Source organism: Bos indicus, chromosome 1 (genome assembly GCF_029378745.1).
Source record: "Bos indicus isolate NIAB-ARS_2022 breed Sahiwal x Tharparkar chromosome 1, NIAB-ARS_B.indTharparkar_mat_pri_1.0, whole genome shotgun sequence".
Classification (NCBI taxonomy): Eukaryota; Metazoa; Chordata; class Mammalia; order Artiodactyla; family Bovidae; genus Bos; species Bos indicus.
Window position 1 is genome coordinate 31,920,177 of NC_091760.1, and position 288,358 is coordinate 32,208,534.

The 288,358-nt window shown below is 36.3% G+C and overlaps 2 non-coding genes across 2 annotated transcripts; both read left to right on the forward strand.

The window, feature by feature from the left end:
• The first annotated feature begins 75,737 nt into the window (after nucleotides 1-75,737).
• Nucleotides 75,738-75,875, forward strand: LOC139185377 (U4 spliceosomal RNA). The gene has a single exon (XR_011569001.1). It is a non-coding gene; the product is annotated as a U4 spliceosomal RNA (small nuclear RNA).
• Nucleotides 75,876-256,834: 180,959 nt separating this feature from the next.
• LOC139185289 (U6 spliceosomal RNA) lies at nucleotides 256,835-256,937 on the forward strand. Its single transcript, XR_011568906.1, has one exon. It is a non-coding gene; the product is annotated as a U6 spliceosomal RNA (small nuclear RNA).
• Nucleotides 256,938-288,358: the final 31,421 nt, after the last annotated feature.

Below are 288,358 nucleotides of genomic sequence, written 5' to 3' on the forward strand. Positions count from 1 at the left end.
CTTTAGGTATTATGGATAATTCATATTATCCCTTAGTGTAACAAAGGAAGACTTTACATTTTATTAATGCCTTGAGGATAACTTTAATTGCTATGTGCATATTTCAGAAAACATTAGATTTTAGGTCTAGAAATTTAAAATGAGTTTTTCTTTGTTAGATACTATTTAGTAATCTTAAACATATCTTCTTAGTTTTTTTAATCTCTACACCAATAATATCATCTGTTTTTAGCTATGTCAAGATAGTCCAGAATTTCCAATTAAGAAAATAAATGTGAAAAATTTTGGAAAGTGCTATGTAACATTTAAAAAACTAATATTGAGATACTCATTAATAATTTCATCAGTCTGGATAAAATTTTATTTTCCTATTTTTTAAAATGAGCTTCAGTGATCTCCTGTTCAACTGCTTTATTAATGATTCTTTAAACTAATAGAGCATACAAATTTTTTCAGGTCATTTAATTTTTCTCTTTTCTTTTTCAGTAGAGCATGAAAAACAGTTGCCAGATTACTACTAAGGACTGAATGGCTATCACTGATTATAAAATCAAAATAAAGAGTTGATATTTGGCTATCCATTAATATTATCCCAATAAATAAGAAAAGCCTGTAAGACATGGATCAATTATTACTGGTGATCACAAGGTAACTGTGGTAGACATAGGAAAATATATCCAGACTTGCATTTATAATCCGATTTGAACAGTCATCAAAATGTAAAAGTGGTAAATAATTGAGCTTAGTAAGACCTATAGTAGTTCTACAAATAGGTATGAAAGTGAAAGTGAAATTGAAGTTGCTCAGTCATGTTGGACTCTTTGCGACCTCATGGACTGTAGCCTACCAGGCTCCTCTATCCATGGAATTTTCTAGGCAAGATATGCTGCTGCTGCTAAGTCGCTTCAGTAGTGTCCGACTCTGTGCGACCCCATAGATGGCAGCCCACCAGGCTCCCCCGTCCCCTGGGATTCTCCAGGCAAGAACACTGGAGTGGGTTGCCATTTCCTTCTCCAGTCCATGAAAGTGAAAAGTGAAAGTGAAGTCGCTCAGTCGTGTCCGACTCTTAGCGACCCCATGGACTGCAGCCTACCAGGCTCCTCCGTCCATAGGATTTTCCAGGCAAGAGTACTGGAGTGGGGTGCCATTGCCTTCTCCAAGGCAAGATATAGTGCATTGATATTTCTCCCTCTGATCTAATTACTATTATGAAGAGGAACTGGAAACATAATGGAACAAAAGAATTTTTAAAATTTTCAGGGAGTCTTTGAGTGTACTTGGTCATTTACAGACAAATTTGTATTAAATTATTTTAATCTAAGAGAGAAACAAACAAAAAAATAGAAGTAGCTAAACTGGAGAAGAAGGAATAAAATAGGAGCTTGGGATTAACCTACAGACACTACTATATATAAAACAGATAACCAACAAGGACCTAGTATATAGTACAGGGAACTCTACTAAATATTCTTTAATAACCTATATGGAAAAATAATCTGAAAAAGAATGAATATATGTATATGTATTACTGAATCACTTCTATTGACCTGAAATTTACACAATACTGTGAATCAACAATATTCCAATAATTTTTTTTAAAGAACTAAGTTGATATGTTTCTAATTAAAGATCAGTAAAAAAAAAATTAAGTAATGTTTACTTTTATGGAGAACAATTTCCCCTAGGCTATTTACTGAAGTGAAGGAAGAAATCTAACATTTTTTTCTCTTTTATTTCACTGTGGTAATTGGAACCAAAAATTTAAAGTTGTTGTAGGTTGCTATTAAAATTTGAAATAATTCACATGTATTGCTTTGCTTATTAAGAATGTTAAGAGGCAAATGCTTTTGTATTATGTAATAGTTTTATATTACTGGAACTATAATAATTACCTCTCTCTCTTTATATATATTCTTTAGAGAACACTTTCTCAGAGACATTCATATTTGCACAAACTACTATAGTAACACTGAAATTAAGAATACAAGCAACAGAGATATTTTCCTGACATTTTCCTCCTCCATATATATTCATTTAATTCAGTTAAGATTTGTCAAATGCAAAAGTCCTAACTTAATCAAATTTGATTTTATTATTGAAACCAAATTTTAATCAATGATGCTTTATCAAGACTGAAACTTACACATTTTGATCAAGAAGAGTAGAATGTATTTGAGAACATTTTTACTGGGGATCCGTGAAAGTAATGTATCTCAAGGAGAAAACCTAAGAAAATATTCTAACTTTGTTTAACACACAGACATACACACATACTCCTACCCCAAAAGTGAGATTTCCCCTTTTTGTTACGATTCATAAGGATGTTATCTTTAAGGATATTTTAAAATAAATAAAAATTGAATATGGAGCTCAACACTTTTAAGTCTGTCATCAGATTCAGTAATCAGCCCACTCATTTTTTAATTAGCTGAGGTTACAGAGTTTCATTTATTATTTGAATTATTAAGTTTAATTAAAGTAAGAAATTCAGACTTAAATGTGCTCAAAGGGGTTGAAAAATTAATTGCAATTTAGAATGTAGCATTAAACAATATGTCTTCTAACAGCCTGAAACTTAAAAATATTTGGACTAAAATTTGAAAAGTTATCAATATGAAGCTCAAGAAGTATTTCAACTTTACAAATATTAAGTAAACAGTATTTTGTTTATGCAAGGTTAATATATTATTTAATAATTGTATAATTTATTTTATTTTCTTTCTAAATGAATGGCATGGTAATAATAACTAAAAACTTAAGCAATTAAGTATTATAACACTGTAAAACACTTTTCAAAAAGAAATAATAATTATTTGCTTTTATCTAGAAGTGCACTTACAGATCAAAGAGCCCAATATAGGAATTTGTTCTACATTTAAATTCACAACAAAATCACAAACATATGTGCTTAGGATGCTTATAGAATGCTTATTATATGAGTCATTATGCTAGAAATTTGACAAGTACTGCCTCCTTTTTATGTTTCAATAACTTTGTGGACTGCAAGGAGATCCAACCTGTCCATCCTAAAGGAGGTCAGTCCTGGATGTTCATTGGAAGGACTGATGCTGAAGCTGAAACTCCAATACTTTGGCCACCTGATGCAAAGAGCTGACTCAATAACTGATGCTGGAGGGATTGGAGGCAGTAGGACAAGGGGACGACAGAGGATGAGATGGCTGGATGGCATCACCGACTCGATGGACATGAGTTGATGGACAGGAAGGCCTGGCGTGCTGCGATTCACGGGGTTGCAAAGAGTTGGACATGACTGAGTGACTGAACTGAACTAAACTGAAGTTGATAAAGTATATATTATTGTTTCTTTTTTTAATGGTATAATTATATGATAAAACATTATTTGGATAATATTTTTACATTGTAAAGCCTTTTACCTTTCTTATTTAACATTAGCAACAGCCTTAGAGAGGTCACACAGTACGTTAGGCCACATTGCACTAGTTTTGGAGATCTGCAGTCTAGTTTATTGAGAAAATGGAAGTGACTTCCTTGTGTATCAAATTATCTAGAGTTCAAAGTCTAGGTTTATAATTCTCATTGTCTTGTTTTTATTAACAGCTAACCTCAGATATGCAGATGATACCACCCTTATGGCAGAAAGTGAGGAGGAGCTAAAAAGCCTCTTGATGAAAGTCAAAGTGGAGAGTGAAAAAGTTGGCTTAAAGCTCAACATTCAGAAAACAAAGATCATGACATCCGGTCTCATCACTTCATGGGAACTAGATGGGGAAACAGTGGAAACAGTGTCAGACTTTATTTTTGGGGGCTCCAAAATCACTATAGATGGTGACTGCAGCCATGAAATTAAAAGACGCTTACTCCTTGAAAGGAAAGTTATGACCAACCTAGATAGCATATTGAAAAGCAGAGACATTACTTTGCCAGCAAAGGTCTGTCTAGTCAAGGCTATGGTTTTTCCAGTGGTCATGTATGGATGTGAGAGTTGGACTGTGAAGAAGGCTGAGCACCGAAGAATTGATACTTTTGAACTGTGGTGTTGAAGAAGACTCTTGAGAGTCCCTTGGACTGCAATGAGATCCAACCAGTCCAATCTGAAGGAGATCAGCCCTGGGATTTCTTTGGAGGGAATGATGCTGAAGCTGAAACTCCAGTACTTTGGCCACCTCATGCGAAGAGTTGACTCATTGGAAAAGACTCTGATGCTGTGAGGGATTGGGGGCAGGAGGAGAAGGGGACGACAGAGGATGAGATGGCTGGATGGCATCATTGACTCTATGGATGTGGGTCTGGGTGAACTCCAGGAGTTGGTGATGGACAGGGAGGCCTGGCGTGCTGCGATTCATGGGGTCGCAAAGAGTCGGACATGACTGAGCGACTGAACTGAACTGAACTGAGGCCACATTTAGAGTAGTATTTACTAGTTATTGTTAGTAATGATTATAGTAAAAAAAAGTGTCTGCTAAAGGGAAATAAGTTTATTACTTCTTACCATTTATTTATTATTAACATACTTCATTGTGTTCTCACATTCAAACTAATATCTACTTCAGTCTTTCTTTGAGTGACAGATGGATTTTTTTTTTACAAATATTTTGCTAAGCCCTTATATTTATTTTGGGGTAACAGATTGCCTCTTATATACATATTTTTCACTTACTAATTTCTCAAGAATTGGAAGGTATTGTACAATCAACATATTTATTTATAATTGGTTTACTGTCTTAACATTATCTTCTTCACACTTCATGTTAATAGAGCTAGTAAAAACTGTTAGCAAGTCAATGATATTTCTTATAAACTGTAACTTCTTAAAATATGAAATAATTCTTATGAATAGTGTTTTGCCTTTTGTTTGTTATTTTTCTATTGGCTGGATTCATGCCTATACAAATTATTCAGCAATCTGTCAGTTTATGGCTATCTGCTTCTTGTCTTCTGTAATAAAAGTATTACATTAATCACATAGTATAAGCTGAGGCAAATGTGGCAACTTTTCCCCAATGACCATGAAAACAAAATACATATTTTACATATATATAGAGAGATTAAAACTCTCCTTTATAATGCACCCATGTGATTATACTCAGAATACCCTTTGCATTGGTAAATGTCTCTAGAATTTGCCTTGACTCTCAAGCATAACTCTGAGAAAAAATTATTTTGGGTTGTTGGCATATTGTCATTTTAGTGGAATTTAGAGGAAGCAATTAGGTTGCAATATAACAGGAGGGTGTAAACCTGAGTTTGCTAAGCGTTTTATGAACCATTGAAAGTTATTGTCAATGTTTCTCATCAAGAATCTATGTTATCATTTATAGGTGAACTCTAGAAAGTAAAACAAATGTCCTGTATATAACAAAACAGACGCAGACTCACAGATACAGAGAATAAGCTAGTGGTTACTAGTGGGGAGAAAGGAGGGGAGAAAGGTGAAACGAGGGTGTGGAATTAAGAAACACAAACTACTGGGAGTTAAGACTCCCTGTTTCTGGTGCAGGGGGGACAGAGTCCTTCACTAGTCAGGGAAGTTCCACATGCTGCATGGTGGGGCCCAAAAATAGAGAGAGAGAGCTACAAACTGATAAGTATGAAATAAATAAGCACAAGGAAATATTGCACAGCACAGGGAAATATGGGCTTTCCTTGTGGCTCAGCTGGTAAAGAATCTGCCTGCAATGCAGGAGACCTGGGTTCGATTCCTGGGTTCGGAAGATCCCTTGGAGAAAGGAAAAGCTACCCACTCCAGTATTCTTGCCAGGAGAATTCCATGGACTGTATAGTCCATGGGGTTGCAAAGAGTTGGACACAACTGAGCGACTTTCACTTCACTTTGTGATAACTTTAAATGGAGTATAATCTATAAAAATAGTCACTATGCTGTACTCCTGAAGCTACTAAAATATTGTAAATCAACTTGTTGTGCTCAGTTGTTCAGTTGTGTCTGACTCTTGACTCTGCAACCCCATGGACTGTAGCCTGCCTGGCTTCTCTGTCCATGGAATTTTCCAGGCAAGAATACTGGAATGGGTTGCCATTTCCTGCTCCAGAGGATCTTCTGGACCCAGGAATTGAACTTGATCTCTTACGCCTGTTGCATTGGCAGGTGATTTCTTTAAATTAAAAAAAAAAAAAAGAATGAAAGCAGAGCTGCTAAAATTGGGAATAAGTTGACAAAACTCCTTTACATCTCAATGGCACTGTTGGGATCGTACTGTCACAGATTATGGTATATGTGGGTTCAGTTCAGTTCAGTCACTCAGTCGTGTCCGACTGTTTGCAACCCTATGGACTGCTGCACGCCAGGCCTCCCTGTCCATCACCAACTTCCAGATTTATTCAAACCCATGTCCATTGAGTCAGTGATGCCATGCAACCATCTCTGATGTCCCCTTCTCCTCCCACCTTCAATCTTTCCCAGCACCAGGGCATTTTCCAACAAATCAGTTTTTCACATCAGGTGGCCAAAGTACTGGAGTTTCAGCTTCAGCATCAGTCCTTCCAAAGAATATTCAGGGCTGATTTCCTTTACAATGGATTGGTTGGATCTCCTTGCAGTCCAAGGGACTCTCAAGAGTCTTTTCCAACACCACAGTTCAAAAGTATCAATTCTTTGGCACTCAGCTTTCTTCACAGTCCAACTCTCACATCTATACATGACCACTGAAAAAACCATAGCCTTGACTAGACAGACCTTTGTTGGCAAGCTACTGTCTCTTCTTTGTAATACGCTGTCTAGGTTGGTCATAACTTTTCTTCCAAGGAGCAAGCAATTTTTTAATTTCATGGCTGCAGTCACCATCAGCAGTGATTTTGGAGCCCCTGAAAATAAATCTGTCACTGTTTCCACTCTTTCCCTATCTATTTGCCATGAAGTGATGGGACCAGATGTCATGATCTTAGTTTTCTGAATGTTGAGCTTCATGTGGGTACTTGTATTCAAATGATGCTATTACCATATAAGCAGAAATGTTAATCTATTTCTTTCAAATCTAAAATTTAACAAAAATGTTAATCTAGTGAAAGGAAAGCCATAATAGTCTAAGATAAAGTTGCCTACAGAACTATTACTACACCAACAATTATTTACAAGTTGTTGGTAAAATAAAGAAATAATTCATTCTTTTGAAAATTCTCTTTGTTTCCCTTATGAAAATGGACAGAAATTAACTGAAAAATTTATCCTTTTTCTTTTGCCCATAGGTGAGTTTTCAATACTTATAAGAATTAAGTGAAAGCATAAGTAGATGTAATTACTTTATAATCCTATTCGTCTAATGTTTAAAGGAAATATGAAATATATGAAATATTAAAAAATACATAAAAGCAAATGTGAAAAATGACATGAGTAGAGCCATTCAGAATAGAGCTATAGCAGCCACTGCAGAGGAACTGCACCTCTGAACTGGACCAAATGAACTTTTACCTAGTGACCACCTCACCTGACCAGTCAATGAAGTATAAATCTAGCTTTATCTCATCTTTTAGCAATGAACACTTCACTAGATGGATCACCTTATCTTGCACCAATTTATTTTTCTTAGAAAACAACTTATTGATACTTCATCTTCCTCTGTTTTTCCCACCCTCAGCCCCTCTATTATAATGGAGAGGCTTGAGTTTGGGTTTCCAATTGAATCTGTGTATCCTGAAATGCAATTATTTGATCCTAAGTAAAGGCGTGTCTTTTGAACTGCACTCTTGTTTTTTGACAAAAAATCATATGCCAATTAAACAGAATAATGTGAAATATATAACTTTCCTATTGTAAAAATTGTGTTTGACTGCCAAAATTACTGTATCTGATGAAACACTGTTCATGAGTTAAACATAAAGGGTGATATTTAATATTAGCAGGCATTTTGCTATTGCATATTTGGAGTTATAATAAAGACTCAAGTCCCTAGATTTGTTGTTAGTAAATTTAAAAAGCTTGATCTTCTAATTTATGCTAATAATTTGAAATGAGATGTGGGAATTGAAATAAATGGGGATTTTGGAGCTAATATGTGCCCCTATACTAAACTGAATCCCTCTACTGTATGCAACATCATGATCCTTGCAGCAAGAAAGAACAGATGAGAGTCCTTATTTTTCCTCCAAACAATAATATTTCAATGTCTCTTCTACTAATAAGAACATAAAGCATAATTAAACATGTTTGGATAGTTGTTTTCATTCATTTAAACTAAACATGTTTCCTTACAAATGTCACTTCCTCCAGGTAAATTTCTAAAATCCCTAAATTACAGATCATGAAAGATTAAGGGACTCTCACATAACATCAATTTTCACCATAAACGCAATTTTTACTTTTGCATTAATATGTAAAGGAAAAGAAATATAGAGACAATGTTTTTAAATGAAAACATTCAAGAAGATATTACACACTAATTCACAATATTGGTGAAATATACCCCCATCCACAATTTATAGAAGACACGGCAGAGCAAGCATTTCAATGTGAAATTACAAAAATTAGTTTTTCAGGACAAAAGTATGTTAATCCCCAACTTAGAAATGACTTCTCTTGTGGCTCAGCTGGTAAAGAATCTGCTTGCAAAGCGGGAGACCTGGGTTTGATCCCTCGGTGGGGAAGACTCCTTGGAGAAGGGAAAGGCTGCCCACTCCAGTATTCTGGCCTGGAGAATTCCATGGACTTTGTAACCATGGGGTTACAAAGAGTTGGACATGACTGAGCAACTATCACTTTAGAAATGAAAATTACCACTTTAAGTTTTTTTTCCCCATTAAAAATATATTATAACTTAAAAAAAATTTAAGACCAATAGTGAGCAACTATAGTGTCTTTCACAGCTGTGCAATCAAATAGTGATTAATGATAAAATGCTACAACTCTTGTACACACCAGTTAGGGAGATGTTTAGAAACAGTATTTGAGTTGAGCAAGTGATATAATGTGGTGTAAGGAGAAAGAGATTTAAAGTCTCAACTGCATTTATCAGAGATTCCAGCAAACAATTCTGTTTTTATATACTCTACCTGAGTTTCATGCCCTCCTAAACTTACAGTTTTAGAAGCACTTTAGGACCTTCTGTTATTTAGGGTCTCTCTTTCCTCACTAGTTATTTCCAGTATTTACATAATTTTGTGGATTTTGACTTTATAAGAAGAGTGTTTACTATGTATAGAACAGTCTTTTGGACTCTGTGGGAGAGGGAGAGGGTGGGATGATTTGGGAGGATGGCATTGAAACATGTATAATATCATATATGAAATGAGTCACCAGTCCAGCTTCGATGCAGGATACTGGATACTTGGGGTTGGTACACTGGGATGACCCAGAGGGATGGTACAGGGAGGGAGGAGGGAGAAAGGTTCAGGATGGGGAACACATGTATACCTGTGGCGGATGCATGTTGATATATGGCAAAACCAATACAATATTGTAAAGTTAAAAAAATAAAATTAAATTAAATTTAAAAAAAAGAAAATTAACTTAGTAGATCCCATTAATTTTACAGAAGGAGATACTAAATTCTCAAGAATGTAGGAAAAAAGTGGTTTTGATAAAAATAAACCTGGCCTGTGCATTCAGAAAGAAACATTAATGCTATTTTCAGTAGGGATAGATAAAGAATATTTGTATTTCAGAGTAAATAAGACTGTATTTTCTTTCAGTATTTTGGGAGGAAACAAATGGGAAACTGCAAAACTAAACAAGAGATGAAGAAATCCGAAGAGATAAGGAGAAGAGATTTGTGAACAAGTGTTCTAGAATTGTTTGGCAGAACATCCCAGGTCCAGATATATCTTATTTATCTTATAAAAATAGCTGCTGTTTAATTTTTTTTTTTCTCTAAGCCAATGGAGGAAGGAATATCTTACCAAAATCTGTAATTTTCTTCTCCATTTCAATGTCCCACTGTTTAAATACATGGAATTGAAGTTCTTGTGCTTTGGTTTTTTCATTTGCACAGTAAAAATGCATGAATTAATATTTACAAATTATTTGAACTATCAAATAACCATTTGATTGTTTTGAAATCAAGAGAATGAATTATATTATTTGATTCAAATAATGAGTTGATTGACTCATTGAATTTCAAATCAGTCAGTTGTATTATATGTTTTGCCGTGTCCACTTATGACATTTGTCCAGTTTTAGTTTATTCAAGGCAATCAGATTACACTTATTTCTATAGGTCGATATATCTCAATTTATGACAAATTTTATTGCCTTTATTGACAACAGAATTTATTACTTTCATTATAGTAAAAGAGCAATATTTCCTTTAAAGTATTTTACCTGTGTTATTTTTCTCAGAAAAATTTCACCCATCCTAAATTATGCATGCCGCTGCTGCTGCTATGCTAACTTGTGTCAGACTCTTTACAACCCCCTGGACTGTAGCCAAGCAGGCTCCTCCGTCCATGGCATTTTCTAGGAAATACTAGAACTAGAGTGGGTTGATATTTCCTACTCCAGGGGATCTTCCCAGCCCAGAGATCAAACCTACATCTCTTGTGTCTTCTGCATTGGCAGGAGGATTCTTTACCACTACACCACCTGGGAAACCCAAATTATGCCTATTCTCATTTAATTTGATATTTTAAGGATACTTTGATAATTATATACTCAATCCATTTGGAATATATTTTGACATTACGTTAAGGAAATTAATCAAGTCCATTTTACATTTTCAAAAGTCATTTTTCTTAAATAATTTATTAATCCATCCTTTTGTTTATTGATTTGAGGCACCACTTCCTTATAATTTCCACTAGTAATAATATTATATACCATATTAATTTTCTTTATTAATTAGAAAAGAATCTTTGTGCCATTAGATTTTCCCCTTACTGGACGTGTAAGGTTATTCTTTCAATATGCTTTTGAATTTAAATAATAAAAACATTACTGATAGAATATTCATAAAATAAAGTATTACTTGGACTTCTCTATTAAAGCTCAACATTCAGAAAACTAAGATCATGGCATCTGGTCCCATCGCTTCATGGCAAATAGATGGGGAGACAGTGGAAACAGTGTCAGACTTTATTTTTGGGGGCTCCAAAATCACTGCAGATGGTGACTGCAGCCATGAAATTAAAAGATGCTTACTCCTTGGAAGGAAAGTTATGACCAACCTAGATAGCATATTCAAAAGCAGAGACATTACTTTGCCAACAAAGGTCCGTCTAGTCAAGGCTATGGTTTTTCCAGTGGTCATGTATGGATGTGAGAGTTGGACTGTGAAGAAAGCTGAGTGCCAAAGAATTGATACTTTTGAACTGTGGTGTTGGAGAAGACTCTTGAGAGTCCCTTGGACTGCAAGGAGATCCAACCAGTCCATTCTAAAGGAGATCAGCCCTGGGTGTTCTTTAGAAGGAATGATGCTAAAGCTGAAACTCCAATACTTTGGCCACCTCATGTGAAGAGTTGACTCATTGGAAAAGACCCTGATGCTGGGAGGGGTTGGGGGCAGGAGGAGAAGGGGAAGACAAAGGATGAGATGACTTGATGGCATCACCGACTCAATGGACATGAGTTTGGGTAAACTCCAGGAGTTGGTGATGGACAGGGAGGCCTGGCATGCTGCGATTCATGGGGTCACAAAGAGTTGGACACAACCGAGCAACTGAACTGAACTGATATATATTTAATTGAATGTTTTCTTCTTTTAAAATGGTCAAGACTTCATGTAAAATTAGAATATACTCTTTGAGTGAAATGTTAAAAGAAAATCTCCACACCAACAAATTGAGTGCCTATATATGTTATTTTTTCACCAATTTTTCCATAGGTTTAATTCTACTTTGCAGGATGTTTCATAACATATCTTTATATACACTACCCATTTCACCCACCTTGCAAATGCATGTAAAATCTGAAATAATTAAGTCAGAGGAACTTTGTTACCCAGACTTTTCTTTTGGTGTGTCTCCATTGGCTGTCCAGGTGCTTTTTCTGCACCGATAATAAGGGTGATCACTGAGACAAAATGACTGCTCTTCACTGAGCTCCTTTCTTTTACATGAGTCAACTTTATTTTCCAAATTGTATCCCTCCAAATTAAGGGTTTTGTAACAATTTTGCCAGGATATAGTATCCCTGCCTTCTCTGGATGGCATTTCTGTCTGAGATGCTTTTTTTCAACCACATTTCATCTGCATTTTTTTTCCCCCCCTTGAGAAAAATTTTCAAAACTGATATCATGACTTTGGCTTCCTCCCATCATTTCAGTGCATGTGATGTTGTCCCCTAATATATGTTTATCTTTATCCATTTGGCCAAATATTTGAGGGAGATGCTGGAATTTTAAATTTATGATGCAATGTATTTGGAAGATGTTTTAGTCATGTATAAAAATGATGTTGAATGCACATGTTATTCATGCATAGAGTAAGTTATAAATGGTCATTAATGAATAAAATTAAAGTTCAAGAGGCTGTCTTCTTTTTCATATCTTATATATTTAATACATTTTTCCTTATTTAAATATAGGTGTTCACTTGATACATGTTTTTATTTTAGTTGTAGGTGGCACAAGGGTAAAGAATCTGCCTGCCAATGCAGGAGACACAAGAGATATGGGGTTTGATCCCTGGGTTGGGAAGATCCTCTGGAATAGGAAATGGCAACCTACTTCAGTATTCTGGCTGGAATATTCCATAGACAGAGAGAGGAACCTGGCAGGTCCATGGGGTCACAGAGTCAGACACGACTGAGCACTGAGACATTGAGATATGCAGTTTGAGCAAGCTCCAGGAGTTGGTGATGGATAGAGAACCTGGCATGCTGCAGCCTGTGAGGTCACAAAGAGTCACACACAATTGAGCAACTGAACTGAAAACATTACAAGTTAAAAGGATTTGGAATATAAATTGGGATTGAATAATCATTTTATTTACAAATCACTTTTTACTGAAATATAAAAGAATACATACTGATTGGATTTCATGGATCAAAATTATTTTCTGAATATGCTGTCTATGAATTTTTAATTATGAAATACTAGAAATTTATTTTATAGAAGGTATTTATATTATTCTAGTGTGTATATCCAGTTTTGTTCATGATTTAAAATGTTATTTCCATTCAATGGTGTTTACAGAAAACAACTATCAAGTGCACTTATTCTAGTAATTAAATAATTACTGTTTAACACTGACCTGTCTTCTTTTCATTAAACACCTACTCATTTTCTTAGTGTAAATAGCATCATGGAAATTAAAAATGCAAGCTTCCTAAAGCTGGAGGGATAAATTAAGACTAAATAAGACAGCATCACTAATATGTCTTGCTAAATTCTCAGCGAATGATTTTTTTCCTAAGTCATAAAATTTAGAATAAGACATGTTTTCAAATTCCACCCTTCTTTTAATTAATATATTATTTTTTCCTTACATGTTAGTGAAGAAGTGACTAAATAATAAGTCAAATTTCATTTGAGGAGTAAATGAAATCTATACTGAGTAAATAGAAATATATATGAGTCCTTTATTTTCTACAACTGAACACATCCCATGGACTAAAAAAGAGTTTAACTACCAATTCCTCATTTTTAATTTGATGAGTCTTTGGCCTGGCGTGCTGCAGTTCATGGGGTTGCAAAGAGTCATGCACGACTGAGCGACTGAACTGAACTGAACTAACACATCTTTAACACATTTGTTTGTCTAATACTAGTACTCTTCTAGGGGGCACCAAAATAATTTGTACCAGAGAGTTTCTCCTGTTCTTTTTTAACTGATATATGCTTTGAGCATACTTTGATTAAAAGGAAAGGTTTATATAATGGCAATGCAAGCTTTTGTAATACCTAAGAGCCTATTATAACCAAACTATTTCTGCATGTTACATAGCCATCTAATTTACAATTTTTGTGTTATGCATAATGAAAGCTAATGCATAGAGGCTTAGAGCTCATGCTTAGTTCTGAATATGACATTACAATATTCTATTAACAGTTTACTTTTTATTTTACGTATAAATGTATGTATGTACAGACACACAAAACATACATATTAATATATGCTTACAGTCATTCCAGAGACAGTATTTCATCTCTGAATTTTTTTTTTCTTTAAATCTGTATTCTAGTTGCTGTTAGTGACCTTGCAAGATCTGTACTTTACAAAGCCTCTGACCTTTTAGTCCAATCACACTGGGCAGGCTTCCACATTCATTAGGACAGCAAGAAGATGGATTTGATCATGCTTCTAAAGTGACCATTATATTTATCAGCCAATTTCCATCTTTCCCAGCATTTCCAGCTTGCTTAGGAATATTATTAGAATGAATAATGCAGGAAATCTTTTGTACTCAAACACTAGCAATGTTAAACAGTTGCAATATCCCCTTCAATATAAAAAGAACTGTGATCAAACATAAATTGTAAATAAGTATTTACACTACAAATAACTACACTATGAGCAATCCATATTTAATATGTGCATGCACACTAGAAAAACATTTGTGGTTTTATATAAACAAAAAGGATTTGTCTAAGTTAAAAAACATGTCTTATTTAGGACTAACATGGAATAGAATATAGACAACAACAACAATAAAAAATTGAGGTTAATATATTTGTTTCTGAATACATGTTAATTGGCATACACAGAGACTATATTTTTTATTGAAATATATATTCCCATATATAGATTATAAAGCACTTCATAATGTTTGTGAAGTATAGTATATTTTCCAAAATATTGTCTTACTACTTATTATTACTGAGTGAAAATTCTGTGGGCCTATCCGGGTGATACTGGGGAAAGAACAAATATTTGTGAGTATTATAAGAATATTTTGTGGATCACATGGACCAATGTGCCTGTCACATTTTAAATAATAAGCAACACATTTAAAAATTACAGCTGATAATTATTTTTATTTCAAAAACATGTATAATTCATTAGAATAAATGTAACAATGATTTGACCAGAGAAAATGTTTCTGCACTCTGTAAATAAAACTATTCAAAGTTAATGTTTATATGCATATATGTGACTTTTCTATGCAAGAGAATATAGTCAAAAGGAGAATAAGAACAATTTTTTCTCTTTTAAATCTATAATAGTGGAAACAATATTTCCTTTTAAATTAATAAAGCTCGACTGCCTCAAAGTCTGTGTCCTGACTTCATAAATATTTTTACTAACATTTCTCTTTTTTAACTCATCAATTGAGAACTATTTATAAAATGTTGTATCAGAAAGCTCACTTTCCCCCAATTTTTCAACAAATGGCAATAATTGCAATATGAACTTTTTTTATTGTTTTGAATTTTAAAATATTATTGGAGTATACAGTTGATTTATAATGTGTTAGTTTCAAGTGTACAGCAAAATGAATCAATTATACATAAATGCACTCTTTTTCTTATATATTTTTCCCATATAGGTCATTACAGAGTATGAGTAGAGTTCCCTGTGCTATATAGTAGGTCCTTCAGTTCAGTTCAGTTGCTCAGTCGTGTCCGACTCTTTGCAACCCCATGAATCGCAGCATGCCAGGCTTCCCTGTCCATCACCATCTCCTGGAGTTCACTCAAACTCATGTCCATCGAGTCGGTGATGCCATCCAGCCATCTCATCCTCTGTCATCCCCTTTTCCTCCCGCCCCCAATCCCTCCCAGCATCAGAGTCTTTTCCAATGAGTCAACTCTTCGCATCAGGTGGCCAAAGTACTGGAGTTTCAGCTTTAGCATCATTCCTTCCAAAGAACACCCAGGGCTGATTTCCTTCATGATGGACTGGTTGGATCTCCTTGCTGTCCAAGGGAAGCTCAAGAGTCTTCTCCAACACCACAGTTCAAAAGCATCAATTATTTGGCACTCAGCTTTCTTTATAGTCCAGCTCTCACATCCATACATGACCACTGGACATCACCAACATGCAATCTTCTGACAAGTAAATTCTTCTTTATCAGTTTTACATATTTTGATTATCAATATATATAAATCAAATATTTTTTGCTTTTAAACATCTTAAATTTATTTTTAATTTATTATTGATTTCATCATTTGATGATGATCTTACAAAAATCTTCTATAACATATTTTAAAAACAATTTACCCACACTAAATTGCAAGGGGTAATGTTGGAGTTGAATAAATTCACAATAAAAGAAACAAAACATGAGAGAAATATAGTTCTTTTCTTTGTCCAGCTGTTATCTGAACCCATAAACTCTTTGACCTTAAACTTTATATCTTTGAACCAAAAGCTAGACAGTATATGAATGCTAGGGCAAACCAAGACTGTTAAGTTTAATTAATCATTTTATTTGCATGTGAGCTTAAAGTCAATACTGAGAGAGATTCGTTAAGTCACACTTAATTGAAGAAATGACTAGGAGCAAAAATTTGACATCAGTATTCTTTACAATATTGACTAACTACATAATCACATTTTCAATGCAAAAGTCCCTAGAGACTCTTGCTCAGTATAGATAACTTGATTACAGAAAGACAAAGTGATTCAACATCAAACAGAAATAAATCTTGGTTGGAAAAAATAATAATTCAGACCATAATTAAAGAAAAAAGTTTGACTCTATCATCAGGAGACTGTATCTTAGGTACAAATGATGCCAGACAATGTCTGCAAGAGCTGAGGTTCAGTAAAAGAAACAGAAATAAGTCTTAGTGTTTTAGGCAGAAAATTGCTTACTACAGATCACAAGCTTCTTCTATCATTAACAGACTGTAAGGAATTAGTCTGTGGACTAATGTGTGACTATTAATTTCAAGATAAATCTAATGTAGCTGAATTCCAAAGGTCAAAAAGCATCTGTCATTATTTTTACAACCACTTATCTCACCCTCAGCTGCCTAATAGCTAGGAAGCAGATCCATGAATACGGAGACTGGCAGCCACAACTTGACCTAAAATCTTTCATTCCAGCTTTTACAGCCATGGGAAGATGGCCTCTACATCGCTTTCACTTTTCATAGTTCATATGCATGCTTCTCATTTTCAAAACATAATTTTTACTCATAGCTACATAGGGGTATAACAAATGTGTGTATGTGTGTTTTTTAAATATGCTTTTCCTGTTATAAGAGAAGGAATATAAAAGGTAGTGTGAAGAGATTGTAAATATCCATAAATCATATTCATCTCTGTCTCAACATGGAGCATAAATACTGAAATTATAAAATATAGGGAATGCTTAAAACTTTAAAAAGACTAGATAAATAGGATTAACATTTTATTCTTCCTGTGTTTTTTACTTATCTAATGTAACAAACTCTAGACAAAAATGTCTTTCTCATTCACATAAATGGGAAATTGTGAAGATACATAGAAAAAATTTACAATAACATATCTACTAAACTTCATTATTATACTTTATATTAGTAGAATGTTAATTTATCTCAAGCATTTACATGAGGCATAATTAAGAATGACTACAGAAAAGGTTATATACATGATTTAAAATAAAAAATGAATATATAAGTGTTTTCAATTCTATGATGACATGTAAGTAAAAAGATAATACAAATGTATTAGCAAAGTTAAAAAATAAGAATAAAAATGGGGGACAAAAGAGTAAATCAAATCTAATGTAGGCATTCTAATGACTGAGGAAGACAATTATTAGGCAGAGATACAGTCTCACATATTTTTAATATTTATTTTTATTTATTTATTTGGTTGTGCCAAGAGTTAGTTGTGGTATGCCAGATTTTTGATTTTCACTGTGGCATGCAGGATCTTTTAAAAAAATGTTTAGTTGTACCATGCAGGATCTTTGGTTGGAGCATATGAACTCTTCGTTGCAGCGTGTGGCATCTAGTTACCTGACCAGGGATTGAACCAAGGACCCCTGCATTGGGAGTGTAGCGTCTTGGCCACTGGACCACCAGGGAAGTCCCAATCTTACATTCTGAGTGATTCCTCCCCGCATATTCTCTTGGATAAATGTTACTTCATCAGTGAAATACTACTTTTTGGCTCAAAAAAAAAGAAATGCCTGGCTTATTTTTGTTCTATTGTTGCATCTTATTTTGTTATTGTTGAGTCACTAAGCCATATTTGACTCTTTGCAACTCTAGAGACTGTAGTCCACCAAGCTCCTCTGTCCACAGGGTTCTCCCAGCGAATACTGGAGTGGGTTGCCATTTCCTTCTTCACTATATCTTATACTATATGACTAAACATGTTTCCATGTTTGTCACAGCAATGCATTGCCTAAATTTACCTATATCAGTTTCAGTTTAGAAATATATTTTTGCAATACTTTAAAAAATATTTAATAGGTACATAATGAAAAGTTTTTCTTACATACGTGTTGAAATAATTTCTAGTCCCAGGATGGAGTCTCTGCTGGCTATGGGACATGTCAGCAAATGTAGATAATGTTTCTGTCCCTACAAATGCTCTGCACTTTGACTTTCTTCACTTAAATGCTCTACTTGACCAGAAATGCAGTATATCCATTGAGCTAATCCCCAAGCCACAAGCCATCTCTGAACTCTGTATTTATTTCCTTCTCCTTTTTCACTGCCAATAAGATTGACAATGTGGCCCCAACCAATCAAATATTCCATATTTTTCTCTTCCCTGGTATTTATTTTTTATCCTAATAACTCCTTCCTGCTTTCTGCCCCATTTTGCAGTTCTCCTAAAGGACACTGTCACCTTTGTAAAGTATTAGTTTGCTTGTATAACCTAAATTGTTTTCTTTAATAATTATTTTAGCAACAATAATTTCAAAAAATAAAGTAACCTTATAATTTAAATAACTTCTGTGAAGTTGTTGTTTAACTTACCTCTCATTTTCAATAAAAAATCTGTGTCTAAAGTTATTCTGATGTTAATCATATGACATCAGCAGTAATATAATTATTAGTCCTATATAAAATATATTTTGTCCAACAGATTTTTTGACAAAAACATTTTAGTTAAGTATTTTAGTATTTAATATTCTTAAATGAACCCCAAACTTGAAAGTTTATTATAGTTATAGTATATATTATTGACAGAGAAGGCAATGGCAACCCACTCCAGTACTCTTGCCTGGAAAATCCCATGAACAGAGGAGCCTAGTAGGCTTCAGTCTATGGGGTCGGCAAGAGTCGGACAGGACTGAGCAACTTCACTTTCACTTTTCACTTTCATGCATTGGAGAAGGAAATGGCAACCCACTCTAGTGTTCTTGCCTGGAGAATCCCAGGGAAGGCAGAGACTGGTGGGCTGCCGTCTATGGGGTCGCACAGAATTGGACACGACTGAAGAAAGCTGAGCGCCTAAGAATTGACGCTTTTGAACTGTGGTGTTGGAGAATACTCTTGAGAGTCCCTTGGACTGCAAGGAGATCCAACCAGTCCATTCTAAAGGAGATCAGCCCTGGGTGTTCTTTGGCAGGAATGATGCTAAAGTTGAAACTCCAGTACTTTGGCTGCCTCATGGGAAGAGTTGACTCGTTGGAAAGACTCTGATGCTGGGAGGGATTGGGGGCAGGTGGAGAAGGGGATGACAGAGGATGAGATAGCTGGATGGCATCACCTACTCGATGGACGTGAGTCTGAGTGATGTCCGGGAGTTGGTGATGGATAGGGAGGCCTGGCGTGCTGTGATTCACGGGGTCGCAAAGAGTCGGACACGACTGAGGGACTGAACTGAACTGAACTGACCTGAAGCACCTTAGCAGCAGCAGCAACATTGGAGACATCTATGAGCCTGGGTCAGGATCTGAGTTTGTTTATTGCTTTGACTCTTGCTAATAGGTTGTTGTGCTCATGCCACAGATGCTGTCAATTCCACACTCTTGTTTTTCCCCAGAATTGTAACAATTTTGCTGTTACCTGGCACTTAGAGGTGATTCTTTAAATACTAGATTCAAACTTATGCTTGGGTCTCAGGAGAGATCTATTCTCAGTGGTCCTGTCTCTTTTCTACTGCGGCTAACATCTAATTAGCATCTTTGATAGTTACTGTAAGAGAAAGTAGTCCCCGCTTTTCTTGCAGTGGTAAAAAGACTTTGAATGCTATTAACATAGGATCTCTGATCCAGTATTCTTTCCTATCTCACTTCTATGAGTAGAAGTTTGTTTTCCAGGAAACTTCTCCAGGTCTTCATTCTGGCTCTGGCAGTGAGAGCATGTCTATCGCTTCTCCAGTGGCATAACCTTTTGGTTCATAATGGTTAAGGCTTTCTGTGGGGCTCTGTGTATTTACTGTAACAAAAGTTGATTCCCTCCTTTAGGATGACACTACCTTGTGAACCCTCCTCAGTCCACACCCTGTTCTCCAGTCCTTCTGTGAGCATCGCTGTCATCTATGGGGTCGCACAGAGTCGGACACGACTGAAGCGACTTTGCAGCAGCAGCAGCATATGTCATTGAAATACTAGTTAACTATATGCATTTTTTAGGAAAAAATATTTTTAAACTTATAATAGTAAATTCTAGACTTATACAACCTTAGATCAGATCAGTTGCTCAGTTGTGTCCGACTCTTTGCGACCCCATGAATCACAGCACGCCAGGCCTCCCTGTCCATCACCAACTCCCGGACACCACTCAGACTCACGTCCATCGAGTCAGTGATGCCATCCAGCCATCTCATCCTCTGTCGTCCCCTTCTCCTCCTGCTCCCAATCCCTCCCAGCATCAGAGTCTTTTCCAATGAGTCAACTCTTTGCATGAGGTGGCCAAAGTTCTGGAGTTTCAGCTTTAACATCATTCCTTCCAAAGAAATCCCAGGGCTGATCTCCTTCAGAATGGACTGGTTGGATCTCCTTGCAGTCCAAGGGACTCTCAAGAGTCTTCTCCAACACCACAATTCAAAAGCATCAATTCTTCGGCACTCAGCCTTCTTCACAGTCCAACTCTCACATCCATACATGACCATAGGAAAAACCATAGCCTTGACTAGATGAACCTTTGTTGGCAAAGTAATGTCTCTGCTTTTGAATATGCTATCTAGGTTGGTCATAACTTTCCTTCCAAGGAGTAAGCTTAGTAGTTATTCATTTTAGATAAGTATACAGGATGCAGGATAAAACCCAAATAAATGTTCCAACAGATATTTACTAATGATCTATTATATACCAAATAATGTTATGTCAGTTCCTAACAAATAGAAACTATAAATTTTCTCATAAGTATCCTAAAATCTATGAAAATAAAATCTAAATAAATAAAAAGTTATATAAAGTGTGAACAAATTTAACTTTCATAGAAATATTACAAACAGACACTTTAAAAAAAGATTTTACCTGATAGTAGTTAATGGGCTTTAATGAAGTAGCAATACACTGAGACATCAAAAATTGGGCATTTGTGTTTAACAAAAAATGCAAACAAATGAAGCCAACTGACATCATTTCTTGGGATCAAATGTTCGTTATTATACATCATTCTGATTTTGATTTATGAAATGACACAAAGAAATTCTGTTTAATATTTTGTACTATTATTGCTGGAATTTTTTTTTTTTTTTCTGATTCATTCCTATTGTGCAGTGTACAAATGTTCAAGGTTCCCAGAGATTCAACGTAGTATGGGAAACATGTACTTAAGAGTTTTACCTGACACTTAACTAGAGGAAGTCTGTTGTGGGATTTTCCATCTCCACTCTAACCCAAGCCTAAAACTTCTTCCCACGGACAAGGGAGCACAAAACATCAAGTGGGTAGAACCTAAGCCCATTTGAATGTAATTCCTGAATCGTGCTCCTCCTGTTTGCCTATCCAAGCAAGATTTCCTCAATTTTTTCAATAAAATGGAAACAATGAGAACCCAAATTTAAACTAAATCAATACTTTCTTCTACACTTATGGTGACATCTCCTCAGTACATCATTTGCAATTTTCCAGGGGACAAAACAGTGCTTTCTTTTAAGTAAATCAAATACAACTTCTACTCTAGAGGTTGAGTGTAGCAATATGAAGAATTTCATCTGAAAATTACTTAATGAATAAAGCCCCTCCTACACTTGAAGATAATTTAACATATATTTAATCAATAACATGCTCCTCAACATCAAGTAGTAAATTTGTCATATATTTGATTAAACTGAATTTGAAATGTTCAGGATTCTGTTAGGTCTAATTTTAGAAAGGTGTTTTTAATCTGTAAACTTTTTCCTCAATAAATCAGCAGAAGATTTTATGCAATTTATATTTTACATGTTGGAGGATTGCATCCTCTTTTGCTATTATTATTTTAAATCATTTTTTAAAGTGACTATTACCATGGAGACAGTGATTTTTGGCAATATCAGCCAAAACATTTTTAAAGTTAGAAATGTGTTCTATACTATCTGTAAAGCCATTAAATATTAACAGTTTTACAAATAACTTCCTACTCCTTGGATTTTCCTTTGACAATGAAATACGGGATGTGATTTCATTGAAATACGGTAGTTCCAATATTCTCTTACCTGATAAACATGGCATGCTATAAATTTCTGTAGAGTTGGAAAATTTCTGCACTTTATCTCGTTATGTTTTTTTTTTTTCTTGTAGCTACTCTACTGAGATAAAACCTTCAATTTTCATAAGCACATCATATATTTTCTATCAGTCAAAATCAATTTAAAACTGTAAATCTTTTGTTTCATTTTTTGTGTTTAATGAAAATTCAGAAACAGCTTACAGTTAGACAGGCTTGAGTAAAATACTTTTAAGCATTTAATTATTAAATGTAGTGCTTAAAAATGTTTAACTCAAGTTTATCTAATACATTTCACACACATATAAGAACTTAAAGTTATTTTAGACTAACATCTTATAAAATGAATTATGCTGAGTATACAGGTAAATTAAACAAAAGTTAATCATCTATGTCTTAGAGTAATCACATAATTACACTGGGTGTGATTTTCCTATAAAATGCTTTGGATTTTAAAATTACAAATATTATTGAAAATAAATGTTTTTAAAATTCTTCCTCATAGTAATGTCAGGTGAGTGTATGTTTCTCGGTTCTTGTCTCATCACAACAATGATTTGGGGCGATGGACATTAAAGCCCTCAGTGTGTCACAGCTCTTGGGTCTTGAACAAATTGTGTCATAGCTCTTAGACAAATCAGTGTTACAGCTCTATTTTATATAGAAGATAGCAGAAGAATCCATCCTTGAAGAAGAGAAGACAGTGGAGGAGCGCACCAGTGCACTTGCGGGTGGTGGTGGTGGGGGCGGGTAGGGGCAGAGAGTGTACAAACACGGGGGAGAGAGAGAGAGAGAGAGAGACAGCCCTTTGGCTTCTCTTTTTATATGTTTTTTTCTTCCCACTGGGCCTGCCCTGTGCAAATTGGGCTTAGTCAGGAGTGCTGTTCTACCTGAAGTCCTCACTCCGGTCCTTGGACCTTCCTTTGACCTTCCTCTGTTCTGTTTTTGTGGGCTTTTCCCTTCCTTGTCTTTTAGCCACCACAATTTTGGACTCCTTTTCCCTATTCTAACTACCTAACAGTAATATAACATTCATGCTCTCTCTGTAAGAATTAAAATGCATTTATTTTCCAGAATCTCATGATTCATATTTTTAAGAATATCTTCTTCTTTAAAATGTTTGTTTGTTTGATTTCTTTTTTTCTTTTCAAGAATATATTCTTAACTAGGGCAAGGGAGGAAAAGTGGTGGTGATGTGCTAGCCCCAATGTTTCCTCCATTTTATTACAGCCTTCAAAGGAGATTTTTAAAAAGCTTCTTTTCAATTTCTGAGCTTGAGTATATAGTATAGAAACCTCAAACACTGGAGTAAAAGAACAATAAAGACTACAACATATACATACACAAAAAGATAGTCAAATGAGACCTAGAAGGACACATCAAATGGTAAACTGCTAGTGATTAGGAAATACTATTTGTTTGTTTGTTGTGTTTTTTGGTTTCTTATTCAGTTCAGTTCAGTCACTCAGTCATGTCTGACTCTTTGTGACCTCATGAGTAGCAACACAGCAGGCCTCCCTGTCCATCACCAACTCCTGGAGTTCACTCAAACTCACGTCCGTCGAGTCGGTGATGCCATCCAGCCATCTCATCTTCTGTCATCCCCTTCTTCTCTTGCCCCCAATCCCTCCCAGCATTAGGGTCTTTTCCAATGAGTCAACTCTTTGCATGAGGTGACCAAAATATTGGAGTTTCAGCCTCAGCATCAGTCCTTCCAATGAACACCCAGGACTGGTCTCCTTTAGGATGGGCTGGTTGGATCTCCTTGCAGTCCAAGGGACTTGCAAGAGTCTTCTCCAACACCACAGTTCAAAAGCATCCATTCTTCGGCCCTCAGCTTTCTTCACAGTCCAACTCTCACATCCACACATGACCACTAGAAAAACCATAGCCTTAACTAGATGGACCTTTGTTGGCAAAGTAATGTCTCTGTTTTTTAATATACTATCTAGGTTGGTCATAACTTTCCTTCCAAGGAGTAAGCATCTTTTAATTTCATGTCTGCAATCAACATCTGCAGTGATTTTGGGGCCCCAAAAAATAAAGTCTGATGCTGTTTCCACTGTTTCTCGATCTATTTCCCATGAAGTGATGGGACCCGATGCCATCATCTTAGTTTTCTGAATGTTGAACTTTAAGCCAACTTTTCACTCTCCTCTTTCACTTTCATCAAGAGGCTTTTTAGTTCCTCTTCACTTTCTGCCATAAGCGTGGTGTCATCTGCATATCTGAGGTTATTGATATTTCTTCCAGAAATCTTGATTCCAGCTTGTGCTTCTTCCAGGCATGGGGTAGCTCATCTCAGCCACCGCCCCTGAACTCGGATGTGAGGTAGCTCCTCTCGGGTGCTGCCCATGACCTCTGGCACTACATGAGCAGTGGCTGCATGGGCATAGGAGGGCTGAGAGGAGCTACTCCATGTTCAAGGTCAGGAGGGGTGACCTTGTTCAAGGTAAGGAGCAGCAGCTGCGCTTTGCTGGAGCAGCCATGAAGAGATATCCCATGTTCAAGGTAAGAGAAACCCAAGTGAGATCGTGGATGTTGTGAGAGGGCATCAGAGGGCAGACACACTGAAACTATAATCACAGAAAACTAGCCAATCTGACCACATGGACCACAGCCTTATCTAACTCAATGAAACTAAGCCATGCCGAGTGGGGCCACTCAAGACAGATGGGTCATGATGGAGAGGTCTGACAGAATGTGGTCCACTGGAGAAGGGAATGGCAAACCACTTCAGTATTCTTGCCTTGAGAATCCCATGAACAGTATGAAAAGGCTTCTTATTATGCACATGTTAACTTTTAAGAAATAAATGCTATTTTAAAAACCTTAAAGAAAAGGATATTCAAGAACTATACTACAACTATGAAACATATAATGCAAATTATAATACATCCAGACAATGGAATATTATTCAGCACTAAAAAAGAAATGAGCTTAAGTTATGAAAAGCCACTCAAACACATATTACTAAGTAAAATAAGCCAATCTAAAAAGACTACATACTGTGTGACTTCAACTATACCTCATTTGGTAAAAAGCAAAATTATGGACACACTAAACTTATGGTTGCCAGAGATGGGAAAGGAAAGGATGAATTAATGGAGAACAAGGAATTTTAAGGCAATGAAAATACTCTGTATTATACAATAACAAGGGATATATACCATAGGAAATTTGTCCAAACCCACTGAATGTACAACACTAAGACCAGAACCTAATTTAATCTATAATCTTTGGATGACAATGGTGGATCAGTATAGGTTCATTAATTGTAACAAAAATCACTCTGGTGGGGAACATTAACAATTAAGGATGATTATGCATATTTGGGAACAAGGTAGGTATATGGAATATTTCTGTAACTACCAAACAAAAAGTTACTCTTAAAACAAAATAAAAATATTTTCTGAACTAATTCAGGTTCAGACATCACTTCTGGGGAAGTTGAAGGCTCATCACTCTTCCAGCTGTGATTCTGAGAGTCATGCTTCTGCATGAGTACGATAGGGAGTAGTTCATTGGCTGCAAAGTGAGAAAGTGTCTTAGGTAGGAAACATCTTAAAATGAAGATTTGTATGCAGGAAATTACTAGGGGGAGTGCTCTCTGTTATGGAGCGGGGCAGGGGGTGGGGGGGAGTGTAGGGGATTGATGGAATAGGAATTAGGCAGAGATAATGATTAACTTGCTATAGTAGAAACTGAGGGTTCATAAAACTCTCTTGAGGTTTTACACCAATTGGAGCAAGAGAGTCAGAATGTGTCTCTGAATTCCGATATCACCACACTTTGAATACTGGCTGCCTGAGGTGAGAAGTATAAGGGTGGGTGAGGCAGCTGTTTTCCTCCATGTGCAATGTCACATTCTTTTGGTCTCTGATGTTTCTGTATATTTGATGAGGCTTCACATGTGGCTCAGTGGTAAAGAACCCACCTGCCAATGTAGGAAACACAGGATTCATGGGTTTGATCCCTGGGTAGGGAAGATCCCCTGGAGGAGGAAATAGCAATCTACTCCAGTATTCTTGCTGTGAAATCTCACAGACAGAGGAGCCTGGTGGGCTACATACAGTCTGTGGAGTAACAAAGAGTCAGGCCTGACTGAGTGACTGAATGTGACTGATACATTGGAGAGTGACACACTAATTCTTCTTTGTTCCTGACTATCTTTGTAGGTGTTTCTGCAAGCGAACCCTTGGAAGATTGAAATAGTATGTTCCTCTGAAGTAAAAGAATGCTTACTGTCCAGTAGAAGAAAGATAATGCCTCTATCTAGAACCAAGGCCAGGCATGTTACAGCATATTAGAAAAGATAAACTTCACTTTGTTAAGGACCCCTCTTATATTATGCTGCTCACCACATACACATATCATCATTCTCTCTTTATGCTATGTTTTGGGAAATGGTGCTGATGTGCTGATTACTACAATTACACTGAGTAATGAAGTATCCTCTGTATCTGAATCAAGAGTCTTATGTCTTCTACTAGTATGCATGATACTTTGATAGGCTAACCTAGTAGCTTGCAAGTAGAGTAAAATCTCAGATCCATCATAGTTCTTGATAGTCATTAGCAACAAGCACACTTTCACTAGCTGGAAGGAGTACCTTGATCCTGAAAGGAGGGCCTAGGGAGTGCATCTTAACACCCATCCAAGAAGCATATGGGAATCTGCAAAGAAATGTTTAGGGAAGAATAAATATTTGGGATTCAGTCTGATGTTACAAAAAAAGCACAAATAGAGAGAGATAGAGTAAGAGAGAGAGAGAGAGAGCACAATAATGTACAAAAACATTGGTACAGGGGAGGCAGTCCTAAGAAGGTGGAGGAATAGGATGGGGAGACCACTTTCTCCCCCGCAAATTCATCAAAGGATCTTTTGAACGCTGAGCAAACTCCACAAAACAACTTCTGAATGCTCTCAGAAGACACCAGGCACACAGAAAGGCAACCCATTCTCTTCGAAAGGAGGTAGGATAAAATATAAAAGACAAAAAGAGAGACAAAAGAGTTAGGGACAGAGACCCATCCTGGGGAGGGAGTCAATAAGAAGTTTCCAAACAGCAGGAAACCCTCTCACTGGAGGGTCTGTGGGCAGTCTTGGAGTCTCAGAAGACAACATAACCAGGAGGAAAACAAACAAACAAAAAACCCCGCAGAATATGCACCTAACTGCAACTCTCAGCGAAGTAGCCCACACACTCGCATCTGCCACTTGCGAGCAGGGACTGGACAGGGAGGTGTGGGTTGCATGCTTATGGTAAGGAATGGGCCTAAATGCCCTGAAGACAATCTGAGGGAGCTAACGTGAGATAGCAACCGAAACTGTGGGATAGCCAGAGAGAGGAAAAAGAGAGAGAGAGAGAGAGAGAGAGAGAACTTTCCCACGAAATCCTCTAACCTAAGGCACAGCCTGGCCTGCTCACAGAACAAAGGATTGAGCAATTACCAAAGGAGAGCTAGCTGGCTGCGGACAGGCCCCTCCCCCTGCTGGAGGCTGAGAGGCAGGCAGGGGACAGCCAGAACCGGAAGCAAGGGGCAATTTCGGCCCCAGAGATGGGATCCTCCACCAAACTGTGAGCAGGCACCCAGTTGCTAACCAACTCTTCCTGGGATCCTGGACAATTAACATCTGCCAGGAGGGTCGCAGCCTGAGATCAGCTCCCCGGAGGAGACACACAGCACACCTGAGATGGTGCTCTCATGGCGCACCCGGAAAACCGAACAACTGAGACCAGGGAGGAGATTAAGAAACACAGTCTACCTGGGACGGTGCCCTTGCCAAGCACCTGGTCACCCGAGGTTCTCAGACCTGGGAAAGGCACAAAATGTATGCCCAAACAAGTCTGTACCTTTGAGGAGTACCTGAAAAACTGAAGCTGAGCAGCTTAGACCTGGGAAGTACATGAAACACAGAGCCCACTTTGGACAGTACCCCTACAGAGCAAATTGGAACCTGATCAGTATAGACCAGGAAAGCACACTCCACTGTGAGCTGGGGCAACCCAGTGTGGTCCATACACTGTGAGTACTCCCCACACATGCCAGTGATATTTCTTTGAAGTGTTCCTCCTTCCCCACAACACAAGTGAACCTAAATAAGTGAACACCTTCACCCTCTTGTGTCAGGGTGGAAATTAGACACTGAAGAGACTTGTAACAGAGGAAACCAAAATAAACCAAAAAGAGGGACAGGGCAACAGGCTAAAACCCTGAAGTTAACACTGACTAAGCATTGGAAGGGGCCTATAGACCTTGAGAAGAAGTATAAACAGGAACAAGGAACTATCTGGAACTGAACTGACCCTATACTGCCCTCAACAGCTCCAGAGAAATTCTTAGACATATTTTTGCTATTATCATTTTTTAATTTTTTTAATGTTTAAGTTCTTTATTACTCCTTTAATTTTCATTTTTGCAAAAGTTGGAACTCAGAAACACCTGGAATAACAGGCAAATTTGACCTTGGAATACAGAATGAAGTAAGGCAAAGGCTAATACAGTTTTGCCAAGACAATGCACTGGTCATAGCAAATACCCTCTTCCAACAACACAAGACAAGACTCCACACATGGATATCACCAGATGGTCAACACTGTAATCAGACTGATTATATTCTTTGCAGCCAAAGATGAAGAAGCTCTATGCAGTCAGCAAAAAAAGACTGGGAGCTGACTGTGGCTCTGATCATGAACTCCTTATTGCCAAATTAAGACTTAAATTGAAGGAAGTAGGGAAAACCACTAGACCATTCAGGTATGACCTCAATCAAATCCCTTATGATTATACAGTGGAAGTGAGAAATAGATTTAAGGGACTAGATCTGATAGACAGAGTGCCTGATGAACTATGAATATAGGTTCATGATATTGTACAGGAGACAGGGATCAAGACCATCCCCACGGAAAAGAAATACAAAAAAGCAAAATGGCTATCTGAGGAGGCCTTACAAATAGCTGTAAAAGAAGAGAGGCAAAAGGCAAAGTAGAAAAGGAAAGATATAAGCATCTGAGTGCAGAGTTCCAAAGAAAAGCAAGGAGAGATAAGAAAGCCTCCCTCAGTGATCAATGCAAAGAAACAGAGGAAAACAACAGAATGGGAAAGACTAGAAATCTCTTCAAGAAAATTAGAGATACCAAGGGAACATTTCATACAAAGATGGGCTCAATAAAGGACAGAAATGGTATGGACCTAACAGAAGCCAAAGATATTAAGAAGAGGTGACAAGAATACACAAAAGAGCTGTACAAAAAAGATCTTCACGACCAAGATAATCACAATGGTGTGATCACTCACCTAGAGCCAGACATCCTGGAATGTGAAGTCAAGTGGGTCTTAGAAAGCATCACTACGAACAAAGCTAGTGGAGGTGATGGAATTCCAGTTGAGCTATTTCAAATAATGAAAGATGATGCTGTGAAACTGGGACACTCAATATGCCAGCAAATTGGATAACTTAGCAGTGGCCACAGGACTGGAAAAGGTCAGTTTTCATTCCAATCCCAAAGAAGGCAATGCCAAGGAATGCTCAAACTACCTCACAATTGCCCTCATCTCACAGGCTAGTAAAGTAATGCTCAAAATTCTCCAAGCCAGGCTTCAGCAATACATGAACTGTGAACTTCCAGATGTTCAAGCTTGTTTTAGACAAGGCAGACGAACCAGAGATCAAATTGCCAACATCTGCTGGATCATCAAAAAGCAAGAGAGTTCCAGAAAAGCATCTATTTCTGCTTTATTGACTATGCCAAAGCCTTTGACTGTGTGGATCACAATAAACTGTGGAAAATTCTGAAAGAGATGGGAATACCAGACCACCTGACCTACCTCTTGAGAAACCTATTTGTAGGTCAGGAAGGAAAAGTTAGCACTGGACATGGAACAGACTGTTCCCAAATAGGAAAAGCAGTACATCGAGGCTCTATATTGTCACTCTGCTTATTTAACTTATAGGCAGAGTACATCATGAGAAATGCTGGGCTGGAAGAAACACAAGCTGGAATCAAGATTGCTGGGAGAAATATCAATAACTTCAGATATGCAGATGACACCACCCTTATGGCAGAAAGTGAAAGAGGAACTAAAAGGCCTCTTGATGAAAGTGAAAGAGGAGAGTGAAAAAGTTGGCTTAAAGCTCAACATTCATAAAACTAAGATCATGGCATCTGGTTCCATCACTTCATGGCAGATAAATGGGGAAACAGTGGAAAGGGTGTCAGACTTATTTTTTTGGGGGGTGGGGGGAGGGAGTGGGGTCTCCAAAATCACTGCAGATGGTGACTGCAGCCATGAAATTAAAAGACGCTTACTCCTTGGAAGGAAAGTTATGACCAACCTAGATAGCATATTGAAAAGCAGAGACATTCCTTTGCCAACAAAGGTCCGTCTAGTCAAGGCTATTGTTTTTCCAGTTGTCATGTGTGAATGTGAGAGTTGGACTGTGAAGAAAGCTGAGTGCTGAAGAATTAATGCTTTTGAACTGTGGTGTTGGAGAAGACTCTTGCAAGTCCCTTGGACTGCAAGGAGATCCAACCAGACCATTCTAAAGCAGATCAGTTTTGGGTGTTCATTGGAAGGACTGATGGTGGAGCTGAAATTCCAATACTTTGGCCACCTCATGTGAAGAGTTGAGTCTTTGGAAAAGACCCTGATGCTGGGAGGGATTGGGGGCAGGAGGAGAAGAGGACGACAGAGGATGACATGGCTGGATGGCATCACCAACTCGATGGACATAAGTTTGGTTGAACTCTGGGAGTTGGTGATGGACAGGGAGGCCTGGCGTGCTGCGATTAATGGGGTTACAAAGAATCAGACACGACTGAGCGACTGAACTGAACTGATTACCTTGCAAAAAAACCCCAAAAAACCTATTTTTAAAGCAAATTTATATACATATATATGTATTGTAATTTTTGTGACTGATTTTGTGTGTGTGTGTTTTTAACATTGTAGTTTTGAGAGTTTAACCTCTGCTCTAGATTTTTTATCTTTGCTTTTTGGGATTTATTGTACATTTTTTACCTTTAAGAATCTAATTTTCAGTACCCATTTTTGCTTAGGGGTGTGACTGCTGGCTTGACTCACCTTTTGATTCTCCCTTTCTCCCCCAGGTCACTTCTATCTGCTACCTCCCCTTTCTCTTCTCTAGTTAATTCTGTGAATCTCTCTGGGTGTTCTGGGCTCTGGAGAACCCTTATGGAATGATTACTCACAGATTGGTCTCTTCCCTTTTGACTCCCCCTTTTGACTTCTCTTCCTGGTCACCTCTATCTCCTTCCTCCCTCTTCCCTTCTCTGTGTAACTTTGTGAACCTCTCTCAGTGTTCTGGACAGTGTAAAGTACACAGGGAATGATTACTGGCTAGACTGCACTCCTCCCTTTTGACTTCCCCTCTTCTCCTTGTGGTCACCCCTATCTCCCTCCTTCCTCTTCTCATCTCCATGTAACTGTCAACCTCTCTGGATGTCCCTCACTGTGGAGAATCTTTTCACCATTAATCTGGATGTTTTATCCTTGGTACTGAATGAATGGAGAACTCTTGAGGGTACTGTAAGAATCAGACTGAAAGCCAGAGGCAGGAGGCTTAAACCCAAAACTTGAGAACACCAAAAAACTCCTTACTCCAGGGAACATTAATCAACAAGAGCTCATCCAAAAGCCTCCTTACCTACACTGAAACCAAGCTCCACCCAAGAGCCAACAAGTTCCAGAGCAAGACATACCATCCTAATTCTCAAGAAATGCAGGAACACAGCCCTGAGCATTAAAAGACAGGCTTCCCAAAGTCACACCAAACACATAGACACCCCAAAACTCACTACTGGACACTTCATTGCACTCCAGAAAGAAGTTCAGCTCCACCCACTAGAACACAGATACAAGCTTCCCCAACCAGGAAACCTTGACAAGCCACTAGTCCAACTCCACCCACAGGGAGCAACCTCCACAATAAGAGGAACCACAAACTGACAGAATACAGAAAGGCCACCCCAAACACAGCAATATAAAGAAAATGAAATGACAGAGAAATATTCAGAAGGTAAAGGAACATGATAAATGCCCAGCAAATCAAACAAAAGAGGAGATAGGGAATCTACCTGAAAAAGAATTCAGAATAATAATAATAAAGATGATCCAAAATATTGAAAACAAAATGGAGTTACAGATAAATAGACTAGAAACAAGGATTGAGAAGATGCACGAAATGTTTAACAAGGACCTAGAATAAATAAGAAAGAGTCAATCAATAATGAATAATGCAATAACTGAGATCGAAAGCACCCTGAAGGGAACCAACAGTAGAATAAATGAGGCAGAAGATAGGATAAGTGCAGTGGAAGATAGAATGGTGGAAATAAATGAAGCAGAGAGTAAAAAAAAAAAAAAAAAATGAAAAGAAATGAGGACAACCTCAGAGACCTGTGGGACAATGTTAAACACCCCAACATATGAATCATAGGAGTCCCAGAGGAAGACGAAAAGAAAGACCATGAGAAAATACTTGAGGAGATACTAGTTGAAAACTTCCCTAAAATGGGGAAGGAAATAGCCACCATAGTCCAAGAAACCCAGAGAGTCCCAAACAGGATAAGCCCAAGGCAAAACACCCCAAGACACATATTAATCAAATTAATGAAGATCAAACATAAAGAGCAAATATTAAAAGCAGCAAGGGAAAAAAAGAAAAAATAACACACAAGGGGAGTCCCATAAGGATAACAGCTGATCTTTCAATAGAAACTCTTCAGGCCAGAAGGGAATGGCAGGACATAAAGTGATGAAAGAGAAAAACCTGCAACCCAGATTACTATACCCAGCAAGGATCTCATTCAAATATGAAGGAGAAATCAAAAGCTTTAGAGACAAGCAAAAGCTGGGAGAATTCAGCACCAAGAAACCAGCTCTTCAACAAATGCTAAACGATCTTCTCTAAACAGGAAACACAGAAAAGGTGTATAAACTCAAACCCAAAACAACAAAGTAAATGGCAATGGGATCACACTTATCAATAATTACCTTAAATGTAAATGGGTTGAATACCCCCACCAAAAGTCAGAGACTGGCTGAAGGGATACAAAAACAAGACCCCTATATATGCCGTCTACAAGAGACCCACCTCAAAACAAAGGACACGTACGGACTGAAAGTGAAGGACTGGAAAAAGATATTTCATGCAAATGGAGACCAAAAGAAAGCAGGAGTAGCAATACTCTTATCAGATAAAATAGACTTTGAAATAAAGGCCGTGAAAAGAGACAAAGAAGGACACTACATAATCATCAAAGGATCAATCCAAGAAGAAGATATAACAATTATAAATATATATGAAACCAACATAGGAGCACAATATGTAAGACAAATGCTAACAAGTATGAAAGGGTAAATTAACAGTAACACAATAATAGTGGGAGACTTTAATACCTCACTCACATCTATGGTTAGATCAAACAGAAAATTAGCAAGGAAACACAAACTTTAAATGACACAATGGACCAGTTAGACCTATTTGATAAGCTATAGAACATTTCACCACAAAACAATGAATTTCACCTTTGTCTTAAGTGCACAGGAAACATTTTCTGGGATAGATCACATCTTATGCCATAAATCTAGCCTTGGTAAATTCAAAAAAACCTGAAATCATTCCAAGCATCTTTTCTGATCACAATGTGGTAAGGTTAGATGCCAACTACAAGAAAAAAACTATTAAAAACACAAATATATGGAGGCTAAACAGGACACTTCTGAATAACCAATAAATCACAGAAGAAATCAAAAAAAGAAATCAAAATATGCATAGAAACAAATGAAATTGAATATGCAACAACCCCAAACCTATGGGATTCAGTAAAAGTAGTGCTAAGGGCAAGGTTTATATCAATACAAGCTTACCTCAAGAAACAAGAGAAAAATCAAATAAATAACCTAACTTTATACCTAAAGCAACTAGAAAAAGAAGAAATAGAGAACCCCAGGGTTAGTGGAAGGAAATAAATCATAAAAATTAGGGCAGGAAATAAATGAAAGATAAACAAAGGAGACAGTAGCAAAAATCAACAAAGCTAAAAGCTGGTTCTTTGAGAAGATTAATAAAGCCAGACTCACTAGCCAGACTCATCAAGAAAAAAAGGGAGAAGAATCAAGTCAACAAAATTAGAAATAAAAATGGAGAAATCACAACAGACAATACAGAAATATAAAGGATCATAAGAGACTACTATCAGCAACTATATGACAGTAAAATGGACAACTTGGAAGAACTGGACGAATTCTTGGAAAAATATAACCTTCCAAAACTGAAACAGGAAGAAATAAAAAATCTTAACAGACCCATCACAAGCATGGAAATCGAACTGTAATGAAAAAATCTTCCAACAAACAAAAGCACAGGAACAGATGGCTTCACAGGTGAATTCTACCAAAAATTTAGAGAAGAGCTAACACCTATCCTACTCAAACTCTTCCAGAAAATTGCAGAGGAATGTAAACTGCCATACTCATTCTATGAGGCCACCGTCACCCTAATACCAAAACCAAAGGTGCCACAAAAAAAGAAATCATCAGGCCAATATCACTGATGAATATATGCAAAAATCCTCAACAATATTCTAGCAAAGAATCCAACAACATATTAAAAAGATCATCCATCACGACCAAGTGGGCTTTATCCCAGGGATGCAAAGATTCTTCTATATTTGCAAATCAATCAATTTGATACATCATATTAACAAATTGAAAGATAAAAACCATATGATTATCACAATCGATGCAGAGAAAGCCTTTCACAAAATTCAACATCCATTTATGATAAAAATCCTCCAGAAGGCAGGCATAGCATGAACATACCTCAAAAATAAAAACCATATATGTTAAACCCACAGCAAACATTATTGTCAATGGTGAAAAATTGAAAGCATTTCCCCTAAAGTCAGAAACAAGACAAGGGTGCCCACTCTCACCACTACTACTCAACATAGTTCTGAAAGTTTTAGCCATAGAAGAGAAGAAAAGGACATAAAAGGAATCCCAATTGGAAAAGAAGAAGTAAAACCCTCACTGCTTGCAGATAACATGAGTCTCTACATAGAAAACCCTAAAGACACCACCAGAAAATTACTAGAGCAGGATATAAAATTAACACACAGAAATCCCTTGTATTCCTATACACTAACAATGAGAAAACAGAAAGAGAAATTAAGGAAACAATTCCATTCACCATTGCAACGAAATGAATAAAAAACTTACGAATAAATATACCTAAATAAACAAAAGATCTATATGTAGAAAACTATAAAACACTGGTGAAAGATATCAAAGATAACACAAAAGATGAATAAATATAACATGTTCATGGATCGGAAGAATCAATATAGTGAAAATGAGTATACTACCCAAAGCAATCTATAGGTTCAATGCAATCCCTACCAAGCTACCAATGGTATTTTTCACAGAACTAGAACAAATAATTTCACAATTTGTATGGAAATACAAAAAAAAAAAACTCAAATAGCCAAAGCAATCCTGAGAAAGAAGAGTGGAACTTGAGGAATCAACCTGACTGACTTCAGGCTCTACTAAAAAGCTACAGTCATCAAGACAGTATGGTACTGGCAGAAAGACAGAAATATGGATCAATGGAACAAAATAAAAAACCCAGAGATAAATCCACACACCTATGGACATCTTATCTTTGACAAAGGAGGCAAGAATATACAATGGAGAAAAGACAATCTGTTTAATAAGTGGTGCTGGGAAAACTGGTCAACCACTTGTAAAAGAATGAAACTGTAACACTTTCTAACACCATACACAAAATAAACTCATAATGGATTAAAGATCTAAATGTAAGACCAAAAAATATAAAACTCCTAGAGGAAAACATAGGCAAAACACTCTCTGACATAAATCACAGCAGGATCCACTATGACCCACCTCCCAGAGTAATGGAAATAAAATAAAAGATTAAAAAAAAAAAAAAAGGACCTAATTAAACTTAAAAGTTTTGCACAACAAAGCTAGGTGAAAAGACAGCCTTCAAAATGTAGAAAATAATAGCAAACGAAGCAACTGACAAAGAATTAATCTCCAAAATATACAAGCAGCTCATGCAACTCAATACCGGAAAAATAAATGACCTAATCAAAAAATGGGCCAAAGACCTAAACAGACATTTCTCCAAAGAAGACATACAGATGGCTAACAAACACATGAAAAGATGCTCAACATCACTCATTATCAGAGAAATGCAAATCAAAACCACAATGAGGTGCCATCTCACTCTGGTCAGAATGGCTGCTATCAAAAAGTCTACAAACAATAAATGCTGGAGAAGGTGCAGAGAAAAGGGAACCCTCTTACATTGTTGGTGGGAATGCAAACTATTACAGCCACTATGGAGAATAGTGTGGAGGTTGCATAAAAAACTGGAAATAGAACTGCCATACGAACCAGCAATCTCACTGCTGGGCATACACACCGAGGAAACCAGAACTGAAAGAGACACGTGTACGCCAATGTTCATTGCAGCATTGTTTACAATAGCCAGGACATGGAAGCAACCTAGATGTCCATCAGCAGATAAATGGATAAGAAAGCTGTGGTACGTATACAGAATGGAATATTACTCAGCTGTTAAAAAAATGCATTTGAATCAGTTCTAATGAGGTGGATGTAACGGCAGCCTATTATACAGAGTGAAGTAAGTCAGAAAGCAAAACACCAATACTGTATATTAACACATATATGGCATTTAAAAAGATGATAATGATGACCCTATATGCTGCTGCTAAGTTACTTCAGTAGTGTCCAACTCCATGTGACCCCATAGACAGCAGCCCACCAGGCTCTGCCGTCCCTGAGATTTTCCAGGCAAGAGTACTGGAGTGGGTTGCCATTGCCTTCTCCAATGACCCTATATGCTAGACAGAAAAAGAGACACAGATATAAAGAACAGACTTTTGGACTCTGTTGGAGAAGGTGAGAGTTTGATGATTTGAGGGACTAGCATTGAAACATGTATATTACCATACGTGAAATAAATCACCAATCCAGGTTTGATGCATGAGACAGAGAGTTCAGGGCCAGTGCACTGGGATGACCCTCTGGGATGGGATGGGGAGGGAGGTGGGAGGGAGGTTCAGGACAGTGGATACATGTACACCCATGGCTGATTCATGTCAATGTATGGCAAAAATGACTACAATATTGTAAAGTAATTATCTTTCAATTAAAATAATAATAATAATAATATAATAAAAAACTTTGGTACATAGCATTGAAAGCCAAATGTTATGTTCCAATTGGAAGCTACACAGCATTGGGCCTAGTTGATTCCAACGCCTTTTTTTCATATCCTGTTTCTCTCAAAGCCTGTGTCATTTTTTAAATTTGTGCCCTGACCCCTTCCTTCCTATCTCAGAAATATGCTACTTATTAATTGATAAAAGACAGTATTATTTTGAAAAGAATATGAAAACTACTGAATTAACAATTTTTTTTTTCAGATTTAAAAACTCATTCCTTTTGCTTTTTTATTCAAATGTCAATTAAGAGCTTTCTAGTTCTCAGTATTCTTCTTGATATAAGACATAGATAGGAAAATATGGCATGAAGTACACTTGGAAACAATGGCTTTAAATGAAAAAGCAATCAATTATTTTTTAATGTGAAAATTGTACTAAGAAGACCTATAAGAACATAGTAGAAGCTGAGATTAGTTGTGCTTATGCAGCTTGATATCCAGACAGATACAATGACTAGTATATAATGAAAGTTTTCAAAATTATAACATTTTAAATCATTTTAAAAGTCATGTAAATATAAATTTATTTATTTTAGTTGGAGGTTAATTACTCTACAATATTGTATTTGCTTTGACATACATCAACATGAATCCGCCACAGGTATACACGTGTTCCCCATCCTGAACCCCCCTCCCTCCCTGTAGGAATGAGAAAAAAATAAATAAATAAACTTTAAAACAAAACAAAACAAACAAAAAAAAAAACACAGTCATGTAAATAAAAAAAGGATATCAGAAAAGAGGTTAGCTATACAATAATATGTTACCAATTTTATGAAACTATTTTTAATCCCTGTTCTTCTATTTGCAATAAATTATTTGGGTTTGTTGGGTTTTTTTCCATTGAAAAACCTTTAAAGAGGTTGATATATTACAGTTTATTCTTTTAAGGAGAAAGACCATGTGCATTAATATATACCAATAAATAAAAATACATAGTATTTTAATTGACTTTGGGTTTAAGCTAAATCATGGGGAAAGAACATATAGATCTCTGAGAAAAAGGAATGTGACCCAATGGAAAACCATTCATTACTTCATAGTGAAAATCAGTTTATAATTACTAAATCAGATTTGTGAGGGAAGCATTTTTATAAATCCTCTTAATACTTAGTTTGTTGTGTCAACTTGACTGAGCTATTGGATGCTCAGATACTGTGTTAAACATTATTCTGGGTGTGTCTATGAGGTTGTTTCTAGATGAGATTCACATCTGAACAGGCAGACTGAGTAAATCAGATTGAGCTCCTTAGCATGGATGAGTCTCATTCAACCAACTGAGGGCCTGAATAGAACAAATGGATGGGTAAGAGGGGACTCTTCCTGCCTCAGTGCTTGAGCTAAGGTACTGACCTCCTACCGTCAGCCTAGAACTTATATCATCACCTCTACTCATGCTCTAGCCTTTGGATTGGATGGGAGCTGAAAGCTGAAGTTGAAGTGTCCGTCATTCAGTTGTGTCCAACTCTTTGAGACCCCACGGACTGTAGTCCAGCAGCTCTTCTGTCCAGGGAATTCTCCAGGCACAAAGACTGGAGTGAGTCGGTAACCATTCCCTTCTCCAGGAGATCTTCCTAACTCATGGATGAAATCCGGGTCTCCTCAATAGCATGCAGATGCTTTACCATCTGAGCCACCAAGGAAACCCAGACTCAGATGGGTGCTACACCACAACTAGAGAGTCCACACACCGCAGTGAAATATCCTGCATGCAACAAATAATAAGAAAGTAGAGGAGTTGAATTAAAGTTTAGTTTTTTTTGACAATTTCCATGTTGTTAAATCTTCCACCAAGGTTGTTTCATGTAGCAATTCAACATCATAGAACGCAAATTTTTTAGCAAGTGTAAACCAGGTCCTTCTAGTACACTATGAGTGAAATACACATGAAAAAATTTCATACACAGCTGCAAAAAGAGTGAACAGTTCAAAGGATGATAGTTGCTGCTTTTAATAGACAGATGTAGAATTGATTATGAGATTTCTAACTTGGGATGATTTTCTTCAAATAACCTTCAGCTTACCTGAGTGACTTCTTCAATGAATTTCATTTTTCAACTTGAAATACACTTTTCAATATTATTAACTTATTAACCTATGAAAACAGTTTCTTACAGCACTGCCTATTAAAAACATTTTCTACTTTTGTTATTTCCCTCTTAACCAAGTCCTTGGGTTTCAGCTAAATATTTTATGGATAAGTACAACATTTCTTCCTCAAAAAGAAAGATAGGTAAAATGTATAGTTCTACCTCCATGCCTATGTCTTCCTCTTTTATGAAAAGGAGGCTTTAAGTAAGAAAGTAAAAGACAGAAATATTTTGCTTAATCTCATGAAGTTGATTCCAGGCTCTGAAAACTTTATTTTAAAAAATTATTTGCACACATATGTCATAAAATTTTATACCAATTATTCAATAGTTGAATGTATTTATTTAATTTGTAGCCAACATACAACATTACTATGATAGCATTAATATAGTCATAAGAAAAAAGTATGATTAATACTTGTGTTTAAATACAGCACATGACATCACCATTTTAACTTAGCTTTCAACATCACTCCAGGTTTCTTTGTTATCATTCTCATGTAAAGAGAGGACTGACCTATTTTCAAGGCTCCACTACAGATTGCATATGCAAATGTCATCTTTGCTGTATTATGTTCAGGATCTGCAAATGCTAATACATAGATTCTCTCACACAGAGCTGAAGAGGTTGCACTATGCATTGTACTCTAATATAATTATTTTTCATCTCTATCAGGGCACGTGCAAAGCCTAGATGAAATTGAGAAAACCCAGACACCACCAAAGAAATCAATTATAGACAACGCTTCTCTCACAGGAAAACTTTTACATATTTGTTGGCAGATGTCCAGTTCCTATGAGAAATACATCTCTTCACCTTGGATAAAGGATAGCACTCTAAAACTGGTACACTTGAAAAATACTGGTCTTTGATATGATGGTTTCCTTTTTAAAATACATAGAGAACTTGGTTTTAATTACAATTCTCATATTTTCTAGTGAGACTAAAGAAATTAGTAAGCGATCAGAGATGAAGACTCTGAAAAGCAGAGTCAATAATAAATAATGCAGGATTACAAAGCAACCATAATTTTAAATTTCAAAGCTATGTGCCTCAGAGATGAGTGATGTTTCAAGTCAATTTAGTCTTGAGATTTTTTGTTATAGTTGTTTTGTGTCTTACTCTAGAACATTCTGCACAGGCAATATCAGTAACTCCACAAATCTCTTTTCACTTACATTGAAAGTCTGAATTTAAGCCATGTTCTCTGAGGTAAAGGGTCAGGGGTTTTATCCACTAAGCCACCAAACCCCTCATTTCAAGTACTTTTGAGTCCTGGTATTTTTTTGTGACAGAAGACACTCATGAGGAATTATGCGCTGTGCCTGCGGGTGAAAGAAGCAAAAGAAAGCCTTATTAAGAGTACACGTGCTGCAGCCTGACAGATTTTGACCTTCACAATGACACAAAGGCAAAGATGAATGCAAAAAAGCTCCACTGCTGTTAAACATTATAACAATACAATCTGTAGGACCTCAAAAAAGAAACAAAGAAAGAAAAACAGAAAAGAGGGAAACTGTTTATCAGCTCAGGGAGGATCAAAGCAAATATAGTTTTGGTCTGAAAGAAAGAGAAACCAAAAGATTAAAAGAAAAAAAAAAAAAAGAAATGCTTTTAAATTGAAGGTCAAGGAAGATACTAAGAATATGGATATAAAGTGATTGGTAATCCTGCATGATGTTGTCTGATACTGTCTCCCATATATAGTTATACTGTTATTTAAAATGCTTTCTTTATTTTGAAAGCCAGAATAATTATCATTCCCTAAATAAAAACCCATGGACAGGATATTTTTCAGTTTAGTTTTAAAAAGTATATTCTGATGGGAAATAGAACAAGATTTAGCCAATAAAAAGAAATAGCAAGTACAAGAATATTATTAATTTAATTATATTTTGAGCCTAAATTAAGTATTTGTGTGTGGGGGGTGGGGGGATATTATTTTTAAAAAGCTAGAAAAAACCCACCTGGTTCCTTAAGCTCCATATCGAGCAAACAACATTTGTGTAGTAAGATTACAACCAGAAAAACTCTTTAGTTTAGTTTTAAGTAAAAGATATTGTCACCTCTCTTTTAACTTTTATTAAGGAATTACACTAGAACTAGATCTTCATTAGCACCTCACTGCTTTGCCCTAAGCATCTGCGTCTCCTATATAGTCTAATCTAAAGTGGCTTAATTCTCTTTTCAAATGTCAGGGATGAAACAGCCCCTGGAAGCCCACTGCAACCACTGCTGCTTAAGCTGTCCGAGGTCTCATCAGTTCAGTTAAGTTCAGTCGCTCAGTCGTGTCTTACTCTTTGCGACTCCATGAATCGCAGCATACCGGGCCTCCCTCTCAATTACCAACTCCCAGAGTTCACTCAAACTCATGTCCATCGAGTTGGAGATGCCATCCAGCCATCTCATTTTCTGTCGCCCCCTTCTCCTCCTGCCCCCAATCCCTCCCAGCATCAGGGTCTTATCCAAAGAGTCAACTCTTCACATGAGGTGGCCAATGTATTGGAATTTCAGCTTTAGCATCAGTCCTTCCAATGAAAATCCAGGACTGATTTCCTTTAGGATGGACTGGTTGGATCTCTAGTCCAAGGGACTCTCAAGAGTCTTCTCCAACACCACAGTTCAAAAGCATCAATTCTTCAGTGCACAGCTTTCTTCACAGTCCAACTCTCACATACATACATGACCACTGGAAAAACCATAGCCTTGACTAGATGGACCTTTGTTGGCAAAGTAATGTCTCTGCCTTTGAATATGTTATCTAGGTTGGTCATAACTTTCCTTCCAAGGAGTAAGCGTCTTTTAATTTCATGGCTGCAGTCACCATCTGCAGTGATTTTGGAGCCTCAAAAAATAGTCTGACACGGTTTCCACTGTTTCCCCATCTATTTCCCATGAAGTGATGGGACCAGATGCCATGATCTTCGTTTTCTGAATGTTGAGCTTTAAGCCAACTTTTTCACTCTCCACTTTCACTTTCATAAAGAGGCTTTTTAGTTCCTCTTCACTTTCTGCCATAAGGGTGGTGTCATCTGCATATCTGAAGTTATTGATATTTCTCCAAGCAATCTTGATTCCAGCTTGTTCTTCTTCCAGCCCAGCGTTTCTCATGATTTACTGTCCATATCAGTTAAATAAGCAGGGTGACATTATACAGCCTTGAGGTACTCCTTTTCCTATTTGGAACCAGTCTGTTGTTCCATGTCCAGTTCTAACTTTTGCTTCCTGACCTGCATACAGATTTCTCAAGAGGCAGGTCAGGTGGTCTGGTATTCCCATCTCTTGAAGAATTTTCCACAGTTTATTGTGATCCACACAGTCAAAGGCTTTGGCATAGTCAATAAAGCAGAAACAGATGCTTTTCTGGAACTCTCTTGCTTTTTCTATGACCCAGAGGATGTTGGCAATTTGATCTCTGGTTCCTCTGCCTTTTCTAAAACCAGCTTGAACATCTGGAAGTTCATGGTTCACGTATTGCTGAAGCCTGGCTTGGGAAATTTTGAGTATTACTTTACTAGCATGTGAGATGAGTGCAATTGTGCGGTAGTTTGAGCATTCCTTGGCATTGCCTTTCTTTGGGATTGGAATGAAAACTGATCTTTTCCAGTCCTGTGGCCACCACTGACTTTGCCAACTTTGCTGGCGTATTGAGTGCAGCACTTTCACAGTATCATCCTTCAGGACTTGAAATAGCTCAACTGGAATTCCATCACCTCCACTAGATTGTTCATAGTGATGCTTTCTAAGGCCCATTTGACTTCACATTCCAGGATGTCTGGTTCTAGGTGAGTGATCACATCATCGTGATTATCTTGGTCATGAAGATCTTTTTTGTACAGTTCTTCTGTGTATTCTTGCCACTTATTCTTAATATCTTCTGCTTCTGTTAGGTCCATAACATTTCTGTCCTTTATCGAGCCCATCTTTGCATGAAATATTTGCTTGGTATCTCTAATTTTCTTCAAGCGATCTCTAGTCTTCCCCATTCTGTTGTTTTCCTCTATTTCTTTTAATTGATTGCTGAGGAATGCTTTCTTATCTCTCCTTGCTATTCTTTGGAACTCTGCATTCAGATGTTTATATCTTTCCTCTTCTCCTTTGCTTTTCGCTTCTCTTCTTTTCACAGCTATTTGTAAGGCCTCCCCAGACAGCCATTTTGCTTTTTTGCTTTTCTTTTCCATGGGGATGGTCTTGATCCCTGTCTCCTGTACAATGTCATGAACCCCCGTCCATAGTTTATCATGCATTCTATCAGACCTAGTCCCTTAAATCTATTTCTCACTTCCACTGTATAATAATAAGGGATTTGATTTAGGTCACACCTGAATGGTCTAGTGGTTTTCCCTACTTTCTTCAATTTAAGTCTGAATTTGGCAATAAGGAGTTCATGATCTTAGCCACAGTCAGGTCCCAGTCTTATTTTTGCTGACTGTATAGAACTTCTCCCTCTTTCTCTGCAAAGAATGTAATCTCTGGTGTTGTCCATGTGTAGATACTTCTCTTATGTTGTTGGAAGAGGGTTTTTGTTATGACCAGTGTGCTCTCTTGGCAAAACTCTATTAGTCTTTGCCCTGCTTCATTCCATATTCCAAGGCCAAATTTGCCTGTTACTCCAGGTGTTTCTTGACTTCCTACTTTTGCATTCCATTCCCCTATAATGGAAAGGACATCTTTTTTGGGTGTTAGTTCTAAAAGGTCTTGTAGGTCTTCATAGAACCATTCAACTTCAGCTTCTTCAGCATTACTGGTTGGGGCATAGACTTGGATTACTGTGATATTGAATGGTTTGCCTTGGAAATGAACAGAGATCATTCTGTCATTTTTGAGATTGCATCCAAGTACTGCATTTCGGACTCTTTTGTTGACCATGATGGCTACTCCATTTCTTATAAGGGATTCCTGCCCACTGTAGTAAATATAATGATCATCTGAGTTAAATTCACCCATTCCACTCCATTTTAGTTTGCTGATTCCTTAAATGTTGGTGTTGACTCTTGACATCTCCTGTTTGACCACTTCCAATTTGACTTGATTCATGGACCTAACATTCCAGGTTCCTATGTAATATTGCTCTTTACAGCATTGGACCTTGCTTCTATCACCAGTCACATCCACAACTGGGTATTGTTTTTGCTTTGGCTCCATCTGTTCATTCTTTCTGGAGTTTTTTCTCCACTGATCTCCAGTAGCATATTGGTCACCTACCCACCTGGGGAGTTCATCTTTCAGAATCCTATCATTTTGCCTTTTCAATACTGTTCATGGGGTTCTCAAGGCAAGAATACTGAAGTGGTTTGCCATTCCCTTCTCCAGTGGACCACATTCTGTCAGACCCCTCCTCCATGACCCACCCATCTTGGGTGGCCCCACACGGCATGGCTTACTTTCATTAAGTTAGAAAAGGCTGTGGTCCATGTGATCAGATTGGCTAGTTTTCTGTGATTATGGCTTCAGTGTGTCTACCCTCTGATGCTCTCTTGTGGTACCTACCACCTTACTTGGGTTTCTCTTACCTTGGATGTGGGGTATCTCTTCACTGCTCCAGCAAAGCTCAGCTGCTGTTCCTTATTGAATGAGGGGTATCTTCTCGCGGCTGCCCCTCCTGACCTTGAACATGGAGTAGCTCCTCTTGGCCCTCCTGTGCCCGCACAGCTGCCACTCCTTGAACGTGGGGTAGCTCCTCTCAGCCATGCTTCTCAGCATCCAAATACAACTGCTTATTGTAACATCGCAAAGATCTATTTTCATCTCTAAATAGAGAAAAATGAATAAATCAACCCACCAATGTAAGTGCAATTATTCCAGAAAATTCCATCATTTAATAAGATTGACTTAATTCAGATTAATATTTTAAAAATATCCATGTGTTTTTATTTCAAAATTTCAAAAGAAAATAATGCTTCTTAATTTTTATTTTTTAAATTACAACTACAATAATACTTCAATTTAGAAGAAACTTAACCAGTACTCTATTGTAATTTGTTAATGACATTTCTTAATTATTGAAATAATACTCATTATAAGAAAGAATTAACTTTGTATAAAGCTTCTAGGTCAGAATTCACAGTTATAGTTCTTGCTTTAATACATACCAATTATCCTGTCATAAATACAACAGCTGTATATCTGTAGATTTAAAAGGTGCATATTAATGCCAATAGAGACTTCCCAAAACTTTTGCATAAATTTTCCCAAAGATTTTTTTTCTATTCACAGACATAAGATGACATAAGAAATGGACAGATACTTCTTCACACTTACTGCATAACGGCTCACAGTGAACGTGAAAGTTGCTCCGTCACGTCTGACTCTTTGTGACCCCCTGGACTATACAGTCCATGGAATTCTCCAGGCCAGAATACTGGAGTGGGTAGCCTTTTCTTTCCCCAGGCAATCTTCCCAACCCAGGGTTCGAACCAGGTCTCCTGCATTGCAGGCGGATTCTTTACCAGCAGAACCACAAAGGAAGCCCAAGAATACTGGAGTGGGTAGCCTATCCCTTCTCCAGCAGATCTTCCTGACCCAGCAATCGAACCACGGTCTCCTGCACTGCAGGAGGCTTCTTTACCAACTGAGCTATCAGGGAAGCCTAATGGTTCATAGGTAGTTTATAAAACAAGATATAGAAGTCGTTGCTGACTAGAGCAATCTATATCAAGTATCAACTGATAGGCACTATATGTAGATGTAGTCTCTTGTTCTTTGATTATTACTCTTTCACATTTCTTCACCAAAGTAAATGTATTATGTTCTAGGAGCTAACCAATAGGATGATGGATCCACATATCTCTTCACACCATTTGCATCTTTCAGTTCAGTTCAGTCACTCAGTCGTGTCCAACTTTTTGAGACCCCATGAATTGCAGCATGCCAGGCCTCCCTATCCATCACCAACTCCCAGAGTTCACTCAGACTCACGTCCATTGAATCAGTGATGCCATCCAGCCATCTCGTCTTCTGGCGTCCCCTTCTCCTCTTGCCCCCAATTCCTCCCAGCATCAGGGTCTTTTCCAATGAGTCAACTCTTCGCATGAGGTGGCCAAAGTACTGGAGTTTCAGCTTTAGCATCATTCCTTCCAAAGAACACCCAGGACTGATCTCCTTTAGAGTGGACTGATTGGATCTCCTTTGCAGTCCAAGGGACTCTCAAGAGTCTTCTCCAGCACCACAGTTCAAAAGCATCAATTCTTCAGGGCTCAGCTTTCTTCACAGTCCAACTCTCACATCCATACATGACCACTGGAAAAACCATAGCCTTGACTAGATGGACCTTTGTATCTTTAGATGCACAATATTTGCCACACACTTTATCATATTTGTCCTAAATAAATACTAGATAAAATAAAGCTCTGCCTCAAATAACTAAAACAAATCTTTTGGGAAATTGTTCTCAAAGTTTAGCCTGAAATCAAAACTACCAGAGAAGGCTTCTGGGACTGACTTCTGAGTTCCTTCTCCAGAGTTTGTTACCTGGGATAGGGCTCAAGAATTTGAATTTCTCAAAAATTCCCAGTGATGCTCTACTATTAACTGGACCTTACTTTGAGAGACACTGTCCTAGGAAATCTATTTATAACAAATTCTCAGGTGATTTGCCGATTAACTAAGATTAGGAAGCATTACTCTATGACTGAGCTCTAGCTAACCTTTTGATATCCAGCTTTTAAAAATCTGCTATCATCTCAGCCTATCCTGCCCTAGTCACACATTACTTCCTGACACATTCTCATTTGTATCTAAAGATGATATTTCAGTGAAGCATATTTCAGCACAATCAAGAAATTGGAATTTGAAGGAGTTAATTGCTTCTTTCTTCACAAAACATAAAACACTTTTACAGTTTTTATGAGACTATATTCCATCTTTGGTTTAACATACTATTTCTCTACCTTGAATATAGTTACAAATGTAAATGACTGAAGAATAGAAAGACAAACTAAATGAGATGGATGGGTTGAATGGAAACTTTGGTGAACCGCCTGGTCCATGTCATGTTTACTGGAAAAACACAGTCCTCTCTAATTAACTATGACTATAAAAAAATATGGGCCCAATACTTGCAAGTGATGAGTTTTATTTTATTTGTTTGTTTAAGAATCAAATCTAAATGTGTGTGCTTGTATAAATGAAAACATTTAATGTTTTTTCAGTGAATAAAAATAAAATAACTACACATCTTATCTAATAATCTCTGTTTTTCAAAAACTTTAGCTTTAAATTGCAAACAATACAGAGTTCTCGTATTCACTTCATCACATTTATGTTTAACATCTTATATTTTTATGATATACTTGATACAACCCTGGAGCCAAAGTTGGCATATTACTATTAACTAAATTCCACACTTAATTCAGACTTCACAAGTTTGCCCCAAATGTTCTTATTCTGTTCCAGGAGCCCATCCAGGACAGATTATATTTAATTATTATGTCTCCTTAGGCTTTTTTGGCTGTGACATTTCTCAGAATTTTCTTTTTTTTTTTTTTTTAATAACTTAACATATTTAAGAAGTACTGGTAAGGTATTCAGTACAATGTAATTTAATTGGAGTTTATATGATGTTTCCCATTGGCATTTAAACTAGGGTTATATGACTGGGAGGAAGACCACAGAGGTAAAGTACCATGTTCCACATATCCTGGAAGTACAAGCCACCAACAGGGCTCATTGTTGATAATGTTAAAAGTTACTCACTGGAAGCAATGTTTCCCATTTTCCGCACTGGAAAGTGACTCCTGCCCCCCTTTTTAATATTCTGCAGTTTCAAAGCAAGTCACAAAATAGAACCAACACTCAAGAGAGGGAAGACTAGCTCCACCTTCTTGAGGATGGCATGTCTTCATGAATCTGGGATTCATTTGTAAGGGATTTGTGTATTCTCCCTCATAACAATAAATTTTTAATTAAAATAATTTTAATAGAAAATAATGAGAAAGTATTTTAAACATAATATGATACTTTAAAAGAAAGTATATTATTTTCTGTTTTATTCTAATGGGAGCAAAATATTATCTTCTAAATTCTATTACCCTGTAACACCTTTTATAAATGCAGGTTTTAAAACTGGGTGTGTATTAATGAATATCACAGTCAGGAATGGTCTAGATTTTGCAGAGGAATAAGTACAAGCATGAATGAGTTAGTAAAGCAAATCTTCTCTGGGATAAAGAAGGATAATGTAAGGACTTTGAAGAGCATGTAATATACAAGCACCAAAGATAAACAATGTACTTTGCATTGATTATCTCAGGCCTCTAATACATTGAAGACTCCAACACTTAACCATATTTTTAGACTTCCTTTGCTATTGTCAACAAAGAGACAAAGAACAATAACAAAGAGAAAAATACAATTTTAGGCCAGGAAAGAACCTCAGTCATCATTAATTTAATAACCTCATTTCATATAAGAAAATGTTTAATCTGAAAATGTTGAAAGACTTGCATTGTATACAGCTATTCAAGGAATAAAGAACATTATCCTCCATTTTTTCTGACTCCCAAGTCAGTGCTTTATTATTACACTCTATTTTACTGTGAAAAATCACAGAAGAAAATTAACCTGTACCTGTAAGAATGCCAAATTCCAGTTTCTTTGTTTGTTCCTGCACTGTTTTGTGTTTTGTCCATGTAGCAAAGGTTGTGTGTTGTTTCCATGAATCCCTTCTCCAGGGTTTTGGATTATAGATGATCAAGAGTAAAACTCACGTGAGATTTAGAAGGTTAAAAATAAATAAATAAATAAAAGCTTCCCAAGAGCTGGCAGTTTCCACAGGTTTTACTTAGACATTCTTACTTCTCCTACCCCAGTTTTTCTTCAGTAGCCAGATATGCCTAAATTCTTGCATTTTCCTGTAGCTCTCTCTGAGTTGTTCACCAGTATAGACTTTTGTTTTGAGTCACCAACTTCCCCATTCCAGACTTTTTTTTTCCCCCTCATACTATCTCCCAACTCCTGTTCATTTATGAGATCTAATTCATTAAAAAAATAAAATATCTGATTCTCCTACTGCTTAATAAATTTCTTTTATTTTCCAATTTTATTGAGATATAAGTGCCATACAGGGATTGACATACAGGGATCCCAACCCAGGGAATGGACCTGAGTTTCCTGGACTGCAAGTGGATTCTTTACCATCTGAGCCACCAGAGTTTCCCAGATAGCTCAGTTGGTAAAGAATCTTACTGCAATGCAGGAGACCCCTGGGTTGGAAAGATCTGCTGTAAAAGGATAGGCTACCCACAGCAGTATTCTTGGGCTTCCCTTGTGGTTCAGCTGTTAAAGAATTTGCCTGCAATGTGGGAGACTTGGTTCAATCCCTGGGTTGGGAAGATCCCCTGGAGAAGAGATAGGCTACCCACTCCAGTAATCTGGCCTGGAGAATTCCATGGACTCTATAGTCCATAGGGTGGCAAAGAGTCAGACGTGACTGAGCAACTTTCTCTTTCACTTTTGACATACAACCCTGAATAAGTTAAAGGTATATGGCTTAATGACTTGCCATTATATTGCAAAATGAGTACCAGAGTAGGTTTAGCAAACATCTATCACCTGATGCTGGGAGGGATTGGGGGCAGGAAGAGATGGGGACAATAGAGGATGAGATGGCTGGATGTCATCACCAACTCGATGGACATGAGTTTGGGTAAACTCCAGGAGTTGGTGATGGACAGGGAGGACTGGCGTGCTGCGATTTCTGGGGTCACAAAGAGTCGGACATGACTGAGCGACTGAACTGAACTGAACTAATCATCTATATATCATCTACATAGCTATACTTTTTTCCTTGTGACAAAAAGTTATTAAAATCCACCCTTATCACCTTTAAATATACCATAGCACTGTTAATTATAGCCATCATGCCATACATTACATTACATTGCTATTGTTCATTTGCTGAGTCATGTCTAATTCTTTGCAATCCCATGGACTGCAGCATGCCAGGCTTCCCTGTCCTTCACCGTCTTCCAGAGTTTGCTCAAACTCTTGTCCACTGAATTGGTGATGCCATCCAACCATCTCATCCCCTGTCACCCTCTTCTCCTCCTCTCCTCAACCTTTCCCAGCATCAAGATCTTTTCCAATGAGTCAGCTCTTTGCATCAGGTGGCCAAAGTATTGGAGCTTCAGCTTCAGCATCAGTCCTTCCAATGAATATTCAGGACTGATTTCCTTTAGGATGAACCTGTTAGATCTCCTTGCTGTCCAAGGGACTCTCAAAAGTCTTCTCCAACACCACAGTTCAAAAACATCAATTCTTTGGCGCTCAGCCTTGTTTATGGTCCAACTCTCGTACACATATATGACTACTGAAAAAATCATGCCTTTGACTATACAGACCTTTGTTTGCAAAGTGAGATTGCTGTCTAGGTTTACCATTGCTTTTCTTCCAAAGAGCAAGTGTCATTTAATTGCATGGATGAAGTCACCATCCACCGCGATTTTGGAGCCCAAAAATATAAAATCTGTCACTGTTCCCACTTTTCCCCCATCTATTTGCTGTGAAATGATGGGACTGGATGCCATGATCTTAGTTTTTGGATGTTGAGTTTTAAGCCAGGTTTTTCACTCTGCTCCTTCACCCACATCAAGAGTGTCTTTAGTTCCTCTTCACTTCTGCCATTACAGTGTTATCATCTGTATATCTGAGGTTGTTATTTCTCCCAGAAATCTTGATTCCAGCTTGTGATTCACCCAGTCTAGCATTTTGCATGATGTACTCTGCATATAAGTTAAATAAGCAGGGTGACAATATATAATCTTAATGTACTTCTTTCCCAATTTTGAACCAGTCATCTATTCCATGTCAGGTTCTGTTTGAAATTTGTACCTTTGACTACTTTTGTTCAATAACTATTTGTTTGGCTAACATCTGACAGATATAGTTGTCTTGTTTTTCATTTGTTTGTTATGCTTCACCCCTTTGGATTTTTAAATGAAGGTCAAGGGCAACCCTTCCTGAAAATGAGAAAAAGCTTTACTACAAATATGATGATTAAAAAGCAAAGATTAATAGAAATCACTGTCATTTATTCCATGTATTAATTAGCCTTCCACAATAAAATACTATATACCATGTGGCTTAAACACCAGATATTTGTTTCCTCACAGTCCTCGAGACTGGAAGTCTGAGATCAAGGTGCCCACATAATTTGTTTCTGGTGAGGCCCTCTTCCTGGTTGCAGATGACTGTCTTATTGTCATGTCCTCATGTGCTCTGCTCTAGGTGCAGACACCCTGAGAAAAACAGCGAACATTCAGGTACTCTTCCTATAAGAATATTACTCTTATCATATCAGTTCAGTTCAGTTCAGTCACTCAGTCGTGTCCGACTCTTTGCGACCCCATGAATCGCAGCACGCCAGGCCTCCTTGTCCATCACCAACTTCCGGAGTTCACTCAGACTCACTTCCATCAAGTCAGTGATGCCATCCAGCCATCTCATCCTCTGTCGGCCCCTTCTCCTCCTGCCCCCAATCCCTCCCAGCATCAGAGTCTTTTCCAATGAGTCAACTCTTCGCATGAGGTGGCCAAAGTACTGGAGTTTCAGCTTCACTATCATTCCCTCCAAAGAAATCCCAGGGCTGATCTCCTTCAGAATGGACTGGGTGGATCTCCTTGCAGTCCAAGGGACTCTCAAGAGTCTTCTCCAACACCACAGTTCAAAAGCATCAGTTCTTCGGTGCTCAGCCTTCTTCACAGTCCAACTCTCACATCCATACATGACCACAGGAAAAACCATAGCCTTGACTAGATGAACCTTTGTTGGCAAAGTAATGCCTCTGCTTTTGAACACGCTATCTAGGTTGGTCATAACTTTCCTTCCAAGGAGTAAGCGTCTTTTAATTTCATGGCTGCAATCACCATCTGCAGTGATTTTGGAGCCTCAAAAAATAGTCTGACACGGTTTCCACTGTTTCCCCATCTATTTCCCATGAAGTGATGGGACCAGATGCCACGATCTTCGTTTTCTGAATGTTGAGCTTTAAGCCAACTTATTCACTCTCCTCTTTCACTTTCATCAAGAGGCTTTTGAGTTCCTCTTCACTTTCTGCCATAAGGGTGGTGTCAGCTGCATATCTGAGGTTATTGAGATTTCTCCCGGCAATCTTGATTCCAGCTTGTTCTTCTTCCAGTCCAGCATTTCTCATGATGTACTCTGCATATACGTTAAATAAGCAGGGTGACAATATACAGCCTTGACATACTCCTTTTCCTATTTGGAACCAGTCTGTTGTTCCATGTTCAGTTCTAACTGTTGCTTCTTGACTTGCATACAAATTTCTCAAGAGGCAGGTCAGGTGGTCTGGTATACCCATCTCGTTCAGAATTTTCCACAGTTTATTGTGATCCACACAGTCAAAGGCTTTGGCATAGTCAATAAAGCAGAAATAGATGTTTTTCTGGAACTCTCTTGCTTTTTCCATGATCCAGTGGATGTCATATCAAGTCCCAATTTTAATTATTTCCTTAGACTCCCCATCTCCAGATAAATTACACTGGAGATTAGGGCTTCAACATGTAGATTCTGTGGATAGACATTCAGTCCATGGTGTTACTCAAGTAAATAAGCACAAATAATAAATCAATGTATGAATATGTAAGTAAAAAGTAAAAACACAAAGAGAAGATCATTAAATTGAGTGTCTCAAGCCATATATTCCTAAATGTCAACCTTAAATGTATGTCATCCTGACACTTTAAGGATTAATTGGGCATTTTAATCAAAATGCAGATCTCAGGTCCACTGAATCAAAATCTCCAGGGAGCAGACATAGAAGTGTGTATTATGACAAACTCCCTGAATGATTAAGAAAACCAATTTACAATCAATAAACAACCGGTTTTAAAACACAAAAATCCAATTCATTGGTAGCCATTTTAGTCATATTATAGGAAAGATTTTAAGACCAAACTTGACTCTAATTTGAAAGTACTGTATACTATCAGAAGGCCCTAGTATGGACATAGAAACTTACAGTGATGGCAGATGTGTCATTTGTGTCTTCCCTGTTAAAAGTTAAAATGTATAATATTAGACATTTAAGATGTAGAATATTCATATCTGTAATATGCTCCTATAACTTAATGATTGTCCTTTAAGTTTTTTAAAGTTTACTTCAAAGTAAATTTTACAGTTTGAAATCTATTGTGAACATTTATAGCAAAAGCTAAACCAAATATTCTATAAATGTCAAATGTATCTAAAGTTTTATTATACATAAGCAGAAAAAGATCAAGAATATAATAAAGGTTAAATAATGGGTGACATCTTTTGAATAATACAAGAAACCATGAAAATTAAATTCCTTCCATATTTAGGGATTCTTTTTGGGAGAAGGCAATGGGCACCCCACTCCAGTACTATTGCCCAGAAAATCCCATGGATGGAGGAGCCTGGTAGGCTGCAGTCCATGGGGTCGCTAAGAGTCAGACACGACTGAGTGACTTCACTTTCACTTTCCACTTTCATGCATTGGAGAAGGAAATGGCAACCCACTCCAGTGTTCTTGCCTGGAGAATCCCATGGACAGAGAAGCCTGGTAGGCTGCAGTCCATGGGGCCTCACAGAGTCGGACACAACTGAAGCGACTTAGCAGCAGCATCAGCAGGGATTCTTTTTAATGGAAAAAAAGAAATGTAACTTTAGGGAAGGAATTAACTTGCAGAATTAATAAATTTTGGCAAAATGCAGCTACACCTATCTTTAAATGAGTTTAAAAGCATAAATAATTGGGGCAATATTATTAGTCTTATTAAAAAAAAGATTCTACAGAGTCAATTAAATTCTTAAAAGTGCATAAAAAGTTATTACAAAAGGAAAATTGAACTATTGTTTCTGTCTTAAGTTATTATGTAACTAGGTGATCAGTTAAAGGAGAGATCTGAATACTCATTGTGAGCATACATTTAAGCTAGCTGTTTTTAGGGATCATACAAAGGAAAAGACAACATGGCTCCTAACTTAAAAATGGAGGAGTGAAAGTTTGGATAAACCAGTGGAAATAAACTAGATACAGACAGCATGAGTGAGGGCTGAGATAAAGTGACTTAAAGAAATAGGTTAAAGTGAACAATATTAGAAGCAATTTAAAAAAGGCAGAACTTTATTAAAGCAAACAACTCTTCAGCCAAAGTAATCATTTTATTTTTTCCAGAAGATTATAATCCTCCTTTATACTACTCATGTTAATATTTGAGAGCAGACAATGCAAATAAATGTGATGAAGATACTACAGTATTATCAGAATGGGGACCAGGTGTGGAAGTTAATATTCTGTCGTTAAGACAGCAGCCAGGTCCAATGGTTTAGAATTTTTAAATTCATCATTTTGTTCATTATTTACACATGTCCATTGGCAGCTTGCCAATCATAATGTATGCACAAAGACAAAAGCCATATAATTAGCTGTGGATGACCTGTTTTGGCTGGTAACCTTCCTTCAATACATCAGAAATGTTATTTTGAGGCAAATATTTTGATAAGTTTTTTGTTAGGATAGCTATAACTATCACTAATAAACTTATGTCCATATGAAAATATGTTCTTGTATTCTTTCCAAAATTATTTGTTTGTTGTTATATGACATTGGCTGACTTGGAGGATGTAAATTACTCTCTCTGTAATGTTTGCTAATATAGTACTACAGGAAAAGATATTTGCTATCTGCCTCAAGATGGAGAATAATGGTGCTGACTTTTCAGTAACTTAACAGTTGACTATATTTTCCCATTTTATTTTATGTGTGGTTTGAATTGCATATGCACTATATTTCACAGTTGATTTTAGCACAGGATCCAGATGTTCCTGACACATCTGTTTTCGTATCTTTATATAAATGAACTTCAAAATGGTGCTAGCAACTCTGGGGACTGCATTAGCCACAATAAAAAGTACATATTTTTGTCTTGTCTGCATGGGAACCATCTATGTATAAAGTAGATGTGGAGTAGCTAGGCATTTTTTATGTGTCCTTACAATGCAGTTATTTACATACTACTGATTTGCCTATGCCTGGCCATCTGGTTACGGATGAAATGCTGCAGTTACTTTTTTTTGCCTTTGTTTAAAAGGACTTTCTAAATGTTATCAATACCAAATGTTCTATGTCATTTATGCTAATAATCTACAAAAACATTATATATTTTTCCAGATTGTTGCATGTTACCTTTCTAAATTTACATATCCTTTTCTTTTTAGCTGACTTTGTAAAACGGTGAAATTAAAAATGTTTTGAGCATTTTCATAGATGTTATATGATGCACATTATTTCTTAATAACTATATGACAAAGTAGATCTACACCACCTGTTCTTTCACCAGTAAAGATGCAGCCTGGTAGTTAAAAGCTCAGGCAGAGCAGTCAGTTTTTATGGCAAGAATGGCTGTGGAATTTGTGACTGTGTGAACTGGGAAAGATACACACATCTCTAAATCTTAATTTCTTTATCTGTAAAGTGAGAGTAGTTGCAGTATTAATTTAGACGGTTGTTGGGTGAATTGAAATAGGTAACCTATTTTAAGAACTTAGCACTGCACTGAGCATATAACATTTTTTTAAAAAGGATAGTCATTTGGTTTAATATGGCTATAATGATCTATAGTGGTAACTGATAAGTGTTAGTTGCTCAGTGGTGTCTGACTCTTTGCAACTCCATGAACTGTAGCCTACCAGGTTCCTCTGTCCATGAAATTTTCAACGCAAGAATACTGGGTTGGGTTGCCATTCCCTTCTCTAGGGATATTCCTGACCCAGGGATTGAACCAGGGTCTTCCGCATTGCAGGCAAAGTCTTTACCATCTGAGCTACAGGGAAGCCCCTGTTAATATGATTAAAGATAGTGATTAAAATATTTAATATAAATTTAAAGAAATTGACTTTAACACTGCTTACTGTAACTATTTTTCTATTTTAGTAATGAAGATAAACTCTTAAATAATATATATTCTTATTTTAATGCACTTACACAATATTACAGGAAGTTGGTGCATGTTCCAAGTTTTTTTAAGGTTTTTAAAAAATCCAAGGAAAAGTCTAAATTACTCATATTCATACACAGTTTTTTCTAAGTAAAAAAGAAAAACAGCTTTACTGAGGTATAAGTTTTAGACAAAAACTGTTTATTTAATGTATCCACGTTGATAAAACCATTACTTCAAAGTAGGAGACACACGCATCATCTCCAAAAGTTTCCTTGTGTCTTTGTGAGCCTTTGTGTGTATGCATGTGTGTGTGTACAAGAGATAGAGAGCACAAGACTTAACATGAGATCTGCCCTTTTTAGTAAATTGTCAAATGCACAATACAGTATTGTTGACTAGAGTTACTATGTTGTACAGCAGAGTTCTAGAACTAATTCATCTTGTAGAAGTACTGAATAATATATTCAATAACATTTTTATTTCTAAAGCAAAATCCCAGTGTATAGCCAGTATCATTGAAAAGAAATCTGAAAATAGCAGATCATCACCAATACAACGTGTTTCCCTGTTGTTTACATAGAAAAAAAAATTGTATACCGTATTTACATTCACAAAAATATAGTAAAAATTTTTTAACAAAATAACATGTGAGAAAATTTTCAAATTTTATTTCATACATAGTTTAGTAGTAATCAGATATTTTGAAAAGTTTGCCAACTATTAACAAAAGGATATATGTCCCTAGGCTAAGAGTCAATATGTGTATGTTACTAAGCAGAGTAATTTTAAAATTATAAAAATGAGATTTTCACAATCTTAAAATGATTCTTTATTACTAACATATAGATATTTTAATAGCTTTTGATCATGTTTTAGAAAATGTTTAATATTTGATGTTAATACATGGCACTATATTATACTTTTTCCATTTGCAGAACATTTGATTTTCAAGAAAAAATACTGAGTTTAAGTGGAAGAACAATTTTTAAAATTACTAAACTGATAAATGGCACCCCACTCCAGTACTTTTGCCTGGAAAATCCCATGGATGGAGGAGCCTGGTAGGCTGCAGTCCATGGGGTCGCTAAGAGTCGGACACGACTGAGCGACTTCGCTTTCACTTTTCACTTTCATGCGCTGGAGAAGGAAATGGCAACCCACTCCAGTGTTCTTGCCTGGAGAACCCCAGGGACGGGGGAGCCTGGTGGCTGCCGTCTATGGGGTCACACAGAGTCGGACACGACTGAAGTGACTTAGCATAGCATAGCATAGCAAACTGATAAAATGTTACATGTTAAAATGAAATTCTAAAACATGCTTTCTACAACTATCATAGCAAAATACTTGATAGATAAAGCCTCTGGGATAAAGAGGAAATTCAACCTATTCCTACATTTAATAAAAGACAGGAAAGAGTTCTGGACTAGATATAATTGATTTTAGAAACAAAATATCTCATTCAAAGTTTATGAACATTTAAGAACTGTATTCTATATTCCCAAATCATTGATACTGAAAAGATGGCAGCTTAATACAAATGAAAAAATAGTTGATTTTTTTGACTTGTATATATTTGCCACATTTTTCTGTATTTTAAAAGAAGTGAATGATTTCAAATACAATAGAAAGCTTGCATTTAGCTTAATATCATTTTATGCCTATTGTTAACATCAACCTCATCATGATAAGGAAGCCCACATTTCCAGATATTATCATAATCAAGAATAAGATTGAAGGACATTTGATATATATGTTCGCCTATGGAAAATAATGTTGCTAAAACTCCAAATTTATTTTTTAACCACAGTATACTTAATGCTCTGATACAAATTTCCATGGGCATGTGTGCTTAGCATAAAACATTAAGTAATGCTGCCAAGTTGCTTATCAGGGTGCTTTCATTCAGTCACTAAGTTGAGTCTGACTCTGTGTTTACACCAACGATGAAGAGTTTGGATTTTTCCACATCCTTCCCAATATTAACATTTTAATGCTTGGCTAATCTGCTGTATATAAAATGTCATTTTCTTGATTCAACCTGAATTTTTTTGAAAATTGATAAGGTTGAGCAGCTTTCCACTCTATGCATATATTGTATTCTCAGAATTTCATTTCTGTTGTTTGAGTAGTAGTTGCATGCTAGCATTGTCTACTTCAATACACAACTTAAATTCTCTGTTGCTGAATTTCCTTCTATATTTAGAACAGAATCTGACACTCGCACTTAAAATTTTATTCATGATTATGTTCCTGCTCATTTTGAGGAGTTTTTTCTTATCAGAGAATGACATAAAAATTTATATATAAATCAATAAAGCACTTTTAGTTCTAGAAACTGAAACTGTTTCTGTCATTTTTGTGAGTTTTATATAATATCAGTGTATATATAAACATATACTATCAGTTTATATCTTGATATAAGTTAAAGTTTCATTTCACAGGCTCCCTTACATATTTGAAATTAAAAAAAAAACTTTGAAATTAAAATGAAAGACAGGATAATACATCTCCATCTTTTCTTTGGCTCTGTAATTCAGTATTTCCTTTATTAAACAAGAATAAATTCCTGTTTCACAAAAGCTTTCCTGGTTTTTAGCCACTTAGTCATGTCTGACTCTTTTGCAACGCCATGGACTGTAGCCCACCAGCCTTCTCTGTCCAAGGGATTTCCTAGGCAAGAATACTGGAGAGGGTTGCCATTTCCTTCTCCAGGGCATCTTCTCCACCCAGGAATTGAACTCATGTCTCCTGAGTTTTGGCAAGCAAATTCTTTACCACTGATCTACTAGGGAAGCCCTCTACAAAGCTTGGTGAATACTATTTTTAATCTATTACAAAATCTGGCTAGTATAGGGACAAAAGTTATGATTATATAAGTGTGTATAATACTACGTAAGTAGAGTTTAATATGCTAATTTACCATCAGAAATTCTCCTTTTCATTTCACTTGTATAACTGTGTGACAAATTTCAAAGTGTGCTAGATTAAAGGCAAAAATATTTACATCCTTGTTTTTACCCTTCACTAACAAAGAGGGTTAATCAATGTTACTCTCCATTTTCTCATCTGCAAAATGAACTACCACATCATATATGATTTGTCTCTTTTTGTTCTATATGCTCTATTTATCCCTAAAACAAACTAGAGATTCTGGGGGAAAACAGAAAAGCAAAGAAAAAAAAAAAAAATCAGTAGAAGGACATGGTGAAACCAAAGTTTTTTTTTAAGGAAGTTCAATATAGAGAAGTATGAAATGATGAGATAAAGAAGAGTTTGAGATTTGGAAACAGTTCTTTTAATTAGCAATAAGACTCCAAGTGAAACAGTGGTTTTAGAAACGAGAATAAAATATTGCAGAATGAAGTTCTGACTAAAGTCACACTGCAGTAGTAGTTGTGGATAAAATTCCTATATAACCTCCTGCATTTCAGAAGGATAATGCAAATTATTGCTAGTTACCAAGATTGGTCTGTTTCAGTGAGAATCACAACCTAATTTAAATAAGTCCAATGAACCCTCCAACAGAAGAAAGAAATCCTATTTCATCAAAGTGGATTCAGCCTGTGGCATGCTGTGTTTGGTTGTGGCCCAAGTCACAGCCCGCTGGGAGTGGCAGCCCCTGCCATCAGTGTCTGTCAGAGAGCAGACATTTCTCTCTTTGTATTATCAATGAGCTCCAGGCTCTGGTGCCGGTCAGACAGCAGTGAAATGCTGACAGTGAGCTGCTGCACAGAGAGACCAGTGAGAGGCTCTCGCTCTGTATTTAAAGGGCCCAAGAACTGCAGGAAGACAGTGTTCCTGACTCTTCTAAGTGGCATGTATGAAAAGATATCTGATTTAGCAGCTCTGACAGCCCATAGGAAACTTGATCCAGACAGAAACAGAATGTGAAATAAGAGGCGCTCTCATCCTTGAGTTTAAGAAAGAGGAGAAGAGACTAACATTTTTGAGTGTCTCTGAAAACCTAGAGTTAAACACATACCTTTATTTAATTTCCAAAAACATCATGCCTACTTATGGAGTTTAAATAATGTACCTTCAGTTATCTAGCAAATAAGTAGTTGTGGAGGAAAAAATCTGATAAGCTGAAGTGAAGCAACCATTAAAACACAGTGATGAGGCGATATATGTATACAGATAGCTGATTCACTTCATTGTATTGCAGAAACTAACACAACATTGGAAAGCAATTATACTCCAAAAAAAGAAAAAAAAAATTCCACCTATAAAAACAAACAAAAAGCCCCACAATGAAGAAAAATGTGTCCCTTTGGATCCTGTGACTTGGTTCCAAAATTTGTTCCAACCACTTCCCAGCCATGAGAACTCAGACAAGTTTTATAGATATTTTTGTGCTTTTGTTTCTTCATCTGCAAAACATAGCTGGTGTTCACATGACAGAGCTTAAATACTTAAATAAACTATCTCTATTAATTGCTAAGGAAAATATTTAATGTTTCTTAATTCTCCAGTAAATGTTTAAAATTATTTTCCACTGGTCATCAAAATCTATGCTCATTCTAAAATGACATTCAACTTTCTGTATTTGAGTGTAATAGTCTATTGAAATATGCTTTTCAGTGTTTCTATACTCTGTCTATAATATAAGCACATCACTCATTCATATAATTTATCTAGATTCATGGTGGTTATCTTACATTATTTGTATATTTGTTTAAGTCAACTTATTATTTGAAAGATACTATTTGATTCGTTATAAGTAATACCTTATTGGAAGCAAAAAGTTTATTCTGTATCTCAGGAATTGTGATTAAAAAGCAATGAAAATATGAAAAACTTTTAAAAGAAATTTTAAAAAGATGAGTACATTAAGAGAAACAGATAAAACATCTTGTATGTGCCCAGTCATGTCCAACTCTTTGTGACCCCTGCCCTTCAGGCCCCTCTGTCCATGAGATTGTCCAGGTAAGAATACTGGAGTGGGTTTCTATTTCCTCCTCCATGGTATCTCCTGACCAAGGAATCAAATCTACATCTTCTGACTCTCCTGAATTGATTGACAGGCAGATTCTTTACCTCTGTCTCACCATCAACTGAATGACTAACAGTATATTGAAATTACCACAATGAAAACTACTTATTTCCTCATCCCTATTGCAAACTGATTCTGAGGTCTGTTTTGTATGTCCTGTAAAATGAGGTGGATTAAAAATCTATTAATTTATTTGCTCTTTTTGAATCAAATCTTTGTGAATTACATAGTATTAGACAAATATATCCTAAAATGTATTTATGCATACATAGAAGCATTTATTCAACAAATATTTAATATCTACCATAGAATTTTACTTTTTTCTTTAACTTTATAAACAATGAGCAAAAAACAGGAGTTATTCTTCCCATAAGGAGTTTATAGTCTTCACAGAAAAAGATGAATCCATGCAGAATACACTTAAAAATTTTGAGGGTACTGATGGGAGGAATTTTCACATGTTGAGGTATGGACTTATACATAGTTTGAACCTTATGGTAAATAGAATAGCCGGTCTTATGGCCAATATATATGCATTGTATACTGTTGTAACCATTAAAGAAACAAATGCATTTAATAATCAAACTGGAGTAACCGTGGTTCAAGCATTAAAAATGGAACCAAGTGGTCATTGTGTATATGGTTTCAGACCATAATTGCATCACTGTATACTTGAATTTTCTGAATAGTATGAGACTCAAGGACAGTATCCGCCATTCTCAATATGGGCTAGCAGCTGAGAGCTGCAATTTTATAGTCTTAAAGTCTTATAATTATGCAACCATTTTGGATCCTTGTCATTTTTTTTTTTCCTAATCAATTCTTGCTTATCAAGCACCTTATTCTTGCCAGCTCCAATCCTAATTCTTGACAAACAATCTATGTAACTTTGTGGGTTTTATCTACATAAACCTCCTCCATTTTGTAGTTTGGAAGAATACCATTCAGGTGCTTCTTGAAACTGTGTCTCTCGGGCTACAGTCTTCAGTTAACTCAAATAAAACTTATTTTTATTCCTAATAGATTATTTATTATATGTGTTGACAATACTTACTATAAATGATCACAATAAGAAAATAAAGCAGAACAAGAGCAGTTGCCATCGTCTTGATTTTGAACTTCCACGTGTCCAGAATTTTGAATAATGAGAGAATAAATTTTTATTGTTTTAAGCTACTCATTTTGCTGTTATTTCTTCCAGAAGCTCTAGGAAATTAATATCAATTTATTTTAGGTTTGTCATCCTTCTACTTCTTGTGTGTAAAAGTTTTCTTCCCTTTTCCCTTGATTAAATGTGTACTTTGGGGCTTCCCTAATGACTCAGTGGTGAAGAATCTGCCTGCCAGTGCAGAGGATACAGGTTTGATCCCTGGCCTGGAAAGATCCCACGTGCCATAGGGCAGCTAAGCCTCTGTACCACAACTATTGAATCTGTGCTTTAGAGCCGGGGAGCCTTAACTCCTGAGCCCACGCACTGCAACTACTGAAGCCTGCATGCCCTACAGCCCAAGCTCTGAAACAAGAGAAGCCATAGCAATGAGAAGCCTGCACACAACTACAGAGTAGCCTCCGTGCTCCACAACTAGAGAAAAGCCCACACAACAGCAAAGACCCAGCTGCTGCTGCTGCTGCTAAGTCGCTTCAGTCGTGTCTGACTCTGTGCGACCCCATAGACAGCAGCCCACCAGGCTCCCCCGTCCCTGGGATTCTCCAAGTAAGAACACTGGAGTGGGTTGCCATTTCCTTCTCCAATGCATGAAAGTGAAAAGTGAAAGTGAAGTCGCTCAGTCGTATCTGACTCTAGCGACCCCATGGACTGCAGCCTACCAGGCTCCTCTATCCATGGGATTTTCCAGGCAAGAGTACTGGAGTGGATTGCCATTGCCTTCTCCAAAAAACCCAGCACAGCCAAATAAATAAACAAATAATAATTTTTTAAAAATTAAAAAAAGTGTATACTTTTTAGTATTTCATTTTGTATCTTAGATTGGCTTACTAGATGTATATGTCTATATTTTACAAAATGCACGGTTTGTTTCATGTTATATTACTCAGCTTTGGTTTATTAGGATCTGCTTTCATTTCAAATTAACTTCCATTTCTTCCTTCCAGTTCTTTGCATTTTTAATATATTCTAATTCTATATATTTCATAAACCTCATTGTACATTGTTATTATTACTTGTGCTTTTTAATTCTAGGTATTTCATTTGGTTCTTTTCTACAGTTTCTATTTTTGTCTTAATATACCCTATTTGAGGTATTATACTCTTAATTTTCATTGTTTACTTAAACACAGTTTAATTTCTTGAATTTATTTGCAATATCTGAGTCAGAGGTTTCCTTTAATAAATGTAACATATGGATCCACTCAGAGTTCTTACTCAATACATTTCTCCTGAGTACATGCCATACTTTTTATTTGTTTGCCTATCTTATGTTGACAATTGGATACTTCATATCTTATTTTGTTACAACTCCAAATTTTGCTACCCCTCCCCCTTGAGGGTAGTTGTTGCTGCTTTTTAAATTTTTGTTTTATTAATTTATATATGTATTTTAAAAATTCTATTTCAATAACTTGCTTGGACTAAACCTATGAAATTTTTTTCCCTGAAATGTATGGCTGGTGATATCACTTCTGTTTTTTTTGTCATCCTGACTTTCTTGGTGCGTCTGCTTTTTCTACACAGTTCAATGGTTAATGTAGAATTGGAAAGAATGTACTTAAACAACTTGAATTTCTCTTCAATTTCTGACAATAAATTTGTGTGTGAGTTAGAAAACACTGAGGCCATCTTCAACACTTGCTAAGCATTTTCTTTTCCTAGAACCATCCCTGATCTCCCTTGCACATGTATAGCTTCCCACTTAGATGGTAACATCTGAAAGGGTATATAACCTTTTATGTTTCTCTAATTTCAAAGATTGCCCACTAATTTTCTGGCTAGCTTTTTCACTGTCCCAACAGAGATGCTAATCCCAGAGTAACAGTCATAAGATTTTCCCAATGTTGCCTACAAAGTTTGCTACATTTACAGATGACACAGTCAGTCCTGAGTATGCACCTTTTGCCTCAAATCAAGTCTACCTTTAAGCAGTGAAACTTTTATTTTTCCCTTTCCCAGCCCAAATATAGTAATATTACAAAATCAAGCTTGACAGGGCAGAGGTTGGGTAAGGCTACAGACTCCCACTGTTCTTCAGTTCAGCTCAGTCGCTCAGTCGTGTCAGACTTTAGAACTCATGGACTACAGCGTGCCAGGCTTCCCTGTCCATCACCAACTCACGGAGCTTATTCAAACGCATCAGTGATGCGTTTGTCAGTGACGCCATCCAACGATCCCATCCTCTGTTGTCCCCTTATCCTCCCACGTTCAATCCTTCCCAGCATCAGGGTCTTTTCCAAGGAGCCAGTTCTTTGCATCAGGTGGCCATTAAGTATTGGAGTTTCAACTTCAACATCAGTCCTTCCAATGAACACTCTGGACTGATCTCCTTTAGGGTAGACTGGTTTGATCTCCTTGCAGTCCAAGGGACTCTCAAGACTCTTCTGCAACACCACAGTTCAAAAGCATCTATTCTTTAGTGCTCACCTTTCTTTATAGTCCAACTCTCAAATCCACACATGACTACTGGAAAAACCATAGCTTTGAGCCCACTGTTCTTACCCATCATTTAATAGTTTTTCTTGAATGAACACTTATTACAGTTTTACCTTATTTGATTTCCAGAGATGAGAAGTTATGGAATTTGAAGGGGTATATTTTCCAGTTTTTACATTTATTCTTGTGTTTAGAAGAGATAATTTGACATAGTCCACTCCACTATAGTTGGAAGTCAAAAGTCTATTTGAGGATTCCCTGGTGGCTCAGTGGTAAAGAATCTGCCTGCCAATGCAGGCAGGATCAGGAGACGCAGGTTCAATCCCTGATCTGGGAAGATCTCACATGCCATGAAATTACTAAACCCATGTGCCTCAACTACCGAGCCTATGCCCTAGAGCCTGGGAGCCACAGTTACTGAAGCCTACATGCCTAGGGCCTATACTCTGTGCCAAGAGAAGCCACCACAATGAGAAGCTCGTGTACCACAACTAAAGAGTAGACCTAGCTCTCTCCCCAACTAGAAAAAAGCCCTTGTAGCAACTAAGACCAAGCACAGCCAAAAATAAACAAGTATTTAAAAAAACGTCTATTTGATGTGTGTGATGTTACTTTATATAATTTAAAAATTTAAAAAAATTGCTTAATGTGGGTGCTATTTAGGAATTTATTAATTTTAAATTATATTATATCAGAGAAGTTGTTGAATTTATTTTTTAATTATATTTATTCCAGGTTTTTCTGGATTGTGTAAATTAAAAATCATTTGATCATAATAATGACAAATTTATACATTTTTTCCAGTCTTATGGGTTTTTTAATTTTATTTTTCCCTTGCCTTTTGTATCCTTCAAGATCTCATGTAAATTCTGTATTGAAATAATGATAACAAGTATATTTATCTCATTCCTATTCTTAGGAGGAAAGAATTGAATAGATATTATTAGATTTAAAATGTATGTCAGTTTGCATATACATCATCTTGGTCTTTAGATTTTATGTTACAAATTTTATAACACATTATATTATATATAACATATATTACATATGCATATATTGTATAATATATAACATACATAGTGTTATATTATGAACTTTATAAAACACTTTTGAAGCATCTATTAAGAGTTTTTCATTTATTCTATTGATGTACAAATTCACTTGATTGATTTTACTGAAAACAATATTGCATTTCTCAGGTAAGCCCAACTTGGTTATGAAGTATTGAACATATTATAATGGTCTGGATTTGAATCTTTATTACTATTTTTAAGTTTTCATATGTTATGTTTACAAGTGAAATGGTCCAGCAATTATCCTTCATTGCTGTGCTCTTATTAGGGTTTGCTGTCAAGGTTATATTGGTCTCAAAAAATAGCTAATAAATGTTAATATATGGAAGAATTATTACAAATTAAGTATACTCTTTTTCTTAAGTGAAGGGATAAATTCAACCAACAGAACCAGTTGCTTTGGCAATTGCTTTGTGGGAAACTTTTCAACTCAAGTTTGCTTTTATCGTATTGGGTATAGGATTATATGTGTGCAGGCAGGCTAAGTCACTTCAGTCATGTCTGACTCTGTGACCCACAAGGCTCCTCTGTCCTTGGGATTCTCTAGGAAAGAATATTGGAATGGGTTGCCATGGCTTCCTCCAGGGGATCTTCCTGATCCATTAATCGAACCCATGTCTCAGTCTCCTGCATTGACAGGCGTGTTCTTTACCACTAGTACCTCTTGGGAAGCCCATAGGATTATACTGGATTTCAATTTATTATTGTGTCACTTTTGGTAAATTGTGTTTTTACATGATTTTTTTTTTTAATTTAAGATTACTTGGTAAACTTGTTCACACCATCTCCATTATCTGTTTAGAATTTAACACACAGTATATACTTCAAAAATGTTGATTTTACTCAAAAAGGTATAGATACATATTAATATGAAGTTTTCTTTAAAAAAAAGCACAAAAACTTGATTTGTTACAGATATAACCGTTTTCAAAAAAACCTGTTTATCTAAAAAAAAAAGAAAAGGATAAAAGCCAAAAATATATGTTAAAAGGTGGTTGCTACTCTGAGATTGACTCATATTTGTAGCTACTACTTTAAAATTTTATTCTATAAAATTATAAATGTGTTATTTTTTAAGATAACTGAGGCATTATTGTTACTGGCATATTAAATCAGGCTTATATGGGAAATCTTTCTGAAGCATATACTATACTATTACTTATATTTATAATACAGTCTAGCTTTAATAAAATAGCATTTTATTATACAGTTTTATCTAGTTTCAACTTCCCATCTTGGTACTGTATTGGTACTCTGTAAAGACATTTTAATTAATTGAAAATATTTTTTTCTATTATTTGGAATCAACATTTATTTATAAATAGTTCAAAAAAGAATTTAAAATGTAATGTGCAATTACATCACTGTGTGGTTATTACAATGTTTCTAAATCATAGTATGGTTATAGGGATTTGTAAAGCAATTAGAGATTATTGGTTGGTTTTTCATATGTATTATCTTTTTTCTCACCTGACATGAATTTTCTGAAATTAGGTCTAACTAATATTCAAATTGTCTCATAGCAGGAAACTGAGTCTCAGATTCTTACAGAACAAGATATGTTCTTAAAACCTTTGAGATTCTCCAAACTCATTACTGAAAGTAATGTATACTTCATAATTAATAGAGGCCAAAAGAGCGGATGGAGATGGTGATATGCCCTGTAGAATATGTTCTCTCACTTCCTATGTGGTTTCCTTCTGTACATCAGCTTTGAAACACAAGCAATTAAAAATTTTGCCTCACCTTAGCAAAATCACAAACCACTATGAAAAGTCAGAAACTTTCTAGGTTACCCACTGATAACTGAAACTATAATTGAGCAAACTTGGAATGACAATCTTACATTCCAAATTCTATCTTCTTCTCAGTGTAATAAGCAAAGAAAAATCCAGTTTTATTAGTCAATTATTTGGCATCTCAAAATATTAATGCTTAAGCAGACTATCCAATATAAAAATTGATATTAAGAATTTAATATTTCATATAAAAATTACAAGCATGTCAATATATTCACTGTTTTCTTCTATTATAATTTACACTAAGATTTAGTTTTACCAGGGTATTCAAATGAATTCACCCCTTCCATCTTTTTGTTCTATCATTTGGACCCTTGACAGATTGGACGGTGCTGCCTGCATTAGGAAGGACCATCTGCTTCACTCAGTTCACCAATCTGAATGTTAATCTCTTCTGGAAATGCTCTCACAGACACACACAGAAATATTGTTTTACCAACTATTTGGGTATTCCTTAGCCCAGTCAATCAACACATGAAACTAAACATCACATACTGCAAAAGTCAGTTGTACAGAGTATAGTCATCCTAGGGTATGACTGGGGAGAAATGATCCATTCTAGGATGGCTCACACACATGCCTGGCAAGCTGGGCTGGTTACTGGTAGGAAGCCTCCGTTCCTTACTGTGTGGATGTCTCCAGAGGCCTTTTAACGTGGTGGCCAGCTTCCTCCAGAGCAAGTGAAAGCCAGAATGTACTTTATGACCATTGGAGGTCGCACACACTCTTTCCTATTAAATTCTTTTCGACATTATTCCGGATGAGCCTCTTTCAGGGTGGGAGGAAGTTTATACAAGGATGTAATGGAAACAAAAAGGGGTAAGAACTTTAATGGGCCATCTCAGGGGCTGACCAGCACAGACTCCAAACTTTTTTCATTGTTCTGGGTGGATATTAGATCTAAACCAGAATTATCTGTGTGCTATGAAATTCCAGCCAATAGACATCACTTAAGCAGAAATGATTCTAAGCCACTAACCCTGAGGTATTCAAGCAGATGCAAAAAAATAAATACATAAATAAAGCAAAAGTAATCCAGTAAAATCAATGAGTACAACTTAATTTTATTTCCCATTAACCCTTCAAAATCTATCCTTTAGAGGGTTGAACTCATCTTCCTGTGGTTTAAAACCTGGCCAGTCCCCATGACTTTTCAAATAGTGTCTAGATGATAGATGGTTTTATATTATCCTTAAATGGCAAACATGATCTTTTTCTCTTCCTCAGTGGCCAGTTCAGTTTTGCTTGCTGTGGCATCTGAGGTAGGGATAGGCATATGTGGTACAAAAAAAACCTTTCTTTCTGTTTTATCCTCTTCTCTGATTATTAGCTGTGGTTACCCATACATCTGCAGTTGGAGCCCAGTCACATTGAATGGTATGGAGGAAGAGACGTTCTTTCCTGAATGAGAGCCCTGTTGCAAGATGGGTATGTGTGTATGTGTGATGGGCCGGGGGGGGGGGGGTGGGGTGGGGGTGGGGGGGGGGTTCTGGCTCTGTGTCTTATTAAAGCTGGTATGATCTGTTCAATGGAGTCCCATCAACCCTCTCATGGAAGCCTCTTGGCTTCCCTGTGGTTCAGGTGGTAAAGAATCTGCTTGCAATGCAGGAGACCAGGGTTCAATCCCTGGGTCAGGAAGATCCCCTGGAGAACAGAATGGCAACCCACTTAGTATTCTTGCTTGGAGAATTCCATGGAAAGAGGAACCTGGTGGGCTACAGTTCATGGGCCTGCAGAGTCAGACGTGACTGAGGGACTAAAACTTTCACTACTACACCACTATAGAGCTTAAAATATCTCAGACCAGCTCCCTCTCTTTTGTGGTCCAAATCTATCCCACACAAAAAGCTCACACATTATTTTGCCTATTAACCTAACCTAACCTAACCCTGGAGAAGGCAATGGCAATCCACTCCAGTACTCTTGCCTGGAAAATCCCAAGGACGGAGGAGCCTGGTGGGCTGCAGTCCATGGGGTCGCTAAGAGTCAGACCCGACTGAGCGACTTCACTCTCACTTTTCACTTTCATGCGTTGGAGAAGGCAATGGCAACCCACTCCAGTGTTCTTGCCCGGAGAATCCCAGGGATGGCGGAGCCTGTTGGGCTGCCGTCTATGGGGTCGCCCAGAGTCGGACATGACTGAAGCAACTTAGCAGCAGCAGCAACCTAACCCAAACCCTAATTTTCTTTAATATGAATATGATATGAATGTAGTTATGAATACGAATGTAGTTATTTCTTTAATGGGAAAGCAGTTCATCTTTCTGATGCTGCCCTTCAAATATCCTGAATGGAACTCAGACTTCAGAAGCGTCTGAAGTCTGACTAGGTCTCTTGAAGCACTCCTTGCTGGACTTGAGGGAAAGAGTAGAAAACCATTCCTACCCTTTGGGACATCAATCTTGCTTGGATTGACAGCACACTAAAGACACCCTCCAAAGTGTCCACAAAAATCTCCTCTCCCTTTTCCTAATCTGGACTCTTTTACAGACTTGATCCTTCATAGTGTGCATGGACCAAAGACCATGAAAATGTGCATGGGTGACTGAAGAGCAACAGCAAAAATAAACATTGAGTATCCATCCACTGGAACAACTCAGCATCAGGAGTTCAATATGGTTATTGTCCTTAAGAACTTTGCTAGGCTAATTCCACTATCTTCAAGTTTTTTGCTTAAATTTCACCTTCTAAATGAATATTGCTCCTCATGGTCAATTTAATAAAGCAAACTATCTCACGTTTTCCCCATTTTGCATTTCAAACCTCCATACATGGTTCTAGATTTTCTTTGTGATATTTTTACCTTCTCATATACTATGCAGTTTGCTTACTTGCTATATTGTTTATGATCTGTATTGAGAGACTAAAAATACAAACAGGTGGTGACAAGACCATATATAAAAACAACTCTGACTTACAGCCTTCAGCAAACTGTCCAGGAAACCAGCCCCCATATTTACAGTAAACAGCCCAGGAAGTCAGCCTGCTGTAAGTCAGCCTGGTAGGAAATCAAACAGCTATCTCTAGTAATTGCTCTCTCCAGAAAACCAAACAATATCTATTACAAATGGCTTCAAATGGTCAAGACTTGATTAGTAACTGACAGCTTTCTTAATTTTTGTCCATATTCCAACTTAGGACCAACTAAAGAAAGCCAACTATGCAGCCCTAACCTACATAGGATGCTCCACTGCTACAGCTTCCCCATTTCAACAGCTTCAGATCAGGGTATATGTGAAGTTTCCTTTTTCCCACTATAATGCATCCCTATTCTTTTGCCTGCCATTGAACTTCTGTTAAAACACAAGGGAGGGGGACTTCTCTGGTGGTACAGTGGATAAGAATCTGCCTGTCAATGCAGGGGATACAGGCTTGACCTCTGATCTGATATGATTCAACTAAGCCCATGTGCCACAACTACTGAAGACTGTGTACCCTAGAGCCCACATGCTGTGACTACTAAGCCCGTGTGCTGCAGCTATTGAAGCCCATGTGCTGAGATCCTGTACCCCCACTTGTGGCAACTAGAGAAAAGCCCACAGAGCAACACAGACCCAGTGCAACTAAAGATAAATAAACAAATAATAAAAATACACAGGGGAAGGGATTTCTCTGGCGGCCCAGTTATTGATAACTGCCTTCCAATGTATCCCTGGTGGGGGAAACTAAGATCCCATATGCAGCGGAGCAACTAAGCTCATGTATCACAACTATTGGCCTATATGCCACAACTAGAGAGCCCATGTGCCACAACAAAGATCCCATGTGCCACAACTGAGACCTGAGGAGGCTAATAATAATAATAATGTGTGTGTACTTAGTCACTCAGTCATGTCTGACTCTGTGCATCCCCATGGACTGTAGCCCACCAGGCCTCCTCTGTCCATGGGGATTCTCCAGGCATGCATACCAGAGTGGGTTAGCCATGCCCTCCTCCAAGAGATCTTCCCAACCTAGGGACTTAATCCAGGCCTCCCACATTGCAGGCAGATTCTTTACTATTTGAGCCACCAAGGAAGCCCAATAATAATAATAATAAATTAAAACTGAACAAGGTACAATGACTACTTTCTTACCATGAGCAAGCTCTAAAGAGTCTTTTATTGTCCTCATTTGATTCTTCCTTTATTACCATGGTATTCTCACCCTCAATCCCCCTGCTTTCTGAATATGATGGCTAATTTTATGTGTCAACATGGCTGGTCCACAGTACCTGGATATTTGGTCAAATTTTTATTTTGCATATTTCTGTGAGGGTGTTTTTTGGATGAGGTTAAAATGTAAATTGGTGAACATCCAGTAAAGCAGATTACCCTCCATAATGTGGGTAGGTGAGTGAGTGACTGAGTGACGTCGCTCAGTTGTGTCCAACTCTTTGCGACCCAATGGACTGTAGCCTACCACGCTCCTCTGTCCATGGGATTTTCCAGGCAAGGGTACTTGAGTGGGTTGTCATTTCCTTCTCCAGAGGATCTTCCAAACCCAGGGATTGAACCCGGGTCTTCCGCATTATAAGCGGACGCTTTACCGTCTGAGCTACCAGGGAAGTCCCTTGGGCTCATCTAATTTGCTGAAGGCTTTAAAAGAACAAAAACCAACCTACCTAAGCAAGAAGAAATTCTGCCTGGAGACAACCTTCAGACTTGAACTTCCATGCTGACTCATCCCAGGTCTTTGGAGTCAACCTACTCTGATGATTCTGGATCTGTCAGCCTCCATAAGCACATGAGTCAATTCCATAAAACAAATCTCTGTATATGTACATGTGTTATTGATTCTGTTTCCCTGCAGAACCTTGATTAACACACTGAACCAACCACTCTGCAACTTCCCATTTTGGATTGTTAACTCCATGAAGGAAAGTTTCAGATCAGTTACTGACATATCTCAAGTGCCAAAAACATGCCTGGTACATAGTAGTTAGATAATGTATTGATAGAATCATTGAATAATAAAAATCTCTAAAATGTATACTTTGGTGCCTGAGGTTTGCATCTCTCAGGAATGTGGAATGATGAGAGAGACAGGCAAACAGAGATAAAAAAGAAAGAGAGAGGGAGACAAAAATGCACATAGAAAATGAGAGGCAATACCAGATAAGCCAAGATCTTATGAGTCTAAGAAACAATCAAGTAGAAGCTGTTGAATTTTGCCTAGGGTTACCGCTGCTCTCTGTTAAACTGAAACAAAATAGAAAGGAAACCAACATCATACCTCTTATTAATGGACTTTCATGAACACATTTCATCTCAATTTATATTTCATGGCATCCAGGTGCTAAGTGCAGTTTCAAACCTACTCTACCCTCCCATAAATTATACAGTAAATCATCACTTGGTAATGGGCACTTTATTTTTCATGCTGATTTCCTTAAGTGTTCTGCTCTGAGGTCTCTCAGTCATGGCCATATGCTTTTCTTTTCTTTCACATATTTGAATATAGAGCCATACTGATAGTTCCAAGCTCTTTTCTTTTTTTTTTCCTACCTTTTCTTATGAACCCTGGGTTATTCAAAATTGTTCTTTCAGATCAAGAACAGAGTGAAAATCTTTCACAGAAAACCAACATGTAGAAAACTCTTTTTTTTTTCCCTTTTATCACTCCTGCTAAGATTCATTTGAAAAAGATTTTTCTGAAAAGATAAAAGAAAGTATGACAACTCTTGAATCAAAAATGCCTTGAAAAGTAGAAACATAGCTCAAGAAAATGTGTTTTAGTGTTTAAGAATTTTGACACATTAAAATATGTGTTATTTTATTTGTTTGCTTTGCTTAGCTGTTTTTGTTCTTTTATTAGGATGTAGTATACTGGGTGTCTGATACTGGATGGGAGATAAATCATGTTTCACAAATAGGTATCATTTAAAGTTGTACTGTTATAGACTGATAAACTGTTTTTGTTTTTTTTTTTTTTTTCCTTCATCTTTCTCAGAAATATTCTTCACAATAGTTCATTAGCATTGTGACAACCAGACCTTCAGGCAACCTCAGGCTGCTGTCTGGGCAAACGTTTCTCCATGCTGCTAATTCCATGTACTACTCTCTGGCCGGTTCCCAGCTGTCCAATTTCTCTTGCATCAAACAGATTCCATTTTTCAAAGTTTCCTAACATTCTTCTGAACAGGTTTTTAAAAGTAAATGTTTTCCACCTTAAATTTTGGTGCCTAATTCTCAAACATCTGGCTCTAATTGCCAGTTATTATAGGTTATTATGACTTGAATTGTGGAAGACACAAGAATTATTATACCTTATTCAGTACAGATTTCTATAAGATGTGTTTTCTTTATATTTTTTCCTTTTTAATTATTTATAACATTAAGTGAAAAATTAAAATCATTTTCATGAGTTATTTATACAAATGTAAAAAGAAATGTTCTCTTCAAAGAAGATGTATGGATGGCCAAGAGGAACATAAAAAGATGCTCAACATCACTAATTATTAGAGAAATACAGATCAAAACTATATAATGAGGTATTACCCACACTGGTCAGAATGGCCATCATCAGAAGACCTACAAATAATAAATCCTGGAGAGCATGTAGAGAAAAGGGAACCCCCTTTCATTGTTGGTGGGAATGAAATTGGTAGAACCAATATGGAGAACAGGTTAGAGATTGCTTAAAAAACTAAAAATGGAACTACCCTATAACACAACAATCGCACTTCTGGGCATATATCCTGAGAAAACCATAATTCAAAAAGGTATATGCACCACAATATTCATTGCAGCTCTATTTATGATAACCAGGACATGGAAGCAACCTAAAAGTCTATTGAAAGATGAGTAGATAAAGAAGATGTGGTACGTATATACAATGGAATATTGGTGGTGGTTGGTGGTTTAATCACTAAGTCGTGGCTGACTCTTGTGACCCCATGGACTGAAGCCCACTAGGCTCCTCTGTCCATGGAATTCCCAGGCAAGAATGCTGGAGTGGGTTACCATTTCCTTTTCCAGAGGGAGCTTCCCAACCTAGGATCGAACCCACCTTTCCTGCATTACTGGTAGCATTGTAGGCAGATTCTTTACCACTGAGCCAAAAGGGATTCCCACAATGGAATACTGCTCAGTCACAAAAAGGAATGGAACTGGGTTATTTGTAGAGATGTGAGTGGACCCATAGTCTGTCATACAGAGTGAAGTAAGTCAGAAAGAAAAAAAAACAAATGTAATATATTAATTGAACTGTGGTGTTGGAGAAGACTATCAAGAGTCCCTTGGACTGCAAGGAGATCCAACCAGTCCATTCTAAAGGAGATCAGTCTTGGGTGTTCATTGGAAGGACTGATGCTAAAGCTGAAACTCCAATACTTTGGCCACCTCATGTGAAGAGTTGACTCATTGGAAAAGACTCTGATGCTGGGAGGGATTGGGGGCAGGAGGAGAAGGGGATGACAGAGGAAGAGATGGCTGGATGGCATCACCGACTCACTGGACATGAGTTTGAGTGAACTCCGGGAGTTGGTGATGGGCAAGGGAGGCCTGGTGTCCTGTGATTCGTGGGGTCGCAAAGAGTCAGACACAACTGAGCGACTGAACTGAACTGAACTGAATATATTAGTGCATATATGTGGAAACTAGAAAAATGGTACAGCTTTGCACAGTGGCAGTATCATAGCCAATAAGGTTTATCTGGGGCACAATTATTGCTAATAGAAAAATGGTACAAATGAACCTATTTGCAGGGCAGGAATAGAAACACAGACATAGAGAATGGACATGTGGGCATGGGAGGAGGAAGGGCAGATGAACTGGGAGATTGGACTGATCTATATGAACTACTGTGTGTAAACCAGATAGTGGGAACTTACTGTAAAGTCCATGGGGCTCAGCTCGGTGCTCTGTGATGACCTAGATGGGTGGGATGAGTAGTGGATGTGAGGGAAATACAAAAGGAGGATATATATTTATGGCAATAGGCAATTCAAAATTGGGAAAGGAGTAAGCCAAGGCTGTATATTGTCACCCTGATTATTTAACTTATATGCAGAGTACATGATGCAAAATGCAGTGTTAGATGAAGCACAAGATGGAATCAAGACTGCTGGGAGAAACATCAGTAACCTCAGATATGCAGATGACACAACCCTTATGGCAGAAAGTGAAGAGGAACTAAAGAGCCTCTTGATGAAGGTGAAAGTGAAGAGTGAAAAGCTGGCTTCAAACTCAACACTCAAAAAACTAAGATCATGGCATCTGGTCCCATAACTTCGTGGCAAATAGATAGGGAGACAGTGGAAACAGTGACAAACTTTACTTTATTGGGCTCCAAAATCACTGCAGGTGATGACTGCAGCCATGAATTAAAATATGCTTGCTCCTTGGAAGAAAAGCTATAACCAACCTAGAGTACATATTAAAAAGCAGAGACATTACTTTGCTGACAAAGGTCCGTCTAGTCAAAGCTATGGTTTTTCTAGTAGTCATGTATGGATGTGGCAGTTGGACTAAAAAGAAGGCTGAGTGCCTGAAGAATTGATGCTTTTGAAATGTGGTGTTGGATAAGACTCTTGAGAGTCCCTTGGACTGCAAGGAGATCAAACCAGCCAATTCTAAAGGAAATCAATCCTGAATATTCATTAGAAGGACTGATGCTGAAGCCCCAATACTTTGTCCACTTGATGCAAAGAGCCGACTCGTTAGAAAAGACCCTGATGCTGGGAAAGATTGAAGGTAGGAGGAGAACAGGATGATAGAGGAGGAGATGGTTGGATGACATCACCAACTCAATGGACATGAGTTTGAGCAAGCTCCATGAGATGGTGAAGGACAGGGAAGCCTGGCATGCCGTAGTCCATGGGGTCATAAAGATTCAGACACAACTGAGTAACTGAACAACAATAGCCAATTCACTTTGCTATCAGTTCAATTGCTATCAGTCACTCAGTTGTGTCTGACTCTTTGTGACCCCATGAACTGCAGCACGCCAGACCTCCCTGTCCATCACCAACTCCCAGAGTTCACTCAAACTCATGTCCATCAAGTCGGTGATGCCATCCAGCCATTTCATCCTCTGTCGTCCCCTTCTCATCCCACCCCCAATCCCTCCCAGCATCAGAGTCTTTTCCAAGGAGTCAACTCTTCGCATGAGGTGGCCAAAGTACTGGAGTTTCAGGTTTAGCATCAGTCCTTCCAATGAACACCCAGGACTGATTTCCTTTAGAATGGACTTTGCTACCCAACATTGTAAAGCAACTATATTCTAGTTTAAAAATTAATGGAATAAATAAAATATTAATAAAATCCATACTGTAGGGGGAAAATATTCTGTGGTCTTAGAAATCAAATTATAAGAATGATTCTTAAGCAACCAGGCTAGAGTAGAAAAAATGAAGGTTTCTTAAAAGAGTTCACACTTCCACAAGGGACTTAATTTCATTTGCCCAAATGGTAGAGGCTTGAAGAAATATCTATAGTTGTTAATCAACATGCTTTAGCTTTATGGCAAAATGTTTTAAAATGAAATGTAAATGTGTTTTCAATAACTTTTAATGAGTATTATTGGCAAAAAAATGAAGTCATCATTTTTAAGCACATGGATTTTGTTTTACAGATAAAAAATTAATTATTGGACAAGATATTTAAAGAGTAGAATAATTTATTTGGAGTTTTCAGGAAAAAGAGGTTTCTTACTGAAGCACATTTGTAATTAGACCTTTACCTTTGAAATAATTATTCCCTTAATTTTATGGAAACATTTCTAAAATATAATGTTTGTAAGATGCAGTGTTTTACTTTCTTAATTAAAATATGTGTATATTCATATCTCTTTCTTAGATGAATTCTTGTATCATTTTGAGCCTTCTTTTAACAAAACATGGAGAACTGATGCCATCAAAAACATGAATATATCTTAAACTGCTTGGCTATAGTTTTAATTCAGCATTTTTTTCTTATTATTCAGTGTTGGATTACTATTTACTATCATCCTCTGTAACATCTTCTGCTCTCAATAACACCTTTGACATCAGATTTTTTTGATCCATCAAATCACCATGAATGTTTTTAAAATCACATATTTATATATATTTGATTATGATTGACATAATCAAATTATGTCATTGGTAAAAACGGTATGAGTTAGGTAACCTTTAATTCTCTTTCTAAAGCCATGAAGAGGATTATTTCTTTTAGCCAGCTTCGAGAACAATTATTCAAATTACTACCTTCTTGTTGCACGTGGGGTGGGAATTATTAACAGGATGATTTCATATCACTTATATTTTTCACCACCAGCCTGAAATGAGACTGTCAGTAGGATTTCAAAACAAATGTTTTCCTTCTGAAACATATACTGGAATTTTATCCCCCTCTCCTTACTTATTCTGCTTTCCAGAAGTGTTAGTGTGAGTTGTATGGAGAAGATAGAGAAAGAAGAAAAACATTTCTTTTTTTTTTTTTAGCTCTCTAATTGAACTAGGCAATAGCTCACACTCTTAAAACTGTGAGATGTTGTGTTACCTGCCATATAGATCTTGTGATAATCATCTGTATTGTTGTCCAACTATTTCTGTTGGCAGTATCACTTTGGTTTCTCTTCACAGAGAAACTGAGTGGGGCCCTGTGGGGCTCTGAGTCACCAAGGTCTTTCTGGCCCCATTCCTTATAGGCAAGACTCCAGCCATTATGACTTTCCATGAGTTCCAAAGGGTGGATTTCTTGACTGTTCCTCCCTTCCTTGAGGAACAGTTAAGAAACCAACTGAATGAGGAATAGTTAAGAAACCAACTGAAGCAAGATTAAAAGGACCAGAGAAGCTCATCAAGATTAGCAGACCTTCACCTGGGATGAGATCAAGGCGGTGAAAACCCTGCTTACAACCTGTTCTTGTCAGAGACCCCATTTTTGAACCCCCATCATAAAAACCCTCATCAAGTATTCTGGGTTTGACACACATAATTTTTTGAGGCAGAAGCATGGTGGGTCTCTCTTTGCCTGGCAAAACAAGAAAGACACGCTTTACTGTTGTTCAGTTGCTAAGTTGTGTTGAACTCTTTACAACCCCATGGACTTTAGGCCACCAGGCTCCTCTGTCCTCTACTATCTCCCAGAGTTTGTGCAAATTCATGTCCATTGAGTCACTGATACTATCTAACCATCTGACTCTTTCTTCCAATGTGCTGTGCTCAACTGTGTCCAACTCTTTGCAATTCCATGGACCCACCATGGTTCTCTTCCATGGGATTTCCCAGGTATGGATACTGGAGTGGGTTTCCATTCCCTTCTCCAAGGGATCCTTCAGATGCAGGAATCAAACCTGGGTCTCTTGCATTGCAGGCAGATTTTCTACCATCTGAGCCACCAGGGAAGTCCATGTGCCACTACTCCTTTGCTAAATTTTATCAGTCCTCATGGTCATTCTCATTATGACCTCCACCAGGGAGGCTACAGACATGAAGTCAGGACATATAGTGTCAGCTTCCAGCATTTAGTATGGCACCAGATGGTTACATGTTCTTTTCAAGAATTGCTAGCACTGTAGTCTGATTCTCCCCTTTAGCTCTGTGTGTTTCTATTTGAAGGATGTGCCTTCATGTTGTAACGCATATTACTGTTGGTAGTAAATTTTTTTCTCTTGAGGAACTTGCAATCAATACAGGGAAAGAAAAGTAATACATAATAAAACAAATAATACATAATTTCAGAGCAAGATTAATTTTAAAAGTAAAGGGATTAAGAATCTCCTGGGGGCAGGGAGTACTGAGGTCTTCCTTCAACCTTGAGAAAAGAAGAAACTAAGTAATATGTAAATATGTGGGGAAAGAGCATTCCAGTAAAGAAAAAAGAAAGGCAAACTATTAAAGAAAAGGAAACAAATAAATAACAACAAACAAAAGCCAATATGACAGGAGCAGAAATGAGTACTAGGCAAAAGGGGAGGGTGGGGTTAGAGAGAGAATCATGAAAAGTGATCATCTATACAACTTTGCAGGTCATGCAATAGTTTTGTTTTTTATTCTAGGTAAAAAGGTAAGTGTGGTTAGAGTGGGAAATGTAGATAAATGAAGTTTTCTTTTGAATTTTTTTCATATACAACACCTACTAAATACATTCAAAAAAGAGCTGATACAAAAGGAGAACTTAAAGAAACTTGAAAGTTCAAAGTTGACAAAAAGGAAAGTAGCTTAGGAGAGGGAATCTATATAATGGTAAGAAGGAAAGAGAGACGTGCATGTAAGTATTATGATGTGTTAATATGACCATTAAAACACAGGCCTGTCTTCAAGGAAGCATTGATTGACACAGCTATCTGCTTCCCCATCTGTCCCAGGTCCAGAGACCCACCTCCTCTTGCTTAAGGAAGTGGCCTTCCCAGGATAGCCCACATCAATGTCTAACTGAGGCCAATACAGGACAACTTTGGTGGGGCATACATATTCCAGTTTTCCACAGGACTGTCTAAGATCACACTTCTAATTCTCTCTCTGTTCGGTCTTGCTTTCAACCTCCTCCTTCAACAGATGGTGATCTCTAATAAATACCCAGCAAGACAAACTGACACAAGAAACCTAACAGGTGACACAAAACTGAAACAATTTCTCTAAAAACAAAACAAAACAAAGTTTCCTGTGAGTTAGGAGACAAAGTCTTCTTGAGAATGAGATATGAGATGCATGTAAGTATATACATAGGAAGTTCAAAGTGGTTATAAATGTTTGAATTAGGTGTTAGGGGGAAAAATGGGCTAAGAATAGTTTAAGGAAACAGAATAATTGCTGGACTGTCTTGGCAACCAAATTAGGGTCATTGATCAAGACAACTGTGGACATTTCCTTCTTTAAAAATATCTTCCCTCAGATATTTTGAAAATACACATATATAGCTTTCTTTCCATCTGTCTTATACTCCTTCTCACTCTTTTCTAAGGATCTTTTTTCTTATCCTTATCCTGTTATATTTAATGTTTATCAGAATCTATCTTGATGTACTTCACACATTTTCCTGAATAGGCTCATTCAGTCCTATACATCACTACCCTCCATCTACTGATGAATTCCCAAAATTTTTGCACCCCATATCTCTATCTTAAGCATATGGCCATATAACTGGTAGTCTATTGGTTATTTAAATCTATAGGTGCTCTAAACCCAGCATACACAAAACTTACTCTTTGTTTTTATCTTGTTTTGAAAAATGTGTTCTCATCTTTAATATTGCATTCCATATATTAGGTTTTTTAAATTTTGAAATGAAGCTAATTATCTGTAATTTCCTCTCTTCTTAATCATTAAATGTTGTCAACTCTGTAGCCTGAATAATAATTGAATCATCTAATATACTCTGCTTTACATCCTCCGATGTGTCTGACATGTATTACTTCAATACCCTGAAAATTGGGCTCCCTAGCTTGAGTCTTTTTCCTCCTGTTTTTTAAGTTAAAATCTATCATTTTATTAGATCTTCATTAAATTTTTGGAATTGAGAGCCAAACATAAGTTTAAAGAAAAAAGAAACACCTCAAAAATAGATCCTGAAAGGCATCTTCTTCTGGCAAGCAGTCAGGGAATAAGCATGTAAATAAATTGACTTGTCTGTTCCATATCAGCCATGGCCAGCCACACAATCTCTGCCTTGCTTTTAATTAACATCACACAGACCCTCTATATATTTAACTCAAAGTTTATTGGCTTCCCTGGTGGCTCAGATGGTAAAGAATCTGCCTGTAATGTCAGAGACTCAGGTTCAGTTCCATTATTCTTGCCTGGAGAATTCCACGGACACAGGAGCCTTGTGGGTTTTTATTATAAACCTTGATCTCTGCATACCAATCAAATCCCTGGAGATAGAGCTTTGGGTGAAGCAGAAAAAGATAGCTTTACTGCTTTGCCAGACAAAGACTGCCTTGAAAACCTATGTGTTTCCACCCCAGAGACGCTGATGAAGGTTTTCATAACACTGAGTCAAAGGTGGGGTCTCTGACAAGATTAGGATGTAAGCAGGTTGTTAAAGTTGCTCAGTCATGCCCTTGCAATCCCATGGATAGTCCATGAAATTCTCCAGGCCAGAATACTGGAGTGGGTGGCCTTTCCCTCCTCCAGGAGATTGCCCCAACCCAGGGATTGAACCCAGGTCTCCTGCATTGCAGGCAGATTCTTTACCACTGAGTGAGTGACAAGGGAAGCCCAAGAATACTGCAGTGGGTAAGCAGGGTTTGCACTCCCTTAATCTCATCTCCGGGGGTCAGTTAGCTAATTTTAATGGGCTTCTCTGGTCCTTTTAATCTTGCTTCAAGTGGTTTCTTGGCTGTTTCTCCCTTGATAAGCAACTGTTCAATGGTGGCTTAGTCACTTAGTTGTGTCAGACTATTATGACCCCATGGACTGTAGCATGCCAGGCTCCTCTGTACATGGGATTTTCCAGGCAGGGATTCTGGTGTTGGTTTCCATCTCCTTCTCAAGGGGATCTTCCTGACCCAAGAATCAAGCTTGGGTATCCTGCACTGAATGAGCCACCAGGGAAGCCCTTATAACTCAGGGAAATTTAGAATGGCTAGAATCAGGCCTACAAGAAATGGGGGAGAGGAGGCCTCTGTGCCTGGGAGTCCCACAGGGCTCCACTTGGTTTTAGGATGCCTTGGCCTTCTCATGAATTCCGGAAACATATTTTTACTCATAATGCTGAGGGGGGAAAAAAAAAAAAACTTTTTAAAGCTTTCATTTGAGAGGCTGGCTTCCTAAAGCCATACATCAGTATACAATAAATAAGTAATTAAAAAATGTTGAAGTATGAAAAGATTTCTTCTTCCCACCAAAAGCACTGTTTTCTGAAAGAAATTGGTTTCTCAGTTCACCCACATTACAGCATTTAAAATTTATAATTATTACCATGACAATGGAAAAGCATTGAGGCATTTGAAGCAGAAGAAAACAGTCAGTTCAGTTCAGTCACTCAGTTGTGTCTGACTCTTTGCGACCCTATGAATTGCAGCACGCCAGGCCTCCCTGTCCATCACCAACTCATGGAGTTCACTTAAACTCAGGTCCATCGAGTCAGTGATGCCATCTAGCCATCTCATCCTCTATTGTCCCCTTCTCCTCCTGCCCCCAATTCCTCCCAGCATCAGGGTCTTTTCCAATGAGTCAACTCTTCGCATGAGGTGGCCAAAGTACTAGAGTTTCAGCTTTAGCATCATTCCTTCCAAAGAACACCCAGGACTGATCTCCTTTAGAGTGGACTGGTTGGATCTCCTTGCAGTCCAAAGGACTCTCAAGAGTCTTCTCCAACACCACAGTTCAAAAGCATCAATTCTTCTGCACTCAGCTTTCTTCACAGTCCAACTCTCACATCCACACATGACTACTGGAAAAATCATAGCTTTGACTAGATGGACCTTTGTTGGCAAAGTAATTCCCCTGCTTTTTAATACACTGTCTAGGTTGGTCATAGCTTATCTTCCAAGGAGCAAGCATCTTTTAATTCATGGCTGCAGTCACCATCTGCAGTGATTTTGGAGCCCAAGAAAATAAAGTCTGTCACTGTTTCCATTGTTTCCCTATTTGCCATGAAGTGATGGGATCAGATGCCATGATCTTAGTTTTATGAATGTTGAATTTTCAGCCAGCTTTTCACTCTCCTCTTTCACCTTCATCAAGAGGCTTTTTAGTGCCTCTTCAATTTCTGCCATTAAAGTGATATCATCTGCATATCTGAGGTTATTGATAGTTCTCCCTGCAACCTTGATTCCAGCTTGTGATTCATCCAGCCTGGCATTTCCCATGATGTACTCTGCATGTAAGTTAAATAATCAGGGTGACAATATACAGCCTTGACATACTTCTTTCCTAATTTGGAACCAGTCCATTGTTCTATGTCCAGTTCTAATTATCACTTCTTGACCTTCATACAGGTTTCTCAGGAGGCAGGTAAGGTGATCTGGTATTCCCAATTTTCAACAGTTTGTTGTGATCACAGTCAAAGGTTTTAGCATAGTCAATGAAGCAGAAGTAGATATCTTTTGGAATTCTCTTGGTTTTTCTATGATCCAACTGATGTTGCCAATTTGATCTCACATCTCCTTATAAGAGAGAAGGCAGAGTCATAGGCCTGGAGGGCAGAGCCTTGAGCCCAGAGGCTGCAACATCGAGCCTCACAAATTAATTCTGAGGCCTTGAAATCTAGTAGAATTTGCCCTGCTAGCAAATTTAAGTTGCTTTGGAATAGTGATCTCCTTCTTCCTTCCTTCTTCTCCCTTTTGGAATAGAATGTCTAGAACTATTTTCCTATTCCTGCTCCTCTTACTTTGTATTTCAGAACATCTAATTTGCTTTCTAGTTTCATGTGTCCAAAGACAGGGATTTTTTTCTCCTTGATGAATCATACATAGTCTCACACATACCTGATTTAAATGATATAAATTGTGAGATTTGAGACTTTTTAATCTAATGGTATGCTGGTAGATCTTGAAATTGACCTATACTTTAATCAATTATGAGATTTGGGAGTGCTGGGAAGTGATAAATATATTTTCCGTGTGTCATGGATATAAATCCTTTAGACCAGAGGAAAGACTGTGGTAGAATTTTAAAAAAAAAGTGCTAAAGTATATCTGATATTAATTCCTAGGAGCTGTAAATATTTGGGAAGGATCTTTGCAGATATGATTAATTTAAGGATTTTGAGATGGATTGTGTAATCCTGGGATAATCAAATTATCAAATCCAAATAATCCTTGGATTATATGGCAAGGCCCTAAATGAAACCACAGGTGTCCTTATAAGAGAGAGGTAGGGTAAGGTTATCAAAGAATACAGAGAAGAAAATGTGACCATGGTGGTAGAGATCAGAGTGATGTGACCACAAACCAAGGAATGCTGGAAGCCACCAGAAGCTGGAAGAAGCTGGAATAAATTCTCTTTTACAGCACTTGGAGGATCTGTAAATCTGCCAACACCTTGATTTTGGCCTAGTGACAGTGATTTCAGAATAATAGCATTTTGAGGAATAAATCTCTGCTGCCCTAAGCCAACCAGGAAACTGATACACTGGAATGAAGAATCTCTTCTACATGTTTCTCCCATCCTCTTTCATTCTGATAGTGTGCTCTTTGTGTGTGTGTGTAAATTTCAGAAAGCAAGAGCAAAATGGGAAAAGGCTAGGGCCTTTTTAAGTCTCTGCTTACAACTAGCTTGCTGTTAGCCCACCGGTAAAAGTAAGTCACATGACTGGTAACTGAGTGGCTCAGAGTCAAAGTGAGAGGGTTCTGCAACTTTACTTAGCAAAGGAAGTGAATATGGGGTAAAAGGAAGGGTAAGAGTAATTTTTTGTAGTTAGCCATCCATATGTTTATTTTCTCTGAAGTTGATTTTTATCTTTGAGTCTGTCTCTGGCTAAATCCCCCTTATTTTCAGATTTTGATCTTTCTTAATGCTTACACTGCTGTGGTATAATTTTATTTTCACTATCATAGCATTTTCCCTTAAGGCTATTCACTGGTTCTCACTAGAATGTAATCTCAGTGGGGCAAGTACACAGTCCTTGTCATCTTTATATATCCAGTGACTAATGTAGACCCTTTGATATAGGGTCTACATATGCTAATTCAAGTACCATACAAATTATATTCTGTTACATTTGACATTTTTCTAATGCACTAAAAAACCAGTATTAATATTTTCATGTCAAAGAATTTTAAATAAATATATTACAGTTTCTTTTTCTTTGAGCAGATAAGTTTATATACTTTTAATTCTCATTTAATATATTATGAATTGTTATAAAAATCAAAGTTGAAAATCTTTCAGTTCAGTTGAGTTCAGTCGCTCAGTCATGTCTGACTCTTTGCGACCCCATGAATCACAGCACGCCAGGCCTCCCTGTCCATCACCAACTCCCGGAGTTCACTCAGACTCACGTCCATCGAGTTGGTGATGCCATCCAGCAATCTCATCCTCTGTCGTCCCCTTCTCCTCCTGCCCCCAATCCCTCCCAGCAAAGGAGTCTTTTCCAATGAGTCAATTCTTTGCATGAGGTGGCCAAAGTACTGGAGTTTCAGCTTTAGCATCATTCCTTCCAAAGAACACCCAGGGCTCATCTCCTTCAGAATGGACTGGTTGGATCTCCTTGCACTCCAAGGGACTCTCAAGAGTCTTCTCCAACACCACAGTTCAAAAACATCAATTCTTCGGCACTCAGCTTTCTTCACAGTCCAACTCTCACATCCATATGTGACCACTGGAAAAACCATAGCCTTGACTAGATGGACCTTTGTTGCCAAAGCAATGTCTCTGCTTTTCAATATGCTATCTAGGTTGGTCATAACTTTTCTTCCAAGGAGTAAGCGTCTTTTAATTTCATGGCTGCAGTCACCATCTGCAGTGATTTTGGAGCCCCAAAAAATAAAGTCTGACATGCAATAGAGGAAAACAACAGAATGGGAAAGCCTAGAGATCTGTTCAAGAAAATTAGAGATACCAAGGGAACATTTCATGAAAAGATGGGCTTGATAAAGGACAGAAATGGTATGGACCTAACAGAAGCAGAAGATATTAAGAAGAGATGGCAAGAATACACAGAAGAACTCTACAAAAAAGATCTTCACGATCCAGATAATCATGATGGTGTGATCACTGACGTAGGGCCAGACATCCTCGAATGTGAAGTCAAGTGGGCCTTAGAAAGCATCACTACGAACAAAGCTAGTGGAGATGATGGAATTCCAGTTGAGCTATTTCAAATCCTGACAGATGATGCTGTGAAAGTGCTGCACTCAATATGCCAGCTAATTTGGAAAATTCAGCAGTGGCCACAGGACTGAAAAATGTCAGTTTTCATTCCAATCCCAAAGAAAGGCAATGCCAAAGAATGCTCAAACTACCGCCACAATTGCACTCATCTCACATGTTAGTAAAGTAATGCTCAAAATTCTCCATACCAGGCTTCAGCAATACATGAACCGTGAACTTCCAGATGTTCAAGCTGGTTTTAGAAAAGGCAGAGGATCCAGAGATCAAATTGCCAACATCCTCTGGATCATCGAAAAAGCAAGAGAGTTCCAGAAAAACATCTATTTCTGCTTTATTGACTATGCCAAAGTCTTTGACTGTGTGGATCACAATAAACTGTGGAAAATTCTGAAAGAGATGGGAATACCAGACCACCTGATCTGCCTCTTGAGAAATCCGTATGCAGGTCAGGAAGCAACAGTGATAATCTTTAACTGCCATTTAAAAAGTAAGGCAACCTTAATTGTCATTGATTATATTCAAACAACCTGGACAAAATTATTAATATTGAAATTTTCTTTTCAGTTTATATTTTCTATCATTCTCCAATTTATTTTCCCAAGAAACTTTAGGAAATAGATTGAAAATACCATAAAGTAATTTTTGCTCACACACTTCCATTTGTTGTTGCTCAATCATCCTGTAATGTCTGACTTTTGCAACCCCATGGATTGGGATTTTCCAAGCAAGAATACTGGATTGGGTTGCCATTTATTCTTCCAGAAGATCTTCCTAACCCAGTGATTGAACCCGTGTGTCATGTCTACATCTCTTGCATTGCAGGCAGATTCTTTACATCTGAGCTGCCAGGGAAGCCACGCATCCATTTAAAATTTACCTATTGTTGAACAAATATGTTCAAGTGTCTGATATTCCTTTTAAAAATTATTAATAAGTTGTAACTGGTTGGATTTTTTCAACTCTTTTTTCAACTCTGAAATTTTAAGTATAAAATGAACATTACTCTGCCGTTTTACTTTTGTTTTGTACAAAGTGAGTAAATGTGACCTTAACTTTAGCCACTAGGCACTTCCCTGGTGGCTCAGAAGTTAAAGCATCTGCCTGGAATGCGGGAGACCCGGGTTTGATCCCTGGGTTGGGAAGATCCCCGGAGAAGGAAATGGCAAATGGCAATCCACTCCAGTACTCTTGCCTGGAGAATCCCATGGAGGGAGGAACCTGGTAGGCTACAGTCCATGGGGTCGCAAAGAGTCGGACATGACTGACAGACTTCACTCACTCTAACTTTAGCTAAAAATGCTGGTGAAAAAACTAAATGCTGAAAAATGTATTTAATGCTTCAAACACACACACCTTCCTCTTTACATGATTTCTTATTGATATTACTTTTTATCCTGTTTATCCTTTTTCTGACATTGATATTACTATTTTTAATTATAATGATAATAAATGTAATTAATTCCAGCAGTATCACTTTATTGTTTTATATTTGTTCCTACTTACTTTGATAAATATTTATGAAAAAGAAAAAGAGAAGTGGTAGCTAATATTGTCTAGAAAAATATTTTAGACACAGTCCCCATAAGGTCCCCTCAAACAGCTGTGCCACTGTACCTCCATCCAAAAGCACTTGTCAAGCTCTGGGCCTTAGCAGCACACAGGGTGCCAACTCTGCTGGCCTGTGCCAAACTGTGGGGAGTGCCTGATGCTGACTCAGATCCAGTTGGAATTGCTTTTAAAAACTCTAAAATCAGGACATTTTTGTTTAGGAAGAAAATCATACATTCCTTTCTTCTTTTTCTTTATAATATCACTTTTGAAAAAATATGAACTGCTGAGAATAAGAATCACAGTATGAGTGTACTTTCTGAAATCATATTTGCCATTTTGCAGCTTCCAGATCACAAGAATTTCATATTATCTGAAAAACTGGATCTCTTCCATTCAAATATAATTATTTATCAAACTTTTTTTGGCAAAAGACTGCAGTGCATAGTAGCTTAATTTGCACACATGCAAGCAATACAAATATTCTGATTTATTGAACAACTATTAGCTGAATAGCAGTCACTAAATTCAGTCATCCTAGTCAAGCTAGTGGTCTATATAAATGCAGTTTCAATGAGAATAGAAGCAAATGTCAAAATAAATAGCAAATGTAATAAAGCTCATGGCATATTAGATATTTTTAGTTCTTAAATAAATTTAAGGAGACCACAGTGAAATCAACAGATCAACAATGACAAAGATATCCCATGGAAGCCTTATAAAATGTGTCTTGTCTTGAAATATTTATAAGAAAATTTTACTTGCAACTATTGCTAGCCAAGTCATAATAGTTTTCTTAGGAAAATGAGTAAACTATAAAAATAGAACAGGCTTTCATCACCAAAAGTGTATTGTCTGTAGCCTGATATTATTACCACCCAAAACCACCAACAAAACGTTGAAAACATTAATTGAAATAATACTTCAAAAGTTTATTTTTATTTTTTAAATTTAAATTTATTTATTTTAATTGGAGGCTAATTACTTTACAATATTGTATTGGTTTTGCTATACTTCAACATGAATCCACCATGGGTGTACACATGTTTCCCCATCCTGAACCCCCTTCCCAACTCCCTCCCTCCCTCTGGGTCATCCCAGTGCACCAGCCCCAAGACCATGAAGAAAACGGAAAATCAAAATACAAATTTGATTCTCTGGTAAGTATGAAAAATTTCAGAATTGAAAAATGCAAAGTATTATACTACTTACATTGTGCCATGTTAGCTACAAGTGTGCTGTGATGATAAAAGAAAGAAATTACTACACAAGATAATGCATCCTCTCCTCTGCTCTCTGTGGAGGCTTAATTATTGAATTTTCACTATACTGAAGTATTTATTCATAGCCCCTCTCAGGCAGACAATGTGAAATTATTTTAAATATTTCTGTATATAAAGATTATGTACAGCAGTAATTATCACATAAAGTAAATGTAAATAAAGTGTCAGGGCAAATGTTGAATAAATGGTAATTATTGCTTATTACTTCTAAAATTATCATTGAACTTCATTAAAATGAATGTTTTCTTTCACTAGATAAATTTGTTGCAGTGGGATATTAACTTTTGATAGTGAACACAGATCATTGGTGTAAAATCTAATCCAGGTCACCTTAACCACTCACAATCCATTGGTAAAGTGGGAACTTGGAAGATCTCTGTACACTAAATGAAAATATAAAAACTTATTTATACATATGTAAGCACATTTTCTTTTGTGCATGTGTTAAGTCACTTCAGTCCTGTTCAACTCTTTGTGTACCTATGGAATGTAGTCTGCCAGGCTCCCCATCCATGGGATCCTCTAGAAAAGAATACAGCCGTGGGTGGCCATGCCCTCCTCCAAGGGATCATCCCAACCTAGGAATTGAACCCGAATCTCTTACATCTCTTGCATTGGCAGGCTGGTCCTTTACAACCAGTGCAACCTGGGAAGCCCCTTGGTTTCCTTTCAGTCAGTTCAGTTCAGTTCAGTCGCTCAGTCGTGTCCAACTCTGCGATCCCATGAATTGCAGCACCGCAGGCCTCCCTGTCTATCACCAACTCCCAGAGTTCACTCAGACTCACGTCCATCAAGTCAGTGATACCTAATCCAGCCATCTTATCCTCTATTGTCCCCTTCTCCTCCTGCCCCTAATCCCTCCCAGCAAGGGACTCTCAAGAGTCTTCTCCAACACCACCGTTCAAAAGCATCAATTGTTCAGCACTCAGCTTTCTTCATAGTCCAACCCTCGCATCCATACATGACCACTGGAAAAACCATAGCCTTGACTAGACGGACCTTTGTTGCCAAAGTAATGTCTCTGCTTTTCAACATGCTATCTAGGTTGGTCATAACTTTCCTTCCAAGGAGTAAGCATCTTTTAATTTCATGGCTGCAGTCACCATCTAGCATCTTAAAATAATCATTGACATGATGCCTTGCAATAAGTAAAATCACCTCATTTGTTGGACATTATGGATGGCAATTTTTCTGTTGATATGTTTTTCCAGCATCCCTTAAGAAATTCTGTTGAGAGAATTTAATATTAGTTTGGAGAATAGTTATAGAAGCCATCAGTTGAACATTTTTCTTAGTAAATATTAACAAAGAAAAGAGAAAAAAAATCACATGTCTTCAATAAAGATAATCAATTTTGAATACAAAAGCACACACAATGTACTCATGCCCATATTAATTTTTTCAATAAAACCTATTTCTACTCTGTATTATCTAATATGTGTAAAAGCGTTTAGTCAACAAATGAGCATATAGAAATATTACAGCATCTCCTTTTGAAGTATCAGAGTAAATTTAAGAATAAGCAACTTATATCTGATGCATGCTTGCTGCTGCTAAGTCACTTCAGTCATGTCCAACTCTGTGCGACCCCATAGACGGCAGCCCATGAGGCTCCCCCATCCCAGAGGATTCTCCAGGCAAGAACACTGGAGTGGTCTGCCATTTCCTTCTCCAATGCAGATGCATGCTTAGGCAATACATTAAGGATTTTACTACATTTAGGCTGGCTAGGGACCTGTAATGGAGAAGGCAATGGCAACCCACTCCAGTGTTCTTGCCTGGCAAATCCCATGGACCGAGGAGCCTGGAAGGCTGTAGTCCATGGGGTCGGGAAGGGTCAGACACGACTGAGCGACTTCACTTTCACTTTTCACTTTCATACATTGGAGAAGGAAATGGCAACCCACTCCAATGTTCTTGCCTGGAGAATCCCAGGGACAGGGGAGCCTGATGGGCTGCCATGTATGGGATCGCACGGAGTCAGACACGACTGAAGCGACTTAGCGGCAGCAGCAGGGATCTGAAAGGGGCTTCCCTGGTGGCTTAGATGGTAAAGAATCTGCCTGCAATGCAGGTGACCCAGGTTTGATCTCTGGGTTAGGAAGATCCCCTGGAGAAGGGAATGACTACCACTCCGCTATTCTTGCCTGGGAAATCCTATGGACAGAGGAGCATCTCAGGCTACAATCTATGTGGTTGCAAAGAGTAGGACATGACCGAGCAACTAACATCTTCAATGGCCTGTAGAGTTATCATTTTGCAGCCTAATAGCATGCTGAAAATGAAATTCTAACCAAGGAGAAAATTGAAAAATATTAATAGACAGAATAAGAGAACTTACAGAGAATCCCTCTAAAAGAATTTTACAATTTTGTTTCTCTAGAGACTCTTTAAATTCTCAGTATTCCTAAAAAAGAGATCTTATAACTTTACTATAGATCTCTCTCAGCTTGAAATGCAGAGTTGAATTATGTATGATGGCCCTTATCAATGAATATCCTGAATTGGAAGATATAGAGCAGAGTAAGAGAAAATTGTTAATCCTCTATCTTTGGGGGTGGGGGGTGCAAATAAAGAACTGTCTAGAAGCAGCTGGGAAGAGAAAATTCAAGTCACCTTCTGAGAAAGCTAGTTAACTGTTGTATTTGATGTGTGACTGATAAAGGGAGGAGAGGCAGAAACAAAACTGCAGGGATTTTCTCAACAGAACATCTGCTGTCATTCTAACAAATCAAAGTATTTGAGGATATGGGATGGTTTAGTAGTTATTCAAATAAATTAATATCAAATAGAAAATCAACAAAAGATTGACTGCTGGACAACCTAGAGTACTACTGACAAAAAAAAATTTGTATTGTTTTTAGTGATACAAAGGGGCAACTTCATTATACTCACAAAGAGAGCTGAAACAGTTCTTAAGGCATAGTTACTAAGAACATACAGCAAAATATAGAAAGAACTCCATCAATGAGAAATTATATACTATTTGCATATTAATTCATGTAGTAATAATAACTGCTTTGAAATTCAATATCTTAGGTGTAGAAACATGAATGTAAGATTTATGGTATAAAATGATGCTTGCAAGGATTAATATTTTATAATGATTAAACTCTCCCATATCTAAATACCAGGGCTTCCCAGGTGTTGCTAGTAATAAGGAACCCACCTACCAATGCAGGAGACATAAGAGACACAGATTTAATCCCTGGGTGGCAAGATCACCTGGAGGAGGGCACTCCAGTATTCTTGTCTGGAGAAACCCATGGACAGAGGAGCCTGGCAGATTACTGTCTATAGGATCACAAAGAGCCAGACATGACTGAAGTGACTGAGCAAGGACACACATCTAAATAACAATTACATGATCCAACCATACAAGTACATTTTCAAACTCAGTTTTATAAATTGAAAAAAAATAATGTATGCCTAATGATTATATAAACTGATACAAATATTTAATACATACATTTACAATATAGTTATAAATATAGTTTTCATAATGCTCAGATGTTTTAGCCACAATTTGCCACAGTCTTTAAAAAGAAAGCTCTCCTGTCATGTTAAATTACAATATTTCTTTTTTAATCTTACCTAGCCTTAATAAACATGATCTAATTAGAAACATGGAAGAGTCAACCATATTTTTTTTTACTATATCATTTTGATATATGGTCAATTATTAAATGGTTTCACTGTAATACATTAAGATGGCATGCAAATATTTAATATTAAATGATTTTTTAAAAATAATGGTTGTTGATTACTTAGCGCCTATATCATTATAGTAGAAAGCAATATTTCTTGCTTTCCTTCCTCCTAGACATATGAGATGATTACATTTCTCTGTCCCCTTAAAGTTTAGGGTAGCTATAAGACTCACTTTTGCAAATGAAAAATAAGCCAGTGAAATACAGAAGAATTAATGGACAATTCTCCATGCTCTTTTCTTTTTCATACTGATTGTGGAAAGAGAGAATCTGTACAGTGGAGACTCCATCAATATGGATTGCTGAGAAGTCTCACAGAGGAGAGTTGCCATAGAAGGACACTCATATTAAGAGCTAAGTTGATGAGTGAAAGGTAAATTTAATTATTAAACTACAGAAATGTGGAAGTGGGAGCAGAGTTGTCAGCCTGGTGTAAACTAGCTCATCCTGATTCATAGAATTTTCTTTTCCCAATTCCTGATTTGGGAATGTGATGTGACTACTCCATTCCACTGACTATCTTCACAAGTTTAAAATTATTATGTTTCTATAGAGAAGAGAGATAAAGGTCACTAATTTAAAATCTATCAGACACATTTAGCTACATTTAATGTTTTGGTAAACACCATGTAAGTAACAGGCTTCCTGCCAAGTTATTCACAATAATGGTAAGATTGGTCCTTGCTCTACAGGAACATATGGTTTAGAGGGCAGATAAAAATACAAATGATTTGGTTTAATACAGTGTGACTGGACTTCCCTGATGGCCCCGTAGTTAGCAATGAACCTTGCAATATAAGGAACATCAGTTCTTTCCCTGGTCTGGTAACTAAGATCCCACGTGCCTTGGGGCAACTAAGCCCAAGCACTGGAACTACTGAGCCTGGGTACAGCAACTACTGGGCCTGCACATTGCAACTAGAGAGAAACCTATGCACCACAACTAGAGAAACCCACACGCCACAACTAAGATGATGCAGCCAAATAAATATTTAAAAAAGAAATCAATGTGATTATTAATTTAATTCTCTGTGAGACAGAGGATGAGATGGTTGGATAGCATCATCCATCCAATGTACATGAGTTTGAGCAAACTCTGGGAGATACTGAAGGACAGGGAAGTCTTGTGTCAGCAATCCATGGGGTCTCAAAGAATCTGACACAACTTAGCATCTGAACAACAACATTGATAAAATTTAAATACATACAAAAAGAGTGAACACAGAAATCACATCCCTGCTTGAAAGAGTTAAAGGAAAACTTCACAGAGAAGAGTAAATTATCTGACTGAACACCAAGTCTGAGCATATTCTAGCAAATGTGCAAAGGTCTGACATATGAATGAGCTCATAACAAGTTTGTAGTTACATATTGCCAAATAAATGTAATAGAGGTATTGGAAGAGATCAGATTGGACAGCTGGTCCAAGACATATCACAATGATTCGTATGTGAAGGGATTTATACATTTACAAATGAGAAATTCTGGGAAAAATATTTCATTTTAGAAAAAAAGGAAACATAACAGAAACTTTGGTTGTTTCGTATTGATTGGAAAAAGTGAAATAAGAGGAGGAAAACATTATGAAGCCAACTGAAAACAACAGTTTTACAAAAAGAGAGCAATGGAGATTCAGGAAAAAAAGAATGAACAAGAATGAACAGAACAGTATTTTAATTGGAAAAAATCTGGGTAGCAATGTTTGGAAAATGAGGGACCTGAATGGATCTAAGATGTCTCAAAGATTTCAAGTGGATAAACATGGGAACACTGACTGAGGTGTGGTAATGCAAGGAAAAAAAGAAAAGAAAAATACTGGTCTGAGGACTCGAAAGAAGGTGTAGTGATTAATTCAGTTTGCAACACACTGAAGTTGGGCTACCCTGGTGGATCAGATGGTAAAGTCGCCACATGCAAGGTAGGAGACTTGGATTCAGTCCCTGGGTTGGGAAGATCCTTTGGAGAAGGGAGTGGCTACCCACTCCAGTAGTCTTGTCTGGAGAATTCCATGGACAGAGGAGCTTGGTGGGCTACAGTTCACGGGGTCGCACAGAGTCAGAAACAACTGAGCAACTAACACTTTCACTTTCATTTGAGTAAAGATATCTAGCAAGAGCTCAAAATAAACTTTTTGATCTCTGATTTATCCCACTTTCCTAAAACTGTGTAACATAAACTGGTCAAAGAAAATATATATGTAGATTGAATTGGGAAAAATGAAGATTAAGTCACAGGGGATAAAGGAGACAGCCAGGAATAATTCTTTCTGAAATCTCATGTCTATCTTTCTCTGTGCTTGAATCCCTGGCTTGTTTCCTTAGTTTCTCTGTCAAGAATGCCTATCTTATTATTCACTAGAGCCTAAACTTTGTGAAATCAAGGGCTTCGGTTTATTTATATTTTATAGTCTACAGAAGTTATGGTAATGTTTATAGTTAGGAATCTCAATAAATTATAGATCAGAATTTAGCTCTTAGTGGAGTTATCTACATGTGTAGGCAATGGGAAAATTAAGTATGGTATCAGGATGCACTAGCATATGAACTTAACATAGAGAACAAGTGAATACACTTAATTTCCCAGTTATGGGATCTACAACAAAGAGACTTAGTATTGAAATATGTAGGAAGTAGGCATGTCTGGGGGCTTCCCTGATAGCTCAGATGGTAAAGAATCCACCTGCAATGCAGGAGGCCTGGATTCAATCTCTGGGTTGGGAGGATCACCTGGAGGAGATCATGGCAACCCACTCCAGTATTCTTGCCTGGAGAATCCCCACGGACAGAGCAGTCTGGCAGACTACCATCCACGGTGTCACAGAGAGTTGGACATGACTGAGTGACACAACACAGAAATATCTGGTGGGCTTCCCAGGTGGCACTAGTGGTAAAGAACCCACCTGCCAATGTAGGAGATGTAAGAGATGCAGGTTTGATCCCTGGGTCAGGACGATCTCCTAGAGAAGGGCAGGGCAACCCACTCCATCATTTTTGCCTGGAGAATCCTACGGATAGAGGAGCCTAAAGGGCCACAGTCCATAGGGATGCAAAGAGTCAGACACGAGTGAAGTGACTTAGCACACATGCAGACACATTTGGATGTTAACTGGATGTGGCTGTTCATTGTACTGCATTGTTCTGATTTTTTTTTTTTTTAATCTTTGAGAAGTTAAGAAAAATCTGAAAGAAGGTATACCTTCTAAGGAAAGAAATGTCTGACCCTGTAACAGCTTGGTTTAATATCACTTTTGGCCTCACAAACAGGAGAGATAATTTGTTTGGTTCCCTCCATGATGATAAGGTCAAAAGAAAATTAAAAGAATCAATGTCCCTGGTCAAATTTCTGAACCTTTACAGAATCTATGACATCTCAGTCGCAGAGTGCCAAAGAAGGTCTGTGTGCAATAAAATCATATTCATTCAATGAGACACAGTCTATTCACATTGTCAAATAACAAATGAAAATATTATAGTTCTGACTGTAACTGAGCTCTGTTTTTATACTCAAATCCTGATAAAACTTTTATCTACCCTTAAGTTTTACTGCTTAGTTTTCTCCATCAAAATTCCATTCTCACTGTAAGCATACCATAATACAAATTATCTGACTTCTGTGATGCTAATTGCCATTCTGGAACAATTACTCAATCTTTTAGACTTTTCCTGCTTGCATTCCATGACCCTGTTCATTAAGACATATGGGTATTTGATTTTGATCTGGAACTTTCAATTATGGTAATAATGCCAGTTCTGTTTTTATATCTGTAAATCATTTTTAGTTCTCACCTCTATTTGGAAGCATGCTCCTCTACCTGCCTGTAAACACTTGACCCTATTCCCAAATCAGACCCCTGGTTATATACTCACTCCTGTTTTAGTCCATCTGCCAACTGTCATAAAACCCTGAGCTTTATATTCAAGCAGATCTGGCATAGGGTTTCCTAATGTTTACTAATTCAAGAGGCTTTTTCCAAGTGAAGAGACAACGATTTTGTGAAAGATAAAGGATGGGTAGAAAACTAGGCAAGTAATTGGCTTATATATCTTTGTTTCAGTATGTGCTTACTGAAAGGACTGCTTACCCATTTACAGAATAATAGGCCATAGATTTAGTAACAATAAATTGGCAAGAGGTTGGTTTATAAATCAGGAAGTCTGTATTGCAGACATTACCAGGATATTAATATGACATTTGTGATCAAAAGAAAGGACAACTAGAAACATGACCAGCATCATTTACTATGATGCAGGGTGGCATTATTTATAGCTATTCTGAATCACAGCATACTACCATTTCCAACTTAAGATCTAAAAATACATAGTTTGGATTCAGTGGCTTTCCAGGTGGTACTAGTGGTAAAGAACCTGCTTGACAATGCCAATGCAGGAGATGTAAGAGACACAGGTTTGATCCCTGGGTTGGGAAGATCCCCTGGAGGAGGAAGTGGCAACACACTTCTGTATTCTTGCCTGGAGAATTCCATGGACAAAGGAGCCTGGAGGGCTGCACACCATGTGGTCACGAAGAGCTGGACACAGCTGAAGAGACTTAGTACCCATACACCCTTCAATCTGGCTTTAAGCACTTCTAATTTATTCTTGATTTTATGTATATTTAAGTAGTTTGTCATTTGCATGATTTACTAGGAATTTATGTTCCATGAGAAAATAGTATGGTTTGGACTCTGTATCATATAACCACCAAAGAAACACTGGGCCAACAGAAAGATAACTATAGGAAGCATCTACCGTTCTAGTGCCGAGGAAACCCTATGGAATTATCAGAAACTAAAAGACAATTATTTCTTGGTATTCCTTATAGGTAGAATATTTTTCTTAAATGCCAAACTCATAGAAACAGAATAGAGAAGTGGTTTCCAGGGGTGTTGGGAAAATAGGGAGAAGTTGGTGAAAAGTGAACAAACTTTCAGCAATAAGATTAAAAACATCTGAGGATATAATACAAATATACATATGTGGTTACATATATAATATATATATATAATTACAAAAAAGCCTAATTACCAAAGCAATTAATTTATTAATTTTTTTCTATAAGACCTTAACTAGTTATAAGTTTTAGATCATAACCTCCTAAAACACTATCAATTTGTGTAATACTCTTGACTTAGCTAATATTGTTAAAGTGGAAACTCAATTTGATTTTAATGATCTTTTTCCAGGAAAAGAATAAATTTATGCTCATTATTTAGGAGTCAGTAGACTAAATCCATAGCTTCTAAAAAATAACTTTGATACCACATGAAAATATAATAAAGTTATTTGAAAAATTAAGCTAGCAAACAATACATTTTTAAAAAATGAGTCAGTAAGGACCAGGGGAAACTGATTTTACCACATTTAAAATTAGGAAAGGAGGGTTATATTTTTCTAAATTAAGATCATAGGGACATTGATATATAATTATAATTTCAAGCTAGTCTCTTTTCTGAAAACAAAACAAAACAAAACACAAAGCTTACTATAGTCTTTCAAAATAAACAATATGTATAATTCAGTCTTTAAAAAGGTATTAATAAAAAAAATTAAGATTTCTCAAATAAAGCATATGACATATTTTTGGCAACCCTCTAAAAGAGATTGCATTTATTTTCTAATTTTTATGAAGATCTATCTATTGATACATTCAATTTAATTTGCCATTATGAATATTTTGTTCCAATGTCCTGACAAGACATTTCTGAAAATAGCTATGGGAGGCATTTGATTTTACATTTTTATTTAGCAAAAATGTTGTTTCCTATGTATTTAAAAGCCAATGCCTTTGCATAATGAATTTTTTTTGAGTGTGTACTGTATCTTCTCTTTTACTCTCAAGATTTTCTTTTTTAATGAGTGCAAAGACCTCCATTAAAACCAACAAATAATGACAACAAAAAGTAAAAATCTATTCTCAAGCAGCTATAATGTCTCAACACATTTGCTTAATCATTTCTTTCACTGAAAAACACCCTTTGCAGGGTAACTAGAATAAGATATAGGTTTGTATAAGACTTCTCCAGAGTACATTATTTTAATCTCAGCATTATAGAAAAATAGCACAATCTTATTAAAGATGCACTTTTCAGCAGAGATAATAAGAAAATACTATTAGAAAGTGTATCACCCTATTAACTGATGAACTGAAATAAAAGACATACATCAGTTCAGTTCAATTCAGTTCAGTCGGTCAGTCATGTCCAACTCTTTGAGACCCCATGAATCGCAGCACGCCAGGCCTCCCTGTCCATCACCAACTCCAGGAGTTCACTCAGACTCACGTCCATCAAGTCAGTGATGCCATCCAGCCATCTCATCCTCTGTCGGCCCCTTCTTCTCCTGCCCACAATCGCTCCCACCATCAGAGTCTTTTCAAATGAGTCAACTCTTCCCATGAGGTGGCCAAAGTACTGGAGTTTCAGCTGTAGCATCATTCCCTCCAAAGAAATCCCAGGGCTAATCTCCTTCAGAATGGACTGGTTGGATCTCCTTGCAGTCCAAGGGACTCTCAAGAGTCTTCTCCAACACCACAGTTCAAAAGCATCAATTCTTTGGAGCTCAGCTTTGAGGTCTATTTGTATCTATTTTATTGTTACTTATAATCCCAGTTTGATCATATGTAAATTAAACTTGATTTACCAATTTCAAATAATTTATTTTTTTTATTTTATTTTTTAAAATTTATTTTATTTTTTTTAATTCAATTTTAATTAAAAAAAAATTGTACATGTGTTCCCCATCCTGAACCCTCCCCCCTCCTCCCTCCCCATACCATCCCTCTGGGTCATCCCAGTGCACCAGCCCCAAGCATCCAGCATCGTGCATTGAACCTGGACTGGCATCTCGTTTCATACATGACATTTCACATGTTTCAAATAATTTAAAAATAAAAATACATCCTGGTCACAAAATCTAAAAGGTCAACAACGTTATCTTTTGTAGTTTTAGGGGGAGGCACCTAAAAATGCTGTGCCTTCAAGTGTCCGTTCTCTGACTAGCATGATTAAAAAAAAAAAATAGAATACAGGTCCTTTACACCTCATGACCATAACATTTATTTATTTATTTTTATCTGTTTGCAATATAAGAACATATAGGTGGAAAAGGAAGGGGAAAAAATCCAAATGAAAAGACTGTATCTGTGTTTTAATTTAAATTTCCATTTTCTTTCTCTTCTCATATGATCTAATATTTAGTAGAGATGTAATTTATAATCAGGTTTCTGACCAACCAATGCAAAACAGCAAGAGAAATTGACTAATTAGAGACCAAAGATAAATATAAGAGGAAAAAGAAACACAAAAGAGAAAATGAAAGAAGAAAAATTAGAATAAAAATGGAAGGAAAAGAGAAAGGAAAGAAGGAAGGAGAACAGAAAAAAGAGAAAAGTGGATAAATATAATCTTTCTTCCTCTCTTTTCTTTATGGCTTTGCAAGTTAATTTGTGACAATTGATGTCTACATAATTGACTGATAACTCAGAGGTAGAACAGATCGGCAGAAGTGACTGTAAACCCCAGAGACTGTGCTCCTCTGGGTGGACTTTGTCTCATAGCTAGCTATTCCTTTAGAGAGAGGATCCAAAGAGAGTTGCTTGAGGATATTCTTACAATAGAAACTAATCCCTTTCTCTACAACTGATCTAGGAGCTAGTAAGGTAAATTTTTCTTTACATATTATTGTAGAAGAAAGTGAAATGGAGGCTAGGGATATGTGTAATCTGTAATTAACTAATGTTAAAATAATTTAATCTTGTGCCAGTGGCTAGTATTCTTATTTTGGAAGCATTTGAATTTAAATATGAAAACCATTATTAAATATTTCTACTGGTTGGGAACACACCAGTAAAGTTGCTGTTATCAAAAAATAATGCAAGTATTAATAAAAACATCATATATGCCTATCAGTAAGTATGAAGTTTGATTGAAAAGGAAATCTTTGTTTAAGCATTTTATTGTGAACTTCTCCAGTAATCCTTTATTTTTATTTAATTTGTTTTTTTTGTTTTTTTTTTTTTTAAATTTGAGTTTCTTCAAGAAAATAAGACACCCACAAAGGACTTTCCCTTTACCCTGTTGTCACAGTTGGGTGTGGAGCATTGTCATAACCTGATGTATTGATCTATTTTTAAAAATATTTCCAAAGTAGGTATCACATTTTAAACAATTACTGAAAATTAAGATCCTAGATATTTAATATTGCTGTGATTCTATGTCTCAACATTGTTTATCTTGAGATAAATCATTTCAATATTATCTGATAGGCCTTATATTTTGCTTTGCAGTTAATATTTTATATTGGAAAAATATAGAGTAAGTCAAATTACTGAAATTAATTGGTGAGAAAAAAATGTGGTTGTAAGCAAAATGGGAACCCTTGTAAGAAAATGTGCTAAAGGAAAATATTTATGCACCCATTTTGCAAGTTAGTTTTGGAAAACTCCAAACACCTTATAATTTAATGGCTAAGAGGACAAACATAATTGGGTTTAAATTTTGACTATACTATTTTTTTTTTAATTTTTCACATAATCACCCTAAGCCTCAGAATAGTCATAATTTTTTAAAAGATAACACTAATAAGGATAAAATAAGTAGATAGCATCTATTATCTATTTCCAAACCTGGCCAGAGAATGACTTAAACAATGAGGATTATGTTCCTTTTAGAGTGAGATTAATATATACTTTTATATAATATAAAAACCATTATGAATGTTGATATTAATGCATTACACATAGTGTTATTATGTGCAATTAATGAGATAATTTTATTATTGTATAATGTCTTTCAAACTATATAACAAATATTTTCCAAGCTATATAAAATTAGGAAGTTTGTTGCTGTTGTTTAGTAGCTGAGCCATGTATGACTCTTGTGACTCCATGGACTGTAGCTTGCCAGGTTCCTCTGTCCATAGGATTTCCCAGGTAAGAATACTGGAGAGGGTTGCCATTTCCTTCTCCAGGGGATCTTCCCAGTCCAGGAATTGAACTAATGTCTCCTGCATTGCCAGGTGAATTCTTTAATATTGAACCACCAGGAAAGCCTTAGGATTATAGGATTATATTTTATTATATTCTTCAAACATACATTATTCACTATCAATTTGTCATTCTTATAGTATAACTTAGTCTTGTCCAAAATTAAAAGCTTTCATTTTTTCTTCCTACCCACTCTCATTCTCTGAATGTTCACTTTTTGAATAAAATTAAAACTAGATTAAAAGCACAGATATCACAAGAGGCCAACTATTGAACTATTCCCTGCTGTTTCTATAGCACACTTTTCTAATTCTTCCTAGATTTAGAATAATATGTCTCTTACTTCCATTCCTCAGTGCCACTTTTTGAGTTGCCTTAATTGTAGGCCAAACACACTGGCAGTTTTAGATTGGGGAAGGAGTAGTGAGAGAGAATAACTAAACTAGGAATCTTTAGAACATCTTAATCAGATGTCATCTTCTGACATCTCCTCTTTCTATAGCTAAATGAAAGTAGCACCTATCACCCCTGTTTATGTTAGCAGGACCATTATGAACCACACTATTAATCATTTTCATGGTGATATTTTCACTTAAATTATATTGTATTTTATTTTAACCTCAGATTTTACTTGAACATCTTTTTTCCATTGATTATTCTTATACTATATTGTTGTGTATACATAACTTAAATACTGAGATCATTTATATATATATGCCTGTATGACATATAAAAGAATTAGAATAAGCCATGTATTCTAATACATCTGTTGACCATTAGTTAATATACTACCAGGAGTTATTTCAGTGGTAAACACGGCATGGCTATTCCCAGTGAAGCATAGCATACACAAAAGAGAGTAAAATAAGTTAGTAGGCGATTACTCTTAAGCACCTGGGAAGTAGCAATCATATAGAAGAGTCATGTTCTGTGGAACTGCTGACTTACTTAGCAACTTGGAGTCACCTAAAGGATCCACAAAATAAACTGCACATACACCAGTCTTAAGATTAAAAAGGACTTAGCCAGGCAAAGAACGTGGAGAAGAGTTCTATAGGAATAGAGAACAGTAGGTTCAAGCTATCAGAGGCTAGAGATAGAACATTGCCATCAAGGAACACAGAGAAGTCATTGTAAGAAAAGAGGGTGAATGCATAAGCAGGAACAGGACAAAAGGTGAAAATCATGTATATAGCTTACATTTTAGTCTAGTTTACTGATTTATAGCTAGACTTTTCCTTACTTTCAAAAAAACTGTGAATGATGCTAGATGGCAAGGTCAGTCAGGTCTAGGATATTCTAAAGCAGCCAAGGAAGAGATGAAACACCTACCAGATGAGCTGTTTACAGAGAAACATAGAACATTGGTATTTATTAATGTCATCATATTATATGTTTCTCTTATACAGCTAAGGAATTTTAAAAATAATTCATAAATTTTAAAAAGAGAATTAAATAAACAACTTTTGCCAACTGAAGAGATAAATCTTACAGAAGTCACTTGACATCTGAGTAAATCTCTGAAATTATGAGCAAGAAAGTGAAAAGCTTGGAGAGGCCCTTGGTCATTAGAAAGCATTTATCCTGACATGTTTGACCACCGCTTTTAGGTGGAGAACATTAATTGGTACAGAATAAATAGTGTAGTGAAGGAGAATACTCACTGTCTACATGGACTCAGGTGTTAACTGCCCAGGAGCAGATGCTGGCTTTGCAAATGACTACCAGTGAGACCCAAGTTATTTAAACTCTCAGTGTTCTTCTCTGTAAACTGGAGATAAAAATAGCACATATTACATTTTAGGATTACTGTGATAATGAAATCAGTTGCCATTTCCATAAACAGTATGTGGAGTAAGGAGAGCAGAAGACTTCCACATTGGAATACAGGAGTGGATCTGAGGATGAATGGAGCAGATGAGGTGGACTTGCTTTAAAACTGTTACTCATATGTCATCCCTAGCTAATGTTTTGTGACTTAAATACATGTATATTAAATCCTTGTGGAAAGAGCAATTGAGTATTTAAATTAGGTTACCATATGCTTTATAGCCCAAATTGGAACACTTTTTACAGTGAAAATGTATGCTAGTAATAATTAGGACTAAACAACGGTGACACTAGGATCATCATAAATAGAGGAATTGTGTCTTCACAACAAGGTCTGTTGAAAGAGATCAGCCCTGGAATTTCTTTGGAAGGAATGATGCTAAAGCTGAAACTCCAGTACTTTGGCCACCTCATGGGAAGAGTTGACTCATTGGAAAAGACTCTGATGCTGGGAGGGATTGGAGGCAGGAGGAGAAGGGGACGACAGAGGATGAGATGGCTGCATGGCATCACTGACTCGATGCATGTGAGTCTGAGTGAACTCCAGGAGTTGGTGATGGACAGGGAGGCCTGGTGTGCTGTGATTCATGGGGTCGCAAAGAGTCAGACATGACTGAGCGACTGAACTGAACTGAATTGAACTGAAGAGCCAAAAATTTCTTGATTACACTCTTTTTTTAAGGCAACTTTTACATGAAAATTTTTAAGACAACTTTTTCAGTAATGGTGAAAATGATTGATGGCATTTTTGTAATTCATTCATGTCTTTATACATATTGTATGTCTTATTCCCAATAATAAACCCATCAAGAAGGTGATACTTTCAATTACTACTGCTTTACAGGTGAGGAAATTAATATATGATAAATAAAAATAAACTTCTATGAAGTCAGATTCACTCAGCTAACCAGCATTAAAGCCAAGATTCCAATGCTGGCAGTTCAGTATCATAGGCTACATTTGTAAAGGGTATGCTATAGGCTCTTGAAGGATTTTACCAGGAGGGTGACATAATCATATTTATGCTTTGGAAAACAAACCTAGTTGTAGTACAGAGAAAAACTTGAGGGATAAAAAACTGATTAAAGAGAAGAATTACAAGATTGTTGAAGTAACAATGACAGATCTAGAATGGTTATGTGGAGAATTAGGGAAGAAGCAGAATATCAATTTAGATTTTGATTAGGCATTGCTTTCGAACTGGGTGCTGTAGAAGACTCTTGAGAGTCTCTTGGACAGCAAGGAGATCAAACCAGTCAGTCCCAAAGGATATTGACCCTGAATAGTCATTGGAAGCACTGATGCTGAAGCTGAAGCTCCAATACTTCAGCCACCTGATGTGAAGAGCCAGTTCACTGGAAAAGACCCTGATGCTGGAAAAGATTGAGGGCAAGAGGAGAAGGGGGTGACAGAGGATAAGAAAGTTGGATGGCATCATTGATTCAATGGACTTGAGTTTATGAACAGGGAGATAGTGAAGGACAGGGAAGCCTGGCGTGCTGCAGTTCATGGGGTTGCAGAGGTTGGACACGACTTGGCAACTGAATAAAAACATTAAGATGTTGGTGGAGAGGAAGAGGAGAGAGTAGATTTGGCCTCTGAAAAATCCTTTTGGAAAATGTGTACATAGTAATACCATCTATTCATTGATTAGCAGGTGTTTTCTCTGTTCCTCTCCAAGTATATGAACTTTGACTTAGGAAGGTATTAGCCAGATAAATGAATGTCCTTATAATCATAATTATTGTAGAAAGAAGACATTTTAGAATAATCAATTTTGAGGCTTCAGATTAAAAATATGCTAAAATTATTATAAAAACTTGAATTTCAAATAATTATATGACAATTGCTTTTCAGTTGCTTGATTATATATTGTTCTTTTACATACATAAATAAAGATATTTTAAGAAAAAATTGAGACATATTTTCAAAAGTTTCTTTAATAATCATATTTATATTCTGAATGGTTCTTTCCACATAAGAAAGAAAGTTCTTCATTTAAAAAAAACTTTCACAATTCCAGTTCAATTTAGCAGCCTCTGATAAAGTATTTCAAATTTTAAATTCAATTATGGCCCTCTCCTCTTCTTAAGGAGATTTAAAACCTGTTGTTTTGGGTCGAGTCAGCTTAAAATTCATACGTTGAACTTCTTACCCTGAGTACCACAGAAGGTAACCTTATTTGGAAATAACATTGTTGCAGATGCAATTAATTAAGATGAAGTCATGGTGGGGAGTGTCATCATCCTATGTGACTGCTGTCTTTGTCAAAAAAGGGGAAATTTAGAGTCAGAGACATACATACACAAGGAGAACCATGTGAAGATGAAGTCAGAGATGGAGCTGATACTTCCGTTAATCAAGGAGCACAGAAAGCTGCCAGCAAAAAACCAGAAGCTAGTAGCAAGGCATTCAAGACATTCTTCTCCAGAATCTCAGAAAAACCAACCCTGATGACACTTTGATCTCAGACTTCTAGCCTCCAGAGCTGTGAAACAATACATTTCTTTTGTTTATTCTGCCCCATTTGTTATGGCAGACCTAGCAAACTAATTCATTCAGATATATGTAATATATTTGTATATTAGTTTAAAAATATCGGTCAATATTTCTTCTGGGTTCCTCTATTTTATAAATTGTGACAAGAATTCTCTTTTCTACTTATATGTAAGTCAGATGACATATAATTAACATAAGACTAAGATTCAAGCTGAATAGTACAATGCCTTCCAAACATTAAAGCTAAAAATCCGAAAATACCTTGGGAAAACCCATTATTATTAAAGCAGTTACAACTAAATAGTCATGTGGCTTTGCAGTAATCACCTAATACTTCTGGGTTTCAATTTTCTCATAAAGTATTTCATAGTTTTTGAATTAAAGATCTCTATTGATTTTTAATTATAAATTCTATGCTTTGTAATTACGGAACTTGACATGTTACAAATTTAAATATAATGAATAACATTTCAGTACTTCTCAATCTAATGTGTACAAGAATTGCTTGGAATTACTGTCATGATATACGTTCTAAGTCACTAAATCTAGTTGGATCCTGAGATTCTGCATTTCTAGCAAGACCATAAGTGATGACCATGCTGCTCGTTCTGGACTATATCTGTGCAGCAAAGGGTTTTAGCTTTGCCATGGTTACTCAGATGAATTTTGATCTCCACTCTCACCTAGGCAGTCATCATTAATGATATTAGCACCAATGTTCTTATTAAAAAAAAAAAAGTCTTAGAATAAAAATTTCTTGATCTAATTATTTATGAGGAAAGTTATGACCAACCTGGATAGCATATTGAAAAGCAGAGACATTACTTTGCCAACAAAGGTCCGTCTAGTCAAGGCTATGGTTCTTCCAGTGGTCATGTATGGATGTGAGAGTTGGACTGTGAAGAAAGCTGAGCACCGAAGAATTGATGCTTTTGGACTGTGGTGTTGGAGAAGACTCTTGAGAGTCCCTTGGACTGCAAGGAGATCCAACCAGTCCATTCTGAAGGAGATCAGCCCTTGGATTTCTTTGGAAGGAATGATGCTACAGCTGAAACTCCAGTACTTTGGCCACCTCATGCAAAGAATTGACTCATTGGAAAAGACTCTGATGCTGGGAGGGATTGAGGGCAGGAGGAGAAGGGGACAACAGAGGATGAGATGGCTGGATGGCATCACGTGCTGCGATTCATGGGGTCATAAAGAGTTGGACATGACTGAGCGACTGAACTGAACTGATGCTAATTATGAAATAATAAATGATAAAAGAAAAAACTTTATTGGAGGATAATTGCTTTACAGTGCTGTGGTGGTCTCTGCTGTACATCAATCACTCCACCCATCTAGGTCATCACAGAGCACCAAGCTGGGCTCCCTGTGTTCTACAGTAGCTTCCCAGTAGTTATCTATTTTATACATGATAGTATGTATATATCAATGTTACTTTCTCAATTTGTCCTCCCCTGTCCCTCCCAAGCTGTCTCCACAAGTCCAGTCTCTACTACTATACACAATGGAGTATTAGCCATAAAAAGGAATGAATGAGTCAGTTGTAGTGAGATGTGTGAACCTAGAACCTGTTATACAGGATGAAGTAAGTCAGAAAGAGAAAAATAAATACCATATATTAATGCATACATATAGAATCCAAAAAACTGTTAGCCATTTATTGCCTGTTTATTATGTTCTTATCAGATCAAGCTGGATGAGATTAGAAGTGTTGTTGCTAGAGCGGTTGTGCTGGGGTCCAACCCCATTCTACTTCCAGATCTCACTTCCTGAATCACTGCATTGAATATCACCTGTATGCATATGAGTGTATATGTGAACATATTCATGTGTGCTCATATGCATATATGTATATATGTGAATATGTATTAATCCTCTGAGACCTTTTAAGTTACCATGGATAATTTCAATATTTAAGAATTATTTTGTCTTAGTTACCCATCTCTAACTTGAGTGAGTTTACAGTGTGCTGCTGCTACTGCTTCTAAGTCACTTTAGTCGTGTCTGACTCTGTGTGTATCCCTGCTTAATTTCTTCTTGTCTGTTATGACTTCAGCCTCTGATTGCTCATGCTTCCTAGTTTTTTTGTAATTCCAGTTTTATCAACCAGATATCTCTGTCAATTAAATTCTACCCTTTGTAACAACCGTAAATTGTTATATCACTTGGCTTCTCCATGCTCATCAGGCCAATCTAAATTTTGCAGTCCATTCCCCATAATCCCACATCTACTACTGTCATTCTTTTACAGTAATCATTCCAAAGCCATGTTATAGAATACAGGCTCATTGGATCTATTTCACATCCAAGAATCTAACTCATAAAAAAGTATATTAATTTCAAAAAAGTGAAAAATTTGACAATTTACAAAATTTTAGAAGTTGGTAACTTTGAGCATCAGCATATTATTTTCTGAAATTTTAAAATACTTCATATTGCAATGGTCTCATTTTGTCTTGTGCCAAATTTGTCAATATATTGAAGTGAAAGCAAAAGCTGCTGAGTCGTGTCCGACTCTTTGCAACTCCATGGACTATTCAGTCCATGGAATTCTCCACACCAGAATACTGGAGTGGGTAGCCTTTCCCTTCTCCAGGACATCTTCCCAACCCAGGGACAGAATCCAGGTGTCCCACTTTGCAAGTGGATTCTTTACTAGCTGAGCCACAAGCAGAATATTGAGCTTGATGGAGATAATATGTAATTTAGAACTGAATGGGCTTCCCTGGTAGCTCAGATGGTAAATAATCTGCCTGCAATGCAGGAGACCTGGGGTCTATCCCTTCCCCTGGAAAAGGGAATGGCAAGCCACTCCAGTATTACTGCCTGGAGAATTCAATGAATACAGGAGCCTGGCAGGCTAAAATCCATGGGATCACAAAGAGTCATACAGGACTGAGAGATTTTCACTTTCAATAATCAGCTGGCCCTTGAAGTAATCTGCAGAGGAAATGACTCCTAATCTCTTGATTGGGCATCATTAAATAAGATTGACCTAGTAAGAACAGCTCACACTCTTTACTGAGTGATAAGGCTCAAGTAACTGCTGGTCCCTCCCTCATCCTTCTCCTCTGACAAGATGGGGTCTGGATGCACTTGAGAATACAGATTTGTGTCATCCTCAGGCTGAGAAACTGTTTGAATACTGTCTCATCATTCTGAACTATTTTCTACTCTGTCATTGTGTTTGTTGCTTCTCACTCTATTGTCACTAATAATCTTGGCTGCTGCCAACACCACAGTGACCTTTTATTCTTTTTTCCAATCCTGTTTATTATCTGCTGCTTTTCACTTGCTTCATACAAAAATGTAGTCATCCTCCTCCTCTTCCTTCTCTCTCTCCCTTTCACTTTCTCTCTCTCTCATATTTTGTTTGTCTGCATTGGTGTGATGCTAGTCATGCAAAGACTTTTCTGGGTGAACTGTATAATAAAGTATATGTTTTACCACATCTAACTTCTTTTTTTTTTTCCTCCTACAGTTGACATTAATATCAAATTCTGGGCTTCCCTAGTGCATGTATGCTTAGTCACTCAGTCGTGTCTGACTCTTTGCGACCCCATGGGTTGTAGTCTGCCAGACTCCTCTGTCCATGAGATTCTCTAGGCAAGAGTATTGGAGTGGGTTGCCATTCCCTTCTCCAGGGGCTCTTCCCAACCCAGGGATTGAACCAGGTCTTCTGCATTACAGCTGGATACTTAACCATTTGAGCTTGGGCTCAGTGGTAAAGAATCCGCCTGCCAGTGCAGGAGACCTGGGTGAATCCCTGATCCAGGAAAATCCCACATACTGGGGAGCAACTACTGAGCCTGTGCTGTAAGCCAGGACACGGCAACTACTGAGCCCATGTGCTGCAACCACGGAAGCTGCGCATCCTAGAGCCCCTGCACCGCAACAAAAAGAAGCGCTCGTTCTCCCCCATCTAGAGAAAGCCTGTGAGATAAGGAAGACCAGTAACAGCCAAAATAAATACATAAATAACAACTATATTTAAAAACAAAAATCAAATTCAGCCCTTCCCTGCTTTCTTTGTTTCTGAATCTAGTAGTTTTTCCTTCTTCTCAATATGAAGGAAGAGTAAAATTTGGAACCCTGGGTATAGAGATGTGTTAGTGTTGTGTGTGGGTGTGTATGTGTGTGGCGGGGTGACTAAAGTTGCCCACAGTAGCTCATATTTTGAAAAGTTTGAATGGTATTTAGGTAAAATTAATAATTTATTTAAGGAAGTAATGATAACTTGTGGTACTGGGAGACTTGCAAAGGGAAAAGTAAAGTTTTAGAAGCTGGGTGTGAGTCTTTTATTTTTCAAATATTAATTGTTAGTTAATTTCAGGCTTTAAATGAATCAGCTTCTCAAATCCTATACAAACACAATCAGTGTACAGAATTTTAAATTTAAGAAAAATTGTTTTTTAATGTAATTACTAAATTTAGTCTTCCTAAACACTTTAGGAATTTCTGAAACACTGTTCAATAAATACTGTGATGTTTCTTCCTTAATTAACTGAGTAACTTTTTTCAGGCAGTTGTTGAGTCCCTTTTAAAACTACCTAATTGGTTGTTTCGAGATCTAAATGTGAATGTACCTGGGAATTCCCTGGAGGTTCATTGTAGAGCTCTGCACATTCACTACCATGGCCCAAGGTTCAATCTCTGGTCAGGGAACTAAGATCCTGAAAGCCAAATAGCACAGCCAAAAAAATAAATAAATAAAAATTTAAAAATCTGAATGTATTTTAAAAGCATTTAGAGTGTGCCTAAAGCACAAAAGGAGATCTAAAAAGGATTTTTATATTTTTCTTGCCTATTACTATAATTATTATTATACAAGTTGGCAAGCATATTTTTGTTTTTATTATGAGCTAATAACATAACCTTAAAAAGAATCAGTCAATGTCAATTTGTAAACAACTAATATTAATCTTTGGAGAGCATTTCTATGACTTGAGGCAGAAAAGACACTAGCTATATCTGGGACATCTTGTTGTTGCCAGAAAGCAAGTATCCTGTAAGAGCATCAAGATGGAGTTCTAAATGACTGAAGAATCTGCTTAAATATGTCTATGCATTTTAGTCTTTGAAAGTAGGAAAGAGGAGCAGTGTTAAATATTAGTAAACCTAAATATCTTAAACAAAAAAAGTAATGTGCCAAGAGGGGCACTTTCCTTTGGCTTTGGTTACTACCTCTCATATGTAGACCACTCGTCTATGTAGAAAGAAGTAGAAAGAGTACAAGTCTTCAAAAATGATAAAATAACCAAATGCCTGGAAGAAAGATCACTCCACAGAAAATCTTCAATTCCCTAGGAGAGCCTAGATGATACTTCTAATTATAATAAAGCATTTAAAAAACAGATCAGATGATTGTATCATGAATATAGCACAATGGGTCAGGTAATACTGTGAAGGCAAATATAAAAACCTCAGTTCAGGGAAAGAACTGTATTTCAGAAATGAAAATCCATAATTAAGTCTTATATATCATAAACCTGTCATATAAAATGAAACTGTATTTAAAAAATTATCTCATGACTGGTTACTTGGTATGGAATTAATTCATAAGATTAATGTATTCACCAAGAAAATAATTATAAGGATACCTTCCTGTGCACAAAAGCCACTTGACTATGAAACAATCTATTAAAAATGTGTTGTGGTTTGTCAGAAAAGGCTTCTTTGAAAAAGGGACATTATTATTTTTCAGTTGTTTTCTTCCCATTCACAATTTTTTTTTTCCTCTGCTCCACTCTCAAACAAAAATTCAGTGTGGTGTTGGATAGTGAAAAAAATAGTCAAGACCCAATATTATTCATCATCATTAAACATTTATCAAGTACACTGTCAATTGGCCAAGCTGGTGAAATGTTTAACTGTTATGTTATAAATTTCAACCACTTGCCTCCATTTGCAAGCCCCCTTTATGAGCAACATCACACTTGCAAATCCTGCTGTGTTGGATGGTTTAGGCAAAGATACTTTCTATCAGATGAATTCGCACACCTTTGGTCATAGCTTTTTGTTCAAAAGTGAATTACAATGATTTCAAGTAAAGCTTTAGATTTGTAGAAATCATTTCAGTATGGGATTGAAACAAATGAATAGAAAAATCAGAGAGTGACCACCTTAAATTGTGATACAAATTAGGATAATCAAAAAGTTTAAATCAAATAATTTTGATCTCAGTGAATAAAGTCTTTTTATACGCACATGCCCCTTCATGGATCACTGCATTGTTGCGGTGAAGTGGCTTGCATAACTCAATGAAGAAATGAGCCATGCCCTGCAGGCCACTCAAGACAGAGGGTCATAATGGAGAGTTCTGACAAAACTCTGATATGCAGAGCACATCATGAGACATGACAGGCTGGATGAGTTACAAGTTGGAATCAAGATTGCCGGAAGAAATATCAACAACCTCAGATATGCGGATGTTACCATTCTAATGGCAGAAAACGAAGAGGAACTAAAGAACCTCTTGATGAGGGTGAAGGAAGAGAGTGAAAAGATCAGTTTAAAACTCAATACTAAAAAAACCAAGATCATGGCATCCAGTCCCATCATTTCATGGCAAATAGAAGGGGAAAAGGGGAAAGCAGTGACAGATTTCCTCTTCTTGGGCTCTAAATTCACTTCAAATGGAGACTGCAGCCATTAAATTAGAAGACAACTGCTTCTTGGCAGGAAAGCTATGACAAACATAGACAGTGTGTTAAAAAATGAAGACATTGCTTTGCTAACAAAGGTCCATATAGTCAAGGATATGGTCTTTCCAGTAGTCACATATGGTTGTGAGGGCTGGACCATGAAGAAGGCAGAGCACCAAAGAACTGATACTTTTGAACTGTGATGCTGGAAGATTGTTGAGAATCCCTTGGACAGAAAGGAGATCCAACCAGGCAATCCTAAAGGAAATCAACCCAGAATACTCATGGGAAGGACTGATGCTAAAGCTGAAGCTCCAGTACATTGGCTACCTGATGCAAAGAGCTGAATCACTGGAAAAGACTCTGATGCTGGGAAAGATTTTGAAGACAGAAGAAGAGGGCAACAGAGGATGAGACTGAGATAGTTGGATGGCATCACCAATGCAATGGACATGAGTTTGAGAAAACTCTGGGGTATGGTGAGGGACAGGGAAGCCTGGCATGCTACAGTCCATGAGGTTGAGAAGAATCCGAGACAGTGTGGCAACTGAACAACAACAACAGGCACATGATGATGATGATGGTACAAGCAGGTACTGGACTCCCAAATGTTTGAAAATCAAAGGAAAAAGAGTATCTTGCAGAGAGCAGTCAATGACCAGATACAAAGGAAGGCAAGTTGTAAAGAGCAAGGTCTTGAATGTTGTAGTAAGGGTAGAAGAAAGAACACAGAGATAGGTTTCTGAGGCAGAGGAGATACTTCCACTTGGTGAAGTGAAGTGAAAGTCACTCAGTCGTGTCCGACTCTTTGGGACCCTATAGACTATACAGTCCATGGAATTCTCTAAGCCAGAATACTGGAGTGCGTAGCCTTTCCCTTCTCCAATTGGTAGGTAGACTTTATAAAGAGGAGTGACAGTAAGCACAGAGAATGCTTACATACTCTGATCTGAGGTTAAAGTTTCAGTTGCCAAATATCACTTGAATCTACTTTCTAATCGTTGGCAAATTTAAACATTACACTCTGGCAGCTCCACATTTTAGATTCCATTCAAAGAATGCCCATTCATATCATTTGTGTATTTTCCCTTGTATCCATTATTGAAGGCCTATATCAAATAACATTATATTCATGAATGTCTCTGAAAATTCTCAGCCATTAACTTTTGTTAGTATTTTAATTTACAGTTTTTGATAATTCTAAAATGTAATCTCACTGAGAGAATTTTTTATTGTGTTGTCTCCAATACTTAGGATCGCAAATGTATATTTTACATGCATTTTGTTCACATTCAATGATTACATACATTTTGAATATTAAATGTTTATTACAATTAAATTAATCATAACATTACATTGTATATCAGTCTAGTAATCTAGAGTAATATTTTCAATAAATTCATAGTGAAAGTATTTTAAAATGAGTAAATTAATTATTAGAGAGCAGGTATAAAGTTTTCTGGGAGAAAGTCATATTGCTGATAGCAGTAGTCTAAGATTCTTAGGACAATAAGTAAGATTCTGCATGGCTGCAAAGAAAAGCACTCAACTCAGATTTACAATCAGGAGTAAATTGCAATTAATAATAGCCAAGTACTTTTTTTAAATGCAACTATTTTCACTTTAAAATATTTTCATTAAAAGCAGTGACATCTGCTTATGGTTTAAAAACAATGCCTAATAATGCTGTTTGCCTGATGTTTAGAATATTTTATCTACATATCTAGATACTATACACATAGATGATATTCATGACGGTATATATGTGTGTAGGCCAAATAATGCCCCACCTTGAAGATGTCTACACCTTAATCCCTAGAACAAAGTAGTTACATAACAAAAGGGATTTTGCATTTAGAAAAAAATTTGCGAATCAGCTGAACTTTAAACAGGTTGTCTTGGATTTTCCATGCCCTCTAAGTAGCCACAAAGGTCCTTAAAAGATGAATGCTAGAGGCAGAAGGGTCAGTCTGAGAGATGGTACAGGAGAGGAGGCAGAGGCCAGATGAAGCTGAAAGAGAGATCAGTGAGATATGAAGTATTCAAGGACCTGACATACCTTTGAAGTTCTGAGATGAAGACAGCTGTCACACAGGGAATGAAGGCAGCCCCCCAAAACTCAGGGCACCCTGCCAATGACCAGTAAGGTAATTTCAGGACCTCAGTCCCACAACAGCACTTAACTGAAATCTGATAATAATCTGCAGTAATCGGGAAGCATTTTCTTCCCCAGACCCTGCAGAAAGGAACACAGTCCTGTGGATCTCTTGATTTCAGTCTTGGGAGACTAAGCTGAGTTCCAGCATGAGTTCACTGGACTTCTGAAAACTGTTGAGAGTACTGTTTAAGTCACCAAAGTGAAAGTGAAGTCACTCAGTCCTGTGTGACTTTTGCAACTGCATGGACTGTAGCCTACCAAGCTTCTCGGTCCATGGGATTTTCCAGGCAAGAGTACCAGAATGGATTGTCATTTCCTTCTCCAGGGTATCTTCCTGACCCAGGGATCGAACCCAGGTCTCCCGTATTACAGGCAGACGCTTTACACTCTGAGCCTCAAGGAAAGATTAAGTCATCAAACCTGTGGTAATTTGTTATGGCAGAAATAAGAAAACATCTTCTAGATTTAGATCCAAATATTTCTATAGTGTTTATAAATACAGTTGTAACATTTTTAATCTGTTTTCTTATCAGGAATTTAAAACTTCAGAGATCATAGGATTCTAGGACTGCCAGGGCAGCATGTCTGATTACGAACTTTGGAAACAGTACACATATCTTTCAAATGTGGACAATAGAGACCTAAAAATAATGAATATTACAAAGTCTTGAAAGGGATGTTGTACATTATATAAAAATGCTGATTATTTTGGAATTTATTGTATATATTATCTGAAAATAGCCATGTACTTGCTCTGCAAAAATGCCAAAAGGTAGGCTATGTTAACAAGTATTTTTGAACAAAATCTAAACATTCACTCATTTATTTCAAGACTACATTTTCCTCCTTTTAATCTTATTTCTTATCTATTTTTTCCCTCAGTACATATCTTTTTCCTTATTCATCATCCCATCTTGATTTTTATTTGCTGTTTTTGTATTTTACCTGTTTAAAATTTCAGGTACACATGATTGGAGATTTTTTTTTTTTTTCTGGAAGGTAGTATAAAATATAAAAATAAATAATACATATAGCAGTCTGCTTAAAAAGAATTCTTTTATTGCATGGTGAGATCAGAAAATGTTCAATAAATGCTGATTTCTGCTGTTTCAGCATATTTCGAGATCAAGTCAGGAAGAACCATACACTTCAGCCTAAACTGAATATAAAAGGAAAGAAAATTATTTAAGGCATAGCTGTTGGAATAGCTACTCTTTCCAGCTTAAAAAGGTAGCAAATAGTAGCTAGTCAATAGGCTTTATAAAATGAATACACTGTCAAGAGAAATATGACTTCTCAGTGGTGATATTCTTAGGTCACAGTTCTCAGTGAGTTTTCTTAACACTTGACATTCACCACAGTGGGTATACTATTATTGTGAAATTATTACCTCTAATTAAATTAAAAATATAATTCTTAGAATATAGTACATATTGAAAAGTATTTGTGAGATGAAGGAGAGAGCATTTTTATTAAATGCACTTAAGAAAAACAAAAGAAAAACACAAGTCTCAGGGGGAAAAATACTTCCCTGAATCATTCAAATCTGTAGCTATCAAAAAATGCTGTATTTTAAGCATGTAATAGTTCAGCATGCTATAAGAAAACCAGACTATTGTAATATGTGTTTTATATTTCCTTGAATATAATGTCCTTGACACATGTTAAAGCAACCTGAAACATTTTGAATGACTGATTTAAGATATTTTTCTACTGAAAAGCCTATATTGATTGCCACATTAAATGAATTGTGAAACATCAATATATTTGAGTTGCTACCAAAAGTCTTTGGAAGTTTACCACTTCCAACTCTCCCAATGACTTCAGATTTGTTTGTCATTCTGAAAAGTGGTCTCCTTATCATTATTTAGTACTTGAGAATGAATATTTAGCCAGTATAAGCAATCATACTTGTATATTTAAATTCTTGGAGCAGATAGTCTTCAAGACTTTGCTTCTTTTATGTTTTAAACTTCTACACTCACATCCTCACCCTCTGGGATGTGTAAGGAAATAATAGATTTTTATAGAGTGAGATAACATGTAGAGATATCATAGAGACAAATAAGTTAAAATAAAGTATGTGACCTAGTCTCTAAAGTAAAAAAAAAGTATCTGTCAGAAAGTCATGGTTGCTTAAAAGGTATAAAAAGTCAGTAAAAATTTTATTAGGCAAAGTGAAGAGAACCTAGCTTAGACATTAGAAGTGTGAGATCTTGTGGGGAGACAAGTATGAATGTTTTTCTCAGAAACGTGGCTGAAGTACAAAGGTTGCTTGATAAGGTAGGAAGAGAGCTCCATACAGGTTTTTGTGAAACTTTCTGATGATTTTGTTGTAAAAAGAAACAGAAAACCATCTAAGCATTTGAAGGAATATGAATGGTGTACTTAGGTTTATTGCACTCATTTCACATGCTAGCAAAGTAAAGCTCAAAATTCTCCAAGCCAGGCTTCAACAGTTCGTGAACCAAGAACCTCCAGATGTTCAAGCTGGATTTAGAAAGGGCAGAAGAACCAGAGATCAAATTGCCAACATCTGCTGGATCACAGAAAAAGCAAGAGATTTCCAAAAAATATCTACTTCTGCTTCATTGACTACACTAAAGCCTTTGACTGTGTGGATCACAACAAATTGTGGGAAATTCTTAAAGAGATGGGAATATCAGACAACCTTAGCTGCCTCCTAAGAAACCTGTATGCAGGTCAGGAAGCAACAGTTAGAACTGGACATGGACACAATGGACTATCTCCAAATTTGGAAAGGAGTACATTAAGGCTGTATAATGTCACCCTGCTTATTTAACTCATATGCAAAGTATATCATGTGAACTGCCAGGCTAGATGAAGCACTAGCTGGAATCAGGACTGCTGGGAGAAATGTCAATAATCTCAGATATGCAGATGGTACCACCCTTATGACAGAAAGCGAAGAAAAACTGAAGAGCCTCTTGATGAAGGTGAAAGAGGAGAGTGGAAAAAACTGGCTTAAAGCTCAACATTCAAAAAATGAGGATCATGGCATCTGGTTAAATCACTTCATGGTAAATAGATGGAGAAACAATGGAAATAGTGACAGACTTTATTTTATTGGGCTCCAAAATCACTGCAGATGATGACTTCAGCCTTGAAATTAAAAGACATTTGCTCCTTGGAAAAAAATGCTATGACAAACCTAGACAGAGTATTAAAAAGCAAAGATATCACTTTTCCAATAAAGGTCCATCTAGTGAAAGCTGTGATTTTTCTGGTAGTCACATATGGATGTTGAGAGTTGGACCATAAAGAAGACTGAGTGCCAAAGAATTAATGCTTTTGAGCTGTGGTGTTGGAGAAGACTCTTGAGAGTCCCTTGGACTGCAAGGAGATCAAACCAGTCAATCTTAAAGGAAATCAATCCTGAATATTCATTAGAAGGACTGATGCTGTGGCTAAAGCTACAATGCTTTGGCTACCTAGTGTGAAGAACCAACTCACTGGAAAAGACCCTGATGCTGGGAAAGATTGAAGGCAGGAGGAGAAGGGTACATCAGAGAATGAGATAGTTGGATGACATCATCGACTCAATGAACATGAGTTTGAGCAAGCTCCGGGAGATGGTGAAGGACAGGGAAGCCTGGCGTGCTGCAGTCTATGGGGTGGCAAAGAGTTGGGCATGACTGAGCAACTGAACAACAACTTAGGTTTATAATGGTGAGATACTGCTTCTGTGGGCAAACTTCTGCCCTGGAGAGAAGGCATTTCTTTTTTCTTATTACTAATCATTACTTAGATTCAGATTTCAATGCACAGAATAGGTCTCATTTACTCTTTTCTTTCTCTCTTCCTTGTGGCTAGTCTGGTGAGAGCCCAGAAATTGTCATATATAACAAACTACCCCCAAATCAGTGTCTTAAAATAACACATATGTGTTTTGCATTTGGGCTTCCCAGATAGTGCTAGTGGTAAAGAATTCACCTGCCAATGAAGGAGATGTAAGAGACGTGGGTTCCATCCCTGGGTTGGGAAGATCCAGGGGACCAGCAACCCATTCCAGTATTCTTGCCTGTATAATCCCCATGTACAGAGGAGCCTGGCAGGCTACAGTCTATAGGGTCACAAAGAGCTGGACATGACTAAAGCAACTTAGCACACATGACAAACATTTTTAATTTAGCTTTTTATTGTTTGGCTGAGCTGGGTCCTCATTCCAGCATGTGGGCTTTTCTCTAGTTGCTGAGCATGGGCTTAGTTGTTCCAAGGTATATGGGATCATAGTTCCCCAACCATGGATTGAACCCACATCCCTTGCATTGGAATGCAGGTGAAGTGCCATGAAAGCCCCCAAATATGTATTATTACAGTTTCCAGATGTTCAAGCTGGTTTTAGAAAAGGCAGAGGAACCAGAGACCAAATTGCCAACATCTGCTGGATCATGGAAAAAGCAAGAGAGTTCCAGAAAAACATCTATTTCTGCTTTATTGACTATGCCAAAGCCTTTGACTGTGTGGATCATAATAAACTGTGGAAAATTCTGAAAGAGATGGCAATACCAGACCACCTGACCTGCCTCTTGAGAAATTTGTATGCAGGTCAGGAAGCAACAGTTAGAACTGAACATGGAACAACAGACTGGTTCCAAATAGGAAAAGGAGTATGTCAAGGCTGTATATTGTCACCCTGCTTATTTAACTTCTATGCTGAGTACATCATGAGAAACGCTTGGCTGGAAGAAGCACAAGCTGGAATCAAGATTGCTGGGAGAAATATCAATAACCTCAGATATGCAGATGATACCACCCTTATGGCAGAAAGTGAAGAGGAACTAAAAAGCCTCTTGATGAAGGTGAAAGAGGAGAGTGAAAAAGTTGGCTTAAAGCTCAACATTCAGAAAACGAAGGTCATGGCATCTGGTCCCATCATTTCATGGGAAATAGATGGGGAAACAGTGGAAACAGTGTCAGACTTTATTTTTTTGGCCTCCAAAATCACCGCAGATGGTGGCTGCAGCCATGAAATTAAAAGACGCTTACTCCTTGGAAGAAAAGTTATGACCAACATAGATAGCATATTAAAAAGCAGAGACATTACTTTGCCAAAAAGGTCTGTCTAGTCAAGGCTATGGTTTTTCCTGTGATCATGTATATATGTGAGAGTTGGACTGTGAAGAAAGCTGAGCACCAAAGAATTGATGCTTTTGAACTGTGGTGTTGGAGAAGACTCTTGAGAGTCCCTTGGACTGCAGGGAGATCCAACCAGTCCATTCTGAAGGAGATCAGCCCTGGGATTTCTTTGGAAGGAATGATGCTACAGCTGAAACTCCAGAACTTTGGCCACCTCATGAGAAGAGATGTCTCATTGGAAAAGACTCTGATGCTGGGAGGGACTGGGGGCAGGAGGAGAAGGGGACAACAGAGGATGAGATGGCTGGATGGCATCACTGACTCAATGGACATGAGTCTGAGTGAACTCTGGGAGTTGGTGATGGACAGGGAGGCCTGGTGTGTTGCAATTCATGGGGTTGCAAAGATTCGGACATGACTGAGAGACTGAACTGAACTGAACAGTTTCTTTGGGTCAGCGTTCGGGCATGGCATAGCTGTATTCTCTGCAGAGGTTTTCACATAATTGCAAAGCAGGTGACATCAGGTTTGGCATCTCATCTGTAGGGTTGACAAGGAAAACTTTTTTTTGCCACACCTATGACTGTTGTGTCTGTATCTTAGTTGCCCAGTCATGTCTGACTCTTTCCAACTTCATGGACCATAGTCTACCAGGGTCTGTCCATGAACTTCTCCAGGCAAGAATACCGGAGTGCGTTGCCATTCCCTTCTCCAGGGGATCTTCCCGATCCATGGATGGAACCCTCATCTGCTACAATGGAAGGCAGATTCTTTACTGTTTGAGTCACCAGGGAAGCCTGCCTTCAGTTCTTTGTGACTTTAAGATTAATGACAGCTTTCTTGTTTCCAACAAAGAAGAGAGAGGGAAACTAGAAAGAACCTTCTAGCAAGACAGAATCGTACTTAAGGTAGTCCTTTGCCATAGTGTTGGTTAATCATGGTCCTGTGTAAGCTTGAAGTTAGGTCAGGTAGCATAGGGAGGTGATAATTTTATGAATTCATTAACAGTAAGAGGTAGAGATCACGGGGCCACTTTAAAGTCTGTCTGCCACCTCCTATTTCTGTTTTGTTTAATAGTTTTGTTTATTTATTTAATTGCTGTGCTGGCTCTTAGTTGTCGTGTGGGCTTTTCTCTAGTTGCAGTGCATGGGTTTTTCACTGTGATGGCTTTTCTTGTTGTGGAGCACAAGCTCTGGAGCACATGGGCTCAAAAGTTGGGGTGCTCAGGTTTAGCTGTTCTGCGGCATGTGGAATCTTCCCAGACCAGGGATCAAACCTGTGTCTCCTGTGTTGGTAGGTGGATCCTTTACCACTGGGCCATCAGGGAAGCCCTGTCTTTGTCTTTGGATGCTCTTTCCTCCCACCAGGAAACATTTGTATCTGGATTTACTGCCCTGGCTGTGTACTAGATGTACAAATGCATTTCACTCTCACCGGTTGTTTTCTGTTTTCATCCTCCTGATGTTTATAGTATGAAATAATTTCATGATTCACAGTGACAAGACCAGAGACTTAAGAGTTTAATATTTGGATAAGCAGAGGTTGAAACTGAAACAAACTCATGTACAGAATAACTGCATGAAGATGTTGGATCAACTTCTTTTTTATAAATCATATATTTATTCATTTTGTTGATAAAATAACAAAACAAAACCAAGAATGACTTTACTTAAAGCAGAAACAAAGTGACTGCATTCTGTTTTGTTTTGTTCATGAAAATATTCATACTGACAGTACTGTCTGGGTCATAGTCAATGGGAAGGAAACAACTGACAAAAGTTTGAACACACACATGCATAAATAATAATGAAATGAATGGATGAATCATTCTGGTTAATGTGCCTTCAAGTAGGAGAACATGATATCAGTGCCCATGCTGTTCAAAAGAGTGATCATTTCAGGTTCACAGGCTAAAGGTCATGCCATTTGAAGTACAACACACTTGAAAGATAATCAGTGTGTTCTTTGGACATGTGTTACACTAGGAAATTACTGAATGTATTTTTTTTTTCCAGAAACAAAGGCATGTTATGTATCTTTTGTTCTTTCTCAACAACACTTTAAATAAATAGAAATTATTTATTAGTATAAACTTGGAAATACCTTACTAAATTGAAAATAGTCCACAAGAATACTCCTATCAAGACTCTCATTAATTTGCCAAACCTTTCTCATACTTCTACTTTTCTCTAGTGTTATAAATTACTTTGGGCACCATTTGAGAAATATAGTTCCTAGAGCCACTCAAATTGTATTAATTTGTAGACAAGGTAATACTGAATTAATAAATGTACTACAAAGTGAAACTAAATATTTATAAACTAGAAAAATGTCACAGTTAAGTACAGAGATTAAGCCATTGATTTTTTCTCTTATAATCTGAAACCCTCACAAATACCTTTCAAGTTGACCCAATGTTTTTTCTTTCTTGGAACTTGTTTCTCATCAATGATCACATGAGGGAATATGTATAAAAGGAATTTTACTGTCACCTTTTTTTTACAATAGTAGAAAACAAACATTGTAAGAGGATTGTTAGTAAGATGATTTACAGTACGTTTTATGCTGCAGTTGTTCCCAGGGCCATGATTGGCAGTCATCATTGCCTTCCTAAACCAGAGATTCTAGACCCCCAGTTAGTAATTTCCTTGGTCTAAGTAGCTTTCCTGTTGGATACTATGAGGGGCTGGAATGACTCAGACTCTCTTCAACAAAGGATCAGTGTCTACTGTGTTTCAGATTGAGTTCTTCAGAAAAGACGTTAGAGTTTGGGGTCTGGGATTTATATTAAGGATCAATACTTGTGAAAGAAAGAAGAAGAAGGATTAGGCAGATGGAGAACACTATAAAAGCCTGATAAAGTCTTGGCCAATCTGGCAATGCATTCTGAGGTAACAGTTGCCTGTTGAAGTTATCATTTGTGAGGAAAAATTGGCCCAGTATCTGTACCTGTCTTCATTCAGCCATCAGACCATCAGAAGAAGGCTTCTTCTGTAATAGTGGAACTCAGGGAAAAGTGACTACACATTTGAGTAGCACTGAAGGAACTGACAGCTAAAAGCTGTCTGCGGACTACATTTTCTAAAACTAGGCAGAACATCCTTGCTTAAAGAAATAAGTAGGTGAAAGAGCAACATACCTACCATAGACTAATTCCCATATTTTTAGCAGGCCATGTAAGAGCGTTTACAATTAGAGTTGGCTAAGAGAAACCCCAGTGGATCACCTATATTTAAAACATATTCTTGGAAACTCTCTGGAGGTCTCGTGGTTAGGGCTCCACTGAGCTTCCACTGTCAAGGGCACAGGACTGACCCCTAGTCAGCGAACTAAGATACCACAAGCTGCACGGTACAGCCTAAATAAATAAATATGGAAAACATATTCTCTTCTGCCTCCATTGTGCAATGTTAGCTCTATATCTTCATGATGCTTAGGATTAATAACTTATATCAGTATAGTAATTCACTGACAGCTTCCTGAATGTGGAGTCCAAGATGAGAAGGCAATAAAAGAAGAGTATTACTGAGAAATATGTGAAAAGTAGAATTGGAATGGTGATATAAGGAAAATGCAAATAAATCCAGTATCCCAAACTCCCAAAAGTTCCTCAAGCTGGGTGAAGCACCACTTTCTATACAGTGAAGTTTTTCTTGTCTTTTTGGGAAACACATTGTAATGATGTCACTAAAATGTCTACATGTAGAACTAGAACCAGATCTTATCATTTCTTGACTGATGTTCAGTCACTCAGTTGTGTCCGACTCCTTCCAACCCTATGGACTGCAGCATGCTAGGCTTCCTGTCCTTCACCATCTCCCGAAGTTTGCCCAAACTCATTTCCTTGAGTCGGTGATGCCATCCAACCATCTCATCCTCTGTCATCCCCTTCTACTCCTGCCTTTAATCTTTCCTAGCATCAGGGTCTTTACTAATGAGTCAGTTCTTTGCATCAGGTGGCCAAAGTATTGGAGCTTCAGCCTCAGCATGAGTCTCTCCAATGAGTATCTAGGACTGATTTCCTTTAGGATTGACTGGTTTGATCTCCTTGCAGTCCAAGGGACTCTCAAAAGTCTTCTCCAACACCACAGTTCAAAAGCATCAATGCCTTGACCTTCAACCTTCTTTAAGGTTCAACACTCACATCTATGCATGACTACTGGAAAAACCTTAGCTTTGACTAGATGGACCTTTGTCAGCAAAGTAATGTCTCTGCTCTTTAACATTCTCTCTAGGTTTGTCAACTATTTTTTGACTAGTTGATCACAAAGTCAAATTCAGAAAAATTATACCAACAACTTGACTGATAGATAGACAGACTGATAGATATGATATACAGATGTCTATAATAGATATCAATATCTATATCTACAATCAATAAAATTATAGGAAAGATATGTGGAAATGAATACTAACTCTATTATATTAATACCAAGAAAAGAAAACATAACTATTTTGAACTTAACATTGAGATATATTTAACTGTTGCTTTTACCTCTGTAGTGGAGGGAATACTTTTTCCCTCTGCTCTCAGAGGTTCTCCAGATAGGACCCTGCATATTAGATTGACAAAACACAAATCAACAAAATAAAAAGAAGCAGTTTATTAATTCATGCAGTGATCATCAGTGGAGAAACCTCAATGATGAGTAACTAAATTGGATGGTTTAAAATGGGCATGTGCTTATGTGCATGCTGCATTGTCTCATGGGTAGGAGAACATTAAGCCAATTGTGGGGTCCTCTGGGCTCATTCAGGACAATTTTTTCTAAAGCTTATCCTGTCTTGGTATGATGTAACAGAAAAGGTTCAAAGACTTAGGACAATATAAACACTGTCACATTTTTAACCTATAAAATATATAGCATCATACATGTATTCAAAGGAGAGGGAAATGGCAGACCACCACAGTATTCTTGCCTGGATAATTCCATGGGGGAGGAGCCTGGGGGGCTACAGTCCATGAGGTTGCAAAGAGTTGGACATAACTGAGCAACTAATACACAAACATGTATTAAAAAAAAAAAAAGGCTAGAGAAAAAAACTTCACGAGGAGAAATACACTGGAGAATCATATAGTTGAGGATTGTACCAGCATTTCTAGAAAATCACTGTAATAGATCTTTTGCACATGGTATTAATAAAAGGAGAGATGCTGTCATTGGATTAGGCTCTTATGGAGGGAGAAGATAATTTAATGAGAAGAACAAGAAGGGAAAGTTAATGTAATAGGTATCAGGTCAGAATGATATTTAAAAAGCTCTGATCTAGTAGCTTATTGATCATCTATTCTCTAGGAATGAATCAGATGTGTAATTTTACCTGTACAACCAAAATAAATTGTGATATGAATAGGAAACTTAGAGTAAATGTTCCTGAGGACTCCGGAGCAATATTCTTCCTTTTATGTCAAATAAATCTTGACTTGAAACTGTGCCTTGTTAGAAGAAACCAAAGCACAATAATTGTTTACAGAATCAGGGGTTCTGATACAATGATAGATCTTTGAAAACAAGCCCAGAGTATGAGAATGTGCGGGCATATAAGAGAAGGCTCCCTAGGAGATGACTTTTAAAGTCAAATGGACAATGACAACCTGGGGATATAGGTCACCTCTTCCTCCCCCAGTATAACAGTCATCTAAGGCTGCCATAACAAAGCACCAAAGACTTGGAGAGTTAAACAACTGAAATTCATTTTCTCTCATTTCTGGAGGCTGGAAGTCCAAGATCAAGATGTCATCTGGGATCATTTCTTCTTCAGCTGTTCCTTGGCTTGGAAATATCTATTTTCTTTGTATTCTTGTGGTTTACTTTCTGTGTTTATCTATATTCAAATCTTGTTTTCTAAAAAACAAGCAAACAAAAAAACACTGATCGTATTAGATTATGGCCTACCTATATGAGTCTGAGTGAACTCTGGGAGTTGGTGATGGATAGGGAGGCCTGGCAAGCTGCAATTCATGGGGTCGCAAAGAGTTTGACATGACTGAGTGACTGAACTGAACTGACTGATATGACCTTCTTTACCTTAATTATTTCTTTGTAGGTAAAGTTGTCTGGTACTCCCATCTCTTTAAGCATTTTCCAGTTTTTTGTGATCCACACAGTTAAAGATTTTAGTGTATTCAATGAAGCAGAGGTAGATGTTTTTCTGGAACTTCCTTGCTTTTTCTATGATCCAATGAATGTTGGCAATTTGACCTATGGTTCCTCTGACTCTTTGAAACCCAGTTTGTATATCTGGAAGTTCTCAGTTCATGTACTGCTGAAGACTAGGCCTACTATAGTCTATGGGGTTACAAAGAGTTGGACATGACTTAGAGACTGAACAACAGCCTCCTTGTAGGTCCTATCTCCAAATAAAGTCACATTCTGAGGCTACTGTAGGGTAGGCCTTCAACATATAAGTTTTTGGGAGTCACTAATTATCTCATAACATGCAGCCATGAATTTTTAGACAAAGTAGACATGGTGACAAGAGTATAGGTTAGGCAAGATTTCAAGACCATAGTCTCCTTTAACCAAATCTTTGTCATGGCTGCCACCACTAATAGGTGCCTTTCTTCATAACAACTCTTTCCATAGCAACTGTGTTAAGAGTTATTCAATAGCCTACTCAGTACTTAGCTTCTCTTACTGTGAGCATAAACCTAGGAGCTGGGTTTTAAGTCCTATATCCTACCAGTGGAGGATATGCTGTTTCCCCTAGAGCCAGAATGAATGAGTCCAGGAACTAATGAGAACTGGAGGTGGTATATATCACTATTCCAACCCAAAACTACTAGTAAAATGTTTATTTTATTCTCTGACCTCAAAGACTGGACTCAGTTGGTTTAAGAGACTCTCTGGGTTTAAGAAGTCTGACCTCGAATACGAGATTTCCTAATTTAAGAAGTTTTACTGGTAACCAAGGGAGTAATCACTCCACCAGGGAGTATAAGAAATATTTCTATTGAATTAGAAGTTAAGGTTCTCATGTGTCATTTTAGTTCCTAATGATACAAGAGTTAATAACAAATAAAATAATAATTATTCTGTATAGTATAAAAGAAGGAATCTAAAGACCAAGCTATCTAGAAATGCAGTTTCAATTTTAAATAATGTGTGATCAGATCATCTTCCCTAACTAGACCCAGACAGACATGTTTCAAAGGGAGAAATATTAATAGTAAAAATAAGTCTGGTTTATTTAATTATTAATGCAAATTACATTATATGACAAACACTTTCCATAATTCTAAAGAGCTAAATCTGCACTTTTGAAGTTAGTCAAAAATATACAAAAAATAACTTTTTTCTTGAAATTTTCAGAAACATTTTTGAGTATGACTTCTTTAAAAATGTGCCAATAAAATGAAATAGTAACAAAATGAAATTAATAGTCACTTGATAAGTCTAAGAAAAGTCTTTTTCGGTATACTTCCCAGAAACTGTGAATGTGAGTGTGAGTGACTTAAATGACTGGATTTTCAAATATTTTGTGATTTATTTGGTTTTCAAACTTAAATTCAAAACAGTTAAAGCAATGCTTAAATGTATTTTGTTGTTGTTGTTTAGCCGCTAAGGTATGTACAAATCTTTGTGACCCCATGGACTGCAGTATGACATGCTTCCCTGTCCTTCAGTATATCCCTGGAGTTTGCTCAAACTCATATTCACTGCATCCGTGATACCATCCAACCATCTCATCCTCTGTCACCTCATTCTCCTTCAATGCTCAATCTTTCCCAGGATCAGGGTCTTTTCCAATGAGTTGGCTCTTCGCATTAGGTGCCCAAAGTATTAGAGCTTTGGCAGCTTCAGCATCAGTCCTTCCAATGAATATCCAGGGTTGATTTCCTTTAGGGTTGACTGGTTTGAGCTCTCGCTAAAGACCTCTCAAGAGTCTTCTCCAACATCACATAGAAAGCATTGCTTCTGTGTTGCTCAGCCTGCTTTATGATTCAACTCTCATATCTGTACGTGACTATTGGAAAAACAATAGCATTGACTATATGGAACTTTGTTGGCAAAGTGATGCCTCTGCTTTTTAATATGCTGTCTAGGTTTGTCATAGCTTTCCTCCCAAGGAGCAAGAGTCTTTTAAATTTGTGGCTGCAGTCACCATCCACAGTGATTTTGGAGCCCAAGAATATAACATCTGCTGCTGTTTCTACTTTTTCCCCATCTGTCTGCCATAAAGTCACGAGACTGGTTGTCATGATCTTAGTTTTTGAATGTTGAGTTTTAAGCCAGCTTTTCCCTCCCCTCCTTCACTCTCATTAAGGGGCTCTTTAGTTCCTCTTCACTTTTTTACCAGATGAGTGCTATCATCTGCATAACTGAGGTTACTGTTATAAGTGATAAGTGAAGCTGCTCAGTTGTGTCCGACTCTTTGTGATCCCATGGACTGTAGCCCACCAGGCTCCTCTGTCCATGGGATTTTCCAGGCAAGAGTACTGGAGTGGGTTGCCATTTCCTTATCCAGGGGATCTTTCCAACCCAGGGATCAAACCCTGATCTCCTGCATTGCAGGCAGATGCCTTATTCTCCTCATACATCTCCCAGTAACCTTAAAGCTCAACATTCAGAAAACTAAGATCATGGCACCCAGTCCCATCACTTCATGGCAAATAGATGGGGAAACAGTGGAAACAGTGGCTGACTTTATTTTTTTTGGTTCCAAAATCACTGCAGATGGTGGTTGCAGCCATGAAATTTAAAGAAGCTTACTCCTTGGAAGGAAAGTTATGACCAACCTAGACAGCATATTAAAAAGCAGAGACATTACTTTGCCAACAAAGGTCCATCTAGTCAAGGCTGTGGTTTTTCCAGTGGTCATGGATGTGAGAGTAGGACTATAAAGAAACCTGAGTGCCGAAGAATAGATTCTTTTGAACTGTGGTGTTGGAGAAGACTCTTGAGAGTCCCTTGGACTGCAAGGAGCTCAAACTAGTTCATCCTAAAGGAGATCAGTCCTGGGTGTTCATTGGAAGGAATGATGTTAAAGCTGAAACTCCAATACTTTGGCCACCTGATGCGAAGAGGTGACTCATTTGAAAAGACTCTGATGCTGGGAAAGATTGAGGGCAAGAGGAGAAGGGGATGACAGAGAATGAGATGGTTGGATGGCATCACCGGTTCAATGGACATGGGTTTGGGTGGACTCCAGGAGTTTATGATGGACAGGGAGGCCTGGTGTGCTATGGTTCATTGGATCACAAAGAGCTGGACACGTCTCAGTGACTAAACTGAACTGAACCTTGATTCCAGTTTGTGGTTCATCTAGTCTGGCATTTAGCATGATGTACTCTGCAGAAAGGGGCTTCTTTGGTAACTCAGACCCTGAAGACTCCGCCCACAGTGCAGAAGACCAGGGTTTGTTCCCTCCGTTGGGAAGGTCCCTGGAGAAGGGAATTGCTACCCACTCCAGTATTCTTGCCTTGGGAGTCCCTTGGGAAGAGGAGCCTGGCGGGCTACAGTGCATGGGTTCTCAAAGTGTCCTGAGCAACTAAGCTACATGACTGAGCAACAACGCACTCTGAATATAAGTTAAATAAGCAGTTAAATACAGCCTTGACATACTCCTTAACTAGTTTTGAATGAGTTCGTTGTTCTATGTCTGCTTATAATTATTGCTTTGTGACCTTCATACAGGCTTTTCAGCAGGAAGATAAAGTGGTCTGGTATTCCCATGTCTTTAAGAATTTTCCAGTTTTTTCGTGATCCACACAGTCAAAGGCTTTTGTGTAGTCAACAAAGCAGAAGTAGATGTTTTTCTGGACCCTTGCTTTTTCTATGATCCAATGGATGCTGGCAATTTGATCTCTGGTCCCTCTGACTTTACTAAACTCAGCTTGTCCATCTGGAAGTTCTCGGCTCATGCACTGTTGAAGCCTAGCTTGAAGGATTTTGAGCATTACTTTGGTAGCATGGGAAATGACTGAAAGTTATTTTTAGTATCAGCCACAATGTGGCTTTTGTCATATAATTCTTAGAGAATTCAAAGTATTGTGTCCTCCAAAAATTCCTCAGAATGCAATATGCTTTTTAATAAAATAAAATTTTCCCAGTGCTTAAATCTATAAGATAAAACATAGAAAGATAATATTATCTTATCATATCACTGTCATGTTGCTAAGTCACTTCAGTCATGTCCGACTCTGTGTGACCCCATAGACAGCAACCCACCAGGCTCCCCCATCCCTGGGATTCTCCAGGCAAGAACACTTGAGTAGGCTGCCATTTCCTTCTACAATGCATGAAAGTGAAAAGTGAAAGGGAAGTTGCTCAGTCGTGTTCGACTCTTTGCTACCCCATGGACTGCAGCCTACCAGGCTCCTCTGTCCGTGGGATTTTCCAGGCAAGAGTACTGGAGTGGGGTGCCATAACCTTCTCTGAATCCATGGATAGATCATCCAATATATTAAAGAGATTCATTCATCTCATTAAGAAATTATTTTTTGAATAGATTATTATTCTTTATGCTTCAAATGGCATATCAAAGTGTTCAATATATTTATATTGTTTTGAGTAAAATCTAATAATTTCCCAGAAAAATATTTTAACATGTAGGAACTTATTTATAATCTAAACTTTCAAAAACGATTTTTATTTTATTCACACATCCATGGCTGAGAATTATAATGGAATAATCAATAGAGGACTTTCCAGAGTAAGTAATATTTAGGATAAAATTAGAATAAAATTTTGTTGAGCAACTGCAATAAAAAGAAAGAGGAAAGGAAATGAGAAGACAAACATCTAAATACTTTCTACTTGTAAAAAAAAAAAAAAGCCTAGTGATGTGTTTTCTCAAGAGATGATGATAAATATTGAATGCCTATGGAATTTAGACTCCAAAAGATGTATTTTTAAAGTACTAGCTTTCATTTGTATAGGTCAATATTTATAATAAAATAGTACTTATTATACAATGGAATGGAATAATGTCATTGCAGCAACATGGATGAACTTAGAGATTATCAAAGTATATGTGGAATCTAAAAATATCATACAAATGAATTTATTTACAAAACAGAAGTAGACTCATGGACATAGTGGGGAGGGATAAATTAGGGGTTTGGGATTGAAATATACACTGTTATATTTAAAATAGATAACCAACAAGCACCTATTAATAGCACAGGTAAGTACACTCAGTATCTTATCTATAATGGAAGAGAATATAAAAATGCAGACAATTAACCACCAGTAGTACATCCTCACCACAATCATTGTGAAAACAAAAACACAATTTTTGAGGAAGGGACAAGTACATTTTTAGTGCTAATAATTCAAGGCAGTAGTATGGGAATTAGCACTCATAAATAAGAGATTATTTTGACACTTTTATGTTATTTAAAAAAGAGAACAAAATTTTACTTCTAACTACATATTCCATTTTCTCTGATAGGGGTTAACTAAAAAGAAGTTACTCTGTCTCATTTAAATATCTGCGATGCTATAATGCCCCTTTAAGATTGGTGCAATTGTCTCCAGCATAGCTGGTTAATTACATTGTCTATATTTTAGAATTTTTTAAAAAATCTAGATTATCTAATGGGAAAGGCAAGGTCCAATCAAGCTATCTAAATTGTCATACATTGATATTTTAACAGAACCATGACAAAAAATGGACTTTCTTGTTTCTACTTATTTTTTCTTCTGTAAAGAAAAACTATAAAGGAATGGAAAAACTAAACATGAAACTCTGTCATTTGCATCCATGTTTTTCTCGAGTTGAAAGCATTAAGAGTAATATTTAAATTATTAAGGTGAAGATAACATTGTTCATGATCTTCCAGCTCATATATATTTTTAATATTTAATTTTAATTATCTATTTTAAAGCATTTACAGGAAGCTAGAAAATTTTCATAGTTCCTAGATAACATTCAATATAGGTTTCAGAAGCATAGATGTTCAAATATATCAGTATTTATTGAGGGGATAGTGATCATTTTATTCTCATTATAATCTAGAATGTCTAAAAATACTATACAGTTTCTGATTAACTTAAAAGTATTGACAGGCTTCCAGGTTTAAAATCGACTGTCATCTGTGATTACTTTTGTACTCAGCATAAAATGAACGACTAGGTAAACTAGGATTTTCAGTCTTCGTATATAGACAAATATTCCACTCCTAGAGAATTTTTAGTTAACATATTGTAGGTTTAGTATGTATTAAGTAAAAGAGGCAGAACATGTTTTCTTAATTGACTTTCCCCAAAGTTTATTTCAATCACAATGTTTAAATTTCAATTACATTGTTTTATTTCCATATATGATGTTCAATCTATGTAGATGAGTATGAATGTGTAACATTATTATAAATAGCTTGAAAAAATATACTTCAAAACATCTGATGTGCAACCAATTTGAATAATGTATGACTTCTGAATGATATTTCCCAGAAGAACTTTGAGTGAATGCTGTTATAATAAATATGCTAAAATTATTTTAAATAATTAACAAACAGAAACATTTTAATTGTTGCTTTACTTATTTATAAAAATTAAGTATCTTAAACAATGAAATCAGCCATCTCATCTAACTATAATCATATATCCTACCATGTTTTTCTCAGAAATATACTAGGACTCAAACTAAAAGCAAATCACATTATGCATATTTTAAAACCTACACAATATATGAATTATTTTACATCAAAGGTAAGTACTAGGAAATTATTTGGAATGTGGTTTTGAGGCTTTTATTAGATGAAAATTATTTCCTTTCCTTCAATGTATCTTGTAAAGTACACAGCTATATATTTGCTTCTTTAATTTTTAATACAAGTCTGAATTCTACCACGATAGACTGATAAAGAAACTGTGGAAATGACTCACTACTTGTTCAGCAACTCTTCATTTTTCCACAAATCAATTTTCCTTTCCCTGGAGGAACACACCTTTATATTTTCTAAACATTTAACATGCAATAATCTTCCATTTTTAACCTGTTGCCAATTTCAGTCCCATAAAACCTATCTGAACACGTGGTTAGTGCACAGATTAATACCATTGCTCAACTGTTTTCCATTTTAAACAGTGTTCAATCTCGAGTCCAAAAACAGAAAGTCTTTCCTTGAATTACTCATAAATTGCCTATTAAGGTGCTAACATTACACTCTTACTGCTTCCTGATATTCCAGGGTCCTTAGGAGCTATCAACTGTGGTATTTATTACCATAGTTGCTCTCCATTTTAGAACTGCTGTGGTAGAGCTTTCGGTGCATATTTAATCAGCTCCTTAAATATGATTGGCTTTATGTCCTCCCCATCTGCTGCTCTTTTTTTCATCCCTTAGTGTTTACTTCTTGACCATTTAGTATTCAGAAGATAAAAGTTTTCTATTTTAAAATTGCCAAAATATTGCTTGCAACCACCTACAAATCTTGTCATTAAAATATAAAAAACTCTTCATCCTGCAGACATTACTTCATTGTGCACTGGTGTTCAAATAATTTTTTTAATAACAAGGGTATTTCACAGTTATAATTCAAGTATTAAATAAGGTATTTAGTGGTAACATTTTCTAAAAGCCATGCTTCTTTAGTATATTGCCTACATGTATAATAAAATGAAATTTTAAGCTTAAGAATTACTGGCTTGAACTGACAATCTTGTTTTTTTCATGTAACAACTTCTTTAATTTTCATATATTTTCTCAATCAATAGAATGTAGTTTCATATTCAAAATAATTCCTTAATGATAAAAAAGAAATGAAATATTACTGTCATATCAGCATATTAATTAACCTAAAAGCAAGTTTAGAATAGACGTTTTTATTGTTCCAATTGTTAAAAAAATAACTCATGCTTTCCTGTTAACACTTCTCAGAGTCCTGAAATCCTTAGTATTTTTAAGTTCAGACTGGATGACGTTAACAGAAAAGTCATATAACATCAAAACCATTTTCCAATAGGAGATAGAATGGCTTCCTCTTTGTTAACTTTTACTGAAAATCTCTACTGAAATGCATGTAGTCATGTTACCTAGCAGATTGGACTAAACGAGTGATTATATATCTTAACTTCATTTGTTTATGTTAAAATTTTGCATTCACAACTGAAGGACTATGCATATTTTACCTGGAAAACATCTGTAAATCTTAGCATATTGTCTTATATTTTAATATATTACTCCTATTTAGGTATAATCTTTGTCTCAGTGTGTTAACACTTCATGCATCTCTTGGAAGTACCTCTAAATGTTTCATGTATTTTTCTCACTTTAATAAATTGCAATAAAATTATTTTGCTCTAATTAAGAAGTTGCTTTATTCAAGTATTCCTGCAATGCATTTGGGGAGATATGAAGATGAATCAGACCCCACGTCCAAGGAGCCATGGCTGCGTGGTTGCAGGAGGGCCTAGAGGAGCTATCCCACATTGAAGGTCAGAAAGGGTGGCGGTGAGGAGATACCCCTTGTCCAAGGTAAGGAGCAATGGCTACGCTTTGCTGGAGCAGCCATGAAGAGATACCCCACGCCCAAGGTACGAGAAACCCAAGTAAGACGGTAAGTGTTGCAAGAGGGCATCAGAGGGCAAACACACTGAAATCATACTCACAGAAAATTAGTCAATCTAATCACACTAGGACCACAGCCTTGTCGAACTCAATGAAACTAAGCCATGCCCATGGGGCCACCCAAGACGGGCAGGTCATGGTGGAGAGGTCTGAGAGAATGTGGTCCACTGGAGAAGGGAATGGCAAACCACTTCAGTATTCTTGCCTTGAGAACCCCATGAACAGTATGAAAAGGCAAAATGAGAGGATACTGAAAGAGGAACTCCCCAGGTCAGTAGGTACCCAATATGCTACTGGAGATCAGTGGAGAAATAACTCCAGAAAGAATGAAGGGATGGAGCCAAAGCAAAAAGAATACCCAGCTGTGGATATGACTGGTGATAGAAGCAAGGTCCGATGCTGTAAAGAGCAATATTGCATAGGAACCTGGAATGGCAGGTCCATGACTCAAGGCAAATTGGAAGTGATCAAACGAGATAGCAAGAGTGAATGTCAACATTCTAGGAATCAGCGAACTGAAATGGACTGGAATGGGTGAATTTAACTCAGATAACCATTATATCTGCTACTGTGGGCAGGAATCCTTCAGAAGAAATGGAGTAGCCATCATGGTCAACAAAAGAGTCCGAAATGCAGTACTTGGATGCAATCTCAAAAAAGACAGAATGATCTCTGTTCATTTCCAAGGCAAACCATTCAATACCACAGTAATCCAAGTCTAGGCCCCAACCAGTAATGCTGAAGAAGCTGAAGTTGAATGGTTCTATGAAGACCTACTAGACCTTTTAGAACCAACACCCAAAAAAAGATGTCCTTTTCATTATAGGGGACTGGAATGCAAAAGGAGGAAGTCAAGAAACACCTGGAGTAACAGGCAAATTTGGCCTTGGAATACGCAATGAAGCAGGGCAAAGACTAATAGAGTTTTGACAAGAAAATGCACTGGTCATAAAGAATACCCTCTTCCAACAACACAAGAGAAGACTCTACACATGGACATCACCAGATGGTCAACACCAAAATCAGACTGATTATATTCTTTGCAGCCAAAGATGGAGAAGCTCTATACAGTGAGCAAAAACAAGACCAGGAGCTGACTGTGGCTCAGACCATGAACTCCTTATTGCCAAATTCAGACTGAAATTGGAGAAAGGAGGGAAAACCACTAGGCCATTCAGGTATGACCTAACTCAAATCCCTTATGATTATACAGCGGAAGTGAGAAATAGATTTAAGGGCCTAGATCTGATAGATAGAGTGCCTGATGAACTAAGGAATGAGGTTCATGACATTGTACAGGAGACAGGGATCAAGACCATCCCCATGGAAAAGAAATGCAGAAAAGCACAATGGCTGCCTGGGGAGGCCTTACAAATAGCTGTGAAAAGAAGAGAAGCAAAAAGCAAAGCAGAAAAGGAAAGATATAAACATCTGAAAGCAGAGTTCCAAAGAATAGCAAGAAGAGATAAGAAAGCCTTCCTCAGTGATCAATACAAAGAAACAGAGGAAAACAACAGAATGGGAAAGACTAGAGATCTCTTCAAGAAAATCAGAGATACCAAAGGAACATGTCATGCAAAGATGGGCTCGATAAAGGACAGAAATGGTATGGACCTAACAGAAGCAGAAGATATTAAGAAGAGATGGCAAGAATACACAGAAGAACTGTACAAAAAAGATCTTCACGACCCAGATAATCACGATGGTGTGATCACTGACCTAGAGCCAGACATCCTCAAATGTGAAGTCAAGTGGGCCTTAGAAAGCATCACTGTGAACAAAGCTAGTGGAGGTGATAGAATTCCAGTTGAGCTATTGCAAATCCTGAAAGATGATGCTGTGAAAGTGCTGCACTCAATATGCCAGCAAATTTGGAAAACTCAGCAGTGGTCACAGGACTGGAAAAGGTCAGTTTTCATTCCAATCTCAATCAAAGGCAATGCCAAAGAAGGCTCAAACTACCACACAATTGCACTCATCTCACACGCTAGTAAAGTAATGCTCAAAATTCTCCAAGCCGGGCTTCAGCAATATGTGAACCATGAACTTCCTGATGTTCAAGTTGGTTTTAGAAAAGGCAGGGGAAGCAGAGATCAAATTGCCAACATCCTCTGGATCATTGAAAAAGCAATAGAGTTCCAGAAAAGCATCTATTTCTGCTTTATTGACTATGCCAAAGCCTTTGACTGTGTGGATCACAACAAACTGTGGAAAATTCTGAAAGAGATGGGAATACCAGACCACCTGATCTGCTTATTGAGAAATCTGTATGCAGGTCAGGAAGCAACAGTTAGAACTGGACATGGAACAACAGACTGGTTCCAAATAGGAAAAGGAGTATGTCAAGGCTGTATATTGTCACCCTGCTTATTTAACGTATATGCAGAGTACATCATGAGAAACGCTGGACTGGAAGAAACACAAGCTGGCATCAAGATTGCTGGGAGAAATATCAATAACCTCACATATGCAGCTGACACCACCCTTATGGCAGAAAGTGAAGAGCAACTAAAAAGCCTCTTGATGAAAGTGAAAGTGGAGAGTGAAAAAGTTGACTTAAAGCTCAACATTCAGAAAACAAAGATCATGGCATTTGGTCCCATCACTTCATGGGAAATAGATGGGGAAAAAGTGGAAACAGTGTCAGACTTTATTTTTCTGGGCTCCAAAATCACTGCAGATGGTAACTACAGCCATGAAATTAAAAGACAGTTACTCCTTGGAAGGAAAGTTATGACCAACCTAGATAGCATATTCAAAAGCAGAGACATTACTTGGCCAACAAAGGTTCGTCTAGTCAAGGCTATGGTTTTTCCTGTGGTCATGTATGGATGTGAGAGTTGGACTGTGAAGAAGGCTGAGTGCCGAAGAACTGATGCTTTTGAACTGTGGTGTTGGAGAAGACTCTTTAGGGTCCCTTGGACTGCAAAGAGATCCAACCAGTCCATTCTGAAGATCAGCCCTGGGATTTCTTTGGAAGGACTGATGCTAAATCTGAAACTCCAGTACTTTGGCCACTTCATGTGAAGAGATGACTCATTGGAAAAGACTCTGATGCTGGGAGAGATTGGGGGCAAGAGGAGAAGTGGATGACAGAGGATGAGATGGCTGGATGGCATCACTGACTCAATGGATGTGAGTCTCAGGGAACTCCTGGAGTTGGTGATGGACAGGGAGGCCTGGCGTGCTGCGATTCATGGGGTCGCAAAGAGTCGGACATGATTGAGCGACTGGTCTGATCTGATCTGATCTCTGAAGATTAATCATGCAAAGCACTTTTCCTAAGTTAGCATAAAATCAACTTGATAGAGTATTCCATTATATTCCTCAATATGCTTTCTTCATCTTTTATATTCCAGTGCTCCTTCTTTTGTGTCATGGAATCATTTTTTGAGGTCAAGTTACTTCACATCAAGAAGTGTTTTCTATAATGTTTTGGATGTTTTCTACAGGATTGGATGCCAATGCCACTATCTTTTCTGTATTAGTAACATCTCTGGGTCTCCTATGTTATTTATAACCATGGTCTTTCTCATCTTAACTATTTTCTCTTTAACCATTAACTTGAAAAACATCAAAAGGCTTGCAGTATAATGAACATTACACTCTTTTTCTTTTTTTCTGTGGTTGGGGGTGGTGGGGTGGGTGGCTTAGTTAATACATAGTATCCTCCTGTGTTTTCTAAGAGTCATTCATTTTTTTCTACCCATTACTAGTTTTATTGATTCATTTCTTCATTCATTTACAAATCCAAAATGATTTAATTATAGCAACATAAATTTAAAATAATAAAAGTAGTGTGCATCACACATTTTCTCTGGAATTTTCACTCTCATATAATGTCTCTATTACTCTAAATAAGTCTTGGATCTCTAAGAACCATACTAAAATTATGTATATTCATATATTTTCTTGAGAAGGAAATAGCAACCCACTCCAGTGTTCTGGCCTGGAGAATCCCAGGGACAGAGGAACCTGATGGGCTGACATTGATGGGGTCGCATAGAGTCAGACATGACTGAAGCGACTTAGCAGCAGCAGCAGCAACAGCATATATTTTATAAATTCTTTTGTCAATAAATCTTTGCAATCATGTCTTTTACAAATCTTGATTCCCACCAACTCATATTTGACTTTAGCTATCTTGTTTCTCTTATTTCCATCATTCAGTTTTTCAAGTCACACAAACCCTAACATAGCTGGCTAGGATATCCTCTGTAGAGCTAGTTGATTTCCCCTCTGCAAATTCTACTTTCTCTTGGACTAAGATAACTGTTAGCCTTCTTCTATACACTCCTCCTTAATTTATACTACATGCCACCATATTAGATAAATCAAATTATCTATGCAAAATCAATGCATATTTAATGTCAGTTGTGTTCTTTTCTTGCTTCCAAACTTACATGTAATGAAATCCTAAAGATATAGTTTGTATAAATCAGTTATTCTCTGACATATAAAGTTATGGCAGGTTGTAATATTGATGATCTATTTCCTTTATTTTTGTCTATTTTTTCTTCATTCTTCCTTTTCCAGTGAGTTAGCAGCACCCATCATTCATGTAGAAACAAATGAATATTTTTTTTTTCGTTTGTTTGATTTTGCTGTGGTTTAATTTTTAGGTCTTCTTGGGAAAGCCATAAGAAATTGATCATGTGAGTAGATACTGAGAAAACTGCCTTACTTTTTAGTATTCTTAGTTTTCTCAACTGTAAAATGGAATAATAATGATAAGAATGTCTACTCTTAGAGTTATTCTGAGAAATACAGTAACAATATACTTAAAGAGCTAAGGTTGATCCTTGATACATGCATGCATGCTCAGTCGCTTCAGTAGTGTCCATCTCTTTGCAACCCAATGGATTGTAGCCCACTAGGCTCCTCTGTCCATGGCATTCTCCAAGCAAGAATACTGGAGTAAGTTGCCGTTTCCTTCTCCAGGGGATCTTCCCCACTCAGAGATCAAAGCTGCTTCTCCAGCGCCTCCTGCATTGTGGACAGACTTTTGTCACTGAGCCACTAGGGAAGCTCCTTAATCTATATATATAGTCTTAAATAAATTAAGGCAATCTAAATGTACTTTGATTAATAACAATTTTTAAAGAAATATTTTTGTCAACTATGAGCTATTTCTGTATGATTTCTGGTCCAAATTTTTTATTAATGAACATTAAATTAAAATCTGTGTGTTTTACTGCTTATTTACCACTTTAAACCTCATATGCCCACCTTTGACTTCAGAAACCAGCTACTTCACTTTGGTTGTGATTTGAAAGTGCCTTCATATATGTCCATGCCATATAAAATACTGCTTTCTTCTCCCATTCCACAAAATAAGGAAGGCTGTAGGAATCTGATCAACACTTTCACATGCACAATACCTAAGTTCCAGGATGGTAGGAGAGGGTAGGAAATTATTTTTGTTCACTGGGGAGTGAAAACCAATGCCTTTTTTTTTTTCCCACTCTCAGAGAAGCATCTCTGAAATACTTCAAAAGGGTCTTCAGAAATTACTGGGGGATCCACCACTAATCAGGAATTGCCTACCTTATTGTTTGATTTCCCACCTCTTCTATACACACAACTCTTGACTCCTTCCTTCTGCTCCGAGATTAACCTCCAAATAAAGGCTATACATGCAAGCTGACCTTAGATATAAGAAAATCTGAGCTATGATAAGATGCTGACCCCTTGCCCAGGTAACTTAAATAATTTATTCAGTTCAGTTCAGTTTAGTCGCTCAGTTGTGTCCGACTCTTTGAGACTCCATGAATCGCAGCACACCAGGCCTCCCAGTCCATCACCAACTCCCAGAGTTTACTCAAACTCATGTCCATTGAGTCGGTGATGCCATTCATATGCAGGTCATAATATTAATTTGTACTTTACACTGTTCAAACACCTTTGGAATGATGTGTCTTAACTGTTTCAGATAGTAATGTTTTGTTCTCAGCAAGATATTGAAGTTCTTAAATTTGGGGATTTTATTTTCAATGAGCATCAGTAATATTTCAAAACAGTGTATACACTGATCTGAAAATGACTTTCTACCAGAATACTCTGAGAAACAGGAAACCACTTCAAAATGATTGCAATCTCATAAGGTAGCCAAGGCCAGACCACAGCTGCATGACCTCAACAATATCTCCAGATGCATCTCTGAGGCCTGCCAGTATTCATTTGAGAAAGGAGCCAACAGAGGTGACACCAAGGAGTTAGCCACGGGCCCCAGTGCTTTGAATAGAACGTACAATTCAGACTTTGGCATCTGGTTCCTACTTTGCCAAATGTGCCTTGTTTGTATCCACAGCTGTTAAATGTGTTCGTTGAAAGGGAATAGACCAGGGAAAAGGAAGAGATTGATGAGAGATATGCAAGCTTCTGTGGGAGGCAGTGTCAAGCCAATGTACAATTTACTCAGAGATAATTATTTGCTTTAGAAATCTGGTGTCATTTATGCGAATAACTGTGGTATGTGGTGAGCCGAAACCTCATTTTATAGCAAAGTTCTTTATATTTCATTGTAAATTAGGAATGTATAGTTGTGCTGAACTAATTATCACCTAAAAAAGCAAATATATCATCATTTACTTCAAATAATATAAACTGACTGCTTAGATTGAATTATTAAAAGCAGGAATATATATAATTCTCTTATTACACTTATAATGTTAGGCTTTTACAAACATATTAGCAAATAAAGTGTCTTTATGCTGACACTCAGCCATTGAAAACAGTTGAATACTATATACAATATTTAAAACTTTCAGAACTGTGCATGTTTATTTCTACTCTATGCTTTATTTGTACAGCAAAAATGCATTTTAAAATATTTTGAAAGTGAAAGGTTAATGCCTTTATGTATTAAAATAATTAGTATGATGCAAATTTACTGAATTTACAGTTCTTTTCTTTCTAAAAGTGAATGTGTTAGTGGCTCAGTCATGTCCAACTCTGCAACACCACAGACTGTAGTCTGCCAGGCTCCTCTGTCCATGGCATTCTCCAGGCAAGAATATTGGAGTGGGTTATCATTCCTTTTTCAGGGGTTTTCCTGACACAGGAATGGAACCTGGGTCTTCCGCATTGCAGGCAGATTTTTTGCTGTCTGAGCCACCAGGGAAGCCCTTTCTATATTTATTCACAGAAATAGCATAATTTGTAATGAAAGGATGGAGTAAGTCATATTACTATTATTATTATTTTAGTTTCAAAAAATTACTGATGTGCCATATTAAGGAGTAGAATAAAATTGATCACAGTTGGATTGTCTGCATAGTTCATGCAGTGTGATAACAGTTATAAAGTATAATTTATCTACTAAGAAGTCAATTCTCACTTGTCATTTCAGACCAATGACTGCTGATTAATTTTCAGAAGCACCTTTTTTTACTCTGATGTCCTATGTTAGTTTACACTGTACATATCACGTTTTAAGGTTTTAGAATATCCTGGCTCTAGTATTCAAGTCCCCTTAGAGTACCCTGCTGAACTCAAAAGAAAACAAGAGTGGGTAAATGAATTTATGAATCACTGTCTTTTTCACTTTTTTAAATGACTTGACCATTGGGGATTAAGATGTTAAGTAGATTTTTATAGTTGAAATAAGCAATCTTAAAGATTCAAACCACTATTCCACCTTAGAAAATAGGCATGGAATTTCTAAACAGTCTCAGAATCACAGTCTTCCTTCCTAAACTTCATGACCTTCTTATTCCAAAACTTGTTTCAAAAGGAGATATGGGAAAAGAAATTCACTTTGCTCGTGATAAAGGAGGAGTCCTGCTGCTCTTGTGATGAAAGAAAAAAAAAAAAAACACTTTTCATAACTTTCCCCTTCCTTTATGATTAAAGTATCTCTTATGATCATAGAAAATTTCTCCTCCTCTTGTGACAAGAAAAAACTAATGACCAGATCTCTGATAATAAAAAGCGAAAGTTTTCTTCACCTATGTCCTACATCGGAAGTAACATATAAGTGAGAAGTCTAAACTGACATTCTGTTCCAGTATATTCTAAAAGAACAGTCAATCCCACAGATAAGTTTATTTGGGATAACTGGGTTGATATTGAACATCCTGTACAATTTAAAAAAAAAAAAAAGGTCAGGATTAGTGCATGATTTGCGTGTGTGTGCTTTGCCCATACATTGTTGTTAGGGTAGTATCTAATTATTCCTAATGATTTTATGGTGATCCTTCAAAACATGTCATTAGGTAGAGTGATGGCAATTAATGATATCCAGATGCAAACAGGAAGCACATAAAAAAATATGTAACAACCAGAGGAGCAAAAGTGGCACAGTTTAATTTAAAAATGAAATTTAAATTATCAGCTTGAGTGCTTTCCTTTGCAATTGAAATGCCACTAGATTTTTTTAAAAAACAATATAAAATCTTACTGGTCATGTAAATGACAAATGGACATTTATACTGGGCTTCAGGGCTCCATTTTCCACTTTGAGAGGGTCTCTGGCTCGCTCATACATGTGTGAGCTGTGCCCTGGGTTCCTTTAGGATTGGCAATATGCTATCACCATTTATAAGCTACATGTTAAACAAACAATTGTTTTCCACAAGTTGGAACAAAATCTGACCTTTGGTCTTATTGGATCAACTGAAACCAATCATTGTAGCCAGTATAATATCAGGAGATGTTTAGTTTAATTAAATGACTTAACCTGGTCATTTCAGATATAAGCATCATTGTACCGGAGGTTTGATGATAATGCTTGACCTAACAAAGGTATCAGTGAAACAGAATGGTTGATTTTCTAAAATGTAGTTAATGTTAAGAGGGAGGTGTATATTGGGTAAGCAATGATCTTCTCTTAATATTTACAAAAACAAAAATGTTGTTAGTTAATGTTTAGAAACACACTAAATGTAAGTTTTCAGAATTTTTTGTTTCTATAAAATAGTTATTACTCTAATTTACACTCAATTTACTTCAAAATATAATGCATTTTACATGCATATTTCTAAAACTGTGAGAATTTTAATTATACAATTTATATTTTGTGAAGATTTAGTCAAAGGCAATAAAATCATTATTTGATCTTGGGTAAGAAAAAAATCCAGAATTAAATATCTGTTTAGATAATAGCACTAAAGTTCTAGTCTCTTTTCTCATTACTAAACTTCTGGGAGAAAATCAGGGGATGTTTTATATATATATATATAGACACAATATATATACACAACTGTGTGTGTCTGTGTGTGTGTGTTTTTATATATATATATATATATCATGCACACATATACCCACAAACATATATATACTAGTGTAGATATGCATATCTATGTGTGTATGTATAATACATATTCATATATATAAACAAGTGACAAGGAATATACATCAGTGAATTTAACTTTTTAGACTTTTTGGTATAAGTCCCTATTATGCAGAGAAAAATATATACTTGAGAGGTTATGAATTTTAGAAATATTAAGTGCCCTAACTGGAACCCCTACCACTGTTTGCTATGCAGTGCTGGTTGTTACGACCATAAATCTGGGCATATAATGTTAAGGACAGGGTTGGAGCTGTCTGATTTGAAGCATATAAAGTCTTAACTGCCACAGATAATGTCAACCCAAATTATTATTTCCATTTCAACACAGATTATAGGACAGGAAGTCATAAATGGAAATTAAAAAATAAATTCGGCACATATTTCAGAAAGTACCTTTTCATGTAGAGAATAGTAAATGCTTTAGAAGAGCCTGCAGGCAAAGTTGTTGAGGCAAAAAGCAGGAATGTCATTCAAGAAACAATTAGATGCCATCCTTGGGGAAATGGAGTACTAAAAAGTATATGCCTTGATGGACCAAATGACCTTTATTTGCTCTCCCAAAATCCCTCATGCTCTTATAATTCTAATCGAGAAATATTTCAGCAATTTGGCCTCCAGCAATGTCAGTTCTTACTTGAATTATTCACCTCACCAGTTCACTGCTGAGGAAGAACCTTTCTCTTAGTGCTACAAAGATTGCATATTGACCACATGTAATCTCAAAACTGTTGTCCATAGGCATTTTTTTATAAGGACACCTTAGGTCAGATATTATACAGGGTTTGACTATAGAAGGCTATTTCAAATCCAATTTGATTGCAAACTGACCCAAACTGGAGAAGAAATTCAGTTAACTTCATTAATTATAAGAAAGTATGGAGATTATTAAGTATTATTGAAATGTTTTCTTAGCCAACATTTCAACATATAGTTTGTTCTTGAGGAATGAAGTCTGTATAAATGATTGTTTTCTAATTATTTTGATTAGGTTAATGGTCTATCTCTAACTATAGACTATATTTTAATAGAATATTATGGAAATAAAAATAAGTAAATAGGAATCTTAAGAGAAGTTAATTACAGTTGATCTGAAAATGCATGAATTCAGTAATTGCACACTTCAGAAAGCTAGCAGTTGATACTGAAGAAATGTAATATGCAAAATTTACTTGGTGCATTTGAGTAAAGTTGGAGAAATCAGCTATCTAGTCTTCTGATTTTTGCTAGATTTAGCTGAACACAGAATTCTTAAGAACCCAGGGACATTGTGAAAACGACATTCCCCTTATTATGTTCTTAAAGTGACATTCAGTGAACAAAAAAGAACATGTTTCTCTCTGTCATCTAAATGAACTCCTAGAGTTTTCTCTGTGTATCAAAAATTGGAACTCAGTGGTGAACTGAGTGTCAACAGTGTATTTTCAAAGGCTAATAGAAGGTCACATAAATGGGACAATTCAAGGCAAAAAAAAAAAAAAAAAAAGTAAAGGCTTGAAAAATGCCAGTACATTTAAGTGTTTCTAAAACAAATAAATATTTTAGGAATGGTTGCCAAAGATGAAAATGTTTAAAAACATGTATGTTCATTAGAGTGTGAATTATTTTTATACTGGATGAAATCTGCTAATAATGTATAAGTGATACTTTTATAAAGTACTGTAACAAAGCATCATATTAATAAAGTAAATAATAAAATTTATAAATCAGTCTGTACTAAAGAGAAAATAGGCAAAATTATTGTGCTAAATATATACTCTGTGGTTTATATCTCAGAATCTTTTAAACTATGCAATCATAGCTAAAATAAGAGTCTGAACTGAACTTCCAAATGATGGAAAGATTATTTCTCATTTACAAAATAAAAGTTTCAACCTAGTGTTTAATGTATAGAGAATAATGTTTTAACATAAATTACAAACAGGATAAAAACATTAAATTAAATAATTCTCAGGAATGCATAATCAAATGAGAACTTTTGTAACAAAACTAACAAATGGTTAAATACTACTCTGATGCTCATAGTAATTATGTAAAGTAGGCTAATACTTATTAATTTATGAGATTTTAAAAACTCTCTTTTAAGTATGAAATATGTATTATAATTAATTTCTCCAATACTCTGTAAAATTGCCTATTACTCATTTAATTTAGTTAAAAATGGCATTTGGTTATCCTCTGGTAGTCTTTTTGATATTTGAATATAGCTAGAAGTTACTAGGCTTCCCTGATAGCTCAGCTGGTAAAGAATCCACCTGCAATGCAGGGGACTTAGGTTCAATCCCTGGGTTGGGAAAATCCCCTGGAGAAGGGAAAGGCTACTCACTCCAGTATACTGCCCTGGAGAAATCCATAGCTCATTTGGTAAAGAATCCACATGCAATGTAGGAGACCTTGGTTTGATTCCTGGGTTGGGAAGATACGCTGGAGAAGGGAAAAAGCAACCTACTCTAGTATTCTGGCATGGAAAACTCCATGGACTTGTATAGTTCTTGGGGTTAAAAAGAGTGGGACAGGACTGAGTGTCTTTCACTTTTTTTTTTTTTTTTTGTCTGGGTTTCCCTCATAGCTCAGTTGGTAAAGAATCTGCCTGCAATTCAGGAGACTCAGGTTTGATTTCTGGGTTGGGAAAATCCCCTGGAGAAGGAAATGGCAATCCACTCCAGTATTCTTTCCTGGAGAATCCCATGGACAGAGGAGCCCATGGGGTCGCAATCAGTCAGACACGACTTAGCAACTAAACCACCACCACCACAGCCTCTGGGACTAAGTTTTGAGCTTCCCTTTTGGCTCAGCTGATAAATAATCTGCCTGCAATGAGAGAGACCTGGGTTCAATCCCTGAGTTGGGAAGATCCTCTGGAGAAGGGAAAGGCTACCCACTTCAATATTCTGGCCTGGAGAATTCCATGGACTGTATAGTCCATGAGATCACAGAGTTGGACACGACTGAGGGACTTTCACTTCACTTTCACTTCACAAGGTATTAGTTTGGTGCAAAAGTAATTGCAGTTTCAGACCATTAATTTTAAATCATTATAACTAGGATCAAACACATCTTTATTAATCAAAACAGGAACAGTTACAATCAACACATTTTTGCCAATGAGAATTAAGCTTGTTTATTCTTGTAGCATAAAAATCTGTGCTTGTGGATTCAATGAACTCTTGCAAAGCATTTTCTGTCTCCTGTTGGTTGTGGAAGGATTTTCTCTGCAAAACGTTGTCGAAATGCTTGAAGAAGTGGTAGTCAGTTGCTGAGAGGTCAGATGAATATGGCAATTCAGGTGACTGAGCAACTGGACTAAATGAGTATGGCAGATGAGGCAAAACTTCACAGCACAATTCTCTCAATTTTTGAAGCATTGGTTGTGTGACGTACAGTCAGGTGTTGTCATGGAGAAGAATTGGGCCCATTCTGTTGACCAATACTGGCTGCAGGCATTGTAGTTGTCAGTACATTGCATTGATTTGCTGAGCATACTTCTCAGATGTGATGGTTTTGCCAGGATTCAGAAAGCTGTAGTGGGTCACCCTGACAGCAGACCACCAAACAGTGATCATGACTTTTTTGGGATAAAAGTTTGACTTTGCAATGTGCTTTGGAGCTTCTTCTTGGTCCAACCACTGAGTTGGTCATCGCCAACTGTTGTATACAATCCACTTTTAGTCGCATGTCACAATCTGATCGAGTAATGGTTAGTTGTTGTACAGAATATGAGAAGATGACACTTCAAAACAATGATTTTTTTTTATTTGTAGTCAGCTCATGAGACATCCACTAACTGAGCCTTTTAACCCCCCCAATTTGCTTCAAATGCTGAACGACCATAGAATGGTTGGCGTTGAGTTCCTCAGCAACTTCTCACGTACTTGTAAGAGGATCAGCTTTGATGACTGCTCTCAGTTGGTCATTGTCACCTTCTGATGGCCGGCCACTGTGCTCCTCATGTTCAAGGTTGCCTCCTTCTCAAAACTTCTTGACCTGTATGTTTGTTTGGGGTCAAAAGCATTGTTGGTGTAGCAAGTTGTCTCTACTGCTTTACGACACATTTTGAACTCAAGAAAATTACTAAAATTTTCTTTTTGTTTAACATCATTTTCATAGTTTAAAATAACAATTAATATAAAATAAACCATGAGTAATATTATTAGCAAAAAAAAAAAAACCTAAAAGTGAGATATGTGAATTAAATGATGAATAACACAAGCACATTTATTGAGAATGTATTCCATATCAAACAACAAATTTCAACAATGGATAAACTGTAACTACATTTGCACCAATCTAATATTCAGAGGCCTTTCTTGTAAATAAAGCATATATACATTATGGATAATCACTCCACTCTTTGTTATATAATGTTCCATGACGATAGTGTCAACTTTCAGAAAACTAAGGACAGCTCACATTCAGAAAACTAAGATCATGGCATCCAGTCCCATCACTTCATGGCAAACAGATGGGGAAACAGTGGCTGACTTTATTTTTCTGGGCTCCAAAATCACTGCAGATGGTGACTGCAGCCATGAAATTAAAAGACACTTACTCCTTGGAAGGAAAGTTATGACCAATCTAGATAGCATATTAAAAAGCGGAGACATTACTTTGCCAACAAAGGTTCGTCTAGTCAAGGCTATGGTTTTTCCAGTAGTCATGTATGGATGTGAGAGTTGGACTATAAAGAAAGCTGAACGCTGAAGAATTGATGCTTTTGAACTGTGGTGTTGGAGAAGACTCATGAGAGTCCCTTGGACTGCAAGGAGGTCCATCCTAAAGGATATCAGTCCTGGATGTTCATTGGAAGGACTGACGTTGAAGCTGAAACTGCAGTATTTTGGCCACCTGATGCAGAGAGCTGACTCATTTGAAAGGACCCTGATGCTGGGAAAGATTGAGAGAAGGAGGAGAGGGGAACGACAGAGGATGAGATGTTTGGATGGCATCATTGACACAATGGACATGGGTTTTGGTGGACTCTGGGAGTTTGTGATGGACAGGGAGGCCTGGCATGCTGTGGTTCATGGGATCACAAGGAGTTGGACACGACTGAGTGACTGAACTGAACTGATGATAGTGTAATGAGACTAATTCTGTTGTACTCTGATGAAAATCTAGTATCAAGTCATGCAAGGTGATGAATAAAAATTTTAGGCTAGATAACTGATGGATCATCGAAAAAGCAAGAGAGTTCCAGAAAAACATCTATTTCTGCTTTATTGACTATGCCAAAGCCTTTGACTGTGTGGATCATAATAAAGTGTGGAAAATTCTGAAAGAGATGGGAATACCAGACCACCTGACCTACCTCTTGAGAAACCTATATGCAGGTCAGGAAGCAACAGTTAGAACTGGACATGGAACAACAGACTGGTTCCAAATTGGAAAAGGAGTATGTCAAGGCTGTATATTGTCACCCTGCTTATTTAACTTCTATCCAGAGTACATCATGAGAAAGGCTGGGCTGGATGAAGCACAAGCTGTAATCAAGATTGTCAGGAGAAATATCAATAACCTCACATATGCAGATGATACCACCCTTATGGCAGAAAGTGAAGAGGAACTAAAAAGCCTCTTGATGAAAGTGAAAGAGGAGAGTGAAAAAGTTGGCTTAAAGCTCAACATTCAGAAAACGAAGATCATGGCATCTGGTCCCATCACTTCATGGCAAATAGATGGGGAAACAGTGGAAACAGTGGAAACAGTGGCTGACTTTATTTTTTTGGGCTCCAAAATCATTGCAGCCATGAAATTAAAAGATGCTTACTCCTTGGAAGGAAAGTTATGACCAACCTAGATAGCATATTAAAAAGCAGAAACATTACTTTCCCAATAAAGGTCCATCTAGTCAAGCCTATGGTTTTTCCATTGGTCATGCATGGGTGTGAGAGTTGGACTGTGAAGAAAGCTGAGTGCTGAAGAATTGATGCTTTTGAACTGTGGTGTTGGAGAAGACTCTTGAGAGTCCCTTGGACTGAAAGAGTGTTGGAGAAAACTCTTGAGAGTCCCTTGGACTGCAAGGAGATCCAACCAGTCCATTCTAAAGGAGATCAGTCCTGGGTGTTCACTGGAAGGACTGATGTTAAAGCTGAAACTCCAATGCTTTGGCCACCTCATATGAAGAGTTGACTCATTGGAAAAGACTCTGATGCTGGGAGGGATTGGGGGGCAGAAGCAGAAGGGGATGACAGAGGATGAGATGGCTGGATGGCATCACCGACTCGATGGACATGAGTTTGAGTAAACTCCAGGAGTTGGTGATGGACAGGGAAACCTGGCATGCTACAGTTCATGGGGTCACAAAGAGTTGGACACGACTGAATGACTGAACTGAATTGAACTGAAATAAGAATGAAAGGTAGTTCCTTATAGTATTTCTTGTGATAGCAAATACTTTGAAATAAGCTAAATGTATTATACAAAATTGCTTAATTAAATAACCTTTGTAACTATCATAATTAAAAAGCATGTTTTACAAGAATGTATAGGGGCACAGAAGTATTTAATCATATATGGGTGTGGAAATCAGGGTGATATAAAGAATCTGTTTCAGAAAAAAAATATATATATATAGAAAAATACTATGAGAAAATATTTATTTTGTTTATATATATTTTGTTTTGTTAGATTACAGATGGCCCCTCCTCTTTTATTTTTGTTGGTCTATAAGATTTCTCTCTTCCTAGCTCATTGAATGTGTTCATACTCAGTCCTTCAGTCATGTCTGACTCTTCCCGACCTTGTAGACTGGAGCCCACTGGGCTCCTCTGTCCATGGAATTTCCCAGGGCAAGAATACTGGTGTAGGCTGCCATTTCCTACTCAGGTACTGATGACAGAATTGGACCATAAAGAAGGCTGAATGCCTGAAGAATTGATGCTTTTGAATTGTGGTGCTGGAAAAGACTCTTGAGAGTCCCTTGGACAGCAAGATCAAACCAGTCAATCCTAAAGGAACTCAAACCTCAATATTCATTGGAAGGACTGATGCTGAAGCTGAAGTTCCAGTCCTCTGGCCACCTGATGTGAACAGCCAAGTCATTGGAAAAGACCCTGATGCTGGTAAAGATTGCAGGTAGGAAGGGAAGGGATGACAGAGGAGGAGATGGTTAGATAGCATCACTGATTCAGTGGACATGAATTTGAGCAAACTGTGGGAGATAGTGAAGGACAGGGAAGCCTGGTGTGCTGCAGTTCATGGGTTCACAGAGTTGGACACGACTTAGTGACTAAGCAACAACAACAACTCCAGGGGATTTCCCTGACCCAGGGATTAAAAACCACAAGGGATAAAACTCTCGTGTCCTGTGTCTCCTGCATTGGCAGGCAGATTCTTTATCAACGAGCCACCTGGGAAGCCCTCCTAGCTCATTAATCCCCACTAAATTACCTCACTCCATGAACCACTTCCCAAGAGTATTGGTTAAGATAAGTGAGGTTAATTTTGTGTACATATTGAAGTTTGGGGAACTGAAGTTTCCTGTGTGTGCTGTGCTAAGTCACTTCAGTCACTTTTCCTTGATCTTCTCCTCATATTTGGTATTACTGAGAAAGAGCAAACTACAGAGTACATGTTCAGCATCAAGGGAGTTTATGTGTCTCTGTGAATTGACAGTATAACTCCCTAGAATTATTGATACCCTATAATTTAATTATAGGGTTAGCATATTTGAACATATAATTTAAACTATCAAATTGTGTCTAAAAAGAAAAAAAATCAATAGAACAAAATTGAAAACCTTAAAATAACAACATGGAAAACTAAAACCACTACTACTAAAATTTCCTTGAAATCTTTAAAGAATATTTTATTTTATTACAAATATAGTATTTGTACAGATGACACTGTCTGAAATTTAGATTTTTAAATACCTGTAAAATAAATTTATTCATTCTATTTTATTTTTCTATGATCCTTCAATTTATCTTAGCCATCTGTTCAATAATGAAATGTTCAATTCTGTTCAGTCATTGAGTCGTGTCCAACTCTTTGCAACCCAATGGACTGCAGCATGCCAGGCTTCCCTCTCCATCACCAACTCCTGGAGCTTGCTCAAATTCATGTCCATCAAGTCAGTGATGCCATCCAATCATGTCATCTGCCACGGTCCTCTTCTCCTCCTAATGAAGTGTCTGTCTCTTCCTCTCCTAATGAAGTGTTGTATTTGTCTTAAAAGTTAAATTGTTTTGTTTAGATTAACAATTAATATATTACCACTTTTACTCATTTGCCTTATATGAATAGTAATATACCTAATATTTTATTCTTAGGTTTTTAATAGAAACAACTAGTTTAATGAAATATTTGAGTAATATTATTACTATCTATTAATATTGATGTATTAAATTAATATGATATTGATGTTGTTTAGTCACTAAGTTGTGTCTGACTCATTTGCAGGTGCTTCGTCTGTAGCCTGCCAGTCTCCTCTGTCTATGGGATTTCCCAGGCAAATATATTGGAGTGGGTTGCTATTTCCTTCTCCAGGAGATCTTCCTGACTCAAGGACTAAACTCATTTCTCCTGCATTGCAGGCGATTCTTCACTGCTAAGCCACCAAGGAAGCCCCATGATATTGATTACTTTAAATTTATAATATTAAAAAATAAATTAGTGTAATTAAATTATTTTGTGACAAAAAGTTTAGATAAAAGATTAACAATATTATTTTAAGATAATAATCATTAACTGTTAATACATTAATGATAAATTAAAATTTTAGTCAGTAAACTGAGTCTCAGTACAGTGGGGATTTCTTACATGTGTACCTTCCTTATATTTTTTTCATTACTTGATTATGTAGAAAAATGTTTCTGTATTCATCTTTATCATCTTTATAACAGTCTTATAAGATAGGTGTAGTGACAATTATCTCCACTTTATAGGTGATAAACTAGACTCAAAAAATTTTAATAGCTCAATAAATCTCAAATATCTTTTTTATTGTGATGTTAGAATGACTTGCCAGGCTACTATTATTTCCAACAAGCCACATTTTCTTTGACACTGTCACCTCAATGTCAGTTGAGAAATCACTCAGAACCCTCAGTTAATATGAAAGCATTTTATATTTCACCAAAAAATTCCCCTTGTTAGATGTAACTACAAAATGTCAGTAACCAATTTTAAAGTAGGTAAATTAATATGTGTGTGTGTGTGTGTGTGTGTGTGTGTGTGTTTTAAACTGAAGAGAAGGAAAATATAAGAACCTAAAAAACAAAAAATGAGTAGACATTTATAGTGACACACACAGATGGGCTTGGACATTGTGTCTTGTCAGGAATCACATTTTACAGTTAAAAAATGAGTAGAGATCTGAAATATTGTTTAAAAAAAAGAGCGAGCGGCTGCAGAAATATTCTTATATATCTATTGTACAGATGTTATTTTTATGCAGTTATTTTTAACTTTAATTGAATTTGAAAAAATGAACTAAGCTCAAACTGATACCCCTTATATGTCATCATTTCAGAGGTTCCTAAAAAAATTTTAAGGTGCAATGTAGATTTAGTGTCCTTTGATTTAATCTTTATATTGTTACAAGATATATAATAAAATAAATGAAAGTGTTAGTTGCTCAGTCATGTCCGACTCTTTGCAACCCCATGGACTGCAGCCCACCATGCTCTTCTGTCTGTGGAATTCTCCCAGCAAGAATACTGGAGCGGGTAGCCATTCCCTTGTCCAAGGAATCTTCCCAATCCAGGGATAACCACTGGTCTCCTGCAATGCAGGAAGATTCTGAGCCACCAGGGAAGCCCTTTTATTACAATAAGATGAATTTTATTTTAAACAGTAGACCAGATGTAGATATAGATTCACAAATGCTATGGCTCACTGGATAAAAGAATTTCTTCAAGAGAACATATAACATTTCAACTGCTTATTAACCTAAAATTGTAAAAAAGACATTTCAAATTATTAATCACAATAAACAACTAAGGCTCATATCAAACCAACAGTTCTATTGAAACAATTAAAAAAGGAAAAATGGAATTATGCCACACAAAATTCTCAAGTAATAGTGATCTCAAATTTTTAAAATAGATATCATTGAAAGATGTATTTCATTTATTGTAATACCTAATGATAACAGAATGACTTTAAAACTTTAAAGATCTAAGCATTTAAAACTTGAGTGGCATGGAGTAATCACTCAGTCAATGCTAATTATTTTATACACTCAACTGTACCATAAATATTTTGCAGCATTATCACTTCAAACACTCTGAGCTACTGAGTTTACTGAAGTTCACAGGCTTTAAATAATTGTCTGATGATCCCAGGACAAAAAAATAACTGTATTTATTAAAAAAGAGACAGCTTCTGTCCTTGAGCACTATGAATTTTCTAGTCTAAAATTCAATAAGTTTTATCTCCTCCTTTGGGAAAATTACTAGTTTTGTTAATAAACATTTGGGGATATTTGTGGGCAAGGAAAAAAAAAAGACATCTCCAAAGTAATTTGTTTATGTGGCATGTAGCCTTCATTTTCTTAGATAATGGATACTTCTCTGTTTTTACTTTTTCATTTTTATTGGCGTATAGTCGATTTACAATTTTGTGTTCCAGGTGTATATCAAAGTGCATCTTTTATACATATATCCACACTATTTTAGATTCTTTCCCCTTATAAGCCATTACAGAGTATTGACTAGAATTGCCTGTACTGTACAGCAGGCTCTTATTAGTTACCTATATAGTAGTGTGTATGTCAATCCCCATCTCCCAATTTATCCCTCCCCATCATCCCCTGGTAACCATAGCTTGTTTTCTACATCTGTGACACATTCTACTTCTGTTCTACAAATAAGTTAATCTTGAGAGTCCCTTGGACTGCAAGGAGATCAAACCAGTCAATCCTAAAGGAAGTCAGTCCTGAATATTCATTGCAAGAACTGATCCTGAAGCTGAAGCTCCAATACTTTGATCACCTGATGTGAAGAACTGAATCTTTAGAAAAGACTCTGATTCTGGGAACGATTGAATGCAGGAGGGGAAGGGCTTGATAGAGGATGAGATGGTTGATGGCATCACCAACTCGATGGACATGAGTTTGAGCAACCTCCCGGAATTGGTGATGGACAAGGAAGCCAGGGATGCTGTGGTCCATGGAGTCACAAAGAGTCGGACACAACTGAGTGACTGAACAGAAATGAACTGTATTCTGCTTTAAGATTCCACATATAAGCAGTATCAAATGATATTTGTCTTTCTGTGTTTATACTTCACCTAGTATGACAACCTCTAGTTTCATCTATGTTGCTACAAATAGCATTATTTTGTTCTTTTTTGTTTGTTTATTTTTTTAAATGGGCTTCCCAGGTGGCACTAGTGGTAAAGAACCCACTTGCCAATTCAGGAGACATAAAGAGACATTGGTTCAATCCCTGGGTTGGGAAGATCCCTTGGAGAAGAGCATGGCAACCCAACGCCAGTACTGTTGCCTGGAGAATCCCATGGACAGAGGAGTCTGGTGGGTTATGAAAGATTTAAAATTTTAGACAATAATACTATCATAAGGAAGGAATTGACACACTGCTAAATAATATCAGAGAGTGGAGGATAAATTTTCATTTGCAGTGCAAAAAAGAGTATTGAAAGTTGAAAAAGATAGTGATTATCCTATCTCTATATAAATATCTGTTGTACTTGTTGGGTTTGGCTCTTTTTTTTAAACCTATATTCATACCTTCCTCCCTCCATTTCCACACACACCCACTGTTCAATTCTTAATGGCCTAAACTTTTCCTTCAACATCAATAATCAGAGAGTCCACTGACTTGGGACAGATCTCACAATGGCTATGCTGTTGATAGCTTACAGTGAAAGGTGTTGGATTCGTGATCTCTGAATAAGAAGATTTAGCTTTTGGATCAGGGACCAGGGTTGATCACTCAAGAGTTTTTGTATAGCAGAGTTTTATTAATGTGAAAAAGGGACAGAGAAAGCTTCTGACACAGACATCAGAAGGGGGATGGAGAGTGCCCCCCTTGCTAGTCTTAACAAGGGAGCTATATACTTTTCAATTGGTTGTTAACAATAAACCAAAAGAATGTTTCAAGGCTGTAAAGGTCTTACCAGACCTACTCCCATAATATACATTTTAAGATAATAGAATTAGAACTAATAATTGAAAGATCCTACCAGACACACTCACATGATATACATTTTAAGATGACAGGATTAGTTAGAAGTTTCTCAAGAAGGAGAAACATGTCCTTAAGCAGGATACATTGTTGTTATATAATCTTTGGTACAGAATTTAAGGAAAAACATATCATTGAGCAAGATGAGTTGTTTTGTTGCTGTTATCAGCTCTGGGCTTAAAGAAAACAACTCCAGATTCCTATCTCCACCTCATCAAGTTGGTGATGCCATCCAACTATCTCATCCTCTGTTGTGATAGTTAACATTGAATGCATCCTTCTCCTCACAAACTTCTGGTTTTCTAAAGCACGAGGTTATATTATTTTCTGTTGATTTAATGTTTTCTACATTATTCTTTGAAATGATAGTGGAACAAACACATGTTTGGTAATCATAACTCAAGCTATGGGAATCGGCACTAACACTAATGACCAATGTGACTTAATTTGATTTCTAACAGTAGACAAAGCCTTAACCCAGAGGAATACACACTGAAATGTCAGAATTTGAAGAACCTTGGCAAGCATATGGATAAGAAATTATGGAAACTCAGAATATGTCTAATCAGAAGTCTAGCTTTGGTGACTGTAAATGATTATTCAGGGTGGACCACAGTCTCAACTCATGAAGACGCTTTTATTGGAAAACAGAGGTAAAGATGTCCACAGGATTAGTCGGTAATAGAATTGAAAGTATAGATAAAATGGTAAAACTGTTTTTCTTGTTTAGAGCTTTGTGCACTTATTTTCAGAATTGTTTCTCTATGGTATATTTCCAGTTTATAGTGCAATAGTTGAATAAGGGTCATATCTACTAAAGTATGTTTGTTAGTTCAGTTGCTCAGTTCTGTCCCACACTTTGCAACGCCATGAACCACAGCACGCCAGGCCTCCCTACCCATAAAAAATCCCAGAGATTAATAAAACTCATGTCCACTGAGTCTGTTGCCATCTAATCATCTCATCTTTGGTCGTCCCCTTCTCCTCCTACCTTCAATCTTTCCCAACATCAGGGTCTTTTCATGAGTAAGCTCTTCCCATCAGATCAGATCAGATCAGTTGCTCAGTTGTGTCCGACTCTCTGCGACCCCATGAATCGCAGCATGCCAGGCCTCCCTGTCCATCACCAACTCCCGGAGTTCACTCAGACTCACATCCATCGAGTCGGTGATACCATCCAGCCATCTCATCCTCTGTCATCCCCTTCTCCTCCTGCCCCCAATCCCTCCCAGCATCAGAGTCTTTTCCAATGAGTCAACTCTTCGCATGAGGTGGCCAAAGTATTGGAGTTTAGCTTTAGCATCATTCTTTCCAAAAAAATCCCAGGGCTGATCTCCTTCAGAATGGACTGACTGGTTGGATCTCCTTGCAGTCCAAGGGACTCTCAAGAGTCTTCTTCAACACCACAGTTCAAAAGCATCAATTCTTTGGCGCTCTGCCTTCTTCACAGTCCAACTCTCACATCCATACATGACCACAGGAAAAACCATAGCCTTGACTAGATGAACCTTTGTTGGCAAAGTAATGTTTCTGCTTTTGAATATTCTATCTAAGTTGGTCATAACTTTCCTTCCAAAGAGTAAGCGTCTTTTAATTTCATGGCTGCAGTCACCATGTGCAGTGATTTTGGAGCCCCAAAAAATAAAGTCTGACACTGTTTCCACTGTTTCCCCATCTATTTCCCATGAAGTGATGGGACCAGATGCCATGAACTTCGTTTTCTGAATGTTGAGTTTTAAGCCAACTTTTTCACTCTGCACTTTCACTTTCATCAAGAGGCTTTTTAGTTCCTCTTTCACTTTCTGCCTAGAGGGCAGTGTCATCTGCATATCTGAGGTTATTGATATTTCTCCCAGCAATCTTGATTCCAGCTTGTGTTTCTTCCAGTCCAGCATTTCTCATGATGTACTCTGCATATAAGTTAAATACACAGGGTGACAATATACAGCCTTGATGTACTTTTCCTATTTGGAACCAGTCTGTTGTTCCATGTCCAGTTCTAACTATTGCTTCCTGACCTGCATACAGATTTCTCAAGAGGCAGATCAGGTGGTCTGGTATTCCCATCTCTTTCAGAATTTTCCACAGTTTGTTGTGATCCACACAGTCAAAGGCTTTGGCATAGTCAATAAAGCAGAAATAGATGTTTTTCTGGAACTCTCTTGCTTTTTCCATGATCTAGTGGATGTTGGCAATTTGATCTCTGGTTCCTCTGCCTTTTCTAAAACCAGCTTGAACATCAGGAAGTTCACGGATCACATATTGCTGAAGCCTGGCTTGGAGAATTTTAAGCATTACTTTACTAGTGTGTGAGATGAGTGCAATTGTGCGTAGGTTTGAGAATTCTTTGGCATTGCCTTTCTTTGGAATTGGAGTGAAAACTGACCTTTTCTAGTCTTGTGGCCACTGCTGAGTTTTCCAAATTTGCTGGCATATTGAGTGCAGCACTTTCATAGCATCATCTGTCAGGATTTGAAATAGCTCAACTGGAATTCTATCACCTCCACTAGCTTTGTTTGTAGTGATGCTTTCTAAGGCCCACTTGACTTCACATTCCAGAATGTCTGGCTCTAGGTCAATGATCACACCATCGTGATTATGTGGGCATCAAGATCTTTTTTGTACAGTTCTTCTGTGTATTCTTGCCATCTCTTTTTAATATCTTCTGCTTCTGTTAGGTCCATACCATTTCTGTCCTTTATCGAGCCCATCATTGCATGAAATGTTCCTCTGGTATCTCTGATTTTCTTGAAGAGATCTCTAGTCTTTCCCATTCTGTTGTTTTCCTCTATTTCTTTTCGTTGATCGCTGAAGGCTTTCTTATCTCTTCTTGCTATTCTTTGCATCAGGTGCCAAAATATTGCAGTTTCAGCTTCAATGTCAGTCCTTTCAATGAACATGCAGGACTGATTCCCTTTAGGATGGACTGGTTGGATCTCCTTGCATCCAAGGGACTCTCATGAGTCTTCTCCAACATCACAATTGAAAAGCATAAATTCTTCGGCGCTCAGCTTTCTTCACAGTCCAACTCACATCCATACATGACCACTGGAAAAACCATAGCCTTGACTAGACAGACCTTTGCTGGCAAAGTAATGTCTCTGCTTTTTAATACGCTGTCTAGGTTCGTCATAACTTTCCTTCCAAGGAGTAAGCATCTTTTAATTTCATAGCTGCAATCACCATCTGCAGTGATTTTGTAGCACCCCCAAAATAAAGTCAGCCACTGTTTCTACTGTTTCCTCATCTATTTGCCTTGAAGTGATGGGACTGGATGCCATGATCTTAGTTTTCTGAATGTTGAACTTTAAGCCAACTTTTTCACTTTCCTCTTTCACTTTCATCAAGAGGCTCTTTAGATCTTCTTCACTTTCTGCCATAAGGGTGGTGTCATCTGCATATCTGAGGTTATTGATATTTCTCCTGGCAATCTTGATTCCAGTTTGTGTTTCTTCCAGCCCAGCGTTTCTCATGATGTACTCTGCATATAAGTTAAATAAGCAGGGTGACAATATACAGCCTTGACGTACTCCTTTTCCTATTTGGAACCAGTCTGCTGTTTCATGTTCAGTTCTAATTGTTGCTTCCTGACCTGCATACAGATTTCTCAAGAGGCAGGTCAGGTGGTCTGGTATACCCATCTCTTTCAGAATTTTCCACAGTTTATTGTGATCCACACAGTCAAAGGCTTTGGCATAGTCAATAAAGCAGAAATGTTTTTCTGGAACTCTCTTGCTTTTTCGATGATCCAGCAGATGTTGACAATTTGATCTCTGGTTCCTCTGCCTTTTCTGAAACCAGCTTGAACATCAGGAATTTAACAGTTCACGTATTGCTGAAGCCTGGCTTGGAGAATTTTGAGCATTACTTTACAAGTACTTGGGATGAGTGTAATTGTGTAGTAGTTTGAGCATTCTTTGGCATTGCCTTTCTTTGAGATTGGAATGAAAACTAAGTTTTCCAGTCCTGTGGCCACTGCTGGGTTTTCCAGATTTGCTGACATATTGAGTGCAGGACTTTCGAAGCATCATCTTATAGGATTTGAAATAGCTCAATTGGAATTATATCACCTCTTCTATGGTTGTTCATAGTGATGCTTCCTAAGGCCCACTTGACTTCACATTCCAGGATGTCTGGATCTAGGTGAGTGATCACACCATCATGATTATCTTGGCATGAAGATCTTTTTTGTACAGTTCTTCTGTGTATTCTTGCCACCTCTTTTTATTATCTTCTGCTTCTGTTAGGTCCATACCATTACTGTCCTTTATCGAGCCCATCTTTGCATGAAATGTTCCTTTGGTATCTCTAATTAACTTGAAGAGATCTCTAGTCTTTTCTATTCTATTGCTTTCCTCTATTTTTTTGCATTGTTCACTGAGGAAGGCTTTCTTATCTCTCCTTGTTATTTTTTGAAACTCTGCATTCAGATAATTATATCTTTCCTTTTCTCCTTTGCTTTTCACTTATTTTCTTTTCACAGCTATTTGTAAAGCCTCCTTAGACAGCCATTTTTCTTTTTTGCATTTCTTTTTCTTGAGGATGGTGTTGATCCCCGTCTCCTGTACAATTTCATGAACCTCCATCCATAGTTCATCAGGCACTCTATGTATCAGATCTAGTCCCTTAAATCTATTTCTCACTTCCACTGTATAATTATAAGGGATTTGATTCAGGTCATATCTGAATGGCCTAGTGGTTTTCCCCACTCTTTCAATTTCAGTCTGAATTTTGCAATAAGGAGTTCATGATCTGAGCCACAGTCAGCTCCCAGTCTTGTTTTTGCTGACTGTATAGAGCTTCTCCATCTTTGGCTGTAATAAATATAATCAATCTGATTTTGGTGTTGACCATCTGGTGATGTCCATGTGTAGAGTCTTCTTTTGTGTTGTTGGAAAAGGGTGTTTGCTATGACCAGTGCGTTCTCTTGGCAGAACTCTATTAGCCTTTGCCCTGTTTCATTAGGTACTCCAAGGCCAAATTTACCTCTTACTCTAGGTATTTCTTGACTTCCTACTTTTGCATTCCAGTCCCCTATAATGAAAAGGACATCTTTTGGGGGTTTTAGTTCTAAAAGGTCTTGTATGTCTTCATAGAATCACTCAACTTCAGCTCTTCAGCATTACTGGTCAGGGCATAGACTTGGATTACCATGATATTGAATGGTTTGCCTTGGAAATGAACAGAGATCATTCTGTTGCTTTGAGATTGCATCCAAATACTGCATTTGGGACTTTTTACTGACTATGATGGCTACTCCATTTCTTCTAAGGGGTTTCTGCCCACAGTAGTAGATATAATGGTCATCTGAGTTAAATTCACTCGTTCCAGTCCATCTTAGCTCACTCATTCCAAGAATGTCGATGTTCAATTTTGCCATCTCCTGTTTGACCAGTTCCAATTTGCCTTGATTCGTGGACCTAACATTCCAGGTTCCTATGCAATATTGCTCTTTACAGCATTGGACCTTGCTTCTATCACCAGTCACATCCACAACTGGGTGGTGTTTTTGCTTTGGCTCATTCTTTCTTTCTGGAGTTATTTCTGCACTGATCTCCAGTAGCATATTGGGCACCTACCGACCTGGGGAGTTTACCTTTCAGTGTCCTATCTAAAGCAAGAATACTGAAGTGCTTTGCCATTCCCTTCTCCAGTGAACCACATTCTGTCAGACCTCTCCACCATGACCCATCAGTGGCTCCTGCATCACTAAAGTAAGAGATTAATACACATCCATATAAAATAGGAAAAATTCTGTTTTCCACATTGATTATAAATTAAAATTTGATACTTTTTAGTGTTAAAGATACACAAAAAGTTGTTACTTTTAACTGAAATTATTTCTAAGGAGTAGTTATTTGTTAAACTGAAATTCACATTAAAAGGTTGAATCATCTAACTCTAAGATGCAGAGCAATATATTGAATTTAGGAATCTTTACTTGTGCTTCTTCCAATGTCTGAAACTATTCTCATTTTAATATTTCTCTCACTTTTTACCTTTTCATAAATCAGTTTTTTTCTTTTCTTATAATAATGTTCTAAATTAAAATCTGAAAACCACAAAATCCAAAACACCATATTATTAAAAATACTTTGATCTTATACAATGCATGTATTCTCTGATTGCCAAAGCAGATTTCATGGCTATGTGCTTAGTGCTATGCTAATTTATAAAGCAGACTATTCAAATGTAGAAGTGGGAAAATTATATTCATAACTAATCTTAGGATATCTTTTAGGTAAGCTAACAGCACTTTTTTAATTGGGAAAGTGACAGAATTTTAAACATATTTAAATGATTGCAAAGATTCAGCTTAAAAGATAAGAATATGAAAATATGAGCACTTTTTCAATGAATAATAAATAGATATATGTTTCCAAATAAACAGGATCAACACCAGTGAGTACAAAATGCAGTTTCTTATGCAGAGAGGATTTCCAGGGAGAAACTAAGATAACAATCCAATTAAGCTGTTACTGTATGTAAATGAGAAATTGCAATTTAAGTTAACATACTAAGAAATCCAAAAGCAAAATAATGTATTTCTTGTTTTATTTCGAGCAAGTTAAATGGTAAGTTGTCAAAGGAGTAGGTAAGCTTCAGGTGATCAGGAGATGAAGGGAATTGGTTTGTAAAATATATTTAATGATGGATGGCTTTTGAGTGTTAGCAGAAAGCCATTTCACCACTTCACAATTAAAAATTCATTAGAACTTGCAAGGTTAGAATAACATTTAGTAAACAGAAGCAGCATGTAGAAATTTGAATGAGTAGAAATGCTTAATAGAATACTCAGTTCTCAAACTAGTATACTTCAAAATAACAATTTATAAATATTCATACTCTAATAGTCTTACCACTAAATAAAAAGTGAAACTGTGAATCTTGCTCCAAATGTTAGCATTAAGTCATCTATTTTAATTATGTGCCATAGTATTTGCTTGCTAAGTTGCTTCAGTCGTGTCCGACTCTGTGCGACCCCATAGATGGCAGCCCACCAGGCTCCCCCATCCCTGAGATTCTCCAGGCAAAAACACTGGAGTGGGTTGCCATTTCCTTAGTATTAGTTACAGCTAAATTGTTTATCTAAAATAAAAAGAATATTCAAACTCAAATGCTATGTTTGTATTAAATATTCAAGTTCAAATAGAAGTTTTGACTCTTTTAGGTAAACTTTTTCAGTGTCCACTAAACATGATGATCTCTCTTCTAAACTCTCAAACCACTTTTCTATAATTTCTCATGTATAGGTAGACAATGTCCCATTCAAAAGCAGGGTAATATTTAAGGGGAAAAAAAAGATTTTTGCAAATCTTAGGAAATGGAATAGTAGTCTTTTGTAACAAGAACTTATGTACAAGTGAGGAAAAGAGAAACAAAAATACTCCTCTCATAGTTGAGCTTTCCATTAGTGATGGATTAAAAAATAATGCCCAGACCAAATGTGATTAAAAGCATTTTGACAAGTGGATTCACTGGTAAATTCTCAAAAAAAAAAAAATAATAATAATAACCTTATGAAACAAAACTCAAGATTTATAATAATAGCACACAAATGATAATGGTCCACTAACTGGTAATTATCTGAACCCTGCTTGCTTTTTGTGATGAAGTGTTTTGCTGTTGTTAATAAGATCTAAACAGATATGTTAAATATTTGAACAGTTTCTTCCAGACTTCATACAGATTTTGTATTTCATCTGTTAATTCTCTCCTTTTATTTGAAGCATTAGGGGCTTGAGAACCAAAACACCACCTGTGGTTCTATTTTATTCCTAACACATTCCTCACTTGCAATTTTAAATAGTGCATCAAAGGGAAACTCTTAAGGTGAATATCCTCATTGTCATTCCAGAAAACTAATATGGTATTATCTCCTAGACATGTGGCTCCCATCTATAATAATGCTAAACCTAACTTTATTCCTTTATTTTTTTCAAAGTCTTAAGTGCTTAGCAGGGAGATAGGGTAGGAACCTCAAATCTGATTGCACACTTTCTGTTTTGCTCAAGAAATGCAATTTAATTAACCATGGGCATTCTTCATTTATGCTTTACTTTACATCTAGCTCTCTTGCTGGATCTTTCAAGTGTAATCATAATCTCTTAGATAATTATTAATGGGTATTTTCTTCAAAATAAAATAAGTTTAAGTTGAATACTTATAAAATGCCTAGGGATTTAAAAAATGTTCCTTACAACAAAAAAAGAAAATGATTTTTCTATTCAGAAAACATTAAGATTAATAAATTAAATATCTGAATTATCTGTAAATATTGCATCTCAAAACTAATAACAACTGCAAATTTCATGTTACATTTATATTTTCCAGTATATTTTAAACTCTTTAAATTAAATTGTGTGAAAAACTCTTGAAGGAAAACACAAATATGAGCAAATTTTTTGTAACAGGGTATACCAAATATTTTTCACATTAACGTGCATTTAAACAGAGGCCCAGCTAGAGGTTTAAGACAAGTGCATTCATTACTGTTAATCAGTGAACTTTCAGTTTGCCAGTTAAGGGCTGAAATATTACAATTCTCTTAAAAAAGCATTAGTAGAAATTTACTTTTTGGTTCTCTGGCTTTCAGTTCAATGTGGGATGTAGTGAGCTTTTTTTATTTATTTTTTTTCCTTTTCCAAAAAAATTGTCATAGAAATTTTAATTTACATTTACATGTCCTTGAAGTCATATATTTATTTACTTTTAGTATGAGTAACATAAATCTCAGAAGTTAAAGCTGTGAATAATTCTGTGAGTATAAAAACTTGGTCAAATTTGTGAGTGTTAGAAGCATAACAAGCTTGAAGTTTTTAAAATCAAAGTGAAAACTATTAAAAGACAGTATAGAGCATATTAAAAATCTTTCCAAGTATTACTTTCAGAATTGGCTATAATTCCTATTACAAAGATCTGGTTTCTTAACAGAATCCTAATTTTATGTTTTTTAAAACCAAAAATCTCAAGAGGTTTAATGTTTTTTCTTTAGAAATATAAGAAAAAAGGGAGCTTGTAAAAGAAAATAATTTTTAAAAGTTACTTTTCTTTCAATGGCAAGACTCTCTTAAATCATTTTAGGAGCTCTTAATAATTTCATTAGAATGTTAAACACATTAAAAAAAAGATTTCATTGATTTTAAAGGTAAGGTCAGTACATATTTTTTACTCCATGTGCAAGAAAATATGCCTCATTTTTAAATATAAAATTATTTACAATATTAAGATCCTGTTGCTTCTCATTAATAATATAAATTATAGTAGAAAAATATATATGCAATTTTTTTTTTAAATTTTTTATTTCTCATGTGTTCCCCATCCTGAACCCTCCTCCCTCCTCCCTCCCCATACCATCCCTCTGGGTCGTCCCAGTGCACCAGCCGCAAGCATCCAGGATCGTGCATTGAACCTGGACTGGCATCTCGTTTCATACATGACATTTCACATGTTTCAATGCCATTCTCCCAAATCTTCCCACCCTCTCCCTCTCCCACAGAGTCCATAAGCCTGTTCTATACATCAGTGTCTCTTTTGCTGTCTCGTATACAGGGTTATCGTTACCATCTTTCTAAATTCCATATATATGCGTTAGTATACTGTATTGGTGTTTTTCCTTCTGGCTTACTTCACTCTGTATAATAGGCTCCAGTTTCATCCACCTCATTAGAACTGATTCAAATGTATTCTTTTTAATGGCTGAGTAATACTCCATTGTGTATATGTACCACAGCATTCTTATCCATTCATCTGCTGATGGACATCTAGGTTGCTTCCATGTCCTGGCTATTATAAACAGTGCTGCGATGAACATTGGGGTACACGTGTCTCTTTCCCTTCTGGTTTCCTCAGTGTGTATGCCCAGCAGTGGGATTGCTGGATCATAAGGCAGTTCTATTTCCAGTTTTTTAAGCAATCTCCACACTGTTCTCCATAGTGGCTGTACTAGTTTGCATTCCCACCAACAGTGTAAGAGGGTTCCCTTTTCTCCACACCCTCTCCAGCATTTATTATTTGTAGACTTTTGGATCGCAGCCATTCTGACTGGTGTGAAATGGCATCTCATAGTGGTCTTGATTTGCATTTCTCTGATAATGAGTGATGTTGAGCATCTTTTCATGTGTTTGTTAGCCATCTGTATGTCTTCTTTGGAGAAATGTCTATTTAGATCTTTGGCCCATTTTTTGATTGGGTCATTTATTTTTCTGGAGTTGAGCTGTAGGAGTTGCTTGTATATTTTTGAGATTAGTTGTTTGTCGGTTGCTTCATTTGCTATTATTTTCTCCCATTCTGAAGGCTGTCTTTTCACCTTGCTAATAGTTTCCCTTGATGTGCAGAAGCTTTTAAGTTTAATTAGGTCCCATTTGTTTATTTTTGCTTTTATTTCCAATATTCTGGGAGGTGGGTCATAGAGGATCCTGCTGTGATGTATGTCAGAGAGTGTTTTGCCTATGTTCTCCTCTAGGAGTTTTATAGTTTCTGGTCTTACGTTGAGATCTTTAATCCATTTTGAGTTTATTTTTGTGTATGGTGTTAGAAAGTGGTCCAGTTTCATTCTTTTACAAGTGGTTGACCAGATTTCCCAGCGCCACTTGTTAAAGAGATTGTCTTTAATCCATTGTGTATTCTTGCCTCCTTTGTCAAAGATAAGGTGTCCATATGTACGTGGATTTATCTCTGGGCTTTCTATTTTGTTCCATTAATCTATATTTCTGTCTTTGTGCCAGTACCATACTGTCTTGATAACTGTGGCTTTGTAGTAGAGCCTGAAGTCAGGTACGTTGATTCCTCCAGTTCCATTTTTCTTTCTCAAGATCCCTTTGGCTATTCGAGGTTTTTTGTATTTCCATACAAATTGTGAAATTATTTGTTCTAGCTCTGTGAAGAATACTGTTGGTAGCTTGATAGGGATTGCATTGAATCTATAAATTGCTTTGGGTAGTATACTCATTTTCACTATATTGATTCTTCCAATCCATGAACATGGTATATTTCTCCATCTATTAGTGTCCTCTTTGATTTCTTTCACCAGTGTTTTATAGTTTTCTGTATATAGGTCTTTAGTTTCTTTAGGTAGATATATTCCTAAGTATTTTATTCTTTCCGTTGCAATGGTGAATGGAATTGTTTCCTTAATTTCTCTTTCTGTTTTCTCATTATTAGTGTATAGGAATGCAAGGGATTTCTGTGTGTTGATTTTATATCCTGCAACTTTACTGTAATCATTGATTAGTTCTAGTAATTTTCTGGTGGAGTCTTTAGGGTTTTCTATGTAGAGGATCATGTCATCTGCAAATAGTGAGAGTTTTACTTCTTCTTTTCCAATTTGGATTCCTTTTATTTCCTTTTCTGCTCTGATTGCTGTGGCCAAAACTTCCAAAACTATGTTGAATAGTAATGGTGAAAGTGGGCACCCTTGTCTTGTTCCTGACTTTAGAGGAAATGCTTTCAATTTTTCACCATTGAGGATAATGTTTGCTGTGGGTTTGTCATATATAGCTTTTATTATGTTGAGGTATGTTCCTTCTATTCCTGCTTTCTGGAGAGTTTTTATCATAAATGGGTGTTGAATTTTGTCAAAGGCTTTCTCTGCATCTATTGAGATAATCATATGGTTTTTGTTTTTCAATTTGTTAATGTGGTGTATTACATTGATTGATTTGCGGATATTGAAGAATCCTTGCATCCCTGGGATAAAGCCCACTTGGTCATGGTGTATGATCTTTTTAATGTGTTGTTGGATTCTGATTACTAGAATTTTGTTTAGGATTTTTGCATCTATATTCATCAGTGATATTGGCCTGTAGTTTTCTTTTTTTGTGGGATCTTTGTCAGGTTTTGGTATTAGGGTGATGGTGGCCTCATAGAATGAGTTTGGAAGTTTACCTTCCTCTGCAATTTTCTGGAAGAGTTTGAGCAGGATAGGTGTTAGCTCTTCTCTAAATTTTTGGTAGAATTCAGCTGTGAAGCCGTCTGGACCTGGGCTTTTGTTTGCTGGAAGATTTTTGATTACAGTTTCAATTTCCGTGCTTGTGATGGGTCTGTTAAGGTTTTCTATTTCTTCCTGGTCGAGTTTTGGAAAGTTGTACTTTTCTAAGAATTTGTCCATTTCTTCCTCGTTGTCCATTTTATTGGCATATAATTGTTGATAATAGTCTCTTATGATCCTTTGTATTTCTGTGTTGTCTGTTGTGATCTCTCCATTTTTGTTTCCAATTTTATTGATTTGATTTTTCTCCCTTTGTTTCTTGATGAGTCTGGCTAATGGTTTATCAATTTTATTTATCCTTTCAAAGAACCAGCTTTTGGCTTTGTTGATTTTTGCTATGGTCTCTTTTGTTTCTTTTGCATTTATTTCTGCTCTAATTTTTAAGATTTCTTTCCTTCTACTAACCCTGGGGTTCTTCATTTCTTCCTTTTCTAGTTGCTTTAGGTGTAGAGTTAGGTTATTTATTTGACTTTTCTTGTTTCTTGAAGTGTGCCTATATTGCTATGAACTTTCCCCTTAGGACTGCTTTTACTGTGTCCCCCAGGTTTTGGGTTGTTGTGTTTTCATTTTCATTCGTTTCTATGCAAATTTTGATTTCTTTTTTGATTTCTTCTGTGATTTGTTGGTTATTCAGCAGGGTGTTGTTCATCCTCCATATGTTGGAATTTTTAATAGTTTTTCTCCTGTAATTGAGATCTAATCTTACTGCATTGTGGTCAGAAGAGATGCTTGGAATGATTTCTATTTTTTTGAATTTACCAAGGCTAGCTTTATGGCCCAGGATGTGATCTATCCTGGAGAAGGTTCCATGTGCGCTTGAGAAAAAGGTGAAATTCATTGTTTTGGGATGAAATGTCCTATAGGTATCAATTAGGTCTAACTGGTCTATTGTATTGTTTAAAGTTTGTGTTTTCTTGTTAATTTTCTGTTTAGTTGATCTATCCATAGGTGTGAGTGGGGTATTAAAGTCTCCCACTATTATTGTGTTATTGTTAATTTCTCCTTTCATACTTGTTAGCATTTGTCTTACATACTGCGGTGCTCCCATGTTGGGTGCATATATATTTATAATTGTTATATCTTCTTCTTGGATTGATCCTTTGATCATTATGTAGTGACCTTCTTTGTCTCTTTTCACAGCCTTTGTTTTAAAGTCTATTTTATCTGATATGAGTATTGCTACTCCTGCTTTCTTTTGGACCCTATTTGCATGGAAAATCTTTTTCCAGCCCTTCACTTTCAGTCTGTATGTGTCCCCTGTTTTGAGGTGGGTCTCCTGTAGACAACATATGTAGGGGTCTTGTTTTTGTATCCATTCAGCCAGTCTTTGTCTTTTGGTTGGGGCATTCAACCCATTTACGTTTAAGGTAATTACTGATAAGTATGATCCCGTTGCCATTTACTTTATTGTTTGGGGTTTGAATTTATACACCATTTTTGTGTTTCCTGTCTAGAGAATATCCTTTAGTATTTGTTGGAGAGCTGGTTTGGTGGTGCAGAATTCTCTCAGCTTTTGCTTGTCTGAGAAGCTTTTGATTTCTCCTTCATACTTGAATGAAATCCTTGCTGGGTACAATAATCTGGGCTGTAGGTTATTTTCTTTCATCATTTTAAGTATGTCTCGCCATTCCCTCCTGGCTTGAAGAGTTTCTATTGAAAGATCAGCTGTTATCCTTATGGGAATTCCCTTGTGTGTTATTTGTTGTTTTTCCCTTGCTGCTTTTAATATTTGTTCTTTGTGTTTGATCTTTGTTAATCTGATTAATATGTGTCTTGGGGTGTTTCTCCTTGGGTTTATCCTGTTTGGTACTCTCTGGGTTTCTTGGACTTGGGTGATTATTTCCTTCCCCATTTTAGGGAAGTTTTCCACTATTATCTCCTCAAGTATTTTCTCATGGTCTTTCTTTTTGTCTGCTTCTTCTGGAACCCCTATGATTCGAATGTTGTAGCGTTTAATATTGTCCTGGAGGTCTCTGAGATTGTCCTCATTTCTTTTAATTCGTTTTTCTTTTATCCTCTCTGATTCATTTATTTCTACCATTCTATCTTCTAATTCACTAATCCTATCTTCTGCCTCTATTATTCTACTATTTGTTGCCTCCAGAGTGTTTTTAATTTCATTTATTGCATTATTCATTATATATTGACTCTTTTTTATTTCTTCTAGGTCCTTGTTAAACCTTTCTTGCATCTTCTCAATCCTTGTCTCCAAGCTATTTATCTGTGATTCCATTTTAATTTCAAGATTTGGATCAATTTCACCATCATTATTTGGAATTCTTTATCAGGTAGATTCCCTATCTCTTCCTCTTTTGTTTGGTTTGGTGGGCATTTATCCTGTTCCTTTATCTGCTGGCTATTCCTCTGTCTCTTCATCTTGTTTAAATTGCTGAGTTTGGGGTGTCCTTTCTGTATTCTGGTAGTTTGTGGAGTTCTCTTTATTGTGGCTTTTCCTCGCTGTGTGTGGGTTTGTATAGGTGGCTTGTCAAGGTTTCCTGGTTAGGGAAGCTTGTGTCGGTGTTCTGATGGGTGGAGCTGTATTTCTTCTCTTTGTTCAGTCGCGCTGTGGGGAGGGAGGGAGGGATGCTGCAAACAAATAACACTGGCGTGCGCTCGCAGTGCCTCAGCCACACTGGGTCTGCCCCCGCTCACAGCGCATGTAGCCTCCCTGCCCACACTGCTCGGGCTCTAGGTTGTTCCGCCAGGAATAATCTGAGGCTGGCCCTGGGTTGCATGTACCTCCCAGGTCCAAGCAGCTCAGGTTCAGACACTCGGGTAGTCCTCAGAGGCGCAGACTCAGTTGGGCCCGAGTTTTGTGCTCTTCCCAGGTCCGAGCAGCTCAAGTGATGAGGTGTTTGGCGAGCGCCAATGCTGCGACTTATCGCCTCCCCGCCACTCGGTTATCTGGGTGTAAAACCGGCGCACCTTCTCAGGCAGATATTAACCGTCCAGACCCCCAAAAAGTTTTAGTTAGCAAAGAAGCCTGCTTACAGTTTTATAGATAATGTCTCTCTGGGGCTGCGATTGCCCCCTTCTGGCTCTGGCTGCCTGTCACCGGAGGGGGAAGGTCTGCAGCCGGCTATCTCTGTTCAATTCTTTGTTCCCTGCGCGGGCCTGGTGGTCTTAGGTTAGGGCTGGCTTTTCGCGTGGTAGATATCCCACAGTCTGGTTTGCTAGCCCAAATTATTTCGCTCAGATAGTGCTCAGGGTATTCAGGCCAGATTCTTACTCTAAGCGATGCAGCCCGCGCTGCGCCTCCCTGCCCAGCCCCTGCTTGCTAATGGCGCGTGCAGGCGTCTGCGCTGCTTCTCCGCTGGGGGAGTTACCGTAGGACTCGCAATCTTCGAGTTTTAATTGTTTATTTATTTTTTCTTCCTGTTATGTTGCCCTCTGTGCTTCCAAAGCTCGGCACAGATTCGGCGGTGAGAAGGTTTCCTGGTGTTTGGAAACTTCTCTCTTTTTAAGACTGCCTTCCCGGGACGGAACTCCGTCCCTCCCTCTTTTGTCTCTTTTTTTGTCTTTTATATTTTTTCCTACCTCCTTTCGAAGAGTTGGATTGCTTTTCTGGGTGCCTGATGTCCTCTGCCAGCATTCAGAAGTTGTTTTGTGGAATTTACTCGACGTTTAAATGCTCTTTTGATGAATTTGTGGGGGAGAAAGTGTTCTCCCCGTCCTACTCCTCCGCCATCTTGGCTCCTCCTCTATATGCAATTTTTAAAAATATTTATTACTAGCACTATAAAGTATGTGTTACTTTTACTGAATAATACTTTAATTTTTTTCAGAAAACCTGAGATTTTAAATTTCTTACTTACACATAAGCATTTTTTGATATAGTAAATGTGATCAGAAATACTGGTTTTTCATATGAAAATGAAGTTTACTTTAGATCACAGCTGAGATGTGAGCCAATCTTATGCAATTGTGGAAAATGTATCAGCATTAAATAAAATTGCTTATGATCCTCAACTTTAATGCAGCTAAAAATCTAAAATATTAAGAAATAATTCATTGAAAATGGAGCATAGAATAACAACTGTTACAGTACTCACACTACAGAAGTGCTTCAATGGTTGGGATCACTCCAATTTTAATAGGCAATTTTGTTATTTTATCATTTAAAATGTGTATGTTGACAGTGAATATGTTTATGTGTATACTTGAATACATAATGTCCAGGAAAATACACAAATATTAAAATTAATAACATTTATACTTACTCTCTAAGATTGTTTCTAAATAGCTTCCAATACACAAAATAATAAAAATTGAACTTTTGCAATTTACAATTTAGATGTTATATCACATTTATCTTAATACATTGAAACTGTAATCGTGAATAATTGAACTTCCAATACACAAGTAAATGAAATTGCTGAACCAAAAGGAAATTAGCATTGACTGCAGTTTGAGTAAACTGAACAGATTTGTACTTCTGATTTACTGAGGTAGAAATTAGTCCTAAACCTATTAACACAAAGATATAATTAAAGTGCTGTGATTTTTAGCAACAAATCCAAGAGAGTGAAGCAACCATAGAAATATCCTTTTCTTTTGGTAATTAAAATCAATATGAAAATTGCAAGTGTAGCACTCTCAAATTAATGCCAAACAACTAAAAGAAAACTAAACATATATTTTGATAGACCCTAATAAATATTAAAGAAACTGCATGTTTGCTATATTGATGCTTGTTTAGCTTTCAAACCTGGAATTAATACTTGGAGCAATACTGCATAATTTCTTGGAAAAACTTTGTAAAATGGGGATACCATCTGCTTACTTCCTTAAATAATTAACACTGCATTTTTATATAACATTTACCCAGCAAATACAAAGAAAAATTATTTTATATCCATACTTAACTAATGTTTTTAGCAAAGAAAAAAAAAAGAATATTCAACGGAATGAAAATCATTTACACAAATCTCCACATCACTTTCTGTAAACAGAGCAAAGTTTTGTTGCAACTGTGTTCATAGTCCTCCATTAATAAGTCATTCCACTAAAAAGATTATGAGACAAACAAAAATATCATCTACCTTTATTCTTTAAACCAATTCTATTTTATAACAAGTGTTTAAAAAACAAATCTAGCTCCGATTACTTAGTTTTATAGGTGAGAAATATATTTAGCCTGTTACTGTATTTCTCATGATATAATTTTAATGAATTAATCACTTTTTTAAACTTCACTGCCTCCAATCCAAATAAAGCCACTGAAGCTGTCACTGAGAATAATTCTCACTGAATTTACAAGTGGCCAGTACAAGCCTTCTTAGCAATACGTATTTTGAATTATCCAAATTGACAAACCAGAATGAAGCCAATAAAAGGAATTAAAGAAATTACCCATGTAGTATCCAAGCTAATTAAGACCAATCAGCTATGACTTTTGGCTCAAATTCCACTTGTGCTCACATTTTGCTTGAATTAAATAATTATTAACAATGTTTCTGTTGCTATTATTCCTATTCATGCCTATCTACCTCTTTCTTTTCTATGTCATCCTCTTCCTTCTCCTGATGGTATTGCTGCTTTTCATATTAATGTTGTCAGTGGAGGTATTGTAATTATTGCTACGGTAGTGTCAGAGCAAACAATTCATGTTTACATCACTCTTTGTGTTGAGTATTAATTGCTAACTGGCTTTGATTATTTTTTATATTAAACAAGATGATGTTCATTATCTTAATCAGCTCTAATCACTGTATTGGAGACATCTATTTATCTAGAGTCCTACCTCTTCACTTAAATCTAGCTCTCTAGGGTCCTCATATTAGATGTGGATAGTGTTACCATTTTAATTAAAGAAGAATCACATTTATGTATGATAGTTTTTAGGGTCAAATTTATGTGATGAGGGGAGGGGCGACACAGAAGTATCCAAAATCTGATCCCTTTATCTGTTAAGAAACATATTACCCATAAATAAGTCATCGATTTAAGACTGAGGCCAAAGAATAAATTTTATAAAAGGAAAAATATTAAAGAAAAAAAAAAGTAATCTATACTCGGAATATCTATATTGAAAGTAACCACACAACATTCCTAAGATGGGAAACTCTAATTTGGAAATGATGTTTTACATGCTTTTACTATTTGAGGTTAAATAATAGTTTATGAAAAAAGTCAGTTAAAGACAAGTCAAAATATTTGGGTGGCATTATTATCATTCGAATTGGGGAAAAAACAATATTGATTCCATGAAAAATAGTTACAGATTTAAATTTTATCAAATTCAACTACAAGAATGACAATGGCAAAATCAGTGCTGCTTTTATGGCACTAAAGTGAGAATACTTGGCTACAATCTAGTTTTCCATATTAGTTAGGGTGATTTCTAAAAAAATAAATTAGGTTGCTTCATCCTCTGTTAAAAAATTACATCACAGTACAGTGGTACTCTTGCTTCACAAACTGCCCCCTGTATCTATGCAGGGCAAGAGGAGACTGAAGAAAGAGGCAGATCACTCCAGATTTATTAAACAGGGGAACTTATTTATAAGGCTTACCTTGGGTGGCCAAAACGCAAGTAGATCGCTACCCACCTGCCAGAATCTTAAAAGTCTATGTAGAGACCTTAACAGGATTTACTCACATATACCATCCAGATGGTCTCAATAACACATAGCTATCTTAACACTGTGTCTTTAAAAATGTCTCTCACTGATGGACTGGTGGGAAGAGTGTATATTCCAAGGATGGGTGAAAGGGTAAGGTGCCTTAGATTCCCTGGGTCCAGTTTGCAAGTCACCCAGCTGTCACTTCTACTCAATGACCTCCAACATGCTAAGAGAATTCAGATTCTGACAACCTCAAACAAAATGTTACAGTTCTCACAAACTTTCAAACTTTATCTAATCCTACCGCCCCCCACCCCCCACCAGTCTCCCTACACTTTGTCCTAGTTTACTGTTATTTCGTGAACACACATTTTCCTAAGTAAAGAAAATTACATATAGTGTGCCTTCTTTCTGTGAGGCCTCTGCTTTCTCCAGACGGCTTGATCTTTTCATTTCTTTATCACTCTCAATTTATACATCACATTTCTCAGAGATTCTCACTGTTTGAACTACATAAAAAGAGGATATCCCCTCCTGTTTTCTGTTATATTCTACTGTCATTTTCATTTAGAGAACTCACCACAATTAAGGGTGTTTGTTTGCTTTCTTAATTTTTATTATCTATGCTTCTTCCCTACTTTGCTTCATGAGTGCAGTACCACACATTTTATTTGCTATATTATAGATAATAACACAGTATATTCAGTCCCTAGCTACTCAATACAGAGAAGGCAATGGCAACCCACTTCAGTACTCTTGCCTGGAAAATCCCACGGATGGAGGAGCCTGGTGGGCTGCAGTCCATGGGGTTGCTAAGAGTCGGACACGACCGAGTGACTTCACTTTCACCTTTCACTTTCATGCATTGGAGAAGGAAATGTCAACCCACTCCAGTGTTCTTGCCTGGAGAATCTCAGGGATGGGGGAGCCTGGTGTGCTACCATCTATGGGGTCGCAAAGAGTCGAACATGACTGAAGCTACAGTAGCAGCAGCAGCTACTCAATAAACATTTCTAGAGTGAATTAATGTCTTCATTTAGCGATAATCTGCAAAGCACCAACCCTGACGCACTTGGCTAGTGATTAGTCTTGAGATCAGACAATCTAATGAACTGTATGCACATTTTTTTCCGGTTTACATCTATCCCTAAGAATCTTCTTTGCCTTCAGAGATCCTATTTAAATAAATTATCTAGAGTTTCTAGTAATCATGACAGTTTGCAATCAACTGAATGTGGTAGGAGGACACGGGGACAACAGAAGATGAGATGGTTGGATGGCATGACCAACTCAGTGGACATGGGTTTGGGTAGACTCCAGCATTTGGTGATGGACAGGGAGGCCTGGTGTGTTGTGGCTCATGGGGTTGCAAAGAGTCAGACACTACTGAGTGACTGAGCTGAGCTAAAATGAATATGGTATATGAGCTTGCTTCCAGGTGTATTATTGGTAAAGAATCTGCCTGCCAATGAAGGAGATGTAGAAGATGCAGTTTACATCCCTGGGTTCCGAAGGTCCCCTGGAGAAGGAAATGGCAACCCACTCCAGTATTCTTGCTTGGAAATCCCATGGACAGAGGAGAGTGGAGGGCTACAGTCAATGGGGTAGAAAAGAGTTAGATACAACTCAGCAACTAAGCATGCACAAATGTGGTATATCAGATCATATCAGTCACTCAGTCATATCTGACTCTTTGTGATCCCATGAATTGCAGCACGGCAGGCCTCGCTGTCCATCACCAACTCCTGGAGTTCACTCAGACTCATGTCCATAGAGTCAGTGATGCCATCCAACCATCTCATCTTCTGTCGTCCCCTTCTCCTCTTGCCCCCAGTCCCTCCCAGCATCAGAGTCTTTTCCAATGAGTCAACTCTTCGCATGAGGTGGCCAAAGTACTGGACTTTCAGCTTTAGCATCATTCCTTCCAAAGAAATCCCAGGGCTGATCTCCTTCAGAATGGACTGGTTGGATCTCCTTGCAGTCTAAGGGACTCTCAAGAGTCTTCTCCAACACCACAGTTCAAAAGCATCAATTCTTCGGCGCTCAGCCTTCTTCACAGTCCAACTCTCACATCCATACATAACCACAGGAAAAACCATAGCCTTGATGAGACAAACCTTTGTTGGCAAAGTAATCTCTCTGCTTTTGAATATGCTATCTAGGTTGGTCATAACTTTCCTTCCAAGGAGTAAGCGTCTTTTAATTTCATGGCTGTAGTCACCATCTGCAGTTATTTTGGAGCCCAGAAAAATAAAGTCTGACACTGTTTACACTGTTTCCCCATCTATTTCCCATGAAGTGATGGGACCGGATGCCATGGTCTACGTTTTCTAAATGTTGAGCTTGAAGCGAACTTTTTCACTCTCCATTTTCACCTTCATCAAGAGGCTTTTTAGTTCCTCTTCACTTTCTGCCCAGAGAGTGGTGTCAGCTGCATATCTGAGGTTATTGATATTTCTCCCAGCAATCTTGATGCCAGCTTGTGTTTCTTCCAGTCCAGCATTTCTCATGATGTACTCTGCATATAAGTTAAATAAGCAGGGTGACAATATACAGCCTTGACGTACTCCTTTTCCTACTTGGAACCAGTCTGTTGTTCCATGTCCAGTTCTAACTGTTGCTTCCTGACCTGCATACAAATTTCTCAAGAGGCAGATCAGATGGAATGGTATTCCATCTCTTTCAGAATTTTCCACAGTTTGTTGTGATCCACATAGTCAAAGGCTTTGGCATAGTCAATAAAGCAGAAATAGATGTTTTTCTGGAACTCTCTTGCTTTTTCCATATCCAGTGGTTGTTGGCAATTTGATCTCTGGTTCCTCTGCCTTTTCCAAAACCAGCTTGAACATCAGGAAGTTCATGGTTCACTTATTGCTGAAGCCTGGCTTGGAGAATTTTGAGCATTACTTTACTAGCGTGTGAGATGAGTGCAATTGTGCGGTAGTTTGAGCATTCTTTGGCATTGCCTTTCTTTGGAATTGGAATGAAAACTGACCTTTTCAAGTCCTGTGGCCAGTGCTGAGTTTTCCAATTTTGTGGGCATATTGAGTGCAGCACTTTCACAGCATCATCTGTCAGGATTTGGAATAGCTCAGCTGGAATTCTATCACCTCCACCAGCTTTGTTCGTAGTGATGCTTTCTAAGGCCCACTTGACTTCACATTCCAGGATGTCTGGCTCTAGGTCAGTGATCACACCATCATGATTATCTGGGTCGTGAAGATCTTTTTTGTATAGTTCTTCTGTGTATTCTTGCCATCTCTTCTTAATATCTTCTGCTTCTGATAGGTCCATACCACTTCTGTCCTTTATTGAGCCCATCTTTGCATGAAATGTTCTTTTGGTATCTCTGATTTTCTTGAAGAGATCTCTAGTCTTTCCCATTCTGTTGTTTTCCTCTATTTCTTTGCATTGATCCCTGAAGAAGGCGTTCTTATTTCTTCTTGCTATTCTTTGGAACTCTGCATTCAGATGTTTATATCTTTCCTTTTCTGCTTTGCTTTTTGCTTCTCTTCTTTTCACAGCTATTTGTAAGGCCTCCCCAGACAGCCAGTTTGTTTTTCTGCATTTCTTTTCCATGGGGATGGTCTTGATCCCTGTCTCCTATACAATGTCACGAACCTCATTCCATAGCTCATCAGGCACTCTATCTATCAGATCTAGGCCCTTAAATCTATTTCTCACTTCCACTGTATAATCATAAGGGATTTGATTTAGGTCATACCTGAATGGCCTAGTGGTTTTCCCTACTTTCTTCAACTTAAGTCTGAATTTGGCAATAAGGAGTTCATGGTCTGAGCCACAGTCAGCTCCTGGTCTTGTTTTTGCTGACTGTATAGAGCTTCTCCATCTTTGGCTGCAAAGAATATAATCAGTCTGATTTTGGTGTTTACCATCTGGTGATGTCCATGTGTAGAGTCTTCTCTTGTGTTGTTGGAAGAGGGTGTTCATTATGACTAGTGCATTTTCTTGTCAAAACTCTATTAGTCTTTGCCCTGCTTCATTCCATATTCCAAGGCCAAATTTGCCTGTTACTCCAGGTGTTTCTTGACTTCCTACTTTTGCATTCCAGTCCCCTATAATAAAAATGACATATTTTTTGGGTGTTAGTTCTAAAAGGTCTTGTAAGGTCTTCACAGAACTGTTCAACTTCAGCTTCTTCAGTATTACTGGTTGGGGCATAGACTTGGATTACCGTGATATTGAATGGTTTGCCTTGGAAATGAACAGAAATCATTCTGTCGTTTTTGAGATTGCATCCAAGTACTGCATTTCAGACTCTTTTGTTGACCATGATAACTACTCCATTTCTTCTGAGGGATTCCTGCCCGCAGTAGTAGATATAATGGGGATCTGAGTTAAATTCACCCATTCCAGTCCATTTCAGTTCGCTGATTCCTAGAATGTCGACATTCACTCTTGCTATCTCTTGTTTGACCACTTCCAATTTGCCTTGATTCATGGACCTTACATTCCAGGTTCCTATGCAATATTGCTCTTTACAGCATCGGACCTTGCTTCTATCACCAGTCACATCCACAGCTGGGTATTGTTTTTGCCTTGGCTCCATCCCTTCATTCTTTTTGGAGTTATTTCTCCACTGATCTCCGGTAGCATATTGGGTACCTACTGACCTGGGGAGTTCCTCTTTCAGTATCCTATCATTTTGCCTTTTCATACTGTTCATGGGGTTCTCAAGGCAAGAATACTGAAGTGGTTTGCCATTCCCTTCTCCAGTGGACCACATTCTGTCAGACCTCTCCACCATGACCCGCCCATCTTGGGTTACCCCACAGGCATGGCTTAGTTTCATTGAGTTAGACAAGGCTGTGGTCCTAGTGTGATTAGACTGACTAGTTTTCTGTGAGTATGGTTCAGTGTGTCTGCCCTCTGATTCCCTCTTGCAACACTTACCGTCTTACTCTTCATGGCTCCTCCAGCAAAGCGCAGCCAATGCTCCTTACCTTGGACTAGGGGTATCTCCTCACTGCCGCCCTTCCTGACCTTCAACGTGGGATAGCTCCTCTAGGCCCTCCTGTGCCCAGGCAGCCATGGCATGGGGTTGGTCCTCCCGGCTACCACCCCTGGCCTCAGGCATGGGGTTGCTCCTCCCAGCCGCCGCCCCTGGTGGTATATAGTAAGCTATAAAACTGAAGACTATTATACATATAACTAATAGCATAATATCCAAGATCAATTATGAAGGTAGGAAAGTATGTACAAGTTCATGAAAGAATTAAAACACTTGAAGTTAAAATAAAGATCCATAAAACAGCTTATGAACATGCTATTAATAAGTTCATATTAATAGCAAGGAGCCTCTGCTGCTAGGAAAACATAGGTAGCATCATGCATAGTAGAAAACAAGCTGGAATTGGTTATCTCACCTGGCAACCTGGGTATTTCAGGTTGAGATTTTTCTGCCCTTTGTCTATTGGTTTTGTTTTGTTTTGACTCAGGAGATCAAGGATGTTTTTTGTACATTAGGGGACAAGAAGACATATCCAATAAGTATTTTATTTGTCAAGAGATTAGAGACATGTCTAATAAAGGCATTCGAGTAGGAAGATATTCAGTTAATATTGCTAGTAGTGAAGCTTAAACAGCTTAGTTAAATAACTCAAGTGCAAAATAACTGTTAGCCTGGCAAGTCACACATCTCTGAACTCTAAAGCATATGTCAGCCCCATGGAGTGAGGAATCAGAGAAATAATAAATGTGGTTAATAGACTGAGGAAACAATGCCCAAGAAAAAGTTCAGTTATCATAGTAGGAAGTCATCTTGGAAAAGACTTTTAAACAATAACTCATAAGTTAGGAATGGAAACATATTCTTTTTACATTGAACATATATTGTCACTCAATATTATTACTATTACATTACTATTTCAATAATACTGTACTAGAATGGGCATCCCCCGTGGCTCAGTGATAAAGATTCTGCTTGCCATGCAGGAGATGCAGGCTCAATCCCTGAGTATGGAGATCCCTTGAAGGAGGAAATGGCAACCCACTCTAGTATTCTTGCCAGGATAATTCCATGGACAGAGGAGTCTGGTGGGCCACAGTCCATAAGGCCACAAATAGTCAGACACTATTGAGCGTGCCCACACGCACACATACACCCACTGTACCTATAATACTATAAAGATAATACATTTTAAAAGAGTGCATGGTATCTTTGTTTGTGACTAAATGTGGAGCACTTGCTATGTGATAATACAGAATAGTCATATTTTCCATATGTTTACTTGAGTGAAATTTCCCATAGATAAGATGACTATGGAAGGCTTTTGAAGAAGTGATATTTGTATTAGTTTCCTACTGCTGTAAAACATAACCACAAATTCAGTGGCTTAAACACAAATTTATGTTATAGTTCTGGAGATCAGAAGTCTAACAATAGATCTGCAAGGGTGCATTCTTTTTGGAGGATCTATGAATGAATCTGCTTCCTTGCCCTTTTCCAGCTTCTAGACATTGCCTACCTTCCCTGTTTTGTGCTCCTTCTTCCATCTTAAGAACAAGCAGTGTACCATCTTTTCTCCTCTGTGACTTCTGCTTCCATTCTCTCTTATTCTCTCTCTGAATCACAATGATCTTGTGATTACCCTGGACCCACCTGGATATGCTAGCATAATCTTATCTCAAGAACCTGAAGTTAGTTGACTGTGGAAAGTCCTCTTGCCAGGTAAGGTAACATTCACAGATTCCAGGAATTAGGACATGGACTTTTTTGAGGGATCATTATTTAGTCTAATATTCAAGCTGAATTCTGAAGGAAAATGAGTCAGAGACACAAAAGCTGGAAAAGGCTTTGTCTTAGTTTGGATTCCCTGGAAAGCACAGCCTCAGTCAAATACTCAAGGGCAGGTGGTTTATTTGGGAAGTGATACCAGAAAGTACAAGTGAGAATACAGAATGAAAACAGTGAAGAGAAACAGCCAATAAAGGATGTGCTAGTGAAAAAAATTATCAGCATAAGTTTAATCCTCCTGGGTACTCTTTTAGCAGCACATATCAGACTTGTACCAATGGGATATGGAAAGCCTGGGAGTTGTGCCTGACACTCTGGTCTCTCATCAGTTGATCCCTAGTATCCTGCTGAGAACGAGGGGTAAGCAAGCTCACAAAAATATCAAGAAATCCTTTAGGCAAAAGAGTAGAGAAGCCAGAAGGAGAAAGGCATTAGTGCTTGATGTGGGAGCCAACCAGCTCTTCATGGGTGCACTGGGAACTGAGGAGTTTGACCACTTTTCAAAACAACAATAGTATCTTGTTCAGATAGAAGCAATAACAAGACATTACAGGACACACCCAAGACATCAAAAGTCTTGGAATATACTGTACTATATAAAACTATACTGTTGAAACAGAGAACAGAAAAGCATAATAATGCATTGCATAATTTGGAATACATATATTATTGCAAAAAGTATTTTAAAAATGGAATTAGAGGAGAAATGAGTTTAGTCTATAGAGTAAGTTGAGTTGCAAACCTATAGACTGGCAAAAAGAATTTGTATAGATAGAAGAAAGATTTGTGAGGATAGAGAAAACAATGTAAACAAAATGTTTAAAAGTATTATTATCAATACTATGGTGCATTTTGCAATAACTAAGAAGAATATATTGGATGGAAAATAGTGTTTTGGTTTTAAGGTAGAAAGATATGCTAAGTAGCCTGCCAATAATAATTATTTGGTTTTTCTCATTTATTCATTCAAAAATTAATTATTAAATGTCTAATATGTATTAGACGGGCTTCCCTGTGGCTCAGCAGTAAAGAATCCCATGCAACGCAGGAGCTGCAGGAGAAATGTGTTCTACCTTTGGGCCAGGAAGATCCCCTGGAGGAGGGCATAGCAACTTACTCCAGTATTCTTTCCTGGAGAATCCCATGGACAGAGGAGCCTGGCGGGCTATAGTCCAGGAGGTCGCAAAGAGTTGGACATGACTAACCTGACTTAGCATGCATGCACACATGTGTTACATACTACTTCTCACACTGGCATGCTATCATTGAATGGAACAGTGAAACCTTCAAGCTGTTTCCATACTTGACATTTATGTGAAACTTTAAAATTATCAAAAGAAAGTTTATCATTATATATAACATCTATAATAAAAATAATTTATTAAAGCATGACTCATGACATAATCAAAGCACACGTATAATTTTCTATCCTACCATCTTTTTCAAAAAACATTTAGTATGGAGTGTTTTTCCCCTTTAACTAGATAAAAATTTTTCAGGTGCATGACTTATTCTGATAGACTTTTAAATATAAGCATATAAGACTAGATTACAAAGACAGTATCATTTTTCTATTCAACATTTCCAACATATTTAATTTGTAACATTTCTCCTTACCCACAGAAATGACATTTAAGCTCAGAGTTTTACCAGTCTACCATCTGAAGGCAGGGGTTGGCATCTTGTGTGTTCCATAAATAAAGACTGGCAGATCAAAATCACTGTCATTAGCATTTCTCTCTTTCTCATCTCCTTTCCTCTTCTCCCTTATTAGCTATGGTCTAGGTCCCTCTCGGCGTCAACATGGGAGGAGGTGGAGATGCTGGAACTGTCTGACAAGAATCCCTGCCACAAGGACACATACAACAGGACAGCCAACCTCTCCTGAAAAGGAGCCTGGGAGGTGCGTCTCCATGTCTGCCACACTCTACCTATGTCATTGCTCAGCTCTGTTTCTCTAAATATTGTTGCCTCAGGAAATAGCTCCCACAGAATTCTCGTGTCCTCTTTTCCTAAGAGAAAACATAGAAAGGGGAAAATGACAGTCCTGTCTGCTGCAGTTATTGTTAAGGGCCAAGATATATACATATCATCTTCCTAAAATTAAGATGTATTAAATCTGAACAAGAATCATATGTTCTCCATCTAGGAGCAAGACGAATTTGTTAAAATAGTTATCAGGACTTTGTTTTCAGTGATAGGATATGATCAAATATTTTGACGCTGATATTTGTTGATAGATCCAAGTACATATTCACCCTTTCAAACACAGTATATTCAAACTTGAATCTAGTATTGAACTATATATGTAAATACTGTTCAATCTTGCCAGAGTACTTGCATAAAGTAATAAATAAGGGGCATTGGTATAAAAAACAGTCTATGTCATATGTAACAATTGAATATTTCTGATTGTTCATTCTGTCCTAGTATTACATAGTCACAAATTTAAGGTTAAATAAAACAGCTCAACAACTGCTGTGATACTTTAAAACAAATATGTTAGTACTCCCTGTAAAGACAAACACTATTTATTGCAGATGCCAAATCTTTTACTACTTTTCTGGCTAACCGTGGGAGGACTTGAAGAGAACATCTAAATGTGCTTCATACTGCAAACTGAGAATAGAAAGCAAGTGGCAGTCCCTTGTCTAAAGCACCTCAAAGTTACCAAGAGATGCTGGAAGTGATAGGTCACCAGGTTTTACCTGGTGATATGCGGATAAGGAATGCCCAAAATAGGTCTGGGCTCCCAAATACTTTCACTCAGTCTCAGTATTTGTTTACTGACTAGGGCAAAGAGCAAATATGTTTTCGCCATTTTGCCAGAGGAAAGAGACTGGTTTTCCTTAATGAATATCAATTTACTCTCTTCTTACCAGAGAAATCCTGTGCTTCCATCTACCTGTACTTTGACAAGTGGTTCTTAACCCTCATTGCACAATCAACTCTCTTAGAGTCCTAGTAACCTACAGCAGTTCTCAGACCCCATCACTCCTCACAGTATTCCTGGAGGTAGGTTGACAGCAAAGGTAATTTTTTTTTTTTTTGGTAAGACCAAGAGGTGGTTCTAAGAGGAAGCCAGGATTGACTATATTGAAGCAATCTAGAAAATACACACACACACACAAATTTTAACTTCTAATTATAAAGAGTCATCAGTACAGTGTCAAATGTAAACTTTCACTATTTGTATAAGAAAATGTTCAAACTCATAGTCATGATAAGTGGTTAAATAGTGTTTGAGTGTAATTTAAAAGGGGTAGGTTTTATGTGATATGATTGTTGTTGTTGTGTCACTCAGTCTTGTCTGACTCTTTGCAACCCCATGGACTGCAGCATGCCAGGCTTCCTGACCTTCACTATCTCCCAGTCAGTTCAGGTCAGTTCAGTTCAGTTCAGTCGCTCAATAGTCTCTGACTCTTTGCAACACAATTAACTGCAGCATGCCAGGCCTCCCTATCCATCACCAACTCACGGAGCTTACCCAAACTCATGTTCATTGAGTCAGTGATATTATCCAACCATCTCCTCCTCTGTCATCCCCTTCTCCTGCCTTGAATCTTTCTCAGCATCAGGGTCTTTTCAAATGAGTCAGTTCTTCACATCAAGTGGCCAAAGTATTGGAGTTTCAGCTTCAGCATCAGTCCTTCCAATGAATATTCAGGACTGATTTCCTTTAGGATGGACTGGTTTGATCTCCTTGCTGTCCAAGGGACGCTCAGAGTCTTCTCCAACACCACAGTTCAAAAGCATCAATTCTTCAGCACTCAGCTTTCTTTAAAGTCCAACTCTCACATCCATACATAAGTACTGGAAAAACCATAGCTTTGACTAGATGGATGTTTGTTGCCAAAGTAATGTCTTTGCTTTTTAATATGCTGCCTAGGTGGGTCATAGCTTTTCTTCCAAGGAGCAAGTGTCTTTTACTTTTATGGCTGTAGTCACCATCTGCAGTGATTTTGGAGCCCCCCAAAATAAAATCAGTCACTGTTTCCACTGTTTTCCCATCTATTTCCCATGAAGTGATGGGACCGGATGCCATGATCTTAGTTTTCTGAATGTTGAGTTTTAAGCCAACATTTTCGCTCTCTTCTTTCACTTTCATCAACAGGCTCTTTAGTTCTTCTTCGCTTTCTGCCATAAGTTTGGTGTCATCCGCATATCTGAGGTTATTGATATTTCTCCCAGCAATCTTGATTCTAGCTTGTGCTTCATCCAGTCCAGCATTTCTCATGATATAATATGCATATACTTTAAATAGCAGGTTGACAATATACAGTGTTGACATACCCCTTTCCTGATTTGGAACAAGTCTGTTGTTCCATGGCCATTTCTAACTATTGCTTCTTGACCTGAAGGTCTAAATTCTGAGAACAGAAAGGACACTCTTTCTTTTAAAAAAAAAAAGAAAATTATATATTCATTCTTAAGATATATTACTAAATAATTCTTCAATTTAAAAATATGAAATCAAAAGAACTATTTGAAAGTACATAAAATGTTTGTTTTAATTATGTTTAAACTGTATACTTTGAGTCATTAATCACCATATTATATTAGACCAAAATAATTATTTCACATGAGTAAAAGTGATTTTATATTACAGATTAATATTACATAAAATATCCAACCTAATGTCTAACATTGATGTATTTAATATATGCAAATGTAAAGATTAGCAATAAGATAGTTTTAAGTGAAATGATATTCTTATAGTAAGTAACCAAAGTCTGTGTTCAAGATAATAAGCCCAATGCAATTTAACATTTATTTTAACTAGGTTTAATGATTGTCCACAAAGTAATTCTCGAATTAGAAAAATTATGCTTAATGTATATCAAGAGGACTATATTCTTATTTACAGCAAGGTTTTAATCATCTTGATTTTTGTAATTACTGTAATAAAATATTCATAGAACCTCATATTTGAATTATAAGTAATTGTTATTGTGGTAAAATAAATTTTGCTTATCAGATTCTCTTCAATTTAATGACATTTCTAAAATTTGGAGGAAAAATTTTTCAATTTATCCTCTATTAGAAGAATATCAGCTGTTTCTAAAATGAGCTGCCAGTTTTACTGTATTTACTATTGCAACAAGCCTAGATACTAAGTGTGTATGATTTATTTTCAGCAGATGTGTAATTATTTCTAAAACAAGCAGATATATACTCTTACAAAATTAACTTTTTAAATTTAAAACTGTAAATCATAGTAGTTCTAAATCATAGAACATAAAAACCCTTAAAACTTCCACTTTTCATTCTTGATTATAAATAAGATTTAGCACGTGTGACGAAAAGAATCTTGTAACAGAATTCACTTACTGCAATAAAGAGGTCCAACAGATAATATGCTTGCCTCCTAGTTTTCATTTTTTTTTCTCCTTTACCCTTGGTACAAGAAAGGCTTAGTACATACAATGGCCAGAACACCACTGTCCCATTAATGCCCAAAGCACTCAGTCAGTTCAATTCAGTCGCTGTCGTGTCCGACTCTTTGTGACCCCATGAATCAAGCCAGGCCCCCTGTCCATCACCAACTACCGGAGTTCACCCAGACTCACGTCCATCGAGTCAATGATGCCATCCAGCCATCTCATCCTCTGTCGTCCCCTTCTCTTCCTGCCCCCAAACCCTCCCAGCATCAGAGTCTTTTCCAATGAGTCAACTCTTCGCATGAGGTGGCCAAAGTACTGGACTTTCAGCTTTAGCATCATTCCTTCCAAAGAAATCCCAGGGCTGATCTCCTTCAGAATGGACTGGTTGGATCTCCTTGCAGTCCAAGGGACTCTCAAGAGTCTTCTCCAACACCACAGTTCAAAAGCATCAATTCTTCGGTGTTCAGCCTTCTTCACAGTCCAACTCTCACATCCATACATAACCACTGGAAAAACCATGGCCTTGACTAGACGGACCTTTGTTGGCAAAGTAATGTCTCTGCTTTTTAATATGCTATCTAGGTTGGTCATAACTTTCCTTCCAAGGAGTAAGCGTCTTTTAATTTCATGGCTGCAGTCACCATCTGCAGTGATTTTGGAGCCCCCAAAAAATAAAGTCAGCCACTGTTTCCCCATCTATTTCCAGGAAGTGGTGGGACCAGATGCCATGATCTTTGTTTTCTGAATGTTGAGCTTTAAGCCAACTTTTTCACTCTCCACTTTCACTTTCATCAAGAGGCTTTTTGGTTCCTCTTCACTTTCTGCCATAAGGGTGGTGTCATCTGTATATCTGAGGTTATTGATATTTCTCCCGGCAATCTTGATTCCAGCTTGTGTTGTTTCCAGTCCAGCGTTTCTCATGATGTACTCTGTATATAAATTAAATAAGCAAGGTGACAATATACAGCCTTAACATACTCCTTTTCCTATTTGGAACCAGTCTGTTGTTTCATGTCCAGTTCTAACTATTGCTTCCTGACCTGCATACAGATTTCTCAAGAGGCAGATCAGGTGGTCTGGTATTCCCATCTCTTTCAGAATTTTTCACAGTTTATTGTGATCCACATAGTCAAAGGCTTTGGCATAGTCAATAAAGCAGAAATAGATGTTTTTCTGGAACTCTCTTGCTATTTTCCATATCCAGCGGTTGTTGGCAATTTGATCTCTGGTTCCTCTGCCTTTTCCAAAACCAGCTTGAACATCGGGAAGTTCATGGTTCACTTATTGCTGAAGCCTGGCTTGGAGAATTTTAAGCATTACTTTACTAGCGTGTGAGATGAGTGCAATTGTGCGGTAGTTTGAGCATTCTTTAGCATTGCCTTTCTTTGGGATTGGAATGAAAACTGACCTTTTCCAGTCCTGTGGCCAGTGCTGAGTTTTCCAATTTTGTGGGCATATTGAGTGCAGCACTTTCACAGCATCGTCTGTCAGGATTTGGAATAGCTCAAATGGAATTCCATCACCTCTACTAGCTTTGTTCGTAGTGATGCTTTCTAAGGGCCCACTTGACTTCACATTCCAGGATGTTTGGCTCTACGTCACTAAAAGCTTTCAAATTATGTTTTCATCTTGATTTTAATCACCTGACTCCTTGTTAGACCTCCAGAGTTACTCATTTTGCTGTTTTCCAGTATGAGCATTGTATAAACACACAATACTTCTTACCAGTCTTGTCAATGGGGTGATATAAATTTACTTCTCTATTTCTGAGCTTCCAACAGGGTGACAGTCCTCAGTTAATGGAACTCTTGAAAATATCAAGGGGAGAACTGAGGCAGTATCACAAACTCATCTCAATGTATGGAGGTAAAGGTATATTCTTAGCTTAGTGATTCTAATTTTCAAAATCAAAATTCAAAGAAATTAAATTTTCTTTCACTAAATGTGACTGCTTTTAATAAAATATTGTTGTTACATGATTATACCAATAAGTTCCTCTTTTTACTCTGCCTTATCATACATACATGCCCTCCACTATTGATATTACTCTAAATCTTCTAGAAATATGGGAAAACAAATAGAATTCTAATTTTAAAACTAGCTAAACTTCAGATATACTTACACTGACCTGAACAAAACTTTCTCTTCTGGCTTTATAGTCTTCCCCATGTGGAGTCCACAGACTCTCCTTTTAGGGGATGGTGATGACTTTCCTATTAATCAAGAGATATCAAATCAGTCTCAGAAGCTGTTAGTTATAAGTAGACACAGGTTAAGAGTGCAATACTGAAACATATACTTAGTTTTATTATCACTGTGTATCACTGTCTTTTTTGTAACATCTGCTCAGGCAACCATTTTATGAGGTATATATATTCTGGAGAGCTGTTCTTTGTTCTTTTGTGAGACCAGAGGAAGTTAGCTCTTGAACCATGATGCAAAGAGACTTATTATATCTTACTGATCATTCTAAACTCCAGTCAAAGTATAAGAAATATCACTAGATTCACGTGTTCCCTTCTCAAAAGAGAATATACTTATGTACATATAAATGTTATATATATATATATATATATATATATATATGTATCTTCTGTGTTTCTCATATAGTGAAAAATATCATAAAAAAGATTATTGAATTATAATCCTTATATCTGGTTCTTCAAGCTCTTCATGTAAGGACTGAGATCTTTTCAACTGACACAATCTACATATGCTTGGCACCTGGGCTAGCAGTAGATGATAAAAGTCTGGAGATAATCCTCTTCCTACAATGCTCAAACATAAGATCTCCAGAGTTTTATATCCTGCTCTGTAGCTGATCTCTGACTAAATGTCACAAAAGCAATCATGCAGCAGAAAAATAGGAAGCCATGGTAAATACATGTTGAAACTCAAATAATTATGATTTATAATGTGATAAACACAACTAAAACAAGAGTAGGGTGGATAGATCATGGAAATAAATAGTTGATTCTGTAGCCCCTGTAGAAAATTATTAAAAAGGAATCTAAGAATTGAGAATAGAGGTCAATAGAATAGCTACTAGACTCATTAACTAGTTTTTCCATATTATGCAGGCCATACAAGTTAATTTTCAATTGGATAGTTTAAAAATAAATACTGTCATACTATTTGTACCTGATTTCTAATGGCTCTATTAATATTGTTTTGCTTATGATTTATAAGCTAAAGTACATGAGATATAATAATGACCCATCTATATTTAAATACATTTTATTGATTAACTTATATTCTTACAAGTTTTACTGAGTAATCTTTTTTTAATATCTATAATACTGACTCTTTTGTGCAATCCCAGTTCCTCATAAAAACTTAAATATCAAAAAAAAAGTTTTGGTTTCTAGTCTATATTTTTAAATTAAATCCAGCTCTTCTAAATATGACTCCATAAATAGAAAGAAAATAACTTTCTCAGTTTGAAACATGTAATCTAAAGTTCAAAGTCTAAGGCTTTTTTCCTTCTCATCCTTCTGTCTGAGTTGGCATTATAAGATCAGGGAGATGTGTCTGGTCTTTGGAAAGTCAACAACTTTACAAACTTACATCCTGTGACCTAAACACAAGGTTGTATCTAGTTCTTATCTCTCCTCACCTCACCACTCAACCAAGCACTGAAATAATCTTATCCTCATCTTATTATCAAATTTTACCTTCCATTCTGCATCTCTAGGGAGCACAAGCTTGCACCATTAGGATACCTGTCAAATATACCAGCTATATCTCACAGTTACTTGTGGGTGTTCTCCATGGTAGTACATGGAAATATAGTCACTTTCTCCTCCCTAAAACCTCCTTAGGGAAATACCAGAAACTCAGTAGTACTTCCTCAGAGAGAGGAATTGCCACTCATTCACAATGACATGCCACACAGCCATACTTCCTCTATTAATCCCAAACCATAGTGATGTGAGGAAGGCCTGGGAAGTTGCCTTTGTCAGAATTCCAGAAAGGATATAGTATAACAAGTCTCTTCAGTCTCCAATTCCCCAAACTTTCTGGTGAGTTATTTAATACTTCTGAGGTTCTTAATCCCAGGATTGGAGTAGGAATTGTAAACCAACTGCACATTGATCTTCACCAAGATCTTTTACTTTCCTTCTAACTCTTTCTGGGTCTCAAAGCTATAGAGGATCTTTATATAGTTATGTGCTTGTCTTTCTGGATTTTTCTGTTTGTCTGTCTTTTTGGGTGTGTGTTTGAGGGAATAATAGAGAATGAAGAGTAAAACTGTCAGATTCTGCTTCCTCACATATATTTATTTATAAACTACAATATACATGGAATTACAAAAAGATTTATTTATTTATTTACTTTAAAAGCAAAAGTTTTCATTTCCTTCATTTCCCCATGACAGTTAGACCCTGACATATTTCAATGGGTGACTTAAATCTCTTCTGCAAAGCTGGAGAATAAACTATAATCCCTTTAATACACACCCAGCAATATCTTTATTGTGTTTGCCAAACATAGACAGCAAGGTGAATGAATGTGTTACGATATCATACTTTCTGAGATACAAAGCATGACCAGTACTTATCTTTTCACTTAACTCTGTGTGTCTGTGTTTTCAGTCTCCTAATATAGTAATTAGTCTATATGTTTGTGTACAGAGTTACTTTGCAGTTGCTTTAATAAGCACATTCATATACACACACCATGGACTAGAGAAAGAAAGATTAAAGTGAAGTCGCTCAGTCGTGTCCGACTCTTTGCGACCCCAGGGACGGTAGTCTACCAGGCTCTTTTGTCCATGGGATTTTCCAGGCAATAGTACTGGAGTGGATTGCCATTTCCTTCTCCAGGGGATCTTCCCAACCCAGGGATCGAATCGGGGTCTCCCGCGTTGTAGACAGACGCTTTACCGTCTGAGCCAGCACAGCGGTGGTCGTTTCCCTCGTGGCTCACATGGTAAAACATCCACCAGCAATGCAGGAGACCCGGGTTCGATCCCTGGATTGGGAAGAAATGACACCATGGGAAAAAAATGGACTAGAGAAATAACACCAAATCTTACGTAAAACTGTTATCCTCTGAGATTTTAAATCATAACAATTAAGTTAAATTTGTAGCAAAATGGATGTTTGGCATTATGCTGAGTGAAATAAATCAGACAGAGAAAGCAAATACTGTTTGATGTCACTTATATGTGAAATCTAAAAAATACAAAAAAACTAGTGTTTATAACAAAAAAGCAGGCTCAGTGGATACAGATTAAAATTAAGAAATTTTAAGTCATAGGAATTTTAAATTATATGAATTAAGTATTTTCAGAAGAATTAATATACAAGAAGGCAAAAATTATTATAATTTAATTGACGACTCATTATAGCAATATACTTCAGGTTTTATACATATTCTACAGTATTGCACTCTTTATTTGATCACTTCAATATCAAGTCACTATCATACCTGAGTGATTTACTGCCCTGATCAAACACTTCCACATGTGTACATGATGCATTGCTCTTGCATGCATACTAAAGAGACCTGATAATTATTTGGAGCCAGCTTTCTGGTGATTATACATCCCTCGATTCATACCTGGAACAATTTTAAAATATCACTACAAATGCGTATTAAAAGCTGTTGGCCACCAGGGAAAGGTTTAGATACATGAATGAACTTTAGCATCAGTTGAAAATATTCACATCACATAAAGAATTCTTGATTTTCTACTTAATTTAGAGCAGTGATTTTTTAAAAAAGTGAAAGTGCTAGTCTCTTATTCATGTCTGACTCTGTGACCCCATGGACTGTAGCCCACCAGACTCTTCTGTCCATGGAATTCTTCAGGCAAGAATATGGAAGTGGGTAGCCAGTTCCTTCTCCAGAAGATCTTTCTGACCCAGGGCTTGAACCTGGGTCTCTTTCATTGCAGGTAGATTCTTTCGAGCAGTGATAACTTAGTACAATTATTTTTTTAAATAAGGAAAGCTACCTGTAATTATTAGGGCTTTTCATTTTCTGTTTGTTTGAGAAGAAACATTACACAAAAAAATTCTAATATTACATGTCACATTTACTACAACAAAAAAAAATATATATATAATCTAAGAATTAGGACTTATCTGTACACTATATAGCTTTTAAAAATATATACATTTCATTTTTTTATTTTTATAGAATTTTTAAATATCACACTTCATTTACAGTCATTACAGACAATTGACTATATCCCCTGTGTTATATAATACCACCTTATAGACTATTTTACACCCCGTAGTTTGCACCTCCCATTGCCTCACAACTATATTGCTCCTCTCCCCCCAACAGGCAATCACTCATTTATTCTCTATATCCATTGATCTGTTTCTTTTTTGTTATAGCCACTAGTTTGTTGTATTTTTTAGATTCCACATATAAGTGACATCAAACAGTATTTGCTTTCTCTGTATGACTTATTTCAATCAGCATAATGCCAACCATCCATTTTGCTGCAAATTTAACAAATTGAAGAATAAAAACCATATAATCATCTCAATAGATGCAGAAAAATCTTTTGATAAAATTCACATTCATTTATGATAAAAAAACAAAACCTCTCCAGCAAGCAACATAAAGGGAACATGCTTGAAAATAATAAAAAGGATATATACAACAAACCCACAGCTAACATCATACTCAATGGTGAATGGTTGAAAGCATTTCCTCTTAGATCAGGAATAAGACAGAGATGTCTACTCTCTCCACTTTTATTCAACATAGTTTTGGAATCAAGGCTCAGCAGTCAGAAGAAAAAACACACAGAAGGAATCCAAATTGGAAAGGAATCCAAATCCAAAGAGTCAAACTTTCAATGCTTGCTGATGACAGGATACTACACATAGAAAAGCCTAAAGACACCACAAGAAAACTACCAGGCTCATCAATAAATACAATAAAGTTACAGGATACAAACTTATATATAGAAATCTGTCACATTTCTATACATTAACAATAAACTATCAGAAAGATAAATTAGGGAAACAATCTCATTTACCATTGCATAAAATAAAACAAAATACCTAGGAGTAAATCTACCTAAGGAGGCGAAAGATCTGTACTCCAAAAACTACAAGACACTGAAGAAAAAAATTTATGGTTTAATAATAGCATTATAATAATATACTATTATGTGATTTTTTCTCATTTGGGGGGGACAGCTAGCATAAGCTTATCGAAAAGACATCATTTTGTGTTAAGTCACAAATAGGACACCAAAGTTTTAAACGTTTTACAAGAAAAAGAGGAACAAATACAATTTTAAAAGCCTGTAAGCATGAATAACAAAACAAAAGTCTGTAAGCATGAATAACAAAACAAAACACAACAGTAATTAGACTGATATAATTTTAGTACTTTAAGTCAGCTATGTTAAAAACAAGTTAATTTTAACATTGAATTATATTAAATATGTATGTGTAAGTACATAATAGTATTCTGCTTTCCATCCAAATCAATACTTAATTGTAAAGAAGTGTCTCCTTTTAACTATAAGTGACTCATTAAGATTTAATATATGTATAGTGATCATAAACAAATAATTTGTAAAAAGAATAGATATGAATCTGTATAACCCTCCATGTTAGTAAAATTATGCTCAAAATCCTTCAAGCTAGACTTCAGCAGTGTGTGTACTGAGAACTTACAGATGTATAAGCCGGGTTTAGAAATGGCAGAGGAACCAGAGACCAAACTGCTAACATTCTCTGGATCACAGAGAAGCAAGAAAATTCCAGGAAAACATCTACTTCTGCTTCATTGAATACAAGAAAGCCTTTGACTGTGGACCACAACAAACTGTGAAAATTCTTAAAGAGATGGGAAGAAAAGAACACCTTACCTGTCTCATGAGAAACCTGTATGCAGCTTAAGAAGCAACAGTTAGAACAGGACATGGAACAACTGACTTCAAAATTGTGAAAAAATTATGACAAGGCTGTCTATTGTCATCCTACTTATTTAACTTATGTGCAGAGTACATCATGTGAGATGCTAGGTTGGATGATGACGAGCTAGAATCAAGATTTCTGGGAAAAATATCAACAAGCTCAGATATGCAGAAAATACCCCTCTAATAGCATAAAGTAAAGAGGAACTAAAGAGTTTCATGATGAGGTTGAAAGATGAGAGTGAAAAAGCTGGCTTAAAACTCAACATTCAAAAAACAAAATCATGGCATCTGGTCCCATCACTTCATGGCAAATAGAAACAGTGAAAACCGTGAGAGACTTTATTTTCTTGGGCTCCAAAATCACTGCAGATGGTGACTGCAACCATGAAATTAGAAGATATATGGTTCCTGGAAGGAAAGATATGACAATCCTAGACAGCATATCAAAAAGCAAAGACATCACTCTGCTGACAAAGGCCCATCTAGTCAAAGCTATGGTTTTTCCAGTAGTCATGTATGGATGTGAGAGTTGGATCATAAAGAAAGCTGAGTCCAGAAGAATTGATGCTTTTGAATTGTGATGCTAGAGAAGAAGACTCTCTTGGACAACAAGGAGATCAAACCAATCAGCCTAAAGGAAATCAACCATGAACATTCATTGGAAGGACTGATGCTAAAGCTGAAGCTGAAATACTTTGGCCACCTGATGCAAAGAGCTGACACATTAGAAAAGACCCTTATGCTGGGAAAGACTGAAGGCAAAAGGAGAAGAGGGAGGCAAGGATGAAATGGTTAGATAGCATCACCAAATCAAAGGACATGAACTTGAGCAAACTCCTGGAGATAGTGGAGGAGGGGGAAGCCTGGCATGCTGCAGTGCATGGGGTTGCAAAGAGTTGAACACAACTTAGCAACTGAACAACAACAACATAACTGAATCACTCTGCTGAACACATAAAACTAACACAGCATTGTTTATCAATTATACTCCAATATGAAATAAAAATTTTAAATAATGAAAAGAATTGGAACATAAGAAAGACAAGACTATAGAAATACTATAATGCTTAATATAAAGGGAACAACAAAAAATAAATGCACTTTTAAGATTTATAATCCATGTGATACTCATGTATCATCTATATATGTTCAACAAATCAATCTAGATTCATAGAGAATAATTTTATTTATCAGAAATCTAAAACATTATCTATAGCAATGGATGCTATTACATTTTATCTGTTTTAACTAATGAAGTTAAAGCCTTTATTAGAATGGATCAGTAAGCTTTCATTATCTGTTAATGTAAGAGATAATTCAGTTTTATATATTAAAAGAGGAAACTATAGTAGGGCGTTACTGTTTACATTTATGAGCAAGGATATATTAAATGTTCCATTTAGGCAGCTCTCTAGTCAAGTAGTGCTGACACATTAGAATCTCAACTGGTATTATCTGAACTTGGAGAACTGTTAACAAGTAATACTTAACAGTACATTTCAGCAACATATGGAAGATCTTCAGGTAATTTAAGTTGAAAATTTGAAATAAAAACACTGAAAGAAAACATTAAAATGAAAACAGGAAAAAAATGTTACAAATGAAGTAGTGCAATATAATAGTAAACACTTTTTTTTCCTTGATGACTACTTTCAAAAACTTTACCTATAATCCATTTCTTATAGGACATTTTGGCTTATTATCCACATATACAGAGTCATGCTGCTTTGGTTCAGTTCAGTTCAGTCGCTCAGTCATGTCCAACTCTTTGCGACCCCGTGAATCACAGCACGCCAGGCCTCCCTGTCCATCACCAACTCCCGGAGTTCACTCAGACTCACGTCCATCGAGTCAGTGATGCCATCCAGCCATCTCATCCTCTGCCCTCCCCTTCTCCTCCTGCCCCCAAACCCTCCCAGCATCAGAGTCTTTTCCAATGAGTCAACTCTTTGCATGAGGTGGACAAAGCACTGGAGTTTCAGCTTTAGCATCATTCCTTCCAAAGAAATCCCAGGGCTGATCTCCTTCAGAATGGACTGGTTGGATCTCCTTGCAGTCCAAGGGACTCTCAAGAGTCTTCTCCAATACCACAGTTCAAAAGCATCAATTCTTCAGCGCTCAGCCTTCTTCACAGTCCAACTCTCACATCCATACATGACCACAGGAAAAACCATAGCCTTGACTAGATAGACCTTTGTTGGCAAAGTAATGTCTCTGCCTTTCAATATGCTATCTAGGTTGGTCATAACTTTCCTTCCAAGGAGTAAGTGTCTTTTAATTTCATGGCTGCAATCACCATCTGCAGTGATTTTGGAGCCCAGAAAAATAAAGTCTGACACTGTTTCCCCATCTATTTCCCATGAAGTGATGGGACCAGATGCCATGATCTTCGTTTTCTGAATGTTGAGCTTTAAGCCAACTTTTTCACTCTCCTCTTTCACTTTCATCAAGAGGCTTTTTAGTTGCTCTTCACTTTCTGCCATAAGGGTGGTGTCATCTGCATGTCTGAGGTTACTGATATTTCTCCTAGCAATCTTGATTCCAGCTTGTGTTTCTTCCAGTCCAGCATTTCTCATGATGTACTCTGCATATAAGTTATATAAGCAGGGTGACAATATACAGCCTTGACATACTCCTTTTCCTATTTGGAACCACTGCTGTTCCATGTCCAGTTCTAACTATTGCTTCTTGACCTGCATACAGGTTTCTCAAGAGGCCAGTCAGGTGGTCTGGTATTCCCATCTCTTTCAGAATTTTCCACAGTTTATTGTGATCCACATAGTCAAAGGCTTTGGCATAGTCAATAAAGCAGAAATAGATGTTTTTCTGGAACTCTCTTGCTTTTTCCATATCCAGCAGATGTTGGCAATTTGATCTCTGGTTCCTCTGCCTTTTCTAAAACCAGCCTGAACATCAGGAATTTCACGGTTCACGTATTGCTGAAGCCTGGCTTGGAGAATTTTGAGCATTACTTTACTATCGTGTGAGAGGAGTGCAATTGTGCGGTAGTTTGAGCATTCTTTAGCATTGCCTTTCTTTGGGATTGGAATGAAAACTGAGTGGCTGTACCAGGACTTCAACCTAAGAAGCTTAGTGTTAAAGATTGTGCTTTAAACTATGACATTAAATTGCATCCTTAGATCATGTTTCTAGGATTATATGTGATATATTCATGTAGGTAATCAGTTCAATATATGTTCAATAGAATTAGTGCAAGTTTCTGTTTTTTAAAGTGAAAGTCACTCAGTCATGCCTGACTCTTTGCAACACCATGGACTATACAGTTTACGGAACTCTCCAGGCCAGAATACTGGAGTGGGTGGCTATTCCCTTTTCCAGAGGATCTTCCCAACCCAGGGATCAAACTTGGGTTTCCCATATTGCAGCTGGATTCTTTACCAGCTGAGCTACCAGGGAAACATGGTGGTTTTTTTAAGCTCTGAGGAAAAAAAAAATTTTTTGGAGAAAGAAATGGCAACCCATTCCAGTGTTCTTGCCTGGAGAATCCCAGGGACAGGGGAGCCTGGTGGGCTGCCATCTATGGGGTTGCACAGAGTCAGACATGACTGAAGTAACTTAGCAGCAACTGTTAATTATCATGTTGGCAGTTATTATGTAGCATTGGAAACTGAAGCAATGTAAAAATCAGATTGTCTAGGTTATATATTTTACATGTTGAGTTGTTTTAACTAAGTATCTTAAAGGATAACCTCAAGGGTATTTCATTAGATAAGATTTGGTAATTTATTCCAATCTAAATAAACATAATTTACTGTGTAGGTGTTATCAGTCAATGCTATATTATGAGTGATCTATAATTTTAATGTATTTTATGAGAAATAATCTACTGAGAATATTCTATGTGTATGACTACTAAATTCTGAGCACACTACAATGTGCAAATTGATAAGAGTAATGAAGAATAAGTGTCAGTAGGAATTTTCATAATTTCAAAAATGCCTGATTATATGAGTGTCTGAAAAGCTAGACAGTTGTTTACCTATAAAGTTCAAAGCTATAGAGCCATGAAGCTTAAATGCTCTAATTTACATTATTATAGCATTAATGTATCAAATGGAGTAGGAAATGGCAAGCCACTGCAGTATTCTTGCCTGGAAAATCCCATGGACAGAGGAGCCTGGCAGACTGCAGTCCACCGGGGTCAGAAAGAGTAGGATACAACTGAGCAACTGAGCATACATAATGTATCAAAAGGCCAAAGATATAGTCTGATATATCTTTGAAAGTTTATGCATTTCAAGATCACTTAATATGGAAGAATTACACACTGCTAAATTGAAAAACTTTATTCTACAAAAAAGAAAATATAGTTCCAAGTCTCCCTCTCAGTAATCTCCACCCAAAATAATATACTTCCTCTTTAAGGCACCCTTATTATTGATCCTAATTTTATTCATCTTGTTTCACCTAACTCCACTTTCAACAGGAAGATCTCTGACCAGCAATATCACATCTTGTAAGAATTCTAGCCAAAAGAGAAAAGAAGAGGGTGGGGCTAAGAGATCGCTGGATTTTATTTTATTTTTTGCCACACCACATCGGCCAGGAATCAAACCCATGCCCCCTGCAGAGGAAGCACAGAGTCTTAACCACTAGACCATCAGGGAAGTCCTGGATTTTATTTTTAGTCATAAGTAATTTCTTTCTGTCTAGTTCATAGCTTTTCTTCTAAGGAGCAAGTGTCTTTTAATTTCATGGCTGCAGTCACCATCTGCAGTGATTTTGGAGCCCAAGAAAGTAAAGTCCAAATAAAGACCAACCTAGATAGCATATTAAAAAGCAGGGACATTACTTTGCTAACAAATGTTTGTCTAGTCAAAGCTATGGTTTTTTCCCAGTTCTTGTATGGATGTGAGAGTTGGACTCTAAAGAAAGCTGAGTGCGGAAGAATTGATGCTTTTGAACTGTGGTGTTGGAGAAGACTCTTGAAAGTCACTTGGACTGCAAGGAGATCTAACCAGTCCATTCTAAAGGAGATCAGTCCTGAATATTCATTGGAAGGACTGATGCTGAAGCTGAAGCTCTAATACTTTGGCCACCTGATGCAAAGAGCCAACTCATTGGAAAAGACCCTAGTGCTGGGAAATATTGAAGGCAGGAAGAGAAGGGGATGGCAGAGGATGTGATGGTTGGAAGGCAGCACTGACTCAATGGACATGAGTTTGAGGATGTTCCAGCAGTAGGTGATGAACAGGGAAGCCTGGTGTGCTGTAGTCCATGAAGTCGCAAAGAGTTAGACATGACTGAGCAACTGAACTGAACTGATTTTCTTTCTACTCTTTCAAACCAACTTAATATTTCTTTAACAATAACAAGAATAACAGAAACAATATACATAAACACATACAAATATTCATGCCATGGATATATCTTCTGAGAAAATTTTAAATGCAAATTAGAATGTGTTACATACAATCTTTAAACTGTTTTGTTATTAGAGTTAGATTGGGTTGGGAAGATCCCTTGGAGAAGGGAAAGTCTACCCACTCCAGTACTCTTGCCCGGAGAATTCCATGGACAGAGGAACCAGGAGGGCTACAGTTCTTGGGGTCGCACAGAGTCAGACACGACTGAGTGACTAACACTTTCGCTACTTTTTCTTTCATTGATATCTAACCATTGAAAAATTTCTGATTCAGAACATCAACAATTTTTTTTTTACCTCTGCCAAAGTTGGAACTGTAATATCTCTGAGAACTGCTGCTCTGTTGATGTCACCATCTATGTGATTTAATAAGCAGCAAAGGCTAGTTAGCTAATATCAAGAAATGGAAAGCCCCAGAAAAACAGATAGTGAGTCATGGTATCTTTGTTTTAAGAAATAGAATGTGTCAAGAATGGTTTCCTTACTCCATCAGCAAGGTTGCAATGTGTAGATACTGGCATTCATGGTAAAACAATGGGTGGTAATGCTTTGTTAGCAATTATAAAGCACTTCAAACAGGCAAAATGGCAAGCTTCCCTGGTTTCCTGGTGGTCCTGGAGCTCACCTTGAAATGCAGGGGACACCAATTTGATCCCTGTTCCTGGAAGACCCCACATGCCTTGAGGCAACTAAGCCCATGTGCCACAACTACTGAGCCTATATGCAGCAACTACTGAAACCTGCAAACCCGCAGAGCCTGTGCTCCATAACAAGAGAAGCAAATACAGTAAGAAGTGTGTCCTCTTCAACTAGAGAGTAGTCCCCAATCTTTGCAAATAGAGAAAACCCACATGCAGCAATGAAGACCCAGAGCAGGCAAAAATAAATAAATATTTTTTTAAATGAAAAGTGGCAATGCTACTAATTAATTTTAACCTTTATCTGAAATATTTATTTGTGAACAATTAATGAGAAAATTAGAAACACTCTGATAAATTTATCTGCATTCATTGAATTAGAAAATTAGCAAAGCACTAAAAGATAATTCAAGGGAAAACATATAAAATAAATGTGTAAGTAGGCCATTTCTTCCTGCATGCACGTTTTGTACTACATAGAAAATAAAGGATGATATTTTGTTTTTACCTAAAGGCATTTTCATGCAGTGACTTTGAATTAATCATTATTTGTGGTGAAAATATTTTTTCACTATGTACATGAAGTTAATTCTTGGAGAATCCCCTTGGACTTAAATTATTTTAGGCTAACAAAAAAAGATCAAGTTCAGTTACGTGAATTTTTGTAGAGGTTGAAGGTTTTGGGACTGATTTACCCCAAATAACCTCTTTATCATGTGATCATTTGTGAAGTTCTAGTATTTCAAATTTTAAAGAGTTTATAGCTGAATATTCCTTTTAAAATTCTAATGACTTCCTGGGAGATCCCCTCTGGTTTTCTACCAACAGCATAGTCTATTAGAAGATCAACTTATTTATTTCTGGAAAGATGATAAAAGGGGTAATTTTTATCCTTTTTACCATAAGGATAAAACATAAGGATAATTCTGGAATGAAGTCAAGGATAGATGTTAAGGAGAGTAGATCTAAGTTTTAGGAAGGAAAACAATTGTGTCTTACTGAGTAGAAAACTGTAAAAGCAGTAAGGGCATATTTTGCTTAATAAACATTTTTGTCCAAAATTTTCTCTGTTCAAAAAAACAGAAGCAATGAAGTTTGAAATTTCTGTGACAAGGGGCTCTAAAAAATGTGGGAAAATGGAAGCTTATGATTTCAGTCAGAAAGCTTTTAACTCTGGTTTAGTAAAGATAAGGGTGAGAAGACAAATGGTCAAAATGCATAAAATATTTTACACTGTGGGAGAACACTGGCTTCTCTGCTAAATAATAACATAGTGAGATCAAGAGGAGTGATTTGAAGAAAGAATAAAGTAAGTTCAAGACAAAAGAAAATGTTGGTTCATAAAATATGTAGGAATAGCAAATTCATAGCAAATGTGGACAGAGAGGAAATTTCTTCATCCATAAAAGAATTGAAATAAAACTATGACTATTAGAGTAATAATCTTTTAACTGCTATAATATGTAACAAACTTAAAACTCAAGGTTGCTCCCAGGGAGGCTAACTAAGCTCTGTCATCCTGCTGCTTAGGAGAACTCTAAGTAATACTGTTGCCAAAAACCAGTCTTCTGTTCATCAGTGCCAAATAGAAATGCAAAGACGGAGTTCTGGCAGAGCAGAAAAGAGCAGATTTCTAACACAGGCTAATGCCCTCAAGAATGTCCCCATTTTCTGGGAAGTAGGAAGGGATCTTATGGTCTCAGGGTGAAAAATAGGACTGTAAATAAGGATTGGGGTTGATGTTGCCTAGCATTCTTCTTTCCTCTTAGAGACAGTGATCACTAGGGCTGGGGGTAGTTCCAAAAAAGGTTCTGGTGGTCCCCCACGTTATCCTTCCATGACCTTATTCCTGGGATGAAGAATATTCACGAAGGAAAGGAGTGGTAGCAAGTGTTGTCTTGGAGAGGTAAACATCAGGTATGCATAGTACAACTTTAACTAGAGGGCAATCATTTTCAGAGTGCAATTAAACGAGAGAAGGTGTAAAAATCATCTACAGGAGACTCGTTGAAAGGGCATAAAGAATAAGGGCTGAGTATGCAGGAGATGCTGGTTTGATCCCTGGGTCAGGAAGATCCCCTGGAGTAGGAACTGGCAACTCACTCCAGTATTCTTGCCTGGATAATTCCATGGACAGAGGAGCCTGGCAGGCTACAGTCATGGGGTCATTGGGAATTGGACACTACTGAGCAGTCACACCACCACCACTAAGGGCTGACATAATGGGGGTGCCTCAACTAGTTTCTGCTATAGCAATACTATTTGCAGCTTCAAGAATTATATTTGGATTAGACTCAATTGTTATAACCCTGTGATTTAGCCAGGTGAGGAGATGCTAAATTGTATTTATCAGTTTACAAATATAAGGATTAAAAAAGAATGGATTTAAAGTGCAAACATTTGTGAACTCAGCATAGAATGTTAGAAGCAGAGGCAAACAAGGCCTGAAGGAATAATAAACAAAATTAAACCCTGCCTTAAAACAGTGGGTGATAGACTTGTAAACTGACTAGACCCATGTATTACTTCCTTCTTGATACTGTAACAAATTAAATTACTACAAATATAGTGAATCAAAATGTCACAAAGTGTTCTCTTACTGTTTTGAGGAACAAAGTACTAACTTGATTTCATTGGGGTAAAATCCAGGTACCAACAAAGCTGTTTTTTTTTCTGGAAGGTCTAATGAGAGGAGCTATTTCTTTGCCTTTTTTTTTTTTTTAAGCTTCTAGTCACTGTCTGTTTCCTTGGTTGGTAGCCCTGTCTTCCACCTCAAAGTAGATCAATCCAGTCTCTGTTTCTGACAGTGCATTCTTTCATGTCTGACTCTGGATCCTCTTTCATTGCTTCTAAATGGACCCATGTGATGTCATCATTAATAGACTATCTCCCTATTTCATTCTATATTAAATAATACTCATAGGTTCAAGAGATTATCATGTGGACATATTTTGTGACCAGTTTTCAGTTGCCTTTACATCCCAATATATAGACCAAGCATGTATGAACTAGTAAAATTTAATAACTTGTAAATTTTTCAGAGTTTAGTGATATTACATACTAGGCCACTGCACTGAGCCTGACTTTTTGAGAAAAAAAAAATGCGCACATATTTTCAAGATTTCAAGGTTAGAAAATGGCATTAATCATGAAATTAAGAAAGATAAATATACATTTAGGGAGGAAAATACAGTGACCTAGCATACTTCTAGGGTTAGCAGTACTTTTTTATATTATTCAACCCTGTAAAAGGAGGGGGGCTTTTATTTATGTCTTTTATTTTCTCAGTGAATTTCAAGTTTAACCAGTTAGGAGTTAGCAGGATAAATTCAGGTACCACAAGTGAAAATAAGCAGGTTTTCTCTATTTTTTGCTAATGAATTCCTAAGAACTCTTCAAGAACAAACTAGAGAGAAACCCACAGGGAAAACACTTTAGAGAATTCATCTGGGATATCAACAGAATAGCTGATGAGGTCAAATTCTGGTTCATGAGGAGGACACAGAAAGGATACTACCAAATCTGATAGCTACTGTGTTTTTTTCAGATACTTTAATAGAGGTATTAAAGCTTGAATTCATTATTGCAAAGTTCTTTAGAAAACTACTGTATTCATAATTGAATAGTATAAGATTAGCAAGTTTCCAAAAGAAGGAAGCATGAAAATAAAATAAAATCAACATCAAACTTTTTTAGTGGTGACTATGATATTCAACTCAACATTCAGAAAACTAAGATCGTGGCATCTGGTCCCATCACTTCATGGCAAATAGATGGGGAAATGGTGGAAACAGTGATAGACTTTATTTTGGGGGGCTCCAAAATCCCTGCAAATGGTGACTGCAGCCATGAAATTAAAAGATGCTTGCTCCTTGGAAGACAAGTTATGACCAACTTAGACAGCTTATTAAAAAGCAGAGACATTATTTTGCTGACAAAGGTCCATCTAGTCAAGGCTATGGTTTTTCCAGTTGTCATGTATGGATGTGAGAGTTAGACTCTAAAGAAAGCTGAGCACTGAAGAATTGATGCTTTTGAACGGTGGTGTTGGAGAGGACTCTTGAGAGTCCCTTGGACTGCAAGGAGATCCAACCAGTTCATCCTAAAGGAAATCAGTCCTCAATGTTCATTGAAAGAACTGATGCTGAAGCTGAAACTCCGATACTTTGGCCACTAGATGTGAAGAACTGACTCAGTAGAAAAGACCCTGATGCTGAGAAAGATTGAAGGCGGGAGAAGGGTCGACAGAGGGAGATGGTTGGATGGCATCACTGACTCAATGGACATGAGTTTGAGTAAACTCCAGGAGTTGGTGATGAACAGGGAAGCCTGGCGTGCTGCATTCCATGGGGTCGCAGAGTCAGACATGACTGAGCGAATGAACTGAACTGAACTGATATTCATTATCATTTGACACTATAGAGTGACATAAATATAATAAGAACAACATAAACAAGCCCTCATAAGACGACAGCACATAATAAATTGTCTAGTTATGTGGGACAGTTATCTAGGGTAGTCTTGGCTGTGATTGCTCACAAATCTGGCTGTCCGTGGGTCTAAGCTGACACTGACTGGGACAACTGGAGCAAACTGACTGATATTTTCTACCTTACTCTCCAGCAGACAAGCCTGAGTGTGTTCTCAAGGTGATTGCAGAGGCACAAAAGAACAAGCAGGAATATGCGAGTACTCTCCCAAGTCTTTTTTGGCATTGAGTCTGCTATTTTTAAAGCAAGCTTCAAGATTAAACTTGTAGTCAGAGTGACAGAATGCAAAACAAAGTTACAGAACACTAATTCGGTTAACACAGGATATCTCAAATCCAAAAAAATTTGATTAAATGAATTAGAATATTTGCTTTAATCAATTCATACAAGTAGGAATTTTTATAAAACAAACATTCATGGAAATGTTTTTTAAGAACAAGCAAAAGGACAGTCTTTTACTGCTATATAATCTATGTAGAATTCCATATTTATTTTACTATTAATATACTCATGACATATAAGATGGTTAAATTAACTTTTCCTCCATATGACTTTAGCAAAGCATTACCCACATCCTGAATCTAACGACATAGTTGCAAACTTAAAAATGACTTAATAATGTGTGTCAATACTATAACATCATTTGTATATTGAGGACATTAACAATCCTGATAAATAAAAATTTTTTTGATTGCCCGTTCATTTGAAAATAAAATATTCATTATTCATTTCATTAAATATTGGAGTATTGCTGATTATTTTTGTTTTGCAAATGGTTAAAGTTGTTGTGGTTGGTGTATTTAAATAAAACTTTTCCCATGGTTTTCAGAGCTGCTCTTGATGTAAGTTTCAGTTTTTTTCTGAGGTATTGCACTTCTATGTGTTTCTTATTTCTTTCTGAAAAACTTTAGTATTCGCTATGATTTCTCAGAATAAGAGTAATATGGATCATACATAGTACTTATCCCATTTCAGGCAATATATATAGACAGTATCTCATTGCATAGGAATACTTGATAGCTTCTGCTTTCTACCCATATTCTTTCATTCACCAAATATATACTTAATGTGAGCTTGTTCTAGATTTTGGGTATACAGTAAAGAACAGAAAAAAGTCCCTGCTCTTGTGGAGTTAATGTTATGAATTTCTTTCAATCTGTGGCCCTGATTATTCTGTCAGTTTTTATTTTTATTCTAGTCCCAAAAGATTTTTCTATGTGTGTTTAGACGTGTGTGCCTGTGAAAATGAGTGTGCATGTGTGTGTATGTGTAATGTTTCTCTCTCTCTTTTCAAAATCTGGCCTTAATTCAAAATATATGTCTTTGAACTGAGTTTAATTAACTAAAATTACTTGATATGTATCTTAAATTTTAATTATTTTTCAGACACTACATACTGTTGTTTGGAAAATTGCAGAAAATAGATATTTCAACTTCTTGAATATGTGTGTATTTGCATTTTATAAGCCAGAATCAATTTGGTAGGTATGAAAAAGCAAAACAATTTCACTTTTTTTGTGTAAAAAGCCTCATTTTAAAATTAATATATTAAAATATTATGTATTTTCCTCAGGTGAGGTGTCTAGCTTGAGAATTTCTAGTCAGAATGGTCTAGCTTAGTAGCATCACTGCAGTCTAGGCGTACTACCCTCCATTTAAAATTGCTTTATTTCATGAAACTATTTGTAAAATATTAACAGGAATTTGGTAGCAATGGGTGTACTATACTCTTCATCACATTACACAACTTACCATCTTTTTCAAAGAGGTGAATTAAAAATATGTCAACGTTGCAAAAAACCACTTGTATCTGAGAAAAATCTGCACATTTTTTAGTAGAATTGACAGTAGTCACTGCTTCATACATTGATAAATGACATTAAAGTCCTCTCATGGTCCCTTTTACTTCCTGTGACTATGTTTCTAAGATCTATAATTCACTGTTCGGAAGACAACCATTTCTGTCTACTGAATGCTGGGTGACAGATATATTGCTATTGTTCTTTATCAATGAAATAGCTGCCTTTTAGTTTCTTAAAATCAGGCTCTGACATTAGCTTTCAAGGTTGTTGGATTTTTTATTGTTATTTTTCAAACAGGTTAAGGAAGAACTTATTTTTTTTCCCCTAAAAGCTAGTCTTAGCATGGTTACTGGTTTCACCAAAGTCCCATATTATGTTGTACTTTATTGAATAAGGTTGAATAATGCATTGCACTCAAGAAGGTTGTATTGTGGTAGAAACATTCTATTTGCAAATGCTTTTGTAATTCCCTTTTTGCAATTTTTCAAAAAGAAATGAGGAATGTATAGTAAGGTCAAGACTCTAGGAAACTAAACTCTAAAGTCTCCATTTATACAATTATCCCTCAGACATTCCTAAAAGCTCAGAGAACTTTATTTATGAACAGACTACATCCACCTTAGCTATTTGCAGGATAGAATTAATAAGAGAACTCATAGCCATAAAGATGCTGGGAGGCTGAATAAGAGTATTCCCAATAATCTTTGCAAAAACTCCTTGAGTTCTTTGGGAAAAAAAGAGTGCCATTTAAATTTGTGATGTTATTACAAAGGCTTGTGCTTGAGGAGCAGGTAACTGTGTTTAGAAGGTAGTCCTTATGAGTTAGTCCTTGAATTCTTCTTTATCATCACAGTCTAAGTACTGGAACCATTTTTCAAATTTGTTTCTGTTTTGTGCTAGGGAGTTTTCAAAAGCAGCAAATACTAATTATAGGCCTTTGGATATATTTAAAGAAAAGAAGTTTAAATATAGTGACCCAGAGGACAGGTCCCAGTCTACTTTATACACATTAACTGCCACTGTCAAGAAGGGAGATTTTCATACAAATTTAAGGTGAAAGCATGGATGGCCATAAACTATATTTTAACTCAGGTCTTCATATCATCTATTCTATTCCTAGTACAAAAGGATAGTAATAAATCAACTGACTGATGTCTTCAGGCCCAAAGTTTAAGGATATTCTCACATCTCTCTGTAGCTTCTATGATTAGATAGATAGTGATATTTGCAGAGTGAAGTACAAGACTAATGAGAGGGCAAACTTGCTGATACAAATGAGAGTTAATTGTAAGTCTGAAAAACAAGGACTAAGAGCTGCCAAAATGTAAAAATAAAATCTGACAAGTAATAAAATAATGCACATCTCTAAGGTATTCATTGTGAAACGTAGGACTAGTCAATCAATTTTGGCTTCTAAAAATATAAACACTTAAAAATTTCAGTTTAACTGAAGATTTCCTTAAAAAACAACCCTGAAGTTTTTCATATAGTCAGGCATTAAAGGTGTTTTTCTTATTCTATTTTAAATAGGCTACTGTCGACTTTGGAAAAGTTCTTCTATCAAAATCTAATATATTTGGAGTTGCAATAATTACGTTTCTGCCAAAGTGTGCAAAAGACAGTGTTCTGAACAGTGTATTACATCACTTCATAATGAGTAAAAGTCACAGAATGTCCAGCATAGCATCTTCTGGAAATATAGCTTTGTACATAAGATTGATAGCAAAGCAGAAATAAATATATATTCTCTTAGGAAATTAAGGTATCTGCAATACAGTCTGAGAGAAAGATAAACAGTTGCAAAACCTGACAAATTTTTTCTGACAAGCATATGATGAAATATAAGAAAGTTTGTCGAGGTCAAAAAGCCAATACCTCCCTCAACAAAACCAAATAACACAGGAAAATAGATAGACTACCACTGGTCTAAATTTATCTGATTAATTTTCAAATCTTCAAAACCAATTTAACAACTTCATTGTTCTGAAAGTGAATATTCAGGACATTATTATACTGGGGCATACTCAGGATTTTACCTGATAACAGATCTTAAGAACTCTTACAATAATTCCTGGACTTCATCTTAATAATTCGGAATAGTCAACCCTCTCAAGGTCATTCGTGTTCTCTGACTGAATGAGGAGAATGTATGAATCTGGGAAAATATAGGCTGATCTGATCAATGCTTTTGAGTTCTATATCTAAGCTGAGCTGCATAATTTCTGTAGAGATCATCTAGATAATCTTGACTCAGTTTACACATTGAAAATCTCATGATCTCAGGAAACTTGAGGGCTTATATTTTAATTCAATGCCACATTTAGGCAACTAGGTATTACTAATTACAGGTTCTGTCAAGCATCCTACATATTAGTCATTTTATGATGTAATTTAAAAAATGACAAGTTGCAGATACAATATATGTAGCAACACCCCTACTTCTATGGATTGTGAAGTTTAAGCCTTTTATACTCTCTTGTGGCTTTTTATAAATTCTTCATCCATATTGAACTATACATCAAATATTAAAGTTCTGAGTGAAGTAGAACTTTAGATGTGTTTGTAAGCTGTAAATTGTAATAAATATATCAGAGGTTTGGGCTTTATATCTTCTGATCTTGTTTTTTATATTCTGTTTATCTAGTCACAATAGAAATTATTAGGGTGTGGTCTTCTTTCTGTCACTTCTGAGGGGCTTTTAAATAGATTGATATTCTTCACTTTGGCCAAATTCATTTCTTGTGAGATAATTTTTTTCTTTGTGACAATAAGCAGACAGCTGCTTTTAAGAATTACTTTTATTCAGCTATAATTATTGCTGCTTACCTTCTTCTTCTTCTAGAATAGATATATATGGATTTGAGATTAACAAACTAAAATGAAGTAAACAGAACATTTTCCAAATAAAATAGTATCATGGCACCCACTGATATGTACAAGTTTTATAATTATGATATCAGGTATATATAGAAAAAGCAGTCTTTCAGTATCATTGGGTACTTGTTTTTACAGCATAGTTTTTGCTATGCATTTTTTTAAAAAATATAGGAATTCTCAGGTTATCAGCCTCACTGTTGCACCAACCTCATTTCTGAAACTGCAATTTTAATGTGCTAGAAACTCATTCTCCTGTACCCACTCCACACATTTTCTCCTAATACTTATTCCTCTTCTCCTATCTCAGTATTTTCTTATATTGACATTTAATTGATTATATTTTAATTGATACTATAGGCTTGATAAACTAATAAATCCTGTTCTCAACATATTATTAAAACTAAAGGCACTGGTTTTGAAGAATATCACCAAGCATGTAAACATGTTAATTCAGAGGAGTTTTTAGAAACACCTGTCACTAATTCCAAATTTCCATAATTTCCAGTGTTGTAAATAGCCTCTCAGTGGAAGCTGATATCGTAATGCTACTTCTCAGCAGTAGCTCTAGACTAATGATGTGAGAAAGACATAAGAGTATGCAGAAACTACTTGAATGCATTAAACCACTTTGGGATAAAATAGAAAAAGACCAAATAATAGAACTCTTCTATTACAGACTTCAAAATACCTTTCAAAAATATTCTGATATTTTTACTGCTTCTTCACAGATATTTTAAAATCATATATAAATTGTTATTTTTCTCAAAATATATTTCTATCTTCTAAAGCTGCTGGTCTCAATATAAAATTAAAAACAAATTAGAACAAAAATTTTTAAATAGGTTAGTAGATGTTAACAAGACTTCTTATTAACTATTAGACTACTGATAACTAAACATTTTACAACTGAAACTAATGTAATTTATCAATTATATCTCAATAAAAAATAAAACAGAGGGATGTAAAAAATAAAAGCACAAATTTAGGAAATAAAAGGTTTACCTCATGAGACACTCTAATGTTGCTGGCAGAAAAACTAGCAACTTTGGTCAGAATTGTAAATTTTGTATTTACTGTTTGACTATTCATTCTAAAATATAAAAGAGTTACCTTCAGTATCACTGTAAGTTCATATAAACTCCATTATCTCTTCTGCCCTTCTCTATCTCCTTATCCTGCTTCATTTACCTTCATATCAACACATATTACATAATGTTTGCTTTATTTTCTGTATTCTTCAACATTCAAGAAAGCAGGAAATTTGTTGATAATTACTGTGTATTATGGTACCCTGGATGCTTTTGAACTGTGGTGTTGGAGAAGACTCTTGAGAGTCCCTTGGACTGCAAGGAGATCCAACCAGTCCATTCTGAAGGAGATCAGCCCTGGGATTTCTTTGGAAGGAATGATGCTGAAGCTGAAAGTCCAGTACTTTGGCCACCTCATGCAAAGAGTTGACTCATTGGAAAAGACTCTGATGCTGGGAGGGATTGGGGTCAGGAGGAGAAGGGGCCGACAGAGGATGAGATGGCTGGATGGCATCACTGACTCGATGGACGTGAGTCTGAGTGCACTCTGGGAGTTGGTGATGGACAGGGAGGTCTGGGGTGCTGCGATTCATGGGGTTGTAAAGAGTCGGAGACGACTGAGCGACTGATCTGATCTGATCTGATCTGATGGTACCCTGGAAATAATAATATTTGGGATGAATAAATGGATTCTCAGGTTGAAGCAATTCATTCATATGTCAGTATGACAATTATTTCATATTTTATTTTGTATAAAAATGATGTGTTCTTTATTTTAAAAGAGCACTTATTTATGTAAAACAGTTATTTACTACTAACTTTGAATGTCCTTTGCCCTTTCCAAGTCCATCAAAAATGATGCAGAAATAATAGGTAGTGACAGTGACAGTGTTAGTTGCCCAGTCATGTCTGACTCTTGGTGACCCTTGAACTGTAACCTGCCAGACCTCTCTGTCCATGGAATTCTCAAGGCAAGAATACTTGAGAGGGTTGCCATTTCTTTCTCCAGCGGATCTTTCTTCTGGAGAACTCTGGTCTTCCACATTGCAGGCAGAGTCTTTACCGTCTGAGCCACCAGATCCAATTAAAACAGATGGCCAAGTAGCACACATACTTGGCCATATGGAGTAACATTCATTGGAGAAAATTTATGGACTCAGGATCAGAAACTGTTAATCCACTCTTGACCATTACACCCTGGCAAATCAAAACAGGACTCTGGGAGAGTGATCTCAAACATTGAGATTTATGCTTCTTAAGTGGCATGACTGGGAAGCATTGGCCTTTCTTGCTATTGAGAACATGGGTAAGAATGCAAGAGCAAATGGCTTGATAGAAACTTGGTTTTCCCCCATCCTGTCTACTCAGAATATGGTTGGAAGTAGCACCAGTCCTGTGTTGTAAGCAGGGGTTGGTGCTCTGCAGATATTCTGATAAGGCAGTGGTAGAATCTGCCACATCTCCTTATCTCCTGGCAAAATTAGAGATAAACTGTACTGTGGAGGTATCAACATTCATGTGTGGTTTCCTTGTTGCTTAAATGTCTTGTTCCTTTCCATAGAGTCTAGCCTAAGATTGAATTTTAGACAAATTAATCCTTATCTCTCAGTAAAACATAAAATAGAAAGATATTACTACCCAGAAAACAAGGAATGTAGGTTGTCAAAGGTAGGTGAGATCTGAAACAGAAGGAGTCAGAAAACAGAAAATAGAACTTTTTTTCCAAATATTGCAGTCTATGTATGAAAGAAACTTTATGGAATTTTTCCAAATCTGCATAAGCCTTAACAATTTGCACTAAATTATTAACAATGTATTGGGAGGGTAAAAAATACTTTTCTAAATTACTATTAATGAAAGAATTTTGATATACCATGCTAGAGGAAAATATAAATGACATGTTTCTTTTCTCTATAGATAATATAATATCTAATAATATTTAGTCAAAACTTAAAAAGTATTTTAGAGATATAGGAAACTATTAAATAATCTCTATATCTTAATTTTATGGGTTTTGTGAGTTTGTGGAATTTGTAAACTTACCATTTGTAATCTACCATATCATTTCATTTTACATATTAATATCTATATATACTTTTAAAATTTAATTCTGTCTTTACTTTTCCTAAAGGGAATCTCCTCAAAACTGGTTGGTTTATCCTGTTATTAAAGTGCTTTAAAAATATAAATTTTAGTTCATCTATAACTAAAATTGCTTTCAATTTGCATTTAATAAAACTCTTGGTTAGCACAAGTGAAATTTCAATAAACAAGACTACGTGGACACATATTTTATTCAATAATTTCTAATCTCTCTTTTCACCAACAGAATGCAACATCTCTTAATGCATAGTCACCTTGAAATTGAACCTGTAGCTTTCTATTTCATCTAAGATAAGGAATAAGGCTGTCATATATATCACCTTCAACCTGCCTTAGCATAAAGGATAAAGGTTATATCCTCTTGGAAATGAAAATGTCAAATTTCAAAGTTAAGTTTAATTATCTCTGAAAAGAGATTTCCATAAATGGGCAATCTATAGTAGTGAAATTCACATATAGAATTATAAAGAGTTATGCTTTTTAAATCATCACTGAAGTGGCACATAATCTTGTATAAATTTTAGAAGAATAACACAGAAAGACAATACATGAAATTCATGAATATGCGAGCAATTTATTCAGAGAACCATCATTTAAAATACATGAACATGTCTTTCCTTCTTCAATATACACTTTTGGTTGAAAGCATAAGTATAAAAATGACTGACTACAGAACATTTTGTATTTCAGGTTAAATAGCAAACTGTCAGTCATTGTTTACCTAAGAATTCTACAACAAACTATAATAATTTTTCTTTTTTAACATTGAGTTAAGATTTTAGGAAATTAACTGATTTCTAGTTCACTTCATGGGTCTCTTTTGCTTCATCAAATGGAGTTCTAGAAACTAAAGAGCTAGCCTCTGATGTCTGAGGGTACCCCATGATTTAACTCCTTTGCCTTAGTTGCCTTCCCAAATCATTGCCTATTTAGAGTGTCATCTTTCAATTAAAACCGTTTTTTTGATATCCAGGAACCACTATATATTCAGATTAGCCAAAAAATTATCAAAAAAGGAGGAAACCCTCATAGGGTCCCTTGGAATTTCAGTATTTGATAAAAATAAATGGAATGAATAGGGATGTAAGAACTTTTTCAGCTCATGGATGCCACTGGAACAGTGTGCTTTACTTAGAGTACCTAGAGTCTTGAAGATCCGCTTGCCTAAGATTAGTTATAATTATGACCCAACTGTTAAACCTGGTTGTTGTTTTCTTCCTTGATTTAATTGCTTAAGCGACTATGACATTTTTGAATTCCTATGGAGAATGATTAATGAAGAAACCTTGTATTATGTACCATCTCAAACAGTTCAATTCAAAAATACATTATTGCAAATCAAAACCACAATGAGGTACCATTTCAGGCCAATCAGAATGGCTGCGATCCAAAAGTCTACAAGCAATAAATGCTGGAGAGGGTGTGGAGAAAAGGGAACCCTCTTACACTGTTGGTGGGAATGCAAACTAGTACAGCCACTATGGAGAACAGTGTGGAGATGCCTTAAAACACTGGAAACAGAACTGCCATATGACCCAGCAATCCCACTGCTGGGCATACACACCGAGGAAACCAGAATTGAAAGAGACACGTGTACCCCAATGTTCATCACAGCACTGTTTACAATAGCCAGGACATGGAAGCAATAGACTGTCTGTCCTTCATCAGAGGAATGGATAAGAATGCTGTGGTACATATACACAATGGAGTATTACTCAGCCATTAAAAAGAATACATTTGAATCAGTTCTAATGAGATGGATGAAACTGGAGCCTATTATACAGAGTGAAGTAAGCCAGAAAGAAAAACACCAATACAGTATACTAACGCATATATATCGGAGAAGGCAATGGCACCCCACGCCAGTACTCTTGCCTGGAGAATCCCATGGATGGAGGAGCCTGGTAGGCTGCAGTCCATGGGGTGGCTAGGAGTCGGACACAACTGAACGACTTCACTTTCGCTTTTCACTTTCATGCATTGGAGAAGGAAATGGCAACCCACTCCAGTGTTCTTGCCTGGAGAATCCCAGGGACGGGAGAGCCTGGTGGGCCGCTGTCTATGGGGTCGCACAGAGTCGGACACGACTGAAGCGACTTAGCAGCAGCAACGCATATATATGGAATTTAGAAAGATCTAATGATAACCCTATATACGAGACAGCAAAAGAGACACAGATGTATAGAACAGTCTTTTGGACTCTGTGCAAGAGGGCGAGGGTGGGATGATTTGGGAGAACGGCATTGAAACATGTATATTATCATATGTGAAACAGGATGCTTGGGGCTGGTGCACTGGGATGACCCAGAGGGATGGGATGGGGAGGGTGGTACGAGGGGGGTTCAAGATGGTGAACACATGTACAGCCATGGCAGATTCATGTCAATGTATGGCAAAACCAATACAATATTGTAAAGTAATTAGCCTCCAATTAAAATAAATAAATTTATATATAAAAAAAGAATGATACCTTCATGTCTTTCTTATATTACAATTTAATGAACTATAAGACAATTTACTCTGTTTGCAAGAACATTTATTAATGAATTTCAAGTAGAACAGGAATAAAAAAACTATTTACATTTGTTACTTGTTAACATATTTACCATTTTTTATTTTCTTATGGCGCATAACAGTCTTACCTCCCCAATTGACACTACATTATGAGATCAGACAGCTTAATATTAAGGTAAATTCCTTCTGGATTCCTCAAGCTAGTAATTGTAACTAATTCTTTACCAAAGATCAGAAGAGTATTAATTATTTGGCACAAATGGTTAGACTAGAGGATTTGGATCTTCAGAGATGTCCTGGAAATTGAACCCAAGAAAGCATTCCAAGAACTTCAGTAAAATGATTCTCTATCAGAAAATAACCTTAGACATTGAGTACATCAATAATCGCTAATACAAAGTATCCAAGAAAAAGTTTTTTTAAATGGGATTACTCAGACTAGTCTACAGAGGAGCAGACTACTTTCACATTCTACAAATTAACTTTCTTATAAACTATTAATCTTAAGTGTTCATTTTATTCAGAAAAGTGACTCCATGGACTGTAGTCCACCCGGCTCCTCTGTCCATGGGATTTTCCAGGAAAGAATACTGGAGTGGGTTGCCATTCCCTTCTCCAGGGCATCTTCCTGACCCAGGGATCGAACCCTGGTCTCCTGTATTGGCAGATTCTTTACCATCTGAGCCACTAGAGGCCATACTTCACCTCAGACACTTTAAATAACTCACCAGGTACCCTAGAAATAAGGCTGGACTGATTCCCAGGGCATCTCAATTGATCAAAATCCTGGTGATTTGTATAGGTTACCATTCTGAACTTTTCAGAAAACATAGTCTTTTCTTCAGTGAATGTTTTCTTTTTCACATTTACTACCGGTGAAAATGTCTATCTCAAAATATATGTCACAAACCTGATTTACTTTAGTTATAGGATACTTTGAGACATAAAACTGCTAAAGTAAATTTTATAGTCTGAAATAATTTTATATTATTTCACCAATATCAGAAAATTTTCAGTCATATAGAAGATAAAGTTATATCTTCAAAACTCTCAATCACTATAGCAATGACAGAGAACTCTAACTTAATTACCACAGATAAATGCTTGTATACTTTTTTAAAGGGTTACAGTATTTTAGTGTATTTAGTATTATTTAGTATTTAGTATTTAGTAAATATAATGTATTTAGTATTTTAGTATTAAGCTCAATACACAATTATGGATATTCTATTTCCTAGAATATGTATATTTGAATAAATGTTTTCTAATATAAATAATATTTGTCATGTGAGTGATTGACAATTCAATTTGTATTTTACACAAAAACTCAATAAGTGAGGGGGATACAGAAAAAACAAAAATACAGTAAACAAAAAGAAATTCTGAAACAGCATTTGAGTTATTTCTCAAGCTATTGGTTTAATTTCTCCTTGTAAATTATTTTATAATTTTATTAATTAAATATACTCCCTATAAAATATGCATCTAATAGCATATTTATTTATAAAACCTTAACTTTCCAAATGAAATCTTATATGTTGCAGGAAAATTCACTGGACTGAGATTTAATACTGGTAGATTCTAGTTCAAGTTTTTCAATTGAAAGATTAAACAAAACACAGGATATGCAACTATTTAGAATATTCAATAAAATGTCTCATGCAACCATTTAAATTAGGAATCATCTACACACCAGCAAAAATAGTTTCCTATTTAATATGTATATAAATATATCTATTAGTATTTGAATCCTAAAATATTTTGAATCTATAGGCATAATTCCTAGACTCCAAGTAAACTGTGAGGCCCAGGGGAAGGAATACTCAGCAGATGGCTACATAAACATGCTCAGATAGTTGAGTAGTTCCTTTCCATTGCCATCTGCCATGTAATCCTCTCAGAAATTGAAATTTTTCAACTATAAAATATTTTGCCAAGATCTGAGAATGCCCATCAGCACAAATAACAGGTAAGAAGAATTCTTAAATGGATGAAAAGACTCTAAAATGTTTTTAAATATAAATTTTCTGGAAAAATTAATATATTTTAAATTAATTAAATGTGTCACTATGTCAAGCTTTAGTAGAATAACTACATTTACATTTACATAGCCATCTGCTAGTATTTGCATAGTCATACTTCCTGGGTTGCAAAAACTAACTCCACAATGATCACAGTATTTCTCAGTGCACTTGCACACCTGTCAATCAGTTCTAGTCTCTAAATATTCCAAAAACAAAGGTAGGAGAAATCAACTTATAGTTGTCTCAGTTTATCAGAAATGATCTACATTTCCTCTCAGTGGTAAAACAACATTTTGAATCCCTTACTACACACATTTTAAAAATTAAAGATGTTAAAACTGTTTCTAATATTTGTTTCTACAACTTTTTAAATGAAGGAAAAAGCACAATATTTCTTTTAGTGTGAATTAAATATTAAGAAAAATTCATAATGATTGCTATGGAAAAGTGTTTTTGATATCTATTATATCATCTACTCAATATACATATAATTTATTTCCCTATAATGCAAGTGTAAGTGCAAACATATATATATATATATATATATATATATATATATATATATATATATTTATATTTACTTTGTGGAACTAATCCAGGATATGATTTTGACTGTTCTACAACCACAAACTCCTAAACATCAGCTTTATATTTAAGTGTGTGTGTGTGTGTGTGTGTGTGTGTGAGCAAGTGCACAAAATGCAAACACTGTCCAGTAATTATTTGGTATTTATTTATTTTTTGTGAAATTGAATGATATATGGATAAAGAAGGATTTGCAATGGAAATGAGAAAATAGTTTGAACTAGTGCAATGTAGCTAAAGGAGAATTTAAAAATACATTTAGAGCTTTGATAATAGTATTAAAAATAATAGGTAGAAAAGCAATGTAAAAAATCAAATTGCATTAAAATCGAAGAAAGTAAGATGAAGCAAAGTAAGCATATAAGAAAAAGTCTCAGAAATCAGAAAGTCTATTCTTAAAAAAAAGTAATAAAATAATAACCTCTCAGAAATTTGCTCAATAAAAAAAAAGGAAAATATAGACTATAAATATAAGGAATAAAAAAAAGGTCTATTAAAAGAGTCTAATGGTAAAAGATGGTAGGAATATCTGATAAGCAACTCCATCCAATAAATTCCACATTTTACATGAAAAGAACTATTCCTTAAAATTTCAACTTACCAAAGTACAGAAACAGAAAAACTGTTTAGCACATAAACAGAAAAATTAAATTGTTACATACCTTTCAAAAAATTTATCTATATCTAAAACCCTTCTGAAAGGCAATTTTCTAAGCCCAGAAGGGTAAATTTTTCCTAATATTTGAGGACTAAATATTGTCAACTTTGTATAATTTCTTCTAGATAATAAATAAAAAGACAGTATTTTCCATCTCATTTTATGAGGCCAGGCAAAATTCAGGCTTCACAAATCAAATTTGAAAAAGGACATTACAAAAAGTGAAATTATAGGGTAGCATCTCCAATAAACTAGTCATAAACATCCCAAACAAAATAATTAAAAATTAAATTAAATCCAGACATGTAGAATAATAATAAAAATGAATCAAAGCAATTAATCCAATCAATAGATAAATGAAAGAAAATATACATTTCAATAGGCAGAAAAGTAAACACTTGTTTATATAAGAAATTATAAACATGTAAGAATGGAGTGACACATCCTTAATTTAATAGAGAATAAGCAGAAGAGCAGTTTATGGCAACATACTTAGTTGTGAAATACTGCACATTATCTCCCTAAGTTCATGAACAAGACAAGAGTTGATTACTATTGCTTCTATTTAAATTATACTGAATGTCTTTAAAGCAAGAAGAAAAACATGCAGAAAAAATGATAAAGAAGAATGAATATTTAACCTTTCATTACAAATGAAATGATTTTGTAATAAAATAATTCAAAAAATCTACAAACTTTCAAAATTAATGTCACTTTACCAAAGTCACTGAGCAATATACAAAAACATTTGTCTCTGTTTATATTAAGAGCTAACTATTAGAAAGGTATCATTGATTTAAATGAAACAAACAAAAACAAGTGCTAAACTGCTATCTTAAAGCTACAAAGTATTTTACAAAAATTAAGAAAGGCCAACAGAAATGGAGGTGGACTTTCCAGGTGGCTCATTAGTAAAGAATCTGCCTGCCAATGGAGGAGACACAGGTGATGCGGGTTCCATCCCTGGGTCAGGAAGAACCCCTGGAGAAGGAAATGGCAACCCACTGTAGCCCTGCGGGACTGTAACCCTTAAGGCTCCTCTGTTCATGGGATTTTCCAGGAGATAATATTTGAGTGGGTTGCCATTTCTTTTTCTAGGGGATCTTCCCAACCCATGGATTGAACCCATGTCTCTTGCATCTCCCGCTTTGGCAGGTAAGCTCTTTACCACCAATGCCACCTGGAAAGTTAAATCCATCAGTTTATCTCAAACTACTTATTTGCCTGTGTGGTTTAATGCGGGTCATGTTTCTTTGGTTGTGGTTGTTGTTGTTGTTTTCTTTTTGCTTTTAACTTGTATGTGTCTAAATAATTCAGTACTCATATATTTCAAGAGCAACAATTCTTCACCGAACTGCAGAGGTATCTGTGCCAAAACAGGATTTCCCTGGTGGCTTAGTAGTAAAGACTCTGCTTACAATGGAGGAGACCGGGGTTTGAACCATGAGTGGGAAAATCCCCTGGAGGAGGAAATGGCAATCCACTCCAGTATTCTTGCTTGGGAAATCTGATGGACAGAGGAGCCCAGTGGGCCACAATACATGAGGTCGCAAAGAGTCAGACATGACTTAGTGACTAAACCACCACCACTACCTGTGCCACAAACAATATTGCCCACTACTTGGGCAACATTGAGCAGACTTTTTTACTTTTACTTTAGGTTGTGTTGACAGATAAAAGCCTAAATAAGGGACTTTGAACCCTAGGATACCAGCAAACAATAGAAATGTTGACCTTTTTGAGGAATATTGATAAACTAGTTTTAGAAGTGGGAGAAGGCAATGGCACCCCACTCCAGTACTCTTGCCTGGAAAATCCTATGGATGGAGGAGCCTGGTGGGCTGCAGTCCATGGGGTCACTAAGAGTCGGGCATGACTGAGCCACTTCACTTTCACTTTTTACTTTCATGCATTGGAGAAGGAAATGGCAACCCACTCCAGTGTTCTTGCCTGGAGAATCCCATGGACAGAGAAGCCTGGTAGGCTGCAGTCCATGGGGTCGCACAGAGTTGGACACAACTGAAGCGACTTAGCAGCAGCAGCAGTTTTAGAAGTAGTCATTAGATACATGGTGTGGATTTAAGGGTAAAAGACTAGATGAGGATTGAAGGGGCCATTTTATTCAGTTCTTCTTCAGTTACTCACCTTTATATATCTTGGTTTTCATAATTTCTTCCTTAAGACTCTGTACTCAGTATCCATATGACTCTAATTTCCATTGCAAACATTCTAGGGACATATTTGGATTATAACACCTTCCCACTAGGTTGCAGACAAAGACTCTGTTTGTGTGAGTATTGAATTATTGAAAATCATTGTATTGATATAAATCTTTTACTCTGAGCTTTTGAAAACATATTTCCTTTTCACTATTATTGCAGTAAAATTGTTTTAGAGATTCAAGGTTGAAAAAAATATGACATTTAACTGAACCACATTTTTTTAAATAAACACAACACTATTAAATGCAAATAAATAATCATGTGTATATGTCAGTTTTCCTTGATATATTGCATAGTAAAATATATTTGAACTGTTTGAAAGATGAAAACTGGACACTGATAGTATTGATAATATATGATGCTTGTAACATTTCTAACAAAAATGAAAAAGAAAACACTATAAATGTATAGATCTAGAAGGGTAACAATATATATATTTGACCATGACCTTGTAACTACACTGAAATAATATCAAAATTTTTTTGCTTATTTATTTCAACTTGTTGGAATAAGACTATTCATAGTAGAGATTTTCAAAAATAAATTTGACCACATCTAAATTATAAAAAAATGAGTTTTATTAATAAAATTTCAACACAATGTATAAATGTTTATGTATTTATAAACAAATGTTTCCCTCTGATTCATTGTAATTAACAATATTTTATTAAGAGAGAGTGTGGGACATTTCTCCAAAGACAACATACAGATGGCTAACAAACACATGAAAAGATTCTCAATATTGCTCATTATTAGAGAAATGCAAATCAAAACCAAAATGAGATATCACCTCGATCGGTCAGAATGGCTATCATCAAAAAGTCCATAAACAATAAATGCTGGAGAGGGTGTAGGGAAAAGGGAACACTCTTTCACTCTTGGTGGGAATGTAAATTGATACAGCCACTATGGAAGATGGTATGGATATTCCCTAAAAAACTAGGAATAAAACCACCATCAGTTCAGTTCAGTTCAGTTGCTCAGTCGTGTCCAATTCTTTGCGATCCCATGAACATTAGCATGCCAGGCCTCCCTGTCCATCACCAACTCCCAGAGTTTACTCAAACTCATGTCCATTGAGTCAGTGATGCCATCCAACCATCTCATCCTCTGTTCTCCTCCCGCCCTCAATCTTTCCCAGCATCAGGGTATTTTCAGATGAGTCAGCTCTTCGCATCAGGTGGCCAAAGTATTGGAGTTTCAGCTTCAACATCAGTCCTTCCAAAAACCACCATTCAGTTCAGTTCAGTTCAGTTGCTCAGTCATGTCCGGCTCTGCAACCCCATGAATCGCAGCACGCCAGGCCTCCCTGTCCATCACCAACTCCCGGAGTTCACTCAGACTCCCATCCATCGAGTCAGTGATGCCATCCAGCCATCTCATCCTTTGGTGTCCCCTTCTCTTCCTGCCCCCAATCCCTCCCAGCATCAGAGTCTTTTCCAATGAGTCAACTCTTTGCATGAGGTGGCCAAAGTACTGGACTTTCAGCTTCAGCATCATTCCTTCCAAAGAAATCCCAGGGCTGATCTCCCTCAGAATGGACTGGTTGGATCTCCTTGCAGTCCAAGGGACTCTCAAGAGTCTTCTCCAACACCACAGTTCAAAAGCATCAATTCTTCGGCACTCAGCCTTTTCCACAGTCCAACTCTCACATCCATACATGACCACAGGAAAAATCATAGCCTTGACTAGATGAACCTTTGTTGGCAAGGTAATGTCTCTGCTTTTGAATATGCTATCCAGGTTGGTCATAACTTTCCTTCCAAGGAGTAAGCGTCTTTTAATTTCATGGCTGCAGTCACCATCTGTAGTGATTTTGGAGTCCCCAAAAATAAAGTCTGACACTGTTTCCCCATCTATTTCCCATGAAGTGATGGGACCAGATGCCATGATCTTCGTTTTCTGAATGTTGAGCTTTAAGCCAACTTTTTCACTCTCCACTTTCACTTTCATCAAGAGGCTTTTGAGTTCCTCTTCACTTTCTGCCATAAGGGTGGTGTCATCTGCATATCTGAGGTTATTGATATTTCTCCCGGCAATCTTGATTCCAGCTTGAAAAACCACCATATGACCCAGCAATCCCAGTCCTACGCATAAACTCTGAGGAAACCAAATTGAAAAAGACACATATATACTATTGTTCACCACAGCACTATTTACAATAGTTAGAACCTGGAAGCAACCCAGATGTCCATTGACAGATGAATGGATAACAAAATTGTGGAATAATGGAATATTACTCAGCCATAAAAAGGAATGCCTTTGAGTCAGTTCTAATGAGGTAGATGAACCTAGAGCCTATTATACAGAGTGAAGTAAGTCAGAAAGAGAAAGATAAATATTGCATACTAACACATATGTATGGAATCTAGAAAAATGATACTGAAGAATTTTTTCACAAGGCCGCATGGAGAAACAGACATAGAGAATAGACTCATGGACATGGGGAGGAGAGAGGAAAGGGTGAGATGTATGGAAAGAGTAATGTGGAAACTTACATTACCATATGTAAAATAAATAGCCAAGGGCAATTTACTGTGTGTCTCAGGAAACTCAAATAGGGGCTCTGTATCAACCTGGAGGGGTGGGATGGGAAGGGAGATGGGAGGGAAGTTTTAGAGGGAGGAGAAATATGTATACCTATGGCTGATTCATGTTGAGGTTTGACAGAAAACAACAAAATTCTGTAAAGCAATTGTCCTTCAATTTAAAAGAAAAAAAAAGAGAGCAAGAGCTTGGGAGCTATTTAACTTTTGTAACGCTTTATTTCAACACGCTTTTTTTTTTTTTCATTAAATAAAATTTTTAGAGCCATTTTAGCTTTGCAACAAAATTGAGGGAGAGGAACAGAAAGTTCCCATGTACTCCTTGCCTCTGCACATGCATGATCTCCTCAGCAGTCAGCATTACTCACAAAAATTAGTAGAAGTTTTTTTTTTTTTTTTTTTTTCTTTTTTAGCAAGAATGAACTTACTTGGACATGACATAGTCACTCAAAGTCCATAGTTTACCTTAGAGTTCACTCTTGGTGTTGTACACTCTATGGACTTGGACAAATGTATAAAGACATATATCTATCATTATAATGTCATATGGAGTATTTTCACTACACTAAAAATCCTCTATGCTCTGATGATTTATCTCTCCCCTCAGCTGACATATCTTTAAAAGTCTATTGTTCTTCTTTACTTACTTTCTTCATTTTCCTTATTGACATAGCTTTGTTAAACAATCAAATATTTTGCTCTTTATACTGACAATCTGCACATAACTTTTATACTATGAGTCCAAATAATCCTCAGATAGGCTATATATTTTATTAAATATTTATTAGAACCTATTAATATTTTAACATATTGTTTACTTTTTATTTGTGCAAACATGTTTGCTGCATTATTATTAGGAATTCATCATTAGAAATACTATTTTATTTATTTGATTTTTTGTTAAAAATTAGAACACTGAGAAGTAAAATGGAATTTTCAAAATTTTGTTTGTTTAGGAAAAATAAGGATTCAAATTAAACTTGAAGAATAATATGGTTTTGGAATGCATATACTTTAGATCACTGATACAATGGACATGAATGTGGGCAAACTTTGGGAGATGGTGAGGGCCTGGAAGGCCTGGCGTGATACAGTCCGTGGGGTCACAAAGAGTCTGACATGACTGGGTGACTGAACAATAATAACAACAATACATTAGATATTCATCTTTTACTGAACATATTATAATTGAAATTGTAAAGAAGTTTTAGTATAAAAAACTAATGTTTAGCATTATACCTAAATTACTTATAATTGAGAATAGGTGAAAAGAAAATATCAAGTGTCCATACACAAGCTGAAGTAATAGTGCTACAATAAATTTTTTAAAAATATGTGCCATGGAGGAACCTAAAAGAAATTGTTATAGTTGAGTTAGGAAAAATTTTAGGAGATGATATACTGGGATTAAAAAGATAACAAGTATTTGGAAAAGGATTTAATAGAAAAGGAGAATGAAAAAGTATAAAAGTTTTTAAACAATGAGGATCAAAGAGAAAATATCAGTTTGACCTAGGGCACAATGGAAGTTAAAACTGGATCAATAGTATGTAGCCATCTGGTAACGGGGATTGAGGTGTGTATAGTTCAACTTTTAAAGCTTCAAATGAAGCCAGCAAGCAATGCAGTACTGTACATACATTTCTATGATGAAAGCATAGAATCAGAAATCTGGGAATAGGAGAGAAAAGACATCAGGAAAACAGTAAGAAGTTATATTATCCCTCTTCTGGTAAGACATAATAAGGAAATCTAAATCAGAGGTGACAAAGAGGATGGATAGAATTTACTGATCAGTTTGAAAAATATTGCTTATGAAGAACTTAAAATTTTTAAAACCCTATGAAATGTAGATAACGAGCAAAAAGGATGAGTCAAAAGTGTCTTCTACATTTTGAGCTTTTCTGATTAGGATACTGGCCATATAAATTATAGGGAGTCTAATTAGCTTCACAGTTAAAGTAGGCAAAACTGCTATTATCCCACACTGCATAGTTATTTTAATCATTAGTTACAATTTATGAATACTGAAAATGAAAAAGTGCATTAAAATCTGTATCATTTTCCACATATGATTGTAATAAAAAGGGTGAAAAGCAAAGGTGATGTGGAAAAATAATTATAAAGGTAACAAAAATAGGTCCTCACCTCATTACAACAATTAAAATAAATTCTATAATTAGACATTTAACTGTAATAGAAAATAAAATTTAAAATCATTATAGAAAACTGTAATAAAAGGAATGACATTTGACATACAATGTGTCAACATTGACAAAAATATTTTTAAAGAAAAAGTAAACAAACCAGGTTCCTTTTTTCATAGGACACATTCAAGGTAAATTGTAAAGTTAAATTTTAGAAAACCTAAATGTTTTTTGAACTGGTATAAGCTTTGGGCATTCAAATACCATGGGATATATAAGAAAGTATAATAACAGTTATGAGTGGATGCTACTGTATATAACAAGCTTCTAAATATTGAAAATATAATTGAAAAACATTCAATAAACTAAAAATTTTTTAAATCAAATTAAAATATAAGGCCTATTTTATGATATTCTTAATATAATAGAAAGATACAAATAAATTAGAAAAAAAAAACTTTGGAGAAAAAGACATGAACAGCATATTTGCTAAAAAGTTACAGATGAATAATATTTGAAATATATTCAAAATACTAAAAAAATAGTAATGCAAGTTTGTGCATTAGGAAAGCTTTTGCAGGTGATAGTTAAAACTACATATTGCACAAAACAGGCATTCTTGTGCTTTTCCTGTCAGAATAAAACATTTTGTAAAAATATTTCCTCTTTTATATTCAAGATTAGAAATCTACATTTTCAACAAGATTTTATAGTACATATCTTGAGTATTAAAAAAATATCTTGAGTTTATACTTAAAACTTTAAGTGAAGAATATATTTACTTGCAGAATGCTCTTTACCAAGGGGGAAAAAAAAAGAGAGAGAAAGTAATAGAAATGAAAATACTAAGATGTCATAGGTAAGTACTGGAATTATGGGTATATCACATTGTATCTCACTGTTATTATAATTCTTATCATGCTGCTCATTACCAGATTTACTAAGAATAGTATACACATTTGTCAGTTATTTGTGTATATCATTTCATTTGATTTTCATAAATCCAAGCATGATATAAATAATTTTCTGTTTTGCAAATGTGGAACAGAAAGATTGAAAAAAGAGTTTAATCTGACATGTATGTAAGTTCAAAACCAATGACTTTTCTGCTGCTTATCTCTGGTACTTTGCTTTTTCCTTTACCACATATTTCTTACTTGTTCCACTAATGCACATAACTGTCTTTTGAATATCAAATATCTATCAAGTCTCTGAAACAGTCAAAGACTCAGCAGATAGCAGTAACAAAGAAGCACAAATGAACAAATAAAAGAATGAATTAAGAAAGCACTTGGAAAATGGAAATAAATGGGATGAAAAGGAACTCAGGAGGACAAGTGTGTGAAACAATATTGATGAAGATTTATGCTGGATTGTATGGTAGTCCTATTTTTAATATTTTGAGAAACTTGCATACTATTTTTCATAGAAGCTGCATTTCCATAAATTTTACATTAAAAATAAAAATAAAAAGTACTAGCAGGGTGGAGAAACATTCCACATGTATTAAATGATTTGGCTCTTTCAAAAATATATATTGTAGCTGAAGCTCTAAGGTAAGTTTGTGATTTTGTTTACCAAGCTACAAAATAAAAAGGAAAATAGTACTCTCAGCACTTAAAAAAAATAATAATAATAAGTGTTTGAATTGAGTTTGTAAAGAGAAAGCTGTGGGATACTATTCCTACTTAATATGATCACTGGATAAATTATATTTCTCTGATAATTAGAAAAGCCAAGAAATATTTACTCTTATTTTTTTCACACTTTCAAATATAAACTGCTTTTTTTTTTTTTTTTACTAAGAGGAATATTTCCATTTAAGTAATATTGTTTCCTACTCCATGAATAAAAGATATCTTTCCACTTATTTAGATCTTTACTTTTGTTTAGTAATGTTTTGTATTTTTCAGCATACACGTACATATCTTTTGTTAAATTTATTCATGCTACATTTAATTATTTTGATGTTATTATAGAGTATTTTAGTGTTAATCTTTGTGCTTAGTAGCTCAGTCATGTCCAACCCTTTGCAAATCCATGGACTGTAGCCTGCCAGGCTACACTATAGTTCAAAAGCATCAGTTCTTTGGTGCTTAGCTTTCTTTATATTCCAACTCTACCATCCATACAGACTACTGGAAAAACCATAGCCTTGACTAGATGGACCTTTGTTGGCAAGGTAATGTCTCTGCCTTCAAATATTAATATAGATGACTAACATTTTTGTTCTTTGAACGATTTTTAAGAACTCTAAGGGCAGTGTCCATTTTCTTCACTCCTTATTCTTCTTAAGAGAAAATTTTAGCCCCTTTTGTTTTCATTTATATACAGGGTGTTTTGTCCTCCAGGGTCTCATATCCCTTCTCTGTATTATATCCATTTAAGAGGTCAGGAGACTGGCAAGGAAAACTCAAGGCTTTAGCCGACAGGTTGGGTAGGAGGGGTTAGAAAGACTAAGAGAGGATCCTCCCGCATATTCACCTCCCAAGGTGGTAAGTACCCAGTGCTTTCCTGGAGCTGAAGCTCCCCAAGAAGTCAGCTTAGTGTCTTGTCCTTTGGACTCTAGGATAAAAGTTGCTCTATACTAACTTAGAGGACATCTCAGGAATGTAAGTGACCAAAGTACTTTGAAGGCTCTGAGATCAAGCCCTGAGCCTTTGGAGAGGGAACACTGACTCTAAGATCCTAGACTACCAGAGAACTAACCTCAAGGAGTTAGGGTAAGTGAGAACAACACACAAAACAAAAATATAAAACCCAATCATCAGCTGACAGGATTACCACCTGACTCAGCCTTGCCCTTTAGAGGAAAAACAAACAAACAAAAAACTCAGTACAAATCTCACCATATACACAAACCACTGGACCAAACTTAAGAGGGCAGAAACCAAAACGAAGAAAGAATTTAATCTTGAAGACTGGGAAAAGGAGACCTCAAACACAATAAGTTTAAAAAAAAAAAAGAAAAGGCAGACAAATACTACACAAATGAAGGAATAAATAAAAAACACACAAGTCTAAATAAAAGAGAGGAAATAGGCAAGCTACCTGAAAAAGAATTCAGAATAATGATAGTAAAGATGATCAAAACCTTGAATAAAATAGAGAAAATTCAAGAATCAATTAACAATGACCTAGAATTAAAGAATAAATATGCAGAAACAAACCACACAGTTACTGAAATTAAAAATATTCTGGTGGTGGTTTAGTCACTGAGTCGTGTCTGACACTTGCAACCCCATGAATTGTAGTCCACCAGGCTCCTCTGTCCATGGGATTTTCCAGACAAGAATACTGGAGTGGATTGCCATTTCCTTCTCCAAGGGATCTTCCTGACCCAGGAATTAAACCCAGGTCTCGTGCATTTCAGGCAGATTCTTTACTGACTGAGCTATCTGGAAGGAATCAATAACAGAATATCTGAAGTAGAAGAATGAATCAGTGAGCTGGAAGATACAATGGTGGAAAGAACTTCTAAAGAGCAGAATAAAGTAAAAAGAATGAAAGGAACTGATAATAGTCTCAGAGACCTCTGGGACAATACCAAATGCACCAACTTTGAATTATAGGGGTCCCAGAAGAAGAAGAGGAAAAAAGGGTATGAGAAAAATTTTGAAGAGATTATAGTTGAAAATTTTCCCAACATGGAAAAGGAAACAGTCAATCAAGGTCAAGAGGCACTAAGTCCCATATAGGATAAACCCAAGGAGAAACATGCCAGGACACATACTAATCAAACTAACAAAGACTAAACACAAAGAAAGAATGTTAAAAACAGCATGGGAAAGCAACTTTAACATTCAAGGGAAACCCCATATGCTAAACAGCTGATCTTTCAGCAGAAACTCTTCAGGCCAGAAGGGAATGGCAGGATATATTTAAAGTACTGAAAGGGAAGAATCTACAACCAAGATTATTGTACCTGGGAAGGATCTTATTCAAAATTAATGGAGAAATTAAAAGCTTTTCAAACAAGCAAAAGTTAAGAGAATTCAGTACCACCAACCAGCTTTACAAAAACTGTTAAAGGGATGTATATAGATAAGAAATACAAGAGAAGAAAAAAAATCTACAAAATCAACACCAAACACTTAAGAAATGGCAATAGGAACATATATATCAATAAATACTTTAAATGTAAATTAAAGGCTCCAACCAAATACACAGACTGACTGAATGGACACAAAAACAAGACCCATACATATGCTGTCTACAAGAAATCCACTTCAGATATAAAGACACATATAGACTAAAAATGAGAGGATGGAACATATATTCCATATAAATGGGAAACAATAGAAAGCTGGAGTAGCAATCATCATATCAGACAAAATAGACCTTAAATAAAGAAGATTACAAAAGATAAAGAAGGACATTACATAATGATCAAGGGATCAATCCAAGAAAAAGATAAAACAATTATAAATATCTATGCATCCAACATAGAAGCACCTCAGTACATAAGACTAACACCCACAGACATAAAAGGAGAAATTGACAGTAACACAGTAATAGTAGGAGACCCCACTCACACCAATAGACAGATCATCAAAACAGAAAATTAATAAGGAAACACAAGTCTTAAATGATACATTAGATAAGATGGATCTCATTGATATCTTCAAGACATTCCTTCCAAATGCAGAAGAATACACCTTCTTCTCAAGTGCACGTGGAACATTCTCCAGGATAGACCACATCTTGGGTCACAAATCAAACCTCAGTAAATTTAAGAAAATTGAAATCATATCAAGCATCTTCTCCAACCACAACACTATGAGACTAGATATCATATACAAGAAAAAAAACTTTAAGAAACACATACACATGGAGATTAAACAATATGTTTCTAAATAACCAACAGGTTACTAAAGAAATCAAAAGGGAAATAAAAAAATTTCTAGAAAAAATGACAATGAAAACATGACAACTCAAAACCTATGGAATGTAGCAAAAGCAGTTCTAAGAGGGAAGTTTATAGCAATACAATCCTATGTCAGGAAAGAAGAAAAACAACGGATAGACAGCCTAACTTTACACCTGAAACAACTGAAAAGAGAAGAACAAAGAAACCCAAAATTAGTAGAAGGAAAGAAATCATAAAGATCCTAGCAGAAATAAATGCAAAAGCAATGAAACAATAGTAAAGATTAATAAAACTAAAAGCTGGTTCTTTGAGAAGATAAACAGAATTAAGAAACCTTTAGCCAGACTCATCAAGAACAAAAGAGAGAATAATCAAATCAACAAAATTAGAAATGAGAAAGGAGAGGTTAGAATAGACAATGCAGAAATACAAAGGATTATAAAAGACTATTATGAACAACTATATAGAAACAAAATGGATAACCTGGAAGAAATGGACAGATTCTTAGAAAAGTTCAATCTTCCAAGACTGAACACAGAAGAAATAGAAATTATGAACAACCCAATCACAAGCACTGAAATTGAAGTTGTGATCAAAAATCTCCCAAAAAACAAAAGCCCAAGACCAGATGGCTTTACAGGAAAATTCTATCAAACATTTAGAGAAGAGCTAATGCTTACCCTTCTAGAACTCTTTCAAAAATTACAGAGGAAGGAACACTTCCAAACTCATTCTATGAGGCCATCATCACCCCAATAACAAAACCAAAGACAACAACAACAAAAAGAAAACTACAGGCCAATATCACCGATGAACATAGATGCAAAAATCCTCAACAAAATTTTGGCAAACAGAATTCAGCAACACATCAAAAAGCTCATACATCATAATCAAGTTGGGTTTATTCAGGGATGCAAGGATTCTTCAATATATGCAAATGAATCAATGTGATACACCATATTAACAAAGTGAAAGATAAAAGCCATATGATAATCTCAATAGATGCAAAAAAACCTTTGACAAAATTAAGCACCCATTTATGATTAAAACTCTTCAAAAAAAAATGGTCATAGAAGGAAACTACCTCAACATAATAAAGGCCATATATGATAAGCCTACAGCAAACATTATCCTCAATGGTGAAAAAATGAAAGCATTGCCCTTAAGATCAGGAATAGGACAAGGGTGTCCACTTTCTCTACTATTGTTCAACATCATTCAGGAAGTCCTAGCTACAGCAATCAGAGATGAAAAAGAAATAAAAGGAATCCAAATCAGAAAAGAAGAAGTAAAGCTCTTACTGTTTGCAGATGACATGATACTGTACATAGAAAACCCTAAAAATCATACCAGAAAATTATTAGAGCTAATCAGTGAATTTATCAAAGTTGCAGGATACAAAATCAATACACAGAAATCACTTGCATTTCTATATACTAACAAAGAAAAATCAGAAAGAGAAATTAAGGAATCAATCCCATTCACCATTGCAACAAAAAGAATTAAATAAACTTACCTAAGGAGACAAAAGAACTGTACACAGAAAATTATAAGACACTAATGAAAGAAATCAAAGATGACATAAACATATGGAGAGATATTCCATGTTCCAGGGTAGGAAGAATCAATACTGTGAAAATGACTATACTATCAAATCAATCTACAGATTCAATGCAATCCCTATAAAATTACCAATGGCATTTTTCACAGAATTAGAACAAAAAATTTCACAATTCATATGGAAACACAAAAGACCTCGAACAGCCAAAGCAATCTTGAGAAAAGAAGAATGGAGCTGGAGGAGTCAACCTTCCCAACTTCAGATTATATTACAAAGCTACAGTTATCAAGATAGTATGGTACTGGCACAAAAACAGAAACACAGACCAATGGAACAGATATAAAGCCCAGAAATAAACCTATGCACCTATGGGTACCATATATTTGACAAAGGAGGCAAGAATATACAGCAGGGCAAAGACAGCCTCTTCAATAAATGGTGTTGGGAAAACTGGACAACTACATGTAAAAGAATGAAATTAGAATACTACCTAACACCACACACAAAGATGAACTCAAAATGGATTAAAGACCTAAATGGAAGACCAGAGACTATAAAACTCTTAGAGGAAAATATAGGCAGAACACTCGATGACATAAATCAAAGCAAGAGCCTCTATGACCTACCTCCTATAGTAATGGAAATAAAAACAAAAGTAAACAAGTGGGACCTGATTAAACTTAATACTTTTGGACAGCAAAGGGAATGATAGGCAAGGTGAAAAGAAAACCCTCAGAATGGGAAAAAATAATAGCAAATGAAACAGCTGACAAAGGATTAATTTCCAAAACATACAAGCAGTTCATACAACTCAATGCCAGAAAAACAAACAACCCAATCAAAAAGTGGGGAAAAGACCTAAGCAGACATTTCTCCAAAGAAGATATACAGATGGCTAACTAACATATGAAAAGATGTTCAACACTGCTCATTACTAGAGAAATTCAAATAAAAACTACAATGAGGTATCACCTCACACCAGTCAGAATGGCCATCATCAAAAAGTCTACAAACTATAAATGCTGGAGAGGCTGTGGAGAAAAGGGAATGCTCTTGCACTGTTGGTGGGAATGTAAATCGATACAACCACTATGGAAGACAGTATGGAGATTCCTTAAAAAACTAGGAATAAAATCACCATATGACCCAGCAATACCACTCCCAGGCATATACCCTGAGGAAACCAAAATTGAAAAGGACACGTGTATCCCATTGTTCATTGCAACACCACTTACGCTAGGTAGAACATGGAAGCAACATAGATATCCATCGACAGATGACTGGATAAAGAAATATGGTACATATACACAATGGACTATTACTCAGCCATAAAATGGAATGCCTTTGAGTCAATTCTAATGAGATGGATGAACCTAGAACCTATTTTACAGAATGAAGTATGTCAGAAAGCTAAAGCTAAATATCATATTCTAATGCATCTATATGGAATCTAGAAAAACGGTACTGAATAATTTAATTACACTGCAGCAATGGAGAACCAGACATAGAAAATAGATTTGTGGATATTGGGAGAGGGGAAGAGTGGGTGAGATGTACGGAAAAAGTAACATGGAAACTTACATCACCATATGTAAAATAGATAGCCAACGAGAATTTGCTGTACGTCTCAGGAAACTCAAATAGGTGCTCTGTATCAACCTAGAGAGGTGGGATGGGGAGGGAGATGGGAGAGAGATTCAAAAGGGAGATTTTATATATATATATAAATGGAGAAGGCAATGGCACCCCACTCCAGTACTCTTGCCTGGAAAATCCCATGGATGGAGGAGCCTGGTGGGCTGTATGCAGCCCATGGGGTCGCTAAGAGTCGGACACGACTGAGCGACTTCACTTTCGCTTTTCACTTTCATGCATTGGAGAAAGAAATGGCAACCCACTCCAGTGTTCTTGCCTGGAGAATCCCAGGGACGGCAGAGCCTGGTGGGCTGCCATCTATGGGGTCGCACAGAGTCGGACACGACTGAAGTGACTTAGCTGCAGCAGCATATACATATACATATACATATACATATACATATATATATATATATATATATATATACCGATGGCTGATTCATGTTGAGGTTTGACAGAAAACAACAAAATTCTGTAAAGCATTTATCCTTCAATAATTTTTTTTAAAGAGAAAAATTTAATTAGAGTTTTCAGTATTATAACCAACAGGAATATATTGCCTCCCTTTGCCAGAAACATCATTTTCTGTGTGATATTAGAAAAGAGCTATTTGTCAATTGCTTCATTTGCTATTATTTTCTCTCATTCTGAAGGCTGTCTTTTCACCTTGTTTATAGCTTCTTGTGTTGTGCAGAAGCTTTTAATTTTAATTAGATCCCATTTGTTTATTTTTGCTTTTATTCCCAATATTCTGGGAGGTAGGTCATAGAGGATCCTGCTGTGATTTATGTCGGAGAGTGTTCTGCCTATGTTTTCCTCTAAGAGTTTTATAGTTTTTGTTCTTATATTTAGACCTTTAATCCATTTTGAGTTTATTTTTGTGTATGGTGTTAGAAAGTGTTATAGTTTCATTCTTTTACAAGTGGTTAACCAGTTTTCCCAGCACCATTTGTTAAAGAGATTGTCTTTTCTCCATTGTATATTCTTGCCTACTTTGTCAAAGATAAGGTTTCCATATGTGCGTGGGTTTATCTCTGGGCTTTCTATTTTGTTCCATTGATCCATATTTCTGTCTTTGTGCCAGTACCATACTGTCTTGATGACTGTGGCTTTGTAGTAGAGCCTGAAGTTAGGCAGGTTGATTCCTCCAGTTCCATTCTTCTTTCTCAAAATTGCTTTGGCTATTCGAGGTTTTTTGTATTTCCATACAAATTGTGAAATTATTTGTTCTAGCTCTGTGAAAAATACCGTTGGTAGCTTGATAGGGGTTGCGTTGAATCTATAGATTGCTTTGGGTAGTATACTTATTTTCACTATATTGATTCTTCCGATCCATGAACATTGTATATTTCTCCATCTGTTAGTGTCCTCTTTGATTTCTTTCACCAGTTATTTATAGTATTCTATATATAGGTCTTTAGTTTCTTTAGGTAGATATATTCCTAAGTATTTTATTCTTTTTGTTGCAATGGTGAGTGGAATTGTTTCCTTAATTTCACTTTCTATTTTCTCATTATTAGTGTATAGGAATGCAAGGGATTTCTGTGTGTTGATTTTATATCCTGCAGCCTTACTATATTCATTGATTAGTTCTAGTAATTTTCTGGTGGAGTCTTTAGGGTTTTCTATATAGAGGATCATGTCATCTGCAAACAGTGAGAGTTTTACTTCTTCTTTTCCAATTTGGATTCCTTTTATTTCTTTTTCTGCTCTGATTGCTGTGGCCGAAACTTCCAAAATTATGTTGAATAGTAGTGGTGAAAGTGGGCACCCTTGTCTTGTTCCTGACTTTAGGGGAAATGCTTTCACTTTTTCACCATTGAGGATAATGTTTGCTGTGGGTTTTTCATATATAGCTTTTATTATGTTGAGGTATGGTCCTTCTATTCCTGCTTTCTGGAGAGTTTTTATCATAAATGGATGTTGACTTTTGTCAAAGGCTTTCTGTGCATCTATTGAGATAATCATATGGCTTTTATTTTTCAATTTGTTAATGTGGTGTATTACATTGATTGATTTGTGGATATTGAAGAATCCTTGCATCCCTGGGATAAAGCCCACTTGTGAAGCAACTGACAAACAGCTAATCTCAAAAATATACAAACAACTCCTGCAGCTCAATTCCAGAAAAATAAACGACCCAATCAAAAAAGGGGGCAAAGAACTAAATAGACATTTCTCCAAAGAAGACATACAGATGGCTAACAAAACATGTAAAGATGCTCAACATCACTCATTATCAGAGAAATGCAAATCAAAACCACAATGGGGTACCATTTCACACCAATCAGAATGGCTACAATCCAAAAGTCTACAAGCAATAAATGCTGGAGAGGGTGTGGAGAAAAGGGAACCCTCTTACACTGTCGGTGGGAATGCAAACTAGTACAGCCACTATGGAGAACAGTGTGGAGATTCCTTAAAAAACTGGAAATAGAACTGCCATACAACCCAACAATCCCACTGCTGGGCATACACACCGAGGAAACCAGAATTGAAATAAACATGTGTACCCCAATGTTCATCGCAGCACTGTTTACAATAGTCAGGACATGGAAACAACCTAGATGTCCATCAGCAGATGAATGAATAAGAAAGCGGTGGTACATATACACAATGGAGTATTACTCAGCCATTAAAAAGAATACATTTGAATCAGTTCTAATGAGGTGGATGAAACTGGGGCCTATTGTACAGAGTGAAGTAAGCCAGAAAGAAAAACACAAATACAGTATACTAATGCATATATATGGAATTTAGAAAAATGGTAATGGTAACTGTGTATGTGAGATAGCAAAGAGACACAGATGTATAGAACAGTCTTTTGGACTCAATGGGAGAGGGAGGCGGGGGCGGGGGGGAATGACTTGGGAGAATGGCATTGAAACATGTATAATATCATATAAGAAATGAATTGCCAGCCAGGTTTGATGCAGGATACAGGAAGCTTGGGGTTGTTGCACTGGGATGACCCAGAGGGATGGTATGGTGAGGGAGGTGGTAGGGGGGTTCAGGATTGGGAACACATGTACACTCGTGGCAGATTCATATTGATGTATGGCAAAACCAATACAATATTGTAAAGTAATTAGCCTCTAATTAAAATAAGTACATTTAAATTTAAAAAAAAAAGAAACAAGCTACTGGGAAAATGTACAGTGAAATTCATTTATTACTCACCCATAAAAAAAAAGAAGGAAATAATGCCATTTGCAACAACATGAATGGACATAAAAATTGTCTCATACTAAGTGAAGTAAGTCAGACAGAGAATGACAAATATCATATGATATCACTTAAATGTGACAGCTATAAAAATTGAACAAATGAATTTCTTTACAAAACAGAAATAGTCACAGATGTAGGGAAAAACAAAAACAAAAACTTATGGTTACCCAGGGGGAAAGGGGAGGTAGTGATAAATTGGGAGATTGGGATTGACATGTAAACATACTATATATAAAACTAATAAAGATAACTAATAAAGACCTACTGTACAGAGTTGGACACGACTGAAGTGACTTAGCAGTCGCAGAAGTACAGCTTAAGGCACTCTACTCAATACTCTGTATGCATATGTTAAAATAATCTGAAAGAGAAGAGATACATGTGTATGTATAACTAATTCACTTTGCTGCATGGCAGGACCTAACACAACATTATAAATCAGCTATACTTCAAAAATACTCCTTCAGATACAGTTAGTATTTAGCACAAGAGTAAAATTACAAGAAATTGATCATGGTACAACTTTTTATTTAAAATATCAAATATTTTCAATAGCAAACAATTAAAAAAATGCTTGTTTTCCTTACTTGCCTATGCAAGGATTAAGCCTTATTTTAAATTTTAATGATATGTGATTTCTTTAACATAGCGTTTTCTGACAATTAATGCAAACAATGTACATAAAAGGCTATTTAGCTCTCATTACTGAGTGACTTCACTTTCACTTTTCACTTTTATGCATTGGAGAAGGAATTGGCAACCCACTCCAGTATTCTTGCCTGGAGAATCCCAGGAACAGAGGAGCCTAGTGGGCTGCTGTCTATGGGGTCGCACAGAGTCAGACATGACTGAAGCAACTTAGCAGCAGCAGCAGCAGCACTATCAATAATAATAATAAAACACAATTTGTCATAGCAATTGGAGAATGATGTGATAGACTAAATTTTAAATCAAATTCATAGTTATATCTATTTAAATAATTTAATATCAGATACAGAAAAAGACATTAGAACAGCCATCTATAGTGTATATTTACACTAATTGAAGCTTTCTTTAGAAAATAATATTTTTCATGAATAAATGCATTTCCTGGTGTGCTGCGATTCATGGGGTCGCAAAGAGTCGGACACGACTGAGCGATTGAACTGAGCTGAACTGAACTGAGTTAATATCTAAACGTGTGCTGTGCTTACTCAGTCATGTCCAACTTTCTACAACCCCATGAACTGTAGCCCACCAGGATCCTCTGTCCAAAGAATTTTCCAGGCAAGAATACTGGAGCAGGCTGTCATTTCCTACTCCAGGGCATCTTCCCGACTCAGGGATAGAACCCATTTCTCTTGTGTCTCCTGCATTGGAAGGCAGATTTTTTACCACTGCACCACACTGGAAGCCTATGGATATTAAATTTAAACCCTTTAAAATTCTGCAGTAAATAAACAAATATAAGTTTAACTTAGCATGTCCACAAATAATAAAAAATGAAATAATTTTCTGGAGTGACATTTACTCACTTTTTTCTACAAATACTTTGGAAAATAAAGTCCACTAAAATGTGGACTTAGCAGGAATATTAGATTATCTTTCTAAAACATGGTGGTGTAAAGTGACTTACTTTGCTTTGAATATTTGAAGCGCTGTTAACAGTTTTATGTAAACTTTTATTGAAGTATTAAGTGTAACACACTCAAAGTGTATAGTTAGTAAATATATAACTCTGAATAATCACAAAAGGAATGTGCTATTTAATTCCACTCAATAACCACAAACTGCTCTTGTGATTGACTTTAGTTACTAGCTCCCTACTAGCTCACTACTGTGCTTAACAATAATTTAAACTACTTCTGAGTTTTATATGCTATTTACTGCCTTGTTCCTGACTTTTATCAGTCCCTAATGTTTGTGATATTCTTATATTCTGTTGTGTTGTGTTGTAGTTCATTTATTCTAACTGTAATATGATATTAAATTCCATTGACTATATCACAACGCATTTATGTATTCAAAGTTCATGTAGATTTGATCTACATATCTAGATTTTGGCAAATGATTGGTGTAACAAGCATCCTTTTTCTTGTCCTTTGGTGAATATATTAACAATCTTTTTTAGGAATATAAATTTTAAGTCATAGTCAGTCAGCTTCTTTAGACACAGCCTGATAGTTCTGCAGTGACTGTACTATAGCTTATACTCTCATCATCAATCTCTAGGAATCTCATTTGTTTGGTATTTTAATTACATCTTACTTTAGCTATTTCATTGTGTGTCTAGTATGTTATTATGCTTTTTAAATCAACTTTTTGATTTATATACAATAAAATGTACAATTTTAATTTTAGAGTTGAGTTAGTTCTGAAAAATGCATATATCCATATAATTACACTCTCAAGAAAAGATTCTGTATATTACCTGCAAAAGTTTTCTCATGCCCAATTCCAATCAATTCCTACTCTCAAATCTCAGGGACAGGCTTGTCTGATCTGCTTTGTATTGCTACAGATAATAATTTCATTTCCTAGAGATCAATTTAAATGCAGTCATCTAGTATGGATCCTATTGTATACGGCTTCTGTCATGGGTACTAAGGAGCTGATTTTCATTTATATTGTTGCCTATATCATTTATCTGTTTCTTTTCCTTGCTGAGTACTATTTCAGTATATGGACATTTAAAATAATTGGTTCACCCATTCAATAGGTGATAAGATTGGTTACTTATAGTTTTTAGTTATTACAAATATAAGCAGCATTTACTATCTGGGCAGTAAGTTAGAACTATGATTGTGAAATAAGATTTATATCTTAGATAAAACTTTAAAAGGATATACTCAAATTTTTAAATTGAAACATGGAGATATTTTTGAATTTCTCATTCTTTTTTCAAGTTGATTTTGGCAAACATAAAATGTTTTATTAAACAGGTCTATATTGATTTTGGTGCTTCATAGTCATGAATGAGAAAACTATATATTTTAAAAATTTGTATTCTCTGAAGAAATATATTTTACTTTCAAGTTCAAGCTAGGTGAATACTTTTCTAATTAATGTGTCATTAGAAACATCTCTTTAATCTTTCAATGAAAATGTCTGGGGCTTTAGAAGTGATCTTGTATTTAAGTTATGAGAAATACAAAAATACCTGCCCAGTGAGAAAAATTGTGTGTGCATGTGTGTTTTTTTTAATGGTAGCTCACAAACCTACATAACTTAATTAAATTTGTCTTTAATATTTCTTAACTTTCCAAAAATACATTTTTAAGAAATTCTATCAAGGAGCACATTGGTTCCTTGTATTTTAACCTATGCAGTATCTTCCCAGTAATGATGAGGGTAAGTCCCTCCAAAATGTTCTGTGACAATCTTTCTGCATCATCATAATCTTTATGAAGCTAAAATTCATGTAAATATATTACAATGACAGGAAACACCAGTTGTGTGGAACTGTGAAGTAGTATGTTATTCTGTTCCTGATAAGTATTTTCTTATATACAAATATACTCAAATAATTCTGCTTTATTTTTAAAATGTCATTATAATGCAAACCTTTTCAAAAGCAGTTATGTAGATGTAAGACTGCTGCTGCTGCTGCTAAGTCACTTCAGTCGTGTCCGACTCTGTGCGACCCATAGATGGCAGCCCACCAGGATTCCCGTCCCTGGGATTCTCCAGGCAAGAACACTGGAGTGGGTTGCCATTTCCTTCTCCAATGCATGAAAGTAAAAAGCGAAAGTGAAGTCGCTCAGTCGTGTCCAACTCGAGCGACCCCATGGACTGCAGCCTACCAGGCTCCTCTCCATCCATGGGATTTTCTAGGCAAAATTACTGGAATGGGGTGCCATTGCCTTCTCCTAGATGTAAGACTAGGATATACTATATATGCTTGCTAGAACTCAGGGACAGTGTCATGTATAGCATAAACACTCAGAAAATATTAATATAATAATTGTATTTACATAAAAATTATTGAAAATTTGGTTTGGAACTCAGCAAATGCAAGCCAAATTATAATTTTTATACTGATTCCCAATGGATAAAGTTCAGAAAATTTAAGCCAAGTTTTTGAACTCAATATATATAATTGAATAAGAGCATTCTTTCAGATCTTGGGGAGCCTCAGGGATCTAAGGTCTGAGTAGATATAATGAACAATTCATGCAATGTACTTGCTATTATGGAGCTCGTGTGTGTGTGTGTGTGTGTGTGTGTGTGTGTGTGTGTGCATGCACTTGGAGGGGGGCTTACAGAGATAGTAAAGAAGCAAACCAAAGACAAGGATATTGAATAGTAGCATATGCATGGAAGGTAATTTGAATAAGGAATGGCTGGCTTAAAGAATATTTAAATTCACAGCTTATATTCACATTTGAACTGAGACTTTAATATCTAGATCTAGTAAAATAATATTTTAGGGAGAAAGAATGGTGAGTACAAAGGGTATAAACTGAGAACAAAGCATTGATAATTGCCAAATATAGATTTCTAAATGAGAGTAAGGAAATTACTCCATATGGTATTATAATGGTGGATACATAGTATAAATCTGTCCAAACCTATAGAATGTACAACACAGTTAATGAATACTGATGTAAACTATGAACCTGGAATGATTATGATATGCTGATATAGGTTCATGAATTGTAAGAAATTTACCACTCTGGTGGAGGCTGTTGATCATTCAGGAAGTTACGCATATGTGGAGGCATAGGGCACTTGGAAAAGCCCTGTATCTTCTGCTCAATTTTGCTGTCAATAAAACTTCTGTAAAAAATAAGTCCAAATGGGCACACAATTCCAAAAATAATAAAAAGAAAAAGAATGATGGTTTTGAATTTAATAATTAGAAAGTATAAGAAATTGACCAAATTATAAATTAAAAGGTGCAGGGGTTGTGTGCTTGAGATCAGAAAATATAAAGCCATTCAATCTAATTCATAATAAACATCCTCTGAAAGCATAAAGGACAAAAAATGAACAATGCTTATTCATGTTGGTTGTTAGGGAACATTTTTCTAGCTATTTTCATTCAACCTTCAAGATTCCCCTTGAGGCAGGAAGCAGATGGGTTCCCCTCCAGGGTAAAGCAATTGGAGATTCATTCTCTATTGACCAAAACTCCAAGATAACAATAGCAGGGTAATTAAGGTGAGGAAGATGGACTCTTTTCAGAGCACATATTTCTCATTATAAAGTCAGGAGAACTACCCCACCATACATGTGCAGAAAGGCTCCTTGGTGGCCAAAGGGGAGTTATGTCAAGGAATGGTCTACCCAGAAGCTTTTTTGATTAATCCATCTTGGCTAAGAGATGCGCATGCACACATGGGAGGAATATTTGTTAATGTTCAGTCGCTCAGTCATGTCTAACTCTCCGCAACCCCATGGACTACAGCACACCAGGCTTCCCTGTCCTTCACCATCTCCTGAAGCTTGCTCAAATTCATGTCCACTGAGTCAGTGATGCCATTCAACATCTCGTCTTCCATCATCCCCTTCTTCTCCTGACTTTGATCTTTCCCAGCATCAGGGTCTTTTCCAATGAGCTGGCTCTTTGGATCAGGTGGTCAAAGTCTTGGAACTTCAGCTTCAGCCTCAATCCTTCCAATGTCTATTCAGGGTTGATTTCCTTTAGGAATGACAGGTTTGATCTCCCTGCATTTGAGGGGACTTTCAAAAGTCTTCTACACCACAGCTCAAAAGCATCAATTTTTCCATGCTCAGCCTTCTTTATAGTCCAACTCTCAGATCCATACAGTAGTACTGGAAAAAAACATAGCTTTGACTATCCAGACCTGTGTCAGCAAAGTGATGTCTCTGCTTTTTAACCTGTGCTGTGTTTAGTCATTCAGTCATGGCTGACTCTTTTCAACTCCATGGACTATAGTCTGCCAGGTTCCTCTGTCCATGGGGATTCTCCAGGCAAGAATACTGGAGTGGGTTGTCATGCCCTCCTCCAGGGGATCTTCCCAACCCAGGAATCAAACTCAGCTCTCCCACATTGCAGGCAGATTCTTTACCAACTGAGTTACCAGGGAAGCCCTTTCTAACCTGAAGTGAAGTGAAGTGAAGTGAAGTTGCTCAGTCATGTCCAACTCTTTGCAACCCCGTGGGCTGTAGCCCACAAGCTCCTTGGTCCATAGGATTTTCCAGGCATGAATACTGGAGTGGGTTGCCATTTCCTTCTCCAGGGGATCTTCCTGACCCAGGGATCAAACCGAGGTCTCCTGCATTGTAGGCCGACTCTTTACTGTCTGAGCTACCATATACCAAATATGGACTGTATACCAGGCAATTCAGAATGACTGGCCAGAGGAAATCTATAAGAAATACTCCATGAAAGTAATTCAAACTGCTACAAGGGTGCGACTCTCTCTCTAAGTCTGCCTGTGTGGTTATCCACAGGTATTGTACTCTTTTTTCCTTTTAATAAGTACTTAATTTGTTTCATTACTTTCCATCTTTACAGAAATTATTTTATGCAAAGCTGAAGGTCCAGGGCCCTTGTCACTGACCACTGGTCTAGTAGCTAGGATCTGGTGCTTTCATCACCTCAACCCAGCCCAATCTCTAGCTGGTATCCCAAGCCCCACTCCACCCCACTGCAGGCTGAGGCCATCTATGATCACCTTCAGACATCCCTCTGTAATGTTTTTTGTTGTTCTTGGTGATGTTTTCTTTTTCTTACCTTTCACTCCTTCCATGCAAACGTGCCTCCTCTTGTGGCATACCACTCTATGAATTACACTGATGATATTGTTGAAAACTTCACAATTGTAGAGATCATATTTTATTGATATTTCCCTTGGTAAGTATCCAGAAAATACCTGTCTGATTTTTAACAATGTATGACTATATATCAGATATTTTAAAATATTCTATTAGTCAAAAGAAGGAGGGAAAGGACAATAAAAGAACAATTGTAAATTAAATCCAATCATCAATAACTACATACTAAATACTCCAATTAAAAAGGAGAGACAGTAATAGTGAATACACAAAACTCAAGCATATGGCATGTAAATAAAAGGATCTAAAAAGTAACATGTAAATATTAATCACAAGAAAGTTGCACTTGTGTGAACCTAAGAGTGATTATCTTATTAAATTTTGTACCTTAGGTGCTACATTGCCTCACTCTTGCCTTAACCTTGTTCTGATATCTCTTTCAAGTAATGAGATAGGAAATTATTCTTAACAGTAGGGAGCCCGTGGTTTTCAGCCCAGTGTAGGCTTTTCTCATGCACAAATGAATTTTTTAAAATGTTTTAGTTTGGAGAAAAATATATAGTCGTACTATGTGTAGAAGAGAGAAAGAAGTTTGGGGTTTGACTGATATTAGGGTAGATTTTAAATTAATTCTACTTTTTCATACCTATTTATCACTCCTTATGTATATTTTAGTTCAACACATCAGTCAAAATAACTTCATGTTTAATAGTATTTTTATCATAATATATACTGAGCTGTAGATTTCTCAATCCTATTTCAACTTTAAAGAATCTGCCTGCAGTGCAGGAGATCTGGGTTCAATCCCTACTCTTTTTGTTCTCTGCTGCTGCTGCTGCTGCTGCTGCTGCTGCTACATCACTTTAGTCGTGTCCAACTCTGTTCGACCCCATAGATGGCAGCACACCAGGCTCCCTGTCCCTGGGATTCTCCAGGCAAGAACACTGGAGTGGGTTGCCATTTCCTTCTCCAATGCATGAAAGTGAAAAGCAAAAGTGAAGTCGCTCAGTCGTGTCCAACTCTAGCGACCCCATGGACTGCAGCCTACCAGGCTCCTCTGTCCATGGGATTTTCTAGGCAAGAGTACTGGAGTGGGGTGCCATTGCCTTCTCCGTTTTGTTTTCTAAGTTACATTAATTTGCTAACATCTGTTTCCAGGTAGGTTGTATCACTTAATCTCATTATTTTAAAATTAAGTGTAAGAGCTTATCTACTTCTTCCACATATTCCCTCTCAATATACCATTCTCATCTTCAGTTTGTTGTTTGTTGTTCAGTAGCTAAGTCAGGTCCAACTCTTTGCAACCCCATGGACTGCAGCATGCCTGGTTTCCCTGTCCTTCACTATCTCCCAGAGTTTGCTCAAGCTCAAGTCCATTGAGTCAGTTATGCCATCCAACAATCTCATCTTCTGTTGCCTTCTTCTCCTCTTTCCCTCAGTCTTTCCCAGCATCAGGGTCTTTTCCAATGTGCTGGCTATTCACATCAGGTGGCCAAAGTATTGGAGCTTCAGCTTCAGCATTAGTCCTTCCAATGAACTTTCAGGGTTGACTTTTAGGACTGACTGCTTTGATCTCCTTGCTTTTCAAGGGAATCTCAAGAGTCTTCTCCAACACCACAGTTACAAGGCGTCAAATCTTTGGCACCATCTTCAATAAATTTTACTAAAAACCAAGAATGCTTTGATATTCAAACTTAGTGTGGGAAAAAAGGAAGAGAATGAGTCTGGGATAAGTAACATTAGAGAAAATATAAATGATATATATGAATTCAAAACTGAGTAATAGTTAATGCCATCTCTAGTATTTGGATATTGACCCCAGGTGAAAATGAGCATCATGGCATATAACAAGTCTTACTTTTTTGCCCAGTAAACTTTCAGCTCCATAATGAATTGCTATTGTCAAAGTTGGAAATTTGATGTGGTAAGAGACCAGGGTGAGTTCCAGTTTGCCTCCATCAGATCCAATTTGTCCTTATTTAATCTCAATTATGGTCTATCCTTCCTGTATGTGTAATTTTTGAAAATAAACATAATATAGGCTATTTTTGCTTTATTCTTTATTCAGGTGATTTTCTAGCTCTGACTTTATTATCTTAATTTCCTTATTATGTATGAGTTTATGACTATGTTTTTCATATTTAAAAAAATTCTCAAATATTATCTTTTTGAACAGTTTTATTCTCTCATATTTCTTTTAGTTCACAAATTCTCTGAGTCTGTGATTCATATATTTTCCACTAATCATATTCCAATTTATATTTTTCATTTTTTGTGTGTTTCAAGATTTTATTATGATTATTCCATTCTGATTGTTTTCTGGTTCACCAGTATTATCTTCAGTTAGCTTTAACTGGCTATCAAACATGTTCACTGAATTTTTATTTCTTCAGTTCCATAATTTTGATTTACTCTTTCATAAATTTCAGTTCTCTATCAACTTTCTCAGGCTTTTATATCCTTGGACATATTAATAGTACTTCCTAAAGCCTCTGTCTCTGAATCTCTTTTTATCTGTAAAAACTCTCTGCTTTTTATTCATATGATCTTTTGCTTCTTGGGCAGACTTGATTTCTTATCAGACATGATGTTAAATTTATAGATAAAATCTGAGGTTTTATGATATTTTTGTTTTGAGAATTTACATTTTTATATTGAAAGCTCCTTAAGCACTGGTATTCAACATCACCTGAAAACATTTTCAGGATTAAAATTAACTGAAAAGATGTATCAATCTCTCCATAAACTTGTCTACTTTTGCTTTTGCCCCGATATTGTTTCCAACTCTTAAGTTCTCTACAAGACATGGAGACTTTCATAATTTTCCACATTTGCAGTTATTGGGCTCCAATTAATTGTATTCCTCTTATTCCTACAAGACTCAAAAGTTTCAAAGAGCTTCTTAGTCTCTGGTCACCTTATTCTGGAGTTTTAAGACATCTGTACAAGAAATACAGATTCAATGCTACAAATTTACCTTTGTGAGCCTATATATTCTTCCTCAAACCTGTTATCATATTATTTACTGTCTTGTTAACTTTTTGATTCCTTTCTTTAGATATTTTCAAAATCTTTTTAATTTGTTGTCAATGGGAGTTTTTATTCAATTTAACTAATACTATTGCTGATGGCTCAGATGGCAAAGAATCTGCCTGCAATGCAGGAGACCCAGGTTTGATCCCTGGATCAGGATGATCCCCTGGAGTAGAAAATAGAAACTTACAACAGTATTCTTGCCTGGGAAATTCCATGAACAGAGGAGCATGTGGGCCACAGCCCATGGGGTAGCAAAAGGTCAGTCAAGGTGGGGGGCTAACACTCTGACTTTTTTTCATTATTAGGTAGCAAAATTTCTGAAACACATATTTTAGCTAATTTTCCCAATCTCATTTCAATATATGTGATGTTATATAACTAAAGATATGTATGAAGAAATGGTTTATATGACTTCTAACCTGTTTATTAAGGTATAAATGTTCTCATTGTTTTTCAGTCCCTAACTTGTTTCTGACTCTGTGACCCCATGAACTGCAGCATGCCAAGATTCTTTCCCTTTGCTATCTCCTGTAGTTTGCTCAAACTCATGTAGTCAGTGATGCCATCCAACCACCTCATCCTCTGCCTTCTCCTTCTCCTTTTGCCCTCAATCTTTTCCTGCATCAGAGTCTTTTCCAGCAGATCAGCTCTTTGAATCAGGTGGCCAAAGTAATGGAGCTTCAGCATCAGTCTTTCCAATGAATGTTCAAGGTTGACTGCCTTTAGGATTGATTGGTTTGATCTCCTTGCCACTCAAGGGCTTTCAGGGGTCTTCTGCAGCACCACACTTGAAAGCATCAGTTCTTTGGCACTCAGTTTTCTTTACAGTCCAACTCTCACATCCATACATTACTACTGAAAAAAAACATAGCTTTGACTATACAGACCTTTGTCGTCAGTGATGTCTCTGCTTCTTAATATGCTGTCTAGGTTTGTCATAGTTTTTCTTCCAAGGAGAAAGTGTCTTTTAATTTCATGGCTATAGTCACCATCTGCAGTGATTTTGGAGGGCAAGAAAATATAAAGTCTGTCACTGTTTCCACTTTTACCCCATTTATTTGCCATGAAGTGATGGGACTGCATGGCATGATCTTAGTTTTTTGAATGTTGAGTTTTAAGCCAGCTTTTTCACTCTCCACTTTCACCCTCATTAAGGGGCTCTTTAGATCCTTTTAGCTTTCTGTCATTAGAATCGTATCATCTGCAAATCTGAGGCTGTTGATATTTCTCCTGGCAATCTTGATTCCAGTTTGTGCTTCATACATCCCAGCATTTCACATGATGTATTCTGCATATAAGTTAAATAAGCAGGTTGACAAAATGTAGCCTTAATGTACTCCTTTCCCAGTTCTGAACCAGTCTTTTGTTCCATGGTCCCATTGCTTCTTTCCCTGCGCACATTTTTCTCAGGAGACAGGTGGGTGGTCTGGTATTCTATCTCTTTTAGAATTTTCCAGTTTCTTGGGATCCATACAGTCAAAGCCTTTAGCATAGTCAATGAAGCAAAAGTAGATTTTTTTGTTTTGTTTTGTTTTCAAATTCTCTTTGTAATAACCTGTATGCTGAAAGTTATATAGGGCAGAACCACAGGTTTGACCATGCACATGGTGATGACACACCAGATGGTTCTGAAGGAAAAAGGTCCCTATTTGACCTTTTGGGTCACTGTCTATTGTTTATCTTTACACTGCAATATGGGTAACAATAAACTTTTATATACTTACAGAAGTGCATTTTAAGGTATCCTTATGTAAAAGTTTGGCCTTTATTTTAACTAATACAAACTCTATGTAAAATATTGAGTAGAGGTTTCAATATTGAGCTGGCCAAAAAGTTCATTCTGGTTTCTCCATAACATGAAATTGGGTCATGGAATGTAACAGTTTAGAAAGATTTGACTATGAATAAGGACATATATCTGAGAAAAAGAGACAAGTGAAGTTGAAGGAGATTGAGTAACCATCTCAGCATTTAAAAAAAAAAGACGAGTTTTTTTTTTTTTTTTTTTTAAAGTTATGTCAATAGTATCAAATGCTGCCAAGAAACTAAGGGTTTATCATAAACTTATCTTCTGAAGGTCATTAGTGACATTGACAAGAGCTGTGTTGATAGCATGGTGGGGTGAAACCCTGATGGGCATACACTGATAAAAAGAATGAGAATAAAGAAAATGGAGAGAACAATCATTAGTAATACTAACCTTTTGAAGAATTTTAATGCTAAGTTGAACAGAGGACAGATGTTGGAGGAGGAAGTGGTTTCAAGAAATATTTTAAATGTGACTGATACTGTGCTGAATAAGCTTATGGGAATAACACAGAAAACAGGGCAACAATGAGGAATAGGTTTTGGTTAAAATAAGGAATATTCATTGTTTAACAGAATGAAAAATACATGGACAGCAGGTACAGGTATGTTGGTAGACATAAAATGATGAGAATATAGGAATAATGGTTATTTCTACTCTTTTATGTTTTATTGTTTTTACTTTTTTAGTGAATCAAGAATAAAGGCAAATACTTGAGAGGAATTAGGGAGGATATATATTGGAGGCTGAAGGAGAATAAGGTGTTGCTCAAGAGTCAGATAAAGGAGTAAAGAATCTAGGAACTAGAAAAATGCCCAAACTTTTAATTTCTTAGTCTACTTAAATCTATATATATAAGCATACATTTCTAGAAGATGTCAATTTTTCTCTAGATCTGGATTAAGAGGAGTAATCTATTTAACTAGCTTAAATTTTTGCCAGTTAAGTAAGATGCTTGGAGTAAGAGGCTGAGAAGCTATTGATTGGGTGATTGTTATGATGAACACAGCAATTTAAACCAGTGGAGGAGAAAGAAAGGATTTGAGGAGCATAAGGAAGAGTATAAATGTTATATACCAAAGGTTGAATAGCCAAGTCAAGTCACAGAACTAAGTAACGTAAACAACAAAAAGAGGATTAGAAAGGATTGACAGCATATGCTAGTGTCAGATACCAAGGGAGATTCAAATTATGAGTTATTTTCATTGTTAAAATTTAATTATCAATATTTCAAATAGATTAATGATATATTTTGGATGCTTTGATGATGTTTTTATCTTCTGTTTCATTCACTAAAGTATTTTAATTGAATTTAAACATGGTAAAACTTGACTTCTAAAGAAGTATTGTTGTTTTTTAGTTCTTAAATTGTGCCTGACTCTTTTGCAACCCCATGGACTGAAGCCCACCAGCCTCCTCTGTCCATGGGATTTTCCAGGCAAGAATGCTGGAGTGGGTTTCCATTTCCATCTCCAGGGGATCTTTCCAATCCAGGGATCGAACCCATGTCATTTATGGCTCCTGCATTGGCAGGCAGACTCTTTACTACTAGCACCACCTGGGGTGACGTCCTCACAAAGTCTTTTTCAATAATTTTTTAAAAATAAAACATCAGTGGTTCAATTTTAGAGCATTGTTCCTATGTTATTAATTCTGTAATTTTCATAATTTTCATTCATATCTTTGCAATTATTTTTTCTCTATAGAAATTTCATTAATTTATTTTTTAAGTTCTTTATCTGCACTCTGGGATATTCCAGGTAAATTAATTTCTGTTATTCCTTTGAGGATAACATTTTGTTTAAGCTTCATTTTTTTGTTACCTGAATTTGTCAGGTTTCTGTTCTTTGAGTTTGTTCTTATGTTAAACTGGATACAAATAATATACATTTTTGTGATATATAAGTGAGGGAGTATCATAATCAAGAAGTTCTATAATTTTTAATATTTGTTTTCTGAAGAAATGAATAATGTGGAATTCTTTTCTCACAAAATAACTCAGCCTACCTCTGACATATTCTGATATTTAAGACACTTTGGCTGCATTTTGGCTGCATGAATGCCTATGGTACTGCATTCATATATCATATTACATTTTATATGAAAATTGCAATCACATCATTTGTATCAAATAATTGCTCAAATTAGAAATGCAAAATGTATTTCAGATTATAAAGCTCCCTTTTCTACTGCAAATGATTGGACCAGAGACAAGCTAGTCCCTTCAGTACATTTCTTTATACCTTTCAAACTTTAGATATCTAGCTGTTAATAAAAGTTCTATTTCTTCTCAAAGGAGAATCTTTAGTAATAATACATTAGTGATAAATTTTAATGCTATTTGCTACTTTGCCTTTAACTTTATTATCTCTCTTTCATTCCATAGCTCTTAGATTTCTTCCTACACCCATCATCATGTCAGTTAACTTTTATATTTCTACACTATCTAGGTGGATTATTGAATTTTTTTATATTTCCTTTTAATCATAGACAGCATAATTAGTACAGATTTCACATTTTACATAATCTCTAAATTGTAGCTATAATTAAAATAAAATCCTCTTTTTAAGGACTCTTCTGGTAATATATTTAAAGGTGCAAGATAACAAAATCTGTGGAAAATATAATAGAACTTTAGAGTTCCAAAGTTTAGGAAATAGAGTAATGCAGCTAATGGTTTTGTCTTTCAGTGTCCTATTACTATATATTAAATGGAAGTTTGTTACAATCTGTGATGTGTGTATGTCCAAGTTTTTACAGAGTTAGAGTCAGCTCTTAAAATTTCTTATAGTTTAAGTCAATATAAAAATCTTCTTAATATTTAATTACTATTTGCACTAAGCAAATTCACTCCCCAATTTTTTAGTTCTTAACATTATATCTTTGTATGTATTAACATTATATTTAAATTTTTTCCTTATTCTATTTTGCAAAATACAATAGATTTCTTACCTGGCCTGCACTTAAATGTTTTGCCCTATTCAGTTCACTTCAGTCACTCAGTCATGTTCTACTCTTTGTGACCCCATGAACTGCAGCATGCCAGGCCTCTCTGTCCATCACCAACTCCTGGAGTTCACTCAAACTCATGTCCATCGAGTTGGTGATGCCATCCAGCCATCTCGTCCTCTGTCATCCCCTTCTCCTCCTGCGCCCAATCCTTCCCAGCATCAGAGTCTTTTCCAATGAGTCAACTCTTTGCATGAGATGGCCAAAGTACTGGAATTTCAGCTTCAGCATCAGTCCTTCCAAAGAACACCCAGGACTGATCTCCTTTAGAATGGACTGGTTGGATCTCCTTGCAGTCCGAGGGACTCTCAAGAGTCTTCTCCAACACCACAGTTCAAAAGCATCAATTCTTTGGCACTCAGCTTTCTTCACAGTCCAACTCTCACATCCATACATGACTACTGGAAAAACCATAGCCTTGAATAGACGGACCTTTGTTGGCAAAGTAATGTCTCTGCTTTTCAATATGCTATCTAGGTTGATCATAACTTTCCTTCCAAGGAGTAAGCGTCTTTTAATTTCATGGCTGCAATCACCATCTGCAGTGGTTTTGGAGCCCCAAAAAGTAAAGTCTGACACTGTTTCCACTGTTTCCCCATCTATTTCCATGAAGTGATGGGACCGGATGCCATGATCTTCATTTTCTGAATGTTGAGCTTTAAGCCAACTTTTTCACTCTCCACTTTCACTTTCATCAAGAGGCTTTTGAGTTCCTCTTCACTTTCTGCCATAAGGGTGGTGTCATCTGCATATCTGAGGTTATTGATATTTCTCCTGGCAATTTTGATTCCAGCTTGTCCTTCTTCCAGCCCAGCATTTCTCATGATGTACTCTGCATGTAAGTTAAATAAGCAGGGTGACAATATACAGCCTTGGCATATTCCTTTTCCTATTTGGAACCAGTCTGTTTTTCTATGTCCGTTTCTAGTGGTTGCTTCCTGACCTGCATATAAGTTTCTCAAGAGGCAAGTCAGGTGGTCTGGTATTCCCATCTCTTTCAGAATTTTCCTCAGTTTATTGTGATCCTCACAGTCAAAGGCTTTGGCATAGTCAATAAAGTAGAAGCAGAAGTTTTTTTCTGGAACTCTCTTGCTTTTTCCATGATCCAGCAGATGTTGGCAATTTGATATCTGGTTCCTCTGCCTTTTCGAAAACCAGCTTGAACATCTGGAAGTTCACGGTTCACGTATTGCTGAAGCCCTATTAACTGATTATTAAATTCACTGTTTAAACTACTAGCTGAAAGTGTAAACTAAACACACCGATGGGAATTAGACTACTCTCTATTATAATCCACACTTCTACTCACATTTTGGTCGTTACATACCAATAGTCGTATCTATTCCCAATAAATAATTTTATCAGCATACTGTTACTGTATTGCTTAGTTCAAATAAGAATTCCATAAATGTAAAACCATTAAATATAAGTGTGAAAAGAAAGAGAACATTGATTCTTTGCAAATGTAGTTGACTTTTTAGAAATGATCTATAAAGTTGAGAAGCTGGATAATTTTCTGACATATTCAATGTGGAGGGAAAAGACTAAGAGTTTGGGAAGGTAAATATAATTCAGATTTATTTTCTACTGAATTTGCTTTATAAGTATCAAGAATCATGAAGACTCATGTTCACCTTAAAGAAACTTAAACTGGAAATCAAGAGATAATGCATATTAGGGTGTAGTTTATGCCAGAAAAACAATTCCCTTCAAAGAAACAGTACTAGCGGGAAAAGTCTGACATGAGTAACACACATTTTTGATTACTTCACAGGTTGGCACTCTTCATACTGACCCCTACTCAGATCACTAAGGTGGACTTCCTTCTGATAAGTGAGGTGTTTGAGAGCAGCAAAAAATATTATCTGGTGGCAAAATCTTGGTGTTTTCAATTTCAGCTGATACTAACACTTAGATAAAGTAATCCTTATGATTTGAAGCTATTCTTCCCAATATGATAGAATCACAGATTTGGAAATGATCTTAAAAAGTATTTTAATCCAATCGTATTCTCTATAGAAAGTGAAGTTGCTCAGTCGTGTCTGACTCTTTGCAACCCCATGGACTGTAGACTACCAGGCTCCTCTGTCCATGGGATTTTCCAGGCAAGAGTACTGGAGTGGGTTGCCATTTCCTTCTCCAGAGGATCTTCCTGACCCAGGGATTGAACCCCGGTCTCCTGCATTGTAGGCAGACGCTTTACCATCTGAGCCACCAGGGAAGTCCCAAGTATCTAATTTAAGATAATTTAATTCTCTAAGCAAGTATCTAATTTAAGACTATCTTGAGAATATTACTTGAATTTTAGTGCTTCATTTTGTCTGTAAATATCTCAATTTTTGTGCATGAATAACTATTGCTGACATATCAATTACCCCAAAAATGATTCTTAAAAGAAGAATGGTGGAGTATTTCTCAAAAGCTTGTGGGTTGGCTGGCTGCTGGATCTGCTATTGAACATGCTGAGACTTATCCATGTGGCTACAGTCAGCAAGAGGAAGAGCTGGTCGAGGATATCTGAGTTGGCCCCACTCAAGTTGTACAGAGACAGAGACTGCAGTTGTGGCTTCCTTCTTGGTTCCATTCTGAATCACTGATGATTTCTGAATCCACAGTAAATAGGACTAGCTCCTTTACATGTCAGTTTTAGAACAATATCCCATGAAAGTCAGATGTGGAAGCCATAAGGCCTCAGTAGACCTAAGCTCTGGAACTTGCCCAACATAATCTCTACGATATACTCCAGTCAATGCAAATCACAAGGCCAGCATAGTTTCAAAGCAGCATACTTTCAAAGACAGACTCTAACACTTCAGAGGCAGCTGCAAAATACTGTAGGCTTGTTTTTGAATCTATCATATTTTGAAGTGTGTTTTTTTTTTTTTTTTATTAGAAAGTGATTTTCTTTTAGGTCTATTTTACTTTTGTTACAACCTTTACTCTTGTGCATACCTAATCTAATGTTCAACATGACAGTCCTGTGGGTATACAGACAGAGCTGTGTAGCTACCAACTGTGATTCTTGCTCAGGTCCTTCACTTCTAAAACCAGGGCTATAACTCCCTTCAACATTTTATCCTCTCTCTTCTATATGTATTTATCCATTCTCTCTCCAAGTGTTTATTTTAAGTACTTGGCATCAAACTATTAAGCTACTATCCCAGTTCACTCAAGAATTATTCATCCAATGACATATTTCTGAAATTCTCAACCACTGGAATAGATTGGCTTTTTCTTGCATAAATTCCCTCTTCCTTAAAAAAAAAATCATGTATTCAAACACAGTCATTGATAACAAAGCAAAAATATACTAGAAAAAACTGTAATAGTGTCTTTTTATCACTTTGTACTTTTTTTTTACAAGTCCTTTATAAAGCAATGATTGTTCAATAAGATTACAACTTATGTACCATGTCAATTCTTTTTAGCTATACATGAGAACATACATGTAATACATAGTAAATACTCTGAAAGCCTGAAGAGAAGACAATATTCCATTTTACTAAGATGAACATACACTGAGAGACATCTTTAGCTAATGATTATTTAAATGTTCAGATATAGAATAGTCAAATATATACTTATAATATTTTACCTCTTTAGTAGAACACATATATTAACTAACATATCAAAAACCACGTTCATTCAGATATATTTTACTTTTTCAAATACTTTTATTTGTATATTTGAACTACTGTTTTTCATGAAAATGTCTTGTAATTCACTATACAATACCATTATACAAAATATTTTAAAATGAAATAATATGATTGGAATAATAAATCTATATAAAATAATGTCATAGATGATTGCTCAGGTTAAAACCGTAGTCATGGATAATTTCAAGCACCATGACCAAGAGAAAGATTAGAGGATAAAAAAGCAGTGCCAAGATCTTCCACATAGCTGAGGAAAAGAATGGTTGCCTAAAACCATTTGTACCCATCTACCTTCTAAATAAGGAAAAATAAGAAAAAAAAATGAAATCACACAAAAACATTTCCTCATCATAACCTGAACACAGAAAATGCCCACACTTCAAATTACTGTTAAGTAAATAAAATTAAAATACATTAAACTCTATAAAAAAATCAAATATTACTGAGCTCTCTATTATATTTCTATGACAAGCCTTTGCAGTAAGTGTCAAATAAGAATAGTTTTGGGGGAAAATGCACAGAAGAGAGCAGAGGGAAGACAGTAGAAAAAAATGGAAAAATTACTTTAAAGCCACTAGAAAAATTACTTTAAAGCCATTTCCCCAAAGAGAAAGCCTGTAACAAAAAGCATTATGGTAGATATGTTAATCATAGAAAGCATATTAAAGCCAAGCACAATTCAAGGTTGCAACTTCTAAAGCCATTACTTCTGTGTAAGAATAGACTTTAACCAGGAAGGGTGAAACTACCTTTAGAAATTAGGTAGCAAAAATGAAAAAAAAAAAAAAAAGATATTTCCTTTGTAAGAAACAGGAATCAAAAAGTCAGAGGACACAAAACCTTTGCCGCTACAAAAAACAAACAAGACCAAAAACACACATATACACTGAGGCATTGAAGAGGTTATAATTTGTCACTCAAAGAACAAAGTGCCATTCAACTGAGAACATGGTCAACTGCTATAATCACACACACACACACACACACACACACACACACACAAACACACATAGATAATTTTATACAATGCGATTACGAGAAGACATAAAATTAAAATGAAAACACATGATGATATTTCCCCTTCCAAATGATGAATTAAAAAAAAAATATAATACTATGTTTCAGAATAAAATACACATCCTTATTTGTATTCTTATATAGCACATATATTAAAATTAGAGCTATAAAAAAGATTAGCATGGTCTCTGTATGAGGATAACACACAAATTCATGAAGTGTTCCATATTTTTTTCACATTGTTGTATGGCAGAAACCATCGCAACATTGAAAGCAATCATACTGCAAATATATTTTGTTTAAAGTTTGGCATATGTTCTAAAATTTAAACAAATAGACAAAAAAATAAAACTAAAAAAGATTTTATTGAAATAAAATAAATGAGAAATATCACAATGTTTTCTTAGTAATGAAGACTAACTTACAAATAAGAATATTATTTGTAATAATATTATAATATTACAATAATATTGTAATAAATATTTGTAATAATATTATTTGTAATAATATTGTTTACTAATAAGAATATTATTTAGTAAGGGTCATTAAAGAAAAGGGAAGGCAGAAAAATAATAATGGCAATGAAAATGAGATAACATTGTAAATGTGTCAGAAAATTCCTGAAAGAGAAGATACACAAAAAGGAAATAAATGAATAAATTTGAGCTCTTGAAAAAGATTTTTAAAAGCATGAAACAATTAATTAAAAAAATATATTTTAAGAACTTTCTTTAGAAAACAAACTTATGGTTACCAAAGCAGAAGGTGCAAGAAGGAGCACCTAATAAATTAGGAGTTTGGGATTAGCAGATGATAAACTACAATATTTTAAATATATAATAGGACCTACTGACTAGCACTGGGAAATATATTCAATATCTTGCAATAATCTATAATATAAAAGAATCTGAAAAACAATATATATGTACTACATAATACATACATACACATATCTGAATCACTTTGCTCTATACCTGAAGCTAACACAACATTGTAAATCAACCATATTTCAATCAAAAAAATAAAATTATATGAAAAAATTGAGACTACACTTTGCAGACATAGTAAACATACAAGTCACTCATTTTAAGAAAAAATTTTCCAATTGGTTGAGAAAAAAACAAAACAAAACATGCAACTGTCTGATGCTTTTGAACTGTGGTGTTGGAGAAGACTCTTGAGAGTCCCTTGGACTGCAAGGAGATCCAACCAGTCCATTCTGACGGAGATCAGCCCTGGGATTTCTTTGGAAGGAATGATGCTAAAGCTGAAACTCCAGTACTTTGGCCACCTCATGCGAAGAGTTAACTCATTGGAAAAGACTCCTTTGCTGGGAGGGATTGGGGACAGGAGGAGAAAGGGATGACAGAGGATGAGATGGCTGGATGGCATCGCTGACTCAGTGGACGTGAGTCTGAGTGAACTCTGGGAGTTGGTGATAAACAGGGAGGCCTGGCGTGCTGCGATTCATGGGGTCGCAAAGAGTCGGACATGACTGAGCGACTGATCTGATCTGATCTGACTGGGGAAGATTGAAGGCAAGAACACAAGGGGACCACAAAAGATGAGATGGTTGGATGACATTACTGAATCAATTGACATGAGTCTGAGCAAGCTCTGGGAGTTGGTGATGGACAGGGAAGCCTGGCATGCTGCAGTCCATGGGGTGGCAAGGAGTCGGACATGACTGAACAACTGAACTGAAATGAACTGTCACCTTATACAAGAGATAACACTCAAAGTGATAAAGAGAAGGTTAAGAATAAAGAGATTGCCAAAGACATACCAGGGACGTGGAAACAATAAAGATGCAGGATTAATTACCTTATACTAGATAAAGTGTTATTCAAATGAAAATAGCTTACTCATAAAAGGATGCTTATTTTAAGGCTAAAAGCAATAATCCACAATTTAGATGAACACAGCAAATGACACAGCATTACCATGACTAAACAAAAGGAAGTCAAGGACTCTTACCTTGCTTAAGTAGAAAAAATGTAAATAAAATTTAGAAGACATACATAACATAAATAATGTCATGTCTTATGAACATGTAGACAATACTAGATTTTCATAATAGAGAAAGTAACTTAAAAGTGAAATATTTAATCACTGTGGGAAATATAAAAATATTGGTGCTGGGACAACTGGACAGCGTTTGGACAAATAACGCCATGCTTCCCTATAGCTCAGTTGGTAAAGAATCAACCTGCAATGCAGGATATTTCAGTTCAATTCCTGAGTCAGGAAGATTTGCTGGAGAAGGGATAGGCTACCCACTCCAGTATTCTTGGGCTTTCCTTGTCAGCTGGTAAAGAATCTGCCTGAAATGCTGGAGACCTGGGTTCTATCCCTGGGTTGGGAAGATACCCAGGAGAAGGGAATGGCTACCCACTCCAGTATTCTGGCCTGGAGAATTCCATTGACTGAACAGTCCATGGGGTCACAGTCAGACATGTCTGAGTGACTTTTATTAAAGCCATATATCTTACCATATATAAAAACACATTCCAAATGTGTCAGGTGTCTAATGTAAAAAAAGAAATACTAAATATTATAGAAAATTCAATGAGTCCTTCTATACTCTTACTATATCACTCAAAAATAGTTTATAAACTTTACTGTAGCTCCAGTGTTCTTGCCTGGAGAATCCCAGGGATGGGGAGCCTGGTGGGCTGCCATCTATGGGGTCGCACAGAGTCGGACACGACTGAAGCAACTTAGCAGCAGCAGCAGCAGCAGCAGCCAGGCTTTTCTGTCCATGAGTTTTTCTAGGCAAGAATACTGGAGTGGGTTGATATTTTCTACTCCAGGGGTCTTCCCAACCTAGGGATAGAACCTGTGTCTCTTACATCTCCTGCATTGGCAGGCAGATTATTTACCAATGTACCACCTGAGAAGCCGATTTTATAACCCATTTAATAGAATAAGAATAAAAGTGATATCATTGTGAAGAAAAAAATAGTTGAAATATATATATATGATTATTTATACTAAGTGTTAAATGGCTGGATATGATAAATGGATGATAAATAGCTGGTTATGATAGAAAGAAAGTAATTTATGACTAATTTTAAAGTAATAAATGTAAAAGAAATGATGGAATTACTAAATTACCATTTGCCAACTGTCATAATCATTTTTAGCCAATATTATTAATGAATAGTTATAAATATTTCAGGCATTAATCAACTGTATATTGTAAGCAAAAGAATGATAAATATGAGAATATATTGTCACAAATTATTCCCAACAAGATGCTTAAGGGAAGAATAGTAACTTTACAATGGAGAAATATAGCAGAAATATACCTAACCTAATATAAAGATTAATATAGTCAGGATTGGGGAAAATTTCCATCATAATATTTTTAATGAATCTTTGCAAACAACAGCAATTTTATGAAATTCCTGCCAGAAAACCATAAACTAAAAGTAGAAGTGTGATGGATTATAAGATAAATACATGTCATGGGACATTCTATATAATAATTGTCCCTTTCTCCTCAAAAAACCAAGGTCCTAAAAGACAAAGAAAAAACAAGAAATGCTTCCAAATTAGGGAGCTAAAAAATATATGATAGTTAATACATCATGTGGCCCATGAATGGGTTCTAGTAAAATAGTTTGCTTCTAGTGGAACAACTGATAAAATTGTCAATAGATAACATAATTAATTCATATTGATATTAATTTTCTGATTTGATAATTACATTGTGACCATCCTGGTGGTTCAGAGGGTAAAGCATCTGCCTACAATGCGGGAGACCGGAGTTCAATCCTGGGGTCGGGAAGATCCCCTGGAGAAGGAAATGGCAACCCACTCCAGTACTCTTGCCTGGAAAATCACATGGACAGAGGAGCATGGTAGGCTACAGTCCATGGGGTCGCAAAGAGTAGGACACAACTGAGTGACTTCACTTTCACTTTCACTTCGTGACCATATAAGGCATTTCATTTCAGAACATATATGATGAGATGGAGAACAAGAGAGCAAGAGACAGAAAATGTTAAAGCAAATGTAATAAAAGTGCTAACATATGTGAAATGTAGGTAAAGGTCATATGGGGAGCTTTCGTATTCTGTTTGCAAATATTCTTTAAATAATGTACTTTAAAAAATTAAAGTGTTTTGCAACTCTTTTATACTCATGTTTGTTTCTGTTCATTTTTTGAAGCAGAGGGTCATAGAGTTAAGAGATTAAAGTTTGAGAACAAAGGCATGCAAAATCAGTACAGGATTTAAAGCCCAAAATGAGTTCTAAAAGTGAAACATTGATAAAAATAGGTAATGGATTAATTAGTGGAAAATAATATGTAAATAAAGTTGAAATATAAAAATCAGAGGTTTTGTGGGTAAGAAGGTAAGGTTTTCATTCACATTATTTTCACAATTGGTAAATTAATATTCCTGTGAGAGCTACAACTTAAACAAAGGCAAAATCTAACTCCACATTTTTTGCTTTTTTCCTTGCATGATTATACAATGAAATTTCAAAGTAATTCATATATTCATGCAAGAAACTCTTAAACTAGAATTGATGTCCATATTGCTGGAAAAAGTGCACAAATTTGGGAGCCAGACAGATCTGCATTTGAATCTTACTCTTCCAATTTCCAGCTTCTTGACAAATGTTAGTTCCCTTTTTATAGAAAAGAAAACTGGCTAATTTTATTGCACTCTTTGAATTTTAAGATGAGTTTCAAAGAGCACAGAAGGAGTTTAAATCTGTAGTTTTTAAGACACTAGCTAGTTTCATTCAGCTAGCTAAGTCTTTGCCAGAGCATGAACCATATTTATCTGCATAAAAATTTCTCTCCCAGAAATTCTGCTTCAATGGATGTGGAGGTGGTCCAAGAATTTACGTGTTTAACAAGCACCCCTAGATGATTCAGATGTACATTACATTTTATGAATCACTGCTTTAGATGGAGAAGCCTCACGTTATAGCATTAGGTAGCTTGCTCTGAAGTACAAAAATTACGTGAATCCTTTCTGAAGAGTCAGTTTATACATATTTGACTAAGAAAAGACATTAAAAAAATTCTTGGATAATTTCTTCTTTAATATCAGATATGTTTGAATTAGGAAAAAGTAAGAGCTAATTATGCTTTTAAAAATATATCAGTTATTAAAACAAAAATGCTTGCCACAGTGATTGCTACTTGTATTTTAAATCACACCAATGAGATTGAGAATAATCACAGATGAATTTAGAAATGGAAAGTAACCTGAGCTGGTCAATATTTGGGAAAAAAATAAATAAAAGAATAGAAAAAAATGAGTCATATTAATAGAGATACTTAAGGATGCTTAAATTACACAACAGCTTATTTTCAACAATAATTATATTTAGAAAAGTAAAGAATCATATTGATTGTGTGATATTGTAAAGGAGATGGATAGATTCATCATTATATAACAGGTATTTTGATAAGAACAAAAATTATATATTTACCTCTCACAGGGATATTTCTAGATTTAACCACTGCTCCCATTATGATCTTTTCAAGAATTATCAGGAAATTGTTTAAATTTAAATATAAATTTATTCATTTTCCCTCTTTATGTTGGGAATGGCTACTCTTGGTCAAAGAATATTGCCTTAGAGAATTTTAAAAATAGGTAAAGCTCCACAAGTTGACATGCAAATGCCAAAAAACAATATATCAGGGAAAATGCCATAATCTCTCATTTCAGTTTTCTAATTTAATAGTGGCCAAAGAAGGAATGATACTGAAGCTGAAACTCCAGTACTTTGGCCACCTCATGTGAAGAGTTGACTCACTGGAAAAGACTCTGATGCTGGGAGGGACTGGGGGCAGGAGGAGAAGGGGACAACAGAGGATGAGATGGCTGGATGGCATCACCAACTCGATGGACGTGGGTCTGAGTGAACTCCGGGAGTGGGTGATGGACAGGGAGGCCTGGCGTGCTGTGATTCATGGGGTCGCAGAGTCGGACATGACTGAGTGACTGAACTGAACTGAACTGAAAGTGACATTTTATGGGCAAGCATGAAACTCCAGTACTTGGGCCACCTCATGTGAAGAGTTGACTCATTGGAAAAGACTCTGACGCTGGGAGGGATTGGGGGCAGGAGGAGAAGGGGACGACAGAGGATGAGATGGCTGGATGGCATCACTGACTCTATGGACGTGAGTTTGAGTAAACTCCTGGAGTTGGTGATGGACAGGGAGGCCTGGCATGCTGCAATTCATGGAGTCACAAAGAGTTGGACACGACTGAGTGACTGAACTGAACTGATGGTACTTACCCTTCATGACCACATCTTTTAAAACTATAGTAGTTTTTTTGTTTTTCAGATGTGACATTGATATTGATCTCTTGTTCCATAAACTCTAACCTTTCTTTCTTTATCTACTCTGTTCAGAGACATTAATGATACATAGTCTGTCAATATAATTACATACACATACAGATACATATTGCAGACACATATATATATAGTTTATGTATTTTATGAACCTACTTCAACTTCACATGAAAAATGTCCTAAAGTATGAGGGAACTAATTAAGCATAAAAACAAAGTTAAAATTTATCCATTTATTTACTTTTAATTAAAGGGTCTTCTCGCATGTTAAGTCTTTTCAGTCATGTCTGATTCTTTGCAACCCTATGGGTAAGGGCCTGCCAGGCTCCTCTGTCCATAGGATTCTCCAGGCAAGAATTCTGGAGTGGGTTGCTATGCCCTCCTCCAGGGGATCTTTCTCACCCAGGGATCAAACCCATATCTCCTGTGGCTCCTGCCTTGCAGGCATATTCTTTACCACTGAGCCATTGACAAGACCCTAATTAAGGGGTCATCAGTTTTATTTTTGTGTGTTGGGTAAGGTGGGCAGTGACCTTGCTAGTTAAGCAGACACTACTTCGTGAAAAATAAAAATAAAATGTTTTATTTGTAATTGACTCAGTTATTAGCATTTTTGAAAATATTGCATTTACCTGCTAAAATCATTTTATAATTATTAATAACTTCTTAATGATATAATTTTATTTTTACTCTTTAAGTGAGGGTGATCAAGAAACTCTACTGTAGTTCACAATATAAAGATTTGGATATAAAATATACAGTTATATATGTTCAAGAAACAAATTTTAAGCTTAAAAACATCAAATGGAAATAACAAGCATTTTTAACTGTACTTTGAAAGAAGAATTAATACAGTAGTATTAATAATTTAGTTTGATACTTAGATTTAAGGTATTGTTACTATTTTTAAATTTTAAAAAGCTAAAATAAAATGGACTCTTCTGATCCATCTTTTCAAATATGAACACAGAATTAGATATATAAGATACAACTTAAAACCTTTGTTTTAGGGACAGTAAAACCTGCTTTCACTGTTTCTGCATTGGTAAATAAATTGCCTTATTTCTCATTTTCTCCTACTTTGACTTTGTAGGCATGCCCTCATTACCATATTCAATTAATTAGTGCACAAAGGTAATATTCTAGTGCTCACAACTCATGGAGTTGCATTATTGACACCAAATAAATAGGGCAGATTCTTAATGCAAGGTGAACATTCAGAGATCAGAGGGAACAAAGCAAAGAACTTTACACCTTTGTGAAAATACTAATACTAAAAATTCATTACCTGACCAAGACCTCCTACAAGGACAAAGAAACAGACAACAGGAAAAAACATAGAAATAAAATATAGAACACATTAAAATTAAATATAAAAAAGAAAGTTGCATTAATTTTTATCTCACCTTGACCTGACCTGACTGAGTGGGATTAGAACAAAAGTATTGCCTTAGAAACTTCTCACATTATGAGAAAAAAAAACAAGCATTATCTTGCTTTGCAATTTTTGTATTTATTACACTCATGCAGCAGAGGCAAAAAGTATTTCAACCCATGATATTTTCTGTATGTTTAATTTTTTTCTTCATTCCTTGCTGAGTTAATGCAGGACGGTTTCACAGAGTGCTTTACATAGCTTTGTTGAAAAAAAAAATGCAAATACAAATGTGACTTAAGATTTTTGAATCTTATATTCTGTTCTGCCTTGCCAATAGAGTCATTTTAGCATGTAACTTGGAAATAAAGCCCTTCTTAAAGGCAACTTTTAAAGCAGTGCCTTATGTTTGATCTTTAAATATAGTCAAATCTCATTACCTGCAGCACAGGAGACATAATCCCCTGATGTCCCTAGCATCAGTGTGATCAGGCACAGCTTCAGTTTCACATGCCAATTTTCCTCTTTTTCCTCCTAAGATCAACTCTTCAACACCTTTCTCACACTACTACTAACTTGAATGAACTTCTTAATCTTGAGTAAAATAATAGCAATACAGCTTCAGGTAACACAGGTATTTTGAAATGTCTCCTCACTGTCTCCAATTACAGATGCTTTGGTTGTCTCATATGTTCAGTCTAAAATGGGAAGTCAACTGGCAAGATTATACAAATACCTGTCCTCCTCATCTCTGATGGTTTCTGTGCTCTCTTAACTTCCCTTGCCCTTTCTTTTCTGGCTCCAGGTACACCGCTGTTATCAGCAGAAATTTTTCAGCTTCTGACTTCCATACTTTCCAACAGGAACGCTCTCAAAAATTTTTAAAAAGTCACAGAGAATTAATTTACTGATAAAATGTTACAGGAAGAAGCATTTATGCTTAAGGAATTGATTATCAGAGAGAAAAATGCAAAAATTATATGCATGTTTTTGTGCTTAGTCACCCAGTTGTGTCCAAGTCTTTGCGATCCCATGAACTGTAGTAACCTGCCAGGCTCATCTGTCCATGGGGATTCTCCAGGCAAGAATACTGGAGTGGGTCGCTATGCACTCCTCTAGGAGATCTTCCCAAACCAAAAATCAAACCCAGGTCTCCCGTGTTGCAGGAGAATGTCGTCTGAGCCACCAAGGAAGTTGAAGAATACTGGAGTGGGTAGCCTATCCCTTCTCTGGGGGATATTCCCAACCTGCGGATCAAACTGGGTCTCCTGTGTTGCAGGCGGATTCTTTATCAGTTGAGCTACCAGGGAAGCCTTCCACAAAGTATACATGTATCAAATCATCATATTGTATACTTATGTTTTAGCTCTATCACTTTAGATGCCATTGAAGAGGTCAGAATGGAAATACAAGTATAAGATATGAGTTTAATAATTAATTTTGATTTGAAGTTATCAGTATAAATTCCTGATGTTATTTTATCTTAAAAAGATCTGTCCACTGAAAAAGCCTTAGAAAGAATGACCAACACAAAAAGAATGAGTATCTCTTATTTTAGAGGGCATCAATACCTGCCTCTCTTCCTTAAGACACTGCCTTGTTTGCTACCTTATCCTTACAAGGTTCAATCTCGCTGTTATAGTCATAATCTTTACATCATTTCTTCCATATCCCCTTCTTTGAAATTATATTTCTTAATTTTTTCAGATCATTTTGTCCTTGTTGAATTTTAAGAGTCCTTAAAATTAGTTTTGTAATAAACACAAAAACTACAGAGCTAACATATTTTAACACTTTAATTCACATTTTTTAAAATTTTATTTTATTTGTAAACTTTACATAATTGTATTAGTTTTGCCAAAAATCAAAATGAATCCCTAAAATCGGTAATTGATAACTAACCTTCTGTTTGTTAGCAATTTTGAAAGAAAGTTTGCCTTTTCAAATCAAATTACAATGAATCAACAAATTACTTCATTTGGCTCACATTTCAGGTAACTTTACTAGCAGACAGATTTTTTACCCGAAAAATTCTTTTTCCTGGACCATTTTAGAGGATGTTCCTGCTCATCACAAAACAAACCACTTGCCTGAGGGCAACCCAGTTGAATTTTAATTAGTTATATCAATCACTTTATGTAAAATTTCAACATTATGTTTTGACCCAAATGTAGAAATTATAATTTATTAAAAACATAGAACGTTGCTCCAATTGCTAGAATACAAATGTTCATGTTTCTTAGAAACTACTTTCGGTTTTTTCTAATTATTCCCAATTATAAAGCAAAATTATAAAAGTGATCTGATGACTTTTAGATGATTACAACTTATTGCAAGTTGCAACTAATATTTTCCCATTTTATTAGATTTAGAACTTTGGAAAGAATTCTGATTTTCAGTTGATTTCAATGACAGTGTTTTCTAGCATAAATAAAATGTTTGAATTTTTATAATCATATTATCCTAATATATTGATAGATTTTCTTGTATAGATTTTACTTCAACAGTATATTATGATGTGAGAGTTGGACTATAAAGAAAGCTGAGCGCTGAAAAATTGATGCTTTTAAACTGCGGTGTTTGAGAAGACTCTTGAGAGTTCCTTGGATAGCAAGAAAATCCAACCAGTCCATCCTAAAGGAAATCAGTCCTCAATATTCATCGAATATTCATCAATATTCATTGATGTTGAAGCTGAAACTCCAGTCCTTTGGCCACCTGATGGGAAGAGCTGACTCATTTGAAAAGACCCTGATGCTGGGAAAGATTGAAGGCAAGTGGAGAAGGGGACGACAGAGGATGAGATGGTTGGATGGCACCACCAACTCAATGGACATGCTGCTGCTGCTGCTACTGTAAGTCGCTTCAGTCGTGTCTGACTCTGCGACCCCATAGACGGCAGCCCATCAGGCTCCCCCGCCCCTGGGATTCTCCAGGCAAGAATACTGGAGTGGGTTGCCATTTCCTTCTCCAGTGCATGAAAGTGAAGTCGCTCAGTCGTGTCTGACTGGTAGTGACGCCATGGACTGCAGCCCACCAGGTTCCTCCATCCATGGGATTTTCCAGGCAAGAGTACTGGAGTGGGGTGCCATTGCCTTCTCTGATAATGACATGAAATATGATCAATATGGAAATAATAATAATGTTACATAATAATAATATATAATATTGCATAATATTGATGTAATATTACATAATGTAATGTTACATAATAATAATGCTACATCTTTAAGAATTTTGCCTAAATTCACCGTGAATGCTTAAACAAAATAAAAAGCCAAAACTGCACGAGAAACTGTAAAGCTGTCATGGTTAAGACACAGATTTAGGTATGATTCATTATTCAATTACTGTAAAAGTACAGTACTTTTCCAAAATGTTATTCTAAACATGTAGCTATACATAGAAGATGACATAGAAGATGTTGCCCTATATTCAAATTAGAGTAAAATATAGCGAATCAGGGGTAGAATAATTCTTAATCAGAGATAATTCTTGTCTAGACAATTCAAAACCCATAAAGCTATGAGTTTTAAATAGACATTTAAATGTCAAAAAATGGCAATGCATATTCTAATTATTCAGCCCTTAAAAGCTCAAAGGCATATAAGGAATCTCAGCATTTAAGTATAATAATGCCATCTTACAATGTAGTAGCGATAGATATTTCCAAGTACTTTGGTGGACATGAGGAGAAATAAGGTGGGAAAGTGGAAACTTTGCTTCATTGCTACTCTCTGATTTAAAATACTTGGAGAAAAGCTGAAGGAAATTTGTTACAAATGTCCCTATCCACCACCCTCCCCCAGCCCAAATATCAGCTTGTGAAAGTGACACTGTGTTGTATGCAAGAACAGATCTTGCTTAAGAAGTGTTTCACCCATACATTCCCTTAGGCTGAGCGATCTCTTTCTCTCTCTCCTTGAACGGGCTGCATAAATTGAGCTTTCTGGCATATGCATCCAACTGAAACAAATTAATAACTGCCTTCAATTGCACAGGAACATTGTTTTTCCACCATTCATTACTACATTAGTCCTTAAGTCATTTCGGACGTCCCTCACATGTAAGGATTCAAAATACTGGCCAAATGTTTATGCCAGAGCTTCATTTCTTTGACAAAGGCAATACATTTTACACTAGAAAACTGTCAACTGTTTCAAACTTTGATATTATGATTTTGGTAGAAAACACATACACACACACAGGCACATATACACATAGAATTCATATAAGCTTTTTCTTTAGTGATAGGATTATCTGGTTGCGAGTCCTAACAAGGCCATTCTTTTATGACACAAGTACCATCTACTTTTCCTCACTATGCTCATTCTACTCACAAAGATAATTTTTCAAATACTTCAATCCTATTTCAGTGTCTCTTTCATTAAAAAAAAAGAAATATGAAGTTACTGTTCTTTCTGTCAAAGAAAATTTTGTATTCCTTCACCTTATCTACAAGTCTAATATGAGACGCTTGAACAAAATTGCTAGCAAAATCACTGAGGAAAGAAAAAAAAAATCTTCAAATCAACATATTATTTATAAAAGAATACAAAAACACATGTCATTATTCCAGATATGTTAAACAAAAGTCTCTGAAAAAAATCATCCATTTCTTCTTACTTTGATCAAAGACATATAACCAGAATCAGCCTTAGAAAAGAACCATGGAAAAGATGAACATCACCATGGGAGTTCCATAAGTTTCAATGTCATCTTTCTGTTTCTATGCCACTTTCCTTTTGTTTCTCTTTCTTGTTCTTTCCTTGCAATGAAAACATATTCTTCAACTCGATTGAAACCCTGTGTATGGCACTGCCTCTGCTTAGCAGGTATCTTGATTTCTACTCCTAGGTTATCTTTAACATGATCCTAAGTGAATGTGATCATGAGTTAGCTGAACTGAATAAAATTGTTCTTATATACACCCAAATTGACTTAAATGTTATGAATTTTAAAACAGGTAAAATAAGGATATATACTATATATTATGCCTTATTCACTTCTGTTTTTCCTAACTGTTCACAATTGGGTGCAAAATAGGACCAGAGAACTCTGTCAGTGTGAAGCTAATCCAGTTGAGGCAGTAAAAGCTTAAGCATTTTTGCCCTTCCCCTCCCATTCATTTAAAGTGTCTTTTGGTCTATAAAAAATCTGGGACACCATATAAATAGCTTTCCTTATACGGAAAATTTAGAAATTTTCTCTTACAATGTGAGTTCATCAAAAACAAGTGCATTTTCGCTGCTGCATGTTAACTTCTAACATTGTAAAACTCCTGCAAACTGCATCCACATCTCTAGATATTTTGTATAGAATGCAAAGGCCACATAAAAAAATGAATAGAAAGTAGCATTAATACTGAGAGTATAGGGATATTCTTGCCTATTTTACAGTTGTGTGTGTGCATACACACAAGCTAAAAAATAAGTGTACTTTAAGATACAAGAAGGATGTAAAGTACTCAATAAATACATAGATTCTAAAAGCCTTTATTTTAATCTTTGACTCTGCATCAATGATTTCTTTGCTCAGCATTCAGTTCTTCATTACCTAGCTTAATTAACTGATGACTGCAAAAGTTAATTAACTTAATTTTTTATCTTATCTGGTTGTGGATCATTTACTCATGAGGTAAGAATACATCATAGTATGGAATTTTTCGTAACACAATTTTTATTCTTAATGGATATAAAATAGAAAGCTGATGTCACTCATTATACCTAATGTCATGTTATTATAAATAATTGCTTTTATTAAGAATTAGATTTAGAAAATCAACTGTTTCACACAAATAACTAGAAATCACTAATGTCAGTTGCATATTATTATTTTAATACTTGCATTATTAGTTATATTTTAAATAATTTATATGATTATAGAAATATTCAAACTATAATGTATTATAAAAACAGAGTTTTAAATGTGATTTATATTTATTTCTGAAACAAATCTGGTAAAATGATTAACAATGTGTGAAAAATCTTGTCTCAGATAAAACTTATATAGGAAATAATTTTATTAGTAAATAATCATAGCATAAATTCAGTAATGCTAGTAGAATAATCCCTCATGCAATATTGATATAAGAACAAAAATGTCAACTACTGACTTATTTTCAAGAACTTAATTTTGACAATAAGTCAATATCCAATATGATCTTGGAGAAAAATTTCCCCAAATACAGCAGTCTTATTAGAATTCTGAATCCAAACACAGTGGGACATCAGAAGTAGCCTTACACAAGGGCATGAGCAGGAGCTTTAGACACAGACAGCTGCTGCTGCTAAGTCCCTTCAGTCGTGTCCGACTCTGTGCGACCCCACAGACGGCAGCCCACCAGGCTCCCCCGTCCCTGGGATTCTCCAGGCAAGAATATTGGAGTGGGTTGCTCTTTCCTTCTCCAGTGCATGAAGTGGAAAGTGAAAGTGAAGTCGCTCAGTCGTGTCTGACTTCTGCTGCTGCTGCTGCTAAGTCGCTTCAGTCGTGTCCGACTCTGTGTGACTCCATAGACGGCAGCTCACCAGGCTCCCCCGTCCCTGGGATTCCCCAGGCAAGAACACTGGAGTGGGTCGCCATTTCCTTCTCCAATGCATGAAAGTGAAAAGTGAAAGTGAAGTCGCTCGGTCGTGTCCGACTCTTGGCGACCCCATGGACTGCAGCCCACCAGGCTCCTCCGTCCATGGGATTCCATGGACTACAGCCTACCAGGCTCCTCCATCTATGGGATTTTCCAGGCAAGAGTCCTGGAGTGGGGTGGACACAGACAGACCTACTTAAAAGCTGGTCAAATATTTTCTACCAGTATAAAAATTTAACAACACATTTAATGTTTCAGCTTATTTTTCCCTTGTGTAAAATGGTGACCATTTTGATGATGCAATAGGTACACAATGCTTAACATTGAGTGTGCATATAGATTTTCTTTTAGTATCAATTTAATTTAACATTATTATTTTTTTTTTCAGTGTAACATCCAGGTCATCATCAGGTCTCTATGAACCAAATAAAATAACCAGGATTCTCATTCAAGACTTTAGCTGTGCTGACAATAACAGACACAGCAACAACTTGCACAAACAGCGGCATAACTTGTGAAGCACTTGCTAAGCACTCTGTTAAATAGTTTTAGTTGTGTTCTGTGATACTGATAAAATCTCATAATATCTTGAGTTTACTTGAAACCATTTTCAAAAAATATAGATACAGTCATGCAGGTGTGAAGTGCCAAGCAAAATTCAAATCTACTTTTCTCTGATGTCAAGCCTATGTCTGATGAAATAATAAATGTAGTCACATTGTTTTTACTATATGTTTATGATACATTTTTTAAAACTGAAATAAAATGCATGATTAAGGTTTTATATGAAACACTGAAAATAATTGCCTTCTTTCAAATAACAAAGGAAGTATAAATCATGAAGTGAGAAGTAACTTTTGTTCATGGAGAGCTGGTGATAGAACTCAAGTCTCCCCTGTAAAATTACAAGCTTCATCTTGCTATCTTTAATTTAGGAAGGAATTCTGTCAAAACTGGCCAAGCTGTTCTAACAGACTTGACACCATTTTGACAAACAAAGCACAGCATGCCCAAAGGCATTAAAGAGCAAGACTTCCCAAAGATCATGTGTACTTTGGCCATCTGTGTAGTTTAAATTTTTGAGAACATTAAATCTCACAAAATTGGATATTTTGCACAGACTTTTTTGTGTATACATGTCTTTGATGGAGTTAGTTTATGAAATTTTATGAAACTGATATATCCATAAAATCTTTTTGAAAATCAATTTTAAGATATAGAATCTTATTTTCCCCAGTTTCATTATAATACTTAGTATGTGTTTCACTTGATATATATCTAAAATACTTTTGTGAAACCAGTTTCCAAATATAGGATCTTACTTTTCCACTGTTTTCCTATCACTTGATATGTGTTTCTCTGAAAAACTACTTAGAAATTCATTTTTTAAAATTACAAAACTTACATTTAAGAATCTAGGTTTTGAATATATTATGAATGTCAAATTAATAGTAATGCTCAAAATATTTTTACAAATAGGAGTGTAAATGATGAGGAAATATTTTGACTTTTGATCAATCATAATTTAATATTCTAAGGAAATAGAATATTATGATAATTGAAAATAAACAGAATGATCTCAAATTTGCATATATTATACCCTTTTCTTCTACAATATGTTGCAGGAAATAATATATTAAATCTAATATTAACAAACACCAATTGGGTTCTAGTCACTACTTTATATTAATTACCCTTTCAACCTCCATAATAGGATTTTAGGTACTTAACTCAATTTTTTTTTCTCCAAAAGGCCATTTTAAAATAATTTTACCAAAATTGATAGTTACAAAGGTTAACTAATTTGCCCATGGTTATATTATTGATACATTGTGAAATCACCTCAAACCTGACTTATTTGACTCCAAAACTCATGGCCTTACCACTATGCCCTAATGATTCCATATAATTCTCTAAGTTTGTTACATCCTGAAAGTGAAAGTGAAAGAAAGAAAGTGAAAAAAGTCGCTCAGTCGTGGCCGATCATTTGCAACCCCATGAACTGTAGCCTACCAGCCTCTTCTGTCCATAGGATTTTTCCAGGCAAGAATACTGGAGTGGGTTGCCATTTCCTTCTCCCGATCTTCCTGACCCAGGGATTGAACCCAGGTCTCCAGCATTGTAGGCAGATGCTTTACCATCTGAGCCACCAGGGAAGTCCCTTCTACAATATTGTAGAAGCTCCTGGCTTTTAGAAGTGAAATTTCAGAGTTGAATATGAACAATCAAACTTGTAAGAAAATTTGAAAGAGTTGGAAATAAGGATAACATTAATACATAGTTCAACTATATAAAAGTAAACCTCATTTGTACAGAATTTTGTCAGGAGAATAATATTTTAAAAATATTATTTATGAAGATCCAGGCTCTTCAGATATCCATTTAAAATATTGTTTTCTAAGGATCCTTTAACTCAGATTCAAAGAAATGACTGTATTTTACAGGTATCTGTGCATTAATCTAAGCATATATTTCTCAGAAGCACTTTTTCATTGAACTCATTAAATAATGATGAAATTATGATATAAAATTTCAGTTCTCATCAATAAACTGATGGGACTCTTTATTCAAGAATAGAGCAGTGGTATCATCCCTGCCTTAAATGACCTTCCCTCCAAGTTCTGAGTCAGAATGTATCAGTTACTCTTAGATAAGTAAAAATAGAAACAGGAACAAAATATGTAAAAAGTGAAACCTGTATATGTCTTTCCTGGGATTTGCTTAAGAAGAACTTCTGAGTGGAGAAAAGGTTGATTTAGCACATATGTCATATCTCTCAGCATTTGGGCTTCCTCCTAAATTAGGTTTATTTTACAGTATTTAGAAACTTGATGCTGAAACATGATACTATCATGATATATGACATATGTTTTGCAAAGATTAACACTTATAGGAATGTTAGAATATTATAAGCACAAGTACTCTTCCATCAAATCATGTACATTACCCATTCTTTGCACCACAGGTATATATCAGGTTTGAGAGATTCAATAAAGTTTGCATGCTTTCACCTCATGTTGTGTATTGGCCTGATAAGATTTCAAATCCACTTTTTTTGTTGCCATTTTTTAAATCCAGGAATGAAGTTGTTTTTCTCCAAGGGTGAAGCTGTTTACCTTGAGGAAGCTGTGTCAGAATGTCACATCTGTGGCTGTCAATAAACACTCAGTAGCTAAGCTACTAACAAGCACTGCTATAAAGAAGGGTAAGAATGCATGCAGGGGTAACTATGGTTGGGAATATTCAAGTTTTAAATACAAAAAGGATTGACCTGCAACATGAATGTCGGGTCTGGGCAAGAAGACTCTGTTGATCTAAATAGCTCTCCAAAGACCTTGAGGCATTAGTTCCTGCCTGTGCAAAGTGACCCTGCAAGGTAATGGTGAAAACCACACAACTAACCAGAGATCATCTTGCTGGCTAACACCTGTGTTTTCTGTTTCCCTTCCCTAGCAACATGCTCTAGCAACAAGGGACATAAGCTCCTGGGTGGCTAAGCCAAAGTTCTGGGACAATCTACTAACTCATAGAAAGGTCCATCTCAACGAAATTTGTATTTTATACTTTTCAACTCCTCTTTGCCTGGAACAACAGTCTGGTCAATCTACTATTGGTTTGGAGCATGTTATTTCCTTATCACTTTATAAGAGACATTATACTATATACTACTGGCTTGCGAAATTATTATAATTCTCACAGTTAACCTGTGTTAAATAGATAAATTGGTAAAGACCATCTGAGTCTATGTGCATAATCTGTCACTTCTGGAAACAAAACAACTCCTTACATTTTATAAAGTTTTAATTTTAAGGTCAATATACTTTTAGATAATAAATTCACTCTTTTTTTTGTATTATTAACATCTTATGAAGCAAATGAGATATAAGCTAAACTTTGAAGTAGGGACATGATTTGAATATTTAGAAGACTTACAAAGTGTCCTGGCTACAAGAAAAGTTGTAGAAAGAGAAAGAAGGCCATGTGTTACTGAAAGTGAAGAACTGGTTTTTAAAAAAGGCCTTAATTTATTTTCTAATATATAAAGCATGGTTCTTCAACTTACCTAACTTGTAGCATTGAGAATATTTAGTTAATTTAAGCAAGCATTCCTAAGCCACTACTTTGAAGTAAGAGGTGTTCAACAGAAGCTGATCTTCTTTCTACCAAAGAATAGCATTCAGATTGCTAATGGAATGCTTGCCAAAAACTTCCTCTAAAAACAATATTGAAACTGTGTAGTTCTTGACATGTGATAATTAAGACAATCAGTCTGATAGCCACATGCCAAATGTATTGAAGCAGAAAGTTTCATGTTCTCAGTATAGAACACGGGATTAGGATAGAATATATAGAGAGAGATCTCTAGTAGAACTTACAAAAATAGAATTATAAAGCCATTCAGACAGGAAGAATTAACGATGCAGAATTATTTGTTAACACTGTATTTGTGTTATATAGTGAAATCAATCTATTCTTATGCTGGTCTCAAACTTCTAGAAGTGTTATAAACATCATGTATGCTAAATAAACACAGAGAAAATTAAATATGTGAAGAAAAATTGTCTTCAAAATATAATTGTAAATATCTAATAGTAAAGTTATATTACTTTTATATTGAAAAAGCATATGGTGACTAGAATATTTTAGCCAACATTCATAATCAAAAAGTTTAAATATTTTGTATCTCATTTTCCAGTCAAGTATTATTTAAGGAGAGTTTATTATATGGGTGTTGATTCCCTGTAACTCGGTTTCATAAGTTTATGGTAAGAACAATCTTATTTTTACTTTTACTTCATTTTTTTAATTTTTATATTTCCTAAAGAGAATTCTTAAATCTATTTGTGAGATTATTTCTAACAAGAGCAATTCTTGACAAATAGTAAACCTAATCAGAAAAGAAACTCTTGTTATAGTCTCCTAAGCTATATTGAAACACTCTGGCTCACCGCTTAGCTATATAATCTTCTTTCACCTGCATATCAAGGATATACTTCTCACAGAAGTATAAGGATTAATAAAAAAAGTCATTAATAGAATCTTCTATATGTTTCCTTGTTCCAAAAGATTTCAATAAGATATATATGTGTGTATATATATATATATATATATATATATATATATATATATAGTTATTACTTAGAAACGTTCCAAATGGTATATAGGTAACAGCAATCTTAGAGATAAGAAAACTAATTCAAAGGGATTAACATTTTACCAATATGATGTCAAATATTTGCTTGAAACATGAAAAGTCAAAATGTTAAACTGGCTGTTTTGTTGGGTCAGCAGTAACAAGTAGTGGACAGGAAAGTCTTCGATAAACCATAAGTGAGGAAACAACTCATCTTGGTGAACTCTATTTGAAATCATTACATTTTAGAATGACAACAGATCACAGAAGCATAAAAGATTAGAAAGGCCATGACCTTCACAGATCGTCAACTCATAATGTGACTTAAAAAGGCCACTATGGAAATACAGCCTAATTTGGACATAAAGGGTTGTGATTTTCAGATTAGTTCGGTTCAGTCGCTCAGGCGTATCTGAATCTTTGCAACCCCATGCACTGCAGCATACCAGGCCTTCCTATCCATCACCAACTCACAAAACTTGCTCAAATTCATGTCCAGAGTGGGTGATGCCATCCAACCATCTCATCCTCTGTCGTCCCTTTTTCCTCCTGCCTTCAATCTTTCCCAGCATCAGGATCTTTTCCAATGAGACAGCTCTTTGCATCAGGTAGTCCAAGTATTGCAGCATCAGCATCAGTCCTTCCAGTGAATATTCAGGACTGATTTTTTTCAGGATTGACTGCTTTGATCTCCCTGGAGTCCAATGGCCTCTCAAAAGTCATCTCCAACACGTATAATGACTACAGAAAAACCATAGCTTTAACTAACTAGATGGACCTTGTTAGCAAAGTAATGTCTTTGCTTTTTAATGTGCTGTCTAGGTGGATCATAGCTTTTCTTCCAAAGAGCAAGCATCTTTTAATTTCATGGCTGCAGTAACCATCTGTAGTGATTTAGGGCCTCAAGAAAATGAAGTCTGTCACTGTTTCCATTGTTTCCCCATCTATTTGCCATGAAGTGTTGGGACTGGATGATGCCCCGATTTTAGTTTTTCAATGTTGAGTTTTAAGTCAGATTTTTGACTATCTACTTTCACTTCCATCAAGAGACTCCTTAGTTTTTCTTGGTTCATGTACTGTTGAAGCCTCGCTTGAAGGATTTTGAGCATTACTTGGCTAATGTGTAAGATGAGTGCAATTGTGTGGTAGTTTCAACATTTTTTAGCATTGCCTTTCTTTGGGATTAGAATGAAAACTGACCTTTTCCACTCTTGTGGCCATTGCTGAGTTTTCCAAGTTTGCTGGCATATTGAGTGCAGCACTAACAGCATCAACTTTAGGACTTGAAATAAGTCAGCTGGAGTTCCACCACCTCCACTAGATTTGTTCGGAGTGATGCTTCCTAAAGCCCACTTAAGTTCGCATTCCAGGGTGTCTGGCTATAGGTGAGTGATCACACCATCATGATTATCTGGGTCATGATATTTTTCATATAGTTCTTCTGTATATTCTTGCCACTTCTTCTTAATATCTTCTGCTTCTGTTAGGTCCATACCATTTCTGTCCTTTATTGTGCCCATCTTTGCATGAAATGTTCCCTTGGTCTCTCTAATTTTCTTAAAGAGATCTCTAGTCTTTCCCACTCTATTATTTCCCTTTATTTCTTTGCATTGATCACTGAGGAAGGCTTTCTTATCTCTCCTTGCTATTCTTTGGAACTCTTCATTCACATGGGTATATCTTTCCTTTTCTCCTTTGCCTTTAGCTTCTCTTCTTTTCTCAGCTATTTGTAAGGCCTTCTCAGACAACCATTTTTCACTTTTGCATTTCTTTTTCTTGGGATCGTCTTTATCATTGCCTCCTGTACAATGTCACAAACCTCCACCCATAGTTCTTCAGGCACTCTGTCTATCAAATCTAATCCCTGAATATATTTGTCACTTCTACTGTATAATTGTTAAGGATTTGAGTTAGGTCATACATGAATGGTCTGGTGGTTTTCCCTACTTTCTTCAGTTTAAGTCTGAATTTGGTAATAGTATTTCATTATCTGAGCCACAGTCAGCTCCTCGTCTTGTTTTTCCTGACTGTATAGAGATTCTCCATCTTATCAATCTGATTTCAGTATTGGCCATCTAGTGATGTTTATGTGTAGAGTCCTCTCTTGTGTTATTGGAAGAGGGTGTTTCCTATGACAAGTGGTTCTCGACAAAACTCTGTTAGCCTTTGCCCTGCTTCATTTTGTACTCCAAGGCCAAATTTGCCTGTCACTTCAGGTATTTCTTGACTTCTTGCTTTTGCATTCCAGTTCCCTATGATGATAGGGCATCTTTTTTGGGTGTTAGTTCTAGAAGGTCTTGTAGGTCATCATAGAACAATTCAACTCCAGCATCTTTGGCTTTAGTGGTTGGGGCATTGACTTGGATTACTCTGATACTGAATGCTTTGTCTTGGAAATGAACAGAGATCATTCTTTCGTTTTGGATATTGCACCCAAATATTGCATTTTGGACTCTTTTGTTGACTATGAGGGCTACTCCATTTCTTCTAAGGGATTCTTGCCCACAGTAGTAGACATAATGGTCATCTGAGTTAAATTCACCCTTTCCAGTCCATTTTAGTTCACTGATTCCTAAGATGTTGACGTTCACTCTTGCCATCTCCTGTATGACCACTTCTACTTTGCCTTGATTCATGGACCTAACATTCCAGGTTCCTATGGTATATTGTTTTTTACAGCATCAGACTTTATGTCCATCAACAGTCACATCCACAACTTGGTGTTGTTTTGCTTTGGCTCTGTCTCTTCATTCTTTCTGTAGTATTTCTCCACTGATCTCCAGTAGCATATTGTGCAACTACCGACCTGGGGAGTTCCTCTTTCAGTATCCTATCTTTTTGCCTTTTCATACTGTTCATGGAATTCTCCAGGCAAGAATACTGAAGTGGTTTGCCATTCCCTTCTCCAGCCGACCATGTTTTGTCTGAACTCTCCACCATGTGATTTTAATATCGTCTTATCTATTGAATTTAATAACATTCTTTACAGTGAAGTGATTTTTTTCACTCAGCATATAGTCTTTCATGCCTATTAAAAGTTTTGATTTAGTATAACAAATTTTCCTTCTCAGAAGTTATAGTAATTCATTTATTCTCAGGCGTAAGTTACTGTTTTCAGTGAAGACTTTATATTATACTTCATCAAAGTTTACCTCACCAGTGTAAGGTCCTGACCTAAGTCTTTCATTATCTTCTGGTCTACTTTATCAGATTAGCAAAGAATCCTAAAGTTTTAGGACAAGAAGGGAAAATGCAGATCATCTTCTCCACCACCTTCTATCTTCTGTATTTAATTGTAGAATGGTTTTAAAAACTACTCTTGAGTGTCTTCTACATAGCAAATTCCCCATTTAGACAACTGTACTTTTTATTTTTTTTAATAAATCTGCTCAGTTGTGTCTCACTGTTTGTAACCCCATTGTCTATACAGTCCATGGAATTCTCTAGGCCAGAATACTGGAGTAGGTAGCCCATCCCTTCTCCAGAGGATCTTCCCGACCCAGGAACTGAACCAGAGTCTCCAGCATTGCAGGTGGATTCTTTACCAACTGAGCTATCAGGAAAATCACTCACAACTGTACTGGAGAACTATTTTTGATGTTGAGTGAAAATTTGTTTCTACATTATATTTTTTTCTTTGGTAAGGAAAAATAAGTAATAATTTTGCTTGACATTCCTCAATATTAGAGTATTCCTATGATGACTTTTTTCCCTTATATCTTATCTTTTTCAGTTTATTTTTATTGATAAGACATGCTTTTGATTTGCATTATCACCCTTGATACTGTATGAATGCATTTGAATTCTCTACATCCTTCTTAAAATTTACTGTCAAAAATGTGGCATAATGACTCAAATAAATGTAATGGTATTTTAAGAAGGCAGGCCTATCAGCTTTCTAACTCTGGATATACATGTCAAGATAGATTTAAAAAATACCATATTTAATGGTTCAGTTCAGTTCAGTCGCTCAGTTGTGTCTGATTCTTTGTGGCCCCATGAGACCGCAGCACGCCAGGCCTCCCTATCCATCACCAACTGCTGGAATCCACCTAAACCCATGTCCATTGAACCGGTGATGCCATCCAACCATCTCATCCTCTGTCATTCCCTTCTCCTCCTGCCCTCAATCTTTCCCAGCATCAGGGTCTTTTCAAATGAGTCAGCTCTTTGCATTAGGTGGCCAAAGTATTGGAGTTTCTGCTTCAACGTCAGTCCTTCCAATGAACACCCAGGACAGATTTTCTTTAGGATGGACTGGTTGGATCTCCTTGCAGTCCAAGGGACTCTCAAGAGTCTTTTCCAACACCACAGTTCAAAAGCATCAATTCTTCAGCACTCAGCTTTTTTACAGTCCAACTCTCACATCCATACATGACTACTGGAAAAACCATAGCCTTGACTAGACGGACCTTTGGTGATGACATAATGTCTCTGCATTTTAATATGCTGTCTAGGTTGGTCATAACTTTCTTTCCAAGGAGTAAACGTCTTTTAATTTCAGTTACCATCTGCAGTGATTTTGGAGCCCAGAAAAATAAAGTCTGCCACTGTTTCCACTGTTTTCCCATCTATTTGCAATGAAGTGATGGGATTGGGAGAGATTGGGAGCAGGAGGAAAAGGGGACAACAGAGGATGAGATGGCTGGATGGCATCACCGACTCAATGGACGTAAATTTGAGTGAACTCCAGTAGTTGGTGATGGACAGAGAGGCTTGGCGTGCTGCAGTTCATGGGGTCACAAAAAGTCAGACACGACTGAATGACTGAACTGAACTGAACTGATGGGATTGGATGCCATGATCTTAGTTTTCTGAATGCTGAACTTTAAGCCAACTTTTTCACTCTCCTCTTTCACTCTTCTCTTTCACTTTCATCAAGAGGCTTTTGAGTTCCTGTTCACTTTCTGCCATAAGGGTGGTGTCATCTGCATATCTGAGGTTATTGATATTTCTCCTGGCAATCTTGATTCCAGCTTGTGCTTCATCCAGCCCAGCTTTTCTCGTGATGCATTCTGCATATAAGTTAAATAAGCAGAGTGACAGTATACAGCCTTGATGTACTCCTTTTCCTATTTGGAACCAGTTGGTTGTTCCATGTCCAGTTCTTACTATTGCTTCCTGACCTGCATACAGGTTTCTCAAGAGGCAGGTCAGGTGGTTTGATATTCCCATCTGTTTCAGAATTTTCCAAGGTTTATTGTGATCCACACATCAAAGGCTTTGGCATAGTCAATAAAACAGAAATAGATGTTCTTCTGGAACTCTCTTTATTTTTCCATGATCCAGCAGATGTTGGCAATTTGATCTCTGGTTCCTCTGCCTTTTCTAAAACCAGCTTGAAAATCTGGAAGTTTGCGGTTCACGTTTTGTTGAAGCCTGGCTTGGAGAATTTTGAGCATTAATTTACTAGCTTTAAAATGAGTGCAATTGTGCTGTAGTTCGAGCATTCTTTTTACTTTTAAATGAAAAAAAAAAAAGATTAATTAAAAGTTGGATGCACATTTTCCAGATGGCAACTGTAAATGAAGAACAGCTTTCCTCTTCTTTAAGTAGGAAAAAATGTATTTACCTTTGTGAACTTTAGCATTGCTATATTTGACCACTGATTCTAATTAGTTATTATCTTTTGTTTATTGGTACTGATATTAATGCATTTCTCCCATTCTTGATTAACATATTTTGAAAGTGCCAATTGCTTTCTCCACAGAAGTAAAACAAATAATTCTAAAATCTTAATGAAAACACAGAAGATCTAAAATTGCCAAAACAATCCTGAGAAATAAGAACAAAGCTGAATATATCATGTTCTTTGATTTCAAACTATACTACAAATCTATTGTAATCAAAACAGTTTGGTATTGACATCAAAATAGACACATGGATTAATGGAATAAAATGGAGAGCTCAATTTATGATATGGGCAATTATTCTAAGACAAAGGAGGCAAAAATATATACTGGGGAAAATATAGCTTCTTCAATAAATGGTGTTTGGAAAAATGAACAGCTACATGCAAAACAATCAAATTGAAACAGCTCTTATGCCATGGAAAAAATTAAATTCAAAGTCCATTGGAGACAGAAATGTAAGACCTGAAACCATAAAGCTTCAAGAAGAAAACATGAGTAAGAAACTATTTGATGCTGATCTTTGCAATTTTTTGTGGATATGTATCCTTAATCAGGGGAAACAAAAATAACATAAACAAATAGGACACCTCAAAGTAAAAAGCTTTTAAACAGCAAACAAAATTATCAATAAAGCAAAATGACCACTTACTGAATTGTAGAATTTACTAGTAAATTATATCTCTAATTTGGGGTTAATATCCAAAGCATACAAAGAACTCATATAACTCAACATAAAAAAAAAAAATTGAATTTAAAAAAATGGGCAGAAAATTTGAATAGATATTTTTCCAAGGAAGGCAAACAGATGGTCAACAGGCACATGCAAAAATGCTCAGTATCACTAATTAAGAAAATGCAATCCCACATGTCAGAAGACCACAAATAATAAGCATTGAGAAAGGAAACCCTTGTACTATTGGTGGGAGTGTAAATTGGTACAGCTATTATGAAAAAAGATATAGAGATTTCTCAAAATATTAAAAATAGAACTACCATATGATCCAGCAATTCCACTTCTGGGTGTTTATATGAAGAAAACTAAAACACTAACCAGAAAAAATATATATACATATGTGTATATATATATATTCATTGCAGCATTATTTATAATAGCCAAGACATGGAAGTAATCTAAGTGTCATCAACATATGGATGGATAAAGATGTCATATACACAATGGAATATTAGCTATAAAAGACTGGAATTCTGCCATTCCTCAACATTCTGGATCAACAAGTATGGATCTAGAGATAATTATGCCATGTGAAACAAGTCAGAGAAAGAAAAATATTGTATGACTTTACTTACACATGGAATCTAAAAGTAAATAAATGAATGAACATAACAAAAAAGAAACAGAATTATAGATACAGAGAACAAGCAGGTGGTTGTCAGAAAGGATGGAAGTGGAAAAAAAATAAATAGGTGAGGGAGATTAAGAGATACAAACTTTTGCAGTTGTAAAATAAATGAGTCACAGGGTATGAAATGTACAGTGTGGGCAATATAGTCAATAACTATGCAAAAAATCATGAGTGCGCTTTATATGTCTTGGATGAGTTACTGGTAAAATGTAGAATACAGCAGGGAAAAGTAAACACACATATACCAAGCTATCAAACATTTTCCTGTGAATGGAATGGGAAGAAAGCACACCAATGTATCTGTCCCACCTAGAAGGATAGTAGCTAGATTCATTTTTTTCTTCCCTTAAATCATTCCATGATTTTTCAGTCTGCTATAAATTGTATTCTACTTATTGTTCAGTGTTTTATCCCAAGAAGGGCCTGTTCTTTACTATGAGGCCCATAATTGTTTTATATTTTCCCCTTTCTCTATTACACACATTATTCATCAATTCATGGTTTTGATTCTCCTTGGCTATGTCACCACTGATTCAATGAACTTGAAATATTGCTACATGCTTGTAATTACTATAAATTTTAGAAATTTCATATTAATTTTCCTCATTTGAATCTGTAATTTATTGATTTTTATAACTGTATATGTTACTAATATATAACTCATGGTACCATTTTCATTTTTTTTTTGTTTCATTTTGTATTGTTACACTACAGTCTCTGGGAAAAAAATATTTCAGGGTCTTCTCACATTCTGTGTGCACATAGAAAACAATTTAATTATAGAAATCCATAATTTCTAATTTCTCTTCATAAGCCATAAATTACAAACATGTATTAGTCCCAAAGTTACCCCCCATAGATTTTAGATAGAGTACGAAAATGAAACCAATCGTTGGCTTTTTGCACTTCCCTTAGTAACTTCATTTTAATATTGCCATAGGAACTATCCAAGTTTTTGGTTACCTTGGTTATAAAGAGATGCTACTTGAGTATTTTCAACTCATCAGAAGAAGTCTTAACCACTGAACCATCAGGGAAGTCCTTATTTATTTTTTGAGTGAAATACTTTTAAGAAGTTCACACTTTTTCTGAGAACTGGATGTATGTATTCACCTTTTTTATCTGCTAGTAGAAAGTCTTTGTGTCTAAGAGTAATTTTGCCCTTATGTTTATAGTGTTTCATTTAGTATTGTTTCATTTTAAATATTAAAGACTTTAGGGAAAGTGCTTTTATCTTTATGAAAACAATACATAAGTAATTAAATAGATTTTAGGCTGGGGGTCTGAGGATGTCCCTAAAACTCTGAATTTATCCCATGGTTTTTACTCAGTGTTTTTCAGAATTAATTACCTCCAAAGAATACAGAAATACTTTGGTTTTATGGAGCATTGTAAGAAAAATTAAACCATGTTTCACCTTAGCTAGGTAGTTTATTGACTTAAGAACATCAACATCCAGTTAGAAAGCAGAATTCTGTGTTATTTACACTGCAATCTGGCAATACTCAGAACAGCATGTTCCATGGATACTGCATAATGCTAATAAGTCTCCTTAAGGAGAGGGAGAAAGGAATGTTGGAAAGTAAATGTGTTTAGTAAATTATGTACTAATCACAATTTCTTTTTTTGAATTTTAATCAGACTTTTTACTATGTTAACAGTGAACAGGAAAGAGATGAAAACATATACAGTGTTTCCATACGTTTGACTACATTCTACTCAATAAGCAAGGGACATGCAAGAGAAAATGATAGACTCATTTCTTCTTCTGTTCTAAAAATAAATGTGGTATAAGTCATATTCCAAAGAAAGTATGAAAATTTTTGAATTTAAAATGAGCAAATACATGCTAGATTTGAAAGTAAATAAGTAAGGTGAGAGTGAAAGTTAAAAGCTGTATAGCCAGGATGTTCTAATTTCTGGATTAGACTGTGATACTTAATGATATAAAAGTATAAACTTCTGTGCTTTGAAAGAGAAGACTGCTGACTTAATTGTATCAACCAAACTGTTATTTGAGAAAAATGTATTATAAGTATTATATGTGTATTATAAACATTAAATGTTGATTAAAATAAGACAGAAGAAATGAGCACACTGGTGATAAGCAAAAGAGATACTCAAAATAAATATAGACGCAAAATCTAATTAGAAGTATACGCAACTGGTGCTGATAAATTTCCCTATCTGGTAATTGTGTCAAAAGTTAGCCTCATTTGTCCAGTAAACCTTCTATAATACTAATTGTATATTAGTTAGTAAAAACTAATATGATTTGAGAATGTCATTTAATCATAATAATAATGTTAGGTAGTTAGAATAGGAAACAGGGGTCTAGAACGGTGGTGGCTAAAAGACAAGGAAGGGAAAAGCCTGTGAAAATAGAATAAAGGAAGGTCTGAGGACCAGAGTGAGGACTTCAGGTAGAACAAACAGCACTCCTGGCTAGTCCAATTTACATAGGGCAGACCCAGGGGGAGGAAAAAACATATAAAAAGAGGAGCCAAAGGGCCAGGGATCTCTCTCTCTCTTTGGCACACATGTTCTCTGTTTCTCTTTCTCTCCTTTCTCTCTTCTCTTCACGTCTTTGTGTCGGCATGCCCTCATGCTTCGGGGATGTATTTTCCTGCTATTTTCTAAATAAAATTGAGCTGTAACACAGAGCTGTAACACTGACCTGTCTAAGAGCTATAATACAGTCTCTTTGAGACCCAAGAGCTATAACACGGTCTGTCCAAGCGCTACGACACGCCAAGGACTCTAACGTCCTTCACTTCAAATTTTTGTTGAGATGAGACAGAACTGAGGAGAATATACTCGCCTAACAATATTTCCCTTCAATGCTAATATCCTGAACTCTCGGAGTTCACAATGTATTCACCTAAAAGTAATGCTAATCATTTTTAAATTCCTTTTAATACTTGAAATTCTATTATTGCTTCCCTGGTGGCTCAGATGGTAAAGTGTCTGCAACACAGGAGACCCAGATTCAATCTCTGGGTTGGGAAGACCTGGTGAAGGAAATTGCAACCCAGTCCAATACTCTTACCTGGAAAATCACATGGATGGAGGAGCCTGATAGGCTACAGTCCATGTGGTCACAAAGAATCAGACACAACTGAGGGACTTCACTCTCTTTCTTTCTATTCTATTACTATGTACTTCTTTATTGAATGTCCATGAATTGTTTATTAATATCATCCTGTAGCTTAACTAGAATACTTTTTAATAAACCATATCACAGCTTAAATTTTCCTTAGAAAATATATATCAGATTTCAATGTTTGACAATTAATGAGTGTCTCTCAAGATGAGTTGTTTTAATTGCCAATGTTTTCATTAGTAAGAAGAAATGCCATTTTTTCCTGTTAGAATTTAAATAACCAATAATAAAAAAATAAAATACAGTGACCCAAATAGGTATAGCTTTCTAGCCAGGAGAACTGTAAAGGTACAAAACTTAAAAAAAATGTTTTATAACTAAAATTTTCCATTATCTATAAAGGCATGCATATTGATGTAGTTGACCAAGAAGTTAAAAATGTTGAACAGCGGTAAGAGAAAAATGCATATCTATGTTTTCTGGTATCTACCCTGATACAGACTGAGCCTGTATGCAAGGCAAAAAATAGAAATTCCATTTCAAATTGCCAAAGTAACTGTTTGGCAAAGAATTTCGATTAATGCAAAACGATCCAATTAATGCACTCCACAAAGGACTAAGAACAAATACCAGTATCAAATGCGGCTGTAGAAAGAAATCTTTGAAGTGGCTGCTTTGAACAGACTTTAATGTGAAATTTAGCTAAAATGTAAACAACCAGATGCTAGTGCTCAAACACCACAAATAAAAAAAAGATTACTTTGCTGTTGGAAAAGAAAATGGCAACCCACTCCAGTATTCCTGCCTGAAGAATCCCATGGACAGAGAAGCTGGGCAGGCTACAGTCCATAGGGTTGCAAAGAGGTGGACACGGCTGAAGTGACTTAGCAAGACACACTTTGCTATTAGAAAGTTAGCATACATTTCTCCTCTATGCCACTTAGTACAGCCAAGAGACTAAGGGAGGGAGATTCTGATTTACCTTCAATCCTTTCTAATTATGATGTTCTGTGTTTTATTTGATTTTGTGGTGCTCAGGTTGAATTTTGGGGGATAAAAAATTTCATCTCTAAAGTTTATATAATTTAGGGGCATTAACTTATAGGAAAAAAAGAAAAAAAGGAAATAAGAATGCAATAACAAATGTACCATTATAGAAATTGCTTTTGTGGGAATAGGAATTAAAGATGTTTCCCTTTCTTTATTCATATAACTCTTTTTAGATATCTGCAGTAAAGACTTCACTTTTCAATCACTGAAAACATCTGGTTTAGAAATGAATCCTTGAGCACAAGGGGGTTTACAGTGGTGGTGTAATGATGGATATGTGGCATTATACATTTGCCAAAACTCATAGAATATAAATTTCAAAGACTGAGCATTAATAAACCAGGGACCTTAGTTAATAATAATGTATCAATATTGGCTTATCAACTGTAACAAATGTGTGTTCATTGATTTTAAAAATGTTAGTAATATGAGAGAAATAGAGGGTGATACACTGAATTCTACTTTCTACAAATCTAAGACTCCTGGCTAGAAAGCTATACCTATTTGGGTCACTGTATTTTTTTTTTAATTTTATATTTTATTGGTTATTTAAATTCTAACAGGAAAAAAAATGGCATTTCTTTTTACTAGTGAAAAAAATTGTCAAGTAAAACAGCTCATCTTGAGAGACACTCATTAATTGTCAAACATTGAAATCTGATATATATTTTCTAAGGAAAATTTAAGCTGTGATATGGTTTAGCAATTCCACTGCTAGGCATACACACCAAGGAAACCAGAATTGAAAGAGACACATGTACCCCACTGTTCATCGCAGCACTGTTTACAATAGCCAGGACATGGAAGCAACCTATATGTCCATTTGCAGACAAATGGATAAGAAAGCTTTGGTACATATACACAATGGAATATTACTCAGCTATTAAAAAGATTGCATCTGAATCAGTTATAATGAGGTGGATGAAACTTAAGCCTATTATACAGAGTGAAGTAAGTCAGAAATAAAAACACCAATAGAGTATATTAACACAAATATATGGAATTTAGAAAGATGGTAACGATGACCCTATATGCAAGACAGCAAAAGAGACACAGATGTAAAGAACAGACTTTTGG